Source organism: Adiantum capillus-veneris, chromosome 5 (assembly GCF_014529385.1).
Source record: "Adiantum capillus-veneris isolate H3 chromosome 5, ASM1452938v2, whole genome shotgun sequence".
Taxonomy (NCBI): domain Eukaryota; kingdom Viridiplantae; phylum Streptophyta; class Polypodiopsida; order Polypodiales; family Pteridaceae; genus Adiantum; species Adiantum capillus-veneris.
The window spans coordinates 103,056,808-103,345,165 of NC_140935.1; the positions used below are offsets into that span (position 1 = coordinate 103,056,808).

At 43.6% G+C, this 288,358-nt stretch overlaps 1 protein-coding gene and 2 pseudogenes across 3 annotated transcripts; 2 read left to right on the forward strand and 1 right to left on the reverse strand.

Annotated features, from left to right (window-relative positions):
- Positions 1-57,048: 57,048 nt before the first annotated feature.
- On the reverse strand, positions 57,049-80,504 carry LOC147457848 (uncharacterized; annotated as a pseudogene).
- Positions 80,505-83,344: 2,840 nt separating this feature from the next.
- LOC147457849 (uncharacterized) lies at positions 83,345-227,380 on the forward strand. Of its 3 annotated transcripts, none has more exons than XM_086512634.1 (11): positions 83,345-83,499; positions 87,557-87,720; positions 105,498-105,607; positions 138,838-138,907; positions 139,821-139,907; positions 139,985-140,039; positions 224,099-224,160; positions 224,862-224,960; positions 225,105-225,166; positions 226,346-226,760; positions 227,055-227,380. In XM_086512634.1, exons 2-11 carry the CDS (start codon positions 87,565-87,567, stop codon positions 227,277-227,279), a joined length of 1,341 nt encoding a protein of 446 aa, XP_086368760.1. In that variant the 5' UTR covers positions 83,345-83,499; positions 87,557-87,564; the 3' UTR covers positions 227,280-227,380. The 3 variants fall into 3 exon arrangements, with proteins under 3 accessions (XP_086368760.1, XP_086368761.1, XP_086368763.1); XM_086512635.1 differs by lacking the exon at positions 83,345-83,499 and adding an exon at positions 83,579-83,940; XM_086512637.1 differs by lacking the exons at positions 83,345-83,499; positions 87,557-87,720; positions 138,838-138,907 and having other exon boundaries at positions 105,583-105,603.
- On the forward strand, positions 125,842-126,350 carry LOC147457850 (uncharacterized; annotated as a pseudogene).
- Positions 227,381-288,358: the final 60,978 nt, after the last annotated feature.

A 288,358-nucleotide genomic window follows, 5' to 3' on the forward strand; every position in this document is an offset into this window, starting at 1 on the left:
GGTGTTTAAGTCGATGACTATTCAGAAGATAGATGCCAGTAACCTTCGGCGTGAATGGCTACAGCCCTCTCTCCTATATCCTCTGCTAAAGTATGAAGTTGCTACGATCAACAAACGAATAAAAGAGGAGCCAACAGTGCCAATGTACAAAGCATATATCTCCAAACCTGAAGGGGTCAAGCTGATAGTGGATTCTCAACCCTGGTGGAGAAAGGCATGGCTCACAAAATATCCTCAATATTTAATCCATCTGGTAGAAGCACCTAAAGTGATCAGAGATAACCTCAGTTTGTGCCCTCTACCAAGGATGAGGACATGGAAAGCCCATGAGCTGTTGCAGAGAAGCCAACCCACGTGGCTAAATTACCCGAAGCTGCCAGGCTTGAAGGCATGCGAGAGAATAAGTGAGCAATAGATGGTGAAAACCCTAACGGGCGCCATCAAATTGTTCACTGGCTCGCCTGACCTATCTTGCATCATGATGAGAAAGATATATAAAACCCTTTTGGCAATCTTCAAAACCTTCAAACCAGGCTAGGCGATAGACATTATCTTTTTCTTTCAAGATACATACAGATGTGCATACGATCTGTCTGCTCAGCCTTCCCACGAGGTGATACATGCGCTTTATCAGAGAATCATGTTTTTGCCTTCGTATCACCTCCAGGCCTTTGAAGAAGCCTTCTACACCGGCTTCTTCACAATCAACACAGATATATTCGGCCTGACGCTACTGGCTTAGCATGCGAGATATGAGTCCCTTCTCAAGATGAGAGAAATCCTACACTGAAGAAGCAGCTCAACAGCCATGTCGGGGACGACATGAACAAGGAGGGGGGGAGTGTTTGCAGCTGGACACACCCTACGGAGCTCGGTGGAAAATTATTTTTTGTAACTATTCTTTGAGAAGAACCAACATTTCACCTTTGTAAATATTGGGGCTTACATAAGTTTCCAGATTGTATCCCATTTTTGACATTTAGAATTGAGTAGATGGTTAAATTGGAACATTAGGGTTTGAGATTGTAAGGTATTTATACCACTTTTGACCTTAATGAGAAAACCTTTTGTCATTTTTGAAAAAGTTCTGTCTGTGAGAGTGAGCGTACTGTGTATGAGAGAGAGTGAGAGTTTCATCTTGACGCTACCCGCGCACCGGTGGTCGGAATCAAGTGCGAAGAAGTGCAGCGTGTTGCCCCCAGCAAGAGCTACGCGCTGATACCTACATTGCGGGTGTACGGTCTGGTTTTGCGAGCTCGACCTACAAGCTTCATCTGGTGATTCGGTGAGCATACGTTATGCATTTTTGCATTTCAACATATCCACGCATTGGCATTGAGTAGAGCTACACATTAGGCACTTTAGTTTTCGGAAACGACGACCTGCAAATTTCGACCAGACATCCTACGTGATTTTGCACCAGGTGTTTAGGGTTGGGATTTTGGTTCATAGACCTTAGGGAGAGTGACCTATTGGTGTTAGTAGGGTCTCCTTCAAGTTCTGTGGCGTTTCGAAGACGTTTGATGGCTATTTGGCTTTAGAAAGCGTTACAAGAAACCTCCTCTTATGCACTCTTGAAGGCTGTAGCTTAGACATTGGGTAGAGACCTTTGTAGCAATTAGTCAAGAGTCGGTCGAGTGTAGGTTGACACCCTATGCTTGCTTCCACACGCCTGCGGGTCGAGCTTCATCCTTAGCTAACAAACCTTGCTAGGTGAGTTCTCGCTGTACTGACGTCCGTCGCGGCATATCTGCCAACACTATGAGAAGGGTGGTCTCGATTGGTTTGGAACTCTCTATCCCCATAGTACGATAAATGACGTTAGAATTTCTCATTGCACCAAGAGCAGTGAAGTCCCAAGTGTACGTGCCTCTGAAAGCAATGGGGAAAAAGGCACTCGAGACTTCTCTCCTTCTGGAAGGTGAGTCTTAGGACCGGTAATTGGTTAGACACGCTTTTCCCTACGGGGTGGAACTAGATCTCGTTGCTAGTAGGCTCGACTCAATTCACTTGGTGATGAGAGCTCGTCCGCTAGTTGATCCCTTAAACCACTTTGTTTGCTTCCACTATAGATCTAGTGGCCACCAGGGTTACCATCAGAATCGTCGATGATGGGGTGGGGACCTCACACCTGGTATGAGAGCCTAGGTTTACGAACTGGAAAATAATGCTGTTTGAAACTTTTAAAATAATAAAGATGAGTAGGGTAGACATACTCAAGGACCGAGCATTGATGTTTCAGGAAGATGCCAAGATTGCTTACTGCAAGTTTAGAACATTTGAGATAATGTATATGGAGGCGTGTTGTTCTCCAAATTACAATTTTCGCCGAAGCATGATGGAAATTTTGATGAAGGCCTTTGCTCCTCCATCAACGGGAATTCATCAAGGTTGGGAGATTACATGGAATAGTGAGGGTGGTATCTTCTACATCAATGCTACAAACTTGAAGAAGCTTTGTTGTGTGCATGAATTGCGGGTTATCCAAGTTTTCTACTTCCTTGGAACTTTTGGAGAAGTTAAGATCACTATAGATGGTTTCAAGACAACCTTGAACCGATGGGTCTTCGATCAAGCAAAGAATGTGATCCCTAGTGATAGAATTAAGCCTAATGCCATTCTGGATGTGTTTCCTCCAAACGATAATCTTGTAATATTTGAGCCTATTAGCAATGTGTACAAGAAATACTACCCTGATGAGATAGTATACTATAAGCATTTGTCTTCAAACACTTATCACTTGTACTATTGTGCTCCTGAACAACCAGCAGTTAGAATCCTTTAACTGTTGAACCAAGCTAGATTTGTAAATACTTGGCATAAATAAACTATGGAACTCGACTTAAATAAGGAAATTTCGTCTTGAGTCTTTTGTCTTGTGCTGTTAAAGTTTTAAGTTGTTATCCTAGAATGGCCTCAATCCTCTACCATCAGTGAAGTGTAAGAATTTCTTGAGATTACGGGTTGGTGTATGATTTGTCATAGATTATGCTCTTATCGTAGCTCCTATAACAAAATTACTAAAGAAGGAAATAAGGATCGAGTGGAAGACTGAGCATGATTCTAGTTTTTCCAAGCTAAAAGGATTCCTAATTTTGCACCTACTCCAAGGTTTCTAGATTTTGCTAAAGGATTCAAAGTAGTACTGATGCCAATAAATTGCATTAGGAGGAGTTCTTACGCAAGAAGTAAAGACCTGCAGTTTGTACTACATGGAAGCTGAGAGATTATGAAAAGAATTAATCAACTCATGATTTAGAACTTTTAGCAATTATTCATGCCCTTAAGCTATGGAAACATTATCTGCTCGGGCAAATGATTTCATTGATAATGGATCACTAGAGTCTTAAGTGGAGATTCAACCAACCTATTCTCAGCATGTGACAGAGAAGATGGATTGAGATTTTACAAGAATTTGATCTTTAAGATTTTCTTAGACCAACAAAGGATAATGTAGTAGCTAATTCCCTGAGACAAAAAGCATTCTTAAATGCTATTTCAATTGATGACAACCCAATTCTTAATAAGTGAGATTAGCCGTAAGGAAAGATTCCAAGTATGAGAAACTTTTGTCTGATGCTCAAAATGGAACATCATAAGAAAAAACATGCTATTAAGAAATTTTCTTATAATGATAGATACCTTACCACAGAAGGAGCCTAAGGATTCCAAAAGGTCTTTCACTCAAGAAGAGCATCCAAACAGAAGCTCATGATAATTCAATTGCGAGACATCCAAGGTACGTAAAGGAACTCAATGCTATAAGGAAGAGCTATCACTAAACAAACTTAAGGGTGATGTGCTGCGACACATGCACCAACATCTTTCAAGATATCACATCAAAGTCAAGAGGATTAAGATGCCGTAATGAGAAATACAATCATTAGACATTCCTCAAATGAAGTGAGAGTATGTAAGTATGGATTTTGTTGCAAGATTATCTCTACTCAAGGAGAACATGATTCAATCATGGTTGTAGTTGGTATACTCACTAAAGTGACACATATTATCCCAGCACAAGTCAATTATATAGCCCCGAAGATAGCTCGACTGTTTATTAAGAAAGTACTCAAGTTTCATGGATTGCCAAAGAGAATAATAAGTGATAGGGATGCTAAGTTTACATCTAAGTTTCGGGCATGATTGTTCCAAGCTGTTGGGACACAATTAAGATTTAGTACAACTTATAGCCTCAAGCCAAAAGACAAAACAAAGAAAGTCAATCAAGTTATTAAAAGGTATGACACAACAAACTAAGACTGTAAGGAAATATACTCAAGTTTCCCAAGATAGGCAAAAAATTTACATTAACAAGAAAAGATATGCCAGACAATTCAAATTCAAAGTCAAGATATTTCTTCAAGAAAGACCCAAGAAAAGAAATTTATCCTTGAGAAAGTACAAGAAGCTAAGCCCAAGATATTGTGGACCGATGGAGTTATCAAGGAAGTAAGTGATCAAGTTTTCTATTTAAAAGTACCTACCATTCTCAAGATTCAAGATGTATTATGTTCCTAATCTTGATCAAGCTAAGAGCAAGACGATCATCGAACATTTGGACAAATAGAAAAAAATTACCCCAAAGAAGACGCTACATGGGAAGATCATGGCTCTTCAGAAGAACTATCCTGACTTACCTTTGAAATGAGGACATTTCAATTCTTTTAAGTTTGGTAGAATGTAAGGTCTCCACCTTTCTCCAAAACCAATCCCACATGTAAATAATTGAACCCTGTTTTCATGCTGCAAAAAGTTACTATTTTGGAAGTTTTTCTAAATCTGTCGGTGCCAAGATGTTTAGAATGTTATAGAGCTTTCAAAAATGAATAAATAATTTTTTTGTGAAAATATTTCTAAAATAGTAAGTTTTTGGTCACCCGACCCGTCTAGTTTTGACCGGTTCGTCAAACTGCACCTGTATCCAAAATTTGAAAAAAATGCAATTCCGGACACCGAGAGCTGCTAAATATGGTATGTACTCGGGATGATGCACCTTAGCTCCGTCTTAGCACAACAAGTTTCGGAATTAAAATCCAAGCTGTAACGACCATCTAAGGATAAAAATAAAACTTTTTCTAAGGCTAGAGGGGGCACCCGCACTCGGGGGCTGGTGTGTGCACGGGCTCTAGGCCACTGGAGACTTGTTTTAGCAGATAGAGGGTGTCCTTACACACATAGGGGCTCATGGGAGAGTTTCCAAGCAAGAGAGAGAGTGTGAGACTCAGTTAAAACAAGCAAATTGGACACTTGCAAGCTATGCACTCAAGCTGCCATGCATGACCAAAGTGCTCATTCAGATGCAATTAGCAACAAATTTCGACCTCTTGAGGTTGGGAGTCTATTCCCACACACACATACCCACACAGATACTCAGTACACACACACACACACACACACACACACACACACACACACACACACACACACACACACACACACACACACACACACACACACACACACACACACACACACACACGTCCCTCGCACACATACCTTGGGCGAGGTGCTGCCGGCATACACAATCTCTATGAGAGGATTAAGGGGAGGAGGTGCTGCCAATTTTTCGTCAGATTAGGCTTCTTGGATAAGCAATTAAGGTCTTAATCAACTCGAATTACGGTAATCTCGAGTTAAATTCATGCTTACATCTTAATCTCTCTATGATTCCCTTATTTTCCGCTAATACTATGCATAATCTAACTACTCTACTGATAGCCGTTTTTCGGCTCTCCGTAATTGCCATAGTGAGTTAACCCACCCTAACAAAATCATCCAAACACTGTGGCTATCCCTACCATTTCACTGTATATAGGTGTGTGTGAGTTAGGGGACTTTTCCCATATCTTCTTAAAAACCCTTAATTAGCTAGTCACTGGGCTAGTTGAGCCAAAAAAAATATAAAAAATATAAGTATATTATGGCCCATTTGTGTGTAAATATTTCCTTGTATATAGGGCCTAAATATAAGGATTTTTCATAATTATTTTTGGTATTTATTTAAATATTTATAGTTAGGTGTGTGTTATTTATGCTATGTACATTGACTCACCATTACCATATTTTTTCTTACCATTTTGCATACTCTTTATTCCATATAAAAATAATTTCATGCAAGCTTCTCTTATTTTTGGTGTAACTCCATCCCAACAAAAATCCAAAAAAACTAGTTCTATTTATGTGTATATTTTTTCACTATTGTGATTTTTTCCTTCCTACATCTATTCTCTATTACTCTCATAAATTAGACCACAAAAAATATTCATCTTTTTATGATAGACTTATAATGAGAGAGATTTATTTTGACCCCTTTATATTTTTTCCACCTATATTATTTATATTTGACATGTACATATTTTTTTAGACCCCTCAATATTTGATTTTCTTAGTTGTACTATTCACTTATATCATGATCTCAACAATATCTTCAATTATAGACCTACCAAATAAGGTCAAGGGTATGTGGCATGCATGCATGCACCATGGGGAGCTCACTCTTGGAGGTATTCAAAAGAATCATCCAAAGAAGGAACTCACAAGGACTTTGTGCAGTGGAAAAAACAGTCGGTTTTGCTCCCTCTTCCACTTTATCATTTTCCTCTTTCACACACACTCCTCCCTCTCCTTCCCACTCCCAAACCTGCAACTCCCATGTCCTAATTCACCCTCTTCACCATTGCCACTTCTCTCACACATCCATAGCCTTCATCCTCCATTTCTACACCCTAGGTGTCCCCCTTTCTCTCTACATATATGTCCATATTACCATACTCTCTTCAGCTTTGTAAAGAACTTCAAAAAATCAGCAAAAATCCAAGGTTAACCTCTGCAAATGAAGGCTTTATCATGAATTTTCGAAGGTTTGAAGATAACGTAGCTTCATCGACACGCGTTACTTCGCCATGCTGACCGCTTCTTCTACCGGTGCTCTAAAGAGGTGAATGTCAACTTCTCCAAGCTTCAACCTTGCTTTACAAGCTTATCCCTTCTCTAACTTTTCTCATCATATATCTCACCATTTGGTAAATGATTTTGTAAATAATTTTTTGTGATAATTACTAACTACTAACCACTAACCTTATTGTAAAATGCACCCTCTACTAGAGTAGGCACTCCCAAATTATTCACTCAATCCCTCTCTCCTTTCATCCTCAATAATTCTCTTCCCTTGAGCCCACATCCATGTGACTCAAAGGACAAAAGAGACCCACCCTCATTAAAAAAAAGAAGCATAATCTTTTATTCCTTCAAATAAACTTGATTAGGCCTAATCCTAATCGGTCTTCTAAAACCTATAAATAGAGCCCTTCTCTCCCTTGTAAATCATCCCATGATCACACTACACCACACCATTCTCAACACATAACACACCACTCTTCAATCCTAGTTGTGTAGAGTGTGTGCATCGTGAGTACTCTATTCCATCATTACACATAGGTGCATGGAGAATCTTGAAGTTAGTTATGCCATCTAGAGGAGTGGAGTGATACTATACTCTGCAATCACACTTGTAGCCTACTCTTGTCCATAAATAAGATTCATAGTTTTGGGTGCAATTGTATGCTGCAATACGACTCTTCTCTCCAAATTGACTTGATACGTTGGCTCATGAGGTGGTTGAAGGTATATTGTCCTTGAAGTTTGTTATGCCATTTCATGCTTGGTGTTTTGAGGGCTTGTTGAATTGTTTGCCTAAAAGGTAAATTGTAAGAGGGTGCTCGGTGAGAGGGCTCCCGTGACCCTAAGACAATTTGTGTATTGACAACAAGGTCAAATTTTGTGTTGTCTCTCTATTTCTCATCAAGCTTTGTGTGCATCTAGTCTTTAAGGCTAAGACTGAGTTGCTCAAGTTGATTTGTGCGCTTTACCTCTCTCTGGCATGGTGAATGTTTGTGTTTGGTGTGTGTGGCTATCTTGCATTCCCCTCTCTTTGTGCGTTTGAGTACAAGGAGATATCACGTGCGTCCTAGTTCGCATCTACAACTAGGTGGTGCCCCTTTTCTTGTTTGGTTTCTGGCTGTGGGTTGTTGTTGTCTCTGATTGTGCTTGCCCTAGCCCCAATTGAGCAACACGGGAGCCTCAAAGGGTGTTTAGAGGCCGCTCTTCTTGTTGCCCGCCCCGCACCGCCTCACTACCTAGTAGCAACTCTCTAAATCACCTATGTGATTATTCTATTTCCCTTTCTTAATCCCATTAGCTAATTATGCATTAAGTCAACCTTCTAATCACAAATTAATCCATGGTTAGTAAGAAGGAATTACTAGCTAGTCAATTCAATCATTGAGTGGTGGAGATTGACCCAATTTCTAGCAATGTAACTAATTAAACAACCCCAATCTGTCATTTCATTAGGAAAGAGTTTAATTAAAGGATTAAACTCTTATTGCAAGAGATTAATGTGTAATTAGAAGAGTTAATTCCCCCTCTCAAAATTAGTTGTCACTAGAGAACGGAATTTCTTCCACATATGAATAGACATAACTGCATCTTTTTGTTCATTTTTGAGAAGGAATTAGTACACTAAAATCATCATTCAACCACTCTAATTAAACAAGTAACTACAAGAACTGAATTCTCCAATTGCCTAAGCTAGGAACCTAAAGAGGGTTGTGAGTGAGATGGCCAAAAGCATTTCATTCTTTGATTTTCTCATTACTTTTAGAGTGCTGTTCCGTTTTTCGTTTTGACTTTATTTTGTACCGTTTCGTTTGTTTTTGTTTCATGTTTCATTTCCGTACTTAGGAGTAGGGTAAGTAGAAACTACCACCATCAAATTTGGGCTAAAAGATTGAGGGTAAAAGGGCGAAAACCATATTTTGGCCAAAATGACCATAACTCAGAAATTCTAAAAATTTGATGGTAGAGACCTCAAAAGTGATCCAAATTCAAAAAAATTATCATTATGATGATTATTTGTACGTCCTCTTTGATTTACAAACACTAAGAAAAATCTAATTTCAAATGCTACAAAGAATTATCAAGTTTTAATTTGAACGATGTAGTTGTTTGCAAAAAACACACGAAAGCAATAAAATCTATGATTGGTCATGTCATACACTAATTTGTGGATCAAGGGCATCAACATACTCTCTAGAATCAATCTGGAAAGTTTGGCAAGAATCTGTGGAGGAACATGGATCGCAATCCATCTACCCCCAAAAACCATTTTTGGTGAAAAGTGACCAGTTATAGTGAGCATCAGTGAGAAACTGCTCTGATCAAGTTTGCTTGAAAGAAAAACTGAAAAGCCACTTCAGAATTGGCTAATAGGGCAAAAATAGTAAAGCAGGCATTGCAGACACAAAATTAAGCAAATCTTGAGATTTTGGGATCCAAATTCAAAAAGGGGTGAGATTTGGCTTCTATAGGGCATAGAGAACCTGCAGAACAAAATTCATGAAAAAATGATGTCAAACATGGATCGCGATCCATGTACCTTTTTGGCTTTTAGGGTCAACATTTAACAAGTACATTCCTGATAACTAGTGGAACAACTTTGCCAAAAGGCACCATGTCAAAAAATTGAAAAAAGTTGGTCAAAATAGCCAAATACAGAAACTAGTTAAAAATTGCACAGTAGACAGAACAACTCACTTTTGACTAGGAAAAAGTTGCCCAAATTCAAAAAGATTTGGGGAAGAGTATCACCATAACATGGACTACAAGCTGACCAAGTTTCATGTCAAAATGTGGTCAAACATGGATCGCGATCCATGTACCTCATGAAAAAATTTTGAAATTTTTTTTGGCTGAGATTTGAGCAGTAGGTAGCTGAGACATAGACAAACAATTTTCCCAAAAGAACCAAATGCAAAAAAGTTGTGAAAAGTGGTCAAAAGAGCCAAAAACAGCTCATTGTCAAAAGGGTCACAACAGACTGTAGAAGTCAATTTTGCTTGGGCAAAATTGATCCAAATTCAAAAATTCTTGGTGAGCAGTCTACAAACATCATAAGCTATCAGCACACCAGAGATTCAGATCCAAAAGTGGAGGAACATGGATCGCGATCCATGTACCTATGGGAAATTTTTGAAAAAAAACTTTTCAAGCCTGTAGTAGCAGAGACCATTCTGAACAAAAGTCCCCAAAGAATTTTTGTCAAAAAGGTTCAAAAATTGGGTGAAAAGAGCCAAAAACCAGTTCAAGTTAAAAACCCTAAAACAGACCTGGGGATTGATTTTTGCCTGGCCTAAACAAGTCCAAATCATACAAAAACCACATAGCTAGCATCAGAAGACCAAGGGGAAGTTGTGTGCCAAGTTTCATTATCATCTAACACATAGGTACATGGATTGCGATCCATGTTCCTTTATCACAGACTGATACCATATTTGCACCATAGCTAGAGGACATCACAAGGAATACAACGGTCTTCTCAAAATTGAATTTGGATATCAAAAACCAAACCAAAAGCCCATAACTGCAAAGTACTCTGAGCAAGTGCCAGGACTGACCTAACTTTCAATCCAGAGGTCCATTTAAAAAAAATTTCATACCATAGGACCTCCTAAGCATGGTGAATCTGATGGTACCAGAAAAAGTTAATTTGGGCTCCAAACATGGATCGGAATCCATGTACCCCTAGTGATAGCTTGACCTAAAACTTTCCAGATCAGTAGTGCTTACACAAGAAAACATATCCCCAACTCCAATTTTGGAAAAAATTGAGCAAATTTGGGTCAAAAGGGAGCAAAACACGTGACAGACTGAAACCCGTTGTGCAAACCTAGTATTGGCCATTTGACCTATCAAACCAAGTCCAAATCCAAAAAGGTTTGAGATTTAGCTTGTGGACATAGTCAGGAACAAACCCCTAAGAGGACAAGTCCGAACATGGATCGTGATCCATGTACCTCCACCTTAGAATTTGTTGAAAATTGGCATAGAATTTGCACATGACCTTGTCTACACACAATCAAAATTTGGAAAAAAAATAATTGAAAGGAACATGGATCGCGATCCATGTACCTCTCAGCATAGTGGGGGTATCTGACTTGGTTATCTTGTAGACATACTTGAGGACATCCCAAATCTCGAGTTTGAGCTAAAAATACCTTCTGAAAACCAAGATACCTTCTGAAAACTAAGATACAAGCAAAAGTTCCTGTTTTCTGGTCCTGAGACTGTTTTAAGTGCAGTTCACTAAAAGTGCTCTAACTTTTGATAGACAACTCCAAATTGAGTCAGGTATAGTGAGGAAGAAAGCTTGCGGACAATAGCACATACCTAGACCTAAATTTTAGAGCTGAATTTTACTAGGTTTCCTAGATCCAAACTTTTAGGGTACCCCAAGACAAGTTTTCAGAGACCAAAAGTCACAAATTCCTGACTTCTGAGAGACCTGACCAGGGGCAAAAAGAGATAAGTCGCACTAAGCCAAAGTGACCTTGTCAAAGACTATCTTGATACTTTTGAGTGATCCTTGACCATGACAAATCATCCACCACCAGGTTTTTCTACTCCACTTGGAGACATGAAAAACGCAAGAAATGCTGCACTGCCTTCAACAGAGCGATTGAGAGAATACATAGAGGAGGGGCATCCTTTGATCAACAAACCGAACGTGAGATTCATCAAAGCCAATGAATCTATGAGAGTGCTTACAGATTACACTTATGAGGGCTTTTATAGATTCACAAATGGGGATCCATATATCTTCTACAAGAGTGTAGAACCCTACGATGGAGAGTTGACATTCCATAAGAACCTCTATGCATTCACATATACAGATGCTCATGGAGTGCAAGTTTTGATGGTATATAAGTATGGACGTGAGTACAAACTTGTTGATCCAATTGACCTAGAATAATAAATATACAAGGGTACTCCGATCTCTACTTACTTTCATCCGATAATGATGCCACAATACACATCAGAGAGGATTCCACCAAGAATCTCTCCAAGACGAGAGGAGAGAGTGAGAGACATTTTTCCAAGATACCACGAATTGGTTAGACTCGTGACTAAACCACAATGATTAAGACCATATCAAGTGGCTCAATGTGTCAAGAAAAAATACGATGGGTCAGGGGATCCATATGCTCATGTCTCACTCTTCAAACAAGTGTTGAGAGCTGAACAAATTGCATATTTCCATACTCAATATGAGGGATTTGGGTTGACATTGGAAGGAACAACTTTGACTTGGTTCCATCCATTGCATAGGGATGATTTTCCCAACATCGCACAACTCTTTCAAGAGTTTTTAGAGGAGTTCTTGAAAAGGGGGATCAAACACAACACAATGTCCCAAATCTATGCTTTCAAACAAAAAGTGAACAAAAGAGTGAAGGAAGCTTTGCTTCGCTTCAACAATACATAGAGAGATGTCCTACACGAGAGCTACCGCAAGATGAGAGGCTATCTGTTCTCTTCATAGAGGTCACCATCACACTAAACACACACACACAACATCACCAAAGAACACACTATGCACTGTGTGTGCCTAGTGCACACACACACACCCACACCATCACCATCACTGCAATCACCATGCTTGTCTTGAGCATGACCTCTACACCCTTGGCTATGGAAGATGAAGGGCAACTAAATGAACGATGATGGCCATAACCCTCGTGCGAGTCTTCGCCATCAACTCCCACCTATCCTCCATGTGCTCTACCACTCTCTCCCTTCTCATTCCCCTACCCTATGCTCCCCATTTCATCGCCTTATTCTCTAAATAAAGCTTGAGGTTTTGTGAGTATGTTTTCTTGCAATGTTTTTCCCATGTGAGGTGTGCAGAATCGCCACCTAATCTTGTGTTTGGAGTGAGCTTGTGTATGTGTGAAGGGTGTGCGGATTCGCCATCCTTTTGTGGTGCCTAAGTACTACGCCGCTATACCCTCTCCCTCACTCACTCTCTCTCTCTCTCTCTCTCTCTCTCTTTCTCTCTCTCTCTCTCTCTCTCTCTCTCTCTCTCTCTCTCTCTTTCTCTCTCTCTCTCTCTCTCTCTCTCTCTCTCTCTCTCTCTCTCTCTCTCTCTCTCGATCTCATTCCCTTTCCTCTTCATCATTACTCCCAAGCATCCATCTCTCTTGGATGAAAACTTTGTTATGGTGGTGTGTTGTTTGCGTCCTAGCCGCTGAAGCTAGGTGGTGCCCCTGTTTGCTTTACCATGACAGGCTCGAAGCGCGCCATTCGGTCCTCGGTGTTTTAGAGGCAGTCGGGGTTCGGGGTTCGCTTTGCTCCCGTCACTTTGAATTTTGGAACCTTAGCATTTTGGAAGTCTTAATGGGCTGAACCTTAGGGTCGTTTTAGCCCATTGTTGCACATGGCTCTTTTGCAGATGGCCCCCCCTTTGGATCCCTATTTCCCTCTTTTGGATCCCTACTGTGGCTGGTCTGTTAGCTTAACCAATATTCTAGCTTTTTCTCCCCTGGCCTTCCCCACATTAAATGATGAGTTTAATATGAGAAAATCATTTAGGAGAATTAGATATTGATTATTATGACAGTACCAAATTTGGTACTTTTTGGTACTGTGTTGAACTTGGGTGCACTCCTGTCCACTATTACAGTACCAAATTTGGTACAATTTGGTACTCCTTGAACTTGCTGTATCACTTATGGTTTACTTTATTTCTTGGTATTTTTCAGTTTGTCTATTCGTATTTGATACGACCACCTTGAGCAATGTCTAGAACTACGTTGATAACATGCAAGGTATGCCAAACATAGATGCTATCTGCCTCAAAAACTAAAATGTTGGGCAATCTGGTTAGCTCCAAGAGGTTTCAACAGAATTAGTCAGAGGTTTCAACAGTAGAGATCAAAATACCAAGACAGTCTGAACAAGAGAAGTGGTTTTCCATTATGTATAGCATCGGGTTACAAAATTCCACTATTTACATGATTATGGCAATCTGCTACCTCAGGGGATCAAATTTATAGGAGTACCCCTCCATCTGTATGAAGTAATCAGTAATGTACCCAGAAATATCGTCTTCAGTGTCAAAGACTGGGTTTTTACGAGTGTACGTTGTTGGTACCGATCCCTTATCCACCCGAGCGGGCCAAGGCAAAACAAAATCCAGCAAGTAAAGCGGGTAATCGGTTCCTACTACCATGGGATCGTATGATCGGATTGCCATACAGTTTTCATAGTCATTTTTAAGAGACTTGTATCTACAATCATCTACAAGAATAGTGTTGTTGGCATCGTACTTCGGGTGCCTTGCCCACAACGTCCGTAGATTCTTTAGGAAAACGGGCTTATCGCCCATGTGTTTGGGCACAACCGGCACCTCCGACATACGGGGCCACCATATTTCACAGTCCTCTTGGGAGAGAATATCTGCTAATGCCAAAAAACGAGGTTAGAGGTATACGTAACTTATGTCCTGCAACATTCAAAGCAGGCATGCTTTACCTGCAAAATATTTTTGCCTTCTATGGTTGGGGAAGCACGCGTTCACCATGTGTAACAGTTTTTCCCTTCTACAGCAGGACCACAACACTACGATGGCTTTCTGTTTAAGCCGTAGGATGAACTGCTCCGCATCCGGCCTTACAAGATAAATTACATTCTTTTGGAGATAGACTACCCGTGGCGTGTGCTCCTTTGGCAGGCACTCAAGTTCCTCAGGGATTTCGCTGCAGCTAGTTAGTAGCACGCCATTAAGATCAAGCACAATCATCCGCCCGCGTCTAGTAGCCACATCAGGCTGCAACAATGTGCTTGCCGGTGTCTCGTCTAGCCACCAACTTACTACAACACCAACAAACATAATGAGTGGGGACAAATGCACAGTGCAAACATCATATCTAAAACAGAAAACTGGTCAAAAAACTACCAAATTTGGTACTTTATTGCACAAGTGATAAGGACTATCCGAAATCTCAAGTTCGAGAAGTACCAAATTGGTACTTTAATAGGGGACAGACGTGCACCCAAGTTCAACAGTACCAAAAAGTACCAAATTTGGTACTATAATGCACATATAGTGAGGACAACTGAAATAGTAATGTAACGAAAGGTAACATACCAACACAGAACTAGATAGAGAGAACAGATAAAGCTCAGGGCCAAAAAATGAAGTTGACTCAGTCACTAAAAAGCACAAAGTGTGGAATACAATAGATTCTCACTGGCTACAGTTTGCATGCACGGGATAATTGATCACGGGTGCGATTGCGCTTCTTTCTCTGCAAACAGAAAAGTTCCCGCAGGGTCACGGAATCAGGGGAATCACCTCTCCGCTTCGAAACAGCATCGGCAACAGTAGATTCAACGCCCCCCTCAGTGCTTTCCACAAAAGTATCGTTCGCAAGTACTTCCTCCTGCTCATCCTCGGCCTCCCTCCGATCTTTGTTGCCTTCCGACCCCTCTTTGACCTCCCCTTCACTAACCTTTGTGGTTTCCACCCCCTCCCCAACACCCCCCTTTGTGGGTTCTTCCTCTCCCTTCTTGGCCGTTGCTTCATCGAGCTTTGTGTTGGCAGCATCTTGGCTTTCCTCTGCATCCATCTCCACAACAACAGGGACTTTACCTTCCTCCTTGTCCTTAGTCTTTTTACCATCTCTGGCCTCCTCCTCACTTTTACTTTTGCTATCACCTGTTGCCTCACATCTTTGCCCCGTCACATTGTCTTTCCCTACAAAATTACCTTGCTTCAGATCGTGGAGAACATCTAATATCTCCCTTGTCACCTCATCCACGTCCCATATTCGACTTGCAGTCAACTTTGTGGCGTGCTGGTCAACAACTGCAACATCCTGCTCCTCTGCAAACACAAAGAAAGACAGCACATACTAACTTGTATGAAAACCTCACTGAGTTGCAAGTGCGCATATGTATTAAAAAATGCACACATACTTACTCTTGACAACTTGAAGCCCACTGGCCCAGGACTTTGCCAAATCAGAGATTACCATATTACAACCCGGCTTAACACACTAATCCCTGCTTTGTAACAGAGCATTGAAGCACAAGGGATGATACTGGTGTCGGCACTCTAGCATGAAGGTTTCGACTACATGTGCGCACTCCAAGGGCTCACCGCATGCAACACACATACCAAACACCGGGATCACATTTACCGAATCATTAACCTGGGGCCTAGGATATAGTAGGAACCTCTTCCCAAGCCTGATATTAGACAACATCTCCTTCACAAATAGGGTATGCTCTTGACCTTCCTTCCATTTTTTCTCCAGAGTGTTATACTCAGCCTGTTGACAACCAGCGGTCCCAATTAGTTTCAAAAACTACCGAGAAGTCATATCGAGACTGGTACTTCTAAGTACTGTACTACGAAACAGAACCCAAACAACCAAAACGACCAAAACTACCAAAGTCGGAAATCATATAGTACCAAAAACATATAAATACCCTCAATGCAGAACTAATTTACCCAAACCTTATCAAAACTACCAAAAGCCACTTTTTGCAGTACTTTCAAATAGTACCTAAAAGTACCAAAACTACCAAAATCAAACTACCAAAAGCCACTTTTTGAAGCACTTTCAAATAGTACCTAAAAGTAACAAAACTACCAAAATCAAACTACCAAACAAGCTTTTTGCATCACTTTCAAATAGTACCTAAAAGTACCCAAAACTACCAAAACTACCAAACAAGCTTTTTGCAGCACTTTCAAATAGTACCTAAAAGTACCAAAACTACCAAAATCAAACTACCAAACCCACTTTTTGCAGCACTTTCAAATAGTACCTAAAAGTACCAAAACTACCAAATCAAACTACAGAAGCCACTTTTTGTAGCACTTTCTAATAGTACCTAAAAGTACCAAAACTCCTAAAATCAAACTTTCAAATAGTACCAAAACAACCAAAACTACCAAGACTACCAAAGAAACACTTTTTGCAGTACTTTCAAAAACTACCAAAACTACCAAAATTACCAAAATCAAACTACCAATTACACTTTTGCAACACTTTCAAATAGTACCTAAAAGTACCGAAACTAGCAAAACTACCAAAGCTATCAGAATAAAACTACCATAACACCTTTTGCAGCACTTTCAAAAAGTACCTTAAAGTACCAAAACTTCTTCATAGTACCAGAAATACCAAACCATAAGACAGAAGGAAACCATAAACTACCTAGAATAATAACAGTTCTACCATGAGTACCTAATACTACCAATCCCACCAAACCAAGCATAAACAGTTCTATCAAAGGTACCTAACACTACCAATCCCACCAAACCAAGCATAAACATTTCTACCAAAGGTACCTAACACTACCAATCCCACCAAACCAAGCATAAACAGTTCTACCAAAAACTCCCAAAACTACCAGCACCTGTTGCTCTAGAATCTCCTTGTCGAGCAATGACGTATCTTCACTGATTCCGTATCGACGTAGCATCCTTCGACTGGAAGCCAAATCAACTTCTATCACATTGATTTCTGCATCATCGCGAGTGTTGACCTCTCTCAGTGTTTCCAGTTGGGTCTCCTATTCCTTGATGTCGTCCATAATTTTCTTGACAAGTTTATTGGAACCCGCTGTCGTCAAGAGTGTTTCCTTCTTCTGCTTCAGAGACATTGTCAGCTCTTTCAGCCTATCGGTTACCCCGACACATGTCCGAGGGACTCTCCCAACCATAGCTTCAAGGTCTGCAATATAATCAGGTTGTCTTCTCCTCATGACGCTGTGGGGGAGACTTTCTGTGTAGGGGACATACTACCGACTGGCGAAAGTCGGGGATTTTTGGTATTTGACGGGTGGTCTCCTTGGGACGCACCGTTTGCCTTTCGCCAATTCTCAACCTTCTTTTCCAAGCCTCCTAGTCGGGAGGAACACATGTTGAGTACACTCTCACCAAACCTGGCCCATGCAACCTTGTGGCCCGCAGGGTCCTTCGTGGCTGCATGACACTTCTTATATGCAAAACAACGGGAAAATTTTGTAGTGATCTCCCCACATGATGGTGGGGCTTGGTACACCTTATGGAACAGGAACCTGCATTCATCCTGAAGCCGTGGCTGCATGTGATTTAAGTAAATATTTGTCTTCTTCTGGCTGGAATGCCTGAATACAGTGAGCCACTGGTCATCGGGGATGTCATCTTCCGTAAGATCCTTTGGCAGCACCCCCTCCATGCTCAATCCATACTCATCATGAAGATCTTGTGTTGTATAGCAGAACTTTGTCAAGATAGGGTACTCCTCCATCTTGTTTTTTCCTGCGATGTGGAAACAACACGTAAGTAAAGACATGCCCTCATTATATGCCTCATTTCACTTGTGCAAAACAAAACACATGGAATGAAATGAATGTATCTCATTCAGGTGAAAATTGCAAAATTCTGTTGTGTACAAAGCCAAATTTGGTAGTGGTCAGTATCAAATTTGGTACTGGTTAGTACCAAATTTGGTACTAACCAAATTTGGTTATGCTGACATCCCTACTGAGCTTCAACTTTGTGCTTGCTCATGCACAACATATACTGATTTTTGCACTTGCATGCATGCAAGTTAGCAATCTAAAGAGCAGCTTATACATGTAACTTTGTAACTTTCCTAAACCCTAAATTCCTAAGAAGATCCCAAACATGCACATGTACTTGCTGCATGCAAAAAAAGCAAATGCAGACCTCATCAGATAAAAGACATGCAGAAGTTTGCATGCATGGAAAATAAAATGGTAAATCACCAGAAAACGCATAGCTCTCATAGCACCTACCTTTAGATGTTGTAGATGACCGTGGAGTCTCATCATCGGCAAAAAGAGGCCCATGCTTAAATGAAGTCTCCATGGACACAACAGGTTTCTCCCTCTCCACAAAGGAGGCCCCCTTGCTAGCCCTCGTATTTGGGGTGTCGATGTTCCGAGGGGATTTTGCATCCATTGTCCTCTTCTTCTTTTTCCCATTGTCCGGTGACGCTTTGGCTGTTGATTTCCTCGTTGGCGTCCTCATCTTCCTGATCGTGAGTAGCCGGGGAGCTTGTTACCTGCAACTGTAGTGGTTTACAGAAGGCAATGTAGTAAGAGAGCAAGGCGGAAGCTGGAAAATGTGTTGAGCAACTGTGCCACTCACAAACGCAGTCTATGATGGGACTTTTGGCACGGTTTCAAAACACCACTCGCATTACTTATTGCCCCACCCACATTTTCTTTCACGGAAAGTTTAAATCATAAAAATTTCCCTCCTACCATTCTTTAACATAGATGAAAAAAAAGGTTCCCTCCAAAGTGTGGACATATGTAGAAGTACCAACCAGGTAGAAGCAAAATAGGTCCTTTTTTTGTACCACCAAACCATGCTTTCACCCTACAGGCTTCAAGTTCTATAAGTTCATTATAGATAGAGTCCTTCCCTTTTCTTTGAATCTCTATCACCTTTTTCCTAAAAGAAAAAAGGAAACAGAGTGTTGAGTGTTGGTGATTGCTAGCTTTCAAGCTTCTACTTGCATGATTCCCTTAGAGAAAGCTTGCACCCAAATAGATTTTATGCTTTTCTGGACCTCCCCTAACCAAAACAATGATGGGTCTATGTGGAACCAATGGTTCCTTATCTTGTTGCATTTGTTGTCCATCGTGATGACTAACGGGTAGTGGTCAGACGCACAGGAGGTGGTTCTTGTAGCAGCTTTGACCCTGTTGTATTGTCTAGCCAGTGTAGTACTAACGTAACATCTATCAAGTCTAACCTTTCAAGAAAGGATCCCTCTCGAGTAATTTTTCCAGGTAAATTCTTCCTGTGTTCCTATGTTCCAAGGGTCTAGCTGTTCCTTTAGGTTTACCCATTATTGTTTCTTGGTACCCCCCACTATTTGCCCCTTCATAAGGTACCTATCCTCCATAGACTCTACCATATTAAAGTCCCCCATCAGAATGGTATGTCCCTTGCTCTGAGTGATGTCTCCATAGCTTGGTCCTGTCTCTAACCGAACCCCCTACATAGATTGAAATCAATAGAAATTTAATGGAGCCTCGATGTAAAGTGCAACCCAATACTCTCTTGTTGACGACAGTGTTTGATTAATTTTCCAGTTCCGTGGAATGCCCAAGGCCATTCCTCCTGAACCTCTACTGTGCGAGGAGTGGACCCACTGAAGTTCCATGGATATCAATTGAAGCCTCTGCTCCAACTCTTGTCCTATAGTTTTGACTTCCTGTAGCCCAATCACGTCTACAGGGTAATTATGAGTCCAAGCTTTAATCTTCTTTGCTTTGTTGGGGTTGGTCAACCCCTTTATATTCCACCAAAGCAGCTTCATTTATTGCTTCTTCTGTCTTTCTTGTTCTTTGTCTGAGCCCTTGGTGAGGGTTGGGTTACTGAGTTATGACTCCTCTTATTGTCTTTTTGTACTTCCATTGGGGATGGGCCTGTTTCTGGACAACTTGCATAAAGAGGGACCACATTATCCTTGTTCGGTTCTATGCTGCTAGATGCTTTGTTGAGGTGAATGGCAGAGCCTCTGTCTGTTTTGTTAACTTGCTCTTCTAGCCATGACTCTATGTCTTGCTCCTCTTCTAAGTCCTGCCCAATCAAATCTTCCACCTCTGAATCTTCCCATTCGGGAAGTGAGGCTAGGAGCGCATATCTGTTCACCTATCTCGGTTTAGCTCTATCATTCGAGGGCTTTTCTGCAGTTGGATGTGTGGTTCTATTGTTCTGCTCGAAGACTACTGGAAGTGGCGCTTGTTGATGACTATCCCTTTTTCCCTAGGCCTTTGGGGTCGTTTCTGGTTTAGGGTTTTTGATTGGGCAGTCCCGAACGAAGTGCCCTTTCGTTCCACAGTGAAAACATGCGTTTGGTAGGTACTTGTATATCAAAGGTTGTTCAAAGACTTCTCCATCATCTAGGGCAATGATCATTGCTTGAGGGAGGTCCTCAGAGATGTCAATCTCTATCAGGGCTTGCGGGTGCCAAGAGGGAATGTACTCTCCCCGTGGGCATCCTCCTAGGACCTTGCCTAGTTGCGTACCTATCACCTTCAGGTGACTATGAAAGTGCAGGGGCAGGTTAGGGAACTCCACCCACACTGGGAAGTGCGATAGCACGTCTCTCTCAGCGTTGTACTCCTTGTGCCATTTGAACATGCAGAGGGGGGGGGGGGGCGCAAAAGCCACTGACCCGAGCTTAAAACCCTAAATGCCATGTTTGCATTCTTGAAAAGGAATACGTACTGGGTTTTGGGCAGGGCCTGGATGGTCTCTACTTCCACCCCTATCGCCCCCCATTGATTCCTAATCCAGCCTCTCAACACTTCGGCAGGTGTATGAGGTCTGGTAAGAAGACCTATGAGGGCTCTTCTCTCTAGATCCTTTTGGGTTTTGTGAACTTGAATAGCAGACAAAATGACCAGAGGCTTACCGATGGAGAAGGGGAATGGGGAAACACGCCTAGCACAAACACAAGGGCCTCTCTATAGCTGAGGGTATCCACAACACCCATATCCTCTCAGAAAACACATTCAAAAACACACTTTACACTAGCAGACCACCACCTGCCCAATTTCCACTACTCACACACTCCACAAATCTGCCACACAAAGCACACCTACTACTGACACGATCTGTCTTCGCCCTTACACACACACACAGCCGCTCAGTTTTACTCTCTCACACAAAACACCGTCGGTCCGGGGGGGCACACACTTCCACACAGCCGGCACCGAGGGAAACAGAGCAGGAGAAAGAGAAGGGGGGAAGGGGAAACAACAACAAGACGGGGCAATAGTGGTTTGATTGCACTTCACCAAACATGTACACAGGCTTACACTGCCATCACCATGGCCATTTTCACGGGAAAATACAAAGGGCACGGCACAAAAAACCCAGAAAAAAGCCCCTACTTTGGTTAAAATTTGACTTTTATAGTGGATGGCCTTCAATTTTGGAAATTGCCCTCACATTTCACCATCTGGCATCCTAATGTGGTATCTTTTGGAAGGGGGATCCGCCTTGCTTCATCTGCTCAATTTTTATCTCTTGCATTGGGGGGTGGGGACATTAGCGATGTCACTATTGCCCCCTAGGCACTTTTTTTATTTTTTATTTTTTCCTTATTACTTTACCCCTTTAGGGATAATCAAACCTTGCACTGCTCCTTGCTCCTCTTTGACCACCTCTGTCCGAGAGTTCCACTTGCCTTCTCTCTCCTCTTTTTTGATTTTCCCTTTTGGTCCGGCTCCTACCTTGCCCTTTGTCTTGGCTTGCCCTTGCTTGGACGGCTTTGAAACGGCTCGCCCTTTGCTCTTGTTTTGTCCGGTCTTTGCTTTCCTTACTTCGGCCCGAGCGCCCTTGGAATGAGCCTTGTCCTTGCCTTATACACATGGTGGCCCTCGGGCTCTCTCTTTCTCCCCGTCTTGCTCACTTTACTGCAGGACCCTCCCCTTTTCTAAGCAATAGCGATGTCGATATTGGGGGGGCGACTCATCTCCTAAAAACAAGGGCCTCTTGAGGCGCGAGCACAATCCCCATAAATCTGCCACGTCATCACTACACAAGCGATCGAATCACCACCGACGGGCGCGCCACTAGCGCCGCCCCGTGCCACCAAAATGAGCCACCCCGCCCCATTGCACGCAACCAGAACAGCGCCCCATGGGGGCCCGCCATCGCCACACGGAAGGGGGAGCTTCCTCTCCTTTTTTCAATACGCATGGAGGGTGCCCCTTGGCCTATATAGCCCGCATTTTGCACTCATGTCACTGCATGTGGGGCCATTCGATGGCCACATGGTGGTCACTCGCCCCTGGAAACTCTTTTAAACTTCACAAAAAAAACCCTTTGAACTGCCTTACCGTCAAATTGCTTTAATATCCCACTTGGTGATCGGATTTTGGAGCCCTAAAGCCCAACCGGTTGAGCTGGCTCCCGACTTTAAACTTCCCCATGCTCACCGCACTTCGAATTCCCCAGGCCCACGATTCAAGGCTGCAAAAAGGTAAAAAACACCTACCAACTCCTTCCTCGACATTAGCTCCCGACTTCATCCTGCTGTATCCTGTGGACCGAGTATCCGATTGACATGCCGTTGATTTGTGCTAGCTCTTCATGATGCACACTATCAGCGAGAACCTTGACAAGGCCAAAAAGCTGCCAGATGGCATATCCTCCGATGCGGTCAAGTTGGCTCAAACCCGACCCCTGGAAATTCTTCAAATAACCATAACTTGCTAACCAGAGCTTCGATTCGCAATCCGAGAAGAAAGGCATGCTCCATAATTCATGCTCTATGCATGTATCCACTAAAATCTGCCTGGGCCACCTATCCCTAGCTGCCCTGCCCGTCAGGGATCTGCTACACTCTCTATCTTTGAACTGTAATATCTTGAGCACTGGGGCTCCGTTTGACGAGCCGTCTAGAACATCATGGAAAGCACAGTGGAGACCACATTTTAGCACATAAAATCCACATCTCGGGCATTGAAGGCCATCATCCTGCTTGGATCTTTGTAGCACACCTTTGTCCCAAAAAACCACATTAGGAATACATTTCCATAGCCACTAGGCTTCCCAGGACCTTGGCACCTTCCCTAGCCTTCTGCAGTGCACCTGCGTGCACCCTCTACTTGGCATAGACCACTTCCCAGCTCGAACCAACTTTGGCTGCACCATCATTGCCCACCCCCTTGTGGTACATTTATGTTCAACCACACATGGGCTTATTGCACTAAAAAACTACACACTCAAAGCAAACTCTCTGTTCACCGCGAAAACACCTAACATGAGTACATAAGTGGCATCTGTCACCCGTTGTCTTTGTTCATGTGGGTTGCCCAGCCCCCTGCTTTACCTGTAGTCATCCGCCTGGTTCAAACACCTTGCACTGGTCTTCTCCATCCACCTGCAACACCCTTGCATAGTGCCACACCAAGGCACATAACCAACTACATAGCCGAACTGTCAGCATCATGCTTCCACCACTCCAAGCACTCCTTGGCAAACTGCCCACTCACAACAAAGTACCTCCAAGAACACCAAGTGGAGCACCATTGTGCTCACCATCCTGGTCAATCCACATTCCTGCCATACCTGACATACTTAACCCACCCTCCCAACCATGTAAGGCTAGATCCTTATCTAGCAGATCCTGCACCTGCTCAAAAGCACACTACACGGCTGCCTTTATTAGCATCCCCTTCAATCACCACCCACATACCTCCTTAGAAAGCTTGGACACCGCCTTGGAATCCACATCACCCGTCATAAAGTGCATCGACTACATAGGAAGCACCTCTAACTTTGATTCTGCACTGCCTTTCTCACCTGCCATGCACTCAATTCTAGCATCGTTGAGCTCCTCTTCGTCAGTTAGCCCTTCAAGGTCGATAAGCACCACTTGCTTGTCCACTGCAATCAGTGGCTTTTTTACCACTGCATTAGGCTCCGCCAAAGAAGAGAGAAACCCATTCTCTATTGCATCATCCTTGTCTCCCTCCATAGGCACGGCGGTTCTATCCCTCTTGGAAAAACTTTGCACCTGTTGCACCATTATGGAACATTACATTGCTACCTTCATCAACATGGCCATTAGCATGGCACCGCACACCAGCTTTACCTGCACATCATCACCCGTAGGCCTAAACTGCTCCAGTTATTAGGCACCTCGACTTGCACTTCATGCTGCTCCTTGTACACACTCACTGCTTCTCCACTCACATGCAAGAGGTCGAACTCATCATACCTCGATTGAGACGACTTGGTCTCCCAACTCGTATCTGCATCCATAGAGCTACTGTCACTCGACCCAGTCTCCTCGTTTGTTTCAAGCTCGGGAATGTCCTCTATCTTTACCACTTCAACCTTGTCTACAAACCGCACTGTCTCGCCTTTATCACACTTCAACAGAACTTCTACAGCTGCACTCGAACTTGGCATCACATCCTTTGTCCACTTTGGAACCACTTGCACTTCCTCCACAATTGGAACTGCTCTAGCCCGCATCTTTGGCATAGGAACCACCCTATCTCTCTGTAGCCAAAGAACCCTTGGTTCTTCTCGCACTTGCACTTCTCTTTGTACCTCCCTTTGCACCACCTGTGGCTCGGCTACCACTGCATCTTGTAAACACCACCTAGCCTCGTGCTTCTTCAAAATCTTTTTGGTTCGCCCTTTCGCTAGAGCTACCGCCTCCTCATACAAAACCGGACCATCTATCTTCACCTTATCTCGCACTTCCTCGTGCAAGCAATCCATGAATTTACACAACTTGAAAAAACTGGCATTTTTTGCAGCAGTTACCTTGATCAATTTCCCCCAAAGGGCTTTGAATTCCCACTCGAACGCTTGAAAATCACCCTCTAAGCTTTGCATCAATCCATCTAGATTTTGCTTTACTTCATCGAGCTACACATCCGCAACAAATCTGCTTCAAAAAGCCACCTCCAGGGCTTTTTAATCTTCCTTTTCTTCATCACGCAGGTTATCGAACCATAGCCTCGCTTTACCATGAACCAATAGCGGGAACACTTGTACCGCACCGTCTTCTCTCGATAGACCGCTTTCCAACACGAACAACCCATAGTCTTGAAGCCAAGTTTCCGTATCTTCAACCCCAATGAAAATAGAAATCCCGTCCAAGCCATCACTAGCAGCATCTGCTCTTCAAAGGCCGCACCTTTGGCATCACCAAAATCACCGCTTCGACATCAACTAGGAGTATCAGCACAATCCTCAATGGGGGCACCAGAAGATGGAGAGGGGGAATGGGGAAACACGCCCGACACAAACACAAGGGCCTCTCTATAGCTCAAGGTATCCACAACACCCCTATCCTCTCGGAAAACACCTTCAAAAACACACTTTACACTAGCAGACCACCGCTGCCCAATTTCCACTGCTCACACACTCCACAAATCTGCCACACAAAGCACACATACTACTGGCACGGTCTGTCTCCACCCTTACACACGCACACATCCACTCAATCTCTGTGAGATCCCCAACCCGCCAATACCAAGATCGGGATGGGATCCTTGACAGGTCTCTAGGTCTAATAAAAATCAGAGTCTCTAAACAAGAAAAATCCAAGGAATAGACTTTAGCATTGACAATGGCTTGGGTCTATAGCCTTAGAAGAAGACCTAGTCATGTCTCGCAATGGAAACGGGACAACGTATTAAAAGTCCAAAAAACTATTTCGGCCCTATAACTGCCACAATTGGGCTAAGGTATCCTCAACCAACGCTTTTTTCCTCCTAACAGATGTGAGGGCACAGCCGCTGGTGAACCCCTCTTCCAAGTGAAGAAGTTTTCTGAACGTTTTTAGTGCGCGGGGATGGATAGTTACCTGACAAATCAGGTCCACCCGTCCATGATTGACAACCTTAGTCAATCCCCACTTACCACCCCGCACTCACACATGATTCTTTTGTTATTTAATTACTACCACGTTCTTATCACAATTAAAATAATGATTCCTTTTATCCTTCATAATAGGATTTTATTAAAACAGCCCTTGAAAACATTCTTTTAGCAAACAAACATCTTTAAACTTAAAACAGAGTATTGTCAATCAAAACATTGTCCATAATAACCATGACCAGTACTCTTCTTGTCTCAAGATCACCTAAGGGTGAAAAAACGGCACCCATTCCTTATTCATAATCCGGAGTGGATAAACCTCCACCCAAGGTTCCGGGTGCCCATACACCAAACCAGTTGCCCATACAACCGCGCGGCTCCCCTAGGATAAAAAACGGTATCCTAACTTATGTAGAAACATCAAGACATGACATGGAGTAGAAACTCAACGTTCATGGGGGTAACCGACTTATCCATGGCTAGAAAGCCAATCATTATCATCAATTTATACCAAGGAGTCAAAGGTGTCTTGAGACAAGCTGTCTTAAGGATGATCAATCGTATCTTTTCTAATTCGACCAGTTTTAACCCAAACAATTCTTTCCTACTTATAAACAATGCACGTTGGAAGTTACCCTCCATTTTTGGTCAATTATTCCGTTTCTTATTCTTACTCACTCCTTACGTATACAATGCTAACTTATAAAAGAACTTAAACTATTTAAAGACTTAATTGAATAATGGAAAATCCACCTGGGACTGATCGGACATCTGTTGTTGCGCTGGCGCCAGAAGACTCTCCTCCGTAGGCCTACTACTAGGCCCTGCTTCGTCGTCGTGCGACGCTCTGGTTCGTTTTAGAGCTACGTTCTCATCATCAGATGTAGGATTTTCTCGGGTCCTTTTAGGTGCCATAACTTCTTATCCGTTTAAAAAAGACGTCTAATCTTTAGATAAATTATTTGAAATCTAGAATTAACCTTTGTATTCAATTTTACCCACATCTAGGTTAAATTTATAGTTTTAATTGGTAAATTCTTGACCTAGTAATTTTTTTATTTATCTATATAGGTACGATAACTTTTGCCACAGCTTCCCTAAGGGTTTTCTAAGCTATCCTAATTTTCTTATAATTTTGTATATCTTTTTCCTAATTTCTCCATCGAATTTTAAGCTTGGAATCTACTTATTTTGAGCTTAATATTTATTCTATTCTCTTAAAAATTTCATTTCCTCAACTTTATATCATAGGTTTACACTTACTATAATTTTCTTAAAAACTTTTGATCGCAAGGTCTATTTATTTTAATTAATCTTTTGCTAAAAATAGGACTTTTGGTCAATTATAATTTTCTAAACTCCCTAATTAACTATGGTATATTTGTCACAGGTAGATAAGGATATTTTTTACCTTTGGTAATTATATTATTATTTTCCAACTTAATTATATAATTTCCATCTTCATTTTTCAGCTAAAACTAAGATAATTTGACTTAAATAAATATTTATACTATTTTTCTAACCTTGACATAATTATCACGACCTCTTTATTATGTAATCTAACTCTGATAAATAGAATGTAATCATATAACATGATTTACTAATTTCCACCTTTAGATTTCAACCAGAATAGGTATCTTTTGACTTAGATAAATATCTATACTAAGTTTCTAATCTTGACATAATTATCTACGGCCTTTTCATCATGTAATCTAGCTCTGATAAATAGCATGTAATCATAGCACATGATTTACTAATTTCCCTCTCTCGTTTTTAGCTAGAATTAGTATAATTTGACTTACATAAATATCTATACTACTTTTCGAACCTTGACATAACTATCACGGCCTCTTTGTCCTATAATCTAGCTCCGATAAATAGCATGTAATCATAGCACATGATTTGCTAATTTTTCCCTTTAGTTTTTATCTACAATTAGTATAATTTGACTTAGATAAATATCTATACTACTTTTCTAACCTTGACATAATTATCACGGCCTCTTTATTTTATAATATAGCTTTGATAAATAGCATGTAATCATAGAACATGAGTTACTAATTTTCCCATTTAGTTTTTAGCTAGAATTAGTATAATTTGACTTAGATAAATATCTATACTACTTTTCTAACCTTGACATAATTATCACAGTATAATTTAGCTCTTATAAATAGCATGTAATCATAGCACATGATTTATTAATTTCCCCCTTTAATTTATCCTAAAAAATAGTGTTTTTCTACTAAGATAATTAGCTAAACTAATTATTTGTGATTCAAATAATTATCACGGGTTTTTTTAAAGATGTGATTTACCTCTCATAATTATCTCAAAGCTTTTTAATTTAATTTACTATTTTCCCCCATTAATTTTTCCTTAAAACCAGTGTCTTCCTACTGAGATAATTAGTTAAACTAATTATCTGAGGTTAAGATAATTATCACGGATTTCCTAAGATGCGATTTTACCTTTAATAATTTTCTAAGAGCATTTTGGATCAATTTGCTATTTTCTCCCTTTTAGTTTTTCCTAAAAATAGTGTAATTATATTGATATAGCTAGTTAAACTAAGTACCTGAGGGTAGCATAATTATCACATGTTCCATAGGAGGTGATTTACCTCTAATAATTATATTATAGCATTTTGAATGAATTTGCTATTTTTCCTCTTTTAATTTGTCTTAAAAATAGTGTAATTCTGATGAGATAATTAGTTAAACTAATTATCTGAGGTTAACATAATTATCATAGGTTTCCTAAGAGGTGATTTACCTTTGATAATTATATCAAAGCATTTTGAATTAATTTGCTATTTTCCCCCTTTTAATTTTTCCTAACAACAATGTAATTTTTCTAAGATAATTAGATTAAATATTTATCTGATGTTAACATAATTATCACGAGTTTCTTAAGATGTGATTAACCTTTGATAAATAACTCAAAGAATTTTGAATAAATTTTCCATTTTCCCCCTTTTAATCTGTCCTAAAAACAGTAAAATTCTGCTAAGATAATTAGGTAAACTAATTATCTGAGGTTAACATAATTATCATAGGTTTCCTAAGATGTGGTTAACCTGTGATAATTAACTCAAAGAATTTTGAATCAATTTGTTATTTTCCCTCTTTCATTTGTCCTAAAAATAGTGTAATTCTGCTAAGATAATTAGGTAAACTAAGTATCTGAGGTTAACATAATTATCATGGATTCTCAAAGATGTGATTAACCTTTAATAACACGATTTTACAAAAAAACCCAAAAAAAGCCCCTAATTTGGTTAATATTTGACTTTTATAGTGGGGGGCCTTCAATTTTGGAAACTACCCTCACATTTGACCATCTGGCATCCCAATGTGGTATCTTTTGGGAGGGGAAACCGCCTTGCTTCATCTGCTCAATTTTTCTCTCTTGCACTGGGGGGGGCATTAGGGATGTTGCTATTGCCCCCTAAGCACTTTTTTTATTTTGTATTTTTTCCTTATTATTTTACTCCTTTAGGGCTACTCAAACCTTGCACTGCTCCTTGCTCCTCTTTGACCACCTCTCTCCGAGAGTTCCACTTACCTTCTCTCTCCTCTTTTCTGATTTTCCCATTTGGTCCGGCTCTTACCTTGTCCTTTGTCTTGGCTTGCCCTTGCTCGGACGGCTTTGAAACGGCTCGCCCTTTGCTCTTGTTTTGTCTGGTCTTTGCTTGCCTTACTTCGGCTCGGGCGCCCTTGGAATGAGACTTGTCCTTGCCTTGTACATATGGTGGCCCTTGAGCTCTCTCTCTCTCTTCCTCTTGCTCACTCTACTACAGGACCCTGCCCTTTGCTAAGCAATAGCGATGTCGCTATTGGGGGGGTGACTCATCTCCCAAAAATGGGGGCCCCTTGAGGCGCGAGCACAATCCCTTGCAAATCTGACACATCACCACTGCACAAGCGACCAAATCACCACCAGCGGGTGCGCCATTAGCGCCGCCCCGTGCCACCAAAACAAGATCTGAACCACCTTGCGCCATTGCGCACAACCAGAACAGCGCCCCCATGGGGGTCCGCTATCGCCACACGGAAGGGGGAGCTCCCTCTCCTTTCTTTGGTACCCATGGAGGGCGCCCCTTGGCCTATATAGCCCGCATTTTTCACTCATGTCACTGCATGTGGGGCCATTCGATGGCCACATGGCGATCATTGGTGCACTCGCCCTTGGAAACTCTTTTAAACTTCACAAAAAAACCCCTTTGAACTGCCTTACCTTCAAACTGCTTTAATATCCCACCCGGTGATCGGATTTTGGAGCCGTAAAGCCCGACCAATTGAGCTGGCTCCCGCCAACTTTAAACTTCTCGGTGCTCACCGCACTCCGAATTACCCAGGCCCACGATTCGAGGCCGCAAAAAAGGTTAAAAACACCTACCAACTCCTTCCTCGACATTTGCTCCCACCTTCATCCTACTATATCCTGTTGACCGACTATCCGATTGACGTTCCCTCGATGTGTGCTAGCTCCACATGATGCACACTATCACCGAGAACCTTGGCGAGGCCAAAAAACTGCCAAATGGTGTATCCTTGGATGCGATCAAGTGGGCTCAGACCCGGCTCCTGGAAAATCTTCAAATAACCATAACTTGCTAACCAGAGCTCCGATTCGGAATCCGAGAAGACAGGCATGCTCCATAATTCGCGCTCTATGCATGTATCCACTGAAATCAGTGTGGGCCACCTGTCCCCAGCTACCCTGCCCGTCGGGGATTTGATACACGTTACCTTTGAACTGCAATATCTTGAGCACTGGGGCTCCATTTGACGATCTATCTGGACCATCATGGAAAGCACACTGGAGACCACATTTTAGCACATAAAATCCACATCTCGGGCACTGAAGGCTATCAACCTGCTTGGATCTTTGCAGCACACCTATGTCCTAAGAAACCACATTAGACATACATTTCCATAGCCACTAGGCTGCCCAGGACCTTGGTACCTGCCCTAGACTTCTGCACTGCACCTACCTGCACCCTCTGCTTGGCATATATCACTTCCTAGCTCGGACCAACTTTGGTTGCACCACCGTCCAAAGTCTTGCCAGAGTCTCCTGCATGATGGCCTCTGCTTCCTCTTGGTTGAGACTCAACACTAAAGGCGGGTGCAGTGGCAGTGCCTTCAGAAGCCCCAAAATGTAACCTTGCTGGTGTGTTGGCAGAGGGTGACTGTGTGTAGAACCCCGCATCTTGCCTCGCCTCTCTCGCCGCTTGAAGCTTGCTTAGACTTTCATGCGGCAATTGATCGTCGTCGCAGCAGTGAAAAGGCCCCAAGTGGTTGAAGTGAGAGTGACCGAGTAGGTAAATGTTGTTTACTCCACTTGCATAGGTGGCCATGGAGTTAAGGTGCACTACAGTGTGATGTGGAAGTCCGCCTGTCGTCCAAATGTTGGGGGTTCTTGCATCGGGGTTAAGGGCGGGTGAGATGACCGGCGAGGTCATCTCACAGGGCAGTGGGTGAGTGCAGGGGCAATGAAGCTACACCATCGCTAGCTTCTAGTGGTATCATACATTTCCAAAGATCACAATATCAAATTTGTATAGAATTAAGCGTAAATTAATACAAAAATTAGCAAAATCTACCCAAAATTATCCGAAAAATACCCAAACAAATTCTAAAAATTCTCCACACATTGGGAAATAGTGCAGCCAAATGACATTGCAAAATCCTCATCAATTCAATTGCCCAAGAATTTAATTAATAAAATCAAGACTAGGCAATTAAACCGGCAAAATTATCGACAAATTTAGGTCAAAATTTGACGCAATTGAAATGTGGAAATCTCTGTTTTGAGCACAAAAACACAAAAAATAATCAGTACACACATCAATTATGCAATCAAAATATGAATCCATCATGCAATTTTAACACTTTTTAGGCACACACACACACACACATTAATAAAATTGGCAGTTTTTGCCAATCTTTAGGTGCGCACACAAAAAGGTAAATTTTGTCAAAAGTGCAATGTGATTTCACAAATCATTAGTTGGACATGAGCACAACACAAATCAATCATCACAATTGAAAAATCATAATGCACACTTTGATTTCTAGGTGCACAAACATGGGCAAAATAGTGCACACACACCTAAAATTAGGCATACACACACTCGATTAGAAAGAACACACACACTTGAAATTAACCATCCAAGCATGCTATTAACTCAATTAGGCACCCAATTAACAATCTACAATCACTAATTAGCAATTGAAACTTGTCAAATTCATGCGCCACCAAATCTTTAAAATTTCGGCATTACGACGGCATGAAAATGAATAATCGCAAAATTTTCAATCCATAACAACAACGTAGCATAGCACTACATTGCATCAACATTACATTGCATCATGGTGGGATCTCTACATAATTCTACACATCCTTAGATTCTAGGGAGGTTGAGAATACCACCTTGATCACCTTTCCATTGAAGACCAATTGAATGGTCGAATGTTCCAATCCTTCATAGAAAATTAGTAAGTTAGAAAAAATTAGTCAAATTAGCAAAGGATTAGTGAGAAATTAGAGTGTGTAAACACACAATTGGCAAGATACGGTGACACATTAGGGAATTATGAACACATTCCTTCATACACACATTCAAAATCCACAAAAACATAAACACATAAGTGAAATTAGTTGTGAAATTAGTGAGGGAACACATTAGATTATGCCACAATTACACTAGAGTAGGCCATCCTCGGCAGCAGTGCCATCAGCATCATAGGCAATCATAAGAAGCATGAGAGAGGCATATGAAAGAGAATGAATCATTGATTAGTGTTAATCAAGTCTCACGAGCAAGGAGAAGCTCAAGGACTCCATAGCCACACACCTCAAGAGCTCTCACCAAAGAGTGCTCTCAACAAATGAGCTTGAGAACCCTAATTTCTTTTACACACTGCCTTATATACCTAGGGTAAAAATATGTAATGTCCGTGCGTCCAAGTCCTTTAGGGCTCCATCACTTACTGAATCTGCAACCTATGCACAATAACTGACCTATTCTTTACAACTTGGAACTCCCATTGAGCCCGTAACACATGATAAATATTAAAATGGCTTGAAATAAATCGGGAATTTATAATACGTGACCATTTTAGAAAAACATGGAAAATGTGTAACTCCAATCTTTACCGCTTCTTCACTTTGATCTTTGATGTGCATTTGTATGTCTTCGGTCTTTAGCGGCTTCTGTTAACTAACATTGACTCACTTAACATTGCCCCTTTAGGGCATGTTCCTCCTTCTATTTTGGTCGGACCTCTCTTCTGTTTTTAGCTTGACTTTGCATGTGACTTCTATTCTCAGAACCACTTTGCATGTGAAACACCTCCCTGCTATTCTCGGATCTCTTGAGGCCCAAGGCACATGGGAGCCCCCCCTTGGTTCTTACGGTGTCAGGAGTTTTCTTGCGACAAATACTAGAATATGTAATGCTTCTATGAAGGACATCCCGCTCTATTAGGGCAAGGATGAATGTCATGGTGCTTGTTTGTGCACACTTTCACCCACTTCTCAACCTCCCTTTGATCCATGTCATGAGCTTTTTGTATGAGATAAGTGGTTTCCAATTGAGTTCCAGTAGGGGCAAGGAAGCTGTGTCCACAAGCCTAGGGGAAGAGAAATCTTGGGCCGGAGCCTCACATGAGCATACATACATAGGGACCTTCTTTAGAGAATGGGTGATGCATGTGAAGAGGGTAAGGAGGGAACACCCACCTTGCTTAAAAAAGAAAGTAAAGAGGGCTGGTGAGAAAGGTCAAGGGGCGATATTGGAAGCAGTGTGGACATGAGGAGATGGATATGCCCATGAGTAAGAGGGGGAAGCATCTTGGAAAGGGGTGTTGTCCACATGTGGGAGACGGCAGTGAAAGGCTAGTTGAGCCTCGATTGAAGCACATGAAGAGGGTGGCCACGGCAACATGGTGGCGGTGATTGAGCATGGGAAATAGAAACTAGATGTTTGGGGCCTTTGGGTGGAGAGAAAATGGGTGGTATGCTCTGTTTCATAGGAGCCGTGTTGGGGCGGCTACCCGCAAGGTCAAGACCATCATTTGTGTGAGCTATCAACTCAATGGTGAGGGGCAGCTGAGGAGGTGATGGACATGCTGAGAAACTTCCATAGCCGGTAAGAGCATTTGTGGTGAGCCAAGCTTGGGGCATACAGAGCCAAGGGCTGTGTCTGGTGTGTGAAGGGTCGAGCACAGTAGAGGAGAGGGGTGTGAGTGTTGAGCAGCTTGCAGATTTGAAGGGCAGGGAAAGAAGAGAAAGAATAGCAAGCTCGAGGGCCATTTTTTGGCTGAGGTAGGTTAGTGTGCATAGAATCAATTGAGCCAATTAGCAGCACAAGAGGGGAGAAAGAGTAGGACCGTGTACTGTATGCATGGACGAGGGTAGTAGAAGAGGCCAAGGAAAGCACAGTGAAAAGAACAGGCTATGTGCTTCCATGAAAGCCAAGAGGGAGTAGAGCTTTTGCCATGGTGAATAGGCATGTTGGGCCGTAAGTCAAAAGGCTGCAAGGATGCAATCAACTACTCAAGCAAGCTACATGCATGTATTGATATTGAGAGCCCAACTTGGGTCATGGTAATGCGTTTTGGTTGTTTAGGCTAAGACCTCTCGTTGTGGGGATTATGTACATGACATGTGCAGTAGTTATGGCTAGTTATGCATCTATGGCGAGTCCATGAGCTACCTCTAGATCTACAAGCTTTGCGTTTTGTTATCGAGCTGAGCCCAAGAAGCTATACAACTTGGAAGTGTTTGGTGCTTGGATTGGGGTCTCTTTGTTCTAGCATGCAGGTTGCAATTGATTTGGAACATATGGGTTTGTGTTTCCTTGTTGAGCTTGAGGTTGGTGTCTGATGTAATTTCCTCATGACCAAGGGCAATCATTGATATGTGGGAAGGAGTTTGCAAGCAATAAGTGCAGGTGTTTAGAAACAGAGGTTTAGTTTTCTCAAGTTGCAAGAGAGGCATAGCTATAGAGGTGTTTTGTCTTTGTTTCACCTTGTCAGTTTTTGGTGCCCCCATGGAGGAATCTTCCTCTAGTACCTTTAGGTTTTGTGGATCAGATTTATGCATATAAGAGGAGCTGATTGCTAGGAGAAAACAATTGCAAATGGATGTAAATGCTCTCTCTGATGCAAGCTTCTGTAGAAGGAGGGATGAGGATGTACATGCATGGGTTGTTGTAGATATGTTGCTTTTAGAACTTGATATCTTTGATGATGTAGAGAGGGCTGATTTCATGTATAAGAGGTTGCACGAGTATGCTTGGAATTTTTATGAATGTCTCCATGATCATGTGCAATACAATTGGAGACTCATGAAGTATGGTTTGTTGAAGTATTACGAATGTTCAAAGCTGCCACCAAGAGGTCATGCATATTTTTGAGGGATTGCAAATGAGTGTATAAAGTCATGTGGATAACACAAGTTTTGTAACATTTAATGGTCTAGTAACTTGTGTGTAGCGGAAAAAAGCATGAACATAGTGAGCATTTCATTAGAATAGATTCCTAATGAGAATAACAAGAGTGCTTGGGTGGAGAGAGCAACAAAAAGTATAACACCTAGTTAGATAGCACGAACAATACTTCAAAAGAGAGAGAAATTAAGCAATTGAAAACATTTGAGGACCGGATTTGCATGGAGCCGGTCTCTGCTCCAAAAGGCTTTGTATTATGGTTTCTCCCATCAAGAGAGACATTTTACAATACAATTCTTTGTGTTCCTTCAATACTAGCTACGCAATGAAGATGGAAAATTCAAGCACTAAGCAAAACACTTATCAAACACTTAGCAAGATATACATCCTCACATAATCACTCATATTAGCATAGCTTATCTTAGTAATTAGCATGTTAGAAGAGATGAGCATCGATTGAAGCTTGGCTCTTGGTTGGATTTTCATCACAAAGCCAAGAGTTGTTGGTGTAGGCCTCCCTTCTCACAAGCTTGGAGTAGGTGATAAGCTTTCCATTAAAGCTTGAGAAGAGAGAGAGAGAGAGAGAGAGAGAGAGAGAGAGAGAGAGAGAGAGAGAGAGAGAGAGAGAGAGAGAGAGAGAGAGAGAGAGTCTTCTTACTCTACACATGAGCTTGTGTGAGTGTGTGTAGATTATTCCCTTTGAAAAATCAGCCCCCTCTCTCTCTTGGTCGACCCCTCTTGCTATTTGCTCATGCTCACATCCTATTGGACCCCCCAACCTCAACCAATAAAAAGTAAGGAGCATAAGTGATAGCCTTCTGACATGTGTCCCCCTTTCCCCTTTTGTGAGAGCTTTAGGTAATTAATAAATGCAACTAAACTCTCATTGGACCCCTTTGTCTCCTGGCCAATAGGAATCAGGCAAGCCATTGGGCTGCTAAATGCTCATTGGACACCTTGGGAGATTATCCAATAGTCTTTTAAAGAGCTTAATTATTATTGGTTCTTTTATCAAGTGTTTTTAAATTGATTAAACTAGATTTACTCTAGTATAATTCTCATTGGTCCACCTCCAAGGTCATCCAATAGGATTTGAGTACACCTTGTGGGCATCTGGGCTAGGGAGCTGACATGTGTCCCTCATTCCCTTTGTGTAAAGGGAACTTGTGTGTGTTTGTGTGTGAGTTTCTCTCTCATCTCCTACAACTAGGACTTGCCCCCTCCTATGTAGGGATGCAGGAAGACTTTTGGGACACACACAAAGCATCCAATTTCCCTAACGTTTGACCTTTGGATACAACCTTTGAATTTTGGAACCTTAGCATTTTGAAAGTCTTAATGGGATGAACCTTAGGGTCTTTTAAGCCCATTGTTGCACATTGCTCTTTTGCTGATGTCCCCCCTTTTGGATCCCTATTTTCCCTCCTTTGGATCCCTAGTGTGGTCGGTCTACCAGCTTAACCAATATTCTAGCTTTTCCCCCCTGGCACTTCCCCATATCAAATGATCAGTTTAACATGAGAAAATCATTTAGGAGAATTAAATATTAGTTTGTATGACTTACTTCTCTCTTGAAATCATAGTCGTCCTCGACTATGGGGTAGAGAAGATAAAGCATATTCATTAGTCCTTTTGCTAGCGGGTAGAGGATCCCTATGTTACCCTACGATATCGTTCCAGAATGGATGACTAGTCCATTTGGCGCTTGAGAGCCTAAGCTTCCACAAGCATGTCTGCACATTAGTCCTATCAATCTTCCATAGTAGAGTGACAAGATCTACTTGGTGTTTGGGAGACGTCATCTCCGCAAACTTGATCTAAGCATGCATACTACTTCATTTTGGGAAGTATTGTAAGCATTGACAAGGTTTAGGTTATCCTTTAATTGTATGCCTTGCATCCATCTAGCATCTTCAAAAGGATAATTCTTAAACTTAATAAGATATCACCGGATAGCCTTATCGCCTCTTAGTACCTTGTCTTCATGTCGGAGAATGGACTCGGGCAGCACCTCTTCTTGGTCCTCAATCTCCGGTGGGTCTTCAATACTAGGTTCTTGAGGTGGCTCTCCTTTGTGAGGATTTAATAGGCTCACATGAAAAGCATTGTGTATGAGCCAATGACTAGGAAACTTGAGTTGATAGGCCATCTCATTGATTGGCCTAAGAATCTGGAAGGGACCATAGTACCTTTTTGCTAACTTAGCATAGTACTTTTGTTGTCCCGTAGGATTCTTGCCCGTCGTGTGCCTCAATCAAGCCTTGGAAAATTTGAGTAAGACCCAATCATTTTCTTTAAAGGCTTGGGCTCTTATGTGCTTGTCAGCAACAACCTTTTGCCTTTGCTGTGAGATAGAGATGGCATCCTTAATCTTTTGGAAAGATTCTTGTAGGTCTCGGCTATACTCATCTGCAGCGAAGATCTTCTCATGTACCTTAAGTAGCTGGGGACTTTTTTATCTTCCCTCAATTACCTGAAAAGGTGCTTTTCTGGTGGAAGTATGTACAATGTTATTAAAGGCATACTCCACTAAGGGTAAGTACTTCATTGGCAAAATTTGGACTCACAAAGGGGCCCTTTAAGGAGTTTGACTTTACCTCGCTCTACCAAAACGGGCGCATGGATAAATTTTTGCAAACAAACTCCAAAGTTGGCGGAGGTTTGACAATTAAAATGTCCTCTTCAAGCTCTATCTACTGATATATAGCACACCATGAGATTCCTCATATTTTAGAAGATTCTTTTTTTGATTCACCTAATTTTCTAAAATATGAAGAATCTCATGGCGTGCTATATATCAGTAGATAGAGCTTGAAGAGAACATTCTAACTGTCAAACATCCGTCAACTTTGGAGTTTTTTTCGAAAAATTATCCATGCACCCATTTTGGTAGAGAGAGGTAAAGTCAAACTCCTTAAAGGGCCCCTTTGTGAGTCCAAATTTTGCCTGATGCTCCCATTAGATCTTTGATCTACTTCCGTTACATAGGCTTTTAGTCGATCAAGAATTTTTAGGTTAGCTATTTCACTTTGGCCATCTGTTTGCGGGTGATAGGCCGAAGAGAAATTTAGCCTTGTTCCTAAATTCTTAAAGAGACCCTTCCAAACATTACTGGTCATTCTAGGATCTCTATCCGACACTGGACATTGGCAAGCCATGGTACTTGAAGATTTGTAAAATGAAGAGGGTTTCCATTTGATGGGCTTTGATAGTCTTTTTGAGAGGTATAAAATGAGCTTGTTTACTAAAACTATCCACTATCGTCCATATTCCCATATTCCCATGGATAGACTTAGGCAATCTAAAGATAAAATCCATGGATAGGCTCTCCCATGGTGAATTAGGGATTGGCAAAGGTTGAAGTAATCCAGGTTTCTTCCCTCTATCAAACTTCATCTTTTGGCATACCACACATTTAGAAACATACTCTTGTATGTTTTCTTTCATGGTAGGCCAATAGAAATATGTTTCAATCCCCTTTAGGGTAGACTAAATCCCTCTATGCCCCGCATAAGGAGGAGCATGAGATTCATACATTACATTCTCACGGAGTGAGCTAGTAACGCATAGTCTATTTCCATAGAGAAGATAACCATCTTGTAAAGTAAATGGTTCCTCTTTCTTCCCTAGTGCAAGGGCTGAAATCACATCTCGTAAATCGGGATCAATAGCATACTCATATATCATAGAAGATAGATCATTGTGAGTTGCTATGGAAATCGCATTCACTCTCATCCGTCTTGAGAGTGCATCGGCTACTCGATTATGCTTGCCAGCAATGTGAGCAATATGAAAAGGAAATTGCAAAATAAAGTTTGCCCACCTCATTTATTTGTTGGAGAGCTTGGTCTGCGTCATGAAGTACTTAAGACTTTGGTGATCCGTTCGCGCAGAATGAAAGGAGTCCCCAATAAATAGTGCTTCCATGAGTCTAAGGCATGTAGAACTGCGAGGAGTTCCTTTTCATATATGCCTAGAGCTTGCTCAACGGGGTCGAGCCTTCGCCTTCATTGCCTATGGCGTGCCCTTCTTGGAGCAAAACGGCTTGAAGGCAATCACCACAAGCATCACATTGGACCTCAAATAGATTTGAGGATCCGGTAGTGTAAGCATAGGTTGAGAGATAAGGTTTTATTTAAGCTTTTTGAAAGCATTGTTCTCCTTGGCAGACCATGTGTACCTAACGTTTTTCTTTGTTAGGTCATGTAATGGTCTTGCTATTAGTGAGAACTTTTCTATGAAGCATCTACAATATGCACACATACCTATAAAGCTTCTTAGCTCATAAAGATTCGTTGGTTTAGGCCATCCTTTTATTACCTCTAACTTTGATGGATCCATTTGGATGCCATCTTGAGAGATAATGTGACCTAAATATTGAATCTCTTGTAAGAAAAATTCACTTTTCTTTTGATTAACATAAAGTTTATTCTCTCTTAAAACTTGAAATATTACCTGGAGGTGTTGCTTGTGTTCGTCTAATGAATTAGAGTAGATGATGATATCATCAAAGAACACTCTAGTAAAGGTTCGATGAGGCCTGAATAGCTTCTCCATCAAGCGGTTGAATGTGGCTGGTGCATTGGTCAAGCCAAAAGGCATGACAATGTATTCGTAAAGACCAAATGTAGTGCAAAATGCGGTCTTTACAATGTCTTGATCAACTATCCTTATTTAATGATAGCCACTTTTTAGATCAATCCTACTAAAGTAGCTAGACCCTTGTAGCTTATCAAATAGTTCTTCTACCCGTGGAATCGGAAACCTATTCTTGATAGTGATCCTATTTAGTGCTCTATAGTCGACACACATACGATATGTGCCGTCTTTATTTTGCACTAATAGCACATGAGAACAAAATGGAGATGAGTAGTAGGTCTAACCATGCCCTTCTCAACTAACTCATGCACTTGCCGCATAATCTCCTCTTGTTGAGCTTGAGAAACTCTATAAGGAGGTTGTTAGGTGGTGAACTTCCTAGAAGAAGTTCAATTCCATGGTCATCATTGCCTCATTTAGGAAGTAGCTCACAAGGGATGTCGTCAATAAAGACATCTTGAAATCCCTTAAGAAAATTGGATAACTCTAATTCGTTTTGATTGTGTATGTTTTCTTTTGCTAAAACATTAGGTTCATTTTGAGAGTCTTGAACAAAAATCATGTACACGAAAATAGAGCTCTTTATAGACTTATTGAAAGCTTGCGTATGTACAATGGGTATGGTGTTACCCATTTCCTTAGCATCTATGTACATATCTTTTTCCCTGAACTTAAAGGAGATTCTCCTTTCAGGGAATTTAACATTGGCAGCCGTGCAATCAAACCATGGTGCCCCTAGGATTACATCCTCATGCTTGAGAGGAGAGATAAAGAAGTCCTCTTGGTCCACATAGCTTTGGACATGGAGCCTCAATTTCCCGATTAAGGGAGTGACTGAAGCTTCTTGCCCCTTGAAAGCACCGTCTGCGGAGGGTAAGATGTCTCCCATCTCGTAAGCTTGTATGCCTAGCTTGGTGGCCAGCTCTGTGGATATGAAATTGTGAGTAGAACCAGGGTCAAAGAGAATAAAAGCATCATGTTCACTTGCCTTCTCCCAATCATGGCATAGAGGATATCCTTTGTGGTGATTTTCCTCCTCTTGATTTCAACCAAGGTAGCTCTAGGAGGCTCATTGCGGGTGTTCTTTTGGGGACAAGCGCGATACGCATGCCCTTGCTCGCCACACTTGAAACAGTGGTTATCCTTGGGATAACGCTCAAGCTCTTCAGGAGAGAGTTTATTTTTGCCTTTGTAAACTCCCTTCTCTTTAGCTTTGTTGGAGTTGCCCTTAGGATACTTTTGGACATTGTCCTTCCCCTTAGGCTCATTGGAACCCTTGTTTTCCGTGAGTTTAAAATTTATTTTAGTCCTCGTTTGGAAATTGATTTGAGAAGCCACCATAGTATGGTGTATAACCGCCGATATAGTGCGTGTCTTTGGGAATTGACATACTCCGCCATTTCTTCAGTTAAGCCCGCACAAAATTGTTGCTTTTTCTCTCCAAAATTCAACTTTTTGAAGATAGTGGCTTTTAGTTGTAGGTCCCAAAGCTACATATTTGTGAATGGATTCATAGGGAGAGAGCTTCAAGCCTTTGCCATTCGGTGAGTACTTTGTCTTTGGCATCGGTGGCCAAAAATTGCTTTATAATGGAAGCTCTTAAAACTTTCCATGTTCGTGGAGCTACCCATAGCTACATGGCGTAGCTTAGAGGACTCTGTGAAGCCCTTGTCCAAATGTAGCATTGAATTGTTGGATAAAGTCCAAGACTGTGTCCGTAGCACCAAAGGTGCCATCGTAGGTAAGGAAAGCCCCTCCCTCTTTGAACTTCTTGAGCATGGATGACGTCTTCTATGCAACATAGGATTTCCTATGGCCTCTTCTTTTTGATGGTTCAAAGGTTGCACCATCACTTTCTTCAGAAGGTGAAGAATTTGAGGAAAATGGAGAAGAGGGTGACCTTTGTCTCGCCTTTTTCTTGCCTTGATCTTCTTTGTATTCACCATCGCTTTTATAAGAGGAAGAGGATGAATAAGATGGAGAAGAGAGTGTCCTCTTTCTCGCTTTTTTCTTCTCTTGATTTTTGTCATCCCTCTTTGAAGTATGGTGTGGAGAAGTGTGTGATGGTCTTCTTCCTTTTGGAGGTGATGGAGAGCGTTTAGCCCGTTGTCTTCGTGGAGCCATCTCCGGCGAGGTGGTAGGAGACTCACTTCTTTCTCGTTCCTTCGATGGAGGCTCTTGAATTCTCCTTTGAGAAGGAGATGTGTCATCAAGGAGCAAATTTCTGAGCCCTTCATATGGATCCTCTTCTTCTTCCCGAATCGGAGAGAGACCTCTTTTGGAAGTCTCACAAGGAGGCTTCCTAGGTGCTTTCTCATCATGGTGGGAGCTTGGAGATCCCATGAGCACAAATCTTCCGTTGCACTTCACTTTGGAGGGATGGATTACCCATGGCTTGTTGAAGCCTGGAAACAAGATAGTTAACAAGTATCGGGGCATCATTAGTAGCCTGCTCATTAGCAAAATCAAAGTTATCAACATTAATTACACTCTCTGTAATATTGTCAACCATTCTAAGAACTTTTAGGTGTAAACTTTTTAGGTGTACTTTGGAACTTCAAGCCCTAGTTGCTACTCCTCTTTACCCCTTTAGAAAAAACACTCAAGCTATTGTACTAGTGGCTCGAATACCATTAATTGCAAGGAATAGAAGAGAGGGTCATTCAACACCAAAACAACACTGGCTCCTGTCAAGCTTCTAATAGCTCAATAGTGGTTAAGCCATAGGCAAGCCCCGTAGGACTCCACTATTAAGACCATAGCTCTCGACGGTGATGCCCCGTTAACTGCACAAAGGCAGGTGCACTGCAAGGCTAAAAAATCCCTATTCTACTTACTCACATGCAATTAATAATACCAACCATTTATAGAGAGCTTGAGGAACTCCCCTCTTGAGCAAGAAAAGAGAAACCTTGTGCTCTGATACCAATGTAACATTTAATAGTCTAGTAACTTGTGTGTAGCGGAAAATAGCATGAACATAGTGAGCATTTCATTAGAATAGATTCCTAATGAGAATAACAAGAGTGAGTGGGTGGAGAGAGCAACAAAAAGTATACCACCTAGTTAGATAGCATGAACAATACTTTAGAAGAGAGAGAAATTAAGCAATCGACAACAGTTGAGGACCAGATTTGCATGGAGCCGATCCCCCCTCCAAAAGGCTTTGTATTATGGTTTCTCCCATCAAGAGAGACATTTTACAATACAATTCTTTTTGTTCCTTCAATACTAGCTATGCAATGAAGATGGAAAATTCAAGCACTAAGCAAAACACTTATCAAACACAACATCAATTCCCTCACGGTCTCAGACCCAAGACCTCACACACCTTTGAAGATGGTGAGAGCTAGCGGGGTATGAGAGTAGACTGAGAGGAAGGAGTCTTCTTACGAGAAAGATATACATCCTCACATAATCACTCATATTAGCATAGCTTAGCTTAGTAATTAGAATGTTAGAAGAGATGAGCATCCATTGAAGCTTGGCTCTTGGTTGGATTTGCATCACAAATCCAAGAGTTGTTGGTGTAGGCCTCCCTTCTCACAAGCTTGGAGCAGGTGATAAGATTACCATAAAAGCTTGAGAAGAGAGAGAGAGAGAGAGAGAGAGAGAGAGAGAGAGAGAGAGAGAGAGAGAGAGAGAGAGAGAGAGAGAGAGAGTCTTCTTTCTCTACACATGAGCTTGTGTGAGTGTGTGTAGATTATTCCCTTTGAAAAATCAGCCCCCTCTCTCTCTTGGTCGACCCCTCTGGCTATTTGCTCATGCTCACATCCTATTGGACCTCCCCAGCCTCAGCCAATAAAAAGTAAGCAGCATAAGTGATAGCCTTCTGACATGAGTCCCCCTTTCCCCTTTTGTGAGAGCTTTAGGTTATTAATAAATGCAACTAGACTCTCATTGGACCCCTTTGCCTCCTAGCCAATAGGAATCAGGCAAGCCGTTCGGCTGCTGAATGCTCATTGGACCCCTTGGGAGACTATCCAATAGTCTTTTAAAGAGCTTAATTCTTATTGGTTCTTTTATCAAGTGTTTTTAAATTGATTAAACTAGATTTATTGTTGCCTAATTCTCATTGGTCCACCTCCAAGGTCATCCAATAGGATTTGAGTACACCTTGTGGGCATCTGTGCTAGGGAGCTGACATGTGTCCCTCATTCCCTTTGTGTAAAGGGAGCTACTTTTGGGACACACACAAAGCATCCAATTTCCCTAATGTTTGACGTTTGGACACAACCTTTGAATTTTGGAACCTTAGCATTTTGGAAGTCTTAATGGGCTGAACCTTAGGGTCTTTTAAGCCCATTGTTGCACATTGCTCTTTTGTAGATGGGTTTGGATCCCTATTTTCCCTCCTTTGGATCCCTATTGTGGCCGGTCTGCCAGCTTAACCGATATTCTAGCTTTTCCTCCCCTGTCACTTCCCCATATTAAATGATCAGTTTAACATGAGAAAATCATTTAGGAGAATTAGATATTAGTTTTTATGACAAGTTGAGTGTGAGATGATGAAGCTAATAATTGAAGATGATGTGACAACATTAGTGTATGCTTCTAAAGGCTTGTCCCACGATGCTTTTGTTTTTTTGCATATGATGCATGAGGACTCGCAGTATAGCTGGTTAGCTTTAAAGTTCTCTTTGTTGATGCATTATCAGACATGGTCAGTACCAGAAGGTTCACATGAAGCATGTTCTATTGTGGTATTTCAGTCCTTGCAAGACGCATTTTGGAAAATGTTGTAGAGTCAGACTGAGTATGATCCTAGTGTCCATACCACACATAATATGACAACACCTATGGTTGCTGATGAATGTGAATATGTATGCATGATAGATGTTTCTAGTGTAATATATGATAGTGAAGAAACCTCCGAGAGTGGATATTTTAGTGATTGTGAATCTAATGACTGTAGCATAAGTAGCTTGTTTGATGATCATTTTTTTGATATTATGCCACTCCATGTAGTATCTATGGAAGGAGTACATTTTGGTAATGAGTCTATCTTGTTCAATACCCGTCCATTTATGCAAGACATGAAGTCATTATCTTATGCTGACCATGCTTTTGGTGATTATGAGGAGAATGAGACTCAGAGTGTTGATATTAAGACAATTGCATCCAAGGAGAATTTGTTGGTAATTGATGAATGTCATGTTGCAGATTCAATGTGCGAGACTATGAAAACGCCGTCTCCTGCCATAACGAGCAATAACCAGCAAAAGTCTCATGTTGTTGGCACTTTAGTTGATGGTTCATATGCTTTGTTGTATAAGAAGGAATTTGTGCATGTTATTAACTCCATGTTCATGCCACTTCATGAGCAACACACTTTTATATACATAAATTTTAATTTGGATGCTTAAATGTCATCCAAACTGTTGTTTATGGATGATCTTACTAACGATAAGATGATTGGGGCTTTGATGAACAATGCATGGAAGTTGATGATGCCATGAGATGCAACATCAAGAAGGCTCAACAAAGATTGCAGATTTTTGAAAGTTGTGAATGCTGATCAAAAGTGTAGTCTTGTTGCAACTGATGAAGCATTTGTTAATAATGATGATAATATGAGTAGTCAACAAGATGTCCTTTCAAAAATTGATATGCATCTAGATATAGTTGATGAGCCTCGAGTCTTTATGCACATTGTGACTTTCTTGAATGGACACTACACTTTGTGGCCTTTTGGTCCTGGTGGCTAATGATATATGCTAGCTGCTAGGCTCCATGTACATACTAGCGTTATTGCTTATCTTTAGCATGTTATTTGCTATGTACATACCGTATCGACAAGTGCATGATGTTTCCTTATGTAACTTCTAACCAGGATACCTCATGGAGCATGAACGGAGGCCATGGCTGGACCTCATGAGCAGATTCTGTATGTCGCTACTGTTTACACATGTACCGAGAAGGGAAAACCTGATTTCGTGGCAACAAAGCATTCCGACCCAATTCACCTCCCTATTTAGAGAAAAGTTTTAGCAGGCTTAATACCTACCCAATTCACATGTACTTTGGATCTTGGAAATACAGGCTTAATACCATTAGAAGTGAGATTTTTACATAATCCTCAAAAGGCGGTGTCATGCTGCTCCACTTCCATGACAAGAAAATGAGCAAAGGGATGCCAATCAGGTGTATTTGAATCCTACATGATTATTCAGCAGTTATAAGGGCTTGCTAACAAGCCAATTTTAAGATAAAAGTGTGCCAGATGCGGCTCTAAGGGCCAAAAGATGTCTTGGTAATGCTAAATAGTGAGTATGCTTCAAGTGGTCATATCTCCAATTTTATTAATCAAAGCTGAAGTACTTGAAGGGCTCTACATGCCTGTCTTTATGGCTCATCAATCGGAGCTACGGATAAGAAGTTATGACAGTTTTAAGTTGAGTGAGTAGCAGATCCGTACCAGATTGAGCACCTGCTGATAAAAAGTCAAAGATGATATGAATGCATGGGTCCGAAGTGCTCACTTTGAGGAGCATGTCGATCTTCCTAGTTCTGGTCGCCTTGATCAGTCAAGTTCATCTAGTAATTTTCGAGCTTCAGGCAGATGTTGGGAAATGGAGCCGTCAGAGTAGAATTTGTGAGAAATGATGGCCCGTATACAAGCTTAATGTAGTGCAGTGCTGATATGTACGCCAAATGTGGTCGATACAAAATACTTTGCCTTGACGGACACTAATACTTGTGTCTTGAAAGCTATGGTGACATTCAAAGCACTAGAACGGGCAACAGAATTCAAGGTGATATTGCTAGTCGGAAATGTTGGAAAATGAAGTCATGAGCGGCTTTGCTTTGGCTGGCATGTATGCCAAAGTGGTGCCCTTACAATGGCTGTGGCCACCCAGAGGAGAAAATGATATGCTTGGCATTGATACGGCCGATATGTGTGCCAAATGTTGCCCTTTAAATGGTGCCCAAGGGCCTTAAGCTATGGCCGACCTCAAAGGGGCAAGAACTGCCCACCCAATGGGTAAATTAAGGTTAAGTGGTGTGAAGCAAAGGAAAAAGAGAGGTGGGCGATGTCGAGGACAACAGGCAGCAAGTTGCGCAAGGGAAAGAGGGCCCGTGGTCGCTAGTGTGGGCTCGGATGAGCTTGACGAGGAGACAATTTTGTCTCAGCGGGCATATGCGCCTTGATTTGAGCCAACAAGCACCGGATTTGGTGCAGTCAAGAAACCACCACTGCAAGTCATAGAGAGGCTACCAATTAGCGACATCGCTAATGGGTAGGCCCTTTTTAGCAAGGCAAAAATCCCATGCAACCTATAAAGGAAAAGGGGGGCTCTCTTGAGATCTCTCTCGTGTTCTTTTTTTTGTTTTGGCTTCCCTTCTCATTGAGCTCTCTCTCTCAAGAGAAAAAGCCAGAGCTCTTAAGCAAGCCTAAGCCCGGATTATCACAGTTTAAGCCATATTCCTAAGCTCTCTACGCCTAATCTCATCATCTATGCTTAATCCAAATCTCATAAGCCAGGCCTAAGCCTAATCTCATAAGCCGAGCCTAATCTCTCATTAGCCAAGCCAAAGCTCTCGATTTCACTTAGCCATCTTTTGCCTTGTTAACCATAATGTCTAAATCTCCTTAATGGAAACCGCTTGACCATCAATAGCCTTGATAATCCAAAGCCCTCGAAGCTAATCTCTCTAAACAAAAGCCTAATCTCTAATCTCTAACCAAACCCTAATCTTGCTTAAGACAAATTTTCCTAAGCTCTTAATCATAAGCTCTCTCATCGGAAGCTTAAGTAATCAAAGCCATCTTATCTTAAACTCTAAGCTAAGAGTCCATAATCTCCTTAATCTAAGCCGCCTAATCCCATTCAAATCCGGGATTTAAGCCATAAATCTTAAGCCAAATTAGAGGGCCATTGGAAGTCGAAGTTCCTATGCCATAGCGAGAAGAAGTAGAAGGCAGTACAAGGTAGTTCATTATTGTTTTCTTGATTAGCACCTGGATTAAGACATGTTTAACTTTGTAAGGAGCATAAACACTTCCATTAACATTCGATTTAAGTAGGGATACTGTTGAGTATTTGGTTTAAGGTTAATTGTCTGTTTTAAGCTCTATTCCTATTAATTGTGTCTGCTGCCACTCTTTTCTTTGCACCTCTCACAGCCAGGGGCCCGGTGCCTTCCCGACTCACCTTTCGAATACAAATCCCCCGACATTCTTGGTGAACCCGACACGAAACGAGTCGGGGTGGGAGGTAAAGATGGAGATTGCAACAGAGTTGATGCAGTTTGTTGAAGATTACAATTTCAGTAGATTTGATAAAAATCTAGCAGCTACAGATTTGCCAAAAATGTTGGGCTTAGTTCAGAGATGTTTGCAAGAGCAAATTGATGATGCAGTGGCGATGGCACTTGATGCCGTACATGAACAATATGGAATTTTTCAAGGAGATGATCCAGATGGACTCCTTGCATACTATCAAGCGGAGATGAAGAGCCGAGAAATTTCACAAGATCGGATGATTTCGACCTTTGAAGAAGTTGTAACCTCCGTGTTTAAAGATAAGGTTCAAGAATTAGCAAAAACATATCCCACACAGTGGGACTATTTTGCAGATGGGTTTGTTCACGAAAGCTCAAAGATTATCGAGTTGGCAATGAAAGAGATTAACGAACGAAGCCAGATTGTTTTCTATAAAGAAGAAGGGGATCAGATGCAGTTCCTTAATTATGATCAATTTTGGGATCATGTTTCTGCAAGAAGTAAAGCCAAGGCAACTACAGCTTCGGAAGTAGCGTATTCAACTTCAAAGGACCATATTTTGAGCAGCCTATCAAAGGTAAATAATGAATATAATGCTGAAACAGACATATATGATTTTTTTTCAAAGATAGCTTGCATGGAAGTTACCTCAAATAATGGTTCTAGTGAAGAGCTACATTGTACAACAAGAATTTTACAAGCTACTAACCTTGGCATGGGATGTTCTCAAAAGTCTATCAAGAAGATGAGCCATTACAAGTTTCTAATGGATCTAATGGATTTATCAGCACTATAGCTAAGTAGGGCAGCATATTTACTATAGACAATTGCATAAATAAAGCTATTATATACACAATAGCTGATGAAGTGACCGAGATTGTGGACTGAACACAGGATGAACTTGATAATGCCAATAAACGTATGGTTGCTACTAGCAATATGCTTGCTGATTCTATTATCACAGAAGCTGATTCCATAATTGATGGTTTTTTGCCCCAATCTGAAGAAGAAGGTTATAGCAGTATAGAAGAGCTTTGTGATGCATGTACCCCTTCAGAGGGGGTGCCTGATGAACCTTTTCAAAGTTATAATGGCCTGCTAAGTAGCATGGATGCAGATGAGAAGCAGAGGACGATATTGAAGATTGCCTAGATCATGCGGATTGTGAACAGGATATTGAAATGGATTTTACATTTATGCTTGTATACGGGCTACAAGAGGAGCCAGCTCCTATAGCTTTGATGAATGTTGAGGGTGATTTTCCCAAGGATACTATGGATAAAGATCTTCAGGATAAAGCTATTATCCATTATCAAACTCAAAAACTAGGTAAAAATCTCTCTGATGATACAGGTCCAGAAAGTCCTAAGGTTTTTCGTAATGGCTATGAAGCTAGAGGAGTTGATCATGCTAAATCAATCTTCATACTGCATAAAGTGCACAGGGGTTTTCATCTCTTTTGACAATGTGCCAAATGTGGCTAGATTTGGATACTATTCCTAGTAATTCTTATGTCAGTGATGACTTGGCTACCATTAAAAGGGAGTCAAAATTATTTAATGCTTCCTGGTAATGACCTTAAGTTACCAAAAGTTTATGAGATGTGGCTGCTGCACTATGCTACAAAAGCTTTGCAATCTATTACTCTATATGAAGCATGGCATGGTAGAAAGCCTTCTATTGAGCACAAGCTATTTTTGGCAGTTTGACATATGCTTTGGTGCCACAAACACAGCGGCAGAAAATTGGATGATAAAGCTGTCAAATGTATTTTTGTTGGTTACAGTGTTGAAAGCAAAGGTTACAAGTTGTATCATACACAAATAAAGCGTATTTTGGTTTCATGGGATGTGGTGTTTGTGGAAGATTTTATTCAGCCCTTGCTGTCATGTACTAGAGACAGTAATGTAAGCTCACATGACATTTATGACACTTTGTTACCTCTTTTCAGTGATGGAAGTACGAATGTAAATTCCAATGAGGCAAAAAGGTACAGCCTATGGGGTTTTTGAAAATGTTACAGATCAGCCTATTACTGATGTAGATGTACATGATGTACTTGATGAGGAAAGGACTGAAAATGAGCAGGCTAGAAGTATGCCAAAATGGTTGATGCATACATTGCACGACAGTAAATTGGATGCACCTTTGTCTAGTCATACTTGTTCAGGCTCTCGCTATGCATCTTATGCACCAGATTGTTATGCTTTGGTTGTGTCTAGCTTACATGCTGTTGAGGAACCTCTGTCTTTTGATGAAGCACAGAATTCAAAAAATTGGACAGCTGCCATGCAATTAGAATATGATGCACTTAAAGAAAATGACACATGGACTTTATGTGATTTGCCTCCTGAAAAAAATGCCATTGGTACGAAGTGGGTTTACAAGTTGAAACACAAGCCAGATGGTGAGATCGATAGCCATAAGGCTCGACTTTTTGCAAAAGGTTATGCACAGCAAAAAGGCATAGATTATGAAGATACTTTTTTTTCCAACTTGTTGTATGAATACTGTGAGTTTTCTATGTGTATTGGCAGCTCATTTTGGTTGGGATGTACATCAATCAGACATTGTTACTACTTTCTTGAATGGTGACATATTTGAGGAAGTTTATGTAATGCAACCTCGCAGTTTTGTCAAGAAAGGACAAGAGGATAAGGTGTGAAAATGTAGCAAAGCTTTGTATGGGTTGAAGCAATCTCCTCATGCGTGGTATGAGAAGGTTGACATTCATTTGATCAAACAAAGCTTTTTTAACAGTCCAATAGAAAGCACATTGTATGTAAAGCATGAGGGTGATGTACTTCTCATTGTGGTTCTTTATGTAGATGATTTGTTGATCACTGGACCAAATGAGAGACATATTGCTAACTAAGGCTGATTTGAATTCTACTTTCAAGATGAAAGATTTGGGGCTGTTGCATCATTACTTGGGTTATACAGTTTAAGCAATGTGATGGTGGTATTGCCTTGTGTCAAAAAAGTTACATAGATACATTGCTATGTAAGTTTGGACTTGAGGATTGCAAACCTATTGCCACTCCGATGGAAATAGGTTTAAAATTTAGTCTTCGTGATGCTAGTGATCTTGCAAATGTCACTCTTTACCAAACTTATGTTGGATGCCTCATTTATGTATGCAACACGAGGCTAGATATTCAGTTTGTAGTCTCACAGGTCAGCAGATTTATGCATAGCCCAGGGTCTAAGCATTGGTAGGTTGTTAAGAGGATTTTTCACTACCTTAGTGGCACTTTATATCTTGGCTTGTTTTATCCCAAGGGGGGATCATTGCCGCCAAACTTACTTGCTTTTTCAGACTCAGATTAGGCTGGTTGTTTTGACACGCGAGTGTCCACAAGTGGTTTTTGTTTCATGCTTGGTAGTTCATGTATATCATGGTTGAGCAAGAAGCAACCTACTATGGACACTTCTAGTTGTGAGACTGAGTACAGGGCAGTCTTCACAACTACAGTTGAGTGTGTATGGCTCATGTGCCTTATGGGGCTGATTTGGGTGTTGGACAGGACACTGCCAACACTATCTACACTGACAGTCAGAGCGCATTAGTTGCAAGGAACCCAGTTTTTCATGCTCGCACAAAGCACATTGAGGTGCATTACCACTATGTCAGGGAGAGGCTCTCAGCAGGAGAGATTAGCTTGGCTTATGTGCCAACACAGGACAACCTTGCAGATCTTTTCACAAAGGCATTGTCTCGTGAGAAGCTCAAAGCTTTCTGCAAAGATTTGGGCTTACTCCCCTTTGTGGACTGATCATGTCCTCAGAGCATGGCACTTCCCTTTACTCATGTGCCAGCTGTTGTTCACCGCATCACTCCAGGGAGGATTTGTTACCATATTCATGTGTAGTGATGTGTGTGAACGCACTAGGGTCGCTAGGGCATTTTTTCCCTCTTTAGGAGGTTTTTTTCCCCGTGCGTTGTATATACGCCCATCACTCTAGGGCTATCTATCTTTCCATTGCACACTAAGTAATACACTCTCTATTGTGTGCCTTGAGCTTCCTTCGTCATCTCCAAGCTTGTGTGTGTTTTCCTACAACCCTAATTCCAACAAATATCATTGTGGATTTGATTATCCACATCATCATCTTGTATAATACCACGTGCACTCAAGATGCAAGTATCAGTGATAGCATTTGGAGAGAGGCCTTCAATTTGTATCTGCTTAAAATTGCCCACAGCTTCCTTGCCATGGCCATTTTGGACATTTCTCGCAATCAATGCCCTCCAAGAGTCGACCTTTTTAGCTGGAGGCTCATCAAGAACTTTATGTGTGCTGGTTTGGAGTACCACATTTAACTTACAAAATGATCAAAGCTCTACCAACCACATCATTTTGTTATGCATATCAATCATGGAATTCCAAAGCACCGTATTTGGCATACATATCAACATTGATCTTGCTTGTTATCAAGCCTTTACCACTGCTCAATAAACTTATCCTCAAATAAACTAAATATGCATCCTTTAGTTGTTTTTCCTATCATGGAAGCGGAGCTGCACAATAGCGTGTATCTTTTGTTGAGAAAGGGAGGGGCTCCACCCTTGTCACGGAGCCGTTGACAAGGTGAAGTGAAGACAAGACACCTCTATAGCTATGCCTCCCTTACAGCTCGAGAAAACTAAACCTATGTCTCTAAACACCTGCACTTGTCACTTACAAACTCCTTCAAAAATATCAATGATTTCCCTAAGCCATGAGGAAATTACAGTAGGTGCCAACCTCAAGCTCAACAAGGAAACACAAACCCATATATACCAAATCACCTGCAACCTTCATGCAAGAACAAAGAGACCCCAAGCCAAGCACTAAACACTTCCTGGCTGTATAGCTTTCCGAGCTCAGCTCAATAACAAAATACAAAGCTCGTAGATCTAGAGGCAGCTCATGGACTTGCCATAAACGCATAACCAGCCATAACAACTCCACGTGTCAAGTACATAATCCCCACAACAAGAGGTCTCAATCTCAACCACCAGAACCCATTACCATGGCCAAAGTTGGGCTCTCAATCTCTACACATGCACGTAGCTTGCTTGAGTAGCTGATTGCATCCCTGCAGCCTTTTGACTTCCGGCCCAACAGGCCTATTCACTATGGCAAAATCTTTACTCCCTCTTGGCTTTAATGGCAGCACATAGCCTTTCCTTTTCATCCTGCTTTCCTTAGCCTCTCCTTACTACTCTCGGTCGTGCATACACTCCCCTCCTGCACCGCTAATTGGCTCAACTGATTCTTTGCACACTGACCTGCCTCAGCCAGATAATGGCCTCCGAGCTTGCTATTCTTTCTCTTCTTTCCCTGCCCTCCAAATCTGCAAGCTGCTCAACACTCACACCCCTCTCTTTTGTTGTGCTCAACCCTTCACACACCAAGCGCAGCTCTTGTCTCTGCCCCCAGCGTGGCTCACCACAAATGCTCTTACTAGCTATGGACGTTTCTCAACACGTCCATCACCTCCTTGGATGCCCCTCAACATTGACTTGATGGCTCGCACCAGTGATGATCTGCCCTTGCAGGTAGCGGCCCCAGCATGGCTCCTATGAACAGAGCATACCACCCATTTTCTCTTCACCCAAAGGCCCCAAACCTCTAGTTTCTATTGCTTATGCTCAATCACGGTCACCATGTTGACATTGGCCACCCTATTCATGTGCTTCAATCAAGGCTCACATGGCCTTTCACTGCCCTCTCCCACACGTGGACAACATATCCCTCTTACTCATGGGCATATCCATCTCCTAGATGCCCATACTGCTTCCAGGCTTGCCCCTTGACCTTTTTCACCAGCCCTCTTTACTTTCTTTTTTAAGCAAGGTGGGTGTGCCCTCCTTCCCCTCTTCACATGCATCACAGATGCTCTGAAAAAGGTCCCTGTGTATGTATGCTCATGTGAGGATCCGGCCCAAGATTTCGCTTCCCCTAGGCTTGTGCACATAGCTTCCCTGCCCCTACCAGTGCTCAGTTGGAAACCCCTTATCTCATACAAAAATCTCATGATGTGGATCAAAGGGAGGTTGAGAAGTTGGCAAAAGTGTGCACAAACAATCGCCATGACATTCATCCTCGCCCTAACAGAGCGGGATGTCCTTCATCAAAGCATTACAGATCCTAGTATTTGTCGCAAGAAAACGCTTGACATAGCTTGCCAAACCCCCACGTCTGCTAGAGCATTCATGCTCAGCAGCAGCATTTGAAAACAATAAAATTGTTCTCCTCCCACATCCTCTTATGTTCTCAAAGTTCAGTCTAGGCCACGAGAGTGCAGACATGTGAATCAATCTAGGCCACGAAAGTGCATACATGTGAACCAATCTAGGCCACAAAAAGTTCAGTCTAGGTCACGAGAGTGCATACATCTGACACAATACACATGGTCGTTCTTGAATTTGATCCTCAGTGTTGGATGGCAAACCATCTTCAGACTGCCACCATTCCTTTTCAGCCCAATTGTATCGTAGCTTCTCCTCCCATTAGCACACCAAGATGGCAGATGCGCAGTCTCCACCAGGGTAACAGACCTCCTGCGCAAGAACTGGCCCCTCTGGCTCCTTCCCAAAGTCCACAAAGAAGTCATGATTGATGGACAAGCCTCCCTTCTCTGTGTCACAATCAATCTGCAACATATGGAATCCTTGATCAACAAGCTTAGGATAAAACTGCTTGTCCCAAGCATTGAACAATGAGTTGGTCACATAAAGGTGCTTCCCATCAAGGCTGAGCTGTATCATTTGGCGGGGGGGCTCGCAATGGATTTCCTTTCACTGTTGGAAGACTGGTTTGAGAGAGACCTCCATCCTCCTCAATTTTGAATACATTGATCCCTTGGTGGAAGGCACCACCTACCCACAGCTGCCCTGTAAGTACTGGCTTTTTTGAATCCTCAATATTGTATTGTCGGATATCTCCGTGGAGCCAATTCACAAAGTAAAGGTATCTCTCATCCAAAGAGATCACACAATCTGTGATAAGCCCTGGCATTTCAGGCAACACCCAGTTCTTTATTTTCAAAGCTAGGATTGCTATGGCAATATGGTGATCCCAAGTTCCATCATCAGCCGTGTTGAACCAAACCATTTTGCTCCTCAATGTGCATGCCACATAGCCAACCGTTGTCGGGGGATTTGTATTTGAAAGGTGAGCCGGGAAGGCACCGGGCCCTTGGCTGTGAGAGGTGCGAGGAAAAGAGTTGCAGTAGACACAATTAATGGGAACAAAACTTAAAACAGATAGTTAACCTTAAACCAAATACTCAACAGTATCCCTGCTTAATCAAATGTTAATGGAAGCGTTTGTGCTCCTTACAAAGTATAACCTGTCTTAATCCAAGTGCTAACCAAGAAAATCAATAATGACCTGCCTTGTACTGCCTTCTGCTTCTTCCCGCTATGGCATAGGAACTTCGACTTCCAATGGCCATTTGATTTGGGTTAAGATTTATGGCTTAAATCCCGGATTTGAATGGACTTAGGCGGCTTAGATTAAGGAGATTATGGACTCTTAGCTTAGAAGATGGCTTCGATTACTTAAGCTTCCGATGAGAGAGCTTATGATTAAGAGCTTAGGAAAATTTGGCTTAAGCGAGATTAGGATTTGGTTAGAGATTAGAGATTAGCTTCGGTTTAGAAAGCTTAGCTTCGAGAGCTTTGGATTATCAAGGCTATTGATGGTCAAGCGGTTTCGATTAAGGAGATTTAGAGATTATGGTTAACAAGGCTAAAGATGGCTGAGTGAAATCGAGAGCTTTGGCTTGGCTAATGAGAGATTAGGCTTGGCTTATGAGATTAGGCTTAGGCCTGGCTTATGAGATTTGGGTTAAGCATGGCTTATGAGATTAGGCGTAGAGAGCTTAGGAATATGGCTTAAGCTGTGATAATTCGAGCTCTGGCTTGCTTAAGAGCTCTGGCTTTTTCTCTTCGGAGAGAGAGCTCAATGAGAAGGGAAGACAAAACTAAAAAAAGAACACGAGAGAGAGCTCAAGAGAGCCCCCTTTTCCTTTATAGGTTGCATGGGCTTTTTGCCTTGCTAAAAAAGCCCTAGCCATTAGCGATGTCGCTAATGGGTAGCCTCTCTATGACGTGGCAGTGGCGGTTTCTCAACTGCACCAAATTGGTGCTTGTTGGCGCAAATGAAGGCGCCTAGGCCTGCTGAGACGAAATCGTCTCCTCGTCGAGCTCATTCGAGCCCGCGCTAGTGAGCACGGGCCCACTTTCCCTTGCGCAGCTTGCTGCCCGCTGTCCTCGACATCGCCCACCTCTCTTTTTCCTTTGCTTCAAACCACTTAACCTTAATTTACCCATTGGGCGGGCAGTTCTTATTGTGAGCAGCCATGCCCCTTTGAGGTCGGCCATAGCTTAAGGCCCTTGGGCACCATTTAAAGGGCAACATTTGGCACACATATCCGCCGCAATGCCAAGCATATCATTTTCTCCTCTCGGCAGCCACAACCATTGTAAGGGCACCACCTTTGGCATGCATTCCGGCCAAAGAAAAGCCGCTCATGACTTCATTTTCCAACATTTCCGACTAGCAATATCACCTTGATTTCTGTTGCCCGTTCTAGTGCTTTGAATGTCACCATAGCTTTCAAGACGCAAGTATTAGTGTCCGTCAAGGCAAAGTCTTTCGTATCGGCCACATTTGGCGTACATATCAGCATAACACTGCACTGCATTAAGCCTGTATACGGGCCATTAGTTGCCACAAATTCTGGTGTGACGGCTCCATTTCCCAGAATCTATGTAAAGCTCAAAAATTACCAGATGAACTTGACTAATCAAGGCAACCAGGGTGGTTCGGAACCGGCCCCCAACGATACTTAAACTGGCCATATCTTGCCAACCGAAACCCCGATTGACAAACTAAAAAGACCGACATGCTCCTGGAAGTGAGCACTTCGGACCCATGCATTCTTATCATTTTTGACTTTTTATCAGCAGGTGCTCAATCCGGTACGGCTCTGCTACTCACTCAACTTAAAACTGTCATAACTTCTTATCCGTAGCTTCGATTGACGAGTCATAAAGACAGGCATGTAGAGCCCTTCAAGTACTTCAGATTTGATTAATAAAATCCCAGCTATGACCACTTCAAAAAAACTCACTGTTTAGCATTACCAATGCAAGACATTTTGTGGCCCTTAGAGCCGTATCTGGCACACTCTTAGCTTAAAATTGTCTTGTTAGCAAGCCTTTATAACTGTTGAATAATCATGTAGTATTCAAATACACCTGATTGGCATCCCTTTGCTCATTTTCTTGTCATGTAAGCGGAGTGGCACGACATCCCACCCCTCTGAACCTACACAGCCTCCAGTCTGTGCCAACCGGTCTTCAAGCCGCATCTTCTATACACACCTTAAGCTACTTTTCATCAAGCTCACGTAGTTGGTAAGGACATGTAAAACAAAAGAAGGTGTAATTCATAGCACCAGTAGTCTAGCTATATTATCTAGTAGCTGTCCCATCACAAATCTTTGAACAGTAGTGGTCATATCTCCAAAGCATTCAATTATGAAAAAGTTGTTTAGTGAACCCCACCAGACTCAACTGCTCCAGTTAATTATGCACACGTCTTGACCATCAGCTCGCTTTAGGGAACCCTGTCAAGCTCAAGTATGCCTTACTCTCTTTGCACACAAAATGGTCGTCAAGTCCTTTAGAAATAGAGAGGCAACACAAAACTTGATCTTGTTGCCAATACACAAATTATCTTAGGGTCACGGGAGCCCTCTCACCAAGCATCCTCTTACAATTGACTTTTTAGGCAAACAATTCAATAAGCCCCCAAACCACCAAGCATGAAATGGCGCAACATACTTCAAGGACAATATACCTTCAACCACCTGCTGAGCAAACTTATCAAGTCAATTTGGAGAGAAGAGTCGTAGTTGTTGCATACAATTGCACCCAAAACTATAATTCTTATTTATGCACAAGAGTAGGCTACAAGTGTGATGAAGAGTATGGAATCATTCCACTCCTCTAGATGGCATAACTAACTTCAACCTTCTCCATGCACCTATGTGTAGTGATGGAATAGAGCACTCACAATGCACACACTCTACACAACTAAGCTTGAAGAGTGGTGTGTTATATGTGGAGAAAGGTGTGGTGTAGTGTGATCTGCATGTGATGATTTACAAGGGAGAGAAGGGATCTATTTATAGGTTTTAGAAGCCCCGATTAGGATTAGACCTAATCAAGTTTATTTGAAGAAATCAAAGATTATGTATATTTTTATTTTTTTAATGAGGGTGGGTCTCTCTTATCCTTTGAGTCACATGGATGTTGGCTCAAGGGAAGAGAATTCTTGAGGATGAAAGGAGAGAGAATTGAGTGAATAATTTGGGAGTTCCTACTGTAATAGATAGTAGAGGATGCATTTTTACAATAAAGTTAGTTGTTAGTGGTTAGTAATAATCACTACAAAACATTTACAAAATCATTCACCAAATGGTGAGATATATGATGAGAAAAGTTAGAGAAGGGCACTACAACATAACATGAAGATATCGACGCATCATATATCGACGGCCATGCCTTTCCACGCATATATCGACGGAATTAAAGCACGTCGATATAGGCATTGATATCCATGTCGCAAAGAACGTCGCTATACGCGTGGGAAGGCTTTATTTGCCACATTTATATCGACGCACTCACCCACGGGTATATCGACGCTCATTGCGACGCCAAAAAATTTGGGGGGAAAAAGAGAAACCCGCGCGCGCAGGGGCCATTTTCGCATGCTCAAATCGTGGCCGAAACCTGCTGTGCGGGTATTATGTCACTCTCCCCCCCCCCCCCCCCCTAACCCCTCTCTCTCTCTCTACATCGTGTGTGTGTGTAGGAGAGAGAGAGAGAGAGAGAGAGAGAGAGAGAGAGAGAGAGAGCGGTGTGTGTGTGTGTGTGTGTGTAGGAGAGGGAGAGAGAGAGAGAGAGAGAGAGAGAGAGAGAGAGAGAGAGAGAGAGCGGTGTGTGTGTGTGTGTAGGAAAGAGAGAGAGAGAGAGAGAGAGAGAAAGAGAGAGATCGGTGTGTATGTGTGTGTAGGAAAGAAAGAGAGAGCGAGAGAGAGAGAGAGAGAGAGAGAGAGAGAGAGAATTAATGTATGCGGGTAGGAAATTAAAATTAAAGACATAAATATTAAAGAGAGAAATGAAATGAAATGTTATATTAACGTCTTCGAAAGGCCAAAGTGACCTATGAGACAAGAAAGTTACAATGTGGTGGATGTGATACAAAGTCAGAGTAAAAAGATGACAAAATGACAAAATAAAATATTATGGAATCCTAAACTGTTGGGTGTGGACTAAACGGCTAAAACAACTAGCTAGGATAGGTAGATCATAGGAGATCCAGCATCTGTCGTTGGCGGATCTCATCAATCGAGCCAAAGTAACCTAGATCGTCTGATGCAGCCTATGACTTCATTTGACCAGCTCAAAATACATTCGAAGCTCAACTCTCACCTTTACACATGAAAATCCTCTAGGGAGTAACAACAGCGCCGTCGTTGCTCTTAGAGATAAGCTTCCTCCTCAAAAAAGGTTGGGCGGGGGCATATAACAAGCCGTAGGTCAAACGAATAGAAGAAATGCCCAAAATAAAAGCCGTTTTTGAAGTCCGATTGGGTTTTTCTACGGAAAAACTCAAACGAACTTCATAAACGGCTTCTGCGTCGTAGGTCAAATCCGTTTGCGTTTTTCTATGGAAAAACGCAAACGGACTTCGGAAATGGCTTTTATCCCTACCGAAACCATCCGTAGTCCATTAGGTAGTCTTAAGGCAATGTCAAGAGCGTGTATGGCAAGCCGTAGGTCAAACGGACAGAAGAAACGTCAAATACACAAGCCGTAGGTCAAATCCGGTTGCGTTTTTTCTACGAAAAAATGCAAACGGTCTTCGAAAACTGATTCTATGCCTACCGAAACCATCCGTACTCCATTAGGTAGTCTTAAGGCAATGTCAAGAGCGCATATGGCAAGCCGTAGGTCAAACGGATAAAAGAAACGCCAAATACACAAGCCGTAAGTCACATCCGATTGCGTTTTTCTACGAAAAAACGCGGATGGACTTCGAAAATTGATTCTACGCCTACCGAAACCATCTGTAGTCCATTAAGTAGTCTTAAGGCAATGTCAAGACTGTGTATGGCAAGCCATAGGTTAAACGGACAGAAGAAACGTCAAATACACAAGCCGTAGGTCAAATCCGGTTGCGTTTTTCTACGAAAAAACGTAAATGGACTTCGGAAATGGCTTCTATGCCTACTAAAACCAAACGTAGACGATTAGGTAGTCTTTAGGCAATGTCAAGAGCACGTATGGCAAGCCGTAGGTCAAACGGATAGAAGAAACGCCAAACACACAAATCGTAGGTCAAATCCGGTTGCGTTTTTCTACGGAAAAACGCAAACGGACTTCAAAACTGGCTTCTATGCCTACCTAAACCATCCGTAGTTCATTAACTAGTCTTAAAGCAATTTCAAGAGCGCGTATGACAAGCCGTAGGTCAAACAGATAGAAGAAACGCCAAATACACAAGCCGTAGGTCAAATCCGGTTGCGTTTTTCTACGAAAAAACGCAAACGGACTTCGAAAATGGCTTCTATGCCTACCGAAACCATCCGTAGTTCATTTAGTAGTCTTAAAGCAATGTCAAGAGGACGTATGGCAAGCCGTAGGTCAAACGGATAGAAGAAACGCCAAATACACAAGCCGTAGGTCAAATCCGGTTGCGTTTTTCTACGGAAAAACGTAAACGGACTTCGGAAATGGCTTCTATGCCTACCGAAACCGTCCGTAGTTCATTTAGTAGTCTTAAAGCAATCTCAAGAGCGCATATGGCAAGCTGTAGGTCAAACGGATAGAAGAAACGCCAAATACACAAGCCGTAGGTCAAATCCGATTGCGTTTTTCTACAAAAATATACAGACGGACTTCGAAAACTGATTCTACGTCTACCGAAGCCATCCGTAGTTCATTTAGTAGTCTTAAAGCAATGTCAAGAACGCGTATGGCAAGCCGTAGGTCAAACGGATAGAAGAAACGTCAAATACACAACCCGTAGATCAAATCCGATTGCGTTTTTCTACGAAAAAACGCACACGGACTTCGGAAACGGATTCTACGTCTACCGAAACCATCCGTAGTCCATTACGTAGTCTTAAAGCAATGTCAAGAGCGCGTATGGCAAGCCGTAGATCAAACGGATAGAAGAAACGCCAAATACACAAGCCGTAGGTCAAATCAAGTTGCGTTTTTCTATGGAAAAACGCAAACGGACTTCAGAAATAGCTTCTATGCCTACCGAAACCATCCGTAGTTCATTAACTAGTCTTGAAGCAATTTCAAGAGCGCGTATGGCAAGCCGTAGGTCAAATGGATAGAAGAAACGCCAAATACACAAGCCGTAGGTCAAATCCGGTTGCGTTTTTCTACGGAAAAACGCAAACGGACTTCGAAAATGGCTTCTATGCCTACCTAAACCATCCGTAGTTCATTTAGTAGTTTTAAAGCAATGTCAAGAGCGCGTATGGCAAGCCGTAGGTCAAACGGATAGAAGAAACGTCAAATACACAAGCCGTAGGTCAAATCCGGTTGCGTTTTTCTACGGAAAAACGCAAACGGACTTCGAAAATGGCTTCTAAGCCAGCATCTGATGGAAATGCACTGAGTGACTGGATTATAGACTCAGGGGCATCACTTCATGTGTCTCCAAACAAGGAGTGGTTTACCTCTTATGTGACCACTAAAGATCATGTTCGGCTAGGCAATGGGCAGACATGTGAGATCTTAGGTGTTGGAGATGTTCAATTGAAGTTTCAGAATGGCTCTTCTTTCACGCTGAAGAATGTGAGACATGTTCCCGCAATTACAAAGAGCTTGATCAGCACAGGTTTACTTGATGATGTTGGCTACGTCACCACTTTTGGACAGAACATGTGGAAGATATCCAAGGGTTCTATGTAACCGAGCAGCCGAACGTTTCTTTGTGGCATAGCCGGTTAGGACATATGTCCAAGAAGGGAATGGAAATCTTGTCTTGTTCTGGTTATTTTCTTGGCTTTTCATTTAATGATTTTGAATTCTGTGAACATTGTCTGTATGGTAAGTAAACACAGCAGCCACATAAGCATAGAAGCAGTAGAAGAGATACACAGTTAGCACTTGTTCATAGTGATTTGTGTGGACCTATGCCTAACCTATCTCTAGGGGGAGCTTCTTACTTTATGACATTTATAGATGATTACTCGAGGAAAGTATGGGTTTACTTTCTCAAGCACAAGGATGAAGCGTTTAGTGTTTTCAAAACGTTTGTGACACTTGTGGAGAATCAGAGTGGCAAGAAGCTTAAATGCTTACGCACTGACAATGGTGGAGAGTATGTTCCAAAGGCCTTTCAGGACTTTTGTGAGTCAAAGGGTATAAAACGTGAACTTACTGCTCCTTACAATCCTCCTCAAAATGGTGTTGCTGAGAGGATGAATAGGACCATACAAGAGAAGGTCAGAAGTATGTTGTCTAATGCACAACTGCCAAATGGGTTTTGGGCTGAAGCTGTATCAACAGCTGTTCATCTTATAAATAGATCTCCTAGCAAGGTTTTGCAGAAGTATTCAGTGGCAGAGATGGTATGGTCAAGCAAAATGCCCTCATACAAGCATCTCAGAGTCTTTGGCTGTGAGGCATATACTCATGTTCCAAAGGAATTTAGGAACAAACTTGAGCCAAAGAGTAGAAAGTGCATCTTTCTAGGCTATGGTAATTCTGGTGAGATGGGGTACAGACTTTGGGATCCCGAATCCAGAAAGGTTATCCGCAGCAATGATGTTCACTTTAATGAAGCCAAATATCATTCTAAACTAGAGAGGGTTGAGGAGATTAGAAGAGTTGTCTTCCAAGAAGATGGACCTGCACGTGCAAGACAAAATGTCAGGGCTCAAGAGGAGCAAGTACAGGATAGAGTGGAACCACAGGTTGTGGCTGAGCCTGAGCCACCTGTTGTGCGTAGATCTGGACGTATCACGCGACCTCCTGATAGGTTTGTTCCATCTATGAACTATGTCATGTTGACTGATTGCAATGAGCCTTCATGTTACAAGGAAGCAGTGCAAATGAAGGACTTCGAGAATTGGCAATTGGCCATGCAGTCAGAGATGACAGCTCTGCATAAAAACCAGACATGGAAGCTAGTTAAATTACCACAGGGCAAAAAGGCTCTACCTTGTAAATGGGTTTACGGGTATAAGATCACCGCTCATGATAGTCAGCCAAAGTACAAAGCAAGGCTTGTTGCCAAGGGCTTTAAGCAAGAACAAGACATTGACTTTGATGAAGTCTTCTCTCTGGTGGTCAAGATGACTACATTGAGATGCTTTCTTGCATTGGTTGCCATATTAGATTTGGTGTTGCACCAAATGGATGTCAAGACAGCGTTCTTGCATGGTGATTTAGATGTGGAAATTTACATGCAGCAGCCAGAAGGGTTTGTTGAGATAGGCAAGGAAGATTTGGTATGCCAGTTGTTAAAGAGTCTTTATGGCTTTAAAAAATCACCGAGGGCATGGTACCATAAGTTCCACAAGTTTATGCTTTCTCAAGGCTACAAACATAGTGAGTTCGATCACTGTCTATATACAAAGAAGGCTAAGGATGACAGTTGGCTGATCCTTATTTTGTATGTGGATGACATGTTGATTGCTGGCAAGCACTTGGAAGAAATTTCAGCTTTGAAGTCAAAGATGGCAAATCGTTTGACATGAAAGACATGGGTGAGGCAAGTCATATACTTGGTATGCGCATTGAGAGAGATAGATCAAAGAAGTTGATTTGGTTATCTCAAATAGAGTATATTGACAAGGTTTTGCAACGTTTCAATATGGAGAAGGGAAAGGCATTGAGTGCTCCATTGCCACCATATGTGAAACTTAGCAAACAAGATTTTCCTGTGTCTGAGGAAGAACAGGCTGAAATGGATAAGATTCCATATGCGTCCGCAATGGGTAGTTTGATGTATGCAATGATTGCTACTCGCCCAGACATTGCATTTGCAGTGGGAGTAGTAAGTCGATACATGTCAAACCCAAGCAAGAAACATTGGGAGGCAGTGAAAGGAGATACCTGAAAGCTACAAACAGTATGCGCATATGCTATGGGAGTCAGGAGCTAAGTGTAAAGGGTTTTACAGACTCAGATTATGCAGGTGACTTAGACAACCGAAGGTCTACGTCGGGGTTTGTCTTTACATTGGCTGGTGGAGCAGTATCATGGCATTCTAGATTACAAGATTGTGTTACTCAGTCTACTACAGAGGCTGAATATGTTGCAGCATCAGAGACATGCAAAGAATCAATTTGGCTTAATAGACTCGTAACAGATTTGGGAATCAAAGAAGAGATGCCTGTGTTGTATTGTGATAGTCAAAGTGCTATACAATTGGCTCGCAATCCAGTTTATCACTCAAAGACAAAGCATGTGGATGTGAAGTATCATTTCATCAGGGAAATGCTCGAGGATAAGCAACTTCAGCTTGTCAAAGTTCACACTATAGAAAATCCTGCTGATCTACTTACAAAAGGACTTCCCTCAGAGAGCTTTGCGCATTTTCGCAAGCAGTTAGGTGTAGGGTAGTACATCACTTCTCTACATCTCTTGTATATTAGCTTGTATAGTAGTTTCTCTCACACTTAAAGTACCACATTGGACTTTAATTGGGAGGTTGTTGGGGTATAAAGCCCAATGTGGTCGCCCAGGTAAGTGGGCGGGCCGCCAGGTATGTACACATATTCTTTTGTAAAAAACCTAATAAGAACTCACTATGCTCTACACATTACAGTAGAGCGAGTTCACCATATCGTCGTGCTCTTCTTCTCGCACTCTCTCTCGCGTCGCACTTCCGCTCATACTCCTTCAGAACAAAACGTGCATGCCAAAGTCTTGCATCTGAAATAGCCCTTGAATCTGCAACAGCATTTGTAAAATTTTGTCCACACTTGTCATACAAAGTGAGCTTATACAGTCACATCACAAAAGGCCAGAGGGAACAATTTCATCACCAAAATTGAGGTCATGAACTGTACATCTGTCATCCACAAATTTGACTACAAGTCCAAGTCTAGCAAGTGTGGATACAGACAAGAGATTCTTCTTGATCCCAGGTACATAAAGTGCATCAACAAGTGTGAAAGAACTGCCATTAGCAGCAGTAAGCACAATCTTTCCAACTCCCTGAATTGGATAAGAGGCATTGTTGGCACAAGTGACTGAATTCCCATGAGGGACAGACTCGAGAGAGGTAAACAAGTCACGATGTGAGGTAATGTGCTTTGTAGCACCACTATCGAAATACCACACATGTGAATCTGCAGCAACTGACAAGCATGCATCATGGACAACAGGATTGTAAGTGCACTCTGCGCTAAACGCCCATTCTGCATCAATATCAGCAACACGGTCTCCTTTCACAGAAGACTCAACAATGGCTGCATTTGTAGTGGAACCAGCATTTCCAATGGAACCACCCTCTTTCTTCTTAGCCTCTTTGGCCTTCAACTTAGGACACGACTTGATCAAGTGATCATTGGCTTTACAATAATGGCAACGCATCTTCTTTTTGCCCTTATCACCAGAATTGCCAAACGAAGTACTGCCAGTAGAAGCATTAGGAACAGAATTTTTGACACTCGCAGCAGAACCGTAAGAAGTGGCTGCATTATTGTTACCACCCTTTCTTTGAGAAGCAATAAAAGCCTGTTCAACTGCACGCTGCCTAGTCCTGTTTTTTCTAGAAAGTGACTCTTGCAACAGCAATGTGCATAATGCATCAAACTTGACAACTTCAGGATTTCCTTGGGTCATCAGTCTCCAAGTACTAGCAAAAGTCTGGTAGGAATCTGGTAAGGCATCAAGAACAGTCTGCACAAGGGAACTGTCTGAAATGACTTCACCTGCAGAAACAAGGTGCTCATTGATATCCTTGACACTAGCAAGGAAAGTGTCCATATCATCTTCCTCATGCATAATCTTCGACTCCAGCTCTTTACGCAACAAAGCAATTTTAGCCTCATTGCTGCTTGCATAAAGACCTGCTAGAATATCCCAAGCCTGTTTTGCAGATTTTGTTGAACGGATGTGAGGAACAATGGTGCGCTTCACAGACAACGCAATCAATTCATGAGCCTGCGCATCCTTAACATCCCAACGAGCTTGTTCTGTCGTAGGCAAAACAACTCTAACAGTTGCAATCCTTGCAGCAAGACCTGCAACATCCTCAACATCGCCTACATCCTCACAACCAGGACGTACATCAATGCCCTGCACAATGTTCCAGACACCGTTTGACACAAGAACATGTTGCATCATATAAGCCCACATAGTTATAGAACCCAAGTTCAATATATCATTGTAGCTACGGACTATTTGACCAAGTGGTCAGAGGCTAAAGCAACCCAAAAGAATGATGCCAGAACCACAACTGCATTCTTGTATGAGAATGTGTTCACAAGATATGGAGGACTGGCAATAGAAATTGTCAGTGATAGGGGAACTCATTTTCTCAATGAGGTAATTGAGTATCTGGTTAATGAATTTATGGTCATCCATAATAAATCGGCTCCCTATCCCCCACAAGAAAATGGACAAGCTGAGCATACGAATAAAATTCTTAGCTCGGTATTGACTAAAGTGGTTAGTCAAGACGGACTGATTGGGAGATGAATCTCCATGTTGCTCTATGGGCTTATAGAGTTTCATTCAAAACAGCTTTAAATGCTACACCCTTTAACCTTGTTTATGGTCTTGATGCCATATTGCCGATAGAATTTCTAGCTAAGGATCTTGAGTGGACTGGACATGAATTGTTAGAGAGGCTTGAAGATTTAGAAAATCTTGATGAGCAAAGGCTAACAATTGTAGCTCACATCTATGCACAAAAGAAAAAACAAAAACAGTTTTTTGATTCCCATTTAGTTACAAAAATCTTCAAAAAAGGCGACTTAGTTATAGTCAATTTCCTTAAGCAACACATTCCCAAGTTTAAGAAAAAGGGAAACGGACCGTTTATCATGATTTTTTGGACTCAGATTGGGCTGGTTGTTTTGACACGCGAGTGTCCACAAGTGGTTTTTGTTTCATGCTTGGCAGTTCATGTATATATCATGGTTGAGCAAGAAGCAACCTACTGTGGCCACTTCGAGTTGTGAGGCTGAGTACAGGGCAGTCTTCACAGCTACGGTTGAGTGTGTATGGCTCAGACGCCTTATGGCTGATTTGGGTGTTGGACAGGACACTGCCAACACTATCTACACTGACAGTCAGAGCGCATTGGCAGTTGCGAGGAACCCAGTTTTTCATGCTCGCACAAAGCAGATTGAGGTGCATTACCACTATGTCAGGGAGAGGCTCTCAGCAGGAGAGATCAGCTTGGCTTATGTGCCAACACATGACAACCTTGCAGATCTTTTCACAAAGGCATTGTCTCGTGAGAAGCTTGAAGCTTTCCACAAAGCTTTGGGCTTACTCCCCTTTGTGGACTGATCATGTCCTCAGGGCATGGCACTTCCCTTTACTCATGTGCCAGCTCTCGTTCACCGCATCACTCCAGGGGGGATCTGTTACCATATACATGTGGTAGTGATGTGTGTGAACACACTAGGACCGCCAGGGCATTTTTTCCCTCTTTAGGAGGTTTTTCCCCCCGTGCATTGCATATACGCCCATCACTCTAGGGCTATCTATCTTTCCATTGCACACTAAGTAAAACACTCTCTATTGTGTGCCTTGAGCTTCCTTCGTCTTCTCCAAGCTGTGTGTGTTCTGTGCAGCCCTAATTCCAACAGCATCATATAAGCCCACATAGGGTAGTTGTCCCCATCCAACATGTCCTCAACAGCAAACATCTTGAACACATTTGTCTTGTTGTCAGCCATGGTAAATGGTGCACCTGATGTGAAAGCTGCCAGAAAATAGGAGAAACGGAGCGAGAACAACACATGCTATATAGCACAAACCGTAGAAGACTATGAGGCACTTGTTATGCAGAAAACGGCACTGACAAAAATTCTGCACAAAATGACGAAATAGCCTGTGCAGTACTGTCTGTAGTGGAAATGGAGGCTGAAATGAGCCCGAATAAAAAATTTGAGCAGATTGAGCTCTCTGAGTTCGCCCAGAATTTTTGTCAACCTGCGAATGCTTGCCAAAGCTCACTGAAATCGGAGAAAGTGAGCAGGCGTGTGCTGGAGCAGCTGGCGACTAAGCTCGGGAGGATGCAACCTACTCTAATACGAATTGTTGGAATTAGGGTTGCTGAGAAACGCACACAGCTTGGAGAAGAAGAAGGAAGCTCAAGGCACATAATAGAGAGTGTGTTACTTAGTATGCAATGGAAAAGATAGATAGCCCTAGAGTGATGGGCTTATATACAATGCTCGTGGGGAAAAACCTCCTAAAGAGGGAAAAAATGCCCCGGCGGTCCTAGTGTGTTCACACACATCACTACCACATGTATATGGTAACAAAATATGCCTTGGTTTGTTAGTATATGGCCAGATCTAAGGTTCATATAGACTTGTGAAGCCTTGGATAGAGTACTTACCATCGGATTGATTTGTTATCAGTTTCCTCCACTTAACTTGATTGCAACTCCTCTCAAATTTTCAATTCCTTGTCTGCAACCTGATTCTTGTATCAGTTTTAATCAAGTTAGCTATTCTTTCACAAAGACTATACAATTTTTGCTAACTATTGTGACTGGTCTATGTGTATCACTTTAATTTGAGCTAAGTGAGTCAGCACTTGAGACTTTCAAATTCTACTTTTGCAAAAAGCCAAAGGACTAATCTGCAACATGGAAACTGAGTAAACATGTTCTAATTTGGATCCGATTGAACCCAAAATTGATCGATGGCCTTGTATTATGTTGTTTTAACACTGTACAAGCTCAAAAGTCCAAAATTATGTCTCTGTGTATCAGAAGTAAATAATCGTGATTATTTACCTTTCCCAAATTTTTACACTTTTTGGCTTGTTTTGCCAAGTACTCAACTTGTTAAGGTCTCTGGACAAGTTTCACTGAGTTTGAACAAAATTTGTCCAAGTTATCAATTGTTTCGTGTTTGCAGACTCAGTTTTCGAGAATCCGGCTTCTCACTTTTGTGATCCAAATTTCACCAAAATTGATTTGTATGGTCTACTTGATATGCTTGACCTTGTGGTATACTCAAATGTGCAAAAATGTCCAATTTTATAGCAGATATAAACAATCGTGATTATTTACTTTTGATATTTGTATGCAAGTTTTTGCCACAATGTTAACACAGAATGGTTCCGCATCTCAACTTAAGCTCCCTAGCCAAGTTTCATCAAGTTTGGATAATCCCTGTTCAAATGGTCAACAGTTTTGTGTCTGTAGAGTGACTTTGCAAATTTGGCCATAATTTTCAATTCAATGATCCAAATCTTACCAAATTTGATTTGTGGGCTTAATATAACATGCTAAAACTAGTGGTATGTTGGGTTGGTAAAAAAAGCTAAAAACTGGGATAAAAGTAAATAATTACGATTATTTACTTCTGGTAAATTTTTGCATCTTTTTGGTCATCTAAGCATGCACACTTTCTTAACACTTCAATATAAGCCTATGAGCCAAGTTTCACTAAGTTTGAACAAGCCTTTTCCAATTTACACTCAAGTTCTCGTCAGTCAGTACAGATTTCAATTTTTACCAAGGTTTTGATCAATTTGGTGATCCAAATTCTCAAGGCCTTTACAAACGATGTTTGTACATATGCATAGAGTCTCTCGTATCAACCTTGGCCACTTTTGAGCTGAAAGTAAATAATCACGATTATTTACTTTTGGCCTAAAATGAGCACTTTGTTCAACTTTTTCAGTGGACAATCTTTTTATGATCTATTTTAAGCCTCTGAGTCAAGTCAAAACTTAATTTGGCTTAGACTGTCAAGATAAAATAAATAATCTAAGTTTTTGAAAACTCTTGAAATTTTACCTCAAATGCATCCTTAAGCTTATCCACTAGTTCATACAACTTTTAAAGCATAATCTCAAGTCGGATTCAGTGGTTGACAGCCTTTTGGTGATATTTCTAACCGTAGACGTGAAATTTTGCAACTTCACACAAACAATTCACAATTGATTCTTTAGAGAAGAGCAATGTTCTGAGATCCCACTTCGGATTTTACTTACCATACTCCTAGGTTCTACTACATTGGGGTTGTGGAAAGTGTCCACAAACACTCGTTTTCTTGTTTTTTATGGTTTTTGAGCCTTGATCTTAAGACTTGTTTCGTCCATCAATCATTCTCAAAATCCTAATCTAATCCTACAATTCTACAATTCTAAAAGGTACTTAGCAAGTACAACCCACTTCTAAGCTACCTCTACACAGCAAAAGATAACAAACTTAAGCTATGCGGTTTTTAAAAAGAAAGTTTTGACTCTAGGTGATCCTAGAGGAAGTTAAAGGATAATTTAACAAGATGCTTGTGTTTTTCTCCAGTCTAGGTCTCTTTGATCCCTGGCAACGGCGTCAAATGTGGGACGGGTGTCTAACTTCACTCATATCTTGTTGCAGACATAGCGAGAACCACGAATATAATTGTCAATCCATGGGACGAAGCTGACTTGACTAGTGCATAGAGGCTACAAGAGGTTGTCAATATCTTGAAAAATAACAGACAACTCGCATCTAACTCAAGCTACACTCAAATGACAAAAATCACCAAAAGCTAGTCGCTCATCGGTAAACAAATCGCAACCGTTACAGCATCAAACAACATCCAAACGTTACGAAACTTTTAGGACATGTTTATAAGACCTAAGCACACATGCCTATGATCTCAAATCTCACTTTAGGTGAAGTGCAAAAATCGTGATTATTAATAGCAGTGAGTTTTTGACCTAGTCGTTTTTTACCCAGAATGCATCTAAATGCTTAGCAATGATGCCCCAATACGCCGTCTATCCTTAGTTTATGATTTTGAAGCTTAAATTTCTACTTATGATGAAATTAGGCCGTGGGTCGACGACGCCAAAAGCTAAGGATTACCATGAAATGCTTACGTCAATGCGTAGAGCTCTTACCTGCGGTTACAACGCAATAGACGTCACTGCAATGTGAGAATCAGAAAGGGAGTAGGAAGTGTTATAGAATTGATACTTTATTATTTATTGCAGCTCACAGGTGGAAAAGGATTGACCGAGCTAGGCTATTACAAAAAGAATATCATATTTTATGTACATTTTATTATTCAAGTGCTCTTTATGAGCTTTGGCCATTTATAACCGGCCGGCCAGTTTGTAACCAATTTGACCATTCAAGAAATCTATAAAACAAATACGTGCAAAAGGGAAATGGTCACTCTTGCACGGGGGGAGATTGCACCCAGTGTCTGTCTTATTGTTCTCTCCTCTCCACTCTTCTCTCTTGCTTTGTCGGCATAGCACTCCACTCTAGGAGTGCACCTGCACGTGCTCTTTGGCTCTCTCTCTCACCCTCTCTATCTTCTGCAGTGTATGTGTGATTGCCAGGTATGCAAGTTCGTGTATTTCATTGTAGGTAGCATTTATTTGTATCTTTTGCAGGCCCGTCCACGTCTTCGTTTGCAGCAGTGGTATCAGAGCATAGGCTACACTCCAAGACTATAAACATTAACAAGCTGCAACTAAGTATTTTGCTTTCATATGTTTGTAGATTTCGTTAATTGCCTCAATTTATAGTAATCTGTGTTGATTGTATGATATAATTAGTGATTTTTTTTAATAGAATTAAAGAGGTTCCTTCTTTGTTGTCATGATATAGTGATTGTTAGAGTAATTATGTTTATAATTAAACATAATAATACTATGGATTAAACTAAATTATACAGGGATACTCAATACAGCCAATAATGAGCATGACAATGTGCTTGACAGCCGCAGCGAGAACAACTTCAACTAATGAGAGGAATCCAACCACAGTCAGCGTGATCCGACGACGTGAGTGCTTCATAACATATGAGGCACCACATGTGGAGATAAGGCCAGCCAAGTAAAGGGTTGAGGTGAAGCCTGGTCATTAACTTTGTAGTAGGTTCTCTCCCGAAGATGCCGATGTTGTATCCAAATATGACGCCACTGCACGAAGCAATGCATGCAGAGAAGATGACATAGATGGTAACCTTCCTAGAGAAGCTAGCCTTGGCTTCCGCGGTCGACATCGCTGGCTGGCATCCAGGTTTATCCGCCTTATATGGTGGGTGGGTAAAGCTCAAGGCAGCAGCCAAATGGCGAGGGAACTGATTTGTATGCAGTAGTTGACGGACAACAGCAATCCGCCTCAAGCCAGCAACCCCTCATCCCCACGGCTCCAACCGCCATGCAGGCCTTTGTCGACTAGCTAGTTGTCTACTCTCTTTCTCTCTCTCGTCTCACTACAGACAGTCGTTTAAAGCATTCCTCTTTTCTCTATTTGGCTCACCGCCGATGCACTCTCTCTCTCTTTCTATCTCTCTACGAGAGCTCACCGCCGACGCACTCTCTCTCTTTCTATCTCTCTACGAGAACCATCCACCTATATCAATCTCTTTCTCATCAACTCGTGGTACTCAGTAGTTTGAGCGCCGCCATTTATTTTATTTATTTTTTTAAAGTTTTTTTTTCATGAGGTGCACAACACCCTCTATCTCACCTTCCTACCGCCATCAACCCACTCTCTCCCTCAATTCAGCTACCTCTTTCTCTCTCCCTCTCTCTCTCTCTCTCTCTCTCTTTCCCTCGTAACTGGTAGATGGTCGCTGCATGCCAGTAAACACACCACACACTTCTACCTGTGTGCCTCTCTCTATCTCTTTCGTAGGGCATGCAACCAAAGCACCCACACCACTTAGCATGGCGGCAACTGTGTTGCACCGTTCTTTTATCGTCTCGTTATTTTCTTAATTGAAGAGACTCCCCACCTGATCCCGTGCTCTTTTCTACACCTTCACCTTCCCTTTCCCTTATTGCATGTGCCACCCTCAGCCTTCGATCAGTACCAGCTCGACGGCTCATGCAGAAGCCACCTTACACACACACACAACTCACAACTCCTGACCCCTCACCATCACAGGTTCTGCAATCCACTTTCATTAATTTTACTATATGCTATTTTTGACACAGATTTCTAATCTTTTTTTTTTACAATTATCATTTGTAGATTTCTTATCCTTGCAACTGAGGACAGTTGCTTTTCAACGGAGAGGTATGTTATAGAATTGATACTTTATTATTTATTGCAACTCACAGGTGGAAAAGGCTTGACCGAGCTAGGATATTGCAAAAAGGATATCATATTTTATGTACATTTTATTATTCAAGTGCTCTTTATGAGCTTTGGCCATTTATAACCGGCCGGCCATTTTTGTAACCAATTTGACAATTCAAGAAATCTATAAAACAAATACGTGCAAGAGGGAAATGGTCACTCTTGCACGGGGGGAGATTGCACCCGGTGTCTGCCTTATTGTTCTCTCCTCTCCACTCTTCTCTCTTGCCGTGTCGGCGTAGCACTCCGCTCTAGGAGGTGCACCTGCACGTGCTCTTGGCTCTCTCTCTCACCCTCTCTATCTTCTGCACTGTATGTGCGATTGCCAGGTATGCAAGTTCGTGTATTTCGTTGTATGTAGCATTTATTTGTATATTTTACAGGCCCGTCCATGTCTCCCTTTGCAGCAGGAAGCGTGAGAAGGAGAGAAGTGAGCGCCGTTAGCTCACACTGTGTTTCTATTATCCAAAAACTTATAAAATACTTACAAAAATTGGCTTTTATACCTTAGCCAAGGTTTTTGTGGTGAAAACTAATCATCTAGGAGCTCTAACTAAAGACAGGTTGATACAATCTGGAACCTTGTAGCCTCGTCTCATCAATTACACTATTTATCTAGAAAGTAGGAGTTACAACATTCCCGATTCATCAAAATAAGAAGTGTTTTTACAATAAAAGCTCCGAAAAATGTTATCCGAGTTAGCTTGTTGCTAACATCCTAGCTTATGGATTTGTCTCGTAGGTTGTAAAGAGTTGCCTTGCCAAGTTTTGTCCCCTTAATTCGGAGTAGATTTATGGACGTGGGTAACTCTGTGTCTAATGCTTCCTGCATTTCATTACACAAATTGATAGCAGACCTTAATAGATCTGATTTGAGGAATACTACATAGAGTTGAGATTTTTACAAAAAATGGTGGAGTTTCTATGGACCTAGAAAAACCAAAGGACTATTCCTCTCCAGATATTCTAGAGTGGAATATCCACTCCTCCTATATATGGCTATTCATAGGGATTCCCTTTGGAGAAAGATGAACACTAACGAAAACTCCTTTGACCCTATCTAGGCACCATGAACCCTCATCATGACTCATTTGAAAGTCTTCTAAAAGTCCTCATTCAGTATTTTGATTATGATAAAAAGGATCATCCCATTTTTTGATACCTGATTTGAAACATTTATGGGATTTTTTTCTTATGTATCCTTCTGGTACATATATTTTTGTGAGTTTCAAGATGTTTAAATACCCTTCTATTGAACTCACGTGATAGGTTACATTTTTCTTAGGTTACCTCCCTGAGGTTTCCGGTAGGACATAAAATAAATTAGAGATGGCAAGATATAGTGATTCAAAATAAAGTCTCCGGCATAGAGAAAGGATTGATAATTGTTCCATTTGAAGATCTTTTGCCTAAATTTTGTGAGAACCCAATCCCATTTGGGCAAGTGTGACTTTAAAGCCCATTGGAATGCCAAGCAATCTAAAAACTTGACCATCCTCGTTCTTCTTACATCCAATACCAATCACAATATAAGGAACATTACCTTTGGGAATTTTAAAACCTATTTTAGAGTTGTTAATGGCTGAACCACTAGTTAGACAAAAAGTTTTAAGGTAGTCTAAAAAGGATTCTATCACTTTGTGACCATTGGCCATGAGGGCATTGGTATCAAGCAAATTGTTGAAGGAAAATATATTTGCTTCCTCTTGGGATTTTAATCCCCTATATTTTACCTATGAGCATTGCATCTTGAATCAACCAACCAAGTGCATCAGAAAACATAGCAAAAAGAAGAGGGGCAAGAGGACAACCCTGCGTTATAAATCTCCTCAAAGGGATGGCATCAGACATCTCCCCATTGATGGCAATCCTTGCAAAAACATTCCAAAAAAGGACTTACTCAAACCAATTTCATACAGTAACTGAAAAATAAAGCTCCACTCCATTCTGTCATATGCTTTATCAAAATCTAGCCTGAAACATGAACTCATGGTCACTATCCTGGGCATAATCAATGGCTTCCAACAACAAAGTGATGATTGCATCTAGTATGATGAAACCTTTTCTATTCAAAGAAAATTATGTGATGCATGATAGAGCTGATTCTCCTAGCTAGGGAAAGGGAAAACACTTTGTACACAAAAGTCAGACATGTGATGGGTCTCCAATTTTCCTAAGTCCTTATGTCCTCCCCTTTTATGGATGAGCTTAATAACCCCAGTGCTAATGGAAGTGGAAAGAGCCCATAGATTCAAAGTCTCATTTCAAATTCTGTTAAGGTACGAAACCAAAAAATCTTTGTACTCAATAAAAGACTCATTAGGCATACCATCGAGACGAAGAGACTTTCCAACCTTGAGAGTAGAGATGGTTTCTCTTAACTCCCCCTCTATGAGGATTTGATCCAACATTTTAGTTACATGAGGAGGAATCATCCTTCTCCTTATCTTGGCTACTGTAGCCCTAACTTTAGTGTGGATAGAACCTCTTTGAGGGGGAGTGGAGAACATATCATCATAAAAGTCTTTAGACACTTGAAGGTTGTCTTTATGAGAGGTTAGAACAACCCCGTGCTTGTTTTTCAAAAGAGGGATGAAATCTTTTATTTTCTTCTTCTTGAGCACATCATACATGTTTTTTTGAGTCTTGTCAACCTTTCTAGACTAGAACTCTTTGGTCCAATACAAGAGACCCTTGCTACCAAGAGCACTTCCTTTCTTAGCTTCTCTTTAAGCTGAGGAGAGGAGGATGAGGACTATTGAGAGGGACACCTATAGTTTATTTCCCCCAAAAGGATGTCCTCATTTTTTGTAGCTTTTTAAGTCATATCTTTGTCCACATCAGCTACAAACTAATAGTTGAATGGGTCAAAAACATTCTCCAATAGCTACAACTATTTTTATTTTTGGAATAGAAGGATTTTTTAGATTTGGGAGGCCTTGAGGAGTTCCTTTTTGCTATAGGTTGAAACCCCTCATACCAATCTTGCTCAACTTCTTCTTGAACTTTCGAGGGCTTCAATTCAAGACATTCTTTAATGAAGTGCCTAGTGGAAAGAGGCATTCAGAAGATTTTTGTAAGCAACCCTTTGAAGGTGAAACGACTTACCTGTGGAGTCTTTAATAGGTATATGCACTTTGAGCTCAGCGTTGAGTTCCACTTCAATCAAGAGTTGAAGGTCCCACTTAGGTTTAATCCCCCCTCTAGATCTTTGATTGAGAACTCTCCATACAAAGACATCTATAGAATTGAGTCAGGGGTATAATTCTATAGGTAATTCTAGAAAGTTCACCCACACTAGGGACGTCATGGGTTTTGGGTCACGAGAGTTAAACCCAACATACAAACTAAATTTTAATAGGGGTGTGTTTGTGATTAGCCATTGTCCATGGATGACTACCTGAAGAGCAATGTTAGGATCATCAAAGAAAAAGAGATAATAGTTGCTAGGAAAATATTGCACATGAGAGGGTGTGATGTTTTTGTTTTTCCAATTATTGTGTTAAGAGGACAGAGGAAACCACGTTCTATTGAAGACCTCTAAGATTAGGGTTTTGGGGGGGGTGGAAGCAGATGCCACCATACCATCTCTGAGGGCCTCTTAAAGCTCCATGACCATCCCTCACCCCTCTTGGGGACTCGGGAGGGGCTAGCTGATAGAGCTGGATGTGTAATCCAATTGAAAAAAGGCTAACAGCGTATGCACTTGCTGATGAAGGTGGGCACATAAGTCAAGACAACCTGTACTGTTCATTCACTCACCACTCACCACTCATCCTTTGAGCTAGTTTGTGTGGGGGTGAGGTTGGAAACTAGTTGCCGACCCCGCCATGGAAGTATAGTGCGGAGGGTGCAAGATGTGAGGAAGAGAAGAGAGAATTTCTTTTTAAGAGAGTTGAAAGGAAAAAGTAAGTGAGAAAGAAAAGAGAGAGAGTGCAAAAACTGTCTGGCTTTTCTAAAATTAAATGAGGCATATTTTTTCAAATTTGTCATCATGTGTCGTTTCCATTATGATCCACTCCCTTGACATAGAGCCAAGGAAACATATTGCCAATATTTTGTTTGAAATACTTCATATGTTGTGCCCATGTGAACTGGCCAAGGAAACATATGCAAGTATTTTGTTGGAAATACTTCATATTTTGTGCCCGTGTGAACTGGCTCTTTCTCCTTCGTAGGTGGCACTGTTGGGGGAATTCGCCATTCAATACCCCCTATATAACGTGCGTTCACGGGGTATTAAAAAAACCCCTCTTTTAACATGTTTGAATGAATAAAATGACCCCATATTTTAGGATTTTTTTTCAAAATTGAATATAAAACCTCCTTATTTTAATGTATCTCTGTTAAATTGTCTAAAATTTTTACATTTTAAAAACCCTCGTTTCGAACTCATGTTATACATTAACATGATTACATAGTGCACCCCGCGAGGTGGCACTAGTTGTTGGGCATCATTTGGAAACTTGTTGGCAACATGTTGCCAATTTTGTTACTGGAAACACTTCATGTGAACCAAAAAAGTTGACAACATGTTGCCAACATTTTGGAAACCAAGTACTCATGTGAATTGCACCATAGTCCCTTTTGTTGTTTCAACTGCTATTTTTGCAGTAGTATTTTGTGAGCACCTATCAAAAAACCATATGCGGTGAAAAATTTGTGAGAAACATCTTCAATAAGCAAGCATTTTTTTGATCCTACACTTTGCAAAGATACAAACATAGTACACCCTCAAAACTACAAAGGCGCCGATGCCCTCATCCCCTACGCCATCATAAATAGCAAATAAAATTACAAGCCTCACAAGGAAAACAAAGATTTCAGAGTTGATCCAATGCAATTACATCCAAAATCCACGCGAAATTGGAAGCTAAATTTTACAACCAACTAGTACATGTTGTATCAACAACTGGAGAATTGCACGGACATTGAACTTTTCAATGCAACTATGATCCCATTGTTTATCATAATTTGCAACTCTCACCACAAGCATGGGAGCTGTGAAGCCAAACATCTTCAACAAATTGCTTGCATCCTGGTGAATCTTTTTCTAGCCTGCTCCAAGCCTCCTCTACGATCCATAGCCAACTCCCCCTTTGGTTTATCTGGTCTTTAGTGTCCACAACATTGCTATCTATCTCACTCGCCCCCAAGGTGAAATGATAGCTACAATTGAAATATGGCCTTTGCAAACTTGATAAGATAAATGATGCATAACTTTGCAGAGAACTCCAACTCACTTGATTATTGGCAACAACTCCTCCATGACTTCCTTAGTCTGCTTTAAGATGCCTATCACAAAACATGCACACATGTTCAATGGAGAGCAAGACTCCTTGCTTTGAGCATGTGTTTCTAACTGAACATGAAAGAGCTATAGAATATCTCAAATAATCCACTACATGGACTATATTGGCATAATCTAAGCTACTAAAACTGTCAATGTAAGCATTAATCAGAACTAAGTACTTGTCAGATTCAACATGACCATCCCAAGTCCAAGTGCAGTTCCAGAAATCTAGCTTTCAACCATCACAAAGGTTGACACTAGACGAACATGTGCAGTTAGAAACGTTTCAAGGACACCATGCAACTAGACATGGTCCAAAAGGAAACGACTCACGAACACATCTTAAACAATCCTCCATGCAACTAGACATGGTCCAAAAGGAAACGACTCACGAACACATCTTAAACAATCCTCCTGAGTCCTAACAAGCTAGTGTCCCTACAATGAGACAAATAAGTTTCTCACAAGCTGCATATTTGTGCAATCTATGGACAGTCAGCCCCAATCACTAAGAACACTACTTTCCTATATGAGAGAGCACAAGGCAAGATCAGATGTTGTTGCTTTGGGTGACAACAAACAACAAGTCTTGTGTCTTGTCACTTGACAACAAGAGCAAGGAGATGACCTTAAAAGTGCTACTTTTCTTCCTGATTCTCTAAGGTGAACAAGAGCTTTCATGATGCTCATGCTGATGCTTGAGGGTGTAAAAAAGGTGTAAATTAAAAGAAAAGGTACACGGGAGCTTCATGCAATTGACAGTGATGCTTGAGGGCGTAAAAAAGGTGTAATTTTAAAGAAAAGGTCTACAATTAGATGTCTTGAAGCACCTTGCATGCGAGGAGATGCAACAGGTAAAAGAGTGCCATCATGTTTTGTCTTCGCTTGAAAAGACAAAGAGCGTTGTTTTGAAGAAAAGCCTTTTCATTGTGGGATGATTGAGTGCATTCATCTTATTGAATCACACATACAAAAAAAGGTAAGTTTGAATCAGGTACATAGCACCCTAGACCATATTGATAATGCTAACTCTAAGAAGTCAGCTTTATAAAAGATGCAAGAAAGAAAAAGAAAACTCAAATGGAAGCAAGGTATACCGGAAATGATGTCCGGAAGGCAAGCAAAGAGAGACTCTGATGAGCCAAGAGAGGGTGCCCAGAGTGCAGGTCCTCTTGTAGCTTATTGTTGCAAAGTCCTCTTCCTCATCTTTAGCATCTGCGCCTATTGTTTGTTGCGTAGGCCACATATGCCTCACATTATGCTTCTTGTTGGTTGAACCTACTGCCACTCCCAACTCCAAGTCCCCTTTGCTTCTTCTTTTGTGTGATTGTATTGTTTCTCTCACCCACATGCAACTTACTCATGTTGGCCTTGGTGGCGACAAGTAGAATCATAGAATGTTCTGAAAACAAGACAGAGAGCGAGGTTATCAAGCTGTGCTTCAATGAGAATGGAAGAGAGAGAGAGAGAGAGAGAGAGAGAGAGAGAGAGAGAGAGAGAGAGAGAGAGAGAGAGAGAAATGAAAATGAAATGTTATATAAACGTCTTCAAAAGGCTGAGAGAGAGAGAGAGAGAGAGAGAGAGAGAGAGAGAGAGAGAGAGAGAGAGAGAGAGAGAGAGAGATCCTTGAATGATGTGTGCGATACTCAAAGCACGGGGTCTTTAATGAAGGCTTCATGACGGGATCGATGGCTCGAAGGCGCACACACGAATCTCGAGAACAATGGACGTCAATAAAAAATGCATCGATCAACGCCCCCTGGATTTTGAACCCGCAACCTGGACTATGGCAACACAATGACCTAACCACACGGGCATGTGCGTTTTGTTATCCACAAAGCCCAAACAAAAACCTATAAAGGTTAACCATTAAGAAAGAAATGGACTCATTTTTGGGCCTTTTAGCTCTAGTGAGAGAATGCTCCTTAGCCAATAGGAAGAAGGCTAACGTTATGTAGAAAAAAACTTTTTTTCTCATTTTGAAAATTTCCATGAAAACCATTTTGGTGAAATTGTCACTATTATCAAAAAAGTAAGGCGCTTGATAATGACATCTTGCACAAGCATCGAAGCCTTTTTTATGACCCGCTGTTGCCAATGTTTGGGAAAAATGTGTCTCAACTTAATATCATGCTGTTTTCAATTTCAAAAAGCCGGTTGAGGGCAAAGGGAAAAGGAGAAATTCCGCCCCAAAATAGAGAAAAATAGTGTAAAAATCCACAAAATAAACCTATTTTTCTAAAATGTCCTCTTGGCAAATTCAAGGAAAGGAATTTTGTATGTTTGGAAAAATGAATTTTCCCGAACACTGGCTGTTGCTATCCTATAAAGTGAAGTACTTGTACTTGTGCATCTCGCACAAGCATCAATTACCTTTTTATGAAGTACTCGCAATTTAAATTCAAATAGATCGTACTTGATAGTGATTGATAGGTACTATTTAAGACTATGAAGGAGCCAGAACCAAGCGAATAGAGGCCCTTGAGGGATCTCTGGGACCTCTATTCGCTTGGTTTTGACCTCATGAGACCCTAGGATTAAGATATAACATTTTTTAAGCCCATGGATGCATCCGGAACGTCCAAAAACCTTAGGATAGCTCTTTAAAACGTTGAAATCTGACGTCTCTAGCTGAAGATATAAGCTTAGGTCCTCATGAGGTTAGTACCAAGCGAATAGAGGCCCTTGAGAGGTAGTGATTCAACCGCTGCGCCAAATTGCTCGCGAGAGATGTGATTGTTCTCAAACAACCATCGCCGAGTATCAAATTCTATATCTCGGTCCTGATACTTGACCATCTCTCTGGTTGGTCGAGTAGGAGTGATATTTTTCTAAGTTAGCAGTATTAATAACAAATCATCAACTATAATTTTTATAATCATCGACTTAGGTTATAATTTAATCAATCTTACATATTTTTCCTTCCAAGCTGCCTTGCCTCCTGAGCCATAGTGCATGGGAGTTTGTTCGGCGCGAGGGTCTCAAGGGCCTCTATTCGCTTGGTATTGACCTCATGAGGCCCTATGCTTAAAAATGCTATATCTTGAGCTAGAGATGTCAGATTTCAGCATTTTAAAGAGCTATCCTAAGGTTTTTGGACGTTCCGAATGCATCCTTGGTATTATTTTGGTATTTTGAAAATAACTCTTATGTGTTTTCTCTCATCACACATCACATCACTCATTAAGATTCACAGACATGGATTTTTGTGTACACTTAAATTGAGCTCTCGAAAAGCATTTTGTACGAGCATGCATTTAAGTGATCGAGCAAACTTTTACGTATGTACTATGAGAAATATAATTCCAAAAAAAAACATTTTTCATAATTAATTATCTTTCTCTATGCTGTGTTGGCGTTTCTTACAGGGCCCAAAATTGAATCCAAGTTTCTCCTAATGCTCAAAAACGCTCTTTTAAAATCGAACGACGAAGTCTACCTCGTATCTCGTGCGTCTCGCTCCCCGCCGTAAATCTGATGAAGGGGCTTTCATTGAAGACCCCGTGTTCTATTTGGTGCAATCCTGCAGTTTACCACGTCACTCGGATAAAGGTGGCCCTCATCACTATATCACACGGCATGGTCAAATGGGATCAATGGTGGAGGAGGAAAAGGCGGGGTGCGTCAATCATGGACCGTCGGATTTGAGGTTGCCCCGAATTTACCAATTTGCCCGAATTTACAAATGTGCCTCGAATTTACTAATCGACCCACATTTTTTTTCTTTTTTTTTTCGACACACCATAGGGCCCATAGGGGGAGGTGCTTATCCCTTCCAAATATTAGCCATGTTACATGGTCGGGCAAGGGCCGCGTACCTTCGGACAAGAGCCACACGTAGGCATCACCATGGCCACCTAATTGATGCACCACATGCTGGGAACGACGGAGAGAACTCGTAGCAACCAGCTAGGAACCTCCTCCTCGGGTGACCCACCCCAAGAGGAGGATGCACTCGAGTGTCCAAGGGCAAGAGCCCTAGCAACGTGAACACCAGGTGAGCACAAGGTGATCCACATTTACAATATGACATACTCGAATCCCCTATATTTCAACGTACGCATGAGGGCGTAGTGGTTAGTGCACATGGCTCATGGTGAGGAAGTCAGGGATTCACGACATGGGGTGCGGATCGACCCGAACTGCCCGAATTTACTTTTCTCTCCAAATTTACCAAATTCGCATCTGACGACCCATATCACCTCAGCTGACGACCCATATCACCTCAGCCGTCATCCCATTTGAGCAATGCCCGTGTGAGATAGTGTGGAGGAAAGGTGGCGAAAGTTCACTTGTCGTGGTGATGGCATGAAAGCCACTCTCTCTGTACAGTTTCGAGCTACATTACTCCATTAACTGGTACTCTCTCTCTCTCTCTCTCTCTCTCTCTCTCTCTCTCTCTCTAACGCACGCACGCACAGCACGCACGCTCGCGCACACGCAGCATGAAAGACACAACCTATCTTACCGTAAGAGTCCTGTGTCCTACACTGAATGAAGCTGTTTTCCTTCGGTGAGAGAGTGGCGAAGAAGAGGCCAGCTGCGAGCCCAGGAAAACGGTGAGAGAGTGGCGAAGAAGAGGGCAGTTGCGAGCCCAGACATGGGGCTTGCCTCCACATGTGTAGAGCTTTTGTGGATTATCCTTAATAGCTACAGTGAGACACTCTTCGGACGCTGTCGACGAATCCAGGAGGTGTAGGCAATATCAGATGAGTCAAATTGATGTTTTTTATCTGGAGTTCAAGGACCCATGCCTGTTCTACAAGCACCTTCGGCGAGGCAAGATACGAGCGTGACATTGTAAGTTGATGAGACTCTATGTGCCTTTCAACCTTCAGATGTTTCATGCTGCTTGCCACAAACAAAGGGTCACATTGCCAGAAATGACAAAGAGTGATCAAGAGGTCAAGCCTTTAGATGTTTCCGGTGGCATGGAATCACCCAATTCAGTATGCATGGAATTTCCAGCATCTTGCGGAGCCATTTAGTAGATTTTATAATTCTGGAAGATACCAAGATCAACAAGAACGATTACTTTGTGCCGTGGCAGCCAGAAGGACGGGAGGGGGGAATAACTTGGATGTCCCTCGATTGCTATACTCCATCCATGTGCATTGCTTCAGTACAGCGTTTGTATCGATACACTTTTGTGAAGCTGATACTTCATATGTAGGTGGACTATAACCGGCCCGTACAACGTAGAGGGCGGTACTATTTCAATTACCTGTTAACTTTACACAGAGCACCGAGAAGGGAAGAGAACACAGTTGCGTCCAGCGACTAGAATGTCACTGCGCACCCGAGACCGACACCCTGTAGGCCCCAAAGACTGGCGCCCCTTTCGGTATTTCTTTATTCAAATTAAGGTAGACGATCCGACCACTTAGCACAAGCTTTCACAAAGCTGTCCAAACCTGGCGAGGGATGAAAACGTAGGTTTTCGACCGGATTTCGATAGCATAACGGCGCAAAAACCCTGTAGGTCAAAAACACCTATCTAGGACGGATTCCCTCGATATCTGGAAGCTTTCTGGTGAGTTGTCACAGAAATTCAGCGGGCTGTAATTCTCTGTTTTTCATTGTCGGGAGCCCAAAAGCCTGTACACGCATCCCAAGGCTCTCACGAGGCTCCCCTGATGTTCCCTTGCAGTTTAGGTGCGAAACCCTAAACCTGCAGAAAAACACAACATGCTGTAATTCCCTGTTTCAGATCGTTTTTAGCGGAGCGAACACGCCTACGCGTGTCCCAAGGGCTCCCGCACGCAATGGGGCAGTTCCCATGTGAATTGGACGAGTTTTCACGCGAGAAAACTCTCCAAACTCGCAATCTTTCGTGATGGAATTGTGCGTACCTGTGGGGGATTAGCAATTAGCTAATCCGGTTCCTGTTCAGAAGGCTCTTGCCTTGGCAAATGCGCATAAACCCCTAGAACTGTAGATAGGTCAAATGAGAAGCCCAGTAGTGGGGCATAACGTACTGTACGTAGGGGAGAAAGAGAGCAGTATGTAGCGTGCGGGGCATCACTCCCGTCACCATACTGTGCATAGAGGGCAAGGTAAGCATTCCATAGCTTCTGTACCTGCAACAATCCACCTGAGGCTGAAAATGGCGTCCCCTTTGTTGATATGCAGCTCGTTTTTGCCTCCCAGAGTGGCAGAATCACTCACAGGCTGACACGTCGTCCAGTTTTCGAGTTTGGGCTTTCCCTGCTAAAAATATCTCAACTGGTGCGTCAGTTGACTTGGCAGCAGAGCAATAAAATGTTCTCCTTGTCATTCCAGAGCTAATGACGCGAACACATTTTCCGGTCAAAAATAGCAGTTCCCTAAATTTTAGGAGATGCTTCCATGGCGTCCCTATCGGTCTCCTGACCATCATTGAAGACTACCATTTGACCAACATCTACAATGTGGGTTAATTTACTGGCCCCTTTCAACTTATAAAGTTGCAGTGACTTGACGAGTGGCCCAAATTCCAGTTTGGCGCACACGAGCTTCCATACTCATCAGAATTCAGTGCTAACTGGCCCGGGCAGTCCCTGTCTGACCGACCTAGATCCCCGATGTGAGAAACCCATTTAGCTGTAGCCGTTTCACACTGGCCATGCAATGTCCACTTGCACCTTTTCAAGGGTTCCGGGGAAAACAAGTAAAAATTAAATAAATAAAAATATCTAGTGCTTATTTACTAAAGGCAACAGGAAAAATACACCTCCTGGTGACATGGACAGACAGCTTAGCTGGGCGGCTATATGGAGCCCTGTCAAAGAGTGCATAATTGAGATGCATTCAGTACTGATCATACATACGTTTTTGAAGGAATTCAAAGGGTATATGCATCGTCTTTTAGACATGTGTGCCTTGTTCTTGAAGGCGGCGGCAATCGGCAGCCCTTGATAAGATTTACCGGAAGCCTACCGGAAGCTAGAAGGACGGGAGGGGGGAATAACTTGGATGTCCCTCAATTGCTATACTCCATCCATGTGCATTGCTTCAGTACAGCGTTTGTATCGATACACTTTTGTGAAGCTGATACTTCATATGTAGGTGGACAGCCAGCTTAGCTGGGCGGCTATATGGAGCCCTGTCAAAGAGTGCATAATTGAGATGCATTCAGTACTGATCATACATACGTTTTTGAAGGAATTCAAAGGGTATATGTATCGTCTTTTAGACATGTGTGCCTTGTTCTTGAAGGCGGCGGCAATCGGCAGCCCTTGATAAGATTTACCGGAAGCCTTTGATGAGGTTAAAAAAGGGGCACCTTTTCTAGAGGGTGCTCAAGGGGGCCAATGGTTAAGTATCGGGGTGCTTGCCCCTGTGCAGGTGTTGGTGACCGGCTGGGTCGGTTGAGTGAGTACTCAAGGAGTGTAATGTGGTCATACTTTACACAATGCGAGCGAGGAGCTATAGTGAACCTTGGGAAAACCAAGGCATTAGTCTTCCATACCTCAAGAACAACCAGAAGGTGATGGATTTTCAAATTTGGGAGCAGCGAGGTTGAGGTATCTGATTCTTATGGCTCTGAGACTGAGGCTACATCTCACAAAGTCACATGCAAAATACATTGGTATATGCTATTTCACATTACACATATTAAACCTTGCTTTAGGCAAATGCCAAGGACAGGGATCAAAGGGAGACCAGGAAGAGGACATGGAGACATATATGGCAAGGATGGAGGAGCACAAACAGCATCACGTGAAGATGATTAGGGAAACGGTAACCATTTTAGGACAGAGGGTGACATCACTACTTGACTTAAGGGCGATAAATCCCCAGCCTTATGATCGTTAGAGTAAATCACAGATGTGTTATTTGAAACGGATTTGAGAGGTGGCCTGCCGCCTGACTGAGATGGTCATACATGTGTTTCGAGAAAGTGAAAGGAGCAGCAGAGTGAACTATGGTGTGCAGCACAGTTTGTTCTCCATAACATCAAGCAGTGATGCCAAGGTATTTCTTACCTTTACATCCAGGCATGATGCCTTGTTTCATATCTGAATGCCAATGCTGCTTGTGAGGTTTAGTGAAACTTTGTATGAAGAGTTTAAGATGTGGCATTTGTGACTGTTCTAGAACCAGACAATTGTGTTTGCTTTCTCTTAAAAACTTATGATTGAAGTGCTTAGTGACACTTGTTGATTAAAAGCTGAGCTTGACAGGGTCACTTGTTTTCTGTGGGCTTATGTTTGCTTTCTCACTCGTTTTTCTGTGGGCTTGTTGCCAAAAGTCTGATGCTTGAGGAATTCTATCTAAAGGTATGTCTTCATCGACAACTTAGGACCGATCTGGCTGTATTTTATATAATAGATGGTTTTGGTTGTTCGTATTGTCTGATTGTAATGGTGGGCCACCAAGGAAAAGCCCTTTGCAAAGCTATAGCTACATCCTAACTCTTTTGTCTTGCTTGCAGATATCATCATGGCACCTCTCTCTTCTGATGGCACATCTCAGGCCAAGTTGCCCCTACGAATATTATGCTTAGTGATGGCCTATTCTTTCTTCAAGTCTTTCAATCCGTTTCTTGCATATACTGTTCCCTACATGGTCCAAATCAAAGGTTTGACTAACTTTCAGGTACCTTCTTATCACCTCAGGTGGAAAATTTTTGGCTCTATGATAGTGAAAACATAAATTTGAATTGTAGAAACATGTAATGGATAGATTTTTCCACATTTATCTCGTCTTGCCAAGGTGAAAGACTCCTTGTGAATCCACCACAAGCCATTACCGATGCTAGCCACAATTATCAGAGTGTCATGTGGAAATAAGATTCTTGGTGAGATATGACACATGTCTCACATTGCTAAGCACAAATGGATCAAATGTATCTCTTCTGTACAAATTATCCATAAGAAGAATCTTTTTCTATTTGTACGTATCCACGCTTGCTACTATTATAAATAGAGAACTGTACTTTATGAGGAGTAACATGAAAAGATGCACCAGATGCCAAGGTTTAGTCTTTGGTAAATGAGTCATCCTTGCTTGTCAAGATACATGTAAATAACCAAGAGGCAAACAAGATATCGTCGGCATCATCAGTGGGTGCAAACAAGATATTGCCAGCATAGTTGGAAAGTGCAATAATTTCTTCAATCTTAACTTTACCCTTGTCCTCTTTTTTTTTTCATCATGAGGCTTGTTCTTTTTCTTTTTCTCTTTCCACTTTGTAAAATTCTTCTTTGAAGTTGCTGTTCATTTTGCAATGATAGCACTGAGTAATGTCCTTTTTGTCTGTGGACTTACTATGATTGCCACGAGACCTGCTTCTCTCATGGGCCCTTCTCCTTGAATTACTCTCTAGCTCTGTTGACAGAGAGGCCTGCATTCTTCTTATCTTGTTCAATGGACTTCCTTTTAATCTTCTTTGAAAGGAGCTATACCAAAATGCAAGGCCAGGTGTTGTAGGAGTGCTAATGGCAATAACAAATGTGACCCATGATGTAGATAGAGAGCATTACAAGCATATATCCTTGATTTCCATACCTAAATTCAAACTTTTGAGCCTCCAAATGGCTGAAAATGTTATAGAATGCATTCAAATGTGAGGCATTGATGCTGCCTTCTTTCATTCTCAAATCAAAGAGTGTCTTCGTAAGACAAACCTTGCTTGAAGTAGTCTCTTTCTCATGGGTGTTGTACGGCCTTTTTCAAAGCGACTCTATGGTCTTCTAATTGATGTCAACATAGTAGATTAGTGCTATGTAAGCATAATGTGAGGACAGGGATCTTGGACAAGGTCTTAGGCAAGGAGTAATGAGCCCACATGGCATAATGGCAAGGGATTTATTAGCAAGGGCTATATAAGTACTAGATGGGCGGAATTTGTTTGGAAGTTGGCTGTCAAGAAAGCTCGCTGTTGCTGCTCTTCCCCCCGCCTCCCTGCTCGCCACTCCCCCCTTCTCCTGCCCTCCCTCCCTACCTGCCCGCCTCCCACTGCCCCCTGCCCACCTCCTCGCCCACTCCCGTGGCCACTCTCGCCCGCCCCCCCCCTCCCCCTCCCTGCGCCCTCCCCCCCCGCCGGCCCCCTTGGTCCTGCTTGGCTGGTCTCGTCAGCACCTTCAACGTGCTCGGTCCAGCAGAAGGCCTTCGCTCGCCGACGTCACTTCCTCCCTTCTCCACAGCAGCAGACACTATAGTGCCATAGTTGCATGCGAGTGTATGCGATTGTCATAGTGCATACAAGTGCGTGCTACTAAGTGGTGGAATTATTTTGTTTAATGAAGAAATTCATGTCGCATGCAACTTAAAGATTCCAAAACGCATGTCGATGTCGAATTTCTTCAAGCGAGTTTGGGTAACGAATTTATGTTTTGTTCCTTTTTCACTTGGATGTAATTTTTCATGTTTTGCAACTTTTACTATCTAAGCTACGGTGCTGATCTTTTCTGCAACTTCAAGTTTGTGCATGCATATGCATGGGATGTACATGCAAGCTATGGTATGTAATACATGCTTCTTGCATAGGAGGCATGCATGCATGCCGGCCAAGGAAGACGTGTATGCAAGGCATGTAATCACACTTGTATGTTGGAATGAAAGTCACGCATGCACTCTTTGGCTATGAACCAAGTACTTCTCTTTAGTTGTCACGGCATGGCCAATACAACTTCTATCAGGTATCTTGATGTTCTGAATTATTCTTTTAGAACATTTTTGCGTTTACAGGAAATTTATTTGGATTTCTATTAAGACAAAACCATATTATAATCAATTGGCAAGGCTAAAATTTTGAAAATTTGTGACCGTTTGGCAAGGCCAATCTATGATCCTCTACATTCATGCAAAGTGCATTTTAAATGTTAGGGATTGCCTAACTACTTTCTAGCTTCACCAGACTTCTCAAGGGAACCCATTTACATGCAAGCATTGGTTGCCAACAGTGGGTGACCTAATCGACAAGGGTTTTAGACATCAATTGGAGATCTGTAGCTGCTATAAATCATTACCGATTCCATCTATGGCTACAACCGGCTGTTGCTCCATCCACTAAAGGTGCATGCAAGGTATGCAAATCCAGTGGACGTAAAAATCCAAACAAGAAGGCTTTTTCTATGCTTTTGCAACTACGCTCAACACTTTGTCAAGGACATCATTTGCTACATTAAGGTATGATGATGGAAGTTTTGAGAAGTACTCTAAGGACACATCTTTGATGTTTGGAGAGTAAGCATATTATCTCTACAATGTTATGGGACATGGTCGAGTGACTACAAGTCACAGGAGATCATAACTTATTGTATGATAGTGATTTGTGAAGTAATATCTCTACGAGAGAGTTCATTTCAACAAGTACTACCTCATTATAGGTACAAACTTGTTCAAGTTCATGATTGGGCATACCTCCCTATGGTCTTTACAATGTTTTTTTCTTGATGGAAAAGTGCCTCTATAGCTATCAGCAATTATATTGTATTCTTTAATGGATTTGCATCTTTTATTTGTGCTCAACAAAATCAGCCTTGTAACCTCTTTGAGAAGCACGAGGACGGATGCTCACAATTCTATATGGTTATCCACAAAGGTGCGCATATGGTTTACAGTTCATGACAACAGAAGTACCCTTTTGAGACATGTAAAGCATGCACAAGAGTGCATATGTATTCATGTGTATTTAGGTATTCAAGCATACCTATTTCCACACACCTCCAAGACCTTTGGCATGAATTTGTGTATTTTACAAGCTGATATTTATTTTTCCATGTACAAATTTCTTATTATGTTTTGAACACGGATATTTCCGTCTAAGCATTTATTTTGCCTCCATCGACGAAAAATGACTCATTTAAGCATGGTTGTGAGCCATAGCAAATCAATTTTGTCAATTCTTTATCATTTTTGTCAAATCTCTTTCTTGTAAATAAGCGTGGTTATGAACCATAGCATCCATTCTTTATCATTTTTTAGTTAAGCAATCTGTCTATGTTACATGCATGGCATGCATCCCACTAAATGATCGATGCAACAATATACCAAACGTCCATATGTTAGGACATACATGATGATTTATGCTTTGGACAAGGGTTGTCACGGGGACGGGCACTATGTGCTAACAGAAAAGAACAGACTAAACAACTTTAAGCACTTCAAACAACAAATGAACTGAAAGAGATGCACGACACACAAGACGGGGAGTGGCGGAGTTCCACCCCAAGAGAGAACTGGCCCCAAACCCGCCCCTTTCGGTATTTCTTTATATTGCTTGAACTCATTACAATGCCACTCTGCACCTTCTCCAGAAGAGTGCTAGAGAATGAGCCCATGGCACATATTTAAAGGCCCTTGGCCTATGAAAAGCGCTTACATGAAAAGCTTCAAACTCAAAAGCATCTGGCTCAAAAGCTAGCCTGAAAATCAGCCAGCGCGATTTAGGAAATCCATACACCATCCATGTCAGCAGCCCGTAGCGTGAAATGCAGAGCTGTGTACAATCTGCCACGTGGCATTGTCAACTCAAAATGTGGGTGTCCGTATAGCTGCTACGTCATCAACAGTGTACGCCAATCAGTGTGTGTGTGGATCTTGCTTTATTTAATCTCTTTAGGTCACTTTGGCCCCATCAGACGGAGTCCCATAAGTTGGTGGGACCTGATATGTCAGCAGTTTGTGACAAGGGTGTCCTAGGCAAAGAGCCCATATGATTCTAGCTCATGTCAAAAGATTGTAAGATGGCTTAACCTATGGACAAGGGTCCTATCGTGGTGCTAGGGCTAACTGTGTGTATGTACTATTCATGTTTCTTTAATTACACTCATGGTAGATTTTTTTTTGAGTTATCAAAGGGCTCAAATTTGCAAGTAAAAGCTTGAGATGAGTCTAAACTGTGAGAAAAGGAGTGCAGGTACAGACTTTTCACAATGACAAACTGATGACTTCCTTATGGAGGTTTTGTTACATAGGATGTTTATTGACATCGTAAAATAAGGGAGAGCTTCAAAGGCACCAATCAAGGGAAGGCATAGCACTCAGTGTACAAGGATGTCTACTCTAATAGCATTTTTTCCATGTAGCTACAAGAATTAGAACTTTTATCTATGGCACTTGTTATCAGTCACAAGGGTGGACAACTGTCACGTCACGTGCACATGGCTCTGTGTGCCAAGTTGACATGCTTCATTAACTGCAAGAGCCAATTTTCCACCTATCCCTAGATAGGAGTGTCTAGTGTTGTCAGTTTTTAGCCCTTCCGCTTGCCGGTCGCGGCCCGAATCTGCTAACGCTAGCCTCTCCATTGCATCCCGGTACTTTGGCAGAATATTGAGCCTCTTCTTTGCCATTCCCTCGCCGCATCGAGTGCTTCCGTTGCTGTTCATCATCGGCTCCATCATCATCTGCGTTTTCAACCCTGCTTTACTCGACAGATCGGCTGCGTTTTTGCAGCCAGTTTTCAGCCCTTATTTCCTCTCACATTGGGAGCGCAAATCAGCCCCAGATCTACCCCTTGGCGGCCATCAACAACCCCTGATCGAGATAGATCCAAAGGTGCGTCAAATCAGCTCAGAGATGCTTCATTTTGAAGAGTTACCACGGCGAAATTCCCCATTTGAGTCAATAGAGTTTGCTGTCACAAACTGCTGAAGTGTTGATCCACTGAAGAACGGAGCCACTGTGTAGATCACCGGCCGAGGGGCCTAAACCCTAAGAAGCAGAAGCAGTAGAAACCGATAACGTGGCAGCTGTACGGACAGCCCGGATTTTGCATTGACTCTGCTGACGTGGCAGCCTGTACGGATTTTTGCGTTTCACGCTGACAGCCTGTACGGATTTTGTGATTTGCGCTGATAGGTTCTGACGTAGCACCGTACGGATTTCCGTAATTTGCACTAGCAGCTTTTGGACAAGATGCTTTTGAGTTTAAGGCTTTTCATGTAAACTGCTTTTGGACCTAGGGCCTTTAAATATAAGGCCATGGACTCATTCTCGAGTATGCTTATGGACAAAGGTGTAGAGGATAAAGTACCGGCTTGTACTCTGATGATGCAATATAAAGAAATACAGAAAGGGGTGCCAAAGTTTGGGGCCAATACTCTCTAGGGTGGAATTCCGCCACTCCGTGTCGCGTGTGCTCTCTCTCTCTCTCTCTCTCTCTCTCTCTCTCTCTCTCTTTCAGTTGAGTTGTTATTGAAGTGCTAAAAGTCTGTTCAGTCTGTTCTTTTCTATTGGCACGTGGTGCCCATCTTGTGACAGTGGTATTAGAGCATCAAGCGTGTGCTTTTCTGAATAGCATACCGGTCCTACAAAGAGCAGACAAAGCAAACCAGAGACTACTGGAATTTTATTTGAAGTATCTTCAGGTCCCGACCCCAGACTTATTAGCCACTCCCGCCCTTCATCGCGCATCGGGCGCGTTCCCGTCTTCACCTCTCATGTCTTACATGGCATAAGCCATAAAGATCACTTGCAAGAGAAGGATCTAGATTTGTTTCGAGTCACTGTTTTTCTCAGAAGCAGTGCTATGCAGATGTTGATGTCTATAGCTACCAAGCCGCACACTCCAAGGACTTGGCAAGCTTTCAAGAAAATTTTGCCCAAAGTTATATGGTTTTTGGCATCTTCCTTCGGAGTGCAACTTCTGGCAGAGTGGGGTATCCTAAAATGCTTGCCATGGAAACCCTAGCAGATTACGACTTGAAATTTTTGGACATCTCTCACTCGGTGTCTCTTCTCAGGATGATAACCTTGGAGGTCCAGTGTGATTGCCAGGTCTTGGGACTACCACCACCGCCACATGAACATTGCTTACCGAGGCTTGTTTTGACTATTAAAGAGTTTGTGGATTGTGTTGCGGTTGGCTACGACCTTATGGTAGGAACCTAACCCTAATTTTTGGTGCAGGTTTCAGGATGGAAAGTCAGTCGACTTTTCAAGCGCGACTTGATGTCGAGATTGCTTTTTAAGTTTGAGTTCTGTTTGAGAACTTGTTGGTAATCCTGTTTGAAATTTGTTCAAAATGGATGGTATTTGTTTTGAACCTGTCTTGGTGCCGATTTGAATTGTTTGACTCTGGTTTTAATACTGGTTTCATTGATTGGTGATTGTACTCCTGGGTGGAGAAGTGAGAAATACTGTTTTGGTATTATTTGAACCTCGAAACAATGCAAGCCGATGTCTGGGGAGCGTTTCGTTATATGTTTGAACCTCGGAACGACGTAGGCCGATGTCTGGGGAGCATTCCGTTGTATGCTAGAAAATGTCACAAATGGGTGACGTGGCATGTCATCTTGGACATTGGGGCAGCAGAGCACACACACCCTCCCTGGCCGAAAAATCCGCTGTTAGGTCTGACGTGGCAGCAGCGTACGTACCCCCCCCCCCCCCGAAAACGCGGATAGATGTACGGACTGCTGATGTGGCGCTGTTGTACGTAATTGCAGCTTTTGCGCTGGGGAAAGAAAAGCAGTAAAAACTCTACGCAAGGCTGGCTGAAACTCTACGCAAATTGCTTTATTTTGTAATCTTTTGGGACAGCTTTTGGGGCTCTGCTTTTGGCATCCCTTGTAACTCTTCATAAGTGTAGTTGGGCTCCCACTTCTCAGAGCATGTGGACGCAGAGTCTGAGAGTGAGACCCAACCACTCCCGTGTACTTTGTGCAACAGATTAATACATACCAAAAGGGGCGTCAGTCTTTGGGGCCAATATCTCTAGGCACGGAACTCTGCCGGGCCGTGTCGAATCAATTGTGAACTAGGAACTGTTTTGACGTGAATTCTAGTCGTGTCGCGGTAGAATCTTGACTTGGAGTGTCCAAGTCTGTTACAGTGGTATCAGAGCGCGGCCGATTTCTCTTCTACCCGAAAATCCGATCCTTTTTCTAGCGACACTTATGGAATGTGTACCCCCTTGGCCTCATATATATGAGTGCCCAAGGTGGGCGTCCAACTCAAGTGGACGGCCGGCTCCAAACTCGGGGGGTCGGACAAGGTAAAACCTATGCTATAGGTGGCCAACAACGGAGACACTAACCGTACAAGGAAGTGCCCTAGACGTGTGTGAAGTAGCAGAGTGCTGTAAATCTAACACCCCCTCTCAGCACCTGATGATGAACAAACCGCGTGAAGCCGAAGATGTGAAGCAAATGATGAAGATGTCTACTGCGATGTCCACTGAAGGATACTCCATGAGGGTAGCAGCAGTCTGAGGTGTCCCAACCGCCAAGAAATCTCCATGGAAAGATGCCGTCACGAGTAGTGTAGCAAACTGATGTACTCCGCCGATACAGGGTGAAGATACTGCATGAAGGCCCCGAATTGAGAATAAAAACAACCGCTTGTCGTAAAAGAAGTGCCAATAGACTTGTAAGTGTCCTGCCCAATAGGATCTATGGTGCTTGTAATCAAAACGTCTAAAGAAAATGGGGGAATCCTAGGAACCGTCATGAGAATGATCGGAAGCTTGTCAATGCATGAACCTGTAACCCAGTGTGGCCAGGTGGCCAAGCTGTGTAAAACTCCAGGAATGCCAGATGTAGCAATCTGCGCTATAAACGTCCTCCGAAACAAGGAAAGCAAGACTAAGCAGTCTGCACTGTAGAAGCTACCGTAAGCCCAACAGTCACAGATAGACCACACAGACCACCACTGGATGGTGTCCTGTCAGTAGGTAGGGTAATCCAAGATGAGGGGAAAGCCAGACTCGACAGTCTGTGCCGTGAAGGGTCTCTTAGAAGAGGTGTGGTCAGACTAAGTTGTCTGCACCATGATCATCTCGTAGAAGTAGGGAAGCCAGACTGAGTAGTCTTCACTATGAATAATCTCTGAGAAGAGGAAAGGCCAGACCAATCTGTCTCCGCCGTCTTGATTGTATCTCCTGCCTCCAATCCTTTAGTGTCAACCAAAACAAACTCCACACCAACAGCGCCACCAAACCGCAACTCGGTGTGGCTCTCAATGTGAATGACCTGGGAGTGTCCTACTGCCCAGGTCTGGGGATAAGTCTGCTGTAAGGTTACCGAGGGCGATTGTAAGCAACTCTGAATGTAGCAATCCAAATGATTAGGAGTCTGGAAGAGCAACTGCACTACCATCCAAGCCAAGCTCCGTATGATTCCGGATGTAGACGGGGGATTCCTGATCTCCCGCATCTCGCGGGTAAACTCTCCAAGAGAGTCCAAAGCACTGAAGTCCCACTCTAGTCTGTAGATCCAAGCAATGAATCTGTCCAAGAAGAGATCCAAGATCCTCTCCCTAAGTCCATGTAGATGCTCCTGTGTAAGCAATTGATCTGACGTGTTGAGGTCAAGTGGTAAGTGTCTGTCCACCCAAGATGGTGGTGTCTCCTCTGGGAATGTCGGAATCCCATATGCCATGAGCATGGCCATATCTTGTGTGAACTCCTTTGATGAGTGCATAGGTGTGTCCATAGCAAACCACAAGTCACCACCCCCTCTGGAGTGCGCAACCGCCGAATGATGGCTGGAGTGAATGGATCTCCCAAGGATCGTACGCCCGTAGATGATGAAGCCGATGCCAAAGATACCGTGTACTACAACAGTCACTGAGAGACTGCATGGACCACCATCGGATGGTGTCCTGACAGGAGGTAACTTCATCCTCTGTGAAAAACACAAGCCAATAGGCTGTTGTCCACCCAAAAATGCAGCTGCGAGGTGATGAAAATGCTGATGTCCAGCAATTTTCAGCGTACTTGTACGCTTCCGGTGAGGTCCGGAGCGGTGCAGAGGGTGTGGGGAGGGTTTATCTCTATGTGCACAGCAGTCAGAGGGCTGAAAACAGAGAAAAATAAGCAGGTATGTATGGCTGAAATCTATAGCAGATGAAGAGGATTCCCACCGGCAATGCACCGGATGCAAAACCGGGAAGAAAGGCAAGATCTGAATGGGTATGGCTAGCGCTCCCCTTCTGTTGCAAAAACGCTGCCCTGCTGTCCTGAAAACGCAGATCTGGCTATCCAAAAATACAGATCTGGCTGAAAACGCAGGTGGAGCAGAGGGTTTTCCTGCGACGGAAATGTCCCAGAAGTGTAGCACTGGCAGCCAGGAAGTGATCACCCGGTGTAGGAGCAAAAATGCAAGTGGAGGTGGATCCTCCGCGACAGAAAAACGGCAAAATCCATCGCGTGCCCGGCTTTTGCAAAACGCTGGCAGATCTGCAGAAAACGCTGGCTGATCTGATCTTCTTCTTAGGAGGGAGGACCTCATGTGGGTTTTGATGCGCTCTCACCACTGGCGACTGATACCATGTGAGTGCGCGCGGGTACGGAAACGTGAGAGAGGAGAGGAGAGAGAGACAGAGAACACAACACCTATGTGGGAAAGGGGGCGATCAGTTTCCCATGACTACCAGAGCAGAAGAACCATACAATGCTAGATCATAATGAAATGTGCCTCATATATATGAGTGCCGAAGGTGGACGCCCAACTCAAGTGGGCGGCCCACCCCAAACTCAGGCGGCCGGACAAGGTACAACCTATTCTATGGGTGGCCAGCCCGGAGACATTAGCCATACAAGGAAGTGCCCTAGACTTGTGTGAAGCAGCAGAGCGGTGTAAATCTAACAAGGTGTGGGGGGCCCTTGAGAGAGTTGGTTGAGACCCTATCGGGTGTCATTCTCCTTCTCTCTCTCTCTCTCTCTCTCTCTCTCTCTCTCTCTCTCTCATCAGAGATGTCTTGGGCTATATCTAGTTGAGTTCACAGGCATAGAGAAACTTTACTGAGGAGAGCTGAAGAGAGACAACCCTAGAGACAGATCACAGATTTCTTTACACTAGATATTGTACACCCAGAAGAACAGACAGAGGAGCAGCCACAGTGGAGAGGTCTGCCCGCACTACTGGCATTCTCATAGACCGAGCATTGGAGCTAGGGAGATCTAGACGACCCCGATGGAGAAGAGGAGCTACACAGTTTCGAAGGAGGCTACAGCAAAGGATTCGAGCCATACTTTTTCGTCGTCCAGACTGCAGATGAAGATGGATCTCTACTTCCCTCCCATATTGTCTACACATTGTACTGCTTAGTTTACACATTTCACGCCTTTCACCTTTCACACCTGTTAGCTTAGTTTAGGATTCCGCAGTATTTATATTTTGTTATCCTAGTTTAATTTATTTTGTTAATCTGACTTCGTATCAGATATACCGCATTGTAACTTTGTGGTCTCATAGGTCACGTTGGCCTTTGAAGACGTTAATATAACATTTCATTTCATTTCATTTCTCTCTCTCTCTCTCTCTCTCTCTCTCTCTCTCTCTCTCTCTCTCCATCTCTACCTCTCTCTCTCTCTCTCAGTCTCTCTCTACAAGGAAATAAAAGAAACCATCATTTGTGGAAAAGAAAGAAGTAAAGATTTGTGGAAGTGTAAAACCTCGATCTCACCATTTCAATTCTGCTGCACTTGACATTGGTATCAGAGCTTTGTGATTTTGCACTAATCCGCTGCTCTTTGAATTTTTTTTTTCACTCTAGTGTCTGAGTGTGTGTTGTAGCGTTTTGTCCAAGGACACTTCTCTCACTTAGGGAATTGCAAGAACAACCATTGCACGTAGGACCGTGCACCTTGAGTGTAGGAAATGCTAACACTAAATACCGGGGGTTACAGTTGTGTACTTGCGAGAGGGTAGTTGACATCGTGGGCCTGCATGCGCAGCCATATTCGTTGCAAAGACGAGGATTCATCTAGCACTGGGGCCTTAAATTTGTATGCAATTTATCCCTCAAAAGGAACTCAAAAATCATCTATTGAAATAAAGTTCTTAAAAGAACCCAAAAGTCCTGCTAACAACAACTGAAGCGGGAAGGGGAACAAACCTCGTGCATTGGCCTTTCCCTTCATCCTCAACATCGGGTCGCAACTTGTTGATGAGAGAATCTTCTCCAGGACAACAATCTAATAATACTATGGCAAGAATGTAACAAAAATTTGGTAGTGTTTTGGTATATAATTAAAAAAACAACAACTATAAGCAATGAGAGAACAACAATGTACCATAAATAAGCCATAGATGGAATCTAAACTGATTCAAACCATGTCAAGCCACTTTGGCTAACGAGCAAAGCGCCTATATCCAATCTATAGATATGCTAGGGCATGGCTGCAAAAGGGGATCTTTGGCAAAGTTAATCTGCCTCACGTGTGTATCAACCCACTCTCAACTTCAGAAAAACTCACCATGACCGTGACAAAGGCTGCAAAGTATGCATACCAAAGTCATAGATGTGCCTATACTAAAGTGCCTAGAATAGCCAATATGGCGACCATGTAAACATACACAGGCAGTATTTTTAAGAGTTGTGTAGATATAGGAGATAGAAAAAGACCAACAACTGCTAACAATAGCAGATATTTTTGTGCAAACACGTGCCAAAGTAAAGCAATCCCAACTCTCACGTGAGCTGGAATCTGCCTCAGTCAAGCATGAGAGACAGCAAGTCTCTAGTAAAATGGCAATACGGAAGAGATAGATCTGCCTAAAAATGGGCTGGACTGAAGTAAGCCCCACACAAATTTGCCTCAGCATGCATACGAGGCATACACTCACAAAAGAGCGTAAGTTGCATAATTGCAAAAGGGTTGGCTCAAGTCTGGCATAAACACACCAAACTAGCTCAACTTTGCCACTATAGCATCGGGTAGCATCAACATAGTCTCAAAATAGCATCAACGTCTCATTATGCTCAAGATGCCCTACACAGCCCACAACTATAAACCATTCAATGGCATCAAACATCGGTCTTATGGGCATGATGTAATGGACTTGGACACTCTAAGTCCAGAATCTACTACGACACCACAAATAATCACTTCAAAACAATTCAAAGTTCACAATTGATTCGACACTGGCCCGACGGAGTTCCGTGCCTAGAAATATTGGCCCCAAAGACTGGCGTCCCTTTTGGTATTTCTTTTTTATTAATTTGCAACTCAAAGTACAAGCGAGTAGCCGGACTCACTCTCAGACTCTGCGTCCAGATGCTCTCAGAAGTGAGAGCCCAGACTATCAATATAAAGGTTTATAAGGGATGCTAAAAGGAGAGCCCAAAAGCTGTCCCAAAAGCTTCAAGTTAAAAAGCCCTCATAAAGAAAATAAAAGCTCTTTCTCTCTCTTTCTCTTATGTCTTAGTAAAGAATAAAGCAAGTTCAAATTGCGTAGGATTTTTTTAACGTAGCCTTTCGGTTGCAATTCCGTACACTTTTTTTTTGTTGCGTAGGCTGTCCGTACAGTATCCGCAGATTGCGCTGCATTTCACGGAGAGGCCCGTACGTTGCTGCCACGTGTCCAGGACTACCCTCCACGTCAGCACTGCATCGTGTGTGTACTGTGTCCACCATGCCACGTCACTAGGTTGTGACATACCCCCCTCTTGAAAGCATTGTAATCGCCCTCAATTACGCCTGCAAAACAGACAGGGGCTATAAACTGTCTTAGCAGACACTGACTGGTAGTACCGACGCACTAGGAACACACAGCTAGCACATGTACCAATCGACAGTCACATCACACGACATGAGAGGACATCACTTGACATCAGAGGACATCACATGACAAATCACATTCAACATTCATTCGGATCTCAGACCATGATTTATCGGCAATGCAATTAGCAATCGCATCTAGATTCACTCAAGACCTCATAGATGCCCGATTGACTAATCCCTATTGCAACCATGTCTATCGAGATCATTCAGACCAAAATGCCGCAGTCATTTTGTCTTTTAGTTCTTGCACTTAAACAAGTCAAGAACAAATCAGTTTCATATTATCCGGAATTCCATTTCAGTAGAATACTGTCAGCTCTCAGTATCCCTGAAGCTCAAAGAGACATCAGTGCTCTAGTATTCAAAAATCGAGGCATCTGTTGACAAAGGAGCGGAGTAACTCCGCTCTTGTGCAAACCCACTGCACCAGATCTCCGGCCAAGCTGAATTCGGGGTTTCATTTGGAATAGACTATGCTAAACCAAAAGCTTCAAGGTGAAGTTTCACAATCTGAAGAGTATCTGCTAGGTCCTCCTCCTCCGTCCACTTCGCATCCAATGCAGGATAGTTCTTGAATTTAACCAAGAACCGCCTTCTCACTTTACCCTTATTCTTTCTGTCCTTATGTACCAATATCTGTTTTGGAACAAGGATCTCCTCGTTTTCTTCCACTTAGGGTAGCTCATCAGGCTCCTCATCTTCGGGCACATAACCTTTAAAAGGTTTCAAGAGACTCACATGAAATGCATTGTGAATCCTCCAAGTGTCAGGCAATTTCAGTAGGAAGGAGATGTCATCAATATTTTCGGAGATCTGGAAAGGTCCGTAGTATCGCATACTAAGCTTTGGAAAAAGCCTCTCCTTTCCCTTTTTTTTTTCTCAAGCGTGCCTTCTCAAAACGTAAAAGCACCCAATCATTTTTCTTCAATTTCAAATCGCGACGATGGCGATCCGCTGCGTTTTTCTATCTTTCCTGAGATTTCTGCAAAGCCTCGCGGACCTTGGCAAAAGACGTGTCCAAGTCGTGCGTGTACTCATCGGCTCCAAAATCCTATCTTTTGTTCTTAGGCAGGGTGGAATCTTCGGAGCACCTTCAATAATTTCAAATGGCGCCTTTCGTGGCGAAGAGTGTACCGTGTTGTTGTAGGCAAATTCCACCAAAGGTAAGTAGTTTTCCCATTGAGTCTTCTGATCCGAGATGTAAGACTTCAATAAATCTAGTACCACTGAATTAGCAATCTCAGATTGCCCGTCAGTCTGCGGGTGGAAAGATGACGAGAAGTGCAACCACGTGCCAATGTTCTCTCAAATTGCCTTCCAAAACAAACTGGTGAATCTGGGGTCCGTGTCGGAGACAATCGTCTCAGGCATGCTATGTAATCTGAAGATCTGGGCCACAAACAGTCTCGCTAAGTGATCCGGCTTGACTGTTTTCTTTATTGGAATGAAATGAGCATGCTTGCTAAATCTGTCAATAACAGTCCAGATACCATCGTGACCACTGTGTTCTCGGGAGATAAAAAATGAAATCCATTGCAATACTTTCCCAGGGGCGGGTGGGTATGGGCAAAGGCTGGAACAATCCCTGCGCTTGATGCCTGTCAAACTTGACCTTCTGGCATACCAAGCAACTGCGCACAAACTCGTCCACATCCTTCTTCTGCTTTTTGTCGTGCTTTTTAGCTTTGTTCAGCGCGTCAAAAAGCTGAGCAATTCGTGCATCAACCACCTCTTCTAATTCTTGCTCTGTATACATCCTGGGAGTAGGAGGTTTCTTGAGAGCTGGTTTGAGGGGTGGTTTTGTGGTCTACCGCCACTATGTGTGCACCTCATTGAAAGAAGTCTGGCTCATATATTTTGCAAATTTCGGGTCCTTCACAAAATTAAGCATCATCTTTGTTGCATCGCCGATCAATCGTCAATGCTCCATCTCTTCGAGCTCCGCCTCTTCGAGCTCCGCCTGAGTAGGCCGAGGCGGGCTGTACTCGCGTGAATCTTCGTTGTGATCTCTTCCCACATCTCCGGATGCAGAGAAAGTCGACTGATCTCTGCTTGAAGCCATAAGTTCCGCATAAGAAGGATCGGATTTCCCATAGAAGAGAAATCGGCCGAGCTTTGATACCTCTGTAACGGACTTGGACACTTTAAGTCGAGAATCTACGGTGACACCACAAATAATCACTTCAAAACTGTTCACAGTTCACAATTGATTCGACACTGACCCGCGGCAGAGTTCCGTGCCTAGAAATATTGGCCCCAAAGACTGGCGCCCCTTTCACTATTTCTTTTTGTATTAATCTGCAACTCAAAGTACAAGCGAGTAGCCAGGACTCACTCTCAGACTTTGCGTCCAGATGCTCTCAGAAGTGAGAGCCGAGACTATCAATATAAAGGTTTACAAGGGATGCTAAAAGCAGAGCCCAAAAGCTGTCCCAAAAGCTTCAAGTTAAAAGCCCTCATAAAGAAAATAAAAGCTCTTTCTCTCTCTTTCCCTTATGCCTTAGTAAAAAAATAAAGCAAGTTCAAATTGCGTAGGATTTTTTTTACGTAGCCTTTCGGTTGCAATTCCGTACACTTTTTTTGCTGCATAGGCTGTCATACAGTATCCGCAGATTCCACCGCATTTCACGGAGAGGCCTGTACGCTGCTGCCACGTGTCCAGCACTGCCCGCCACGTCAGCACTGCATCGTGTGTGTGTACTGTGTCCACCATGCCACGTCACTGGGTTGTGCACATGATAATTGCATAGGTGCATGATTTGACTTTAGCCAGCATAAAGCGTTAATTGCTCACAATGCATCAAATGAAAAATAAATCCGAGATAGGTGCTTAAGGTTGCTCAAATATGCAAGTGCCCTTTAGTGATTGTTGACCTGCTATTGAAATGGTGCTTGAGCCTTGAGTGATACCAATCTGACATGCAATGCAATCACCCTCAGGATGGATGATCCACACGACCACAAAACCGTAACAAATTTCTGTACGAAATGAATAATGAATCACACTTGACACTTGAACGAACGTGGAATAGGCATAGTTCCCCTTCTTCGAGTATTGGCCCTCAAGTTGAGGGCCCTTGGTGGTATTTGTTTTTTTATTAATCAAGAGAGTTCACAACTATTCTGTGTGAACACACACTCCATCTGTTTATAACTAGCACTGGGGCCTTAAATTTGTATGCAATTTATCCCTCAAAAGGAACTCAAAAATCATCTATTAAAATAAAGTGCTTAAAAGCACCCAAAAGTCCTGCTAACAATAACAAAAGTGGAAAGGGGAACAGACCTCGTGCATTGACCTTCCCCGTTCATCCTCAGCATCTGGTCGCAACTTGTTGATGAGAGGATCTTCTCCAAGACAACAATTTAATCCAACCTTAAGTTGGAATGCTGAAATGTAATGAAAATATCATGTAAGGGTGAATTATATTTTTGTAATTCAGGAAAAGGTTTACCTACCCACCTTGATTGGAGCTACCTAATAGTACACTAATCACAACTACCCGCCAACTCCTATCACGCCTACCACTCACAACTACCCTCTTTCATGACCTCGTAGACAAACCTATGTACTGGTGTATCTTTCATAGTAGTGAAATCAGTTTTCAGGTGTTCTTGGCTTGGGGCTTGAGTATTTCATCAGTGCCTTGTCTACTTTCAGTTAGTGCTAAGGTTATTTGAATAGTTTGCACATTTCTTGCCCAACACATTATTTACACTAATAGGAAGAGCGCATGTTGTACCATGTTAAAGATGAACAGCATATTTTTTGTAGCTACCTTGCCTTGAAGGGAAGGCATCCCTTGGATACCTCCTATGTTGTCAGGTATGCCTTGCCTTGCCTAATTTATATATTCATGACCTTGCCTTGGTTGAATATCCAGACTCCTAGTTACATCAATGCCTTGTAAGTAGCAGCAGCTCGCCTGGATCTTGTATCAGCTTGACCAACAAGTGTTTCTATTGCTCCATGAGCATCTGAAGTATCTCATGCTGTGGTGCTTGTTGTTGAGGCAAAGACATCACAATCTCCCCTATCCCCTTCGTATAAGGACCAAAACAAGCAATACACATAGGCCTTCTCTTTAAGGAAGGGAAAGTGTAAATCTATATCTCCTCTTGATATGAGCCCCAGATCAAGTGCAGTTTGTCAAAACATTTGCACTTGTGATGCCCCCATAGTAAGTTGGGAATGTCATCAATTTTTTTGACTATTCTGGTTTTTTATCGCCAGTGATAACACTTTTTCTTACTTGAAACTGAAAACCATTATGGTGCGCATTTTATGTTAGGATGTTTGTTATACTATCTTACACTATGATTTTGTCTTAAGTTCAAGTTGTTTTTATACATGTGTTATGTAATGGCTGAAATCTTGGTGCTTCTTTCATGAAAAAAGGCTCTATTCAGGGTATGATTCAAATGCATTTTCAAGTTTTGTGCTTCTGTATTGTACCTCTATCGAAAAAAATTGGAAGGTGCAAACTGAGAGTGCAATTGGAGCACACTTATACCTCACACAGCTTTAAATCAAAGAGTGTTGGTTTAATTTGAGGTAGCTTCTAGATCAAAAAGAGAATTTGCGTAATGAGCAAAGTTGCAATAAATGGATGGACAATGGAAGTCGGCAGACTGATGATATTGATACCCATTTGCAGAATTTATTGTATATACTCATATCAGTAGTGAACAAGGGAAAGTCTCTCATGTGTGAAACTGGTTGCTTACTTGAAAGTGTGCATGCAAACTTGGCTTTGACAGAAGGTTGTGACTTAATCATGATCAAGGTGCATTTAGTCATCTGCAAGTGAATGCATACTCCGGAAAAATTATTATTTTTTCTCTCCAACGTAAAACACTTTCTTGAGTAGGTAGTGATTCTGCTACTAAAGGGGATAACCTCCTGCCATTGCAGATAACAAATAAGGTTTCCCCTATATCTACTTATGCTGTCCTGGTATTTACGCTGTTGGTGGCTCCAGCATGCGAATATGTGTCCTACAGGGTTCTCATCATTTCTGGCAAGTATCTCTTAGGCTTTACTTGTAAGGTTCCTTTATTGTTGTTATTTAATCATAGTTGTTGGGGGGTAAATAGGCTTCTTCAGGTATAAAAAGTAATATTCTACTTTTCTGGTGGCTGCTAATTTGAGTCAAATGCGGAGCTTAAGACTATTTTTTGCCTACATGCAGCTTATTAGGATATAAAAACCTGAGTTTACTACATATTCTTGATGTACATAAAATATGCCAGGATTGTCTCCTTTCTGCAAAGTGAGTACATTTCGAAATTAGTTCATCTCTTCTATGTCTGTGCACACGCGCTTGTGCTTGCATGCGTGCACGTGCCTTAGCAGTAGAATGGCTGCCCACTTGTATGTGAAACCCCTCTTTTTTTTGTTTTTTTTCTTTTTCCGGGGGGGGGGGGGGGGGGGGGGGGGGGGGGGGGGGGGTTTAGAATTTTTGTGTTTGCTATGGTTTTTTTTTTCTGGATTGAGGCTGTCGTAGCCTCATGTATGGAGCCCACCACGTTTGTACTTCTGTTTATAGAATGGATATGGTACTTCTAGTCTTGTGCAAACTCTCTCTTTCTCCTCTTGTACAGATATATGCCAGAAAAGCATATGTATTTTTTTTTGGGATCGAGGAGGAAGTTGGTAGGTTGAGAGAATTCCCTTTGATCTAGGCAGGGCTCTTGTTTGAGTATCCAACAGGTGGAGGTAGCAGAAGTAGGAGTGCTTTTTGAGCTAGATTCAATTTATGGTCTTTTTTCATGTCTTCAGCGTTTTATACATATTATACATGTTTCTCAACAGGGACAAAATTCCCCTTCACATGAATTTGTTTTTGACATAAAGCTTTGTATGAGCCTTATGATCTCATGAGACCCTACATGCTGTATCCGATTGAACCATGGTCGATGAATTCATTGAGAATCACCACGATGTATCCAATTGAGAACCGTGAAGTGTTAAATCTTGTGAGAACCTTGTAGATGTATCCTACAGGAGACCTAGGCACTATGACATCATGACGTGACACATTGTAAACCTCATTAGTCCTCAAGTGATTGTACCCGTCCCCATATGTTTTGAGATGATGTATTATGTGATGAAATGATGAGGAGGCTGTAGGGTAGGCCCACATACCTATCCACTCTAGGTACCCTCATTTATTTTTATTTTTATGTTCCCCATACATTTTACTAGAGTCACACATGGATGTAACCTTTTGGTCTCATAGGTCATTTTGGCCTTTTGAAGACGTTTATATATGCCACTGTACAATAGACTATGAGATACGTGGTAGCTTCCAGTGTCTCTATAGACGGTTCGGCCCTCTATCTAGAGTGATGAGATACTAGGATCAGAGATGTCTTGGCCTCTATCTATTGGAGATTCAGTGATATCGAGCAAGGTTACTCAGAGAGAGGCTCACACACAAGGAGACACACCGAGAGACAGATCAAAATGTTCTTCCATCCAAAGATTGAGCAGAGACGAGACCGGGTAGAGAGGAGGGATAGAGGGCACATCACTAGCAGAGGTATTATGAGTGACCGAGTAGCAAAGGCTGGGAGATCTAGGAGGCCAAGGATGAGGGGATGCTCCCATCGATGGAGGAGGTTGCAGTAGAAGATCAAATCTATATTGGTAAGACATGGGAGACGCCCTGTTTAGGCTCTCACCATGGAGGACATCGACACGATCATGCAATGACTGATGTGAGCCATCTCCAGATTGTGATACACATATCCACCATTTTGTATCCGTTCTCTGAGATATACACCCACTTTTTGTATATGTACCTCCTAGGCTCTTGGTACCCACCTTTTACATCTCTAGTAGTGTTTCTGTTTAGTTAATTTCTTTCTTTCTTTTTATTCAAATCTTGTATCAGATTCACCATGATGTAACTCTCTTATCCCACCCAAAGTTTATTTTTATTTTATGTTCCTCAGACATTGTACTAGAGTCACACATGGATGTAATTTCTTGGTCTCATAGGTCATTTTGGCCTTTTGGCTCTTGATACCCACCTTTTACAGCTCTAGTAGTCTTTCTGTTTAGTTAATTTCTTTCTTTTTATCCAAACCTTGTATCAGATTCACCATGATGTAATTCTTTTGTCTCATAGGTTATTTTGACCTTTAGACGATGCTAATATAACATTTCATTTCATCCATCTCTCTCTCTCTCTCTCTCTCTCTCTCTCTCTCTCTCTCTCTCTCTCTCACCAAATGCTCGAGGCTCCCTTGCATGGCTCTGCTCCCTGTTGCTATTCTTTGGTCATGCTTCTTCTTTTCCACTCTCTCTCTCTCTCTCTCTCTCTCTCTCTCTCTCTCTCTCTCTCTCTCTCTCTCTCCCCCCCTACCCCATGCGCCGTCCCCCCCCCCCCCCCCCCCCTTTCCCTATTTTGTTAATCTGACTTGGTATCAGATACACCGCATTGTAACTTCCTGGTCTCTTTGGTCACTTTGGCCTTTTGAAGACGTTAATATAACATTTCATTTCATTTCATTTATCTCTCTCTCTCTCTCTCTCTCTCTCTCTCTCTCTCTCTCTCTCTCTCTCTCTCGTCCGTACTCTATCGCTGCCCCTCCCTTGCCATACCTCCTCGCGTTCCCCCACTCGCCCAGCTACCGCGCCCGCTGCTAGTGTGGGTGCACACGTGCGTTTAGTGACTCCTTTTCGGACGGCGATCAAGCATGAGGAAGCTGAACAGTAAAGCCGACCCCCTAGAGGATGCCATTCAAAAGTGCAAAAAGGAAATGACGGTGACCATTACCAAGATGAACCGCAATCTCTTGGGCACAATAAACATGCTCGAAGGACGCGTGCTGATCCAAGAGAGCAAGATAAATACGTTGGAAGACCGAGTGACGACTCAAGATGAAGAGATTGCGTCACTCAAGAAAGAGCTCGCCGAAGCACGATCGAGAAACACACTGGAAGAGGGCAAAGTGCAACCCTTAGTAATCGAAGAAATCAACACGATCAAGGAGCAAGTACGGGCCATCAAAGAGGGAGAAGAGCAACACAAAGAAATGACGACTTCTTGGGTGGATGTTCTTACCAAAACTCAACAGAAGGCGGATGAAGCCGAGAAATGGATCAAGGTGGCCAAGAAAGGAAAAGGCAAGGAAATAACGCCCACGTCCACACCCACTATCATTAATCAGACACTAGAGGAGGAGCAAAGAAGACGGGTGCGCGCTTTACATGTGAGAATTTGCGGTCTTAAAGAAAAAGGCAATGTGGACGAAGAAGTAAAAGAACTCACAGCCTTGATGGGGGTTCATGAGCCGACGCACACAAGGGCATGGAGAGTGGGCAACATAAAGAAAAATGGAAGCAGTGGAGAAATTTCAAAAGAAAGAGCACTCATCCTCCGTTTTCTCTCCATGGAAGTGAAAAAGTCCTTGAAGAAAAGACCAACTCTTAAAGAGACTGGCATCTTTCTCGGGGATGATCTCACCCTCTCGTAGATCGCTCATATGCAGGAAGTAATGCCGGAGATTAGAGCGGCAAGGGGAAAAGGCAAGATTGCCTTTTACCGAGATGGAAAAGTGGTAATACTAGAGCGACGCTCCACATGACGGTGCGAGACTTATGGGACCACACTCAAAGTGGCTGCCTGGAACTGTAATGGATCTATGCGTCTTGATGTGGGTGCTTTTGAGGATAGCTTTACTGGAAGAGACATCGTCTTTTACTCTGAGACACACCAGGCCCCTGGGCAATCCATGCCTCACATCAGTGGATACAGGTGGGAGACAGCTTACAGACAGGAGACACGCTCAGAGCACAGAGGACGGGGCTCGGGGGGAGTGGCAGTGTTATTTAGAGATGATCTGTAGCCATTGATACATATAGCCCGCAGGGATGAGCAGGCTAGGTACATGTGGGTGAGATTGAAAGCAGAGACAGACAGATATCACTACCTTGCTATTTGCTACTTTCCCCCGAGTACATCAGTTTATGCATCACCCAGAGGACAGTCCCCTTTCTCTATTTTGGATGATGACATATGGGAGTTCTCTAGGGATGGTGACATTTTTATCCTAGGGGACTTCAATGCTAGGATTGCCCATCACCAGGCAGTGTTTTATGATACTTCAGAGGAGATGCTAAGAGAGCTAGATGTTGTAGAGACGGGCTGGTCCAGACTATCACACGATGTGGAATATACTGAGTATGGGCTACACCTGATAGACATGGGCATTGCACATGGATTGGCCATCTTGAACGCCCTACAGAGATTTCCTGCTACGGGAGGTTTTACATGCTTCCCACACAGACATGGAGCCAGCACAGTGGACTATGTCATGGCACAGCCGAATCTCATCTCTAGTATCCAGGATCTCACAGTTGGGCCCAGACCGGTCGGGGTGGCAGTGGATCATGCTCTGGTGTCGATGACCATCTCCTTCCAGTTCAATGTAGCACACAGACCACAGGTAGCAGCCCCTACTCGCTACACCTTCACACGGGAGACGGATTCTGTATACATGGACGGGATCTATAGACGCCTATGCACCGAGGACCCGGGGCGACCTCTGGAGGAGCTAACTACTAGACTGACACAGACATTACATGATGCAGCAGGCAGAAGCATACCAACACACCCAGCCTGAGCGGAGCTGCGATCAGGGAGCATGCCGCTGAACAGCTGGTATGATGAGGAGTGCCACCAGACTAGAGCCAGACTTCAGAGGGAGGTGCTTTTGGGGGACGTCACTCACAGACAGTCACAGATTGACTTCCGACGCCTGGTGCGGCCAAAGAAGAGGGCTTTTTTGGCTTGACTCGAGCAGGATCTATACCAGCTATTCTTGAGTCGGGACTCGCGTGAGGCGTGGCGGCTCTTTCATGAGCCCCCCCCCCCCCGCTATTTCCTCCACAGAGACCTGGGGTTAGTACGCATCTCTTTGTACACAGTACTCGGATAGCCGCCCCTCCCCAACCCCCCTGATCCGTGCCCACACACATGTGCTTTTTTCACCGCTGAGATGGTGAAGAAAGCTATTGACAGGATGAGGACTGGGAGAGCATATGATCATGATGGCTTAGTCGCTGAGCATTTCATGCATGCCAAAGACCTACTAGCAGAGCTTCTAGTAGTTATGTTTAACCATGCCATGTGTGAGGGCCTACCGGACACTTGGAGCCTATCTACGATCGTACCTATCTTCAAGTCAGGAGACCCCATGGAGCCTGGGAATTATCGCACTATCATGATTGGACACACACTAGCAGGGTTGTATGCATCGATTCTTGAGCAAGAGCTGAGTAGATGGGCAGAGAGGGAAGGAATGCGTGCAGCTGGGCAGGCAGGGTTCAGGAGAGGCTTCTCTACTCTTGACCATATCTTGACACTCAGGGCCATCATCGAGGAAGGCAGATCTCATGGGAGATGGATCTATTGTAGCTTTGTGGACTTCTGCAAAGCTTTTGACACAGTACCCAGAGCTAGATTGATGCGCAGACTACAGGAAATGGGAGTACCCACAGAGCTCATTTGGGGGATCATGGCATTGTACAGATCAGTAGTAGGGCATGTACGCACCCCTGAGGGACTTTCTACACCAGTTCACTCCACTATTGGGGTGAAGCAAGGTTGCCCGCTCTCTCCTACTCTTTCGGTATGTATGTGGATGAGGTTTCTGACTACATTGAGAGCGATGGGGATAGAGGTGCACAGTTGGCAGGGACATGGATTCCACTTTTGTTATATGCTGATGATGTAGTGTTGATCTCCGAATCTCCAGAGGGAATGCAACGTCAACTGGATGCTTTGCATAGGTTTGCCCACGAAAGTGGTTTGTCTGTCAACCTTGGTAAAACCAAGGTTATGGTGTTTAACCACCCCACAGTGAATTAGGAGGTCAGCACCTACATTCACATACGGCCAGGAGACTGTGGAGTACACAGATGCTTACACTTAACCTTGGAGTGGTTTTTAGCCGACCTGCATTCTCACTCAGAAGAGCAGCAGAGACCAGACTGACTAGAGCCCACGCAGCACTGGGTAGATTAGAGAAGATGTGTTTGTAGGTTCAGTTTCAAGAGCCCCGGACGAGGCTCTGGCTCTTTGACACTTTGGTGGCTTCAGCACTGCTCTATGGAGCTGAGATATGGGGACCTTCATTGGATCCTTGCGGGAGGCCGGGTCGCACAGATGGATGGGGGAACGCGGAGAAACCTCTCATCTCTATGATCTCGCGGCTCATTAGAGTCAAGGCATCAGTACCACGGGCCATTATCCGAGCAGAGCTAGCGCCCCCCCCACTAGTGGTGGAGGCGCTCACCAGATCAGTCTCCTTCATAAACCGCACATGGGAACTTCCTAGAGACAGATATGCTCGCATAGCACTTGAGTAGTGGGGTCACTGACTAGCCAAAGTGGAATCCTTTGCTACAGAGCCTACATTTCAGTTCTGGGTGTGGCTGCAGTGTACAAAGGGGGTCAGATGACCTAGAAAGATACAATGGCAGCATCTCCTAAAATTTAGGGAGTTGCTATTTTGGGACCTGAAAATGTGTTTGCGTCATTGCCTTCGGAATGACAAGGGGAAAATTTTCTTACTCTGCCGTGAAGTCAACTGGGCAACCGGTTGGGAGATTTTTAGGCGGCAACCCCGAAACGGGAAAATGCTTATAAATGTGCCAAGTGGCACATTCTGGTGCACTTTCCTCATGCAAGAGAAGGTGGCGCTGAATTTGAAGGGAGAAGAGCCTCATTTTCAGATTTTGTCACAGGTTAAGAGCTATGGAGTGCTTGCTTTCCCTCCTATGTACAGTGCGGTGCCAGGAGTGATGCCCTGCACTCTACACACTGCCCTCTCTCTCCTCTATGGCAGTATGTTATGCCCCACTAGTGGGCTTTTCATTTGACCAATGTACAGTTGTGTGGGTTCATGCGCGATTGCCGAGGCAAGAGCCTCTTGCACAGGTACTGGATTAGCTAGTGGCTAATCCCCCGCAGGTACAGGTGAATTCGGAGAGGTTTCACGCCAGAAATCTCGTCCGATTCAAAGGGCAAGTAGCCCTACAGGTGCGGGAGTTCGAGGACTTGCTACGGATGCGACCGGCACGCGAAACGGAGCCCGAAACAGTAAATTACAGCCTGCTGTGTATTTTTGCAGGTTTAGGGTTTTGGCCCTAAACGGTCCCTAATACCCCCAGGAGGTTCGGGGACGCGAGGGGACCGCTGTACAGGTGATCTGGCGCATTTTCGGGGATGAAAACAGAGAATTCAGCGTGCTGCAGATTCTCGCCAGGTTTTGCAAAGTGCCCGTATGCGTCGGGAAAGTTAGTCAATGCGTGGGAATACTGATTGTAAGGGGTCCTAGTACAGTTATGCTACCGAAATCGGGCCGGAACAGTTGAAATTCAGCCAAGTTTGTGCGGGGCAGCTTGTAGGGAACCACAGCGTTTATTCCCTCTTTTGAAGAATAAAGAAATACTGAAAGGGGCGCCTAAGTTAGGGGCCAATCTGGTGTTGGTCTACTCATACAGGTGCAATCTAGCAGCCTGTATCCCTCTCCCCTATGTTGTGTCTTGAAAGTACACGTTAAGTGGATGACAAATATAATGAAAGGTAAATCAAGGTTTGAAGTAAAGTCTACCGCCCTTTTTGAATTGAACAGGCCGGTTTCAGGTGGGGTATTCTCAGGCAAAGAGTGAACAGATACCCCATAACAAGGCATAGATTGGGTAGCTTCCAACCACTCTAGCAGGTCTTCATCTGACCCATCCGGCGGAGTAGGCTGTTCCAGTTCGGGATTGGACTCCATGGAGAGGGAACTATACCACCGGATCCATTCCGCCTTCAAGGCGAATCGGTTGCATTGAGGAGCCAGGGGTTCGTATCCACATTGCATCGTTTCCCCAATCATGTAGTGCTTTCGTGTGTCGTAGCCATGGTCTGCCAATGAGCAATGGGAAGCCGCCTTCTACCTGGGGAAGGCGAACCACCACAAAATCCAAGCTGAATGTGAAATCTTGAACCTGCAGAGGCACCTTTTCTACAATGCCCAAGGGGTAGACAGTCCTCTGGTCGGCCAAAGTCACTGTGAATGGGGCAGGCCTAGTGGGCTGGAGACCCAATGCCAGCATAGTGAATTCAGGCATTAGGTTGATACCCGACCCACCATCTACTATGACCCCTGAGAATTCGCGGCTCATAATAGAAATGGTTAGATGCGGACTCCTGTAATCAGTAAGTGAAGCTTCGGGATAGGATATCATGTAGGATTCGGAGGGCTGCACTGGGAGGTGCCCGCCACTAGACCCTGCACCAGGGTACAGAGATTGAATGATGGCAAGGGTGTCACTTCGAAAATTTGCATCAAGTCGAAGCATGTCATTCAATGACACTTGCTGAAAGGTATTCTTCAATATAGTCTCTGCTGTAGGTTTTTCTCTTGGGATCAACGTCTTCTCAGTTTCCTTGATCTTTTGTAAGTCAGCAACTGCTTCTAAGAAAGCCCCATCAATATCGGAGAGCATAGTAAAAGATCCTTTCTTAGCACTAGGGGATGGCATGTCAGCTGCTGAAGGAGGTGTAGGCATTGGGGAGGAAAGGGCTGTACCTGCTAGAAGATTGAGGCCGAGGGCTGCCCTCTGAGCTCGTGTGAGGACACCAGCTGGCTCCTCTACCAGCTGCAACTCGTCTTGAGAGGCAATCATATGGGCAGAAAGTGGTGGCTTGGGGTTGGTACTAATTGCTATCAAATTGATCTTGGGAAAGGTGAATTCAGGTTGGCTCTGACTTGGGCTCGCAGAGGTAGAGGCGTGTTGTTTTGGACAATCCTTAGTGTAGTGATCCTGAGCCTCAGGGCAAAGTTGGCACGGAGGAGAGCCTTCTGGCAGAGGGCATTTGCTCTGATACTGCCCATACTCTCCACATTTGTAGCATAAAATGGGCCGATTGGAGGGACGGAACGGCGGACGAGGTGGTTGTCGCATGGAGTTTGAGGGTGACGTGTAGAAGCTCTGAGGGGTTGAGGGAGCATTAGCATGATAAAAAATGGGAGATGCGAAGTTGTTGTGCATACCTTGCATAGGAGGTGTTGTCAACAGAGGTGGCATAGGGTGTTGATGACCATAGGGTGAAACCATGTTGGATGTAGGTGTCAACCCTTGTTGAAGGTTGGGGGCGAGGCTCTGTTGTAGTTGCCGCATTCCCTTCAGATAATAGCACTCTTTGTCATCATGGCCAAGCTTCTCGCAGAAATGGCAGTAAGCTCGAAGTGGGCAGTCCTGAGAAGGATGCCCTGCAGATCGACATGAGCTACACCATACCATAGCCTTAGTCTCCTGCTGAGACCTGAGCTCTTCTAGCTCTCTTTTAAGTTGGTCATAAGCCTCTTGATGTGGGGGCTTCTCCTGTCTAAGAGAGAAGGATCTCTCTTCCTGAAGGGCCCGCTGCAACTCTAGGGCTTTCAGTTCCTTGCGTAAAGAAGTCAAGGGGTCTGATGGACTGTCCACGATTACAGGGGTAGTCTCTACCTGAGGAGAGTCAGTGAACAGCTTCCTAGCTCCCTCTATTCTAGTAGCAACAGCAACAAAGTCCTCCAGACTGGCTTCAGGACGAAGACTTTCTCTGAGCTTTTGTTGAGAAGTCTTAGGGGAAGCCTTCTCTACCCACTTCTTCACCATAAATTCTCCTGGTTGCTGAGGCAGCTTGGTGACCAGGGACTTTGTTCTGGTCATGAGCTCGGCAAATGTCTCCTTGGGTTGGAGCAACAGGTTGGCCAACACATCTAGAATCTTTTCTTGATAATCCCCTGGTCGGAAAGCTTCACAGAACTACTATCTTAACATAGTCCAAGTAGCAAAGTTGTTTTCAGCAAATTGACTGTACCATTTATCTGCAAGACCATCCAAGGTGGACGGAAAGAGCACAAGGTAGGCGTCTTCTCTATTGAGGCCACGACCTCTGCAAAGAGAAACAAACCTCCGAGCATGGTCATCAGCATCCTCTGTGGAGAGACCCTTGAAGGTAGGGAACTTGATGTTCACCTTGGCCAGAACACTTGTGAGCTCCTCCATGGCCTCTTGCTCCTGAGCCTGTTGCTCACTAGCTTGCTGTAACAAAATGGGGGAGAGCCTTACCGGAGAAGGTGACCTGGAGGATGTAGAACCCGTTGAAGGAATGGAGGGAGCTGTATGTGTAGGTATGGGTGATGGTGTTAATATACTTCTACTGGGTGCCAAGGGTTGACGCCGTTGGAGAGGGGGAATGGGGAGCACGCCCAGCGCGCCAACACGGAATGCCTCCTATAACCCAGGGCACACACTGCACCCCAATCCACTTTGCGAGCACCTTCGACTCGCTCTTTTCACGAGACCACGCACGCACACGTGCTCGCACAGACGCACACGAACTCCCACAACCCGCACACCTCAATGCAGCAGCTTTTACGCTCTCCCACACGCTCAAAACGCCACACTCTCTCTCTCTCTCTCTCTCTCTCTCTCTCTCTGCAACACTCCGTCGGGGCGGCACACACCTGCTGATACACCCGCACGCACACACACGAGAGTAGAAGAGAAGGGGGGAAGGGGGGCAAGACGACGCACAAAACTCACTGCAATGGGGGCCTTCTTTCATTCATTGGCACCAAACACCGTACAACCATCATCGCTGCAACCGGCGCGCATCAGAAAGTACACAAGGGCGAGCCCCGCTCAAGCCCGGCCCGAAGGTTTCCATGGCCACTACTCTTCGTGAGCTCTCCACGGCTCCAAACGAACAAGCAGCTCCCGACCAAAAAAAACTCATCGAAGGAGTCCTCTCCCCTTCTTTTTTTCCTCTCTTTCCAGCCCAAAGGGAAAAACCCTCCTCCTCGAAAAAGAAACCTGCTCCTCCTCCTTCTTTTTTCACTCCTCTCCAAAGCCAAGGCCCACCCAAAACCTCGAACCCGCTGCCCTTCTTTCTCTCCCTCTTTTTCAAGGCCAAAGAAAAAAAGTTAACATGCTTTTTTAGGCAATAAAGCCGGGCGCTACTGCTCCTTGGGGTTTCCCTCTACTTTTCCTCTTTCTTTTAGCTTTTGAGTTTCCTTCCCTTTCTTTATTTCAACTCCAGCCAAGGCAAACTTTGCTTCTTTTATTTATTACAACCAAAGAGGCTCATGTGTTTGTTTCCCACATGGACCGGTGCTTTGGTGTGCACGGGCTTTCTGAACCCCTCTTTCGCCAAGCCGCCCCAGCCAAACCCAAACCTCGAAAACTTTTCCGCTTTAGGTCAGTTCACCCCCTCGAACACCAAGCCGCAAGTGGTAAAAAAATTGAGTTGTACCCTTGTCGCAATATCCTACTGCCAAGCCGCAAAGCTCGGATGGAAGTTTGCATTGCCGACTTGCTTCAACACAATCACCATCGTTTCTCGACTCTTCCAGGCTCGCAATCCGAGGCATTACCCAAAACGGAAAAAAACATATGTCGCCTTTCACTGCCCACGGCTCCCAACTTCATCTCGCTGTATTTGACCGACCGAGTATCCGATTGACGGGTAGTCGACTCGTGCTCACTCCACATAGCACACACTATTACCGAGAACCTTGGCGAGGCCCAAAATATACAAGACGGCACATCCTCCAATGCGGCCAAGTGGGCTCAGACCCGGCTCCCGAAAAATCTTCAAACGGCCATAACTTTCTATCCATAGCTCCGATTCGCAATCCGAAAAGACATGCATGCTCCGTAACTCGAGCTTTACACATATATGCACTAACATCAGTCCGGGCCACCTGTCCCCAGCATGTGGCTGAGTTTGTGGAGTCGTGTGACATGCCAAATGTATTTAAATGTACGGCATTGTGATGGACTACATCCTACTTATCCATTGGCCATGCAATACAAATGGGTTGTGGACTTGGTCACAATGCCTTTGGGACTTTGGAAAATGAGGTATTTAGTTCTTGCAAGAGAAGATTTGTCCAATCAAGTTGAAGGGCGTGCATTGAGGACAAAGAATACAGAAGCTGTATGTAAATGCCTACTTGATGTGGACTTGGTCACAATACATTTGGGACTTTGGCAAATGAGGTATTTAGTGCTTGCAAGAGAAGATTTGTCCTATCAAGTTGAAGGGCATGCATTGAGGACAAAAAATACAAAAGCTGTATGTAAATTCCTACTTGATGAAGTGATGTGTTGCTATGGATGTGTGGGAAAAATAATTGCAGATAGAGGAGACCTGGATGCCGATGAAGCAAGGGAGTTCTTTTCTAGAATGGGCATCAAAGTAGCTTTTAATGTGCGCTTATAACCCAGAGTGCAATGGCAAGAGTGAAAGAGGGCATCCTCCAATAATAAAAGCTTTGGCTAAGGCTTGTGAAGGCAAGCTTGGAGAGTGGCCAAGGTTACTACCCTTTGCATTATGGACTGACTGTACGACACATAGTTCAGTCACTGGCTATATGTCTATCGAATTGATGTATGGTTAGTGAAGAGGATGATGGGTCTAACTATATGCAAATTCAGGATGAGAGTGAAGATGTGTTTGACCATGAGTTTTAATGCTTAACAAATGTTGTTGTGGTACATACCGGAGGTTGTGAAGATTCAGAGGGGGTGGATGTCATGCCGTGGCACGTACATAGTGTGAAATAAAAACATTCACCTCAATTTTGACACCTATTGATGTATATAAATAAAAGCAATCATGTACATATTGTGATATATACTTAAGAGGCTACTGCGGTTGCTATCATGTACATACCTAATCAAAGAGTCTTCGCCCTGGATGTGGCACCTTTGCGTGCTTTTCCACTTGATAAGATGCCTATTTTGGTTTTATGATGTACATATTCCAAGTGTTTCATGGTGGCACACTCATCTTGCCTACAAAGATCAATGCAGGCAAAAGTTGCCAAAAATAGCAACTAACTGGCATCATTGCAGAAATGCATGAAAAGGGACCCAAAATGGAAAAGCGATGCATATCTATGCTTTTTATGCGTATGTGAGAGAGTTAGGGATTTTTCCGACTGTGTTTGGGATTTTTCACATCAAAAATGGTTTTTAGGTCAAAAATGGGCCAAAAATGACCTAGTTCTGGTCAAAATTGGTAAAAATGCCCAAAAATTGACACATCAGCTGAGAATGCCGCGGGGAAGGAAGAGAAGGCTCCTTTAAGTGAAAAAAACCTGCAATTTTCTTCTAGTGGGCAATAGCTTTTATGGTTGCTCAATCTGTGTAGTGCAGTCCCGCCTCTTCGCAATCTTGTATCTGAGCCTGTGAGGGAGTGAATTAGGGTTTTCCCTTATCAAAATTGGTGTGTGGGATTCAATATAGAAGCTCTTAAATCTCTGTAAAGTCAGACAATGGTCACCATGAAGGTGGAACCTCGTGTAATGCTTTTAACTGTTTGATGTTATGACTATGCAATTGGGAGCGAGGCTACATGATACCATGAAAGAGGTTTGGGTTTTGATTGGGATTTGTGCTTGTATGAGCATTGAGGTTTCATGGTTAAAACTTTAGTGTTTTTAATTGGTCTCTTTAAGTGAAATTGAATGTGATTTGGTGATCCTCTCATCATAATCTCAAACTACGAAAACAAGCATCTTCCAAGTACGATGGGAAACAGGGTTTGTGACTTTGCTATCATGAACGCTCTTAGATTTTCAATCATCTTTAGAAAGAGGGCTGGTGATTTTCCATAAACGTTTTTTCTTAAAGTGTTTATGACTCTCATCACAAACTCTCACAGCCAGAGGTTCTTCACTCTCCCAGCTAGACCGCATACATCCCGACAACGTGCACGTAATTTTTGTTGAGGCGTACCATAAGGCGTATTTTAACACATGCAGAGGTCTAGATTTAGCAGAGGGGGAGCTTTAGTAGAGGGGCAATTTAAGCCAAGGGGGAGCTTCAGTAGAGGGGACTATGTGGCACACACACACTACCATCATTGTATTAAAGCAGCTTACTACATTAGTTTGGTTTGGGAGGCCGCTTGTGTGTGGGCATGTACTGAGGCGTACTTAATCATAGAGGTTTGGAGCTTGATTGGTGCATATCTTTGTGCAGATGATGGACCAACCAGACAATTTCAAAGATCAAGATGCATATCAAACCCCGCCCAAAGCTGTGATGAAAAAAAGGTTTGATGAGGCTTTTCCTACTAGTGACTGGTGGAAATCAGATATGGGAAAATGTTTAAGTGCAAAAGATACATTGATTGAAGAAAACTGGCAGCTTGTAAGAGTAAAAGTATTCTTGGAAAGGAGGGAGAAACTCAGCCCTCAGTAATTAAGGAGCTCGAGAAGATCAAAGAATGTGTGAAAACGAACCTTGGAGAGGTCATTGCTACCTGCGCACACCCCCTCCCCGCCATCGATTCGTCTCCCCCCCTTCAGCTCGCGCTGTCCTAGCCCCTGCCCGCGTGCTGTCCTTTGCCCTTGCCCCTGCGCCCGCACGCCCTCGCTGCCCTAGCCCTCAGCCCACCCTCTCACTCCTGGCTTCCGTTCTCTTCTGGACCTCCACTTGCTTGTAGGCTGTTTTCTTTCAGCCTCCTGGTAATCGCCTCGACGCCAACGCCCTTTTCTTTATAGCAGCAAACACAGAATGACGGCCTCTGTTCCACCTCAGAGGGACTCCTCGCCCAACACCGCGGAGGGGACCCTTCGACTTGCTCTCTCACCAGAAGAGCAAGCGAACTTGATAGCCGAGGTGGAACGCTTGTGAGCCACCTCTGTTATCTCCAAGATTATTGGAACTCGACCTAGCCGAGGTGAGGTTCGGGATTTACTTCATGCCTGACTCCTCTCTGATGTGGGCAAGATCACTGATGTCCAAATCCTAGGGAGAGGGTATTACTAGATAGAGTTCGAGTCTCTAGAGATGACGGCCAAGGTGATATCAATGAGCCCGCTCGGCATCCGAGCAGCTCGAGCTTACTTCAGACGATGGCATCATGGTTTCAACCCTACTACAGATGTGCTTGAGGAGGAGGCCGACTTGCCTATTTCGATTTGTTTCTCAGGCCTGAGGAGAGAGTATCTCCCTTTACTTCCAAGGATTGGTTCCATGTTCGGGACGGTTCTGGAGTAATGCGCATAGCAACTTCCGTTGTGGCCAAGGCCGCAGGTTTGCCTACTGTGCGGGTTCTTGTTCGCAACACACTTCCTTTCGAGGGTGATACTATTGGCTCGGGTGAGTGGAGGTTGGATCGGACAGAGTGTGGAGTATTCGAGTCTTTTGAACCGGTGTTTCATTTGTAGACAGATGGTCCACTTAGCGAAGGCCTGTCCTCGTGGGAGATCTCGACCCACCGCACCTACGCAGCCTCCCAAGGCTAAGCAGGCCCAGCAGACAGATACTCAGGACACACACACTGGTACCCCGACAGAGGCCAGCGATCAGCCTGTTGATCGTTGGCTGCAGGTGCCTGGCCGCCGCTGACCGAGACGGGCTCGCCACACTACTCTCCCTGGTGGCCGACCTCCTGCAGTTCAGCAACATTGACCCCCTTCAACAGGACCCCCCTAAGGAGGCTCCCTCCACCTCAGCTCCGCCGCCCCCACCGCCTCCACCCTCAGATGCCTCCAATCCACTTCCTCTGCCTCCCCCTCCTCCACCCTCACCCGCACCTCCCACTCCTACTCTCTCTCCCTGTTAGGGTCCTCAGCTTCATCTCCCGACCCATCCTACACTCCTCCTCAGACGCGGTGGGGCCCTTAGCCTCATCTCCCGACCCATCCCCATAGTAACAGGGGACGCCCTTTTTCGGGCTTCCCGTCCCCACTTTTCCGTCCCCACTTGCCGTCCTGCCCTCTTTTTTACACTAAAAATCCATTTGAGCTCCGTCCCCCGTTCCCCGTTCCCCGTCCCGGAATGCGTCCCTTGTGACTATGCCCATCCCACACTCCTCCTCATACGCAAGGAACTAGACACACATCTGCAGCGAGACGATCTCTTGGTGGTGCTTTGGCTACGAGCCGCATGGTTCGGAGAGACAACCCCATCTGAGGCCGCCACTTCTGGTTCAGACCTCTCCTTTTACAACAGTCCCTTGGGGTTGACCAGCTTTGACATTCGTAGACCGCGAGACTTCTTCGATTACAGCTTCACTAGCTTCCTAGGCGATTCTTCTCTCGACCTGGAGGATGCTTGCTTTCGAGTCCACGTCCTATTTTTAGCAGCACGAGGCACTGAGGCTCTGGATACAGCGGTAGGCTTATCCTTTCTGATGTGCGGCAAGGATCCTACATAGTGGACCCTGCACACAGTTCTTGATTGGATCCAGGTCCAGGCCATTGAGCTCTCACACCACACAGGGGATCTAGGGGTGACAGATCTGGTACAGACACATTGGCCTTTAGCCAAGTTCAACGTGCCGCCGCCGGATGCAACAGGTCGTAGGCACATTGTGGTGCATTTGTTTGCTGACACTCAGAGACCCCCTTGCTATGTATCTGGACATGAGGATTCTTGGACAGAGAATGTAGCTCTATGGGCTGCACGCTCGGCCCTGATCTGGATAGGGCAGTCACTTCAGACGCGCTTGTCTAGAGGTTGTTCGGATACGGATTACTCCCCATCCAAACCAGCCTCAAAGATAGCGAGTTTGGCTGTTGTGGTAGCATCTGTTTTCTCTCACTGACTCCATGAGGATCGTCTCATGGAATGTGCAGGAATTAGGAGGGATTAGGAGGGTCCCAATTTCTTCCTCAGAGGGGTCGGTTGCATGAGGAGCTTCAGCGATGCCTTGTGGGTGGTGAGATTGATATTCTTATGCTACAGGAGCATCATTTGTGTGAGAGCCACATTAGACGATGTGGTGAGATTTTGCGCGGTCGCTATGAGACGTTTTGATCAGCTGCATTTGGACGTGGAGGTATCCACAGAGGGGTATGTATGACTATTGCGGATTCTTGGCAGAGCAGGCCATTGTGGGCAGAGGTATTCTTGTGCTAGGCAGAGCTTAGTGGATTACTAGGCATTTTTTATGAAACGTTTAAAATTGGGTTTTTTTTTCCATTTTTTTGAGGTCTAGCTCCAGTTAACAGATGATTGTGGTCCCTAAAACTTATGGTTTGTGACATTGAATTAAGTTTGAACTTTGTTCAATAGAAGTACTTTGCTAAATGAATCAATGATGCATCAATTATGATTCATGAAACTAGTGGCTGTGTTTTAACTTTCATCAATACTGAACATCTCTTTGATCGTGCTCGCTTGGAAGTCGCTTCTAAGCAGTGATCACGTCTCTCTCTCTCTTTCTCTCTCTCTCTCTCTCTCTTGTGGACATTAAAGTCTAGAGTCATGTGTGCTACATTGTATACATATTTATCATATTTTATTAATATATAATTTAATGTCGTTTATGAAACTTGTTTCATGTTTTTGACTCTATGAAACGAAATGTTTCAAAACCTTGAAACCCCGAAACGACCGAAACCACGAAACTTTTCATGCCACACTTGGTTGCCTCATGGGTTTCTTGAACATATATGCGCGCAGTGTGGCAAGTGCACGAGTAGATTTTTGGTCTCATGTGTTGAGTCTTTACCGCATGCAGAGCAGTGATGTGTTTGGGGGGACTTGAACATGCTGGAGGACCCCTCTCATAGGATTGGAGGTGGCTAGGCTACAGTGTACGGGGCTGAGTTGGCAGCTTGGGAGTGACTGTGTATGACTATGAGGATTTCTGACGTTTGCCGGGACTCAGGTTTTGTGAGGATTGAGGTTGCAAAGAAGGGAAAAGCCAAGATGGCTGAAGCTACACCGAAAACCACCATTGATCATTGAGGAAGAGCATAAGAGGAAGACTAGAGCCCTTCACCTGCGTGTCACAGGCCTTAAGGACATTGGAAATGTGGAAGAAGTGAAAGAACTCTTGAAACACAGGCATTTCTAAAGCCATACACATGTGCATGGAGAGTGGGGAAGAAAGGAAATGGTGGGGAAGGAAATTCTAAGGAAAGAGCACTCATTTCTCGTTTCCCTACTATGGAAACTAGGAAAGAGTTCTTGAAGAAGAAACCAACTCTTAAAACAAATTGGGTTTTTTGGGCAATGACCTCACTTTAGCGCAAATTGCACACATGCAAGAGTTGATGCTGGTAATCAAGGCTACGGGGGAGAAAGGGAAATTGCTTTCTATGGAGGGGGGGAGAGTGGTGATCTTGGAAAGATGCACTACATGACGTTGCAAGACCTATGGGACCTGCCTTAAAATGGTAGTATGGAATAGAAATGGGTCAATGAAGCTAGATGTTGGTGCATTTGAAGATAGCTTGAAGGGAAGATACATTTTTTTCTACTCTTAGACACATCAAACTCCTAGTGTCACACTTCCTAGAGTGACGGGATACCGCTAGGAGACCACTTGTAGACGGGAGGTGAGATCAGAGCATAGAGGACGTGGGTTAGGAGGTGTGGTAGTTTTATTGAAGGAAGAGTTTCACCCTCTCATTCGTATTGTTCGGAGAGATGGGCATGCTAGATATGTGTGGGTCAGGGTGAGAGCAAAGATAGGGAGGCCACTTTGTATTGCAATATGGTGACCAGCCAAAGGTGCATTGCATTGCATTTTGCATTGCAAACCTTTCTAGTACCTTCTTGATGTAATCCTTCTGAGATAGCTTTATTGTCTTCTTCATCCTGTCCCTTGATATCTTCATACCAAGTATCTTCTTTGCAGCACCTAAATCTTTCATTGAAGAAGATTTAGACAACTCCTCTTTTAGGTCTTTGATGTCCTGCATGGTATCACTTGCAATCAACATGTCATCAGCATATAACATTAGGCCCTAGCACATCTCTCTATGCATCGCCCAAGGGGCAATCACCATACATGATTTTCGATGAGGACATTTGGGAGTTCTCTAGGGATGGGGATGTCATCCTCCTAGGGAACTTCAATGCCAAGACGGGCCACTCTCAAACAACCTTTTGTGATACCTCAGAGGATATGTTAAGAGAGTTGGATATCAGTGATTTGGGATTGCCCAAGTGTTCACAGGATGTGGTGCATAACGAGTATGCGAGATATTTGACAGGACATGGGGAGTGCGCATGGACTAGTCATCTTGAATGGCCTACAGAGTCTTCCAATAGCGAATGGGTTCACTTATTTTTCTCACAGATCTGAGGCTAGCACGGTTGAATATGTTATGGCTCAGCCCGGTGTGACGTGTTTTTACGGAATGATGCAAGCCACCCCAAAGACTTTGGAAAGGGTTTTTTAATGCTTTTGGGTCCCTTATATGTAAATAAAGCATGCTTGTACAAAGTGTACAAAGGCGGTGTGTGCCAGCTGTCTCTACGCATGTGGGCCAGTTGTGCGGGGTGCATAGTTTTGCTGTTTTTGTACATAGACGTGTTGAGACTTGAAAGAGTCACTTAGTACTTGAAAAATATGAACAAAACTGAGTTTTTATCAGCTTTAGGTCGTGAGTGAGTGGGGGATTTGACAGAGGAAGATCTAGCAACAAGAAGCCCTGATTGCCGCGAGGGATAGAGGCGTTTGGCAGTAGAGCAGCCTGTCTTGCTAGTCGAGGGCCCGATGTGGTGAGTTGAGAGTGTGTCTCTCCTCAATGGGCTGATGAAAGTGGGTGCTTAGCTCTGCATATTGACCTCTCTTCATCTTGTTTTGAGGTATGGTGGCTATGGTGTGTGCAGCTCCTTGTGGTGCAGCTAGTCGAGGGTAAACTATGTGCTGCAATGCCTTGCTTGTACATATATCAAAGGGCAAGGTTTCCCGCAAGTTTTCCATCACTTTTTTTGATTTTTTTTGCTGAACTTTGTGGGTTTTCAAATTAAGCTTGATTTGAGTGGGTTTTGGTCAAGCTATGTGTATATATGGGAGCGCCTATGGAAGCCCTACTAGCACATGAAAGGGCGTTTGAAAAGAAGTGAAGCTCTTTGAGTTATGGTCAAAAGTGCAGAGATTTCCATGGTTTTTTTCTCACTTTTTTCCTTGATTTTATTGCTTCCTTGGTGTCTTTGAGTGCAATGGAGTGTAGTGGGAGTTGTAGCGGTGTAGAGGGAAGCTAATCGGAGCTAGTCGAGGTTGAGTGTGTGTTAAATTGAGAAAATTAGTGAGAGAAGATCAGCCCATATTATCTCGAGAGAGCTATACTCTTCATCCTCTTTTCTTGGTGTTGGTTTGAGGTGTTGTAGAGGCCAGCCCCCCAATCCTTCACATAAACTGGTGCCCCCACTGAGGAGAAGAGAATCCTTCTAACAGGGTTTTGATCTACAGATTGGCATCCATTTGAAGATCAACTCAAGGACTATGGCGGGAGATGGGTATGAAGTCTTCAAGGGTGGGAAAGGAGAAGATGTGGACAAGTTCATCCGAAGGATCAAATTGATTGCATTGAAGAGCAATAGGGACGATGGTGCATTCAAGGTACATTTGGTGAGTTTGCTACTTGAAGGTGAAGCACGTGAATGGTATGAAGATAGGCTTGAAGGTGGTGTAAAGGGAGATTGGAATCTTCTTTCTCATGCCTTGAGAGAAGAGTTTGAGAAGGAGGATGATCCTGAGTATTTGTGGAGAGAGCTAAGCAAGCTGCAACAAGGAGAACATGAAGACATCAATGTGCACATAAACAGGTTTGAAGCTTGTTGGAGAAAGATCATAAAGGGACTTGAAGAGAATTAAATGCCCCCTGATTTCTTGAAGAAAGATAGGTTTGTGGTTGTCTTACATTAAAGCATTAGAGACAAGGTGGAGCTCAAGGACCCAGGGACCTACAATGAGGCAGTAAAGGTTGCTAGAGAGCAATGGAGAAAGAAGGTGAGAAGGCATGAAATGGCAAATAGGGAAAGAGAAGCAAATGTACATCAAAGGGATGGTTATGTATCAACAAATAATGTGGTCGAGCCTTTGCCTTTGGATATGCATGTTGAAAGGGAAATCCATGTAGAAGCTCCAAGAGTGGACAATAGAGGACATGAATCCTTTCACCAAGACATTCAAAGATTGACAGAGCAAATAGGAAACCTCAACCTTGCTATGCAAGCTATCCAACAACAAGTAAGAAGACCTTAAGGAGAACGGCCTCAAAGGAATAGAGGTGATAATGTGATGTGTTACAATTGTGGGGAGAGAGGGCATATATCGCCCAATTGCAATCAACCAAGGAGAGAGCCAGGAGGTATATATCCTATCATACAAAGACAAATAGGTAATGAAGGCAATGTAAATGGAAATGTGCAACCTCTCCAAGGTCAAGGACTTGCACAACAACAGGGACAAAATCAAGCTCAAGCACCTCCACAATTTAACGTAGGAATTTTGGAGGCAGTTGAGGAGGGAGATGAAGATGATGAGGTTGATGTCTTTGCAAATAAGAGAACAAGGGCACAAAAATCAGGGAGTGAAGGCCTTTTCAAAGAGGAAAGAGCAAGGACAAAGCCAAGGAGAGATGTAGATAAAGGCAAGGCACCTATGGAAGAGGCTGAAAGTAGTAAATAGGCAAAGGTAAGGGCAAGAAGAAGGAAGATAGGCATGGATGATTTTCAGCTTGGGAAGGGTCAATCAGCATACAATCTCTTAGAAGACTTGAAGAACAAGAGGGCCGACATATCATATGGGCAACTCTTGCATTTGAGCTCAAGTATGAGAAGGCACTGGCATAAACTAGCTAGTGTTAGAAGGGTGAAGGTAAAAAGACACGCAATGCACATGTAGTGCAGCTTCATAAAGTTACTGATGTTTTGCTTGTGGTTGATGCTTGGATACATGGAAGGAGGGTGAATAAGGCGTACATGGATGGTGGAGCCCAAGTGTGCGTTATGACAGAGGAAACAATGCAGCAATTGGGATTGCAGCTCACAGGCAAATCCTTGTTCAGTGTGAAGATGGCAAATAGTAGTAGAGTGAAATGCTTGGGAGTTATTCATGACTTGGAGCTTAATGTTTTGGGTCAAAGGGCTGTCATGGACATTCATGTGATGCCTGCAAAGCTTGGGGCATATCCAGTTATATTGGGTAGACCTTGGTTGATTGCTATGAGGGCACGGTAGGACTGGTACAGGGGATGTATTGACCTCTTTGTGGACAGGCCTAAAGAGAAGAGGATTAGATATGATATGAAAACATGTAAGGTGCTGGAAATTGATGATGAACTAGCTATGCATCAAGATTTATCGCCATCCACTTATGACATGTGTGACAGTTCTTCTAGTGCATCCTCTACATGTACTGACGATGAGGTTTATGATCAAAGTCTTCTTGATCTTGATGTAGATCTTTGTGGGATACATGTATATGATGAAAATTGTGATAAAGGGAATGCTATGAGATCAGAAAATGACCATGGGGCTGATCATGAGCCGAATGTACCAAAAGCTGAATTAATGGATATGCTTGTAGGTGACCTGACTAGTCGAGAGAGAGAAGCATATGATGCATTGTTTGATAAGTATCCTAAGTTGTTTGCCAAAGATTATGCTCAAATGAGGGGAACAAAGAGTGTTGTTCATGAAATAAAGCTTAAAGAAGGTGCAAAGCCTGTTGCTCAAAAGCTAAGGAGATTGGGCACCATTCAACGAAAGGTATTGGAGATAGAGGTGAGTAAGCTTTTGCAAGCTGGTATTATCTACCTTGTGGATGATGCAGAATGGGTTTCCCCTGTGGTTATAGTTCCAAAAAAGGGAAATAAATGGAGAATATGTGTGGACTATAAGCCATTGAATGCGGCAACAAAGCGGCATCACTATCCCCTTCCCTTTCATGATGAGATTTTGGACACTGTTGCAGGTCATGAGAGATATTCGGTATGTGATGGGTTTAGTGGGTATTTTCAAATTGGGATTGCATATGAAGATCAAAAGAAGACCAGCTTTTTGACCCCATGGGGAGTGTTTTGCTATAGGGTGATGCCCTTTGGCTTGATGAATTCTTATGCGAGCTTCCAAAGTTGGATGGACAAAGTATTGGGGCCTTACCTTGGAAGCTTTGTAAAAGTCTTTATGGATGATTTTTGTGTTTACAGTGATAGAATGCTTCATGTGAAAAATCTTGATATGGTGTTTAAAAGGATTGATGATGATGGGGGTCAACTCAATCCTTTGAAATGTAAAATTGCAAGAGCTAGAGTGATACTTCTTGGCCATGAGGTAAGTGAGAATGGGATAGCTCCAGATCCTGCAAAAGTGGAATGTTTGCTTATGATGGAGAGTCCTAAAAGTACAAAGGAATTGATGAGTTTTGTACAAAAGTTAAGGTACTTGTCAAGGTCTTTTTGTATGCTTGCTGAATATGTGCACCCTTTGCAAGAAGCAACACAAAAAGACCCTTTTCTTTAGACTAAGCATGAGCAAACAACTTTTGAGGACGTCAAGGAAAAGCTATCTACATTACCTTTGATAATGCCTCCTTGTTGGGATGAAATGTTTTACTTGAGCTTGAGCGTGGGTGAGCATGCTATTGGTGTAATATTGATGCAAAAAGGAAAAAAGCAATCTTATATGAGGCCGGTTTACTACATAAGCAAAGTGAAGAATGATGCACAAAAATCTTGGCATGAGATCGAGCAATTGGTTTGGGCATTGGTATATGCAACAAAAAGGCTGAAATCTTATCTTATTTGTAAGCCTTTTGTGGTGTTAACATCATGTAGTTTATTGCCTCATGCACTAAGGTATCCTGGGGATAGTCCTAAATTGCAAAAGTGGATACTTAGCTTGCAACAATTTGACATGAGCTTTACTAAGGAGGATAGTGTGAGAGCAAATATGGCGGATATGCTCACTTTTAAAGAGATTCATGCAAGGAGTGAGTTGAAGAAGGATTTGGAAAAGAAGATAGCACCAAGTCCAACTATGCATGCGGAGCTTCAGGATGTAGAGGGTACCTTATACTTTGACGGGGCTTTCAAAAGGAGCATTAATAAGGGCACTATTGGTTATATATTTGTGGATAAAAATGGCATTGAGTGCTGGTTTGGAAGCCAAGAAGTGGATGTAAAGAGTAATAATGAGGCTGAGTATGCAAGCCTCTATTTGGACCTGGAAGAATGTGTCAAAAGACATGTAAGGAGGCTTTTAATCAAAGGTGATTCTATGTTGATTGTGCGGCAAGTTCAAGGTACTTCGAAGGTAAATCAAGAAGGCATGAAGGGCTGGTTTTTCAAAGTGAGGAAGTTGTTAAAGTCTTTTACTTCCTTTCAAATATGGCATGTACCACGAAATATGAATGTAAGGGCTCATGAGTTGGCAAAACAGGTGTTCACAAAGGATGTGCATGCGGTGATAATTAGAGAGCCAAGGTATCTTGGAAGGGAATCCCTCCATGAGGAAGAACATGTTTTGCAAACGGGTTTTGCAAGAAAGGGATTGGCTTCTCAACAAAGGCATGCAATCACACGAAGAGCTATGAGGTATGTCTTGATTGGAGAGCAAATGTATCACAAGGGGGCTGATGGTGTCATGAGAAGAGTTCTCTACCATGATGAAGTTTTTGATTGCTTAAAAGCATGTCATGAGGAAGGATGTGGAGGCCATTTTGGAGTGGAAATTACAAGAAGGAAAGTATTGAATGCTCAACTTATTTGGCCAAGTATGAATAGGGATGTTGTGCATTGGTGTAGAAGCTGTCACGAGTGCCAAATATATCAAAAGAGAAAGCTGATGCCTGAGCCTTTGAGACACATTGTAAGCTATGGACCTTTTGAGAAGTGAGGTGTGGATGTAATTGGTCTTCTTCCAGGCACTAGAAATGGGAAGCACTACATACTTAGTGCAGTGGATTATATGACAAGATGGCCAGAAGCAAAGGCTAGTAGAGGGGCTACAAGCAAAGATGTATGCAGCTTTATCTTTGATTGCATATGTTGTAGATTTGGAGTGCCGTTGGAGCTTGTAAGTGATCAAGGGAAAGAGTTTAGGAATGATCTTATCACTGAATTGGTGGAGAAATTGGAGATCAAACATAGGTATGCTACTCCTTATCATCCACAATGCAATGGGTTGGTGGAGGCATTCAATGGAGTTTTACAAAAGATATTGTTCAAGCTTGTGGAAGAACATCCAAAAGATTGGGATATGTATTTGGAGAGGGCATTGTGGGCATGTAGAGTGACTCAAAAATCATCCACGGGATTCACTCCATTTCATTTGGTATATGGAGAAGAGTGTGTTATGCCGATTAATGTGATGCTTCCTTCATTGGAGTTCATTTTGAAGCATAGTTTGGTTGAGGAAGAGCATGTAAAAGAGAGACTGGCATCTATGCATAGCCTTTTGTTGGATAGAGAAAGTGCCATTAGATACTATGAAGCATAGTTACCCGGAACGCGGAACGGGAACGGCAACGGGATCCCCGCGGAACGGGGGAACGGCTAGGGGTCCAGAACGGGAACGTCGCGGAACGGGAGGTATAAAAAACACCCAAATAGTGCAATTTTTAGCTCCTTGTGTTTAAATACAAGGAGTATTAGAGTGCTTTGACTCTAATACTCACAAAAAACTCGTTTTGAAGACCATTCAACCTTGCTATGACTAGATGATGTGAGAGAGAGAGAGAGAGAGAGAGAGAGAGAGAGAGAAAGAGAGAGAGAGGGAGAGGGAAAGATTTGAGAGAGTGGGAGGGAGAGGAAGAGAGCTTGAAGGCTTGAAGCCTTGAGCCTTGAGAGAGTGAGTCTTGAGAGGGAGAGATCTTGAGAGTGAGAGGGAGAGCTTGAGCCTTGAGGATTAGCTTGTGAAGAGAAAGGGGAAGGGGGGTGCATTTTATGAGTCCTTGAGGCCTTGCACACTTTCAAAAGAAGCCCAAACATTTACTTCAATTTTTTCAATTTTTGCCAAATTTGTTTGTAGCCGTTGGCCGTTCCAGGGGCATTCCGGAACGGTCCGGGGGCGTTTTGGAACGTTCCGGAACGGCCGTTCCGGTTTGCATTGGCCACCCAGAATGTCAGACATTCCGGGACGTTCCGGAACGTTCGGGAAGAGAACTGCCCCCCGGAACGCCGGAACAGGGGCTAGGGGGCGTTCCCCGGTAACTATGCTATGAAGACTTGGGAAGAAGAAGGGCTGATGTATTCAATGAAAAGATAAAGGAAAAAGGGCTATGTGAAGGCATGTTGGTTATGAGGTATAATAGTGCTTTGGAAAATACCTTTCAAACAAAGTTCAAGGCAAAGTAGGAAGGTCCTTTTGTGGTGCATAAGGTGTATGATAATGGAAGCTATCAGCTCAAGGACTTGGATGGAAAGATGCATAAGGCAAGAGTCAATGGGATCCGAATCCGGCCTTATGTGACCAGAATCATGTGATGAAGCAAGAAATGTACATGAAACACTTGAAAGTGTTCCATGCTTGTTGGGGGGGCAATATGTGACGTGTTTTTACGGAATGATGCAAGCCACCCCAAAGACTTTGGAAAGGGTTTTTTAATGCTTTTGGGTCCCTTATATGTAAATAAAGCATGCTTGTACAAAGTGTACAAAGGCGGTGTGTGCCAGCTGTCTCTATGCATACGGGCCAGTTGTGCGGGGTGCATAGTTTTGCTGTTTTTGTACATAGACGTGTTGAGACTTGAAAGAGTCACTTAGTACTTGAAAAATATGAACAAAACTGAGTTTTTATCAGCTTTAGGTCGTGAGTGAGTGGGGGATTTGACAGAGGAAGATCTAGCAACAAGAAGCCCTGATTGCCGCGAGGGATAGAGGCGTTTGGCAGTAGAGCAGCCTGTCTTGCTAGTCGAGGGCCCGATGTGGTGAGTTGAGAGTGTGTCTCTCCTCAATGGGTTGATGAAAGTGGGTGCTTAGCTCTGCATATTGACCTCTCTTCATCTTGTTTTGAGGTATGGTGGCTATGGTGTGTGCAGCTCCTTGTGGTGCAGCTAGTCGAGGGTAAACTATGTGCTGCAATGCCTTGCTTGTACATATATCAAAGGGCAAGGTTTCCCGCAAGTTTTCCATCACTTTTTTTGATTTTTTTTGCTGAACTTTGTGGGTTTTCAAATTAAGCTTGATTTGAGTGGGTTTTGGTCAAGCTATGTGTATATATGGGAGCGCCTATGGAAGCCCTACTAGCACATGAAAGGGCGTTTGAAAAGAAGTGAAGCTCTTTGAGTTATGGTCAAAAGTGCAGAGATTTCCATGGTTTTTTTCTCACTTTTTTCCTTGATTTTATTGCTTCCTTGGTGTCTTTGAGTGCAATGGAGTGTAGTGGGAGTTGTAGCGGTGTAGAGGGAAGCTAATCGGAGCTAGTCGAGGTTGAGTGTGTGTTAAATTGAGAAAATTAGTGAGAGAAGATCAGCCCATATTATCTCGAGAGAGCTATACTCTTCATCCTCTTTTCTTGGTGTTGGTTTGAGGTGTTGTAGAGGCTAGCCCCCCAATCCTTCACACCGGTTTCATACCAACTATTAAGGATTTTACAGTCGGCCCCAAGCCGGCCCCAAGCCTGTCGAGGTAGCAGTAGAGCACACCCTCCTTGCATTTACAATTTCATTCTAGCTTAGTACAACTCCGTTCGCCCAGGATCTACATATACTCAATACACTGTACAATTTCTCGCATTTACAATTTCGTTCTAGCTTAGTACAACTCCGTTGGCCCAGGCATCTACGTATACTCAATACATTTTTACATCAGAGATTGACTTTGTACATGGATAGTATTTATAGATGCCTTGCCACGGAGGAGCCGGGATGCCCATTAGAGGAGCTTACCTAGATATTGATAGAGACTTTACATGACGCAGTAGTAGAGGCATACCCGCACACCCAACCCAGGCATGGATGACGTTCTGGGAGTATGCCCCAGAAAAATTGGTATGATAAGGAATGTAGAGAGACGAGAGCCACACTTTAGAGAGAGGTGCTTCTGGGAGCCCTTATTCATAGATAGTCACAGATGGCCTTCTGGCGCCGAGTGCGATGGAAGAAGAGGACTTATCTTGCTCGGTTAGAGAAGGAGTTGTGCCAGCGATCTTGAGCCAGGATTTAAGCGAGGCATGTGGATTTTTTCATGAGCATTCCCCCCACTGGCTATCACATCAACCGAGATTTGGGGTGCATATGCAGCATCTCTTTACACAGTTTCAAGGCAGCAGTCTCTACTCGACCCTTTGGAGCCATGCCCACAAACATGCACTTTCTTTACCGCTAGATTTACCAAGATTGTATCAGCTCTCACCCATTATATTCCCACAAGCACACCCACATTGTGTTGTATTAGCCCCCAGTCACTACTCTCACCCCCCTACTCATATCCTACACAGTCCACATCTAGCAGTTAAGATTTTAGTGTCACACTTTACTTCATTTTATTTTTGTACCTAGACATTGTATTAGATCCACCAAGATTGTATCAGTTTGGTCTCATAGGTCATTTTGGCCTTTTGAAGACGTTTAATATAACATTTCATTTTATTTCATCTCTCTCTCTCTCTCTCTCTCTCTCTCTCTCTCTCTCTCTCTCTCTCTCTTTAGGGACAGACATAGTTTTCTACTTAGAGACACACCAGCTACCGGGACAGCTTATGCCACATGTGAAGGGTTATTTATGGGAAACAGTTGGTCGACCAGACAAGAGATCTCTACGGGGTAGCCGGGGTTCAGGAAGAGTAGCAGTCTTATTTAAAGAGGAGCTGAAACCACTACTACAGATTATCAGGAAAGATGAGCAAGCAAGGTATATGTGGGTGAGAATGAGAGCCAAGACAGGTAGATTTCTATATATCGCTATATGCTACTTCCCTCCAAGTACATCAGTCTACTCCTCACCTAAAGGACAGTCCCCTTTCTCCATATTGAATAATGAAATATGGGAGTTCTCTAGAGATGGAGACATTGTTCTCTTAGGAGACTTTAATGCTAGAACGGCCAACTCTCAAGCAATATTCTATGATACTACTGAGGAAATGCTCAGAGAAATGGTTTTATCACAAAGGGGGCTTACTAGAACCTCACAGGATAAAGAACACACTGAATATGGGAGACATCTCATGGAGATGGCAACTATACATGGTTTGGCCATACTTAATGGTCTAGAGAATTTCCCTTTATGTTGGGCATTCACATGCTTCCCGTACAGTGGATTATGTCATGACTTCACCAAGCTTTATTTCTAGTATCGAGGACTTTAAGGTGGGACCCAGACCGGTTGAGATTGTAGTGGATCATGCACTCTTGACCTTATCAATCTCCTTCCAATACAATGCCTCTCAAGTACAAAGGAAGAAGACACACACAAGATATACTTTCACGCCAGAGACTGATTCAGTCTATGTGGAAAAGATCTATGATAGGATGTGGGGAGCCGAACCAGTATGTACTGTAGAGGAGATTACTTCTCAGTTAACAGAAATACTACATGAAGCAGCACAAGAGGCATACCCACATACTCAACATGATCAGAAGAGAGGATCTGGGAGAACGCCTCAAAACAGTTGGTATGACGAGGAATGCAAAGAGACGAGAACCCAGGTCCAGAAAGAGCTTGCACTTGGGATCATCACATATAAGCAGTCTCGGATTGCTCTTCGGCGTATAGTACGTCGCAAGAAAAGGGCATTTTTAGCCAAACTGGAGAAGGATTTATATCAGCTCTTCTTGAGTCAGGACTCACATGAGGCCTGGCGTTTATTTCACGAGCACTCACCGCCTCCGACGATTACTTCTCCTGAGATTTGGGGTCAATATGTAACATCATTATATATGGTATCTGGATAGCCTCCATTACCAAATCCGCTAGAGCCATGCCCTGCTACTAGTACTTTCTTTACTACGGAAATGGTGAAAAAAGCCATTGATAAGATGAAGACAAGAAGAGCATATGATCATGATGGTTTAGTAGCAGAACATCTGATCCATGCCAGGGATCTACTTTCAGAAGTCCTTGCTCGTCTGTTTAATCGGGTCATGTGTGAAGGATTACCTGAATCTTCGAAATTATCTACTATCGTACCTATTTTCAAGTTAGGGGATCCGATGATACCCGGGAACTACCGTACCATTATGGTAGGTCACACATTGACCCGACTGTACACATCCATTCTTGAACAAAAATTGAGTAGATGGGCAGAGAATGAGGGCATAAGGGCAACAAGACAAGCTGGATTCAGAGGGGTTACTCCACTTTAGATCATATTTTTACGCTCAGAGCCATTATTGAGGAAGGAAGAGCAAGCGGGAGAAGGATGTATTGTTGCTTTGTGGATTTTCGGAAAGCTTTTGATATAGTACCAAGGGCCAGATTGATGCGCAGGATGCAAGAGTTAGGGGTCCCCAAAGAGATTATTTGGGGGATCATGGCCTTATACGGGTCAGTAACTGGTTATGTACGTACTCCAAAAGGGGATTCCGACATTGTTCATTCCACCGTTGGAGTAAAGTAGGGATGCCCACTGTCCCCTACTTTATTTGGTATGAACATAGATGAGGTAACAGATTACATTGATAGAGAGGGTGACAGAGGTGCTCAACTTGCAGGGTCATGGATCCCTTTGTTGTTGTATGCAGATGATATTGTATTGATAGCAGAATCACCAGATGGAATCCAGAGGCAGCTAGATGCATTACATAAATTCGCGGAGGACAGTGGACAGGAGTAAACTTGTGTAAAACCAAAGTTATGGTGTTTAACACCACACCGCAGTGGGTCAGGAGATCGGCACCTTCATTTGCATATGGCCAGGATACAATAGAGTACACAGATGCATACACATACCTTGGTGTGGTATTTGCAGGACCGAAGTTCTTAAGAAAGCAGCGGATGCTAGATTGTCCAGAGCCTCTGCGGCCTTGGGAGGGTTGGAGAGGATGTGTTCACAAGTGCACTTTCAGGAACCACGAACAAAACTTTGGCTCTTTGATATTGTGGTGGCTTTGGCTATGCTTTATGGGGTCGAGATTTGGGGACCATTTGTGGATCAGGATCATTGGAAGTCAATGGAGAGACCTTTGGTATTTATGATTTCCCGAATGATTAGAGCCAAGGCCTCCGTGCCACAAGCGATTACCCGAGCTGAACTAGCTGCCCCTCCGATAGAAATTGAAGCTCTTACCAGATCAGTGTCCTTTATACATGGTTTATGGGATACAAATAATTGCCGATATATTAGATTGGCCCTCGAATCTTCTCGACAATTAGCAATGAAAGGGGATACATCATGCTGGTATGCGCAACTGTCCTCGTGGTTTCAGAGACACGGGTTCAGTATGGAAAGATTACCCCCCTTCCAATACTCTCTTGCGGCTCCATCACTGGCAATCACACGAACGGAGATTAATAAAATCATCCGCCAAGATCTTATACAGTTGGACACTAAGAGGACATGGGTAGACCCTACACAAGAATTGGGCATGAAGATGGCCGACTACAAAGAAAACTTCCTACAGCTATCTGAAGATGGATTTGTGATTCGCCCGAGCTACATGGATATTCACCTGTCTCATGGTTTGAGATGTGCTATTGGTCAGATTCGTACATCCTCACACCAGCTGGAAATTGAATTTGGCAGATTTAGGGGAATCCCACCTGAGAGCAGAATTTGCAAGTTATGTGGAATGGAGTCGGAGACAGAATTACACTACATATGCCATTTTGCACCGTATACTATGAGATACGTGGGCGTTTCCATTGCCTATTTAAAGAAGGCTTTGGACCTCTAGATAGAGTCATGCAATACCAAGATCAAAGGTGCTTAGGCCTGTACCTACTGGAACTACATCGGCACAGGGATAATCTAATGAGAAGACAAAGAGCACTACAGCCTCAGAGGGAGATCACAGATTTCTTCGGATCGAGAGAAGCAGGAATGGAAGGAGAAGCAAGAGGCTAGTAGCGAGCACAAAGGAGTATCCACATTCATACCAAAGGCACCCTCATTGACAGGGCGATTGAGCTTAGGAAATCGAGACGACTATGACCGAGATGCAGAAGCACACTTCACCGGAGGAGACTACAACAAAGGATTAGAAGCATTCTAGCCAGACACCCAGAATGCTCCTAAGAAGTTTATCTAATATAGTTTTTCACATTTATTTTCACACTTTCACACTTTTCAGACATTGTAACAGATTCAACCGGAGAAAGACATTGTATCAGTTTGGTCTCATAGGTCACTCTGGCCTTTTGAAGACGTTAATATAACATTTCATTTTCTCTTCCATCCACATTCCTTGACACTAAATCACAATGGAGACTCTTTTTTTAAAGTATCTTATGACATCTGGATGACACCGACACCTCGTACATGGCTTTGTAAATTCTCTATGGCGTCAACGAGATGTCAATAAAACCTTAACTTTGTTTCTTTCTCTGTGTGAGCGTGTGTGTATACACTTTTGTTTGGAATCTGCATACGGTCTTTGTCCAAAATTACATAAGGTATTTGACATACATATCTGTTTGTTGAGCCATGCATAGCATAGGAACATGGACGCTGTATGAGAATGCCAACAGGAATGCAGAAGAGCTAGGATTTAATGGCCACAAGAGCCACAGAATACTAAAAGAGGATTCAGAATTACATAGAAACCCCTTACAAAGTCTTGATGTTGCACTTTTGATCTCCAAGTAGGGCTTCAACGATGGGAACGATACGGAAACACATTCTGGAACAGGGTTAGAATGTGTTCCCATTTAAAAAGTAGATTAAAACAGCACACGGCCAGAGCGACATTTTCGGAACGCCACTGAGCTGGAGCGCCTTCCAAGCATGGCAAGGGCCCGGAACGTAAGTTCCATGTTTCCATGGAATCATGAGCATGCTACAAAGTCTTCGTGTGGCTTTATGTGCAATCTTGTTATGGTGCCAGGCTGGACAGGTGGTATGCTTTTAACATGGAGCAATTTGCTGACTTTACATGTAAACTGTGGGTTGATCATTTCATGAAAATTTCTGATCATCATCCTTTATGGTTGGGTTTGTATGTTGGTCAGCGTCTGTCTAATGTGCATTTTCCTTGCGGCGGTTGCTTCATGTTAATCAAAATGACTTTATTCATGAAGATTTGTGACCGGTATGGCTTATTTTGTGTTTTCACTCAATAAAACCTCCAAGTGTTCTGTTTTCTTGTCTCACCTATCTTCTTGTAGTCGAATCTCATCTTCTTTCAATCACCACTAGAATAACGCTTCTATCGTCATGGAGGGGCAAGCATGATGTTTAGTTAATGTTCCTCCTTTGAGATGACGTACTTTTTCATTATAGTTTGACTGAATTTAGAAAGAGCTGGCATTTTGCAACTTAATGCAAGGTGCAAGGAAAAAACAGTGAACTGGTGATCTCCAATCAATGCTGTTGTCATGTACAAGTGTATTTCAGGTAGCTTTGCTTGCTTGCTTGGTTATCTGATGTTGCGCCTTGGAACAACAATTCTCTCGCTGCAAATTATGCAGGTGCCATAATCGTTTTTGCTTAGGCTTTTTTGTTATGTCGCTCCCTCTGTATTTCAGTTTTCTAGGTCAAATGAAGAAACTTTTGGAAATTGAAGGGATTTGCTATCAAATGAAGAAACTTTTGGAAATTGAAGGGGTTTGCTATTAAATGAAGAACCTTATTTGCTATCAATTGGCATGGATGCTGATGATTGCCTTGTCCACAAAATGTTTAAGGGGCTGGATGCTGATAATTTTCTTTCTGTCCAAAAATTATCGGAACCTTTTTTTAAGAGGCTTCCATTGACTACCTACTTTTATAGCAATAGAACTTTTAGTCTTTTCTACAATGTATACAGGGTGTACCATGCAGTTTTGCACTTAACTTTTTAATACTGTTTTAGCTGTTATCTAGCTGTGGGTTTGGACGTATCATTCGTTGCTGTGGGGAAGATTTAATTAAGGCAGTAAAATGGTTTGTCTCAATAGGAAGGGTTAATGTTCTAATTTAGGAAAACCCAAGAAGAGGAGTGTGATTCCATGATATGACTGTCTATAAGCCTTAAAGAAGGCACCATTCCTGCTCTAATAGTGCAGGACATGGGCAGTCAGCAGATATTCATATGCTATTTGAGCCTAGATTGCTACATTAAAAAGCTTTACGAAGAACATGGTGCCCTCCTGGTACCTTGACTTAAGATTATACTAGTGTTTTCCTTCAGAGTGCGGATTCCATACCCCTGACCTATGATTGCCTTGGCAGGAATGATTGTCTATATCCTCAATTGTGATCTTGAATGGGTCGGAAGTATATGATAAGCTGTTGAGACTCTAACTGATTCATATGGTTTTAAGTAAAGTCTAGTGGGAAAACAATCCTTTTCATGTATCTTCAACTCCTCTAATTTCTGCACTGATTTTCTGGCTTGAACAGATCATATCAGCCTGGTCAGGAGCTTCTTATTTTGTGTATCAAGCTTACCTCTTCTTACTGGTGACTGAGAATCACTTCCAGACAATGGTGTGTATGGCTTTCCCTTAAGATGTGATCATGTGTCTCCAACGGACTGTGAGGGTCTTTTTACTGGTTTTATGTAGACAAGTATCAGCCAGGCAAGTAGCAGCATGGCCCTTTTTGTATCATCAGAGCTAGGTACAATCTCATCACATTGTCTGCCTCAAAGAATTGGAAGGCTGCTATAGATTACACTCGAAGCTGTTTTTGGTTTTCCATGAATGTGTCGCTGTTTAGGATGGCTTTCTTCCAACTGCCAACTTAGAATGACTTTTAAATCAATCCTCTGGTGCGAAAGGAAGCTTTTTACCTGCATTTCAAACAGACATGGCAAGATGCAGCTTTCTGTTATGAGATGCGGTTGCTTTGGACTGAAATTTTTTGCGTGAGGCATGGAGCATGTCTGACCTAGTCACAACTTGGAGTTATAAGACGTGGAACATATCCGAGTTAGTCACAATGTAGTTATAGCAGGAGCTTGATAGTGTATTTATTATTTGCTGCACTGGAGTGGTCGATGAATGCGGGAGGACGGAGAGAGTGAATAGCTATAGGATATCCGGGGATATGTCCCCAACATCAAGGGCAAAATGTAAGGATTGCCTAAGTGAAATCTTGAATGAAGGAAAGAGATCCACATCATGCTGATGGAACATGCAAAAATTGCATTGGCGCCACAAAGACCATAGAGATCAGAATCTGACCCATTTGAAGTAGACCACAAATCGTTGAAGGGAAGTTGGGAGAATTCCAAAAGCCCAGAACCACAGAACCATATGGTTCCTTCTTTATATTTCCGCGACACAAGTTCCTTAAGACAAATCCCTTCAATCAAGAAAAATTGGCACCAAAACATATATTTTCTAGGAAAAAGTACTCAACAAACAATACTTCATTAAAAATTCCAATGTCCTGGAGTCGTGAGGACCTCCAGCGAGTGTTAACTCCACCCGTTGTCAACTGGCCGCCCATACAACCAGTCCATGATCCACCCAATTCCTCGAGTAACTCTCCGGGTAAAATCATGTATCCACCGCATCAAAAGCAAGCCATGGACATATCCACCGCATGAAAAGCAAGTCGTGGATTATCTCCTGCGATAACTTCGCGAGCTACCGCTTTGTGATCAATAGAGGGTTCAAACCAAGTCGACATTGGAATAATGAATGAAATTTGCTTGAGATAATTTTTCTTAGCAATCGTTCTTTCCTACCTCAAACAGTCTTTCCATAAAACATTTCTTTCCTATTCAATTTAAACTTAAACTTAGATAAAACCTTAAAAGTACTTATGTCATTGTCTCGGTTTGATTTCCAACATATTTGTCGGGGAAGTTTAGACATAACTAAAGTTATCGTAATGCAATGCTTATGTAAGGTACAAAATAAACTCCATCCTATCTCAATAATATCCTCTTCGATGCCTCGGGAGATGGCCGGATTTTCCTCTCTCATCGGTGCTTTACCGTTGTTCGCCATGTTGCTAGTTCCTGCCTCGCGGTCGTTAGCACCACCAAAATGTGTCCTCTTGGGGACTATATCTCACTACTTTGGGTTAGAAAAACTCCGAAGAAAGAATGGCTAAAATACGGTATCAAGTAACCATATCAACAATGATTAGGCATCCACAAGGATTAAGAAAAAGAGTACCTAATCTTACTCATAACAATACTTCTACATCTAGGAGAGTGCAATGAAATGCTTTTAAGCCATAGCTTTCCTCAAGTAGGGTTGATTTGAGTTATGGTTAATCTTACATAAACTTGTGTAAAGCAACATTGACAAGAGGGAAACTAGCTAAGGTTAATCGACATGCTGTTATGCACAAGTGATTTAAAGTAAAAGAATCCTTTCCCTAATTAGATATCTAATATTACATAGAAAAGAGAGTAAATCTTTCCTAATCTAGTCACTTGACTATGAATGAAAAAACAAGATTACCATAAACACATATGCATAATCTTTACCATAATATTACCATAACTACATCAACCATATACAATATAAGAATCATATCCATGCATCACTTTTGATTCATCAATATACTATATACAATGTATGCCTATAACTATGCATAGACTTGCAATAAGAATGTATCATTCAAGAAGTGGATGATGTAAAGACTGCGCGCTCGCTTCTGTTGTGCCTCTTTGCTCCCCATCGCTACCCCCCCCCCCCTTCCACCCAGCGCTGCCCGCTGCCCCCACCCCCTCTCAACGCTGCCCGTCGCTGCTGGCCTCCCAGCTGGCTGCTCCCGCCTGCCCTCAACCCCCGCTGCCCCCCCCTCGCGCTACCCTTGTCCGCCCGCCTTCAGCCCCTGCTGTCGCCCCCACCCTCAGCCCCGGTTACCGTCCGCCCGTCCGCCCGTCCTTAGCCCCGCCTTTTGTGCACTACATGCTCGCTTGCAACAGCCCGCCATAAAAAAAGAAAAAGAAAAATCCCCCCCCCCCGCCCCCCCCCCCCCCCCCCCGCCTCGGCCCGTTCGTCCGCCCGCTGGGGTCCTTCCCTCGGTTACTCCTTGCAGTTCGGCACTTTCGGCGGTGCTTCAATTCCTTGGAGCAGTGTTGACACGCCCAATTGCAGCGCCATCCCGTCGTCCCTTTCTTCCGCCACAGCAGTAGACACAGATGGAGGCTCCAGCTTCGCCACAGAGAGACTCGTCAGAAGCCCCCTCGCCCGACCCCGCTGAGCCCACCATTCGACTTGCTCTCTCGCCTACAGAGCAAGTGAGCTTGCCGCAGAGGTAGAGCGATTGCAGGCGACCTCGGTCATCTGCAAGATTCTCGGCACCCGACCTAGCAGAGGAGAGCTGCGAGACCTTCTCCAGGCCCGCCTTCTCGCAGAGGTGGGCAAGATCTTGGATGTCCAGATTCTCGGACGCGGGTATTATCAGATGGAGTTCAAGACCTCCGAGATGGCTTCCAAGGTCATAGCTATGAGTCCATTGGCCATCCGAGCATCACGCGCCCACTTTCGACAGTGGCGACATGGTTTTGACACGACTTCGGATGTTCTAGTAGAGGAGGCAGACATCCCCATCTTAGTCTGCTTTCCGGGTTTACGGAGGGCGTACCTACCACTTCTTTCCAGGATTGGCTTCGCCATCGGGACTGTCCTGGAGACACCTCGTACGGCAGCATCAGTAGCTGCCAAGGCGGTTGGCATCCCCTCAATTCGAGTTTTGGTCAGAGATACCCACACGCTCCCGAAGGTCATCTTTCTGCCTCGGGTGAGGGGGGGTTGGTTTAGACAGAGTGTGGAGTACTCGGGCCTCCCGAACCAGTGCTTCATTTGCCGACAGATGGGCCACCTTGCGAAGGCCTATCCACGGAGGAGGCCACGACCTGCACCTCGGCCAAGGCTGGGCCACAGCCTCAGTCAGCGACACAGCGCACAGATTCAGAGCCACCCCCCGAGCCTGGGGCTCCAACGGAGGAGGGGTGGCAGCAGACCACAGCGACAGTCTGGTACTCAGAGTGGCCCCCAGGTGCCTACTCAGCACCAGTGGGTTCCCACGGGGAACCGCTTTGGTCCTCTTGAGCAAGAGGAGTCCCCTACGCCAGCCTCCACCTCCGCTTCACCCTCGACAGCCTCTCCTCCTTTAGAGTTCCCCTCCTCCTCCTCATCCTCCCCCCCGTCCTCTGCTCCCGTCGCCTCTCCACCTCGCCCCTCTACCTTTGTCGCCACACCCCGCTCCTCTTCTCCTCCGCTCCCCCCAGCTCCTTCTCCCCCCCCTCCTGCTCCAGTTCCACAGTCGACTCACGAGACTGGTTCCTCGCCGGCGGCTAGGAGATCTCTTGGCAACGCCTTTGCCACGAGTTGCCTAGCGAGAGAGGGTCAGCCCTTCTTGTGGCCCTCTCTGCAGATTCAGACATCTTCCCTTGCAGCTATCCCTCGTGGTTTGACGAGCATTGACCTCCGACGCCGCTGGGACTTCTTTGACTACGAGTTCACTCGCTTTCTCTGCGATTCCGCCGCAGACCACGAGGCAGCCTGCGTCAGGGTCCATGCTTTGTTCCTCGCCGCTAGAAGGACAGAGGCCTTGGACTCAGCAGTTGGTTTCTCCTTCCCCCTCTGTGGTAGGGCCGAGACAGAGTGGTCCCTCGACTCAGTTGTGGGATGGTTACATACACAGGTTCTTGAGTTCTCTCATCACATGGGAGAACTTGGAGTTACAGATTTGCTATAGACTTTGTGGCCACTGGCCAAGTTTGCGGTGACACCCCCAGACTCAGCAGGATGTAGGCACATTGTGGTATACTTCTTTGCTGATACGCAGTGTTTGCCTTGCTATGTATACATTCATGAGGACTCCTGGACAGAGGAGGTCGCTTTACGCACGGCTCGCTCAGCTTGGGCTTGGGCTAGGCACTCACTGCAGTCTCGCCTATCTAGAGGACGCTCGGATGCGGATTACTCCCCATCCAAGCCAGCCTCGAAGATAGCCTGTCTTGCTGCTGCGGCAACATCTGTTCTCTCTCGCTCCCCATGAGGATCGTCTCGTGGAACGTGCAAGGACTAGGTGGGCCCCAGTTTCAGCGACAGCGGGGCCGATTGCGTCAGGAGCTTCAGCGTTGCCTTGTGGGAGGAGAGATTGATCTCCTTATGCTTCAGGAGCACCATCTGTGTGAGAGCCACATTCGGCGATGTGGTCAGATTTTGCGTGGACGATATGATACCTTTTGGTCAGCTGCTTTTGGACCTGAAGGCATCCAGGGTGGGGTATGTATGAGTATTGCGGATTCATTGCAGCAGGCCATTGTGGGCAGAGGGATTATTGTGCCAGGCAGGGCTCAGTGGATTACTATGCAGGTTCAGGGTGGCATTGTGGGCTTCTGAACATCTATGCGCCCAATGTGGCGAGTGCTCGTGCAGAGTTTTGGTCACAGATTGTTGAGTCTTTGCCGCAGGCTGACCATTGGTGTGTAGGAGGGGACTTCAACATGTTGGAGGACCCTTCTGATAGGATAGGAGGCAGCCATGGTACTGTGCATGGAGTCGAGTTAGCAGCTTGGGAGAGGTTGTGTATGACTTTGAGGGTCTCGGATACATGGCAGCACTTTGGCTTTATGAGGCCTCCAGCTAGTCTTGCCTTCTCTAGATTGGACCGCAGAGTGGGAGGAGTGAATCTATTGAGGATAGATAGTTTCTACACTAGTGACCACTTCAGTGACTGGGGGGATCAGTGGGCATCCTGGCAGGGACATCCTTCTCGGACCATGCACCAGTGATCCTCACAGTGGCAGACAGGCAGAGGAGTGGGAGCACGATGCTTCGCATCCCAGAGCGGGTCTTGTTGGACTCAGCACTCAGAGAGAGGGTAGAGGCTCTCTGGACAGAGCGCATGGACAGCCAGGTTCTACCTGCAGACAGAGTGGCCTTAGGCCTAGGTCAGCTTAGCCACTTTTTTCTACAGGAGTCTCTGGCTCGCCGGGGGCTACAACGAGAGAGGAGGAGCAGCGTCTCAGACGAGGCATTGCTTCATTACAGAGGATGCAGGAGCAGCATCCAGACAGTCCATGGTTGGAGGAGCAGTTACAGTAGCTTGACAGGAGCTTGCTAGCACAGAGGAGAGGCGTCATGAGTTTGCCTTTCACCGACAGGCATCTCAGTGGACTCAGGTGGATGACAGAGTGACAGGTGCTTTTTTTGAGATAGTGGGACCTCGGCACTTACATGCCAAGGTCAGTCAGTTGAGGAGACCCGATGGGTCAGTTGTTTGTGAGCCGGAGGAGATGCATGCAGTTGCTACTGACTTTTACCGTGAGTTACTGTCGGCTGAGCCCCAGTCAGAGCGGCAGGATGCATGCAGGGAGCAGGTTTGGGCACAGATGCCTTGTCTTGTGACTGAGGAGATGCGCCAGAGGCTAGAGCTGCCACTTCAGCTTGAGGAGCTGCACACGGCTCTTAGGGCCTTCCCTCGTGGTAGCTGTACAGGTGAGGATGGGTTGACTCCAAGCTTTTTCTTGGAGTAGTGGGACCTGCTTGGCCTAGATCTGTGTAGTGCCTTTCAGTACATTTTGCACATAGGAGTGATGCCTGATAGCATGAGTGAGGGCCTGATTTACCTCATTCCAAAGGAGGGTGGCTCCCTAAATGAGATTCGACAGTGGCGTCCCATCACCATCCTCAACTCAGCCTACAAAATTCTTGCCAAGGCTCTGAGTTTGAGGATTCAACCACTTTTCGAGAGCCTTATACATGGGACTCAGACAGGTTTTGTCAAGGAACGGAGTATCCTTGACAACATCTTCACTTTCTGGGAGGCTTCTGCCCTGGCACGGCTCCGTGGGGAGGTCCTTGTGATTCTTCTTCTCGATTTTGAGAAGGCATATGACAGAGTTGATTGGGACTTTCTAGAGGGCACTCTACGCAGGATGGGCTTCTCAGATGCTTGGATCAGAGGGGTGTCATCTTTGTACAGACAGGCTCACAGTCAGGTGCTTTTGGCAGGAGGTAGAGGTGAGCGCTTCATGCTCACACGATCGGTCAAACAGGGTTGTCCTCTTGCCCCCATTCTCTTTCTGTTCTATGCGGAGGCGATGAGCAGATTTTTGGTGTCACAGCAGGTTGGTCTGAGGGGCTTAGCACTCCCTATTCGGGGAGATGAGCTACTGGACACTGAGTTTGCCAATGACTCAGCCTTGTACTTAGAGGGCCAGGAGGCCAATCTCCACAGATGCGAGCAAGCTTTGGAGACCTTCTGTTGTGCATTGGGCGCACTGATCAACTGGAGAAAGACAATGGATTTCTTGGTTGGCAGTGCTCCTGTGCCAGATTGGATGCCAGGAGAGGGTTTCAGGTGGATTCCCCCAGGGACTGCAGTTCGGTACTTGGGTTGTCAGGTTGGTTTGGACTTATCCCCCGAGCAGCAGATTGCTCCTCTTCTCCTGTCCATCAGGAGAAAGCTGCTACATTAGAGCTCAGCACGACTTTCGTTGGCTGGTAGAGTAGTAGTTGCCGACCAGGTGTTGTTGGCGACTATGTGGTACATCACTTCTTGCTGGATCTTTTCAAGTTCTTGTATCAGCCAGGTAGAGAGGCTGATCAGGAACTTCCTTTGGTCAGGACGTGACACTCAAATTGCCCGAGCCAAGGTGGCTTGCTCGGTCATCACACTTCCTTGTTCTCAGGGAGGGCTTGGGATCATTGATCCAGCACAGCAGAACAGAGCCCTTCTTGGTAAGTTCGTAGTCAGAGGACTTCTTCCAGGAGAGGAGCCCTGGAAGGAGTTCTTGCTCTAGAGGCTTCGTGCGAGGGTGCCTCAGTCAGGAGGCCCTTGGCAACCTTCGACCAGATGGATCTTTACAGAGATGCGCCGAGTTGGTTTGAGCAGGAGACTGGAGGACCGCTTCGCTGTGAGTGTGCTTCGATCTTGGGAGCGTGGCCTAGAGCAGAGATAGCTGACGTGCACTTAGGAGCGCCTACGGCAGCCCCTCGTCTAGAACCCCATGGTTAGCACTCAGAGAGGCCACTTGGTTGATAGTCGGCCTCGTGTTTCTTGGGGTCCCATGGCAGCAGGTCCAGCGCTCTCCTAGGTGACTGGCTAGAGTTCACAGGTTTGTCAGAGGAGGTTCAGGGTTTTCAGCTACAGGGCATTAGAGGGGTGCAGAGCATGTGTCAGGACATCGCAGAGTCAGTTCCAGCTGAGTGGCTCACGCCTCTCGAGCCAGTAGCGCCCCGATGGATGGGAGTCTTCACACGACTGGAGGTTCTCATTTCAATCAGGGCCTGCTCAGAGTCTGTCTCAGCCCTGTTCTTCGAGCTTCAGGGTGGGGGACGACTACAGCGAGTAGCAGTAGAGGCCCCACAGGTAGCAGAGTGCTGTTTTCAGAGGATCCGAGTAGTGGGCATCAGTGGGTGGACCTGCGTCATAGACCCTGACCCAGTAGTTCTTGAGACAGGACGCTGGAAGCTATGGGCTTGGGAGTGTTGTCCGTTGGCACGAGTACAGTGGGATCCTGGTGAGTGGCTATGGATGGACCCCTTCTCTTCTGTAGACCACCCAGGAGTCCCGTTCTTTCAGTACACTGTTCGACTGGGACGTCATATACTAGTAGCACAAAGAGAGGCCCTTCCCGCTACAACACGTCATTGGTAGGAGGAGCGTCTCACAATCGAGCTCTTGGCAGACTTTTGGGAGAGGTTGTTGGACTCCAGACAGCCGAGGCGAGTCACCTTGTTTCAGTGGCTGGTCGCACACAGAGCCACAGCAGTAGGGAGCTTGCTTGTGCATAGTGGTCTCTCGGCCACATGTGCAGCTTGTGACCATTTGGTGGAGAGTCAGCGTCACTGTCTTTGGGACTGTCCCTCGGCCCAGCACATGTGGCTACGAGTTCTTCGGCTGATGCCTGCTCTCTCCACGGCTCGACAGTACACTTGGGGGGCAACGGCTTGGTCCACCCTCACGGGCCCGGCACTTCAGTTTGAGCTATCTTCCACCAGTAGGATGATAGTGATGCAGGGGGGACGACCTACACTCCAACCTGCTAGAGAGCTTACTCCACAGGAGTGGTGCAGTGAGAGAGAGGAGTGTTGGGAGCTCATCAGTGGCCTGACTCTTTGGTTCATCTGGCGGGCCCGCTGTTTCCGCATCTTTGAGGCTCGCCCTGTTCCACCAGCAGAGACTGTTCGTGAGTTTTGGCTAGAGCTGATCCATACTCTCAGAGGACAGCTTGAGGGACTACAAGGCAGCTCCGACCGCATGCGGGAGCGCCATGAGGCTTTCCTTCGACTCTGGCGCCCTGGGCCTTTCTACACCATAGTCCAGGGGGTGCTCAGATGGCACCTCTGTCCACCTGTGTGGCTCTTCCCTCCTCCCATCTCTTGATTTAGCCTCATTGTATATATGCTGTTTTTTCATTGGGAGAGTCTCCCAATCATGCTTGTTGTAGCCCTCTCTTGCAGAGGTGGTTGTAGCCCTATGGGCAGTTTTCATTAACTAATAGAAGGATCTTTTTCTCGGAAAAAAAAAAACTATGCATAGACTTGGATAAAAGAGAGGATTAAAATCTACTTTACCATGCATAAATATGTGCAATTAGATTAGTGCAAATAGAACTCTAATTATACATAATCTTTAATGCACAAGGGAACATAATCATGCAAAAATTTAATGCACAAAGAGAGATTGATTTCACCCTTTGATCATGTATTAACTAGAGCATAAGAGGGAAGATTAATTCCTTCTTATAATCATGTACTAAAATCATATAAGTGAGTAGGAAACAATTAAACATTAATTATGCATAATTAAGAGAATTTAGATCTCCTTGAGAGATTAGGGTATCTTTAGTGCTCCTTGATCCGGCAACGAAGAGAATGATCAATAGGTAAAAATCTATTGATAATCACCCGCATTAATAGACACTAGGGAGTAGAATTATGCTGTAAGCAGCTAGCAAAAATAATAGAATAGGGTAGGCTCAATATAGGTTCCTCCAGAGAGAAGAGGCTATGGAGCAATTAAAGTAACATAACTTGAATTAATTACCTTGATTAAGCTTCCTTGTGTGTGCTAATTGATGTAGCTTAGCTCCTCCAATGGAAGCTTCGGTAGTAGCACCTTCTTGTAAGCTTGGGGGTTGTGTGTTTACTAGAGAGGGGTGAGCTACACTTATAAGGCATCCCCCTCAAAGAGGGTCGATTTGCCTTGCTAAAATTGGAGCTAGAGAGCCCCCCCCCCCCCCCCCCCCCCCCCCCCCCCCACACACACACGCACACACACACACACACACACACACACACACACACACACAAGTGCCATGCTACGTGTGGGGGTTTCCCTAGTGAGGTGTCCTCACTTGCCGATCTCACTTACCTATACTCCTCTCTCTTTCTCTCTCTCACACTTGCAAAAATTGATTTCCACAAGGGGAGGTAGCGCTAGCTGTTTGCTATATTGAGGGGGTGTGGTGTCCTAAGCCCATGCTCCATCGTCCATACTAGGCCACACCTCACTCTTTGACCTATGCTCTACCTTATCTGGGCAATGCTTAGTTCCCATGCTACACTCTCCATGCCTAACCTAACACTTGTCACAATACTAGCTATCCACATGACCCATGGCTATACATGATGGGGGACACATGACCATGCATGCCCATGCATACCCATGCATGCACATCCACATCGATGCCCTACGTACCTTAGAAAATGCTAACCTTAGGCTTAACTAAACTTATACTAACCCAAATTTAATTCTGAAACTTGCTTACTCGAGATAGACCTGCAGGTAACAGATATGACTACCTGCCATAAATAGCAGCTTTCGGCGTCCGGACCCTATTTTTAAGGAAACCTTGGTCAGTACACAGTTTGACGAGTTGGTCGATCCTAGACCATACCGGTGGTCAAAAACTTTCTATTTTTCAAAATTTTGCACAAAAATTGAATTTGACCAGAATTAAAAGTTCTACAAGGATCACAACACAAAAATGACATCTGATCTCTGAAGCTTGCTAAAAATAGCATCTTTTGTCAAACTGATATTTAGGCTTAAAATTTTACATAGGTAACCCTCTTCTAGGGCAGGTAGAGACCTTACATTCTACCCAATGTGAGAGAATTGAGATGCCCTCATCTCAAGGGTAAGTCTGGGTAATCCCTTTGAAGCGTTAGTTGATCTTTCCACGTTGCGTCTTCTTCAGGAAAATCCTTCCACTTGAGTAAATGCTCGATGATGTTCCTATTCCTTAGTTTTTTTTCCCGCGTCTCAAGGATGTAATCAGGTTGTAGCTTGAGAACGCCTTTAGTAGGAATAACGACTTGTTGTGCATCTACTAGATGATCGGGATTGAAAATATAGGGTTTAAGCAAACTCACGTGAAAAACGTCATGAACTCTAAGGTTTGAGGGTAACTGCAACTTGTAAGCTTGGTCACTTACAACCTTTACAATCTCATAAGGTCTACAGTATCTTGGGCTAAGCTTCTTGAATTTTCCCATGGATAGATTACTTTGCTTGGATTTAACCCTGAGAAATACCTTATCTCCCAACTTAAAAGTTCTTTCAAATCTGTTCTTGTCTGCATAATGCTCCTGTCTGTCCTGAGTTGCTTGAATATCCTTGCGAATTTCTTTAGTCTGCGCTTCCATGTCTTGTAACATTTGCTTTGAGGCCTCCACTTTAATAGTTGGATCAGAAAAGTTCAGTGGAGCTATACACTCTTGTCCATAGAGTGGCTTGAATGGTGACATTCCTATGCTTTTGTGATCAAAAGAATTATAAGCATACTCTACTGAAGGAAGATGTTGAATCCATTTCCTTGGCTCGTGTGAAGAGTAAGCTCTAAGAATATCTTCGATTACTTGGTTTACCTTTTCAGTCTGCTCGCCGGTCTGAGGATGATATGTTGTACTAAAGCATAGCTGAGTTCGAATTACTTAAAAAAGAGAAGTCAAAAACTTCGAAGTAAACTTCACATCTCTATCACTGACGATTCTTCTTGTTAACCCGTGAACTCTAAAGATTTCCTTAATGAAAACCCTACTGATGTCAGAAGAACTGTAGGTTGTCTTGACAGGTATCAAGTGAGCCACTTTAGTGAGCATATGGACAACCAGAAATATAGAATCGTAGCCTCCAACAGAAGGTAATCCGGTGACAAAATCCATACTGATACACTTCCATTTCATTTGAGGTATATCAAGAGGTTTGAGTTGCCTGGGAAGCTTGATTCATTCTTATCTCATAGATGCATGAGGAAATTAAAGCAAGGCCAGTATCCTGCAAGTAGACTAGTAATAGAACTAGCTAATGGGAAGGAAGTGTTATCTCAACATTCCACAAGCTTGATAGATTTTGAATTAGGGGGTTATGCTACTTCTGCATGCTTCCGTACTTTACCTTTAGGAATTTATGACAAAATTCTAGGAATGGACTGGTTGAAAAAGAACCAAGCCCATATTCATTGTGCTTAGGGAAACGTTACGTTCATAGATAACATAGGGAATGAAGTTCTGGTTCAAGGGAAAAATGGGATGCCCAACGCTCATCTAGTTAAAGCAAGTAGACTTCTAAAGGGACTTATGAAGGGACAACAGATTTACGCTGTGAAGCTTAACAAGGTGGAACAATTAGATTCAAACTTTCGCCCAGAATGGTTGAAAGAATATGCCGATGTTTTTCCAGAAGATTTGACCAATCTGCCACTGTATCGTGAGGTAGATCATGAAATAGAAACTATACTAGGGTGTGAACCTGTTTCTAAGAGACCATACAAGATGTCGTTACGAGAATCTATAGAACTTAAGGAACAGCTTAGGCAACTAATCGAGCAAGGGTTCATTAGACCTAGAACTTCTCCTTGGGGTACACCCGTTTTTTTTCAAAAGAAGAAGGATGGATCTTTGCAGCTATGCATAGATTATTGTGGGCTTAACCAAGTGACTGTCAAGAACAAGTATCCGATTCCGAGAATTGACGAATTGTTGGATAGACTCCATGGATCCAAGATCTTTTCAAAGATTGATCTTCGATCAGGATATTCTCATATCAGAATCAAAGAATCAGAGATACCGAAGACAACTTTTAATACTAGGTATGGGCATTATGAATTCACAGTTACGTCCTTTGGTCTTACAAATGCACCTGCAAGCTTCAATCGACTAATGCACGATATCTTTAGACTTGGATGAATTTGTCCTAGTCTTTTTTGATGATATTTTGGTTTACTCTAAAGACGAAGCAGAGCATGAAGAACATGTCCGGAGAGTGTTAGAAATTTTACGTCAGCATCAGCTTTATGATAAGGAAAGCAAGTGTACTTTCTGTACTCTCCAAGTTAGTTATTTAGGTTTCATCATATCCGCCGATGGAATCTCAGTTGACCCCCCAGAAGATCAAGGATATAGTGGATTGGCCTCAGCCTTCTTCTGTCAGTGAAGTCAAAGGATTTCTTGGAATTACAGGGTGGTAGAGAATTTGCTCTTATTGCAGCACCTTTGACAAGACTTTTGAAGAAAGGAATGCGAATCTGATCCGAGAGTAGAGCACAAAGCTAGTCTTGCAGAGTTAAAGAGATATTTAGTGTCTTCTCCTGTTTTAAAGCTTCCAGATTTTAGTAAGTATTTTGAAGTTGTAACTGACGCCAGCAGTCTTGCCTTAGGAGTTCTTACTCAAGAAGGGAAACTAGTAGCTTTTACCTCTCGCAAGCTCAGAGGTCATGAGAAGAATTATCCGACTCATGATCTAGAACTTCTCGTTGTCATCCATGCATTGAAGCTATGGAGACATTATCTTTTGAGTCGCAAATTTCAGTTAGTTACCGACCACAAGAGCTTAAAGTGGATCTTTACGCAACTCAACCTACATGAGACAGAGGAGGTGGATTGAACTTCTTCAAGAGTACGATTTTGATATCAAGTACCGACCTGGGAAGGAAAATGTAGTTGCAGATGGACTTAGTCGTAAGTCTTTCCTCAGTGCTATCTCTATACCCAATAATCCTATTCTGGAAAGGATTAGAGAAGCTTCTTCAAATGATCCAGAGTATCAGCGACTCTTAGCGCAGATTCAACAAGGCCAAGAATCTAAAGTAACTTCTAAACCGGGTAAAGACTATTCTCTTCAAGGGGAATTTCTTTAGCTTGGTCAAAGACTTTATGTACCTAAGGATCCTGCATTAAAGAAAACAATTTTATTTGAGGCTCATGATAGCCCGACTTCTGAACATCCAGGGTATGCAAAGACCTTTGGCCAGCAATGAAAAGTGATGTTCTTCATCACGTAAAGCAGTGTTTATCTTGTCAGCGAATTAAAGCCGAACAAATCAAACTTCACGTGCAACTAAAACCTCTTGATATACCTCAAATGAAATGGGAGTGTATCAGTATGGATTTTGTCCCGGGTTTACCTTCTGTTTGAGGCTACGATTCTGTATTTGTGGTTGTCGATATGCTCACTAAGGTGGCTCACTTGATACCTGTCAAGACAACCTATAGTGCTTCTGGCATCAATAGGGTTTTTATCAAGGAAATCTTTAGGCTTCACTGGTTACCGACAAAAATCGTCAGTAATAGAGATGCGAAGTTTACTTCGAAGTTTTGTACTTCTCTTTTTCAAGCAATTAGAACTCAACTATGCTTCAGTACAGCATATCATCCTCAAACCGAGGGGCAGACTGAAAGGGTAAACCAAGTAATCGAGGATATTCTTAGAGCTTACTGTTCACATGAGCCAAGGAAATAGATTCAACATCTTCCTTTAGTAGAGTATGCTTATAATTCTTTTGATCACAAAAGCATAGGAATGTCACCATTCAAGCCACTCTATGGACAAGAGTGTATAGCTCCACTGAACTTTTCTGATCCAACTATTAAAGTGGAGGCCTCAAAGCAAATGTTACAAGACATGGAAGCGCAGACTAAAGAAATTCGCAAGGATATCAAGCAACTCAGGACATACAGAAGCATTATGTAGACAAGAAGAGATCTGAAAGAACTTTTAAGTTTGGGGATAAGGTATTACTCAGGGTTAAACCCAAGCGAAGTAATCTATCCTTGGGAAAATTCAAGAAGCTTAGCCCAAGATAATGTGGACCTTATGAGATTGTAAAGGTTGTAAGTGACCAAGCTTACAAGTTGCAGTTACTTTCAAACCTTAAAGTTCATGACATTTTTCACATGAGTTTGCTTCAACGCTATATTCCTAATCTCGATCATCTAGTAGATGCATAACAAGTCGTTATTCCTACTCAAGGATTTCTCGAGCTACAACCTGATTACATCCTTGAGACGCGGGAAAGAAAACTAAGGAATAGGAACATCATGAAATATCTAGTAAAGTGGAGGATTTTCTAGAAGAAGACGCAACTTGGGAAGATCAACTAACACTTCAAGAGGGATTATCCAGACTTACCCTTGAGATGAGGGCATCTCAATTCTTTCACGTTGAGTAGAATGTAAGGTCTCTACCTGCCCTAGAAGAGGGTTACCTATATAAAATTTTAAGCCTAAATATCAGTTTGACAAAAGATGCTATTTTTAGCAGGTTTCAGTGATCTGATGTCATTTTTGTGTTGTGATACTTCTAGAACTGTGCACCGACCCAACTTTCCTTAAAAATAGGGTCCGGACGTCGGAAGCTGCTATGTATGGGGCAGGTAGTCGTATCTGTTACTGTCACGAGAACATGGCAATTGCTAACTTGAGTTGTTGGTTTCTTTTCGATGATTTTTGTTTAATTTTTGGGATCCTCTTTTTGAAGTTGCAAATGACCGGACATTGCGTGGCCATTGTGAAATGGCCGATGGCCGAGAGTTTCACCCGCACTCTGGAAGGACAGGTCACCACGAGTTGGTCGGGCTAATTGGCACTGGAATCCGAGAAGTATAAGGGTGTCCACGCTCAATTCAAAGTCATTTAGGCCCCTCGCAACACTTATAAGTTGGTGGGTACTAGGAAATTAACTCAAAAGTGGCCAACTGGACACTTGGCAGCTCCTGATGCTTTTGCCAGATTTGCATGAAGAGGGGGCGCCCAATTTGAGAGACGGGGCTGATTTCAGCCCATTAGTGGTTACTATAGTGTGTGAGAGTAGTGGGTCACGTGATCACAACTTTAATGAAAAGCTTGCCTTCTCCCTTGCTCTATGTAGCGCGAGGATTTGCTCTCGCGCATCTCTCTCTCCCCTTTGCACATATGGTAATGCCACACTAGTTGGGCTTCTCAGATGACCATGTACAGTTCTGGGGGTTTTATGCACGTTTGCCAAGGCAATGGCCTTCTCTACAGGAACCGGATTAGCTAATTGCTAATCCCCTTCAAGTACGCACAGTTCCATCGCGAAGAAATGCGAAAAGCGAGAGTTTTCTCGCGTGAAAACTCGTCCGATTTACAAGGGAACTGTCCCATTGCGTGCGGGAGCACCTGAGACACGCGTAGGCGTGCTCGCTGCGCTCAAAACGGTCCAAAACAGAGAATTACAGCCTGTTGTGTTTTTTTGCAGGTTAAGGGTTTCGCACCTAAACTGCAGAAAATTGTCAGGGGAGCCTCGGAAAGGCCTTGTGATGCGTGTACAGGGTAGTAGGCACCAAACAATGGGAAAACAGTAAATTACAGCACGCTGAAATTAATCTACAGCTCACTGGAAAGCTTTCATACCGCAAGGGAAAGTGTCCTTGACGTGAACTTTTGACCTACAGGGATATTTGCGCCGTTGTGCTGGCGAAATTGGGTCAAAAACCTGCAATTATAGCCATGGATAGGTATGGACAGCTTGGTGAGGGCTAGGTGCAAGAGTTTCGATCAGTTATTTGTCAGGGGAGTCTCAGGAAAGCATTAGGTGCTTGTACAGGCCATTTTGGAGAGATTTCCCGCGAGGAATCTCGTCTAATTCAAGGGGCAAGTGACCGTACAAGTGCAAGAGCTCGAGGGCTACCGAGGAAAGTGATCGGCATGCAGATCGGAGCACAAAAACAGAGAATTCAGCGGGCTGCAATTTCTTGTCAGGTTTTGCAAAGCGCTCTAAAGTGCGTGGAAAGTCAATGTTTGCTTGGGATTTTGTCTGTGGAGACTTCTACTGTGGTTATGTTGCCAAAATCGGGTTGGAGTAGATGAATTTCAGCTGGATAAAAGTGGGACATCTTGTGGAAGTTTACAGGATTCTCTCAAGTATAATAAGAATAAAGAAATACCGAAAGGGGCGCTAGTCTTTGGGGCCAACAGAGTGTCGTTGTCTGCTTCGTAGGACTCTACTGCCACGCGACACGCTGCCTGCCGATTCTTTGAGTCGATTGCTTGGATTCTTTGACGCATCGGTAAATCATCTTGGAATCTGAGCTTATTTGGTCGTGGGTGGCACGTCATAACTTGTGGAATTATCCTCATTTGCAGAGGCAAGAGCCTTTTGCACCCGTAAAAGTTAAGGGACAGCAGGCTGTAAAGATTCTACTTGGTGAAGTTCAAGAACTATCCACCTATGAAGGCAAAGTGGATGAAAAGCATGAACTGTCAGAGTCACCAAATGGATTGCAGCTTTACCTTCAGGCCTTTGGGTTACAGTCTCCGTATGCCCCAACCCAACGTCTGCAAAGGAGGGGTAATGATAGAGCTAGAACATCAAATGTACTCATGGATTCAGTGCAATAGCAATGTATAATTTGACAAAAGTATGAAGATCTCATTAAGTCATTTGTACACATGTTTTGACAGTCTTTCTTGTGTATACATGCGATGATAAAAGAGTGCTAACAACACAAGATCATAAGTGGCATGTATGTATGGCACGCAATCGAGGACGTTTGCGATTTTAAGAGGGTGGTATGTCACGAGGACGTGGCAATTGCTAACTTGAGTTGTTGGTTTGTTTTCGATGATTTTTGTTTAATTTTTGGGATCCTCTTTTTGATGTTGCAAATGACCGGACATTGCGTGGCTAGTGTGAAATGGTCGATGGTCGAGAGTTTCACCCGCAGTCGGGAAGGACAGGTCACCACGAGTTGGTCGGGCTAATTGGCACTGGAATCCGAGGAGTAAAAGGGTGTTTAGGCACAATTCAAAGTCATTTAGGCCCCTCGCGACACTTATAAGCTGGTGGGTACTAGGAAATAAATTCAAAAGTGGCAAACCGGACACTTGGCGGCTCTTGATGCTTGTGCCAGATTTGCATGAAGAGGGGGCGCCCAATTTGAGAGAGGGGGCTGATTTCAGCCCATTAGTGGTTACTATAGTGTGTGAGAGTAGTCGGTGCAGGTGATCACAGCTTTAATGGAAAGCTTGCCTTCTCCCTTGCTCTATGTAGCGCGATGATTTGCTCTTACCCATCTCTCTCTCCCCTTTGCACATATGGTAATTGAAACCGGCCCGTAGGGCGGTAGGCGTTGGCTCTCACCCGAAATTATTTACTTTAGTCACACACACTGAGCACTTTGCAAAGAGAACCTGCGACGGGAATTAACACTTGAATACACACACGGCTCGGAAGCTAGAATGCTCCGAGTAGACACCGACAACCTTTAGGCCCCAAAATTGGCGCCCATTTCGGTATTTCTTTATTCTTTAGGAGGGTAAATTACAAGGTAAGGTCTTGGAAATCCTTCACGTGTATCCACCTAGATACCATTTGATTTGGCCAAATTTCGAAAGCATAACAGCCCCAAAACTTGCGCAAAACCAATTCCCCTGCTAGAACTCACTTGCACTGGCGTATACCCTCTGATTCCTGCCTAAAAACAGTAAATTCAGCACGCTGTATTTACTGGTTTTTGCCCTGTTTTCATCCCCAAACAGTCCCCTAACTGTCCTCTGCCAGTGTGGCACGATTCCCAAAGGTTCTGGCGTATTACAGCGCATACACAGCGCTGATTTTGCACCTGTATGGTGAGGTTATGACCCTCACCAGTGCCTGCTTTGGAGTAGCAGCTAGCTACCCCTGTTCCTGCTCAAGGAGGCTCTTGCCTCAGCACGAAAGCATGAACCTACACAGCTGTACATCAGTCAAATGAGGAGCCCTCTTGTGGGGCATCACATAACTGCACGTAGGGGAGAGAGAGAGCAGTGTGTAGTGTGCAGGGCATCACTCCTAGCACCACACTGTACATGAGAGGGAAAGGAAGCACTCTATAGCTCTTAACCTGTGACAGATTGCATAATGAGGCCTTCCTAGCTTAAAAATTCAGCGTCCATTTTTATGTAGGAGGAAAGTCCATGGAAAACTGACACTTGGCGCATTTACAAGCATTTTCCCGTTTCGGGTTCGCCGCTTAAAAATATCCCAACCGACACGTCAGTTGACTTCGCAGCAGAGTTATAAAATGTTCCCCTAGTCATACCGGAGGTAATGACGCGAACACATTTCACGGCCCAAAATAGCAGTTCCCTAAATTTTAGGAGATGCTTCCGTTGGGCTCCCACTAGTCTTCTGACCATCTATCCTCGTTGGGACCGCATCCGAAAGTGCAACGTGGCCCAACTCTCGGACACTTTTTGTTGGTAGTCCCACCTTGACTTTACGCCTTAATTGAGTTCACTTCCTAGTATCCACCAACTTGCTAAGTGCGACAAGGGGACCTATATGATCTTGCTCTGAGCCTAGACATCCTCTTACCATACGAATTCCAGTGCCGACCACTTCCCGTCTGCGGGTGAATCTACCGTTCACATTGGCCATACAATGTCCGACCGTTTGCTACTTCAAAAAGAGGGTCTCAAAACAAATAAAATAAACCCCATTGGAAAGAAACCAACAACCAAGGTTAGCAGTTGCCACATCCTTGTGACATGGTTAATAACTGCCATGTCCTCGTGACAGTAATGCCACTCTAGTTGGGCTTCTCAGATGACCATGTACAGTTCTGGGGGTTTTATACACGTTTGCCAAGGCAAGAGCCTTCTGTACAGGAACCGGATTAGCTAATTGCTAATCCCCTTCAAGTATTCCATCGCGAAGAAATGTGAAAACGGAGAGTTTTCTCGCGTGAAAACTCGTCCGATTTACAGGGGAACTATCCCATTGCGTACGAGAGCACCTGAGACAAGCGTAGGCGTGGTCGCTCCGCTCGAAATGGTCCAAAACAGAGAATTACAGCCTGCTGTGATTTTCTGCAGGTTTAGGGTTTTGCACCTAAACTGCAGGGAATTGTGAGGGGAGCCTCAGAAAGGCCTTGTGATGCGTGTGAAGGGCAGTAGGCACCAAACAATGGCAAAACAGTAAATTATAGCACACTGAAATTGACCTACAGCTCACTGGAAAGCTTTCATACTGCAAGGGAAAGTGTCCTTGACGTGTACTTTTGACCTACAGGGATATTGGTGCCGTTATGGTGGCGAAATTGGGTCAAAAACCTGCAATTACAGCCATGGACAGGTTTGGACAGCTTGGTGAGGGCTAGGTGCAAGAGTTCGGATCAGTTATTTGTCAGGGGAGTCTCGAGAAAGCATTCGGTGCTTGTACAGGTCATTTTGGAGAGATTTCCCACGAGGAATCTCGTCTAATTCAAGGGGCAAGTGACCCTACAGGTGCGAGAGCTCGAGGGCTACCCAAAAAGTGATCGGCGCGCAGATCGGAGCACAAAAATAGAGAATTCAGCGAGCTGCAATTTCTCGCCAGGTTTTGCAAAGCGCTCTAAAGTGCGTGGAAAGTCAATGTTTGCTTGGGATTTTGTCCGTGAAGACCTCTACTGTGGTTTGTTGCCAAAATCGGGTTGGAGTAGAGGAATTTCAGCTGGATAAAAGTGGGACATCTTGTGGAAGTTTACAGGTTTCTCTCAAGTATAATAAGAATAAAGAAATACAGAAAGGGGCGCTAGTCTTTGGGGCCAATAGGGTGTGGTTGTCAGCTTGGTAGCACTCTAGCTGCTAGGCAGTGGTTTGTCTTGAAGTGTTGAATTCCACTCACAGGCTTATTCGTGAAGTTCCTTTGTGTCGTAAAGTCTAAAGTGAAGAATTTCGGGTGAAAGCCAACACCTATCGCCCCACGGGCCGGTTTCAAGGTTCCATTATCGGGATATCAATCACTGTTTCCTTAAAGAGTGAGCCTCCGTTGTTTTGGGTAAAGACACAGAGTACAGGAAGCTTGAATTACACTATGACTGACAGGATGAATGACACCACGGAACAGGGTTCCTCTTCACAAGACAGGCAGGAAATTCCGCATGTCCGCCCTGCCAAAAAGTGGTCAAATTAGGGCTGATTTTCTGCTGCGTTTTTAGGGTTTGCAAGTATGAACCAACATGAGATAGGGAGAGGTGTCACGGTGGTAGATTGGCCACTAGATCTCCTGCGGTAGTGATGTGGGTCTGCCACGTGACACGCTGCCTGCCGATTCTCTGAGTCGATTGCATGGATTCTTTGATGCATCGGTAAATCATCTTGAAACTTGAGCTTATTTGGTTGTGGGTGGTACGTCACAGGTTGTAGAATTATGCTCATTTGCAGAGGCAAGAGCCTTTTGCACCCGTAAAAGTTAAGGGGCAGGTTGCAAATATGCTACTTGGTGAAGTTCAAGAACTATCCACCTATGAAGGCAAAGTGGATGGAAAAGCATGAACTGTCAGAGTCACCAAATGTATTGCAGCTTTACCTTGAGGCCTCTGGGTTACAGTCTACGTATGCCCTAGCCCAACGTCTGTAAAGGAGGGGTAATGATGGAGCTAACACATCAAATGTACTCATGGATTCAGTGCAATAGCAGTGTACAATTTGACAAAAGTATGAAGGTCTCATTAAGTCATTTGTACACATGTTTTGACAGTCTTTCTTGTGGATACATGCGATGATAAAAGAGTGCTAACAACACAAGATCATCAGTGGCATGTATGTATGGCACACAATCGAGGACGTTTGCGATTTTAAGAGGGTGATATGTCACGAGGATGTGGCAATTGCTAACTTGAGTTGTGGTTTCTTTTCGATGATTTTTGTTTAATTTTTGGGATCCTCTTTTTGAAGTTGAAAATGACTGGACATTGCGTGGCCAGTGGGAAATGGTCGGTGGCCGAGAGTTTCACCCGCAGTCGGGAAGGACAGGTCACTACGAGTTGGTCAGGCTAATTGGCATTGGAATCCGACGAGTAAAAGGGTGTCTAGGCTCAATTCAAACTCATTTAGGCCCCTCGCGACACTTACAAGTTGGTGGGTAGTAGGAAATTAATTAAAAAGTGGCAAACTGGACACTTGGCCGCTCTTGATGCTTTTGCCAGATTTGCATGAAGAGGGGGCGCCCAATTTGAGAGAGGGGGCTGATTTTAGCCCATTAGTGGTTACTACAGTGTGTGAGATTAGTGGGTGCAGGTTATCAGAGCTTTAATGGAAAGCTTGCCTTCTCCCTTGCTCTATGTAGCGCGACGATTTGCTCGCACGCATCTCTCTCTCCCCTTTGCACATATGGTAATGCCACACTAGTTGGGATTCTCAAATGACCATGTACAGTTCTGGGGGTTTTATGCACGTTTGCCAAGGCAAGAGCCTTCTGTACAGGAATCGGATTAGCTAATTGCTAATCCCCTCCAAGTACGTACAGTTCCATCGCGAAGAAATGCGAAAACGGAGAGTTTTCTCGTGTGAAAACTCGTCCGATTTACAAGGGAACTGTCCCATTGCGTGCGGGAGCACCTGAGACACGCGTAGGCGTGCTCGCTTCGCTCAAAACGGTCCAAAACAGAGAATTACAGCCTGCTGTGATTTTGTGCAGGTTTAGGGTTTCGTACCTAAACTGCAGGGAATTGTGAGGGGAGCCTCGGAAAGGCCTTGTGATGCGTGTACAAGGTAGTAGGCACCAAACAATGGCGAAACATTAAACTACAGCACGCTGAAATTGATCTACAGCTCACTAGAAATCTTCTATACTGCAAGGGAAAGTGTCCTCGACGTGTGGCGAAATTGGGTGAAAAACCTGCAATTACAGCCATGGACAGGTTTGGACAGCTTGGTGAGGGCTAGGTGGAAGAGTTCGGATCAGTTATTTGTCACGGGAGTCTCGGGAAAGCATTGGGTACAGGCCATTTTGGGGAGATGTCCCGCGAGGAATCTCGTTTAATTCAAGGGGCAAGTGACCCCACAGGTGCGAGAGCTCAAGGGCTACCCAGAAAAGTGATCAGCGCACATATCGGAGCACAAAAACAGAGAATTCAACGAGCTGTAATTTCTCGCCAGGTTTTGCAAAGCGCTCTAAAGTGTGTGGAAAGTCAATAATTGCTTGGGATTTTGTCCTTGGAGTCTTGTACTCTGGTTTGCTGCCAAAATCGGGTTGGAGTAGAGGAATTTCAGCCGGATAAAAGTGGGACATCTTGTGGAAGTTTACAGGTTTCTCTCAAGTATAATAAGAATAAAGAAATACCGAAAGGGACGCCACTCTTTGGGGCCAACAGGGTGTCGTTGTCTGCTTGGTAGCACTTTGCAGTGGTTTGTCTTGAAGTGTTGAATTCCAGTCTCACAGGCTTATTCGTGAAGTGCCTTTGTGTCGTAAAGTCTAAAGTAAAGAATTTTGGGTGAAAGCCAATGCCTACCGCCCCACGGGCTGGTTTCAAGGTTCCATTGTGGGGATATCAGTCACTTTTTCCTTAAAGAGTGAGCCTCGGTTGTTTTTGGTAAAGACATAGAGTACAGGAAGTTTAAATTACACTATGACTGACACCAGGGAAGAGGGTTCCTCTTCACACGACAGACAGGAAATTCCGCATGTCCGCCCTGCCAGAAAGTGGTCAAATTAGGGCTGATGTTCTGCTGCGTTTTTAGGGTTTGCAAGTATGAACCAAGATGAGATACGGAGAGGTCTCACGATGATAGCTTGGCCACTAGATCTCCTATGGTAGTGATGTGGGTCGGCCACGTGACACGCTGCTTGCTGATTCCCTGAGTCGATTGCTTGGATTCTTTGACGCATCGGTAAATCATCTTGAAATTTGAGGTTATTTGGTCGTGGGTGCTACGTCACAACTTGTGGAATTATGCTCATTTGCAGAGGCAAGAGCCTTTTGCACCCGTAAAAGTTAAGGGACAGCAGGCTGCAAAGATTCTACTTGGTGAAGTTCAAGAACTATGCATCTATGAAGGCAAAGTGGATGAAAAGCATGAACTGTCAGAGTCACCAAATGTATTGCAGTTTTACCTTCAGGCCTTTGGGTTACAGTCTCCGTATGCCCCAACCCAACGTCTGCAAAGGAGGGGTAATGATAGAGCTTGCACATCAAATGTACTCATGGATTCAGTGCAATAGCAGTGTACTATTTGACAAAAGTATGATGGTCTCATTAAGTCATTTGTACACATGTTTTGACAGTCTTTCTTGCGGATACATGCGATGATAAAAGAGTGCTAACAACACAAGATCATCAGTGGCATGTATGTATGGTATGCAATCGAGGACGTTTGCGATTTTAAGAGGGTGGTATGTCACGAGGACGTGGCAATTGCTAACTTGAGTTGTTGGTTTGTTTTCGATGATTTTTGTTTAATTTTTGGAATCCTCTTTTTGAAGTTGCAAATGACGGGACATTGCGTGGCCAGTGTGAAATGGCCGATGGCCGAGAGTGTCACCCGTAGTCGGGAAGGACAGGTCACTACGAGTTGGTCGGGCTAATTGGCACTGGAATCCGAGGAGTAAAAGGGTGTTTAGGCTCAATTCAAAGTCATTTAGGCCCCTCGCGACACTTATAAGTGGGTGGGTACTAGGAAATAAATTCAAAAGTGGCAAACCGGACACTTGGCGGCTCTTGATGCTTTTGCCAGATTTGCATGAAGAGGGGGCGCCCAATTTGAGAGAGGGGGTTGATTTTAGCCCATTAGTGGTTACTATAGTGTGTGAGAGTAGTGGGTGCAAGTGATCAGAGCTTTAATGGAAAGCTTTCCTTCTCCATTGCTCTATGTACCGCGATGATTTGCTCGCACGCATTTCTCTCTCCCCTTTGCACATATGGTAATGCCACACTAGTTGGGATTCTCAAATGACCATGTACAGTTCTGGGGTTTTTATGCACGTTTACCAAGGCAAGAGCCTTCTGTACAGGAACCGGATTAGCTAATTGCTAATGCTCTTCAAGTAAGCACAGTTCCATCGCAAAGGAATGCGAAAATAGAGAGTTTTCTCGCGTGAAAACTCGTCCGATTTACAAGGGAACTGTCCCATTGCGTGCGGGAGCACCTGAGACACACGTAGGTGTGCTCACTCCGCTCAAAACGGTCCAAAACAGAGAATTACATCCTGTTGTGTCTTTTTGGAGGTTTAGAGTTTCACACCTTAACTGCAGAAAATTGTCAGGGGAGGCTCGGAAAGGCTTTGTGATGCATGCACAGGGCAGTAGGCACCAAACAATGGGAAAACAGTAAATTACAGCACGCTGAAATTGATCTACAGCTCACTGAAAAGCTTCCATACTGCAAGGGAAAGTGTCCTTGACGTTTACTTATGACCTACAGGGATATTTGCGCCGTTATGTTTGCGAAATTGGGTCAAAAACCTGCAATTACAGCCATGGACAGGTTTGGACAGCTTGGTGAGGGCTAGGTGCAAGAGTTCGAATCAGTTATTTGTCATGGGAGTCTTGGGAAAGCATTGGGTGCTTGTACATGCCATTTTGGAGAGATTTCCCGCGAGGAATCTCGTCTAGTTCAAGGGGCAAGTGACCCTACAGGTGCGAGAGCTCGAGGGCTACCCAGAAAAGTGATCAGCACTCAGATCGTAGCACAAAAACAGAGAATTCAATGAGCTGCAATTTCTCGCCAGGTTTTGCAAAGCGCTCTAAAGTGTGTGGAAAGTCAATGTTTGCTTGGGATTTCGTTCGTGGAGAGTTCCACTGTGGTTATGTTGCCAAACTCGGGTTGGAGTAGAGAAATTTCAGCCCGATAAAAGTGGGACATCTTGTGGAAGTTTACAGGTTTCTCTCAAGTATAATAAGAATAAAGAAATACCGAAAGGGGCGCCAGTCTTTGGGGCCACGTGGGTGTCGTTGTCTACTTGGTATCAATCTAGTTGTGGGGCAGTGGTTTGTCTTGAAGTGTTGAATTCCATCATAGGTTATTCGTGAAGTTCCTGTGTGTCGTAACGTCTAAAGTAAAGAATTTCGTGTAATAGCCAACGCCTACTGCCGCACGGGCCGGTTTCAAGGTTCCATTGCCGGGATATCAATCACTTTTTCCTTAAAGAGTGAGCCTCGGTTGTTTTGGGTAAAGACAGAGAGTACAGGATGTTGGAATTTCACTATGACTAACAGGATGAATGACACCACGGAAGAGGGTTCCTCTTCACAGGACAGACAAGAAATTCCGCATGTTCACCCTGCCAAAAAGTGGTTAAATTAGGGTTGATTTTCTGCTGCGTTTTTAGGGTTTGCAAGAATGAACCAAGATGAGATAGGGAGAGATCTCACGGTGGTAGATTGGCCACTAGATATCCTGCGGTAGTGATGTGGGTCTGCCACGTGACACGCTGCCTGCCGATTCTCTGAGTCGATTGCTTGGATTCTTTGACGCATCGGTAAATCATCTTGGAATCTGAGCTTATTTGGTCGTGGGTGGTACATCACAAGTTGTTGAATTATGCTCATTTGCAGAGGCAAGAGCCTTTTGCACCCGTAAAAGTTAAGGGACATGTTGCAAAGATGCTACTTTGTGAAGTTCAAGAACTATCCACCTATGAAGGCAAAGTGGATGGAAAAGCATGAACTATCAGAGTCACCAAATGTATTGCAGTTTTACCTTGAGGCCTTTGGGTTACAGTCCTCCTATGCCCCAACCAAGCGTCTGCAAAGGAGGGGTAATGATAGAGCTTGCACATCAAATGTACTCATGGATTCAGTGCAATAGTAGTGTACTATTTGACAAAAGATGCTACTTTGTGAAGTTCAAGAACTATCCACCTATGAAGGCAAAGTGGATGGAAAAGCATGAACTATCAGAGTCACCAAATGTATTGCAGTTTTACCTTGAGGCCTTTGGGTTACAGTCCTCCTATGCCCCAACCAAGCGTCTGCAAAGGAGGGGTAATGATAGAGCTTGCACATCAAATGTACTCATGGATTCAGTGCAATAGCAGTGTACTATTTGACAAAAGTATGATGGTCTCATTAAGTCATTTGTACACATGTTTTGACAGTCTTTCTTGCGGATACATGCGATGATAAAAGAGTGCTAACAACACAAGATCATCAGTGGCATGTATGTATGGTATGCAATCGAGGACGTTTGCGATTTTAAGAGGGTGGTATGTCACGAGGACGTGGCAATTGCTTACTTGAGTTGTTGGTTTGTTTTCGATGATTTTTGTTTAATTTTTGGAATCCTCTTTTTGAAGTTGCAAATGACGGGACATTGCGTGGCCAGTGTGAAATGGCGGATGGCCGAGAGTGTCACCCGTAGTCGGGAAGGACAGGTCACTACGAGTTGGTCGGGCTAATTGGCACTGGAATCCGAGGAGTAAAAGGGTGTTTAGGCTCAATTCAAAGTCATTTAGGCCCCTCGCGACACTTATAAGTTGGTGGGTACTAGGAAATAAATTCAAAAGTGGCAAACCGGACACTTGGCGGCTCTTGATGCTTTTGCCAGATTTGCATGAAGAGGGGGCGCCCAATTTGAGAAAGGGGGTTGATTTTAGCCCATTAGTGGTTACTATAGTGTGTGAGAGTAGTGGGTGCAGGTGATCAGAGCTTTAATGGAAAGCTTTCCTTCTCCATTGCTCTATGTACCGCGATGATTTGCTCGCACGCATTTCTCTCTCCCCTTTGCACATATGGTAATGCCACACTAGTTGGGATTCTCAAATGACCATGTACAGTTCTGGGGTTTTTATGCACGTTTACCAAGGCAAGAGCCTTCTGTACAGGAACCGGATTAGCTAATTGCTAATCCCCTCCAAGTACGCACAGTTCCATTGCGAAGAAATGCGAAAACGGAGAGTTTTCTCGCGTGAAAACTCGTCCGATTTACAGGGGAACTGTCCCATTGCGTTCGGGAGCACCTGAGACACCCATAGGCATGCTCGCTCCGCTCGAAACGGTCCAAAATAGAGAATTACAACATGCTGTGTTTTTCTGCAGGTTTAGGGTTTCGCAGCTAAATTGCAGGGAATTGTCATGGGAGCCTCGGAAAGGCCTTGTGATGCGTGTGTAGGGCAGTAGGCACCAAACAATGGCAAAACAATAAATTATAGCACGCTGAAATTGATCTACAGGTCACTGGAAAGCTTCCATACCGCAAGGGAAAGTGTTCTTGACGTGTACTTTTGACCTACATGGATATTTGCGTCGTTATGCTGGCGAAATTGGGTCAAAAACTTGCTATTAGAGCCATGGACAGGTTTGGACAGCTTGGTGAGGGATAGGTGCAAGAGTTCGGATCGTTTATTTGTCAGGGGAGTCTCGGGAAAGCATTGGGTGCTCGTACAGGCCATTTTGGACAGATTTCCCGTGAGGAATCTCGTCTAATTCAAGGGGCAAGTGACCCTACAGGTGCGAGAGCTCGAGGGCTACCCAGAGAAGTGATTGGCGTGCAGATTGGAGCACAAAAACAAAGAATTTAGCGAGCTGCAATTTCTCGCCAGGTTTTGCAAAGCGCTCTTAAGTGCGTGGAAAGTCAATGTTTGCTTGGGATTTTGTCCGTGGAGACTTCTACTGTGGTTATGTTGCCAAAATCGGATTGGAGTAGAGGAATATTAGCCCAATGAAAGTGGGACATCTTCTTGAAGTTTACAGGTTTTTCTTAAGTATAATAAGAATAAAGAAATACCGAAAGGGGCGCCAGTCTTTGGGGCCAACAGGGTGTCGTTGTCTGCTTGGTAGCACTCTAGCTACTAGGCAGTGGTTTGTTTTGAAGTGTTGAATTCCAGTCTCACAGGCTTATTCGTGAAGTTCCTTTGTGTCGTAAAGTCTGAAGTAAAGAATTTCGGGTGAAAGCCAACGCTTACCGCCCTACGGGCCAGTTTCAGTTACCGGTAGGTCTGTCTCGAGTTAGCAAGTTTCAGAATTGAATCTGGGTTAGTTTAAGTTTTGTTAAGCCTAATGTGAGCATTTTCTAAGGTATGTATGGCATGGATGTAAATGTGCATGCATGGTTATGGGTATGCATGGGCATGTGTCCCCATCATGTATTGCCATGGGTCATGTGCATATCTAGTCTTGTGACAAGTGTTAGGTTAGGCATGGAGAGTGTAGCATGGGAACTAAGAATGGCCTAGATAAGGTAGAGCATGGGTCAAAGAGTGAGGTGTTGCGTAGTATGGGCAATGGAGCATAGGCTTAGGGCACCACACTCCCTCAAATTAGAAGAAAGCTAGCGCTACCTCCCCTTATGGAAATCGATTTTTTCAAGTGTGTGAGAGAGAGAAAGAGAGAGAGGGAGAATAGGCAAGTGAGATTGGCAAGTGGGGCACGTCACTAGGAAACCCCCACACCTAGCATGGCACTTGGAGGTGTGTGTGTGTGTGTGTGTGTGTGTGTGTGTGTGTGTGTGTGTATGGGCTCTCTAGCTCCAATTTTAGCAAGACAAATCAACCCTCCTTGAGGGGGATGCCTATATAAGTGTAGCTCACCCCTCTATAGTGGACACACAATCCCCAAGTCTTACAAGAAGGTGCTGCTGCAGGAGCTTTCATTGGAGGAGCTTACCTACATCAATTAGCACACACAAGGAGGCTTAATCAAGGTGATTAATTCAAGTTATGTTACACTAATTGCTCCATAGCCTCTTCTCTTTGGAGGACCTATGTTGAGCCTACACTATTCTATTAATTCTGCTAGCTGGTTACAACATAATTTTTACTCCTTAGCGTCTATTAATGCGTGTGATGATCAATAGACTCTTACCTTTTGATCATTCTTTTCCTTGCCGGATTAAGGAGCACTAAAGCTACCCTAATCTCTTAAGGAGATCTAAATTCTATTAATTATGCATAATTAATGTTTAATTGTTTCCTACCCACTTATGTGATTTTAGTACATGATTAAGAAGGAATTAATCTTCCCTCTTATGCTCTAGTTAATATATGATTAAAGGGTGAAATTGATCTCTCTTTGTGCATTAAATTTCTGCATGATTATGTTTGTTTGTGCATTAAAGAAACAATCGCACATATTTATGCATGGTAAAGTAGATTTTTATCCTCTCTTTTACCCAAGTCTATGCATGGTTATACGCATACATTGTGCATAGTATTGATGAGTCAAAAGTGATGCATGGATGTGATTCCTATATTGCATATGGTGGATGTAGTTATGATATATTATGGTAAAGATTATGCATGTGTGTTTATGGTAAGCTTGTTTTCTTCATTCGTGGTCAAGTGACTAGATTAGAGAAGAATTACTCTCCTTTTTATGTAACATTAGATACCTATCTAGGGAAAGAATTCTTTTACTCTAAGTCGATTAATCTTAGCTAGTTTTCTCTTTGTCAATGTTTCTTTACACAATTTTATGTGTGATTAACCATAACTGAAATCAACTTCTACTTGAAGAAAGCTATGGCTTAAAAGCATTTCATTGCACTCTCCTAGATGTAGAGTATTGTTATGAGTAAGATTAGGTACTCTTTTTTCTGTTGGAATTAGGGTTGCAGAGAAATGCACACAACTTAGAGAAGACGAAGGAAGCTCAAGGCACACAATAGAGAGTGTGTTACTTAGTATGCAATGAAAAGATAGATAGCCCTAGATTGATGGGCGTATATACAATGCTCGGGGGAAAAAACCTCATAAAGAAGGAAAAAATGCCCCGGTGGTCCTAGTGTGTTCACATACATCACTACATCATGTATATGGTAACAAATCCCCACCTGGAGTGATGCGGTGAACGAGAGCTGGTACATGAGTAAAGGGAAGTGCCATGGCCTGAGGACATGATCAGTCCACAAAGGGGAGTAAGCCCAAAGCTTTGCGGAAAGCTTCAAGCTTCTCACGAGACCATGCCTTTGTGAAAAGATCTGCAAGGTTGTCCTCTGTTGGCACATAAGCCAAGCTGATCTCTCCTGCTGAGAGCCTCTCCCTGACATAGTGGTAATGCACCTCAATGTGCTTTGTGCGAGCATGAAAAATTAGGTTTCTCGCAACTGCCAATGCGCTCTGATTGTCAGTGTAGATAGTGCTGGCAGTGTCCTCTCCAACACCCAAATCAGTCATAAGGCGTCTGAGCCATACACACTCAATCGTAGCTATGAAGACTGCCCTGTACTCGGCCTCACAACTCGAAGTGGCCACAGTAGGTTGCTTCTTGCTCAACCATGATATACATGAACTGCCAAGCATGAAACAAAAACCACTTGTGGACACTCGCGTGTCAAAACAACCAGCCCAATCTGAGTCCGAAAAAGCATGTAAGTCTGGTGGCAATGATCCCCCCTTAGGATAAAACAAGCCAAGATGTAAAGTGTCACTAAGGTAGCGGAAAATCCTCTTGACAGCCTGCCAATGCTTAGACCTTGGGCTATGTATAAATCTGCTGACCTGTGAGACTGCAAACTGAATATCTGGTCTCGTGTTGCATACATAAATGAGGCAGCCAACAGCAGTTTGGTAAAGAGTGACATCAGCACGATCGCCAGCATCATGTAGACTCAATTTCAAACTTGTTTCCATGGGAGTGGCAATAGGTTTGCAATCCTCAAGTCCAAACTTACATAGCAATGTCTCTATGTAACTTTTCTGACACAAGGCAATACCACCATCACATTGCTTAAACTATATACCCAAGTAATGATGCAACAGCCCCAAATCTTTCATCTTGAAAGTAGTATTCAAATCAGCCTTAAATTCAGCAATATGTCTCTCATTTGGTCCAATGATCAGCAAATCGTCGACATAAAGAACCACAATGAAAAGTACATCACCCTCACGCTTTACATACAATGTGCTTTCTGTTGGACTGTTACGAAAGCCTCGTTTAACCAAATGAGTGTCAGCTTTCTCATACCAAGCACGAGGAGATTGGTTCAACCTATACAAAGCCTTCTTCCATCTGCACACTTTGTCCTCTTGTCCTTTTATGACAAAACCGTGAGGTTGTGTTACATAAACTTCCTCAAATATGTCACCATTCAAGAAAGCAATGTCTGATTGATGTACATCCCAACCAAAAGGAGCTGCCAATGCACATAGAAAATGCACAGTAGTCATACGACAAGTGGGAGCAAAAGTCTCTTCATAATCTATGCCTTTTTGCTGTGCATAACCCTTTGCAACAAGTCGAGCCTTATGGCGATCGATCTCACCATCTGGCTTGCGTTTCAATTTGTAAACCCACTTCGTACCAATGGCCTTCTTGCCAGGAGGCAAATCACATAAAGTCCATGTGTCATCTTCTATAAGTTCATCATATTCTGATTGCATGGCAGCCATCCAATTTTTTGAATTCTGTGCTTCATCAAAAGATAGAGGTTCCTCAACATCATGTAAGCTAGACTCAGCCAAAGCATAACAATCTGATGCGTAAGATGCATGGCGAGATCCTGAACGAGTACGACTAGACAAAGGTGCCTCCAATTTACTGTCACGCAAAGTGTGCACTAGCCATTTTCGCATACGTCTAGCCTGCTCATTTTCAGCCCTTTCCTCATCAAGTACATCGTGTACATCTGCATCAGTAATAGGCTGATCTGTAACATTTTCAGAAACCCCCATAGGCTGTACATTTGCCTCATTGGAACTTACATTCGTATTTTCACAACTGAAAAGAGGCAACAAAGTGTCATAAATGTCCTGTGAGCTTACATTACTGTCTCTAGTACATGACAGCAAGGGCTGAACAGAATCTTCCACAAACACTGCATCCCGTGAAACTAGAATACGCTTTGTTTGCGGATGATATAGGCTGTAACCTTTGCTTTCAGCACTATAACCAACAAAAATACATTTGACAGACTTATCATCCAATTTTTTGCGCTGTGTTTGTGGCACCAAAGCATATGCCAAACAACCAAAAATACGCATGTGCTCAATAGAAGGCTTTCTATCATGCCATGCTTCATATGGAGTAATAGACTGCAAAGATTTCGTAGGACACCTGTTAAGTACATAAGTGGTACACATGATGGCCTCAAGCCAAAAAGAATGCGGCAAAGCTTGACTTTTGACCATACATCGCGCCATTTCCGTTAGTGACCTGTTTTTCCTCTTAGCAACACCATTTTGCTGAGGTGTATAAGGGATTGTACATGGGTGTTTTATCCCACGACTAGCTAGAAATGCATTAAATTCATGAGACATATACTCTCCCCCTCGATCGGAACGGAGGGTGCCCCTAGTACATTTCGAGACATTTTCAGCCATAGCCAGAAATTGTTTGAAGCACATAAAAACTTTGGACTTCGCTTTAAGCGGAAATACCCATGCATGCCCGGAGTAATCATCAATGAAAGTCACGAAGTACAGGTAATTGCCCAAGGACGGAGTTTGCATGGGCCCACAAACATCACTATGCACAAGTTGCAACCTGCATGTGGCCCGAAGTGAACCATCCTTTGGAAACTTAGAACGCTGCATCTAACCCAAAATACAACCTTCACAAACATGTTTGACAGGTGCTTCAAGAGGCGGCAAAGAAGAAACCATATCAGATTTCTGCAAACGCAGCAAACTGACAAAATTCAGATGGCCAAACGTGCATGCCAAAGTTTTGCATCTGAAATAGCCCTTGAATCTGCAACAACATTTGCAAAATTTTGTCCACACTTGTCATACAAAGTGAGCTTATACAGCCCACGGTACAATAGGCCAGATGCAACAATATTATTACCAAAACTGAGATCATGAATTGTACATCTGTCATCCACAAATTTGACTACAAGTCCAAGTCGAGCAGGTGCGGATATAGACAAGAGATTCTTTTTGATCCCAGGTACATAGAGTGCATCAACAAGTGTGAAGGAACTGCCATTTGCAGCAGTAAGCACAATCTTTCCAACTCCCTGAACGGGATAAGAGGCATTGTTGGCACAAGTGACTGAATTCCCATGAGGGACAGACTCGAGAAGGGTAAACAATTCACGATGTGAGGTAATGTGCTTTGTAGCACCACTGTCGAAATACCACACATGTGAATCTGCAGCAACTGACAAGCATACATCATGGACAGTAGGATTGTAAGTGCACTCTACGCTAAAAGCCCATTCTGCATCAACATCAGCATCACAGTCTCCTTTCACAGAAGACTCAACAATGGCTGCATTTGTAGTGGAACAAACATTTGCAATGGAACCACCCTCTTTCTTCTTAGCCTCTTTGGCGTTCAACTTAGGACACGACTTGATCAAGTGATCATTAGCTTTACAATAATGGCAACGCATCTTCTTTTTTCCCTTATCACCAGAATTTCCAGACGAATTACTGCCAGCAGAAGCATTAAGAACCATAAGAAGTGGCTGCATTGCTGTTACCACCCTTTCTTTGAGAAGCAATAAAAGCCTGTTCAACTGCACGCTGCCTAGTCCTGTTTTTTCTGAAAAGTGACTCTTGCGACAACAATGTGCATAATGCATCAAACTTGACAACTTCAGGATTTCCTTTGGTCATAAGTCTCCAAGTACTAGCAAAAGTTTGGTAAGAATCTGGTAAGGCATCAAGAACAGTCTGCACAAGGGAACTGTCTGAAATGACTTCACCTGCAGAAATAAGTTGCTCATTGATATCCTTGACACCAGCAAGAAAAGTGTCCATATCATCTTCCTCATGCATAATCTTCGACTCCAGCTCTTTACGCAGCAAAGTAATTTTAGCCTCATTGCGGCTTGCATAAAGACCTGCTAGAATATCCCAAGCTTGTTTTGCAGACTTTGTTGAACGAATCTGAGGAACAATGGTGCGCTCACAGACAACGCAATCAATGTATGAGCCTGCGCATCCTTTACATCCCAACGAGCTTGTTCTGCCGTATGCAAAACAACTCTAATAGCAGCAATCCTTGCAGCAAAACTTGCAACATCCTCAACATCGCCTACATCCTCAGAACCAGGACGTACATCAATGCCTTGCACAATGTTCCAGAGGCCCTTTGACACAAGAACATGTTGCATCATATAAGCCCACATAGGGTAGTTGTCCCCATCCAACCTGTCCTCATTAGCAAACATCTTGAACACATCTGTGTTGTTGTCAGCCATGGTAAATGCTGCACCTGATGTGAAAACTACCCGAAAATAGGAGAAACGGAGCGGGAACAACACGTGCTATATAGCACAAACCGTAGAAGACTATGAGGCACCTGTTATGCAGTAAACGGCACTAACAGAAATTCTGCACAAAATGACGAAATAGCCCGTGTAGTACTACATGTAGTGGAAACTGAGGCCAAATTGAGCCCGAATCAAAAATCTGAGCAGACTAAGCTCTACAAAGTTACCCGAAAATTTTGTCGACCTGCGAACGCTTGCCAAAGCTCACTGAAATCGGAGAAAGTTAGCAGGCGTATGCTGGAGCAACTGGCGACTAAGCCCGGGAGGACGCAACCTGCTTTGATACCAATTGTTGGAATTAGAGTTGCAGAGAAACGCACACTGCTTGGAGAAGACGAAGGAAGCTCAAGGCACACAATAGGGAGTGTGTTACTTAGTATGCAATGGAAAGATAGATAGCCCTAGAGTGATGGGCGTATATACAATGCTCGGGGGAAAAACCTCCTAAAGAGGGAAAAAATGCCCCGGCGGTCCTAGTGTGTTCACACACATCACTACCACATGTATATGGTAACAATTCTTTTTTTTTTTTTCCGAGAAAAAGATCCTTCTATTAGTTAATAAAAACTGCCCATAGGGCTACATCCACCTCTGCAAGAGAGGGCTACAACAAGCATGATGGGGAGACTCCCAATGAAAAAACAGCATATATACAATGAGGCTAAATCAAGAGATGGGAGGAGGGAAGAGCCACACAGGTGGACAGTAGTGCCATCTGAGCACCCCCTGGACTATGGTGTAGAAAGGCCTAGGACACCAGAGTCGAAGGAAAGCCTCGCGGCGCTCCCGCATGCGGTCGGAGCTACCCTGTAGTCCCTCAAGCTGTCCTCTGAGAGTATGGATCAGCTCTAGCCAAAACTCACGAACAGTCTCTGCTGGTGGCACAAGGTGAGCCTCAAAGATGCGGAAACAGCGGGCCTACCAGATGAACCAAAGTGTCAGGCCACTGATGAGCTCCCAACACTCCTCTCTCTCACTGCACCACTCCTGTGGAGTAAGCTCTGTAGTAGGCTGGAGTGTAGCTCGCCCCCCCTGCATCACTATCATCCTGCTGGTGGAAGATAGCTCAAACTGAAGTGCCGGGCCCGTGAGGGTAGACCAAGCCGCTGCCCCCCAAGTGTACTGTCGAGCCGTGGAGAGGGCACGCATCAGCCGAAGACCTCGTAGCCACACCTGCTGGGCCGAGGGACAATCCCAAAGATAATGACGCTGACTCTCCACCAACTTGTCACAGGCTGCACATGCGGCCGAGAGACCACTATGCACAAGCCAGCTCTCTACTCCTGTGGCTCTGTGTGCAACCAGCCACTGAAACAAAGTGACGCGCCTCGGTTGTCTGGAGTCCCACAGCCTCTGCCAAAAGGCTGCCAAGAACTCGACTGTGAGGCCCTCCTTCTGCCAATGACGTGTTGCAGCGGGGAGGGCCTCTCTCTGCGCTGCAAGTATATGACGTCCAAGCCGAACAGTGTACTAAGAGAAGGGGACTCCTGGGCGGTCTACAAAAGAGAAGGGTCCCTCCATAGCCACTCACCAGGATCCCACTGTACTCGTGCCAGTGGACAACACTCCCAAGCCCATAGCCTCCAGTGTCTAGTCTCAAGAGCTGCTGGGTCAGTTTCTATGACGCAAGTCCTCCCACAGATGCCCACAACTCGGATCCTCTGGAAACAGCACTCTGCTACCTGCGGGGCCTCTACTGCAACTCGTTGTCATCGTCCCCCACCCTGAAGCTCGAAGAACAGGGCTGGGACAGTCTCTGAGCAGGCCCTGACTAAAATGAGAACCTCCAGTCGTGTGAAGGCTCCCATCCACCGGGTTTCTACTTGCTGCAGAGGCGTGAGCCACTTAGTTGGAACTGACTCTGAGATGTCCTGACAAATGCTCTGCACCTCTCTCATGCCCTGTAGCTGGACAGCCTGCACCTCCTCTGACAAACCTGTGAAGTCTAGCCAGTCACCTAGAGAGCGCGCTGGATCTCCTGCCATGGGACCTCAAGAAACATGAGGCTGACTCCCAACCAAGTGGCCTCTCTGAGTGCTAACCATGGGGTTCCAGACGAGGGGTTGCCGTAGGCGCTCCTCCGTGCACGTCGGCTGTCTCTGCTCTAGGCCACGCCGTAAGAGCTCCCAAGATTGAAGCAAACTCACAGCAAAGCGGTCCTCCAGTCTCCTACTCAAACCAACTCGGTGCAACTCTGTAAAGATCCATCTGGTCGAAGGTTGCCAAGGGCCTCCTGACTGAGGCACCCTGGCACGAAGCCTTTGCAGCAAGAACTCCTTCGAGGGCTCCTCGCCTGGAAGAAGTCCTCTGACGACTAACTTCCCAAGAAGGGCTCTGCTCTGCTGTGCTGGATCAATGATCCCAAGCCCTCCTTGAGAACAAGGAAGTGTGATGACCGACCAAGCCACCTTGGCTCGGGCAATCTGAATGTCACGCCCTGACCAAAGGAAGTACTTGATCAGCCTCTCTACCTGGCTGATACAAGAACTCGGGAAGATCCAGCAAGAAGTGATGTACCACATAGTCGCCAACGACACCTGGTTGGCAACTAGTACTCTACTAGCCAGCGAAAGTCGTGCTGAGCTCCAATGTAATAGCTTTCTCTTGATGGACACGAGAAGAGGAGCAATCTGCTGCTCGGGGGACAAGTCCAAACCAACCTGACAACCCAAGTACCGAACTGTAGTCCCTGAGGGAATCCACCTGAAACCCTCTCCTGGCATCCAATCTGGCAGAGAAGCAGTGCCAACCGAGAAAGCCACTGTCTTTCTCCAGTTGATCAATGCGCCTGATGCACAACAGAAGGTCTCCAAAGCTTGCTCACATCTGTGTAGATTGGCCTCCTGGCCCTCTAAGTACAAGGCTGAGTCGTCGGCAAACTCAGCGTCCAGAAGCTCATCTCCCTGTATAGGGAGTGCTAAGCCCCTCAGACCAACCTGCTGTGACACCAAAAATCTGCTCATCGCCTCGGTATAGAACAGAAAGAGAAAGGGGGCAAGAGGACAACCCTGTTTGACCGATCGTGTGAGCATGAAGCGCTCACCTCTACCTCCTGCCGAAAGCACCTGGCTGTGAGCCTGTCTGTACAAAGCTGACACCCCTCTGATCGAAGCATCTGAGAAGCCCATCCTGCGTAGAGTGCCCTCTAGAAAGTTCAGTCAACTCTGTCGTATGCCTTCTCAAAATCGAGAAGAAGAATCACAAGGTCCTCTCGACGGAGCCGTGCTAGGGCAGAAGCCTCCCAGAAAGTGAAGGTGTTGTCAAGGATACTGCGTTCCTTGACAAAACCTATCTGAGTCCCATGTATAAGGCTCTCCAAAGGTGGTTGAATCCTCAAACTCAGAGCCTTGGCAAGAATTTTGTAGGCTGAGTTGAGGATGGTGATGGGGCGCCACTGTCGAATCTCATCCAGGGAGCCACCCTCCTTTGGAATGAGGTAAATCAGGCCCTCACTCATGCTATCCGGCATCACTCCTTTGTGCAGAATGTACTGAAAGGCACTACAAAGATCTGGGCCAAGCAGGTCCCAGTACTCCAAGAAGAAGGTGGGAGTCAACCCATCCTCACCTGGACAGCTACCATGAGGGAGGGCCCTAAGAGCCGTGTGCATCTCCATAAGCTGAAGAGGCATCTCTAGCCTCTGGCGCATCTCCTCAGTCAGAAGACAAGGCATCTGTGCCGAAACCTGCTCCCTGCATGCATCTTGCCGCTCTGACTGGGACTCAGCCGATAGTAACTCACGGTGAAAGTCAGTAGCAACTGCACGCATATCCTCGGGCTCACAAACAGCTGACCCATCGGGTCTCCTCAAGTGATTGACCTTGGCATGCGAGTGCCGAGGTCCCATTGTCTCACAAAAAACAGCAGTCACTCTGTCACCCACCTGAGTCCACTGAGATGCCTGTCGGTGGAAGGCAAACTCATGACGCCTCTCCTCTATGCAAGCAAGCTCCTGTCGAGCCTTCTGTAAGTGCTTCTCCAACCATGGATTGTCTGGATGCTGCTCCTGCATCCTCTGTAGTGAAGCAATGCTTCGTCTGAGATGCTGCTCCTCCTCTCTCGCTGTAGCCTGTTGAGCAAGAGACGAAAAAAGTGGCTAAGCTGAGCTAGGCCTCAGGCCACTCTGTCTGCATGAAGAGCCTGGCTGTCCATGCCCTCTGTCCAGAGAGCCTCTACCCTCTCTCTGAGTGTTGAGTCCAACAAGACCCGCTCTGGGATGCGAACCATCGTTCTCCTTTTCTCCCACTCCTCTGCCTGTCTGCCACTGTGAGGATCACTGGTGCATGGTCCGAGAAGGATGTCCTTGCCAGGATGCCAACTGATCCCCCCCAAGTGACTGAAGTGGTTACTAGTGTAGAAGCGATCTATCCGCGATGGATTCACTTCTCCCACTCTGCGGTCTGATCTAGAGAAGGCAAGACTCTCTGGAGACCTCACAAAGCCAGAGTGCTGCCATGTATCCGACACTCTCAAGGTCATACACAACCTCTCCCAAGCTGCTAACTCGACTCCATGCACAGTAGCATGGCTACCTCCAATCCTGTCAGAAGGGTCCTCCAACATGTTGAAGTCCCCTCCTACACACCAATGGTCAGCCTGTGGCAAAGACTCAACAATCTGTGACCAAAACTCTGCACGAGCACTCGCCACATTGGGCGCATAGATGTTCAAGAGGCCCACAAGGCCACCTTGAACCTGCATAGTAATCCACTGAGCCCTGCCTGGCACAATAATCCCTCTGCCCACAATGGCCTGCTGCAATGAGTCCACAATAGTCATACATACCCCACTTGGATGCCTCCAGGTCCAAAAGCAGTTGACCAAAAGGTATCATATCGTCCACGCAAAATCTGACCACATCACTGAATGCGGCTCTCAGACAAATGGTGCTCCTGAAGCATAAGGAGATCAATCTCTCCTCCCACAAGGCAACGCTGAAGCTCCTGACGCAATCGGCCCCGCTGTCGCTGAAACTGGGGCCCACCTAGTCCTTGCACGTTCCACGAGAAGATCCTTATGGGGAACGAGAGAGAACAGATGCTGCCGCAGCAACAAGAGGAGCTATCTTCGAGGCTGGCTTGGATGGGGAGTAATCCGCATCCGAGCGTCCTCTAGATAGGTGAGACTGCAGTGAGTGCCTAGCCCAAGCCCAAGCAGAGCGAGCCGTGCGCAAAGCAACCTCCTCTGTCCAGGAGTCCTCATGAATGTATACATAGCAAGGCAAACACCGCGTATCAGCAAAAAAGTACACCACAATGTGCCTACATCCTGCTGAGTCTGGGAGTGTCACCGCAAACTTGGCCAGTGGCCACAAAGTCTGCAGCAAATCTGTAACTCCAAGTTCTCCCATGTGGTGAGAGAACTCGAGAACCTGTGTATGCAACCATCCCACCACTGAGTCGAGGGACCACTCTGTCTCGGTCCTACCACAGAGGGGGAGAGGGAGAAACCAACTCCTGAGTCCAACGCCTCTGTCCCCCTAGCGGCGAGGAACAAAGCATAGACCCTGAAGCAAGCTGCCTCGTGGTCTGCTGCGGAATCACCGAGAAAGGGAGTGAACCCGTAGTCGAAGAAATCCCAGTGGCGTCGGAGGTCAATGCTTGTCAGACCACGAGAGATAGCTACAAGGGAAGATGTGTGAATCTGCAGAGGGGGCCGCAAGAAGGGCTGACCCTCTCTCGCCAGGCGACTCGTGGCAAAGGCGCTGCCAAGAGATCTCCTAGCCGGCGGCGAGGGACCAGTCTCCTGAGTCGACTGTGGAACTGGAGCAGGAGGGGGGGGAGAAGGAGCTGGGGGGGGGGAGGAAAAGCGGGGAGGGGCGACAGAGGTAAAGGGGCGAGGTGGGGAGTGGACGGGAGCAGGGGGGGGGGGGAGGATGAGGAGGAGGAGAGGAACTCTGTAGGGGGGGGGGCTGGCGAGGGTGAAGCGGAGGTGGAGGCTGGCGTAGGGGGCTCCTCCTGCTCAAGAGGACCAAAGCGGTTCCCCGTGGGAACCCACTGCTGCTAAGTAGGGACCTGAGGGCCACTCTCAGTGCCAGGCTGTCGCTATGGCCCCTCGCGTCGACGGCCACGGGCATGCTGCCACCCTCCTCCGATGGAGCGCGAGGCTCGGAGGGTGGCTCTGAATCTGTGCGCTGTGCCGTTGGCTTTGGCTGCGGCCCAGCCTTGGCAGGCTGGGGCTGAGGCTGAGGTGCAAGTCGTGGCCTCCTCCGTGGACAGGCCTTCGCTAGGTGGCCTATCTGTCTGCAAATAAAGCACTAGTTCGGGAGACCCGAGTACTCCACACTCTGTCTAAACCAACCCCCACTCACTCGAGACAGAAGGATGACCTTCGAGAGCGTGTGGGTATCTCTGACGAAAACTCGAATTGAGGGGATGCCAGCCGCCTTGGCAGCTACTGATGCTGCCGTACGAGGTGACTTGGGGACAATCCCGATGGCGGAGCCAATCCTGGAGAGAAGTGGTAGGTACTCCCTCCGTAAACTCGGAAAGCAGACTGAGATGGGGATGTCTGACTCCTCTACTAGCACATCCGAAGTCGGGTCAAAACCATGTCGCCACTGTCGAAAGTGGGCGTGTGATGCTCGGATGGCCAGTGGACTCATAGTTATGACCTTGGAAGCCATCTTAGAGGTCTCGAACTCGATCTGGTAGTACCCCCGTCCAAGAATCTTGACATCCAAGATCTTGCCCACCTCTGGGACAAGGCGGGCTTCGAGAAGGTCTCGCAGCTCTCCTCTGCTAGGACGGGATCCGAGAATTTTGTAGATGACCGAAGTCGCCTGCAAACACTTAACCTCAGCGGCTAGGCTCGGTTGCTCTGTCGACGATAGAGCAAGTCGAATGGTGGGCTCAGCGGGGTTGGGCAAGGGGGCTTCGGATGAGTCCCTCTGTGGCGGAGCTGGAGCCTCCATCTGTGTCTACTGCTGTGGCGAAGAAGCGGACGGTGAAGAGACTTTGCAACCGAGCATGCCGAGCACTGTCCGAAGAAACAGTGTTGCAGAGCCAAGTGCAGGAACCTTCGGGAATGACGAAGACGGGGGGGGGAAGGATGAGGCTGTGAGCGAGAAGTCAAGGGGCAGTGGGCCCGGGTGGGGGATGGCGGCGTGAGAGGGGTGCAGCGGACGGACTGGGGGACAGCGCGAGGTGGGGGCAGCGGGCTGGTGCGCGCAAGGGCAGGCGGGGTGGGCTGGGCTAAGCTGATGCACGCGGGCGGGCGGGCGGGCTATGCTGGGCAGATGTGCGCAAGGGCAGGCGGGGGACAGGAGGTAGCAAGGGGGAGGGGGCAGCGATGGCGCAGCAGGGGGGGGGGGGGGGGGCAGCAGTAGCGAGCAACCTGGTGGAGGTACCAACACTTATTGAACACAATTATGAAAATATTTCTTAATCCTTGTGGATGCCTAATCATTGTTGATATGGTTACTTGATACCATATTTTAGACCTTTCATCGGAGTTTTTCTAACCCAAAGTAGTGAGATATGGCCCCCAAGAGGACACGTGTTGGTGGTGCTAACGACCGCGAGGCGGGAACTAGCAACATGGCGAACAACAGTAAAGCACCGATGAGAGAGGAAAATTCGGCCATCTCACGAGGCATCGAAGAAGAAATTTATGAGATAGGATGGATTTTATTTTGTACCTTACATAAGCATTGCATTACGATAACTTTAGGAATGTCTAAACTTCCCCGAAATATGTTGGAAATCCAACTAAGACAACGGCATAAGTACTTTAATGGTTTTATCTAAGTTTGAGTTTAAATTAAATAGGAAAGAAATGTTTTATGGAAAGACTGTTTGAGGTAGGAAAGAATGATTGCTTGGAAAAATTATCTCAACCAAATTTCATTCATTATTCCAATGTCAACTTAGTCTGAACCCCCTATTGATCACAGGGCGGTAGCTCGCAAAGTTTTGCAGTAGCTAAATCCACGACTTGCTTTTTATGCGGTGGATATGTCCATGGCTTGCTTTTGATGCGGTGGATATGTCCATGGCTTGCTTTTGATACGGTGGATACATGATTTTACTTGGAGAGTTACTCCAAGAATTAGGTGGATCATGGACTGGTTGTATGGGTGGCCAGTTAACAACGGGTGGAGTTAACACCCGTTGGAGGTCCTCACGACTCCACGACATTGGAATTTTTAATGAAGTATTGTTTGTTGAGTACTTTTTCCTAGGAAAGATATGTTTTGGTGGCGATTTTTCTTGATGAAGGGATTTGTCTTAAGGAACTTGTGTCGAGGAAATATAAAGAAGAAACACTAAGTGTTGAACAACAATGTGTTAGTAATTAGGCCACACAAAGACTTTGTGTGAGTGCGGGGTGAAAGTGGGGCTTAGCTCAGGTTGCCAAAGCTTACGAGATGGGTGGTCCCGATCAGTCGGGAACTCTCCGCTCTGTCTAATAGAGTACGAAATTAGATATCTTATTACGCCAGAGCAGTAGGAACTCGGTATTTGTGCCTCTGAAAGCTACGGGAAAAATGGCATCGAGGTTTCTTCTCCTCCTAGAAGATGAGATTAGGATCGATAGTACGTAGTTATGCTTCTTCTATGAGGCGGAGCTAGATTTCTTTCACTGGACTTAACTCACTAAGTGATGAGAGACCATCCGCTGGTTTTCTTCTAATCACTTAGTGAGTTGAGTCCAACCCACCTGTGAAAGGAATGTAGCTCCACCCCATAGAGGCAGCGTAACTACGTACTATTGATCCTAATCTCATCTTCCAGGAGGAGAAGCAACCTCAGTGCCTTTTTTCCCGTAGCTTTCAGAGGCACGTATACCGAGTTCCTACTGCTCTTGCGTATTAAGATATCTAATTTCGTACTCTGTTAGAAAGGGCGGAGAGTTCCCGACCGATTGGGACCACCTATCTCGTAGGCTTTGGCAACTTGAGCTAAGCCCCACTTTCTACCCCGCACTCACACAAAGTCTTTGTGTGGCCTAATTACTAACACATTGTTGTTCAACACTTAGTGTTCCTTCTTTATATTTCCTCGACAGAAGTTCCTTAAGACAAATCCCTTCAATCAAGAAAAATCGGCACCAAAACATATCTTTCGTAGGAAAAAGTACTCAACAAACAATACTTCATTAAAAATTCCAATGTCCTGAAGTCGTGAGGACCTCCAGCGAGTGTTAACTCCACCCGTTGTCAACTGGCCGTCCATACAACCAGTCCATGATCCACCTAATTCTTGGAGTAACTCTCCAAGTAAAATCATGTATCCACCGCATCAAAAGCAAACCATGGATATATCCACCGATAATAAGCAAGTCGTGGATTTAGATTTTGCGATAACTTCGCGAGCTACCACCCTGTGATCAATAGGGGGTTTAGAATAAGTCGACATTGAAATAATGAATGAAATTTGATTGAGATAATTTTTCCTAGCAATCATTCTTTCTTACCTTAAACAATCTTTCCATAAAACTTTTTTTTCCTATTCAATTTAAACTTAAACTTAAATAAAACCATTAAAGTACTCATGCCGTTGTCTTAGTTGGATTTCTAACATATTTCTGGGAAGTTTAGACATTACTAAAGTTACCGTAATGCAATGCTTATGTAAGGTACAAAATAAACTCCATCTTACCTCATGAATATCCTCTTCGATGCCTCGTGAGATGGTCGGATTTTTCCTCTCTCATCTATGCTTTACCGTTGTTCGCCATGTTGCTAGTTCCCGCCTCGCGGTCGTTAGCACCACCAAAACGTGTCCTCTTGGGGGCCATATCTCACTACTTTGGGTTATAAAAACTCCGAAGAAAGAAGGGTTAATATATGGTATCAAGTAACCATATCAACAATGATTAGGTATGCACAAGGATTAGGAAAAAGAGTACCTAATCTTACTCATAACAATACTTCTACATCTAGAAGAGTGCAATGAAATGCTTTTAAGCCATAGCTTTCCTCAAGTAGAAGTTGATTTGAGTTATGGTTAATCATACATAAACTTGTGTAAAGCAACATTGACAAGGGGGAAACTAGCTAAGATTAATCGACATGCTGTTATGCACAAGTGATTTAGAGTAAAAGAATTCTTTCCCGAATTAGGTATCTAATGTTACATACAAAGGAGGGTAATTCTTATCTAATCTAGGCACTTGACCATGAATGAAAAAAACAAGCTTACCATAAACACACATGCATAATATTTACCATAATATTACCATAACTACATCCACCATATCCAATATAGGAATCACATCCATGCATCACTTTTGATTCATCAATGCTATGTACAATGTATGCCAATAACCATGCATACACTTGGATAAAAGAGAGGGTCAAAATCTACTTTACCATGCATAAATATGTGCAACTAGATTAGTACAAATAACTCTAATCATACATAATCTTTAATGCACAAAAGAACATAATCATGCAGAAATTTAATGCACAAAGAGAGATTGATTTCACCCTTTAATCATGTATTAACTAGAGCATAAGAGGGAAGATTAATTCCTTCTTAATCATGTATCAAAATCACATAAGTGGGTAGGAAACAATTAAACATTATTTATGCATAATTAAGAGAATTTAGATCTCCTTGAGAGATTAGGGTAGCTTTAGTGCTCCTTCATCCGGCAAGGAAGGGAATGATCAATAGGTAAGAGTATTGATAATCACCCGCATTAATAGACTCTAAGGAGTGGAAATTATGCTGTAACCAGCTAGCAAAAATAATAGAATAGGGTAGGCTCAACATAGGTTCCTCTAAAGAGAAGAGGCTATAGAGCAATTAGAGTAACATAGCTTGAATTAATCACCTTGATTAAGACTCCTTGTGTGTGCTAATTGATGTAGGTAAGCTCCTCTAATGGAAGCTTCGTAGTAGTACCTTCTTGTAAGGCTTAGGGGTTGTGTGTTTAGTAGAGAGGGGTGAGCTACACTTAGATAGGAATCCTCCTCAAGGAGGGTCGATTTGCCTTGCTAAAATTGAGCTAGAGTGCCCCCCTCCCCCCCCACACACACACACCTCCAAGTGCCATACTAGGTGTGGGGGTTTCCTAGTAAGGTGTCATCACTTGCCCATCTCACTTGCCTATTCTCCCTCTCTCTCTTTCTCTCCCACATGCTTGCAAAAATCGATTTCCACAAGGGGAGGTAACACTAGCTTTTTGCTATATTGAGGGGGTGTGGTGTCTCAAGTCTATGCTCCATTGTCCATACTAGGCCACACCTCACTCTTTGACCCATGCTCTACCTTATCTAGGCCATGTCTAGTCTCATGCTACACTCTCCATGCCTAATCTAACACTTGTCACAAGACTAGCTATGCACATGACCCATGGCCATACATGATGGGGGATACATGTCCATGCATACCCGTGACCATGCATGCACATCCACGCCCATGCATGCACATCCACATCCATGCCATGTATACCTTAGAAAATGCTAATCTTAGGCTTAACCTAACTTATACTAACCCAAATTCAATTCTCAAACTTGCTAACTTGAGACAGACCTGCAGGTAACAGATACGACTGCCTGCCATAAATAGCAGCCTCCGGCGTCCGGACCCTATTTTTAAGGAAACTTGGATCTATGCACAGTTTGACGAGCTGGTTGATCCTAAACCATACCGGTGGTCAAAAACTTTCTATTTTTGGAAATTTTTCACAAAAATTGAATTTGACCAGGATTAAAAGTTCTACAAGGATCACAAAACAAAAATGACTTCTGATCATCACTGAAACCTGCTAAAAATAGCATCTTTTGCCAAACTGATATTTAGGCTTAAAATTTTACATAGGTAACCCTCTTCTAGGGCAGGTAGAGACCTTACATTCTACCCAACGTGAGAGAATTGAGATACCCTCATCTCAAGGGTAAGTTTGCATAATCCCTCTGAAGCGTTAGTCGATCTTCCCACGTTGCGTCTTCTTCTGGAAAATCCTTCTGATTTAAAGAGGAGGTGCAGACAGGCTGATATGCGGTCAAGGAAGGCCCTGGTGAAGTGACAATCCCAACGCAGGTGTTTGCTGACACTCTCATCACAAGCTAAACATTTGATATAACGAGAAGAGCTGATGTGACGCGCACTTACGAGAGTTCCAACAGGAAAAACTCCCAGCAAGCAACACCATAGAAATATGCATTCCTTTAGAGGCAAATGGATCTTCCAAATTGCAGTAAGAGCCTTTCTCCACCATTGATAAGATTTATGCAAAGACCACAGCGCATTACAGTGGTCAGACAGCCAAGATTCATGTAGGAGTGTAGCATAAATGTTGCTGGCAGAAATGGCAGCAAAAGGTGTGTCCCATAAAGTGCAACCCAGCGTACGACATCCATTGGCGAGTGGCGGAATGGACAGGAAAACAACTAGCATGTGCTCAAGCGCGCTTCAAATCTGATGATAATGCACACCCAAACCAAAGCGTGCAGCTGCCTGAGGATCGGCATTATTGATGTGGAGCATATGTTTTCTAGAGAGAAGCTGAAAACAATGCAATTGCCGAAAGCACAAGGTCATCAAAACAGGGACATGATCAGAAAACAACAAGGTGTGCTCTATGCTCATCTTGCATACAAACTCATCATATGGTTGCATGTTGAGGACATAGCACCAATGTAATCGTGCACGATACAAGGAGGGAGCATTATGCTGGAAAGGGTACCCATAAACATTGGAATGCAAAAGGCTCCATAAATCCAACACTCGTGTGCATGCAATAAGATCTATCCAAGCCTGCAATTCCACACCCAACGTGTGTGGATGCCCTGTGGTATTATTAGAAAGAGTGGAAGCATTGTTAAAATCACCACAAAGAAAAGCATTGGAGAGCCATCGATAGGAAAACATCTCACACCATAAAGTAGCCCGTTGCCCCGAGGCTGTATGTGCATAGACACCACGAAATTCGTAAATCTGGCCATTGATTATACTTTGAACCCAACGATCTGCTGGATCATTTTGCAAGAGCTATCTGCAACTCATGCCTAACATCATCAAAACACCTGAAAAGCCCGCTAAACGAGCATGTGCTATCCAGTAGCCCACAAAATACTAACATTGCCCAACAAATTCATGTTGATTGTGCTCTTGCAAAATAACAATGTCTGCCTTACATGTATGTACATAATTCCAGGTTAATCTCCACTTATCAGTGTTACATAACCCTTGCACATTGTATGAAATACGTTTAAACACAACTATGCATTCAAGAGATATGTACAAAGGCAAAGGAAAGAGGGGACTAGGTTGACGTGCCCATAGGGACATCAACATCAACTGACCGTGGTACGATTACAACATCTTGCATGTCCGTATCGGAGGAAGTAATGCCTGCAAAGCGTGCAGGTGATGAAGAAGCCCCATGAATCACTGCATCTCTGTAAGAATGTACCACCTTGTTCCATGCATCCGCCAGTGTGCGATTATCATTACAAGGAAGAGGTTTTTGCACCGCATATATCTCTGCAAGAGGTACATAATTATGAGAAGAAAGTTGAGAGCATATTTTAACGGTAATCTTGGGGGCTACCCAAGGAGATTCTTCCTTGAATCCACATTCTTACCCTTATTCCTGGTCTCATGTGCAAGGGAAGCTTTCCCTTTCTCAGAGCATTTGAGGAACTAACAAATTTGACTTTGTCTTTATCCAGAGGTGGAGCATCATGCAAGGTAGAGGCCCCGTTGGAGATTGATCTAGGGTTAGAGGCCTCTTTTTTTCATTGGAAACAAAAAGCTGTGGAACACTTGAGAGAGGAGGTTGCAGATTAGGTTCAACACATTCAGATTGCATATGTCCAAATTTTTCACAGCAAAAGCATGAATTTGCAAAGTTCCCCCATTTGAGCTTGAAGGGGCGCTTCCCAATGAGAGGGTCTCTTGAGTTAACAATAATACCTTCAGGGGTGGGATCATCTGTGTCCCAAAGCACACAAAACCGATTTGTATTGGCATCAAGTTTGGGAGGACTTATCACTTTCCCCAGGTGAGAAGCAAGCATACAGAGAAAATGCCGCTAGGTGCGCGGAAAGTCAACTATTTCCACCCATAGTGGGCACTTGTGGTAGGTGAGGCTTTGATAGCCTTTGGTAAGAGATTAGGGCAATAAATGTGTCATCTAAGTACCAAAAAACAATGGGGATAATTCAAGCAACATATTGTGGGTTAGTGTCTGCCATCAACAAGACTTCATAGAATGCTATGGCGCCAAAGTAGACACCTCTGACTGCCTAGCATTATTAGGTATCTTTTAGGAAATGTTTTCTTGCTATTTTGTTATGGTGGACTGTGGCAAACATGTATGATGTATACTCGTTATCCATTCACTTACGTTCGAGATTTTGCTACGAGGATACTTGATCTCTCTGAGAACATGCAATTTTTGATATGGGTTAAATATAACCTATCTCCATGATTTATCAACTGTGGGTAAAGTATTGCCTTTCTGAGCTAATGGAGTTGAGGCTCTCGATAAGGAACTTTCATCTCATGGTGAGGAATTTCTTGTGTCAGGTTGCATTCCGCAGAGCCATTCATGCAAGGTTTTTGATATGAAAGCAGTAGATTTGTCTAGGAGATCATGCGTAGATACACTTTCTGATGATAGTGGCGTTTTTGGTTTTGATAAACCTATGATAGAGGAAGACTTGGCTTTGGAAGTCCATGTCTCGAGATCTCGAAAGTGGTTGCAAAAACTTGAAATTCCAAAAATATGGTGAAAAAAGGCAGCTTGTACAGGCAATAGTCTGCACTGCTAATGATGTTTTGGCCAAGGATTTGAAACTATGTAAGGAAGATGACCCCATTATAGGAGTCGTGGCTGATCTGAATTTCTCTCATTCAGTGGATTGTCATGTGGAGAACGTGGAGATGAGTATGTATGCAAGCACGGCCATTGTCACTACTAATGTGAATGCAAGGGTAGAGAAGGTGTTGAAGGCCTCTATGCATGGTGAAGAAGTGGATGATCCTCTTGATGCCGTCAATATTGAGAGCTTCCACTCCTTTAAAAGTTTGAAATGTGCGCGAGATATCTGCTTTGATAATCTTGAAGTCCTTTGTTTTTTATGCGAGGGACCATACATCTTTTCCTCAAAACTGTGGATTCTTTACGCTATGGCCATTTGACCCAGGTGGGTGCTGGTGATAAGAAATTGTTCTTTTGTATATATTGTATATAGACTGTGCCTTTTTGAGTCTTTTGTCACTACTGAGCGTGAATGCTCTAGCAGACTAGGGGGTTGGCAAACTATGTTAGGAATCTTTTAGGAAATGTTTTCTTGCTATTTTGTTATGGTGAACTGTGGCAAGCATGTATCATGTATACTGGTAGCCGCTCACTTACATTCTAGATTTTGCTACGAGGATACTTGGTCTCTTTGAGAACATGCAATTTTCGATATGGGTTAAATGTAGGCTCTCTCAATGATTTATCAACTGTGGGTAAAATATTGCCTTTGTGAGCTGAAAATTTGTTATTATGATAGTGGTGTCACATGAAACCCTCCTCGCGTCCATTATACGGTTACCTTTGGTTGGGTTATTTCATAAAGACTCAAAGCTTGCATTGACTTAAAAGGTGATGTTACCTTTGCAAAAATGTTTGGTAAGAAAGAAACGCAGGTAATGACGTGAGAAGAGAGGAGAGGAGGCGTTTTTGGAAAGTAAGTTCGAGCTGTCGCAAGAAAAGAGAGCAGCCTCTTGGGGTGAAGGTGCTGTGCCTTTGCGCGAGGCCGGACGTCTAGTGTGCGGCTGCTCGCTGACCATACCTTTTCTTATTCATGTATATACATACTACATAAGGAGCTCCTCATTCTTGAGTGTTGCTCCACCCACAGAGTAGTGCACTTCTTCGCTTTCCTCTCCCGCACCGCACCGCACACACACACTCTTTCAACTAGTATCAGAGCCGTGGCGGCAATTGGTGGCAATGCTTTTCTCAGCGGAAACGGAGCTCAGTGCTTGGCGGCGTCAGATGAAAGGTGGTTCGGTGCGGATTCTGCAAGGATCAGTGGCATTGGGAGGAGATCCGGTGAGCTCGACTTCCCCATCGGCGTGTGCAACTCCCTAGGAGCTTGGTGAGATGCAATGGAATCTTGAGGCATCTCTACAGGAAATAGAGCAAGCAGAATAGAGCAATGGATCTCTAAGCAGTAGAGATTGAGCAAGCAATGAAATTTTGAAGGGCGTTGCATGCTAAATTGAGACTACAAGCTTGAAGGACAAAATCGAGCTAGTGTGGAGGATATTGAGGGTAGCTCTGCAAAATAGCGCTGGCAATTGAAGCATGTGAGCTTGGAAGTCTGCAGGGCTTGTGAGCAGCATAATCGAGCAAGATAGAGTTGAATAGCTGAATTGGGCACCAGAACCTTCACTTGCTTTGTCTCCAAGTGTTTGTGTAGTTGTGTACACATACACACACACTTTTTTTTTGTGGTAAATCTTGGATTAATTTACAGATGGGAAACCTCAATGTGAGGAAAACCCATCAGAAAGATCATATACAGAGAAAAACACATAGTTGTTCTGAAAGGGGAAGGTTTTAAAAGCACACATAGTAGAGCTATAGGATATCCAAGAATATGTCCCCAATATCAAGGGCAAAATGTAAGGATTGCCCAAGTGAAATCCGGAACAAAGGAAAGGGATCCACATCTTGTTGATGGAATAGGTGCAAGTTGCACTGGCGCCATACGGACCATATCGACCAAAACCGGACCCTTGTGAAGAAGGCTACAAAATGCTGAAGGGGATCCAAGGGAATGCCAACCAGCCAAAAATGTCTGTGGAAAACCGCCGATAGGAAACGGAGACGCATACAGGCAGATATGCGGTCCAGGAAGGCCCTGATAAAGTGAAAATCCCAAAACAGGTGTCTGATTGTCTCATCAGAGGCTGAACATCTGACACAATGAGAAGTGCTGACGTGACGCGCACTAAGGAAGGTGCCAACAAGGAGCACTCCTAGCAAGCAGCGCCATAAAAACAGATGTTACTTGAGAGGCAAACAACTCTTCCAAATTGTAGTAAGAGCATTCCTCCACCATCTATATGATTTGTGCAAAGACCATAATGCATTACAGTGGTTAGCCAGCCAAGACCGAGGAAGGAGAGAAACATAAACCTTGCGGGCTGAAATGTCGACAAAAGGTGTGTCCCATTAAGTCCTATCCAACATGCAACATCTACTGGATGCCAACGATAGAACGGGCAGGAAGTCAGCCAACATGCGCTCAAGCTCACCCCAGAACCGACGATAATGCATGTCCAAACCAAAGTGTATAGCCGCGTGAGGATAACGAATGAAATTGCTATACAAGTCGACCACATCATCCACCGTGTGCACGCCACGACAAGAAAGGAAGCCTGCCTGTCATGGCGATCGATCTACAAGAGTAAGAGCAAAAGCTCGCCTCCAGTGAATACTTTCCAGGCCCATGAATTCCCGTGGCCGGCCATTCCATGAAAGATGAGCCATAACGGTGTCAGGTATTTTTTGGATGAAGATAAAGTCACTAATCCATGCTAAAAGGCTTGCGGGCTAGCCTCGAGTACATAGATGTACATAATGCTTTGAGTTTTCAGAGTGCTCTTGTAAAATATATTTGTAAAGGCTTGGTTCTGCTTAGTCATTTGCAAGAGTTTCGGGTTGCTCGAAGTTCTAAAAGGTGGTTTTCAATAAGTATTTTTAGTCGTGCTTGATAGCCGGTGAATCGGACTCATACATCATGAGTTACATGCATTTGAAGTGAGCGGTTCTTTACTTAGAAAGTGGGTGTAGATGCATGCAAGGAAAGGCAAGTGGGATGATTTGATAAGATTTAATTCGAAAAAGTATGGCCGAGGATTTCTGGAAATAGCGGAAGGGATAAGCTCCGAGCTGGGCTTTACAGTGTCGCATTCGGTGCTCGGAGTCACCCGCCACGTCTCCGCCAAGATTGCTCTGTGTGGGGAGAAAAACAGAAAATTAATAGGCTTAAGTGGGAAGGTGGGAGGATGGTGCCAAGTGGCAATGGAGTAATCCCACAGGGGCGGAAGAAAGTGGAAATTGGAGGGTATAACGGGGGGAGTGGGCACCCCCTAAGGTTGTATCAAAGGGGAAATGGAGCTTCTCTTGCCTTGCTAATGGGGCTCGTGGGTGTTGGGGGAGAGAAGGGGCGTCCATTGTGAGTTCCCACTGCTTGGACAGGTGCCTCGCCACCTTTTTGGTCCCCGAATACTTACCCCCACCCCATCCCTTGGTCAAATAATCACCGACAGCTCATTTTTCACCCAAAAAAAGCCAAAATTACACCAATTAAAAGGTATCCAAGGAGAGGACCATGTCGGCTAAGAGGAGAGAGAAATTTCCTTGGGATAAGAGCCAAAAAATCCCCCTTTTTAATAGCTGCAATCCCCTGCATACCCTTTTTCCTAATAGAGACTAGCTTTTTTGGAGCTTTTGAGAGAGACCCCAACTTCGAAAGCTTGTAACTCTCTCGTCTATTGTCGGAATCAAGCATATGGATACTCTACGGAGGTCTACACGACACGAGCTTCATCTTTATGGTTTTGGTTTTTATCAATTTTAATTATGGTTCGGGTTAGGACTGTTTCGTACCCGACTTTACAGGTGTTCGACATAGGTGTTTTCCGCAACTTTATGGTGTTTCCTTCTGACGTTGTGGTGTGTGCAAGTCTATAGAGGTTCTCGTTTTCCTTCTTGTTTGCACGCTAACATCGTTTTGGTGCCCCCACTAAGGAGCAAGTGCTCCCATGCTCGAATTCCTGTGAAATATGTCTATTCTGTAGGCAGTGAATGTAAAAGGGATGTGGTTCCTTATAGACAACCGCCTATGTATGTGCAAATTGTGGATAGCACTTGAGTCACTCGTATAATTGGATTGCAGCCTTTGGAGGGTCGTGAGGTTTTGTGAAGCCAAGCACTCGGGGCCGGGTTACCTAGTGTGAGGTGGATTAGGTACTGGAGCGATTCATCGACAACCCTTGAGTTTTCGACGTCACATGTAAGTGTTTTTGTGGCAATCAAACATGGCAGACGAGTTCCCTCAGTTTCATGGATTGCCTAATGAAAATGCACAGACGTTTATTGAAAAGTTAGAAGTCAATTGCTTCTGCGCAATATACTAGACCAGCTATATTGTTGCGGCTGCTGCACTATAGTTTGGAAGATGAGGCAAAAGTTTGGTTACACAATTTTGAGGAGTTGATGCAAGCACAAAATTTAGGAGTGGTTTTGGACTACAATCGTGTGAAGCAAGCTTTCCTGGCACAATAACGATCTATCAAAGTACCTGATAAAGTTTGGCATGAAATTTTGGGGTACACTCAGAGGGCTAATCAAAGTGTTGATGATTTTGTCATGCAGTTCACCCGTTTATGGGATAAATGGGCCCGGGCTTTGGGAAACGAGATCCCTCCATCCATGCTAAAGAAGGACTGTTTTATGGCAAACCTAAAAGAAAGTTTGAAGTTCAAAGTCGAGTTGAAAAGCCCCGCCACCTTCGAGGAGGCAATCGCCATTGCCAGAGAGAAAGAATGGAAAGCTCAAAGGCTTAGTGAATACGGAAAAGCGGTCCCTGAGCAAAATAATGGAAGCCAAAAGGAGGAGAATAAGGCAGAAGCTTGAGGCCAATCTGTTGAAAGGGTTGCTAATACCAAATAGTTGCAACAAAATATGCAAGACATGATGACCATGATGCAAGAATTACGACTTAGTGTTCTTGGTGGTGGAGGTTGTCGTGGTTATGGACGTGGTAGAGGGATGGCTCAGGCATGTGAAGCTCATCCTAATGCTAACCAGGGTCGTGGACAAGGTGGTTTTGAGCCGCAGAGGAGGTTCATTCCTACTTGTTATAATTGTGGTGAGCTTGGTCACATCAGCACTTATTGTCCAAAGCCAACAAGGATGGGAGGAGATATGTTTTCGAGCTAATAATTATGCATTGGATATACGGGGAGATCAAGGTACTGGATAGGAAAATCAAGCTTCAACTTCTGGTGGTCATGTGGATGTTGTGCGAGTCGAAAAGAAAGAAGCAGAGGTGCTGCCAGTGTACATTTTTATACTTTGTCCAGGTTCAATATGGACCTGGACACATTTTTTAAAGGTCACTTATAATAAAAGTGGGAAAACCCAAAACTCAATTATTGAGTTTTTTCCAAAAACGTGAGCCCTCTCTCTCTCCCTCTTCGTTCTGCTAGCGCTTCCTCTCCTGCTGGCTTTCGCCACCCTTCTCTGCACACACTACACTTCCTCGCGTGCTCTTTCACTTGCACACACCGCCGCGCGCTCAACAACTGGTATCAGAGCCAGATTAGGGTTTCAAAAGCTTTGCGCAGGTGGCTGGATAGCAGGCAAAAGGCTTCTCTCGCGTCAAATTTCCGCTTTCATCGCGAAGCCCCTTGCTTCCGGTGGCACCTAGGGTGATTAGGGTTCCCAAAACAGTCTAAAATAGGCTGAAATTAGGTCAAAACAGGTAAAAACCAGAAAATTACAGGTCAAAACAGCAAAACACACGTGTTCTAAATCGATTCCCGTGAATGCCTCTTGCTTTTTCCTCTCAAAATAGGTCCATTTGATGCAAATTGATGCGCCAAAACAGTAAATTTGCAGAAAATTCAACATTGGACTGTTTTTATGTACACAAATTGAGGTTTATGTACGCCTTTTGTGGGTTTATGCAAGTACGCATTGGGGATACTTGTTAATTGCTGAAATTTTCAGCACATTGTATGCAACGTGCGGTACATTGTGATCACTGGAAATTTTCAGATTTTGTGTAGACACTTTTTGCTGCATTTTTATCCGTGCAAATGGCCTCTACTTCCTCGTCGTCTGATGCCAAGAGCTTGATGGAAATCAAGCAATTTGACGGTACAGGTTTCGACCTATGGCAGGACAGGATGCAGGGGGTTTTGTTCCTCAAGGATTGTGAGGACGCCCTTTTGGCTGTAAAGCCTAAGGATATGCCGGATAAGGATTGGGCCAAGCTCAACAAGAGGGCAAAGCCCTACATCAAAATGGCTGTGATGACCGATGACATTCTGGTGGACATGAAGGGCTTGGACAGTGCACATGCAATTTGGCATAAGTTGAAGGTCACTTATGCGAATGCCACCCTTGTGAATCAGGTGCATTTGATGCGCAAACTGATGAACATGATGCTTGACGAAGCCAAGTTGGCTTCTGAGCACTTTTTTTTTTTTCCGAGAAAAAGATCCTTCTATTAGTTAATGAAAACTGCCCATAGGGCTACATCCACCTCTACAGGAGAGGGCTACAACAAGCATGATGGGGAGACTCTCCCAAGGAAAAACAACATATATACAATGAGGCTAAATCAAGAGATGGGAGGAGGGAAGAGCCACACAGGTGGACAGTAGTGCCATCTGAGCAACCCCTGGAGAATGGTGTAGAAAGGCCTAGGGCGCCAGAGTCGAAGGAAAGCCTCGCGGCGCTCCCGCATGCGGTCGGAGCTGCCCTGTAGTCCCTCAAGCTGTCCTCTGAGAGTATGGATCAGCTCTAGCCAAAAGTCACGAACAGTCTCTGCTGGTGGCACAAGGCGAGCCTCAAAGATGCGGAAACAGCGGGCCCGCCAGATGAACCAAAGAGCTAGGCCGTTGCTGAGCTCCCAACACTCCTCTCTCTCACTCCACCACTCCTGTGGAGTAAGATCTGTAGCAGGCTGGAGTGTAGCTTGCCCCCCTTGCATCACTATCATCCTGCTGGTGGAAGATAGCTCAAACTGAAGTGCCGGGCCCGTAAGGGTGGACCAAGCCGCTGCCCCCCAAGTGTACTGTCGAGCCGTGGAGAGGGCAGGCATCAGCCGAAGAACTCGTAGCCACACCTGTTGGGCTGAGGGACAGTCCCAAAGACAGTGACGCTGACTCTCCACCAACTGGTCACAGGCTGCACATGCGGCCGAGAGACCACTATGCACAAGCCAGCTCCCTACTGCTGTGGCTCTGTGTGCAACCAGCCACTGGAACAAAGTGACGCGCCTCGGATGTCTGGAGTCCCACAGCCTCTGCCAAAAAGCTGCCAAGAACTCGACTGTGAGGCCCTCCTTCTGCCAATGACGTGTTGCAGCGGGGCGGGCCTCCGTCTGTGCTGCAAGTATATGACGTCCAAGCCGAACAGTGTACTGAAAGAAGGGGACTCCTGGGCGGTCTGCAGAAGAAAAGGGGTCCCTCCATAGCCACTCACCAGGATCCCACTGTACTCGTGCCAGTGGACAGTTCTTCCAAGCCCATAGCCTCCAGTGTCCTGTCTCAAGACCTGCTCGGTCAGGGTCTATGACGCAAGTCCTCCCACAGATGCCCACAACTCGGATCCTCTGGAAACAGCACTCTGCTACCTGCGGGGCCTCTACTGCAACTCGCTGTAATCGTCCCCCACCCTGAAGCTCGAAGAACAGGGCTGGGTCAGTCTCTCAGCAAGCCCTGACTGAAATGAGAACCTCCAGTCGTGTGAAGGCTCCCATCCACCGGGGTGCTACTGGCTCGAGAGGCGTGAGCCACTCAGCTGGAACTGACTTTGAGATGTCCTGACACATGCTCTGCACCCCTCTCATGCCCTGTAGCTGGACAGCGTGCACCTCCTTTTACAAACCTGTGAACTCTAGCTAGTCACCTAGAGAGCGCGCTGGACCTGCAGCCATGGGACGCCAAGAAACATGAGGCCGACTCCCAACCAAGTGGCTTCTCTGAGTGCTAACCATGGGGTTCCAGATGAGGGGCTGCCGTAGGCGCTCCTCCGTGCACGTCGGCTGTCTCTGCTCTAGGCCACGCCGTAAGAGCTCCCAAGATCGAAGCAAACTCGCAGCGAATCGGTCCTCCAGTCTCCTGCTCAAACCAACTTGGCGCAACTCTCTAAAGATTCATCCGGTCGAAGGTTGCCAAGGGCCTCCTGACTGAGGCACCCTGACACGAAGCCTCTGCAGCAAGAAATCCTTCTAGGGCTCCTCGCCTGAAGAAGTCCTCTTACGACGAACTTCCCAAGAAGGGCTCTGTTGTGCTGTGCTGGATCAATGATCCCAAGCCCTCCCTGAGAACAAGTGTGATGACCGACCAAGCCACCTTGGCTCGGGCAATCTGAGTGTCATGACCTGACGAAAGGAAGTTCCTGCTCAGCCTCTCTACCTGGATGGTACAAAAACTCGAGAAGATCCAGCAAGAAGTGATGTACCACATAGTCGCCAACAACACCTGCTTGGCAACTACTAGTCTACCAGCCAGTGAAAGTCGTGCTGAGCTTCAATGTAACAGCTTTCTCTTGATGGACAGGAGAAGAGGAGCAATCTGCTACTCGGGGGACAAGTCCAAACCAACCTGACAACCCAAGTACCGAACTGCAGTCCCTGGAGGAATCCACCTAAAACCCTCTCCTGGCCACTGTCTTTCTCCAGTTGATTAGTACGCCCGATGCACAGCAGAAGGTCTCCAAAGCCTGCTCATATTTGTGTAAATTGGCCTCCTGGCCCTCTACGTACACTGAGTCGTTGGCAAACTCAGCGTCCAGAAGCTCATCTCCCCGTATAGGGAGTGCTAAGCCCCTCAGACCAACCTGCTGTGACACCAAAAATCTGCTCATCGCCTCCGCATAGAATAGAAAGAGAAAGGGGGCAAGAGGACAACCCTGTCTGACCGATCGTGTGAGCATGAAGCGCTCACCTCTGCCTCGTGCCAAAAGCACCTGACTGTGAGCCTGCCTGTACAAAGCTGACACCCCTCTGATCCAAGCATCTGATAGGCCCATCCTGCGTAGCGTGCCCTCTAGAAAGTCCCAGTCAACTCTGTCGTATGCCTTCTCAAAATCGAGAAGAAGAATCACAAGGTCCTCCCCACGGAGTCGTTGTGTCAAGGATACTGCGTTCCTTGACAAAACCTGTCTGAGTCCCATGTATAAGGCTCTCCAAAAGTGGCTGAATCCTCAAACTCAGAGCCTTGGCAAGAATTTTATAGGCTGAGTTGAGGATGGTGATGGGGCACGTCTGTCGAATCTCATCCAAGGAGCCACCCTCCTTTGGAATGAGGTAAATCAGGCCCTCACTCATGCTATCTGGCATCACTCCTTTGTGCAGAATGTACTGAAAGGCACTACAAAGATCTGGGCCAAGTAGGTCCCAGTACTCCAAGAAGAAGGTGGGAGTCAGCCCATCCTCACCTGGACAGCTACCACGGGGGAGGGACCTAAGAGCCGTGTGCAGCTCCTCAAGCTGAAGAGGTATCTCTAGCCTTTGGCGCATCTCCTCAATCACAAGACAAGGCATCTGTGCCCAAACCTGCTCCCTGCATGCATCCTGTCTCTCTGACTGGGGCTCATCCGACAATTACTCACGGTAAAAGTCAGTAGCAACGGCACGCATATCCTCGGGCTCACAAACAACTGACCCATCGGGTCTCCTCAACTGATTGACCTTGGCATGCGAGTGCTGAGGTCCCACTGTCTCAAAGAAAGCACCTGTCACTCTGTCACCCACCTGAGTCCACTGAGATGCCTGTCGGTGAAAGGCAAACTCATGGCGCCTCTCCTCCATGCAAGCAAGCTCCTGTCGAGCCTGCTGTAACTGCTCCTCCAACCATGGACTGTCTGGATGCTGCTCCTGCATCCTCTGTAGTGAAGCAATGCCTCGTCTGAGACGCTGCTCCTCCTCTCTTGCTGCAGCCCGTCGAGCCAGAGACTCCTGAGAAAAAAGTGGCTAAGCTGAGCTAGGCCTAAGGCCACTCTGTCTGCAGGTAGAGCCTAGCTGTCCATGGCCTCTGTCCAGAGAGCCTCTACCCTCTCTCTAAGTCCTGAGTCCAACAAGACCCGATCTGGGATGCGAAGCATCGTGCTCCCACTGCTCTGCCTGTCTGCCACTGTGAGGATCACTGGTGCATGGTCCGAGAAGGATTTCCCTGCCAGGATGCCCACTGATCCCCTTAAGTCACTGAAGTGGTCACTAGTGTAGAAGCGATCTATCCGCGATAGATTCACTCCTCCCACTCTGCGGTCCGATCTAGAGAAGGCAAGACTCTCTGGAGGCCTCACAAAGCAAGAATGCTGCCATGTATCCGAGACCCTCAAAGTCATACACAACCTTTCCCAAGCTGCTAAGTCGACTCCATGCACAGTAGCATGGCTGCCTCCGATCGTGTCAGAAGGGTCCTCCAACATGTTGAAGTCCCCTTCTACCCACCAATGGTCAACCTGTGGCAAAGACTCAAAAATCTGTGACCAAACCTCTGTACGAGCACTCGCCACTTGGGCGCATAGATGTTCAGGAAGCCCACAAGGCCACCCTGAACCTGCATAGTAATCCACTGAGCCATGCCTGGCACAATAATCCCTCTGCCCACAATGGCCTGCTGCAATGAGTCCGCAATAGTCATACATACCCCACCCTGGATGCCTCCAGCTCCAAAAGCATCTGACCAAAAGGTATCATAACGTCCACGCAAAATCTGACCACATTGCTGAATGCGGCTCTCAGACAAATGGTGCTCCTGAAGCATAAGGAGATCAATCTCTCCTCCCACAAGGCAACGCTGAAGCTCCTGACGCAATCGGCGCCGTTGTCGCTGAAACTGGGGCCCACCTAGTCCCTGCATGTTCCACGAGACGATCCTCATGGAGAGCGAGAGAGAACAGATGCTGCCGCAGCAGCAAGACCGGCTATCTTCGAGGCTGGCTTGGATGTGGAGTAATCCGCATCCGAGCGTCCTCTAGATAGGCGAGACTGCAATGAGTGCCTGGCCCAAGCCCTAGCAGAGTGAGCCGGGCGTAAAGCAACCTCCTCTGTCCAGGAGTCCTCATGAATGTATACATAGCAAGGCAAACACTGCGTATCAGCAAAAAAGTACACCACAATGTGCCTACATCGTGCTGAGTCTGGGGTGTCACCGCAAACTTGGCCAGTGGCCACAAAGTCTGCAGCAAATCTGTAACTCCAAGTTCTCCCATGTGGTGAGAGAACTCGAGAACCTGTGTATGCAACCATCCCACCACTTAGTCGAGGGACCACTCTGTCTCGGTCCTACCACAGAGGGGGAAGGAGAAACCAACTGCTGAGTCCAAGGCCTCTGTCCCCCTAGCGGCGAGGAACAAAGCGTGGACCCTAAAGAAGGCTGCCTCGTGGTCTGCTGCGGAATCGCCGAGAAAGCGAGTGAACCCGTAATCGAAGAAATCCCAGTGGCGTTGGAGGTCAATGCTCGTCAGACCACGAGGGATAGCTGCAAGGGAAGATGTCTGAATCTGCAGAGGGGGCAGCAAGAAGGGCTGACCCTCTCGCTAGGCGACTCGTGGCAAAGGTGCTGCCAAGAGATCTCCTAGCCTCCGGCGAGGGACCAGTCTCCTGATTCGAGTGTGGTACTGAAGCAGGAAGAGGGGGAGAAGGAGCTGGGGGGGACGGAGGAGAAGAGAAACGGGGTGGGGGCAACAGAGACAGGGGGCAGAGGTGGGGAGTGGGCGGGGGAGGGGATGAGGAGGAGCGGAAATCTGAAGGTGGGGCGGCTGGCGAGGGTGAAGCGGAGGTGGAGGCTGGCGTAGGGGGCCCTCCTGGTCAAGAGGACCAAAGCGGTTCCCCGTGGGAACCCACTGCTTTTGAGTGGGCACCTGAGGGCCACTCTGAGTGCCAGGCTGTCACTCTTGCCCCTGGCGTCGACGGCCACGGGCCTGCTACCACCCCTCCTCCGCTAGAGCCCCAGGCTCGGAGGGTGGTTTTGAATCTGTGCACTGTGCCGCTGGCTGTGGCTGAGGCTGAGGTGCAAGTCGTGGCCTCCTCCGTGGACAGGCCTTCGCTAGGTGGCCCATCTGTCTGCAAATGAAGCAGTGGTTCAGGAGACCCGAGTACTCCACACTCTGTCTAAACCAACCCCCACTCACCCGAGGCAGAAGGATGACCTTTGGGAGCGTGTGGGTATCTCTGACCAAAACTCGAACTGAAGGGATGCCAGCCGCCTTGGTAGCTACTGATGCTGCCGTACGAGGTATCTCCAGGACAGCCCCGATGGCGGAGCCAATCCTGGAGAGAAGTGGAAGGTACTCCCTCCGTAGACCTGGAAAGCAGACTGAGATGGGGATGTCTGCCTCCTCTACTAGCATATCCGAAGTCGGGTCAAAACCATGTCGCAACTGTCGAAAGTGGGCGCGTGATGCTCGGATGGCCAGTGGACTCATAGCTATGACCTTGGAGGCCATCTCGGAAGTCTCGAACTCGATCTGGTAGTACCCCCGTCCGAGAATCTGGACATCGAAGATCTTGCCCACCTCTGCGAGAAGGCGGGCTTGGAGAAGGTCTCGCAGCTCTCCTCTACTAGGACGGGTGCCGAGAACCTTGCAGATGACAGAAGTCGCCTGCAAGCGCTCTACCTCTGCGGCAAGGCTCGCTTGCTCTGTCGGCAAAAGAGCAAGTCGAATGGTGGGCTCAGCGGGGTCGGGCGAGGGGGCTTCAGGCGAGTCCCTTTGTGGCGGAGCTGGAGCCTCCATCTGTGTCTACTTCTGAGTCGAAAAAGCGGACGGTGAAGAAAATTTGCAACCGAGTACGCCGAGCACTTGTCCAAAGAAAAAGTGTTGCAAAGCCAGGTGCAGAAGACCTTCGGGAGCGATGAGGACAGGGGGGGATGGGGGGAGGATAAATCGGCGAGCTAGAGTTCAAGAGGCTACGGGGGGGGCGGGAAGGAGAAACGGCTAGGGAATGGGGGGCAGCGGACGGGCTTGGGGGTAGCTAAGGGCGAGGGCGGCGGGCAGCAGAGGGCAAGGGTGGCGGGCTGGGCTAGGCGAGGGAGGTAGCGCGAGGGCAAGGGGGCAGCGCGAGGGCGAGAGAGAGGGGGGGGGGGGGGGGGGGGGAGCGTTTAGCAGCAGCGAGCGTTTCAAGTTTTAAGGCTTCTGAGCACTTAAGTGCTTTTACCAGTGTTATGAGTCAGCTACAGGATACTGAGCTTCAACCTTTTGATGACAAGTTGAAAGCCATATTTTTGTTGATGACTTTGCCAGACTCTTGGGAAACGCTTGTGGTTTCTTTGAGTAATAGCCCCAACCTCACATATGATGGAGTGCGAGGCTCCATCTTAAATGAGGCAATTAGACGCAAGTCTAGTGGTGGGGAAGGTAACAATTCTGCTTACAATGCGAGAGGTAGAAATCAGAAGCAAAATACAAGTACCAAGACTCAAAACAGGAGCAAAAGCAAGTCTAGGGATAAGGATGTGACTTGTTACCAGTGTGGCAGAAAAGGCCATAAGAAGCCAGATTGCAGGTATTTCAAGAAAGAGCAGGAAAGAAAAAAGGAATCACAGGAGAAGAAGAAGACAAAGGATAAGAAAGGGGAAAAATCAGGAGGTACCTTCTCCAAGGATTCGGAGACTGTCAATGTATCCTCTAGTGTGGTTATCACAGAGTTATCCGACAGTGAGGAGATCTTGGTTGCAGCTTCATGCCCCTCAGATTTTGTTGTAGCAAATGCAAAAGACATGCTTATTTCACGTAGAGATGTCATTGATGCATTGCTAAGTGCAAATGATGGCCTTACACAGTCTTGGATAGTAGACTCGGGTGCCTCATTTCATGTGACTCCATCTGTGGAGTGTTTTGCTTCTTATCATGAAGGCAAGTATGACAAGGTTTACCTTGGGGATAACCATGCTTGTGACATTGAACGAATGGGCATTGTGCGCTTGGCATTAAACAATGGCCAAGAGTTTATGCTTAAAGATGTAAGGTATGTACCAGGCATCAAGAAGAGTCTATTGTCTGTTGGCCAGATGGATGCACAGGGTTATACAACCATTTTTATTGGGGGTTCATGGAAGTTGCTTAAGGGATCAATGCTCATTGTCAAGGGATGCAAGAGTGGTACATTGTACTATTTACATGGCAAAGCTTTGCCTGGCAAGTTTCTTGCAGTGGCCGAAGTTGCTTCTCATTTGGAGTTGTGGCACAAAAGACTTGGCCATATGAGCCAGAAGGGAATTGATGTGCTCTCCTCTTTGAAGAGGGTTGATGTAAAGGGCACCAAGTTAGATTTTTGTAATGACTGTTCGTATGGTAAACAAAAGAAGTCTTCTTATTATTCTGGTGTCTCGCGCAAAGCTAATGCTCTTGATTTAATTCACTCCGATGTATGTTCAATGCCTGTTAAGTCTTTTGGTGGTGCATCATACTTTGTTACATTCATTGATGATTGCACTAGGAAGTGCTGGGCATATTTGTTAAAGAATAAGAGTGAGACATTTAATGCATTTAAGAGGTTTCATGCTTTTGTGAGCATGCAAAAGGGTAGTAAGCTTAAATGTCTGAGATCTGACAATGAGGAGGAGTACACGTCTGCTGAATTTCAGCTTTATTGCGAAGAATATAGGATTAAAAGGGAGTTGACAGCCCCTTATAATCCATCTTCTAATGGTGTGGCTGAGAGGTATAACCGTACTTTATGTGAGAGAGTGCGTTGCATGTTGTCCACGGCTAATCTCCCTCATGGGTTTTGGGGAGAGGCTTTGAAAACTGCAGTTCATGTATACAATCGCTCTCCTAACAGTACGCTAAAAAATGACATTCCAGAGGAGGTTTGGTCTGGCAAACCTGCCTCTTATGATCATTTGAGATTGTTTGGCTGCGAGGCTTTTGTCCATGTTCGTAATGACTTGAGGACAAAGCTAGATGCCAAGTCCATCTAAGGACTCTTCCTAGGTTATGGGAAAGAGGGTGAAATGGGCTACAGGATATGGTTGCCTCAGTTTAAGAGGGTAGTACGCAGCTGAGATGTAGTGTTCAATGAGGCTAAATTGCTAAAAAATGCTACATCTTCTGAAATTGACAAGAAATCGGTCAAATTTCAGTCTCTCTTGCCACCTATTGATGTTGAAAAAGAGCCTCAGGATGCATTACCGCAAGCTGAAATTGATAATCAACCGGTTAACCTTGAGCCAGAAGAGGTAGGACATGATTTAGATGCTCCAAATGAGGATGGACAGCCACCTGTCATGGCTGAAAATGATTTTCAGCAGCATGAGCATGCTGAAAATGAGTTACCTCCTGATGTAGAACCTGTGCCTGAGAATATAGATCATTGGGTACGCAGGTCTACTCGTGTCAGAAGGTTGATACAGCGCTTTGAGCCCTCTTTGCATCATGTTATGTTGACAGATGAGGGAGAGCCTCTTACGTATAAAGAGGCAAAATCATGTGAGTTAAGCAGTAAGTGGGAGCTTGCGATGCAAGAGGAAATCAAATCTTTGCATGCAAACAATACTTGGGATCTTGTGCCATTGCCTAAAGGAAGAAAGGCTCTTCCTAACAAATGGGTTTACAAGGTCAAATGTGTTGATGGAAAGCCCAAGTATAAAGCAAGGTTAGCTGCCAAAGGGTATGCACAGAAAGAGGGGATTGACTTTCAAGAGATCTTTTCTCCTGTTGTAAAGCTTACGACATTGCGTGTCCTTTTTGCTCTCGCTGCAGTGCTTGACTTAGAATTGAATCAAATGGATGTAAAAACAGCTTTTCTTCATGGTGACATTGATGAAGATATCTACATGAAGCAACCTGAGGGTTTTGTAGTTCCTGATAGAAAGGAACTTGTATGCAAAGTAAGAAGGGCACTGTATGGCTTGAGGCAGTCATCACGTCAGTGGTACAAAAAGTTTGATACTTTTATGCTGTCTCAAGGCTTTAAACGCAACCATTCAGACCATTGTTTGTATACAAAGAAGGATAATGATGGAAGTTCTATAATCCTTGTGCTATATGTAGATGATATGTTGATTGCTGGGAAGCAAAGTCTACCATTGATGCTCTTAAACGTCAGCTGAATTCAGCTTTTGCAATGAAGGATTTAGGTGATGCTGAGCACATCTTGGGCATGAGAATCAAGAGAGATAGAAAGCTGAAATTGCTCTTCTTATCTCAAGAAAAGTACATTGCTAAAGTACTTGACAGGTTTAACATGGCTGAAGCTAAGTCACTTGGAGTACCTTTACCTCCACACACAAAACTTAGCAAAGCCGATTGCCCAAAGGATGACGTGGCAATGAATGCTATGAAGGGAATCCCTTATGTATCAGCTTGTGGTTCTCTTATGTATGCTATGGTTGCCACTCATCCTGACATTGCCCATGCGGTGGGAGTTTTTAGTAGATACATGTCCAATCCCGGCAAAGCACATTGGGAAGCTGTGAAATGCATTCTGAGATACTTGCCAGGTACACAATCTAGGTGTATATGCTATGGCAAAAGTGACATGAAGTTGCAGGGCTATTGTGATGCAGATATGGCAGGTGACTTGGATACCAGGAAGTCCACTAGTGGCTATGTGTTTGCTATTGCTGGTGGTGCTGTCTCTTGGTGTTCACGACTGCAAAAAATTGTGGCATTGAGTACTGCTGAGACTGAATATATTTCAGCCACAGAGGCTTCTAAAGAGGCCATATGGTTGGGCAGACTTGTCAAAGAGCTTGGTATGCCTGCTAGTACTCCTGTCTTGGGATGTGATAGCCAAAGTGCTGTCTATTTGGCCAAGAATGCCATGTTTCATGCACGGACAAAGCACATTGATGTGCAATACCACTTCATACGGCAGATATTGGAGGATGGTCTAGTCACCTTGACTAAGATTCACACACAGGATAACCCTGCAGATGTTCTCACCAAGAGTCTTGCTGAGGCTCAACATGAGCATTGCATACAGCTTGTGGGAGTTGGTTAACTTAAAGGCGTCATTTATGCCTTTAAGTGGGAGGTTGTTGGGTTAAAGGCCTAAATAACCCTGTTTTGTACATTTTTATACTTTGTCCAGGTTCAATATGAACCTGGACACATTTTTTAAAGGTCACTTATAATAAAAGTAAGAAAACCCAAAACTCAATTATTGAGTTTTCCCCAAAAACGTGAGCCCTCTTTCTCTCCCTCTTCGTTCTGCTAGCGCTTCCTCTCCTGCTGGCTTTCGCCACCCCTCTCTGCACACACATTGCACTTCCTCGCGTACTTTCACTTGCACACACCGCCGCGCGCTCAACAGCCAGTAGGCAAAAGAGAAAGAGAAGGCTATGCAGCACCAAGGCCTAGCAGAAAGAAAGGGAAGGAGAAAGAGGGTGAAGATGCAAAAGCCAAGAGAAAAAGAAAGCCTCGTGACGATTTGAAGTGGTGGATTTACCGTTTGGAGAAGGCCAAACAGCTTACAGTTTAAAGGAAGACCTGATTGGGAGGAAAGTAGATTGTACTTTTGGACAGTTGATGAATATCCAAACTTAAGGCAATAGAAGTCATTAGTGAATCCAAAAAAAGAGCCGAAGCATGGACAAGTCAGAGTGTTGTCTGTGGGAGAGTTACCCGACATTTGTCCTGTGGTGAACGCTTGGCACAAAGGTGTGGGCATGGGAGAAGCCTACATTGATGGAGATGCTCAAGTTTGTGTGATCACACAGTCATGTGTCGAGAGACTGGGTCTCATTACTTGCGGAAGCGCTGGGTTTTGGATTCGACTAGCAAACCATGCCAAAGTGAAATGTTTGGGAATGATCAAGAATTTGGAAGTCGAAGTCTTTAACGTGAAGGTTATAGTAAACTTTCATGTTATGCGAGCTGGTCTGGGAGCCTTTCCTCTCATTTTGGGACGACCTTGGTTGAGAGTTGTGGGTGCCGTGCAAGATTGGCGCCAGGGCACAATCGGTGTGCATGACAAGAAGGGTGAAAAGAGAGTGTTTGATATGACTACCAAACAGCCTATGACACTTAAAGATGTGAGTGAGAATGATGAGTTCGAAACTACCAGTGATGATAGTTCTGAAGACTCAGAAAGTAGCACTACTTCGAGTTCTAGTGATGAGGGTGAAGTATCATTCTTACTGTTGGATGAGGAACAGAAAGAAATTAGTGCAGTGTTGTAAATATCAGGGAATATAAATGCTTCAAGCCGTAGAGAAACTTGAAGAGTTGATGCAACCAAAACAGGAACTACCAGTGAATAAAGAGTTGATTCAAAATATGTTGAGTACTGATCTGACCCAAGGAGAAAGAAGGGAGTACTTGCAATGCTGGACAAGTTTCCAAATCTTTTCATTACCTCATATCAGGAAATAAGGGTTTTGTTGGGGATCTTGTGAAGATCGAGCTAGTTGAAGGGGCAAAGCCAATATGACAGAAATTAAAAAGGATGGGTAAGGAACGGATGAGTGCTTTAAAGGAAGAAGTGGATAAGCTTTTGGATGCAGGGTTCATTGTGCCAGTGGATAATGCTGAATGGGTGAGCCCTGTAGTAGTCACCCCAAAGAAAGATGGGCGTTGGAGAGTTTGTGTTGATTACAAGCCACTAAATGCGGTGACGAAGAAAGATGCTTACCCTTTGCCTTTTATTGATCAATTGCTAGATGCAGTGGCTGGTTTTGAGAGATACAGTGTCTGTGATGGGTATTCAGAATACTTTCAGCTTATCCTTGCTCTTGAAGACAGAAAAAAGACTACTTTTATCACGCCATGGGGTTGTTTCTGCTTTTGTTGCCTTCCTTTTGGGTTGACAAATAAGCCTGGAGCTTTTGAAAGGAGAGTGGATTGGGTCCTTACCCCGTTCCTGGGAAAGTTTGTCAAAGGCTTCATAGATGATTTCTGCGTATACAGTTCAAGGAAAGAGCATGTTGAAAAGCTTGAAATGACTTTTGCCAGGTATGATGAATGCGGGGGTCAGCTCAATCTTAAAAAATGTCATTTGGCACAGCCACGGGTAAAGCTTCTTAGACATGTTATTTCAGAAAATGGGATTGAAGCAGATCCAGAGAAAGTGGAGGCTTTGTTGTTACTGTCATCTCCAAAAGATACTAGACAGTTGGCCACTTTCATACAGAAAGTTAAATATTTGTCTCGCTTCATACCCTTGGCATTGCAGCTATTATATCCATTGCAGCAAATAGTCAAAAATGATCCCTTGGAATGGTCTCATGAGTGTGACATTTTTTTTGACAGAGTTAAAGAGGTTTTGAGTACGTTACCTATTATGCAAGCTCCTGATTGGGAAAAAGAGTTTTATGTCAAGCCATTAGTGGGAGATGATGCTATTGGAGCTATGTTATTGCAAAGGGGGAAGGAATCTCTTTATATGAAGCCTATTCATTATGCTAGTAGAGTGAAGACTCCTCATGAAAGAGATTTTTCTGAATTTGAATTGGTGATGACCAGTATGGTTTATGCTTGCAGACGATTCAAACACTACTTGCTGCAAAAGTCATTCACTTTTCTCACCAGTTATTCATTGCTTCCCCAGCTGTTCAATAATTCAAATCTATCAAAAACAGTGATGAAATGGGTTATTGAGCTTCAGGAGTTTCAGTTTACCTTTTCGATAGAGGAAAGTACTACGGCTACCTTGGCAGATCTTCTCACTTATAAGGATACTCCGATTTTGGTTAAAGAAGAGGTCGTGGGAAAGAAGGAAGTCGGGACTCTTGCCATCCCTAATGCTTCACTGTTATACTTTGATGGTTCTTATCGAAGAAGTCATGATGCTGCTTCAGAAGGCATTGTTATTTATGATGCACAAGGAAAGCTTACGAGGAAGCAAGGGCTAAAACTTGATGCAAAGAGTAACAATGAAGCAGAATACATTGCTCTAGAAGGTGGTTTGCATATTTGCTTGCAATTGGGAATTAGACGCTTGCAAATTAAAGGAGATGCTTTGTTGGTTGTGAAGCAAGTGTTGGGAGTATGGAAGAATAAGAACCCTAAATTGAAGAATTTATGCTTCAAAGTGAAGGCGTTTCTCAAAAAGCTTGAAGCATGGAGTTTGCATCATATTGAGAGGTCTCTAAATGAAGAAGCTCATGATGCTGTCCAAGAAATGATCACTTGTGCGTTTGTGGTAAAGGCAAATGCCCCTTTATATCATGGGAGGGAAATCTTATCAAAGGAAGTGGTTTTTCTATTGACAGGTGTTCTACCTTAAGGTTTACCATCTTCTAAAAAGTATGCATTCATCAGGAAAGCCAGGAAATACAAAATGCTTGAGGATGTGCTTTACATGAAAGGAGGTGATTTGGTTTTGCATCGTGTGCCTTGGAAAGAGGAAATTTACAAAATCCTGGAAGAAAATCATGAAGGATCTTGTGGAGGCCATTTTGCTATGAAGATCATGTTGCATAAGGTCTTGCAAGAAGGTTATATACGGCCGAGTATTCAACGGGATGTTAATCATTGGTACAAGTCGTGTTTGTCTTGTCAGAGGATGGGAAAGAGAATTTTGAAGCCTGAATCTTGAAAGACAATTCTAGCTTTTGACGTCTTTGAGAAATGGGGTCTTGATGCCATTGGACCCTTACCTATGACTAGCAAAAGAAATGCTTACATCTTGACTGCAGTGGATTATTTGTCACGATGGGCAAAAGCCAAGACTGTCCAACAGATTACCAATAAAGAGATGGGAAAATTTGTTTCTGAGTACATATATTGCAAATTTGGTGTGCCACTAGAGTTACTTTCTGATAGAGGACCAGGATTTAGAGGAGAGCTGTTTGATTTCTTATGTGAAAAGCTCAATATACAACATAGGTACAGTGCTCCCTATTATCCACAATGCAATGGTCTTAATGAAAGGTTCAATGGAGAGTTGGTAAAGATTTTGACAAAGATGACTCAGACACATGGAATTCAGAGTTGCCTTGTGTGTTATGGGCCTACAGAACTTCTATCAAAACGAGCACAGGATTTTCCCCTTAACACTTGGTTTATGGCAAGCAAGCTTTATTGCCAATTGAAGTGAAAATTCTTGCTCTCAAATTGTTGTCATTGGAAGATCAGGAGAAAACAAATGCATGGCAGAGAAGATTATTGGATTTACAATGCTTGCAATTGGATAGAGCTTTACCTTTGAGCTACTATGAGGAAATGTCAAGGAAGGCTCAGCTAAAAGCCAATGAGTGCGTGGAGGATAAAAAAATTGAGAAGAGTGATTTGGTGTTGCGATACAATAGTAAATCGGACAATACCTTTCAGAAGAAATTTCAATCAAATGGGAAGGTCCTTTTACTGTTGTAAACAAATTTGAAAATGGCACATATCAGTTGGCAGACTTAAATGGTGGACAACATAAATATCGTGTCAATGGTTATAGATTGAAGAAGTATCTGGCACGTTTGATGACAATTGTGATTGATGAAATGCTATCAATAGAAGGAGACAATATGGAAACATCTAAAACTGTGGTTGAGGTTTCTGGGGATAAGATGCAGTAGTTGTTCACCCTAGACACCTCTGCTTGTCATGAATGATCAAGCAGGCTAGGGGGGATTGGCAAGCTATGTCAGGCATTTTTTGGATGAAGATAAAGTCATTAATCCATGCTAAAAATCTTGCTCACTAGCCTCGAGTACATAGATGTACATAATGCTTTGAGTTTTCGGAGTGCTCTTGTAAAATATATGTATAAAGGCTTGGTTCTGCTTAGTTACTTGCAAGAGTTTCGGGTTGGTTGAACTTTTAAAAGGTGGTTTTCAATAAGTATTTTCAGTCGTGCTTGATAGCCGGTGAATCGGACTCATGCATCATGAGTTACATGCATTTGAAGTGAGCGGTTCCTTACTTAGAAAGTGGGTGTGGATGCATGCGAGGAAAGGCAAGTGGGATGATTTGATAAGATTTAATTGGAAAAAGTACGCCCGAGGATTTCTGAAAATAGCCGAAGTGATAAGCTTCGACCCAGGCTTTACAGTGCCGCATTCGGTGCTAGGAGTAACCCGCCACGCCTCCGCCAAGATTGCTCGGTACGGAGAGCAAAACAGGAAATTAATAGGCTTAAGTGGGGAGGTGGGAGGATGGTGCCAAGTGGCAATGGAGTAATTCCATATGGGGGGGGGGGGAGAACGTGGAAATTGGAGTGTATAACGGGGGAAGTGGGTACCCCTTAAGGTTCTATCAAAGGGGCAAATGGAGCTTCTCTTGCCTTGCTAATGGGGCTCGTGGGTGTTGGGAGAGAGAAGCGGCGCCCATTGTGAGTTCCCATTGCCTGGACAGGCGCCTTGCCACCTTTTTGGTCCCTGGACACTTGCCCCAACCCCATTCCTTGGTCAAATAATCACTGAAAGCTCATTTTTCACCCAAAAAAGGCCAAAATTGGACCAATTAAAAGGTGCCCAAGGAGAGAACCATGTCGGCTAAGAGGAGAGAGAAATTTTCTTGGGATAAGAGCCAAAAAAATCCCCCCTTGTGGGAGTTAGTGCGCCACAAATGAGATAAAATATTGGACATCAGCAATGTGAGGCGATGGCAAGGCCAATTCAGCAACGGCAAGTAAAACTGAACATAGGCCATCATGATGCTTTGAACTATCCGGAGACGAACATGCAACGGTCATGTGCACAGCTTCCAATACTACAATTTGACATTTAGGCGTTGTATAACCCAATCCACTTGCTGGGTTGCAGTGACCTTTCATTCAATAGGGTACCCTAAGTGGCGGACAATGACATTTGGATCAAGACTGTCCCTGGGCCATAAAAGATGGTTCCATTCCCGTGCATTGAGGGACAAGAGTTTGGATTTTCGGAAATTAAGGCTTGCCACAAGCCCAAATGTATCCAGTGCCTGCATGATCACGCGCATGTCATCTTGATGATTGCGGGGCATAAATAACAAGTCATCAGCATAAGCCTGCCTAGTAAAGTCATTCCCAGAGGGTACTTGCAATCCGTGAAGGTGACCAAGCGAAACCAAATGATCCAAATACATCAACAAGGGGTGGGTGGCAATAGCATACAATAAGGCACTGAGTGGGCAACCTTGGCAAACAGAACACCCAAGCGACCACAGGGATCAGTCAACTCCCCATCAAGAAGGCCTGAAGACATATTATGGGTATACAAGAAATAGAACACATTAGATAACTTATGACCGAATCCAAGGGCCCGCATTGTGTCAGCTATAAAATCCCATTGTACTGTATCAAAGGTCTTTTCAATGTCGACCTGCATGAGAAGTACATCTTGCTGGGTGTATTTAGCATATTCCATACCAATCAAAACATTAGCCAAATTGTCTATGACTTGACGACGGGGGATAAATTTATATTGAGATGGATGAATACCTACAAGAAGAGGCTCCTTGATGCAATGCACAATCATCTTTGCCAAGAATTTATATACAACCAGCATGAGAGTGATCGGATGCCAATGAAGGAATTGCTCACAAAGTGCGTGCTTGAGTAATAATTTCAGCAATCCTTCTTTCCAGGATGTGCCAACGTCTTGCTTACTCCACACAGCATTCATTGTATAGAGCAAAGGCTCTCTCAAGGGCTCCCAAAAGGAAATAAAAAATTCCACTGTGAGGCCATCCCAACCAAGGGAGCGCCATCGGCCAAGAACAAGCAAGGCTGAATGCAATTCCTACTCAGTAAAATCAACTTCCATGGCTTGGCATCAACGGGGAGAATCTGATGCACCGTAGATAACAAACGATGTCGTGCATGATGAATTTCAGCTAGAACCGGAGGTGTAGCAGTAAATACTTTCCCAAAGTGCGGAACCATGGCATGAGCAAGGGCAGGTTTATCAAGTTTGCGTTTATCATTGTGTTGCAGGTGTACTCGGGCTTGACATAACGTTGTCAGCTCACCTTCAGTCAATGAGCGCTATCAACCAAAAGTTGGAGCTTTTGGCACACTGATTTGGCATCGTCAACATCTCCCCGTAACTGACGCATATTGTGCTTGCCATAATCTTGAATCACACAATGCACTCGCACATGAAACGATACCTAGCAATATCAGAGTCAAGATATATCTAGGCAACCAAACGGGGAATAACTTGATGAATCATCTCTCGAAATGCCTCGTGAGAGATGTAGGCATTATTGATGTGTGGTAAACATTTCCAAGAGAGAGCTTGGTCACAGTGTAGACTCCTTTGCAAAGCGCAAGGTCATCAAAATAGGAGCATGATCAGACAACAACAATGTATGATCAATGCGCATCTCGCATACAATCATGTTGTTGTAAATGTACGACATACCACCAATCTAATCTTGCACGATACGAGGATTGAGCATTATGCCAAAAAATGTATCCAGAAACATTCGGATGCCATAGACTCCACAAATCCAACATCTATGTGTGTGCAACAAAATCTGTCCAAGCCTGCAATTCCACCCCCAACATGTGCAATGACATACAATGTTATCGGAGGGTGCGGGGGCATTATTTTGTTTTCCAAGAAAAAGATCCTCCTATTAGTTAATAAAATTGCCTATAGGGCTACAACCATCTCTACTAAAGAGGGCTACATCAACCATAAGGGGAGACTCTCATCTGGGCTCACCCCGGACCATGGTGAAGAAAGGCCCAGGGTGCCCAGGGCTCCCGCATGCGGTCGGAGCTGCCCTGAAGTCTCTCAGAGTGTCCCCTGAGAGTAGGGATCAACTCTGGTCAAAAATCTTGAACAGTCTCCGCTGGTGGCACAAGGCGAGCCTTGAAGATGCGGAAGCAACGGGCCTGCCAAATAAACCAGAGTGTCATGCCACAGAGAAGCTCCCAACACACCTCTCTCTTACTGCACCAATCCTGTGGGGTAAGCTTTATAGCAAGCTGGAGTGTAGGTTGACCTCCCTGTATCACTATCATCCTGTTGGTGGAGGATAGCTCAAATTCTAGTGCAAGGCCCGTGAGGGTGGACCAAGCAGTTGCCCCCCAAGTGTACTGTCGCGTTGTGGAAAGAGCTGGCATTAGTCGAAGGACCCGAAGCCAAACCCGGTCTGCCATAGGGCAGTCCCACAAACAGTGATGTTGACTCTCCAGAGGATGGTCACAAGCTGCGCATGCTGCCTAGAGGACACTTTGTACTAGCCAACTCCCCACTGCTGTAGCTCTATGTGCAACTAGCCACTGGAACAAAGTGACTCGCCACGGCTGTATGGCGTCCCACAACCTCGCCCAAAAGGCTGACAAAAACTCAGCTGCGAGACCCTCTTGCCAATGAAGTGCTGCAGGAGGACGAGCCTCTCTCGGTGCTACCAGTATGTGACGTCCCAGTCAAACAGTGTACTGAAAGAAAGGGACCCCTAGATAGTCGGCTGAAGTGAAAGGGTCCCTCCAATACCACTCTCCAGGATTCCACTGTACTCTTGCCAGTGGGAAGCTCTCCCAAGCCCAAAGCCTTTAATGGCCTGTCTCAAGAGCTGTTGGGTCAAGATCGATGACACACGTCCTCCCGCAGATGCCCACTACTCGGATCTTTCTGAAAACAACACTCTGCAACTTGTGGAGTATCTAGTGAGACTCTGTGTAGTCGACCCTCGCCCTCGATCTTGAAGAACATGGAGGGTACAGTTTCTGAGCAAGCTCGAATTGTGATGAGGACCTCCAGTCGCGTGAAGGTCCCCATCCATTTGGAAGCTATTGTCTGTAGAGGTGTGAGCCACTCAGCTGGTACTGCCTCTGTGATGTCCTGGCACATGCTCTACACCCCTCTCATGCCTTGTAGCTGGATGCTCTGTAACTCCTCTGGAAAACCTGAGAATAAAATCCAGTCGCCTAGAGTGCGTGTTGGACCCTTTGCCATGGGACCCCAAGAAACATGAGGCCTACTACCAACCAAGTGGCCTCTTTGAGTGCTAAACATGGGGTTCCAAACAAGGGGTTGTCTCAAGCGCTCCTCCGTGCAAGTGGGCTGGTGCTGCTCCAACGTGACAACCCAAGTAGCGAACTGCAGTCCCTAGGGGAATCCATCTAAACCCCTCACCTAGCAACCAATCAGTCGTAGGAGAACTGCCAACCGAGAAAGCCACTGTCTTTCTCCAGTTGATCAGTGCGCCTGATGCACAACAAAACGTCTATAGAGCTTGCTCACACGTGTGCAGGTTGGCCTCCTAGCCCTCCAAGTACAGAGCTGAGTCATCTGCAAACTCAGCATCCAATAGCTGGTCGCCTCGAATAGGGAGCGCAAATGTCACATGCACATCTAACCCTATGTGTACATGGACAAGCTACTTCATGACATGGGTTCAGTTCAGTAAGCTTAGAAAGTGTTCTTGCACTTTTGTGAGTCTGTTCCCAGAATGTGCATGTCCAGGCACTTAGAGTAGATGCATATCCTTTGGTTGTACACAACATGATCATGAGATTTCAGTCGGAACCCATCAGAAGCATTTTTACAATGCATAGACCTATTTTCCCTGTTTTAGCCAATTTTCACTTATTATTTTTAAGTGACTTTTGTTGGGAACTAGGTAGGGAAATTTTGACAAGCAACTATATAAGAAAGCTAGCGCTAGCGCTTTCTGGTAGAAGAGGCAGCAGAAACCTTGTGTTCATCAGGCACCTTCTGAGCAAGACTCCCCCCGCAACAACCCTAGCGTTTTCAGCCATCTGTAAGCCTCGCGTTTTTACATCAACTCAGCCCTGGCGCTTTTGCACAGCACATCAGCCCGGCAACAGCAAGACAGTAGAAACCCTTGTATTTTTTCAATAGAACACAGAGTTCAGCCTAGCGTTTTTGCATCAGCATAACCATCTAGTGTTTTGTAGATTCATTGCGACAGAACCGCAAGATAGACTAGCGTTTTCAGTTTTCAGTAGTTAGATCCCACAGTAGAAGTCCTGAAGCTCGCAGATCTCACCTTCCTGCAGCAGTTCCTTGCCGCAAGGTCAGATCCAACAAGGTTTGCAGATTCAGTCCGGAAAACACAGATTTCAGCATCTGCGTTTTTAGCGCGTCATCGTCGCATCGTCGCCAGCGACATCGTCACGGATATAGAGTCAGAATTCAGCAGATCAAGATTTGCAGATTTCAGCCATTAGCGTTTTCAGATTTCAGCTCGTCTCATCATTGTCGACATCGTCGGCAAGTCCACGCATTGTAGAGATTTGTGCAATCAATAATAGACCGCTCTCGCCATAGAGAGTGGGGCCTTCGCAGGAGGGTTTGACAACATTCTGGTGTCGTATTCTTCTCTCTCTAACTCTCAGTCTCATGCACCTTCATTCACAGTGTCTACCACTTTGTTTGTGATCATTTGCACTCTCTCACTAAAGGAACGGAATACTCTCCCTTTCGTAAGTAAAAGGAACCCTTGAGCACAATTTGGAGCGCTCATCTTGAGCAAAGTTGAACATTCACTTCCGCTGCACCTTACATTGGTATCAGAGCTTTGGCAATGTTCTGTATCACTCAAGGAAAGAACCACAAGAACCACATTCCTAATCGTGTTTTTGAAGAGTGACAGGAAACCCAAGAAAGAAGGGCTTGTCGAGCCTCTCCTTGTTTCTCTTTTCACTCATTGAGAGCGGACCGTGCACTGAGCGGCTGGCTAATCGACGTGAGGTGGGAAAAAGCAACCTTGGTGTGAGTGCAAGGCCTCTAAGTGGTGCGCCCGTGGAAGAGAGAATAGCTCGGGTGAAGAGAAGATCCTTCTCTAACACAGATTGCAAGATAAAGAAGAACCTCAAGACCCTCAAGACCTTCAAGAACCTCAAGAACCTCAAGACTCCAGAACCCCAAGAACCCAAGACCCACAAGAACCCAAGTTCCTAGTGAACTTAAGAACCCAAGACTTCAGTGGATGGTCATTACCCGAAGTGGAATGGATACTTCGTATGGAGGTGATGAGCATGGAAGCGGCGAAGAAGAAGTTTCCCCACCAGGAGGTTTTTCCGAACCTCCCCCTTTCCCATCTACACCAAGGATCGCACTAACTCCTATGGAGGCTTTCGACAAGATGATGATGAACAGGAAGTTAGAACGCGAACAAAGAAAGGCAGCTATTGCGCGTGAGCGTGAGCAAGCGCGCTTGGCGGCCAAAGAAAGAATGTCAGCCATAGATCGTGAATACGAAGAAAGATCAACCATAGAGCGTGAGGACGAGCAAGCACACTTGGAGGCCAATGAAAGAAGAGCTGAATTGGATGGCGAGCGTGAGCAAGTGCACTTGTCGGCCGAACAGAGATCCCAACACATGCAAGAGTTATTTCGACTCTTTTCTAGTCTGCAAGAGCAGATTGACAAGAATCAGGAGAAGGAAACTCTCTCAGTCTTTTCTTCTCCAAAGCACGATACACATGATTTGCATGATAATGATAAGCATGATGATTTGCATGATCAAGATGTGATTATTCACGAGCATGATGATTTGGAGGATAATGATGTGATTGTTCACAAGGATGATGGTTTAGTTGATACTTTTTCTAGTGAAGCTAACCTCATTGCAGATTCCTTCAATCACGAAGAACCAATCTTGGCTCTCGAGTCGAGGTCCAAAGAACCCCCACAGGAAGTATTGTGTATACGCATGATTAGTCAGTACGCATTGTTCGAGTGTTTCATTCGTGATGCTTTCTTGTAATTTAGTCACCGTCCTTATGTGATCCCTTTCCACAGGCATGACATATTGTACGCTGAGCACGATTCACTCATGAATGAGCACAGGGTATGTGGAACTCTCATGAAAAGATGAAATGTTTTCACCCAAGGAATTCACATTCCATGTTTCTTCCTTGGCATGACACAGTTTTTGAAAGAGCACAAGAAGGATTGAGCATCAAGCATCGGCATTTCCATCGTGATTCGCCATAGTTGATTGATTTAGATCAGACAGTCAAGATTCGACCCCATTGTTTGCGTGTGTTTGATGAACAGTTTGGCACTGCGTCACTTTGTTCATCTGCATTGCATGCACAGTTTTTTCGAAGGAATAGAGAATTTTTCCAGTCTCTTTACATGGAATGGGTATGTTCATGTTTTTGCGTTGGAAGTGGTTTCAGGAATTTTCATCCTCGGAGATTCTTGAAGAAGGTAGACGCATGACCATAGACGAAGATGAAGCATTGAAGGATCCACAGATGACTTTGTATCGCTTTCGGCGCGGCCCAAAGAAGCAAGCGTTGCAGACCTTTATGAAGTTCAAGTATCGTATGACCTACGCATTAGAGTGGGCCGGCAAAGAGTTCTTTCCAAGATTCATCCAGACGTTGTTGGCCATCTCCTTCGACGCCATATAGTTCGGTACCAGTACCTCACTTTGAAACGACTGGATGTCACGTGAACATCTAACTCTATGTGTACGTCGACAAGCTACTTCATGACATGGGTTCAGTTCAGTTAGCTTAGGAAGTGTTCTGGAACATTTGTGAGTCTGTTCGCAGACCGTGCATGTCCAAGCACTTAGAGTAGATGCATATCCTTTGGTTGCACACAGCATGATCATCAGATTTCAATCAGAACCCATCAGGAGCATTTTTACGCTGCATAGACCTATGTTCCATATTTTAGCCAATTTTCACTTATTATTTTTAAGTGACTTTTGTTGGGAACTAGGTAGGGCAATTTTGACAAGCAACTATACAAGAAAGCTAGCGCTAGCACTTTCTGAAAGAAGAGGCAGCAGAAACCTTGTGTTCTTTAGGCACCTTCTGAGCAAGACTCCCCTCCGCAACAACCCTAGCATTTTCAGCCATCTGTAAGCCTAGCGTTTTTACATGAACTCAGCCCTGGCCTTTTCGCACAGCAGATCAGCCCAGCAGCAGCAAGACAATAGAAACCCTAGCATTTTTTCAATAGAACACAGAGTTCAGCCTAGCGTTTTTGCATCAGCATAACCATCTAGCGTTTTGCAAATTCATCACGACAGAACCTCAAGATAGACCAGCATTTTCAGTTTTCAGCAATTAGATCCCGCAGTAGAAGTCCCTAACCTCGCAGATCTCACCTTCTCGCAGCAGTTCCTCGCCACACGGTCAGATCCAATAAGATTTACAAATATAGCCCGGAAAATGCAGATTTCAGCATGTGCGTTTTCAGCGCGTCATCGTCGCATCATCACCATCGACATCGTCTTTGACATAGAGTCAGAATTCAGCAGGTAAAGATTTACAGATTTCAGCCATTAGCGTTTTCAGATTTCAGCCCGTCTCGTCGTCGTCCTCGTTGTCGTCGACATCGTCAGCAAGTCCAAGCATTGTAGAGATTTGTGCAATCAATAGTAGACCGCTCTCGCCATAGAGAGTGGGGCCTTCGGAAGAGGGTTTGACAACATTCTGGTGTCGTATTCTTCTCCCTCTATCTCTCAGTTTCATGCACCGTCATTCACAGTGTCTACCACTTTGTTTGTGATCATTTGCACTCTCTCACTAAAGGAACGGAAGGCTCTCCCTTACGTAAGTAAAAGAAACCCTTGAGCACAGTTCGGAGCACTCATCTTGAGCAAAGTTCAACATTCACTTCCGCTGCACCTTACAGCTAAGCCACGTAGACCAACCTGCTGTGAAACCAAGAATCTGATCATCGCCTCAGCATAGAACAGAAAGACGAAGGGGGCTAGAGGGCAGTCTTGTCTGACCTGACCGAGCGTGTGAGCATGAAATGATCTCCTCTACCTCATCTAACTGTGTGCATGTCTATAGAGAGATGACACACCTCTCATCCAAGCATCTGAGAAACCCATCCTGCGTAGAGTTCCCTCCAAGAAGTCTAAGTCAACTCTATCGTAGGCCTTCTCAAAATCGAGAAGAAGTATCACCAGATCCTCAGCTCGGGGGCGTGCGAGGGCAGACGCCTCCCAAAAAGTGAAGATGTTGTCAAGGATGCTCCGCTCCTTGTATAATGCTCTCTAGAAGTGGCTGAATCCTCAAACTCAAAGCCTTGGCTAGAACTTTGTAGGCTGAGTTGAGGATGGTGATAGGCCACCACCGCCGAATCTCATCCAAGGAGCCACTTTCCTTGGGAATCAGGTAGATCAAGCCCTCACTCATGTTGTCAGGCATCTCTTTTGTGTGCAAGATGTACTGAAAAGCGCTGCAAAGGTCTGAGCCAAGCAAGTCCCAAGACTCCAAGAAGAAACTGGGAGTCAAACCATCCTCACCGGGACAACTATCTCAAGGAAGTGCCTTGAGGGCCTCATGGAGCTCCTCTAGCTAAAGAGGCAGCTCAAGCCTCTGGTGCATCTCGTTAGTCACAAGACAAGGCATCTATGCTTAAACCTGCTCTCCGTATACATCCTGACGCTCTGACTCAGTCTCTGCTGCGAGCAGGTCAAGGTAAAAGTCAGTACCAAACTGCACGGATATCCTCTGGCTCTAAAACGACTGACCCGCCAGGTCTCCTCAACTGGTTGACAGTGGTGTGCACATGACGGGGTCCCACTGTCTCAAAGAACGCCTCGGTCTCTCTGTCACCCACCTAGGTCCATTGAGACGCCTGTTGATGGAAAGCAAACTCATGGCGCATCTCCTCTATGCTTGCAAGCTCTTGGTGAGCTTGCTACAACTGCTCCTCCAACCAAGGATTGTCTCGGTGCTGCTCGTGCATCCTCTGCAAGGAAGCAGCGCCTCGTCGGAGCCGCTACTCCTCCTCCCTTGCTGCAACCAGGCCAGCCGTAGACTCTTGGAGAAAGAAGCGACTAAGCTAAGCAAGTCTCGAGGCCACTCTGTCAAAACAGGGGAGTCTTGCGTGTACAAGCCCTCTGTCGAAAGAGCCACCACTCACTCTCTGAGCTCTGAGTCCAACAAGATCCTCTCAGGGATGCGTAGCATCATGCTCCCCCTCCTCTGTCTATCTGTCACAGTGAGGATCACTAGTGCATAGTCTGAAAAAGATAGGTCCCAGCCAAAATGCAAACTAACCCACCCAAGTCACAAACGTGGTTACTGGCGTAGAAGCACTCTATCCAAGATAGATTCACTCCTCCAACTTTCTGGTCCGAGCGAGAGAAGGCCAAGCTGTCTGGGGGCCTCACAATGCTAGCATGCTTCCAAACATCTGAAACCCTCAAACTCATACATAGCCTCTCCCAAGCTGCCAACTCAGCCTCGTGCACAGTAGCATGGCTATGTCCAATCCTGTCAGAGGGGTCCTCAAGCATGTTGAAGTCACCCCCAATGCACTATTGCTCTGCATGTGGCAGAGACTCTACAATGTGAGACCAAAACTCTACACGTGCAGTTGCCACATTGGGTGCATAGATGTTCAGAAAGCCCAAGAGGTAGCCCTGAACCGGCATAGTAATCCACTGAGCCCTGCCAAGCACAATAATACCACCAGCTCCAAATGCAGCTGACCAAAATGTCTCATATCGATCACGCAAAAGATGGCCTCATCGTCTAATGCGGCTCTCACAAAGATGATGCTTCTGCAGCATAAGAAGATCAATCTCTCCACCCACAAGGCATCGTTGAAGCTCCTGACGCAATCTACCCCGCTGACGCTGAAATTTGGGCCCTTCTAATCTCTGCACATTCCACGAGACAATCCTCATGGAGAATGAGAAAGAACCGATGTTGCAAGACCAAACGGTCTCATAGTGGCCACACAAAACCTCACCACATCGACGAATGCAGCTCTCACAAAGATGTTGCTCTTGAAGCATAAGAATATCACTCATACCACCCACTAGACATCTCCGAAGCTCAAGGGACCTAAAGCCATTGAAATAAAGCGGCGTCATGAGTTTGCCTTCCATCTTGTCAGAGGGGACCTAAAGCCATTGAGGAGCGGTGTCATGAGTTTGCCTTCCATCTTGTCACAGGGAACCTAAAGTCATTGAGGAGCGGCATCATGAGTTTGCCTTCCATCGACAGGCATCTGAGTGAACCTAGGTGGGCGAGAGAATTACTCGTGAGTTCTTTGAGACTGTGGGGCCTCGCCATGCATGCACCAGTGATAGTCAGTTGAGGAGACGTGATGGGTCAGTTGCTACAGAGCTTGAGGATATGCATGCAATTGCTACTAATTATTGTAAGTTGATTTCAGCTGAGCCATAGTCAAAGCGCCAGGATTTATGCAGAGAGTAGGTTAGGGCACAAATGCCTTGCCTAGTTACTGAGGAGATGCGGCAGAGACTAGAGATGCCTCTCGAGCTGGAGGAGCTCCATGAGGCCTTCAGGGCCCTCCCCCAAGGTAGTTGCCCGGGGGAGGATGGTTTGACTTAGTTTTTTCTTGGAGTACTTGGAGCTGCTTGGTCCGGATCTCTGTAGCGCTTACCAACACATTTTGTACACTGGTGAGATGCCTAACAATATGAGTGAGGGTCTGATATACCTTATTCCCAAGGAGGGAAGCTCCTTGGATAATATTCGATAGTGGCGTCCCATCACCATTCTCAACTCAATCTACAAAATTTTAGCAAAGGTTCTTAATTTGAGGATTCAACCACTACTTGAGAGCATTATACATGAGACCCAGAAAGGCTTTTGTCAAGGAGCGCAGTATCCTTGGCAGCATCTTTACCTTTTGGGAGGTGTCTGCCCTCGCACGTCTCCGAGGAGAGGAACTTGTGATACTCCTCGACTTTGAGAAGACATAAGATAGAGTTGACCAGGATATCCTAGAGGGCATTTTGCGCAAGATGGGGTTTTCAGATGCTTGGATGAGAGGAGTGTCAGCTCTCTACAGATGTGCGCACAATCAGGTGCTCTTGGCAGGGGAAAGAGGGGAACGTTTCATCCTCACGTGTTCAGTTAGACACGGTTGCCCTCTTGCCCCCTTCCTTTTTCTCTTCTATGCTGAGGCGATGAGTAGATTTTTGACTTTAGAGGAGATTTGTTCCCGTGGTTTAGAGCTTCCTATTAGGGGAGACGAGCTGCTTGATGCTGAGTTTGCTAACGACTCAAGCATGTTTTTGCAGGGCGAAGAGGCCAATCTACACAGGTGCGAGCAAGCTCTTGAGGTGTTTTGTTGTGCATTAGGAGCACTGATCAACTGGAGGAAGACAATAGCTTTCTGGGTTGGCAATGCTCCTACGTATGATTGGTTGCCTAGAGAGGGCTTCAGGTGGATCCCCCAGGGACTTCTCTACGCTATTTGGGCTGTCAGGTTGGCTTGGATTTGTCTCCAAAGCAGCAGACTGCTCTCCTCCTATCCATTAGGAGGAAATTGCTTTATTGAAGTTCGGCACGGCTCTCTTTGGCTGGCAGAGTTGTCCCAGATGCTTTTGGTTACTATGTGGTACATCATGTCTTGCTGGATTCTCTCGAGCTCCTGCATTAGCCAGCTGAAGAGGCTGATCAGGAACTTTCTGTGGTCAGGGCGCGAAACCCAGTCAGCCCGGGCCAAAGTGTCCTGGCAGGTCATCACCTTACCATGTTTGCAGGGAGGGCTGGGGATCATCGACCCAACACAGCATAGCAGATCCTTCCTTGGGAAGCCTGTGGTTAGAGGAATGCTTCCAAGAGAGGAGCCCAGGAAGGAGCTGATGCTACACCAGATGGTGCCTCTTTGGGTATGTTTTTTCGTGCACCTGCCTCTTCGCGTGCCTATGGTATATTGCCTGCATTTAAAACTGATGGTTTCTGTGCATTTTCCTGGAGTAGATGGGGCTTAAGTGTTTACTCGGTTCTCTTAGTTTGTGTGTGTACTTGATTTGTATGAATGCTTTTGGAGTGCTGTGGTGGGTAGGGGTTTTTTTGTGTACCTGCCTCTTCGCTTGCCTATGGTATATTGCCTGCATTTACAACTGATGGTTTCTGTGCATTTTCCTGGAGTAGATGGGGCTTAAGTGTTTACTCGGTTCTCTTAGTTTGTGTGTACACTTGATTTGTATGAATGCTTTTGGAGTGCTGTGGTGGGTAGGGGTTTGTGCTATGCTGGTCTCTTCATTATTCATCATGCCTAGTATCTTCCATTTTTGCTACAGATGCATGTTTCATAGATGTGGGGTCTGATTATTTGTGCATTGATGACCTATACATTTCAAATGCAGGTCAAATACTTGTTTTAATTGGAAAACCTCTCAATAGCCTCTTGTATATCAGCATGGGATCGGTAAGAGCAATTTTTGCAATCTTGCTTTTCTGGTATTCTAAAGCCGTATGGATGGATGATGCTTTGTACTAGTAAGAGTGGCAAAAGATGTTACCATTGTCACTCTGTCAAGTGTCACTAAGAGCAACAGTTGTCTCCACAGTTGTGTGTTCTACACTTGAAAACCAAGAATAGAATCTTGTAATTCAAATGGCCCCTTTCAATCTCTTCTAGGTATTCATGCTAGTCACAAAGTTTTCTTTATTTACTTCACCCTGACGGCCAGTTGCTGTTACATCCTTTTTTGGACATCTTTTATATTGGCTGCCAGTGCTTGGTACGTGTTTATTTAGAGCATGTATATGCATACTCAGATAATTAGAGCGATAAAGAGGAGAGGAATACTGTTGAAGAGGAGAAGCATTGTGAATGACAGACGTGCACATTAGACACAGTTAAAAGACCTGCATTTGAATGCAAGACATGAGGAAAATGCACATGAGATCAATAGGAATATTAAAAATCTAGATGCAAGGTGAATGACATTTATGATCTTGAGAATTTATGAATCTCAGCAAAGAGGAAATGTGAGAGAAAAGGTGATCTTCCCAGAATGTGTTCTTTTTTAATTTTTTCTTAGTTTTTCAGTCGTGCTAGCTCATGCAGAGCTTTTTTTTTTGGGAGGTTTTTCCCCTTTCAAGTAATCAAATAATTTAAAACAGGCAAGTATTGTCTGCATTTTATCATTCATGCTGCCAAAGGAACAGAGTGTGAATGCTGGGAGGCCACATTTTGTGCTCAACATCTTTTCGACAGATCAGGTATGCTTATTGACATATGTGAAACATTTGGATGCTTGGTTTGGTTTATCTGAAAGGTCTGGGAAATTGCTTACTTGGAGGCAATTTGAGCTCCTTTATGCAGAAGGTTTTGAGCTAAAGAGACGTACGTGCTGACTGTACCAGGGATTCTGGTCAATAATAAGAGAGACATGGGCGGATAAGCGTCTTCAGCTTCTTTCTCTATGGTATGAAAATTTTGTTGGCTACTTTTTGGCAAGTTCATGTCAGACTAGCTGCGATACCAAAGAATCGGCAACGTAGAGCGGACGTAGAGATGAAACCGTAGTTTTTGTTTGCATGTACCTGGCAGCCAAAGGTATGAATTTCAAGAAAGTGTCCCACTCTCTATTCAGAGTGGAAATTTCCATTCAGACAGTGGCCCCTGAGTCCAAGGCAGGCATTCAGTAGATGGCCATACCTTTGTGAGGCTTCACACAGTTTAGAGCTTTGCTTTGGCTAAAGCATACACTTCATGTGAAGACTCTCATTTTTGACAAGAGCGCACACTCGACGAAAAGACTACTCTTTGTGGACAAGAAGACACTCGTAATAGGAATACCTGAGGTTTCAGTCACTAAGGGGAATTGAGAACACTAGAAGAGCTGTTTCTCTAGTAGGTTGCAACTTGCTGAAATGGAATTGGATGAGAATTTCAAGTGTAGAATCTGAACAAAAACGCCGGAAATCTTGACACAATTCCAGATATAATTGCTAGATTGGGGCTTTTTTGAGCTCTAGTTATCTATGGGGAAAGAGTTTGTAAGGTGTAGGGAATGGTCCCTTGCTGACCATTCCCAGAAATCCAGGCGACTACATGGCGACCGGCGGCCGTGTGGGAGCATGGATTTCTGGGGATGCTCAGCAAGGGCCATTCCCAGCTGTCACGGTTGGGGGGGAGGGGGGCCAGCCAGTGTGGACTGCAGGATTCCAGCCGCTGTTGTGGCGGAGGAGCTTCAATTTTATTACGGCTGCTGATGTGTCTGACATCCATTTGCAGACGTGTCTGACATCCTTTTGCTGCAGTAGATTTTTCTGCGTTTGAAGATGGTGTTAATGGATGGCCCACAGCGTCTGCCCCCCCACCCACTACTGTGACGAGATTGTGAAGACCTTAGTAAGAGCTTGAAGAGGGAGAACAGGAGAGTAGTTGGCAATAGCCATGAATATGTAAACTTTCACCTCATTGTTGCCTGATAATTATGCGTTGAATATAGAGCATTGAGGAAAGATTCCTTAGAACCACATCCTGGCATGCAGTGGTTGCATATCTTTTAGGTTAGATTGCGCACACATCATGCACTCCCTGAAGGGCAGCAAGAAGTTACATCATTTTTTGAAATACAGGAAATCTTTTTCTTGTACAGGTGGGCTTTTGCACTTGCAGGTCTTGAGTTGACTCTCAATTATGGAACAAATCTATTCGAAGCCATCGACTCAGCATCTACTTACAATGGCCAAGCACTTGCAGTAGGGACGGCGGTGGCTGTATTGACGGCATTAAGCTCAGTTTATCTCAAAAAACCTATGGCAAAGCTGGGGGGTTTTCTCTACATCATTGGTTCTTTGATTTATGGGTCTATGAGTCTTGGGCTTGCCTACAGTAATACGATCTGGTCGGCATATGTCCTCTATGTCCTCATGTTGGGCCTGGAGAAACTCTTGATTTGTTTTGTGTATGCACAATGCGGTAGCCTTGTCAAAAATGATCGATACGCTCTCATGTTTAGCTTCAACTGTGGGGTGGGCCAGGCGGTGATGGCGGTTTTGCAGGCTGTCCTGGTAAGTGCATGTTTGTTTTTTTCATGAATAATTCCTTGATAAGATTGGAGTGTTATTAGTCTCTGTCAATATCGATAGAACATGACCATATTCTTCATACTAAGATAGGAGCCATGCAAATTAGGACGTTGTTGCAATGCACATGCATGGCTTATGTATCACAAATATATTCCAAAAGTTGACTCACATTTATCACGGGAAAAATATTCCATCCTATCTATTGACTGCACTTTTTCTGTTGCTCTAAAACTGGTGCAAACACTGAAAGTTTTTTACTCCTCTTAAAACCAACAGGAGATTGCAGAAGTTGATGTCCGAGGTTTATACAAGGTTTTGGGATGCTACTTCTTTGGGATTGCGTTTTTCTTCAGCATTTTGTATGGTGTGTATGTGTGGAAAGTGAGGAGGGTGGAAATTGCCTTTTTTGACGATGTGAGCGTACCAAATTTGATCAAGGTCGAGCCTCTGCATCAACCCCTCATCGTGGACAAGGAGGACAATGTTATGCTTAAGAACTAAATTATTTTCATAACAGGTATTGAGACAATGCACTTAATGACTTACATCTCTTTGTCAGCTATTAATGCTTTCAAAAGTAGAATGCGAAATTATAAGTCCAATTTTCTTATTCAAGAACTCTGTATATCAATATGTTTGGCGGTCACAATAGCCCATGTGAAGGCACCAGTAATTTTTTATCCACCTTACCAAACGGAGCTATATACATGCTTATCATGTCTATCTTTAGGGGCCCCCATGCATGGACAAGAAATCGATGACATTAACGACCAAACTAGTAGACTACAAATCAGGATATATGTAGACTGACATCAAACATTCTTCTATAAAGTAAATATGTACACAATGCATTTACTAATACCTATAAATAAGATGCATTACCGAGCTGTAAAAAAAAGAAGAGCATGTCTATTTGTTACACACATACGATAATTGATCTATTAGTGAGGAAAACATGTAGCTAAACTAAACTAAAGGAGGCACTTGACGAAACCTATAAATATAGAAAGCATTGATGAACGCTAAAAAATGAAGTGCACAATTGGTGTGGTAATCGTGGTGTCGTTTCAGTGTGCAAGGTAGAGGATGTTGTTCGTGTGCTACATGGAGACAATGTGAATAGTATTTTGTGTGGCAATGAAGCACGGAGTGAAAACGCTAAACATGTAGTGCATGTCATGCAAAAGTGCCATACAAAAGTATGGAGTTTTAGATGCAAATTATGAATCTTACAGTTTTGTCAAGGTGGAGACAACATATTTGTCATTTTGAAACGTCTACTATTGTGAATATATATATATATGCTACTTTAGAACAAATGTAGATGGCTTAGGGAAAAAAACGATAATATTTCTGTAATACTCTCCATCTGCATGTGAGATTGATGCTTTTGCCCTTGTAGTCATGCTCTACTCACCTCTTAAAAGTCCCTCAAGATGTCATACAGATTAAAAATATCTTGAAAACCATGTGTAATCTTCCTATGCAAGAACCTCTAAACCATGAATCATGTCATTCTCGGTAAACCGGTCTATAGGATCAACCTTAAGAGTGTAGTAAAATCTATATTGGGACTATGATTGGTAAGCACACAAATAAGCATCTATCATCCCCAAATTTCTAGATTTCTCGTATTTCATCCGTGATAACCTTCTATTGCAATGCCTAGAAAGCGAGGCTAGTCATAGGAAAACAAAAGCAAGAGAGAGTTGTTCTGTCACACTCCACAACCTTCTCGCAATTGCAAAGGAACTAAGAGGCGGGTTTTGCTGTGGATTAGCAATATTACCGATTTTAGTGCTTAAATCCCTTACATTTGTCCCCTACACTCTCTTTGAGAAAAAATTAGCACGTTTCTCTCTAAAAAGTTGTTCCCTTTTTTCAAGGGGTCACAACTCGAAAGGCACTTGTTGATCAGTTAAGCTAAAGGAGGTCATAACAAACACACACACACACGTGCACATAGAGATATTAGGTTAGAGAGAGAGAGAGAGAGAGAGAGAGAGAGAGAGAGATTAATGTCGCTTGCTTTTTGATTGATAGCTTTTTCAGCCTTGGTTATTTTTGACGCATTGATGCTAAATAACTATCGATGCTGGCAATTGGCTTTTGAGCAAAGTGGTATGATTTGGGTCAAGAGAAATGGCTTTTGAACGTAGCTATCTGATTGGGGATAGCCTACAGGCGAAAACCGTAACTAGCCTTAGCTCATCCTCTGCTTGTGAGCAGAATAACGACACTAAACAGACACTTCTCTACTCTGGTTGTTGTGGGAGGGGTGAGGATAATTGCAATATCTAGGGTGACGAAGAACAGAGCCTTTTGAGCCCCTTCGATGCACGGGAAACCTGAGGCAAACGTTCAGAAGAGTCCCTGAAGAAGAGCAAATTAGGCACTCCATTACCACAAAGAAACTCTCACAATAATTTCCACATTGTGACTTGGGGTCGGCGGTCCCCTGCCCCCAATCGTACCTAGCTAGGTATGCGGTGCCTCCTGAGCAGAAGCTAGGAATGTGGTGCCTCCCAGTGGTCCCTTGCCCCCAATCGTGGGGGGCCGGCGGTCCCCTGCCCCCAATCGAACCTAGCTAGGTATGCGGTGTCTCCCGAGCATAAGCTCATGATGTTATGCATTGTATGAAAAACACTGAAAAAGATTCCGTTTTTCTACATGAGAAAATTTTTAAATCTTCTTGTGCACCTTCTCAAGTTGCAGGGTGCAGCAAGGCTCTTCCACTCTTGGCATATCCCCCTTAGCATCGTGGTAGTGGGTGGAAGTCTCTAAGTATCTTTGGCCACAGGGCCGGCGGTCCCATGCCCCCAATTGTACCTAGCTAGGTATGAGGTGCCTCCCGAGCAGAAGCTCATGATGCTATGCCTTGTATGAAAAACATTGAAAAAGATCCCGTTTTCCTACATGAGAAAATTTCTAAATTTTCTTGTGCACCTTCTCAAGATGCAGGGTGCAACAAGGCTCTTCCACTCTTGGCATATCCCCCTTAGCATCGTGGTAGTGCGTGGAAGTCTCTAAGTATCTTTGGGCAGTATGTCCTGCTGTTACCTCCCACTACATTGATATGCAACCATATTGGCAAGCCGATCTTGGTGGTTATGAGTTCACTCATGTTGATTTCACAGGCATCTTCAAGATAAGAGTTCTCACCTTCTTGTAGAACTAGTTGTGGCAAGGAAGCTCTAGGCAAACTAGTTCACACCTTCTTGTAGGGTAAAGGAGCCAGCTTAGAGACACTCAAGAAAAAAGTGTAATTTTGGGGGGGATTTTGCAAAGTTGGTCAGATTTGAATTTTGAAAATTGCATGAGATTCTTCATGCAAAGGCGGATTAGGTAATACCAAGATTGATATTTTTTTTATTTAATTTAGACAGTCAAGTTGAGACTTTAAATTTTGAGGTCTTTTAGGGATTAGAGACACCCAAGGCTTAGTAGTGGGACAGTTATCAACAAATCACAAGTTGACACATAAGCAAGATTCCTGGTATATTCCAAATTTTTGTCTCTAAATTGGGACGTGTATGTCTTTTGAAAGGCCCCCGTGTTACAACTGGCTCCTTTACCCTAGAACTAGTTTGCCTAGAGCTTTCTTGCCACAACCTATATCCTACAATCAACCCACTCATCAAGAACTTTATGTGATTTCGTAAGGGCACATTGTTTCACATACATATCAACCAAGCATTGCCAAGCACAACATTTTTCTCCAATAATCCATGATCTCATCATGAATCCTTTGACCCATGTGAAGGTCTTGCATAAGGCCACATGCCTTCAAGGTGCAAGCATAGTCGATTGCGTTTGCAAAAGACCTTCCCTTCATATTTGGTTACAACAGCCCATAACTTTCTTGCCATAGCATATCCTGCAATCGCGTTCAAGGCAGGGATTTCATTAACGTAATCAAAATCGGGTGATTAAGTAAATAACTATAGTATTTACATAAAAAAATCACCTGACCACGTTCATTGTTAACGTGACTTTGATTTTGACCTACAAAAACTTATAGAGCCGATTAGCCCGCCGGGCTTTTTCATTTTCCCGGCATATAAAAATCACGTGATCATGTTAATTGTTAACGTGACTTTGATTTTGACCTACAAAAACTTATAGAGCCGGTTAGCGCGCCGGGCTTTTTCATTTTCCCGGCGGGTCCTCCGGGAAAATGAAAAAGCCCGGCAGGCTAACCGGCTCTATAAGTTTTTGTAAGTCAAAATCAAAGTCACGTTAACAATTAACTTGATCACGTGATTTTTATATACGGTGGGCTAACCAGCTCTATAAGTTTTTGTAGGTCAAAATCAAAGTCACGTTAACAATTAACGTGATCTAGAGCTGGTTAGCCCGTCGGGCTTTTTGATTTTCCCGGCAGACCCGTCGAGAAAATGAAAAAGCCCGATGGGCGTATTTATATATAGTAAATAGTGTGCTAACCCCGGTCTTTTAGCTAGGCAAATCTTTGGGGAGTGTATCCGAGTGCCGGGTGTTGTCATCTCCTTGTGAATTGACCTAAGGTTACAGAGGCACAGGTCCTTTTTTTTGGGTCGAACGTGATTTTTAATTCAGTAACCACTTCTAAAAAAAATTAATTTGTTTATCGACATAAAAGTACGAAACCAAAACAACTGAAAACATGGGGAATCATGCTCATTGCGAAGAAGCCATTGGTCCAAATGAGGGCTGTAATTGGTTTTAGAAGATGAACATATGTAAATGACTAGTCGATAGTCAAGGGTCGGATGTCCTCTACTAGTGTACCGGGTATATAAAGATCTTTGAAGTCTTGCATTTGAGTTGATTTACAATATAAGAGCTATAATCCTTGATTGGGTTAAAATAGCTTTTATAGATTGAATTGGTTGCATGGATGGGCTACAATCCTTCATTGGATACAAGTAGTCCCCAATTGGGTGATTATATTGAAGATTTATTTGTGTTAGTTCATGCATTGGTTTATACAGAGAGTGCATTATGTATTACGATAGATTATTAGTGCATGAAATGACCAATCATATATTTTATTGCTTTCGTTTGTTTTTTTGTAGCAAATGAAATTAGATGTGTCTTATTGTTTGCAAATCAAAGTGGACATATAAATAATCATTGTAATAATAATTGCATAGAGAGATTCATAGCATTGTTATGGTTATTACGCCATGTATAGACTACATTGCAATGTGTATGGTTGCTCACAATATAGGTGATCGATATGTGGATTGATTAGCGTCCATTGAAAATCTCATATTGTGCATCATGGTTACTTTCATATTGAATGGTTTTTAAATTATAATATATATTGAAAATAAAAAAATATTTTCAGAATTAAACATCTTGTTCTTTTCTCTTCAGTTTTAATTTAAAAGCAATGGAGAAAAATATGGGTACAAGTGGTACGAAGAAGCCAAAGAATAAAAAAGCTCCTGGCAAAAAGTGGGATTATGCTCACAACATATGTGGCCGATATATAAAGTGGCAATGTAAATTTTGTCACACAACAAAATTTGGCGGTGCACCACGTATTAGGGATCATTTTCTGGATAGCGCTAAAAATAATTGTAGAAAATGTGAACATTCTTAGGCATCTGCCAGCTGCAAAGCGTTTGAGAGAAGAGCTCGCCAAAAAGGGTGGCAAGAGACAACAGATATATAGCTCTGTGCCTTCGAATCAAGAGTTCCCAGAGCCAAATATTAACTTTGCAAATCCTGTAGTGATGCCAACTAACCTTGGAGAACAACCTGCGCAAGGAGAGGAAATTCCAAGCAGTGTTCTTTTTAAACGTCACAATGAAGGTGGTCTCTGTCAAATGCGTCAAAAATCATTACATCAAAGTTTTCGAGTGCAGTCTCTAGAAGAAACACAAACAGCACTCGTCAAAGCAATATTCTTTATCTAGAAGTGCTTTGGTTATGGTAGACAGCAATCATTGGAAGGCTACTTGTAAGAAAATCGGTGAGTTTAGTCCAGGATTTTCAGCTCCTTATCACACGATAATAAATGTTTTCTTGGACAAATGTTACATCGAAGTCAAAGAGCGTGTTGGCAAAATAATACTTGGGAATATTTTGCTTTCAGGATGTATGATTGTGAGTGATGGCTGGTCAAATGTTTAGAGAAGACCGTTGATCAATGTAATGCTAGTTTTTCCAAGGGGAGAAACGTTTATAAAGGCGATTGATAGTTCTGATGCAATTAAAAGTGGCAAATACATTTATGAGGTCTTGATTAATGTAATTAAAGAAATTGGTGTTGAACATGTCGCTCAAGCTGTGATGGACAACGTAAAGAATTATAAAAACGCCCGTAAATTAATAAAGAAGTGCTTTCCACACATTTTTGCCAATGGTTGTGATACGCACAACTTGAACTTGGTGCTAAAAGATTGGTACACTAGCAAAGAAACCACATGGTTCGCCAAAATAATTGATATAGCACGTCAGGTTGTGAAATTTATCTTGAAACTACAAAGAGTGCTCGATTTGTATAGGATGCATATGTCAGTGATGCTGAAACTTCCTGCTGAAACTCAGTTTTGCACACACTTTTATACCTTGGAATCACTTCTCCGTAATAAATGTGCTGTGATTGACACACTCAATTGCGCGGCCTTTGATGAATGGCAGCTTGAGCAGAAAGAAACAGTGAAAGATAAAATTACATGTCTACGTGGCAACGTAAACAAGGGTGCTTGGTGGAGGAGTGTAATGGATGCATACCATGTAATGATGTCCGTTATGTTCGCGATCTGCAATCTTGATCAAAGGGCGCCAAACTTGGGCAAAGTGTGGATGACATGGTGGTCAGTCCAATAGAGTCTTGAAAATCCTGAAGAGCTGAAAGAATCTGTAGTAGAGAAGGAGTGGCGATTACCATACTTTGGCAAACAGCAAAAAATTTTGGGTAAGTATTTTTATGCACGGTGGAAGAGCGCTCATAGTCCACTCCATAGTGTGGCTTACATGCTCGATCTAGAGTATTGGAATTTAGATATGATATCCAATACAGAGATGGTAGGCGATTTCTATCACGTCGTCAACACGTTCTACTCCAACGTTCAGGACCGAATTGATTGCATCAAAGAAATGAGTGCATTTAGATTAAAAGAAGGTCTTTTTGCGAATGATTTTGTACAGGTAATGGCAAAAGAGCAACCTGCATGGAAGTAATGGATGATGAATGGTGGAGATCATTACTCTACCTTAGGTCCTCTTGCAATGAAAGTACTCGCACAATGTGCAACAAATTCAAGTTCAAAGAGAAACTGGAGTATGTACAAGTATGTTCACAGCACTATTCGCAACAGACTATTAGCAGACACAACAGAGAAATTAGTATATATGTAATGCAACAAAAAGATACTGAATCACATCGAAAGTGTTGGTTACGATGAGAAAATGCCAACCTGGTTGTATGATTGTCAAAACGAAGATGAAGAAGATTTCAATGTTGGTGTATCTCAATGCACTGTAGACGAAATAGAAGAGAATTTGATAATAGATGTGGAGGTTGAATTACAAGGAGAACCACAACACTCAGACTTAGAATCAGATAACAACTCAATTGATTCAATATAGCTTGAGAGTAGAATGAGTAAATGTCAAAAACCATTGTAAAAGACCTTGTATTCAAATGTGTTTTGAGTAATTACAATGCTTCATATTCTCGATAGTACATAGTTTGTCGCGATATTACATAGTTTGTCGATCTCAATTGTGTTGCCCTGAAGCAGCATCTTGCTCACCAAACATATTTTTAATTGTGCTAGGGGTATCTGGGCGTGCTTGCTTGAATTTATATTCGTTCGCCATGCGAAACATAAAATATATTCCTTGTGGAATATCTTGTGAACAGATTGCGCATCGACTATTGTTTTGCATTAAACGAATAAGACAAACTAAATGATAATAGTGACCACATGTCAATGTATAGTCCCCACTCCAAATTCTTGTAGCAAACTGGACATTGGGAAGATGAGAATGCATCTGAAGTAGAAGAGGGAACCAACTCCGGATGCAAGACAAGGTAGTTGATGTATGTCCCTTGTACGTGTGTTGGATTCACTCGCTGTGTAAGGTTTTGAACGTCTTGACTTAAGCGGTGAATGCTTTTCTCCATCCGGACTTGTGAGGGTTGCGGTATCTGGGTGGCTATAGAAAGACGTGTTATTTATGCATCTTTCTCTACTGACTGTGTCCTGTAAATATCCTTCTCTCTCTTTAACTGTAGGTCTCCGCATTTCACTATCAATGCCAGCTCATCTCGAGTGAAAGTGACACAATTCTCCCTTAAATCATGAGTGGCAACAATTGTCTCCTTTGACGAGAAGTCTACTGGTCGTTGTTGCACAAAGTGAACATATAACATTTTGGCAAAATATAGCGCACAATTTGCATTGTGCAGGGGATGGCTATAAACCTCCAAATAAATCCTCTTAGCGTTATCTTTGATACCATCATGGTTGCACTTCAAAACCTTCCACCTTCCTTTCTTGATCTCTGCGTCCTCACATGGCCATATTGTCTTGATCATGTCCTTTGTCACTTCTTTATTGATCTCTTTCCACTGCATATGTTTTGGATTTGTCCACTTTGAGAGTCGGTGAGCAGTTTGCGTTGCTTGTTGTGCCGACATGCCGTGTGCCAGAGACTTCATGCGCTGAAATGCATTATCAGCCGCTTGTTGTTGATCATCAGGCAATGATTGGGTGCCAATATCTTGTTCTTGATGGACCATTTTCTCTTTGAGTTGCAGTCAACAGAGTGGAAAATATATAATATCATTGGAAAATATATATTCTCACTCATTGGGACATTGCGCGGAATCCACTTATTCAAATCACAACAAATGCGACTAATTGAACCACAAGGCAAATTTGAAATACTGACAGTTAAATGATAAATTTGAAATGATTAAAGATAATTGACTCAATTAGGTGAACCACTTCAAACCAGATAATACACCTCAATAAAAAAAGGAATACACTTGACAAGACATGTATATCATAGAAATGTTCAACAACTGGACGTTGCACAGGGTTAGGGTCTGTCTTTAAATGTTCTTTGAAAAATATCAACACGTCAGAAGCATTCCTTCTTGGTCCCGCTCTTTTAACTTCATCCAACAATCTACTTTAATTCGAATAGCTCTCATAACATCTTCGTCCGAGTGGTGAAAAACTTTTTTGGAAAATAAAATGTTCTAGATGCACTCCAAAAATCTATCAGCATGTTGAACAGGTAGCCCAATGCATAAATGTCCCTTGTTTTTGTGTATGCATCTGCGTATCGTAGATCGTATAGTTCGGGAGCAATCCACTGTCACTTAGCGATCTCGAAATTCTCTGCACTCGGTGCATTCAAAAGTGCTTCGTCCGACTGTGCGCTTGGAGACAAATAATTATTTGTTGCCTGCTTAGCAGGTGTTCTTAGCATCATATCCCAATCAATGATACCGACGCAGGGTTTATTGGCGCGAGTAAATTCCAACATTACATTGAACGGGTGTAGGTCACTGTGCACTATACCAGCCGAGTGGGCAGTCGCAACCCGTCGATTAAGGCATGACAAATTATTGGCATCTGCTCGAACACTGCTTTGATCTACACCGTGTCTATCTCGCTTACAGGATTGTTTGCTATAGGCAATGACCTCCAGCCGTGTTGTAGCCTGTGCATGTGTCATGAATGGTAAGTGACACATCATGTCGTCCACGGTACCCCCATTGTAGTATGGGAATATCGTGATCCAAGGAGCTTCTGTAGCAAACCCAATGCACCTTACAATGGAGGGGTGAAGCGTTTGCATTCCTTGCTCTGTCTGAAAGCTGTCGAATTTCGCCTCCCTCCCTCCCTTGTAACATTTTCCCACATATGTAATGTGGTCTGGAAAAAATGAGATGCCTTTGATAGTGTACAATGTGCACACACCGAAGGAGCTGCTCCAATCCGCATACCTTCTACCAAGGATGCCGACAAGATGAGTGCACTTTGCATTCAAAGCAGTGCGTATGATTGTGCCGGTGCCGTTAGCATCGGATCAACCTCCCAAAGTTGCTTGCACATCTTGGGCCATCTTCAATCTCTTGGGTAAGGCTGCTTGGTCCTGCGCTTTCACGTGCTTCATCTTTACCTTCTATTCTTCCTACAATTTATCCCAAAGCTCTAATTTTGACATGTCACAAGCAGGTGGATATCTTCCTTTAAGTCTCTGCCACATACTTTCATATTGCCCAACACTGTCCTGAACTTGTGGTGGGGATCAAATTCTCGTATCCGAGCTGAACTCAACAACTCGTATTGGCCTTTAAGTCGCAACCTACGCTCTGTGTTCTCCCATATAGCGCTAGTGATGTCTTTGATGTAAACATCGCTTTCACTAATCTGCTGTATGAGATCAGTTGCACATGATAAGATTGTCAAAATACATTCTTTACGAATGGCACGCATAATACATTTCTTTTGATCTGGCGTCATATTTGCACTGGACAATACAGAAACATCATATCAAATACAAATTCATGGTTGCGAATGACAATACCACTCTCACACTATCTCAGGTAAACTCTTAACCACCACTTGAAGACTTTAACAAATGTGCAAGAAAATATTGATAAAAATTGAATATAATCTTCATTTAAAATTTCAATCTGTTCCACGTGTAAAAAGCAGTTCAAACAAGTGGTTTAAAAGAACTTAATTCAAATTAAACAATACATATTAACGGTCTTTAACATTTCAATCTGTTACACGTGTAAAAAGCAGTTCAAATAAGTGGTTTATAAAAACTTAATTCATATCAAACAATACATGTTAACGATCTTTAACATTTCAATCTGCTATACGTGTAAAAAGCAGTTCAAACAAGTGGTTTATAAGAACTTAATTCAGATCAAACAATACATGTTAACGGTCTTTAACATTTCAATAGATATTACATTTTTAACTTATATTTTTCTCTGTGTGCACATACTAATTCAAACAAAGCACACACCGACTTAAAATCTTCAAAAACATTTAAGACATTGGAAGTATACAAATTGGACTAGCAAATTGTGTTCACACACTTTGTTACATAGAATTTATGTAAATGTAGCAATAAAAACGCGATGATAATTGATGCTCTTTAAAAAGATACAAAAGAATATTTAACATGCAAATTGTGTGCATTTTAGAATTTTTGCAGAGAATTTATGTAAATGAAACATTAAAAATAGCGATAATGCTTGAGAGTCCTTTAAAAAGATTAAAAACGAATATTAAACATGCACTTTGTGTGCAAATATATTTTTTACATGTAATTTATATAAATGGAACATTTAAAATAGCGATGAATGATAAATAAAGTTTTCTATATAAATGAAACATTTAAAATAGCGATGATTGATGAATAAAGTATTCTATATAAATGGAACATTTAAAATGGTGATGATTGATGAATAAAGTATTCTATATAAATGGAACATTTAAAATAGCGATGATTGATGAATAAAGTATTCTATATAAATGGAACATTTAAAATAGTGATGATTGATGAATAAAGTATTCTATATAAATGGAACATTTAAAATAGCGATGATTGATGAATAAAGTATTCTTTTGAATATGATTAGCTAGTATATAATTTTAAATGGACAGTTAAAAACAACGAAATCAAACAATTCATACATTTTGTATATGAAATACTCTTCACAGCCTCGTTACCAACCAAGTATTTCATATACTTGGTACTTAAAAAATTAACTGCACATGCACATACAAATATATATGACGTGCGTACGGCCGGGTTAACGACCTGAACGCCACATTTATGCAAAAACATATGCTTTTTACAAACGACACTCTAATAGCCATGCTACCGACCGAGTGCCGCCTGAATCTAAGGAAAAACAATGGCCTACGTACGAACATCATATAGCCAGGTTACCGACCGCCGATGCCCATATGTTTTTTGGGAAAGGGAAAGGGAAGTTGATTTACCATAAGGATACTAGATTCGTTGCGTTACCGACGTAGTACCCAAACAGTAAGCCAATACTTACCAGAAGGACACCATCTTCTCCGCATCACCGAGGTGATGTCCCCATGATAAGCATTGTTCCGTAGAACAGATTACACACACACTCCAATTGTGTGGTAAGGTACCTTATTACTGCCGTGCATTATGACAAAAGACACGCTACCACACAACGCATACACACACACACACAACACATACCCGGATCGTGTGGTCAGGTACTCTGCTGCCACGCACTGCGACGCAGAGCACCATTCCACACGACCCTCTCTCTCCCTCTCTCCTCTCTCCTCTTGACGTACCTGCAAAGGTGGTCTCGCAAGTGCTCTCTCTCTCTCTCTCTCTCTCTCTCTCAAGATGAAAGCAAGACTAGCGCTAATACACCAAGCGGGTCCGATCGGGCCCGCGTATATATAATGCTAACAGCCCACCAGGATTTTCAGTTTCCCCGACGGGCCCACAAGGAAAATAATAAACCCTGACGTGTCCGCTGGGAAAACTGAAAAGCCCGGCGGGAATTTTGTGGGTTTGTAAGTCACCCTAAACTGGGTTTTGTGTGATCATGTTTACTGTGATCATGTAAATGTGTCAATAAGACCTTGTGATCACACAAAATTTGACGTAATTACGTAAATATTAAATCCCTGGTTCAAGGAGACAACATTTTGAACAAAAAGCTCACAAAGAACTTTATGTGCTTTCGTAAGGGCACTGCATCTGACGTACATATTGACCAAAGCATTGCCAATTGGAGCATTTTTCTCCAACAACCCCTGATGTCGTTGTAAATTTTATCACCCATGTGAAGGGCCATGAGGCCACATGCTTTCAAGGTGAGAGCATAGGCAATTGCTTTTGGCAAAAGGCCTTCCCTTCGCATTTAGTTAAAAGAGCTAGTGTCCTTGTCGTGTTGGACAATATATCTTACACTACTTTCAAGACAATAAAAAATCCCACAATACTCTTAAATTTTTTCCAAACATCCCAAACTACCCCTTGTTATCTTGCAAAAACTTCCCAAACTATCCTTAAACTTTTCCAAAAATCCTAAATTATCCCTTTTATTTTCTGATCACCAACACATTGAAGTTAACTAGGGAATTTATCTCAAGTCCTACAAAAATCCCTAATCTTATTTTTATGCAACAAAACATAAGAAATGACTGTTTTGATGAAAATGTAGTGGTCCATCAACTTTGGAGGCTTGGTGTGACCAAAAGATGAGAAATTTTACAAGTTTCTTATTTTTTCCATGTGTAGTAGGCCTTGAACTATAACCTCATGAAAGGATTTTACAAAATGAGTGGATCTACTATGTTTTTGGAGGTTTTTTTCAAAACCCTGAAAGGACACTTTTATGTCTTGTTAGGTTACCAACCTAGTGTTAAGAGACCATTCCCACACTCCAAATTCCCAAAACTTTGAAGTTTCTTAACAATCTCGCAAACCTCATAGTCTCGAGCTCAACATTTCCTCTCTGTTAGCTCTCCCTCTAGCACCCACTCTTCCTTGGCCACAGTCTCCACCCTTGGCTCTTTCTCATTCATCCTTGGGGTTCCATTCATGCACAATCCCATGAGAAGATAAGTTTTAATGTAGTAAGGACACTCTCAAGGGACCTTAAAGATCTATTTCAACGAGTCTTGAACTCAAGACCTCTTAGTCAATTTACCATTAATTATGGCTCTCAAAACCACATTAACACCTTCAGAATTTGACTCTCTCAAATCAAAGATGATGTTTATTTACTAACAAGCCCAAGTATCGAGTCCCCCCTCTCGCAATCAAGCGAACCATCATAATCTATTTTGTTGCAGCAACTTTCTGCAATAGGACTTAGCTATCTATGAGACTTTTGAGCATCAATGCTATCCAAGATCTTAATGATCAATCAATTCCCATCATTAATGAGGTGCTCACCTAGAAGTTTGTATCTTTTTGCTCTCTTTTAATATAAATTTCATCCGCGCTTATGGTAAAAAAAAAAAAAAACTAACTAATTCATAACGCCAACTCTAGCCCCATACACTTAAATCATAGGACTTAACAATCATATCTATGCAATAAACATAAACTATGTTGAGCAGACATACTTATGCAATGATTTATCTGCAAATGCTCCTAATATGCCCATACATAACCCCAAAATAGCCCCAAGTTTGGTTTAATTGCTCAAAATATTGAGAGATTAACACTTCCATAGTGCACATAGAGAGTAGAAGAAGAACTCATTCCTTCTATAACCCAAAATACACAGTCACGATACACTTAGTTTAGCTCAAAAGATGATTAATTCAAAAATTTTCCGTAGAGTTACAAAAATTGGCTTTTGTACCTCAACCCTGGAGGTTCTAACTTATCAAAATTACTTCCTACTTCCTACCATGGGTTCAACTGATCCTCATAATTAATATGTTACAATCTAACAACTCGATTGAGTCTCAAACAATATTTACAATTGAGTCTGTAATTAAATGATACAAAAGTGGGCTTTCTAGTGTTTAGCCTTCAACACTCCCCCTTCGTGTCCATGTCGTCCCTGACATGATTGGTCTTCGTCTTTTGGATTTTTTGTCTCTTGTGTTCTGAGGTTGTAGCTGAATGGAAATCCCGTTGCTTTAAAAGATTTAGATATGACTCATATCTTAGGTTTCCCATGGTCACTGTAGGGCCAAAGAGTCTACTGTCATAAGTGAAAAAGCCGGTGTAGAAGGCTTCCTTGAATGCTTGCATGTGGTAGCTTGTCAAGAACATTAACCTTTGATAAAACAGGTATAGCACCTCCGGGGATGGCTGCTTTGACAAATCATAAATAATTTTGGTGACGGTGTCGCCCATGGATAGTAATGTTGAGTTCGTTGCTTTGGACGACACGAACACTTCAAGGCTCTAATCATCACACACGCCAGGTTAGGAGAGCCAGTGAAAATCTTAATGGTGCCCTTTAGAGTTTTCACCATATAAGAGACACTTATTCTCTCTTCCTCCTTGGGTGGTGGCATTGATGGGTAATTGAGCCAGATAGGATGCCTCTTCAGAAGCATGTCATGATTTTCCCATGAGCGTACGTGAGGTACTAGACAAAACAAGCTGTCGTCTCTTATGTTTTTGGGGGTGTCCACCAAGTATTTTAGAAATCTGGGATACTTGAGGAGCCACCCTTTTCTCCATTTGAGCTGGGAGTCCACAATCCTTTTTCTAGCCTCTAGGTCTTTGACATCTCCTTTGTACATTGGCTCCGTTCCTTCATCTTCAATTCTCTTCTTTATGAAAAAAATCATACTTTAAGAGAGGGTAGGGGAGTGATGGCTGCATCCACTCTTCCCTAAGAACATTTGTGGCCAGTCCTTGGACTCCAATTGAGTGGATCATCTGCTTTTTCCACTCCAAGAAAACCTTGTGGTCTTGAACTCCAATTGAGTAGATCATCTGCTTTTCCCACTCCAAGACAACCTTGTGGCCTTCTGTTGTGGCATGTTCACTCAATGCTTAGAGACGTGCCTCCTTCTTCACCATTAAGGGTTGTTCCTTCTCTTCTTGTGTGTAAAATTGCTCCTCTAGTTGTTGTGGGTCTTCTGCACCTTCCAGGATTTCCATGGGCTCATTTTGTGCATTGATGCCAAGGCCACTAGGACCTGGCTCCATCTCCTGCGCCCTTGCTTCCTCTACTTACCGGAGCTTCAATAGCTATTATTGTACAAGCTCGTCCATTTTTGTGGCTTCTTCTTCTTGATGGACTAACAGCTCTTGCAAATTCTCTTGTTGGAGCTTGAGTTGGTCGTTCTCCTTTTGAAGCTCTTGCTGGCGGGTCATTAATCTTTCCTCCGTGGCTAAAGAACCTTATGCCATATGTATCCTTTGTATTTGTTCCAGTCTCAATTCCTTTTGTAGTGTAGTGACCTGGGCTTCCAAGGCTTGTATGGTCTTGCTGTCTACTCTTGCACTTGCTCGTGCATCCCTTGGGGTTTCTTTGTGCCTTTGTATTGTTAGATCTTGAAGCTCTGATTTAGATTTTAACTCCACCACCTCATCCTTGGTCGCTTCCAACTCATCTTCTATCTTGTCTTTCTCATCATGCCGGATCTTTCTCTTGCTTGAGACCTCTACCATCTGTAGTGTAAGGGTGTCTCTTTCACTCTCAACATCCCTTAGTGTTTTAATGAGAGCCTCAAGCTCTCGCTCGGCCACCTTAGCTCTTTGACTTGTTACTTGGAGAGTTCTTGAGAGGTGGTCATGTAGCCCATGGTGGAATAGAGGTGCCATAAACAACCTCAAAAGCATCCTCTATCCAGCTTTGAGAAGGTCTTCATAGGTGCATCTTTTAGCCTTTTCTTTTTCCTTCAGTGTTGGTTCAGCCTCTGATTTCTTCTTAGAAAAATCCTTCTATTGAGATGCTGGGGGGTTTGGGCTTGGACGTTATGAGATAAGCCCGGAGGAAGGTTCCGGTGGTGGGGTATTTCTTTCTTGCTCTCTTTATTTGTCCTCCTTCACTTGTGTTTCTAGCATCTCTTTCAACTGCCTTTTGATATCTTGTACCTCTTTGATCGTGAAGGGCTCTAAATTTTGTTTTTTAATCACTCTTTCAGATTCTTCATAGGCTTGAATATAGTGATCAAACTAATCTTCTAAGGCCTTGAGGAGCTGCCCTCGGATTTGGCACCCAGTACTCCTCATCGTCCCCTTTTAGCTCACGTTCAGCCTTGAATTGCTCGATCAATCTTTTGATTCGAGATGTCTTTTGACTGAGTTTTTTCTTTTTGTTTCTACTCCTTTGTCATCACCATTTTCCCTTTCTTATTTGGTGGTTCTTCAGATTTTTCCTCTTGTACAGTCTGTAGCTTCCTCCTGAGCCTCATCGCGACAAGTGGTGCCACTGGTGGTACATCTTCTGTATCTTCTTTAAATCTCAACCACTCATTCTTGGTTGGTGGGTCTAGCCACCATCCTCTTGATCCAATAGCTTTGTATGCAATCTTTGTTAAGACTTCTCCACCTCCAATGTACTTTGGCTTGTCCATTCCCATTCGAATTACTTGCTCATGTAGGTATTGGGCATAATTGACTCCCTTGGGCACGTAGCTTCTCAATGCCCATGTGATGGTGGTAGCTATTGTGTGTGTGGCAGTGTTGTATACTTTTGCGGCCACTTGCTGCATACATGAAAGTATTGATTATATAACTTGCAGATCTTTGTTGCCCTTGGATCCTCTATGTCTTCAAAAGTGGGGTTGGTTTTCTTATGAGAATAGACCTTCACTTTGTGTCTTCTTTCTCTGACTGAGCTACTAGCATTGTATAGCCCCAAATCATCTGTTATGATTTGACGGTTGATTATCACCTCGGTCTTCTAGCCATCCAAAGAAGTAATCACCACTTTGCTATCTTTTTGAATGGAGTTGGCTAGCTCATAAACTCTTTGTGTATCCACACCTGCTGGTTGCGCTGTGAAGAAGTTGTGCAAATCATCTCTCTCCAGCTGGCTGAGGGTCTCTTCCTTGTTGGCAAAGTCCATGATTCCTTGTGCATTTATGGGGATATCCACGGTGTTTCCCTGTGGGTCTCTGAATGTGCCTTGGTAAACTGTTAGTCCTTTCTTTTCCAGAGTTCCCTCATCCACCCAAGCCTTTATTGGCTTCAGTGTCTCATTGGGAATTGTATAGGGCTCTTCTGCTGCAATTATGTCTCTCAAGGTAAGTCTCTTCTTCCTTGCTTGACGACTTGATGGCTTCCATTGATCATGTGTGCACTCCAATTCCAAAAGTTAGTGTCTTTCACAAAATTCTGGCAATTGATCAATTTCTAGCTATCCAAATGACTTCAAAATTGAAACATAAGCTAATTATGGCCTAAGGGTGCTATGCAAGTTGACAAAAGTGCATTTGAAGTGCAAATTTATGTTGTGGAACATCATACGCGTATGATGTCCAAGTGCTCAAAATGAGGTGATATTTCATATGTGCATATCTCATAGCATGTACATCATGTATATATGCCTCGATTTCAATTTGGATGGCATTTTGGAAATCTGTGACCATTAGAACTCTTTTCAGGCCCTTTGAAGTTGGATTCTGGCTTAGTTTTGAGCAAATGAGGTTCAAATGGGATGAAACTTGGTAGATGCTCTCATAATCATGTGATGAAGGCCTAGGATGGGTCAAATTAGGTTCCAAGTCCATATTTAGGCCAGGGAGACATTATACGTTGTCAGGAGTTTTTTGGAGCAAGGGATTGCGCATATGTACATATACATGCATGGTGCATCAAATAAAGAATTGCCCATTTTTCAGAGCCAGGTGGTTACGTGGGGCCCACATGTGTACAGGTAGGACAGGGTGTACATAGTGCATCGATTTTCACTATTACCAGTACCACTGTGTTTTTTCTACAATAAGGAGGAGTTGGTAACGTGTAAAAATTCTTGAGGAAGCTATCCGCGGGCCGATGACATGAGGTAAGCAGGTGCGTCAGATGGCATCGAGTGGCGTCAGGAGGCCGAACGGGGTCAATATTTGCACGTGGATGAATACGGACACAAAGTGGTGTTTTCTTGTGAGAGTTATGCAGAAAGGTCATCATTAGGACCACTTTTTGGGGCCACTTCACATGGTTACGAGACGCATTATTGAAAAGAAATGAGTGCCACGTGTGCGGATGATGCAAAAAAGGTGACAACTATGCACTGCGAGGTCAGTTTTTGGCCTGTTCGGGGTCCGTTTGAGGTCATCTAAAAGGCCAAGGGTGCCCAACTGATAAATCTAAGTGTGGGAACTGAAAAACAAGAGAGAAGACCAGAAAAAACATGGAGAAGAGAGGAGGAATAGCCGTAGGTGTGTTTTTGGGGTTTTTGGAGCCTGTTTTGGCCGTAAACTGCTCATCCGAGGTTGGATTTGAGCACTTTGACATTGTAGACTGGGGTTTTGGGCCGCTCTGGACGCGATGGCGCTGTCCATTTTGCCAAATTACTCACTCTTTTTCTGATGTTTTGGCTGTGTAAGTTTCTCCTATGAATGAAGCTTCTTCTCCGATTTGTGATTGTATCTGGCATATTTTACCCATATTGTGTGAGCTATTTGCCCCATTGGTGTTGGCCCAAGCTCATTTGTATCTAAAAATCAGAAATTCTTCTCTTTTGAGCTGAGTTTTTTGGGTGTGTGTGTATGTGTGTGTCTCTGTGTGGAGTGGGCAAACGGGTAGTCTCTCTCCTCGCACTCCATCGGTGTGTTCCCTGCCTCGGCCAGGTGGGTTGTATAAGCCGAGTGGTGCCCCATAGTGTGTGTGTGTATCTTCCCAAGAGTGTGTGTCGGGTCGTTATAGAGGCGCTGTGTGTGTTTTCATCCCCCTCACATTCTTTTGGTACCCCCACTGAGGATCTTCTTCGAGTACCTTCTGCTTCGAGCTTCAAGCTTCGAGATTCGGGATTACAGGTTACAGGTTACAAGTTACAGGTTACAGGTACAGGTACAAGTGATTCACACAGGTACAGGTAGCTGGAGTACAGTGATATAGTAGCAGTGATGTCACTTACAGTTGTTGTGGGTATGCATCACTTGGCGCCTATTTGAGCGCATTGTCTGCTGGATTGTACGTTACTTGTGGAAACTGCCATTGTACGCATTTGTGGAGCCATACTTGGTTGTATTTGGTAGTCCCAGCCATTTCTGAGACTTGGTCTGGAAGATAGTCATTTCTGAGACTTGACTATACGCAATTTGCATTAGCCTTCGTGTGAGGGTCGATAGCGTGAGGTTTTTATTGAGCTGGGGGATTCTCAAATGTAGAGATCCTTTCGGTGATACGGGTAGCTGGAGCACCCTTTTTGTGACCTTGCCATAGGCTATGTACTAGTGAGTCCTATTTGATGCTCGAGTTCTATTGTTGACAATTTATGCATATATATACAGTCTATATTTTGGGTTCCTACTGCTCTACTTCTGGGGAAACTCTGTCGAAATTTTCCCAAGTTATGATGGCTGGTTTTTTGGTCTTTTGAGCCATTTATGCTGTTATGCTGCTGAAATTTTGGCAAAATCAGAGGATAAGTCAGGTGTGCCTTCTTGGGAGCTTCATGGTTGGCTTTAATGGATGATCAAAATGGCCCTCAATTCACTCCATTTCATTTAACTCAAAGAATCGAGATAAATGTTCATGTGTCTAGGAAGATTTTTTTCCAGCAGCGCATAGTCTTTATGTTCGGGCCAACAAGATTACGAGAGATCTTGGAATGTCCTTTGCCTGTTGTAATTCCGATGATCAACTATGAAAACTCATTTGATGTGCATGTGTTTGTCCTTATCTAAAGTTGAGCTCCATTGAAGTTTCTGGGAATTGAGTCAGTAAAAGTTTTGGGTTCTTGCACGTGTGTTCAAAGGGGTTCTCAAAGCATTGAAACTTGGGTAGCCATGGCTTTCTCTTATCCGGATTTTCATGGAAGAAGTGATGAAGATGTGGAAGACTTTCTAGAAAATATGGAGGTTGCCTGCATTAGCAACCAAATTCATGACCCTGCGCAGATGTTACGTGTTCTCCAAATTTGTTTGAAGAGTGATGCACGAGTTTGGTCCAAAGCATTTGAAGAGGAGTTGCGTGTAGCGGATCCACCTGTAAGGTTGAGTTGGGACAATCTACGACATGGGTTGGAAGTGGAGTTTGTGAAGATAGAAGATCCTGACAAAGTGTGGCAAGAAGTACAGGCTTTGGTACAAAAGGAAGGTGAGCCAGTAGATGCGTACATACGTAAGTTTTCATTGGCATGGGAGCGAATGTGCAAGACCTTAGCACCACAGGTACCCCCGCCTAACATGATGAAGAAGGACAGGTTCTTGGCTGGTCTTTGGGAGAATATACGTTGGAGAGTGGAGCTAAAGAAGCCTAGGACATATGAGGATGCACTAGAGGTAGCAAGGAACAAAGAGTGGAAGCTGAGGAAAATGAGCCAGTTAGGGGTGGAGTCTTTGCCCATGAGGTCTGAATTTTAGCCTGTGGACTCGTTACAAGGTCGCATGCCAGGGGTTCATCATGAACCAGTGGTTTTTGTTACTCCTCAGGTTATGCCAGCAATGGTCACTACAGCAGTGCAAGATGATGGCCTAAGGCAAGACATGAGGCAAATGGTAGATTTGATGAAGAATCTCAGCCTAAACATGCTAGGTCAAGTGGGAAATAATCGAGGTCGAGGGAGGATTGCAAATCAGCCAGGAGGTGAAGAAAGGCCTAGGAATGGTGTTGGACAAAGCAATGGTAGGTTTTGGAGGCAGACGCCCACATGTTATAATTGTGGAGAGTTGGGTCACATCAGCCCGCAATGTGATAAGCCACCAAGGATGGGGGGAGACATGTATCCATTGCCAAGACAGGTGTTAACTAGGTCAAATGATTATGGCATCGAAATTAAGGGAGATGAAGGAACCAGTGGACTGACCCAGGAGGAAAAGGGAAAGACAAAAGTGCTAAGTGTAGTCACCTTGGAGAAGGCATCAAAGCTAGAGGATACATTAGTGATGCCTATTGGGAAGAGGACCACAGAGGATAAGGAAGGAAGAAGTGCCCCAGGTCCTAGTAAGAAGAAAGGAAAGAGCCATGTAGGCAAGGATGTCAAGGCCAAGAGGAAAAGAAGAGCTCGTCGAAAGTTTCATGTTTCAGATTTTCCACTAGGGGATGGGCAATTAAGCTATGACTTGAAGGAGGATCTGACGAGCAGGAAGGCAGATGTTACTTTTGGGCAGCTTATAGAGATGGTGCCTAAGCTAAAGCGACAGTGGAAGAGGATGGTTAACCCAATGGAGAAAGAGCTAGAGAGAGGTTCAGTAAAGGTGTTGGCAATGGATGAGCTACCAGACATTTGTCCAATAGTAGAGGTGTGGCATAAAAGGAAAAATTTGGGACAAGGTTATGTGGATGGCCGAGCCCAAATATGTGTCATAACACACTCATGCGTTGAGAAGATGGGTCTCACAGTGGCTGGGGTGTCAGGTTTTCGGATCAGATTGGCAAACCATCAAAAAGTAAAATGCTTGGGTGTTGTAAAGAGCTTAGAAGTGGAGGCATATGATGCAAAGGCAGTGGTTGATTTTCATTGATGCTAGTAGGGTTGGGAGCATATCCTATTATACTGGGCAGACCATGGTTACATGCAGTGGGAGCTATTCAAGATTGGCGACATGGTACAATTAGCCTCTATGGAAAGACAGGTACCAAGAAGCTTTATAATATGGACACAAGGAAACGATTAGAGGAGCTTTATGAAGATGAGGATGAGTCTAGTGATGAAGAATCTTCCATGGTGACAGATGAGGACAGTGATAGCACTACCAGCAGTGATGAGGATGCTGATGTTGCATTTCTTTTGATGGACAAAGAAATCCAGGAGTTTGGTTTAGTTGCATTTGCGAATGAGGTTGAAGATGAAAGTGAAGGGCCTTATGAAGTGATTAAAGGGCTGATGCAAACCAAGGCTGAGTTGTCAAAGAAGCAGGAATTGATGACACAAATGATCAGTGGAGACCTCTCAGCTATGGAGAAGGATATATATTTGCATATGCTGGCTAGTTTTCCTGATTTGTTCATTACTTCATATGAAGAGATCAGAGGGTTCAAGGGTGAAGAGATGCATATAGAGCTGAAAGAAGGTGCTAAGCCAGTGAAGCAAAGGCTAAGAAGGATGGGTCAAGAGCAAATGGAAGCCTTGAGAGAAGAGGTGGACAAGTTGTTGAAGGCAGGGTTCATAGTCCCTGTGGAGACCACAGAATGGGTGAGTCCAGTAGTAGTCAGTTCAAAGAAGGATGAGAAGTGGAGAATTTGTGTAGATTTTAAACCCTTAAACGCAACCACTAAGAAGAACCCATATCCTCTTCTATTCATCGATCAGATCTTGGATTCAGTGGCAGGTTATGAGAGGTACAGTGTGTGTGATGGTTTTTCAGGCTATTTTCAATTGAAGATTGCTCTTAAAGACCGCACAAAGACAACTTTTATTACGCCATGGAGCTGCTATTGCTACACAGTATTGCCATTTGGGTTGTCAAATGGACCTTCCTTCTATCAAGAGAGAGCGAATTGGGTGTTGGAACCATTCATTGGTAGTTGTGTTAAAGCTTTTATGGATGACTTCTGTGTTTATAGCAGTAGGGCTGAACACCATGAGAAGCTCCAGATGGTATTGGCTCGATATGATGAATGTGGAGGACAACTAAATCCAAAGAAATGTCATCTAGCACAGCCAAGGGTGAAGTTATTGGGCCACATGGTGTCAGAAAATGGCATCGAGGCTGATCCAGACAAGGTTAAGTCTATTATTCTTCTTCCATCACCTACGAGTACGAAGCAATTGGCAACCTTTCTACACAAAGTTAAGTACATGGCAAGGTTTATTCCATTGTCTTCTCAGATTCTTTATCCATTACAACAAGTGGCAAAGCATGATCCATTGCAATGGGATGACAAGTGTGAAGAAGTGTTTCAAGAGGTGAAAGAGGTGTTAGGGGGTTTGTCAGCCATGCACGCTCCTGATTGGGAGAAAGTTTTTTATGTAAATCCCTCAGTAGGGGATGATGCCATTGGAGCCATGCTATTGCAAAAGGGGAAGGGCAGCCATTATATGAGGCCAGTGTATTGTGCAAGCCGAGTGAAGTTGGTAGCGGAGAGAAAGTTCTCGGAAGTAGAGCTAGTGATAGCCAGTGTAATATTTGCTTGCCGACGATTTCGTCGTTACTTGCTACCACGGCCTTTTGTTTTCTTGACGAGTTATGCCTTTTCTCCACAGTTAATTAATGGTACTAACATGTCTAATGTGGTGAAGAAATGGGTAATTGAGCTGCAAGAGTTTGAGTTCTCTTTTCTAGTGGAAGATAGTACAAGGGCTACCCTAGCTGATTTGTTGACCTACAAGGAGAATCCCCTTATTGTTAAGGAAGAGGTGGTGAGAAAGGTAGTTGAAGAAGTGCCACAGATCAGCAATGCACATGTGTTGTTCTTTGATGGTTCATACAGAAAGAGCCATGATGCAGCTTCAGGGGGTATAGCACTTTATGATCCAGAGGGGAAGCTAGTATGCAAGAGAGGGTTCAAATTGGATGCTCATAGTAATAATGAGGCTGAATATGCTACTCTGGAAGCCGGATTACACATTTGTTTGAAGCATGGGGTTCGAAGGTTGAGCATAAAAGGTGATGCCTTGTTAGTGGTGAAGCAAGTGCTGGGTGTGTGGAAGAGCAAGAACACCTCATTGAAGGAAATGTGCTTCAGAATTAAAGGCCTTTTAAAAAAGTTCGAAGCATGGATCATCAGACACATTGAACGTGCTCTAAATGGAGAGGCACATGAAGCAGCCCAAGGCATGATTGGGGAGCTATTTGTGTTGAGGACCACTTTACCTCTTTATCATGGCCGGGAAAAATTGGATCAAGAAGAGGAGTTTTTGCTAACAGGAATCATTCCAAAGGAGATTCAGAAGTCTAAGAAGTATGGCTTTGTGCGTAGAGCATACAGGTACAAATTGATTGGTGATATCTTATACATGAAAGGGGCTGATCTCGTGTTGAGACGTGTACCTTGGCGGGAGGAGCTTTACAGAGTGTTGGAAGAGAATCATGAAGACACATGTGGTAGCCATTTTGCTCTAAATATCACCTTGCATAAGATTTTGCAAGAGGGGTATGTATGGCCTAGTTTGCACAAGGATGTTCCCCATTGGTGTAGGTCTTGCAATAGGTGTCAAGCATTTGGGAAGAGAGTGTTGAAGCCAGAGCTACGAAAAACCATTATGGCGTTTGATGTGTTTGAAAAGTGGGGGATTGATGCAATAGGCCCGTTACCTATCACAAGCAGGGGCAAAAGCTATATTTTGACGGCAGTGGACTATCTTTCTAGATGGGCAGAGGCTATAGCAGTAAAATAGATCACTGCAAAGGATGTGGAAAAATTTGTGTATGATGAAATATGTTGCAAGTTTGGGGTGCCACTGGAGCTACTTTCAGATAAGGGACCTGGCTTTAGAGCTAAACTGCTAGATTTTTTATGTGCGAAGATGAAGATTAGGCACCAGCATACCACTCCTTATTACCCACAGTGTAATGGCTTAAATGAAAGATTCAATGGTGAGTTGGTACAGATTCTTTCACCAAGGAAAGAATTGGATTTGGAATTGCCTAGTGCATTATGGGCTTACCGTACTTCGGTGAAGACAGGTACATGGTTTACTCCATTTTATTTGGTGTATGGAAAGGAAGCACTATTGCCTGTGGAGGTAGAGTTGCCTGCGGTCAAGATGTTAGAAAAGTTGCTTGGGCCGCCTAGTGATGCATTCGAAGAGAGGCTCTTACAGCTACAAGAGGTTCAACTGGATAGGATGAGTGCATTGGAACATTATGGGCAGATGCAAGATAGGGCTTTAGCAAAGATAAATGAAAAGGTCAAAAGTAAGGGTATCAAGAAGCATGACTTGGTTTTGCGCTACAACAGTAAGCTGGAAAACACCTTCCAAAAGAAGTTTCAAATTAAGTGGGAAGGCCCTTTCAAGGTAGTGGAGTGTTTTCCAAATGGCACATATCAGCTGGCTAACCTGGATGGTGTTCTACATAAGTCAAGGGTAAATGGATTGCATCTTAAATTGTATCATGCTAGATTGATGATGGTGGAGCAAGCAATGTTGGTGAAGGATGAGGAGACCTGTGATGCGGCGAGTCTCATATCGCTCTTTGCTGCCGCTGATCATGAATGATCTAGTAGGTTAGGGGATGGGCAAATTATGTTAGGAGTTTTTTGGAGCAAGGGATTGCGCATATGTACATATACATGCATGGTGCATCAAATAAAGAATTGCCTATTTTTCAGAGCCAGGTGGTTACGTGGGGTCCACATGTGTACAGGTAGGATAGGGTGTACATAGTGCATCGATTTTCACTATTACCAGTACCATTGTGTTTTTTCTACAATAAGGAGGAGTTGGTAGCGCGTAAAACTTCTTGAGGAAGCTATCCACGGGCCGAAGACATGAGGTAAGCAGGTGTGTCAGATGGCATCGAGTGGCGTCAGGAGGCCGAACGGGGTCAATATTTGCATGTGGATGAATACGGACACAAAGTGGTGTTTTCTTGTGAGAGTTATGCAGAAAGGTCATCATTAGGACCACTTTTTGGGGCCACTTCACATGGTTGCGAGACGCATTATTGAAAAGAAATGAGTGCCAGGTGTGCGGATGATGCAAAAAAGGTGACAACTATGCACTACGAGGTCAGTTTTTGGCCTGTTCGGGGTCCGTTTGAGGTCATCTAAAAGGCCAAGGGTTCCCAACTAATAAATCTAAGTGTGGGAACTGAAAAACAAGAGAGAAGACCAGAAAAAACGTGGAGAAGAGAGGAGGAATAGCCGCAGGTGTGTTTTTGGGGTTTTTGGAGCCTGTTTTGGCCGTAAACTGCTCATCCGAGGTTGGATTTGAGCACTTTGACATTGTAGACTGGGGTTTTGGGCCGTTCCGGACACGATGGCGCTGTCCATTTTGCCAAATTACTCACTCTTTTCCTGATGTTTTGGCTGTGTAATTTTCTCCTATGAATGAAGCTTCTTCTCCGATTTGTGATTGTATCTGGCATATTTTACCCATATTGTGTGAGCTATTTGCCCCATTGGTGTTGGCCCAAGCTCATTTGTATCTAAACATCAGAAATTCTCCTCTTTTGAGCTGAGTTTTTTGGGTGTGTGTGTGTGTGTATCTCTGTGTGGAGTGGGCAAACGGGTAGTCTCTCTCCTTGCACTCCATCGGTGTGTTCCCTGTCTCGGCCAGGTGGGTTGTATAAGCCGAGTGGTGCTCCATAGTGTGTGTGTGTATCTTCCCAAGAGTGTGTGTCGGGTCGTTATAGAGGCGCTGTGTGTGTTTTCATCCCGCTCACAACGTGTATGATATCTACTTTGTCCCAAAAGGCTCAAACTTGCATCATAGCTGGGTTTTAGCTTGGCATAGACTCATGTGGTATCAAAATTTGATTTTGGAATGTTTTCATGTGCTTGAAGCAAAAAATCAAGTATAGAGCTTCAAAGTTCTGACACTTGGGTTTGGATGGGTATAAAAGAGTTGAAATTTGATGGAACTTGAGCTGTGAGCTAAGAATGACGGGATAAAGGCATTGGAAGTGAAAAATTCCCCCAAATTGGTCATTTTGGCCTCTAGAGACATCATACACGTATGATGTCTCTTTTGAGATTTTTGACCCAGATTTGACCTGTAGGATCCCCAAGTGACGAGGAACTCTTTGATCGTCTTAGATTTTGATTTTGAGGTGGATTCATGTGGTTGGGGCCATAGATTGTGTGCTAGGCATATTTTTTTTGACTTTGAGGTCCAAGTGGTGATAATCTTGCTCAAACTGGTCCAAATTGAGTACTATGTGGAAAAGTGAAAGGGCAATGGTAATGTGTGTACTAGTCTCCAGCCAACCGTGCTATCTTATAGTCTCTTCCTAGCGTACACACTGTCCGACCGTGCCGGTGGCCTTGCCCGTAGGATCCATGTCCTTACATTACCCCCCCTTGGACAATTATTTTCGTCCTCAAAAAAGAATGTAGGAAAACGTTTCTTAAGTGCGGAGACATTCTCCCATGTAGAACCTTCTTCAGGTCTATTTAGCCATTTTACCAACACCTGTCCTCTGACATGATGTCTGGTGCGAAGTTCATGAAAATCCAAAATCTTTAAAAGCTCATGAGGAATGCTTGGTGGTTTGATAAGGTCAACTAATACACCTATGTCAATGACATTATCATTCTGTGCTAGCTCTTTTTGTAAATGGCTAACATGAAAAACAGGATGAACTCGTGAGTGCTCTGGAAGAGCTAACTTATAGGCCACTTGACCTATACGTCTGAGAATGGTAAAAGGTCCACAATAGCATGGTTAAAGTTTAGCAACTTTTCCCGTCTTCAAACTTTTTGAATGCTCCAAAACTTTGAGGAAAACCTTGTCTCCTTCTTCGAAAGTAGCAAGACGATGATGCTCATCTGCCTACTTCTTTTATCAATCTTAAGCTTGCTTAACATTCTGGTCGAGAAACTCGAAGCATGTCAAAATGGTCTTGGAGAAAATCCTTTGCTTGTTGTATCTTCTCCTTAGCCAACCCCACCGTAAAGGGTGATCTAGGTTGAAATCCATATAAAAGCATAAATGGACTAAACCCTGTAGTCACATGCTTTGAACTATTATAAGCAAATTCCAATATAGGTAAGTAGTCTTCCCAATTGGTTTGCCAATTCTTGCTAACGTATGCTCGTAGCATATCCTCTAGCACTTGATTAACTCTTTCGGTTTGACCATCCATTTTTGGATGATCAGCCGTACTTAGATTAAGTTTAGTTTCCAACTTTTGGAACACAGCTCTCCATAAGTGATTATCGAACTTTTAATCTCTATCACTAATGATACTATCTGGAAGACCGTAGAGTTTATATATATGCTCCACAAATAGCCGTGCTAATTCTGGTGTGTTAACCATAGTCTTAGTGGGAATGAATCGACCCATCTTTGTGAGACGGTATACAATTACCCATATGGCATCATGGCCACAATTTGTAGTAGGTAGTCCTACTACAAAATCCATAGAGATACTCTCCCACTTACCTTGTGGAATATCTAAAGGATGTAAAAGACCACCTACCTTGAGGCGCTCTACCTTATTAACTTGGCACTGTTGACAGTTTAGTACATACTCTTGAACATCATGATGTAAGCCCGACCAATAAAATTTCCATCGACCTAAGGTATACGTCTTAAGAATACCTGGATGACTAGCACTTGGACTATCCTGACACTCAAATAAGATTTGGCGCCTAGTGTCTGAGTCCTTTTGCACACATACTCTACCCTTGTGGATTAAGTAGCCATCATCAATGGACAAATTCTTCCATAGCTTAAGCTCTTGTTGATTAGGGGTGGAGCTCTGTGTGTTGAAGTTTTTATTTGCGCGTGTAGAGACATGTTGATCTGGCTGTACAGAGACATGTGAGGGTGAGGGATCCCTTTTTAAAACTGCACTCCACACTTTAGCATATGATTGATCTTGTGAATTTGCCACGTAATGACTCCAAAAATCCACTCTTTATTTCCGTGAAAGCAAGTGAATTAATCTGAGGCATCCGACTTAGTTTATCCGCTACTACATTATATCGCCCCTTGCGATATTGTAGCTTACAATCATAATCTTGAAGGATTTCTGCCCATCTAGCTTTACGGCCCTTCAAGTCCGTTTGAGTAGTAAACCATTTGATGCTCTCATGGTCAAACTAATTCAAACTCGGCACCATATAAATAGTGTCGCCACTTCCATAAAGAGTGAATTATGGCGTAGGGCTCTCTCTCATAGATATAATAATTATGTTGAGCTCTATCTAGATTTTTACTTTCAAAGGCTATAGGTCTTCCCTCCTGGAGAAGTACCGCACCAATTTCTTTATCACTAGCATCAGTCTCTACCACAAATGGCTTAAGTGGGTCAATGATTGCTAGGATGGGAGCAGTGGCTATAGCTACCTTGAGCTATTCAAAACTGTTCTTCCCAAGAAAAGGTCTTACCTTTTGCTTTAATTTGATCTATCATAGGAACAATGATTTTGGCATAATCACGGATATAATGTCGATAAAATCCAGCCATGGCTAAGAATATTTGAAGCTCCTCAATCGTGTTGGGATGTGGCCATCGAAGAATGGCAGCGACCTTGTCAGTGTCCATTTTGATGCCAGAATCAGAGATCACATGACCGAGGTAATGTATCTTTGTTTTAAACTTACACTTGCTTTGCTTAGCATACAGCACGTGAGCTTGTAGCTATTCGAACACTAATTGTAAGTGTTCTATGTGCTCATCTTCATTCTTACTGTAAATGAGAATGTCATCAAGGAAAACCGCAACAAATTTTCCAAGATAGGGACGTAAGACACTATCCATGAGTGTCATAAATGTAACTAGAGCATTGGTTAAACCAAAAGGCATTACCAAAAATTTAAAATGCCCGAACCATGTTCTAAAGGAAATTTTGGAGATATCTTGCAAAAGGGTACGCACTTGGTGGTATCTCGAACGAATATCTATCTTTGTATAGTATCTTGCCCCATGGAGTTGATCAAACAATTCCAATTATATTTGCTCCTATCAAATACTCTTTGTCAAATTTCAATACTATGAATACTCTCCATAACTCTCTTTTTACCTGTGGATAGTTTCGTTGACAAGCACTTAGGACTTTTGCTCTCAGCACATATCGGTTGCGATCATCATCATCTTGCCCAATCATCCATCCAATTCATGTGGGGACAGTATTCACTGTCACAATTATATATCTTCCACATTCATAGTTTGCTTTCCTCAAAGTTGGAGATATAAGTAGCAACTTCTCTGTGGACATTTCCCTTTACCAAGAAATACTTCTACATCTTGCAATGATTCCCTTCCCGCATACAAGGCTTCCTTGACCTTTAAAGGAGCTACCAAGGCATCCAACTTGTTCCTAGTTAACTCATCAGCTTCTTTATTTTGCTCTCAAGGAACATGCTTAAACTGTATCTTCTCAAACTCATGCAAAATTTTCTTGATGCCATAGAACCACTTCTTCAAATTGTCTTTCTTAACATTCCACAAACCAAGCAACTGATGCATGACTAACAACGCATCCCCTTTTGCAATGACCCTCTTCAATCCAAACTCAAGTGGCTACTTCAACCCAAGGAAAAGTGTGAGATACTTGGCCTCATTGTTACTTTTACATTCATCAAGATCGTACACTCTAGAAAACATTGCATTGCCTTTTGGGTTCTTAATGACTACCCACCACTTGCCTTTTGGGTTCTTAATGACTACCCACCACTTGCCTTTTTAAGAACTTTCATGTATGCACCATCAAACATCATTGTTTACGCATCTATAATATTTAATTCATCTTCATGATCATCCTTTTCAACCCTTGGGTAAGATGGAAACTCCCCTCCCTTGTGTATCACTATGTCCGCCAAGCGAGCTTTAGCAGAATGATCCACTTTAAACTCAAACTCATAATCTTAAAGCTCCAAAGTCCACTTTAAGATGCGCTTGCTAGGCTTCAAATGTTGTACTACATCCGACAAAAGGTTTGATGTGGTGAGCACATAACTTTTGGGTAAACATATATGTTTTGAACTTGTGACAAGCAAGAACCAAGGCGAATACCCACTGTTCCATTTTTGTGTAGGAGAACGCGCTTACATTCTTCATCTTGCTCTCAAAATATACTGGATTGACATTACTTCCCTGCATTTGTAAGAGCATCGACCCAAAATCTATCGACCCCACACTAATATATACATAGAGAATAGATTGCACGTGAGGAGGACTCACTTTTGGTAGAGCACACAATACCTCCTTGATACCATCAAAAGTCTATTGAATGTCCTCATTCCACTCAAAACCTTGAACTCTTTGACTCAATTTCTAGAGAGGATACACATATTGACATAGCATCCATGACAGGACCTGAGCTTATGCACAAATGATGACAAATCCTTTGTGTTGCTGGATGGATCTATAAGCAACAAAGCCTTAACTTTCTCTAGGTCGGATTCTATTCCATTCTGGAAAGTCACATGTCCTAGAAAATGGACTCTGGCATGAGCAAACTTACACTTCTTTGGGTTGAGTTGCCCACCCTCTTGTTGAAGCCTTTTAAAACTCAACCTCAGCTTCTCCAAATGTGTGACCCTAGAGCTATAACATCCAATGTCATCCATGAAAACTTGAATGAAGTTACCCAATAAGGGACCAAACACTCTATTCATCCATCCTTGGAAGGTAGCATATGCATTAATTAGCCCAAAAGGCATTCTTTTGTAGGCAAAAAAACCCCCAAGGAGTAGTGAAGGTCGTCTTCAATCGCTATCAGATCTGAAAGTAGCTAGAAAATCCATCCATGAATGAGTAGCATTCATAACCTCCAACCTGATTAACGATCTCATCCAGGAAGGGTAATGGATAATGATTCCTTTTTGCGGCAGCATTTAAAGGTTTGAAATCAACACATATCCTAAATCTTCCGTTCCTCTAGGGCACAATAACAACCTGGAGAAACCCATTCACACTCCTCCACTTGAAAGATGGAATTTGCTTCCAAAAGCTTCATCACCTCTTCACGAAATGCCCTCTCATGAATGACCCCCAACCTCCTAAGATTTTGAACCTTTGTCTTGGCACCTTCTTTTAGATTGATTCTATGCTTGACCCCTTTAGCTCCTTACAACTTTGTATATTCAGCTGCAAATAGATTTGGAAACTCCGTAAACATGTCTTCATACTTCTTCTTTCCTTTCTCTGTCAAGTCCTCTCCTACCATGCTCCTTGCATTCACTTTGGTAGGCTTTACCATTGCTTTTGTATTACCCTTCTCCTCGTTGACCTCCACATCATGCATCGATCGATGCTCATTGCTTCCTTTTTGACACTTATCCTAAATAGATTAGGACATAATTGCATCAAGCCTTCCTCTACACTTTATTTTGATGACATAGACAAAGCAAGACAATGTCCCTTCCTTTCTCTTGCTCGAGGATGGTGATCAAGCTTGTGCCTCAATCCTGCTTAGCACCAAGGGTTATAAGCCATGACCTCCCTAAAATGATCGGATAAGCATTCTCACCCGCTTGCATCATGTAGCAATCAACCAAACACTAAATTCTTAAGACTTTTATCTTAACATCTTCAGCTATCCCGAGACACCTTGCCTCTTTGTGGTTGGCCATCCTCATATGGATCGAAGCATTCACTAACATCTTGACACGTTGATGGAGCAAACGACGCTGTGCGCACACTCACACACCCAGACAACTCAACACCACACAAGAAATTTACTTGAATTCCAACCCACACCCACCATGACTCAAGAGATCAATAAAAATACTACCCACAAGCTCAATTCAAACTCCAAACGCCTTGACCTACAAGCGCTTGCCTGCTCGCAAACAATACAAGGTGAGTCGAGTTGATCAACACTTGAAATCACACTTGATGGTGACCAAAATATACAAGAAAAACCATCAAAAAATTAAAAAATCCAACCATAAATGGCCTCTCTCAAACCATTGCCAAAGCTTCACCAAAATCCACTCTGTTGGACTCTTTGGAGTAGCACCAACCCTAATGGCACCGATATAGGGTCACATAGTCTTGCAAAAAGCCGCACCGTCTTCCCTCAATTCCTCGTGCACACACATTGATGGAAACCTTAGAACTTCAACAGACTCTCCCAAGTGAAAAATTGAAGAGAGAAAGCTGTCATTCACTCCTCCACACACTCGAAAACAGGACGTGAACGCGACGGGACTGCACTAAACCACCTGTAGGAATCCTGCTTCCTTCCCCACACAGAGAGGTGAAAGTGCCAAGAATTGGATTCAAAAATATTCCCTCAGCTAGAACACTCACAACACCTTGACTGATGTGGCCAATTGAAGACTTTTCACACCATTTTTGGTCATTTTTAAACCTTTTTTCACCCAGTTTTGGCCAGTTTTGACTCCCAACGGGAAAAACCGCCAATGGACTCCAAAAGTCACCAAATTTTGTATGCTTAATCCTCTATACCCAAAGAACTTTTCCACATCCACAAATTCTATTTTTGACCACTTCTAGGGCAGTGCACACATCATCTCAGATTAGGCAACGTAAATAGACATTTACTGCATGTTCCGGACTTCTCGAGTGGGATGAGAGTGTTCACACCTCCGACTTGCATTATTTACATCTAGAAAGCTCAAACACATTCCCTAGAACCAAAAGAGTCCACTTGGAACCATATCAAAGGCCCCGATACCCTATCCAGGCATGTACATGTGTCCAACTGCTGCTGACACGCGAACCTGACTATCCATAATGTGTACACGTTGCATCTTTTTTAGAACTTGAAACCACTTCGCAAAGCTCCCAATTATTGTATTACATCCTTTTGTACATATGACCATGCATATAAATGCTACTTTGTACATGCCAAAAGTGGTCTATCATCATTGCCCACCCTCTAGGTAGAGCATTTATGCTCAACCAAGAGACTATTTGCATCTAGAACCACATACTTCGCAAAATATTTCTTCAATCGATACCCATTTATTCTATAGCGCAAACGTTCACCAGACAATTTTTCCAACTCATAGGTGCCATTAGGGAATACATGCTTCACTCTGTATGGACCCAACCATTTGTCCCTCAACTTCTTTTGAAAAGTAAAATCCAAGCGATAATCATACTTCATCACCAGATCTCCCTCTTTGATCTCTTTCTCTGGCAGCCTCTTATTCCATCCTTGTCTCTGCTTGTTGAAGATAATAACCACTGCCTTTTTCTCTATTCATTTGTAACAACCTAGAGAAAGAATTCTTTCTTGCAGCTTGTCATTATGTTCACCTTGCACTCTGCACAACAACTTCAAGGCATCCAACTGCACTTGTATGGGCATAAGAGCTTCTTTTCCATAAACAAGCTCATATGGTGTAAACTGTGTTGACACTCTATACGCAGTTCTATAAGCCCACAAACACTTTTCAAAGTCCAAGTCCCACTCTTTAGGATGCCCTCTAGAATACTTTGATAGCATCTTCACAATTTGACCATTGCAGTTCTCAACCAATCCATTGCATTGTGGGTGGTAAGGAGAAGAATGCCTATGCTGAATTTTCAATTTCTCCATGAGAGCAGCGATAAGTTTTCCCATAAACCCTGGTTCACGAACAAAAATGATAACCATAGGAGATCCAAACCTACAACACACCTGTTCATACAAAAAAGAGGCCACTCTTCCTGCTTTTACATCTTTTACTGCTCTTGTCTCCACCCATTTTGTCAAATAGTCCACAGCCACAAGGATATACCTTTTTCCATTGTTGGTTCTTGGCATTGGACCTACAACATCTACTCCCCATTTTGCAAATGCATCAAAAGACATTATAGCTTTTTGAGGCTCAGCCAAAAGCTTTCGATTTGCAAACACTTGGCATTCATGGCATGACTTGCACCAAAAATAAGCATCTTTCATCATAGAGGGCCAACAGTAACCTGCTCTCAAAGCACGAAAGACAACCTGATCCTTGCCTTGATGGCATGTTTCTTCATGGCAGTGCTCCAAAATCAAGCCTATCTCTTCTTTGTATGACAATTTTCTCAAAATGCTATCCTTGTCATAAAGCATGAGATCCTCACCTACCAATGTGTAGTTTCATGCTTTTGCAACTATTCTATTACACCGGACCTTTGACATGCCCTCTGGACATTGCCCTTTACCAAGAAATACTTCTACATCTTGCAATGATTCCCTTCCTGCATACAAGGCTTCCTTGACCTTTAAAGGAGCTACCAAGGCATCCAACTTGTCCCTAGCCAACTCATCAGCTTCTTTATTCTTCTCATGAGAAACATGCTTAAACTGTACCTTCTCAAACTCATGCAAAAGCTTCTTGATGCCATAGAATGACTTCTTCAAATTGTCTTTCTTAACATTCCACAAACCAACCAACTGATTCATGAGTAGCAATGCATCCCCTTTTGCAATGACCCTCTTTAGTCCAAACTCAACACACTACTTCAACCCAAGGAAAAGCGTGAGATACTCATCGTCATTGTTACTTTCAGCTTCATCAAGATCATAAGCTCTAGAAAAGATTACATCGCCTTTTGGGTTCTTAATGACTACCTCACCACTTTCCTTTTGAAGAACCTTCCTTTATGCACCATCAAACATCATTTTATATGCATCCATAATATCTACTTGGACTCATTGTTACTTTTACATTCATCAAGAGCGTACACTCTAGAAAACATTACATTGCCTTTTGGGTTCTTAATGACTACCCCACCACTTGCATTTTTAAGAACTTTTATGTATGCGCCATCAAAAATCATTGTTTACGCATCTGTAATATGTACTTTATCTTCATGATCATCCTTGTCAACCCTTGGGTAAGATGGAAGCTCCCCCTCCCTTATGTACCACTATGTCTGCCAAGTGAGCTTTAACAGAATGATCCACGTTCAACTCAAACTCATACTCTTGAAGCTCCAAAGTCTACTTTAAGATGCGCTTGCTAGGCTTCAAATGTTCTACTACATCAGGCAAAAGATTCAATGTGGTGAGCACATAGAACTTTTGGGGCAACAGATAGGTTTTGAAGCTTTAACAAGCAAGAGCAAAGGTGAATACCCACTATTCCATTTCCGTGTACGAGAACTCGCTTACATTCTTCATCTTGCTCTCAAAAAATAAACTAGTTTGAAGTTCCTTCCTTGCTTTTGTAAGAGAACCGACGCAAAAGCTACTGACCCCACACTAATAGATACATAAAAAATCGACTACAATTCAGGAGGACTCACTGTTGGTAAAGCACACAATACCTCCTTGATACCATCAAAAGCCTGTTGCATGTCTTCACTCCACTCAAACCCTTGCACTCTTTGACTCAATTTTTGGAGAGGATACACATACTGATATAGCATAAAAAAAAACTTGACAAGTACCTGAGCTTATGCACAAATGATGACAAATCCTTTGTGTTGCTGGGCGGATCCATAAGCAATAAAGCCTTAACTTTCTCTCAGTCAGCTTCTATTCCATTTTGGGAAACCACATGTCCTAGAAAATGGACTCTGGTATGAGCAAACTTACACTTCTTTGGGTTGAGTTTCCCACCCTCTTGTTGAAGCCTTTCAAAACTCAATCTCAACTTCTCCAAATGTGTTACCCTTGAGCTATAACACCCAATTTCATCCATGAAAATGCGAATGAACTTACCCAAGTAGGGACCAAACACTCTATTCATCCATCCTTGGAAGGTAGCATAAGCATTAACCAGCCTAAAAGGCATTCTTTTGTAGGAAAAACAACCCCAAGGAGTAATGAAGGTTGTCTTCAATCGATCTTCAATCGCTATCAAACTCTTAAAGTAGCCTGAAAATGCATCCATGATTGAGTAACGTTCATGACCTGCAACCTGGTTGAGGATTTCATCTAGGAAGGGTAGTGGATAACGATTCCTTTTTGTGGCAGCATTCAAAGGTTTGAAATCAACACATATCCTAAATCTTTCGTTCTTCTTGGGCACATAAACAATTGGAGAGGCCCATTCAGACTCCTCCGCTCGAAAGATGAAATCTGCTTCCAAAAGCTTTGTCACCACTTCATGAAGTGCCTTCTCATGAATGACCCCCAACCTCCTAAGCTTTTGAAACTTTGGCTTGGAACCTTCTTTTAAATTTATTCTATGCTCGACTCCTTTAGCTCCTTGCAACTCTGTATATTCAGTGGCGAACAACTTTGGAAACTATGTGAACATGTCTTCAAGTCCTCTCCTAGCATGCTCCTTGCGTTCACTTTGGAAGGCTCTACAATTGCTTTTGGAATATCCTCCTCCTCCTCGACCTTCACATCATGCACTAATGCTTCCTTTTCAACACTTATCCCAAAAAGATCAGGACATAATTGCATCAAGCCTTCCTCTACAGTTTCTTCTGATGTCGTAGACGAAGCATCACTATCGTATCACGTAGTTTCTGTCGAATCTGTATCTTGCATCTCCAATAGGGGCTGTGTATGGCTGTCATGTGTCTTCATGTTATAGACAATGGTCCTTTCTTTCTCTTTGTTGGGGATGGTGATCAAGCCCGTGCCCCAATACTGCTTAGCACCAAGGGTTATAAACCATGGCCCGTATAAGCATTCTCACCCTCTTGCATCACGTAGCAATCAACCAAGCACTCAATCCCCAAGACTTTTATCTTCACATCTTCAACTATTCCAAGATACCTTGCCATCTTGATGCCTGCTTTCTTCATGATAGCCTCGGTCATGACACACACCTGGGCACCACCATCCACATATGCTTGCACTTCTATCTTCTTTCCCAGCAAAGCTTCAACTATGGGCACCATATCCACTGGGTGACCAACCCTCAAAGATGACACCATGCTTTGATGCTTTTCCTTCTTGGAACGAAGCCACGTACTCACACACTTGGTCCACTGCCTCCTCAATTTAGCATTCAAAGCCACCAACTCTCCAAAAGGTATATTTGCCTTTTGATTTCGTCATCGACAATATCATAGTCTTCAACACCTTGGCCAAGGAGGTAGTTTTTCCTTCTTCGCCGCCTCTTGCTACTCTCTGGTTTGTCTTCTACCTTAGCCTTTCCTTTCCTTGCTCTTGTTTCCCTCTCTTCTTCTATCTCTTTCTCCCTATCATTCCTAGCTCTCTTATTGGACAAAACATCCACATCTTGATGCTCAAGGGTAATGATGTTAATAGCTTTGACTTCTCCATTTCTAGGGAACGGTTGTGGTTGTTGTTGCGGCGGTGGTTCTTCTAGTGCCCACTCTTGATGATTTTCTTCTATTCTCCCTCAACCACGTCCATATAGGGGGTATATCCCTCCTCTCTCTCTTGGTGGTTCAAGACAATCAGGGCGTAGTAACCCTCTTCATCACAATTGTAGCCTCTACCTTGTAGCCTTCATCCTCTACCTCTCCTAGCTAAACGCTCCTCTCTTTGGTTCCTATTCATTATGTTAATTCTTAATTCTGGCAACTGACCGGCAAGATCATGCAAAACCCGGGCCGTACCGGGATTTGGACCTTGAACTTCTCGCTACACTCTATCATCCATTTCCACAGGGACCATTGGTTGCACCATATCTGGTTCAGCGTGTGTCATGCCTTGCTCCCACCTTCTCTTGGCCTCGGCAATTTCCACAGCTCTTTCAAATGTAGTAGGCTCCTCTTGATCAACCTTCTCCCTTAAACTTGGATGGAGACAATCCATAAACTGATGCACTTTTAAAAAATCCCTTGGAGGTACCTGGGATGCTTCCTCAATTGCACCCAAAGTCCTTTGAAGTGTTGCAAAAACTCTTTAAAGTTAGCATGAACATCTTGGTTCAAACCTCTCAATTTTGTTGTCGCTTCTGTTGTGGTTAGTATCTTTCCAAACCTGTCAAATATTGCCAGCTTCACCTGCTCCCATGTTTGCTTTTTATCTTCCTCTAAACCTTCAAACCACTCCCGAGCTTCTCCTTTAAGTGCAAGAGGAAATACATGAAGCTTTGCTTTGTCATTCACAACATGCATACCAAGCATATGCCACTCAAAGTCTGCAATCGAGTCCTTCACATCCTCCTTCCCTGTGAACACTGGCCGACTATATGCCATCACTTGGAAAGCGCTTCTCCCTTGCATGAGTAATTCTAAAAAAGTTGAAGTCTTGCACCTCAGCCAAACCACGACTTTTCTTCAATGAAGCCTGAACTTCACAGCAAAACCGCTTGCTCGAACTTCACAGCAAAACTGCTTCACCTGGGTGCACAACATGCAAATTTCCGGTACCCAGTGGGATCGCCAAAGGATGATGGAGCAAAATATGTCATGCGCACACTCACACACCCAGACAACTCAACACCACACAATAAATTTACTTGAATTCCAACCCACACCCACCACCACTCAAGAGATCAATAAAAATACTACCCACAAGCTCAATGCAAACTCTAAACGCCTTGACCTACAAGCCCTTGCCTACGCGCAGACACTACAAGGTGAGTCGAGTTGATCAACACTTGAATCACACTTGACCAAAATATACAAGAAATACCATCAAAAACTCAAAAACTCCAGCCACAAATGGCCTCTCTCAAACCATTGCAAAAGATTCACCAAACTCCACTCTGTTGGACTCTTTGGAGTAGTGCCAACCCTAATGGCATTGATACAAGGTCACATAGTCTTGCAAAACGCCGCACCTTCTTCCCTCAATTCCTTGTACACACACATTGATGGAAACTTTAGAACTTCCATAGACTCTCCCAAGTGCAAAATTGAAGAGAGAAAGCTCTCATTCACTCCTCCACACACTCCAAAACAGAACGCGAACATGAAGGGACTGCACTAGACCACCTGTAGGAACTCTGCTTCCTTCCCCTTATAGAGAGATGAAAGTGCCAAGAATTGGCTTCAAAAATACCCCTCATCTGGAACACTCACGGAACCGTGACTAATGTGGCCAATTGAAGCCTTTTCACACTATTTTTGGTCATTTTTGGACCTTTTTTGAACCAGTTTTGACCCCCGACGGGTATTTTTTGTGGGAAAAACCCCCAATGGACTCCAAGACTCACCAAATTTGTACTCTTGATCCTCGATACCCAAATCACTTTTCCACATCTCCACATTCTATTTTTGACCACTTCTAGGGCGGTGCACGCATTACCATATACTACGCACTGTAAATAGACAATTACTGCATGTTCCAGACTTCTCGAGTGCGATGAGAGTGTTCACACCTCCCACTTGCATTATTTACATCTAGAAAGCTCAAACACATTCCCTAGAACCAAAAGAGGCCACTTGGAACCATATCCAAGGCCCCGATACCCTATCCACGCATGTACATGTATCCAACTGCTGACACGCGAACCTGACTATTCACAATGTGTACACGTTCCATCTTTTTTAGAACTTGAAACCACTTTGCAAAGCTCCCAAATTCTTGTATTTACATCCTTTTGTACATATGACCATGCATATAAACGCTACTTTGTACACACCAAAAGCGGTCTATTAATGTGCTTCCTTCATGATAGCCTTGGTCATGGCACACACCTGGGCACCACCATCCACATATGCTTGCACTTCCATCTTCTTTCCCAACACAACTTTAACTATTGGCACCATATCCATTGGGTGACCAACCCTCAAGGATGACTACATGCTTTGATGCTTTTCATTTTTTGAAGGAAGCCGCATACTCACACATTTGGTCCACTGCCTCCTCAATTTAGCGTTTAAAGTCACCAACTGACCAAAAGATATATTGGACTTTTGATTTCATGTGTCATAACAATATCATAATCTTTGACACCTTGGCCAAGAAGGTTATCCTTTGGAACTATTTTTCTTCTTTGCCGCCTCTTGCTACTTTCTGATTGGCCTTCTACTTTGGCTTTCCCCTTCCTTAATCTGGTTTCCCTCTATTCTTCTGTTTGTTTATCCCTATCATGCCTAGTTCTCCTATTGACCAATACATCCACATCTTGATGCTCAAGGGTAATGATGTTAACAACCCTACCTTCTCCATTTGTAGGCAATGGTTGTGGTTGTTGTTGCGGAGGTGGTGCTTCTAGTGCCCGCTCTTAATGATTCTCTTCTATTCTCCCTCGACCACGCCCATTTAAGAGGTACATCCCTCCTCTCTCTCTTGGAGGTTCAAGAGAATGAAGGGCATAGTGACACTCTTATCAAAATTGTAGCATCTTCCTTGTAGCCTCCGTCCCCTACCTCTCCCAGCTGGCCGCTCTTCTCTTTGGTTTCTATTCATTATGTTATCCCTAATTCTTGCACCAAGCAAGATCATGAAAAACCCAAGCTGAAAACAGGATTTGGACCTTGAACCACTTGCTCCACTCTATCATACACTGCCATGGGAACCATTGGTTGCACCACAACTAGCTTAGCATGTGTCATGCCTTGCTCCCACCTTCTCTTTATCTTTTTGCTCTTGGCCTCAACAATTTCCATAGATCTTTCGAATGTAGCAGTCTCCTCGTGATCGACCTTATCACTTACACTTGGATGGAGCCAATCCATAAACGGACGCACTTTAAAGAAATCCCCTCGAGGTACTTGGGATGCTACCTCTAATTGCACCCAAAGTCCTTTGAAGTATTGCAAAAACTCTTGAAAGTTAGCATGAACATCTTGCTACAAACCTCTCAATTTTATCGTTGCTTCTGTCATTGTTAGTCTCTTCCCAAACCTATCAAAAATTACCTGCTTCGCCTGCTCCCATGTTTGCCTTTTGTCTTCCTCTAAACCTTCAATCACTCATGACCTTCTCCTTTGAGTGCAAGATGAAATACATGAAGCTTTGCTTCATCATTCACAATGTGCATACCAAGCGTATGCCACTCAAAGTTAGCAATATTCCAGTCTTTTACGTCCTCCTTCCCTATGAACACTGGCTGACTATGTACGCCATCCATTCAAAGTCACTGCTCCTTGCGTGAGTAACTCCACAAAGGTTGAGGTCTTGCACCTCAAGAAAACCAAAACATTTTCTCAATGATGTTTGAAATTCACAGCAAAACCGTTTCACTTGGGTGCACAACCGTAAAATTTCCACTCCCCAACGGGATCGCCAAAGGATGATGGAGCAAAAGACAACGTGCACACACTCACACACCCAAAAACCTTAACAAAACACAAGGTATTTCCTTAATTTTCTCACCTCACTCACCACCACTCAAAATCTCAATGAAAATACTACCCACAAGCTCTATTCAAACCCCAAACACCTCGACCTACAAGCCCTTGGCTGCCCACAGACACTACAAGGTGAGTCAAGTTGATCAACACTTGAAATCATATTTTTGATGGTGACCCAAATATACAAGAAAGACCATCAAAAACTCAAAAACTATAGACACAAAAGACCTCTCCAAAACCATTGCAAATCCTTCACCAAACTCCACTCTATTGGACTTTTTGGAGTAGCACCAACCCGGTAATGGCACCGATACAGGGCCACATAGTCTTGCAGAAAGCCGCACCTTCTTCCCTCAATTCCTTGCACACACACATAAATGGAAACCTTCAAACTTTAATAGACTCTCCCAAGTGCAAAATTGAAGAGAAGAATCTATCATCACTCCTCCACACACTCAAAAATAGGACACGAACGCGATGGGACTGCACTAGACCACCTCTAGGAACCCTGCTTCCTCCCACACAGAGAGTGGTGAAAGTGATGATTATTGGCTTCAAAATTAATTCATCAGTCCTAAAACTCACAGCACCGTGACTGATGTGGAAATTTGAAGCCTTTTCACACCAATTTTGGACATTTTTTGCCCTTTTTAGCCACAATTTTGGTGAGTTTTGACCCTCGACAGGTATTTTTCGCTGAAAAAATACCAAAAGGACTCCAAAATCTGCCAAATTTTGTAGGCTTGGTCCTTAATACTCAAATATCATTTTCACATGCTCACATAACATTTTTGACTACTTCTAGGGCAGGGGACGCATCACCGCAGATCAGGCACCATAAAAAGACAATTATTGTATGTGTCAAACTTCTCGGGCGGGTTGAGGGTGACCAGGCATCCCACTTGAATTATTTACATTATAAAAAGCTAAAACGCATTTCCTAGAACCAAAACAAGCCACTTAGAGACATATCCAAGGCATCGACACCTTGTCTAGGCACGTACGTGTGCTCGACTACCATTACGCGAACCTGACTATTCATCGTGTGTACACATTGCACCATTTTTTAAAACTTGAAAGAACGTTGAGAAGCTTCCAAATGCATGTATTTAGATATTTTTGTACATATGCCCATGCATATACACGCTACTTTGTACACACAAAAAGCGATCTATCAGTGTGTGTGTTTTCCTGCAACCCTAATTCCAACACGAACCCATTTTCATCAGAGTCAAAAAATTATGCTCTCGTCGATGTGCACCCATCAAGTCTAAGAATGCATGATTCTACCCAAGTTGACCTCGCTCATCTTTGAACCAAGGGGCCATGCCCAGGCCACAACATCGCTCTTCCTTCATCCTCGGCCTGCTAAGTTTTCGTGCCCACGGTAAGCCTCCATGTTTCATGGAGAGAGAGGTATAGATCAAAAGAGCAACCAAGAAGTTCATGCTCCAAGTCTTGTTCACACAACTGTTATCCTTCCATCCATGACAAGCAGGGGAGAGAGAGAGAGAGAGAGAGAGAGAGAGAGAGAGAGAGAGAGAGAGAGAGAGAGAGAGAGAGAGAGAGAGAGAGAGAGAGAGAGAGAGAGAGAGAGAGAGAGAGAGAGAGAGAACGGTACTTCTTTCCCCCCTCCTTCATAAATTCCCCCTCCCTAGATCCAATACCAATGTGAGAATGAGGGGATTTGAGCATGCTACTTTCCAGAAATTGTGCCCCATATAGGCCTTGCCTAGATAATTATAGGGACCCCTTGTACCGCATGTCCATCTTGGTGATTTGCCTATTCGGTCTTACCCTAGGCTTGACAATACCATAGGACAGAGTTGACTTGACTAGTACATGGAGGCTACATGAGGTTGTTAGACTCTTGAAATACACACTCAATCCCCATCTTCTTGAAGCTACACTCAACTGTATGCTAGGAAACAAATGCTAGCTCTGACAAGTGCAAGAAAATTTCATAGATTCACTAAGAAAACGAGGTCTAAACACAACTAGACTTATAGGCTGGATAAGCAATGACTAAAGACGCATACCTATGCCCTCAAATCCCTCTTTCAACTACTTTCCAAAATTGTGCTTATTATCTAAAGGGAAGATTTGACCTAAATGTTTTCGGCCCTTGAATGCACCGTAGAGCTTGGCAATGATTCCCCAACACCCCTCCTATGCATAAAATGAATTTTGTTTGTAAACCCTAATTTATGGCTGGATCTAGAAGGACGTTAGCATCAACAAAAACACAGTTTTATTAAAAGAGACTTACAATCTCACAAAGAGCTTCCACCTATGAACATAATGACGTAGAGGGCCCTTCAATCAAACAAATCATGAGGGTGCTATGAGATTGAGAAAGAAGAAGAAGAGTACAGAATGCTCTGCAAAAATGTTGTACCACTTATAATCTAAAGAAACCCCTTTAGGTTTTACAAAAAATTGGCTTTTATACCTTTGCCCAAGGTTGTGCATCAAAAATGAATAATCTTCAAACTCTTTTACAGCCTAGGAACGCATTGATACAATTTGGAAGTATTTAGATCTGCTTTGGTTCGCTCATATTCTACATTATTAATTTGAAATAAACAAATTACAGAAAAATTGTGCTAGATTATTCCAAGTTGCTCACATCATAGTTTGTTTATAGGTCTGATGTTAGCAATGTGGCTAGCATTCCCCCCCCCCCCCCCCCCCCCCCCCCCCCCCCCCTCCTGGATTGGGTCGTCCATGAAACAACTTTAGGGAGTATGATAGTAGTCCACTTTCCTTGCTTGGCACTGTTTCTTTACAACTTTGAGGGGTTCATAGTACTCAATGAAAAGTTTCTTATCCGCTTCTACTAGAAATTACTAGTCAATAGGGGTGTTAAGACCCATGGCGATGTAGCCAAAAAAACTAATACAAATCTTGTCTACATTGAGGCCAAAGATTCTTGATCTAAAAATGAAGAACCCCATGTAGAAGGCCTCTTCAATTATCTGCATGTAGAATGATGGAAAAAACATCACCTTGGAAAAGATTCCATATAAAGCTTTATTGGGTGGTTGAGCTAACAAGTCATAGCGGATCCCCTAATTACTTTTGAGGAAAGCCATCCATGGAGCATCAATCTACTCTGCTTGGTGAAATCTCTGTAAACATGTGAGGATCATCTTGGCAATCTTTATGAACATGATGCAAGCAATAGCAAAAAGGCTTTTGAAGATGTTAACAACTTTAGAGGCTTTAGCATATAATTTTCATCAGCTTTTTCCTGTAGGGTGTTTCTATAAAATTATTTGTTGGCTTTCCCAATTTATGACTCTAGGAATTGGAAAAAAAGTAGGGTCTCTTTGAATTTCCTGAGGAGATTGGGTGTATAGGTATTGGATAACTTTGATGTTTCTTTGGCCAAAAATTTCACTCGACTAGGTGTGAATCTACCTCAGAGGGTTCACCATTCAGTAACACCCTATATATGTGTGTTCATAGGGCATTGCAAAAACCCCTCTTTTAACATGTTTGAATGAATAAAATGACCGCTTATTTTCCAAAATTGAATACAAAAAACCCTTATTTTAATGTATCTCTATTAAATTGCCTATACTTTTTGTATTTTAAAATCCCTCCTTTAGAACTCACGCTATACATTAACATGATTACATAATGCACCCCCCAAGGGATCTGCATTGTTTGTAGCATGACCTTTAACCAATCTTTCCTTGACTTTGAGGGTCTTGTACTTGACAAGAGGATACGGAAGAAACTTTTCATGCCATGTGGTGTTGATGATTTGTTGGGAAGTCGGCTGGGCAACATTGGTAGAGTGTAGAATTTTCTGTTTCCATGCCATTTCTTCCTTCCATATATCCTCTATCTCTTACACAATGTTGACTTTCAAAAATCTTTTCACTTTGGCAGTGAAGTTGTTGAGGGGTCCTTGCTCACCTTCAAATTTTGTTGGTGCGCATGATTCTTCTCTTCGCATTGTAGAAACTGCAGAGCTTCTATCTCTATTGGCAATGGCTCAATGACATCATCTCCTTGTAGTTCTTGATTTCCCTTTAACTTCTAAGTGGCCAATCTACTTTTGATATGTATCTTCTTTGTGCATGAAAGAGACTGATAACTCTTGTATTTTCATTTGTTCCAGCTTTAGCTCAATTGCTAGATCCTTGTTTCACTTTTCCACGGATTGATAAGCTAAAATGAACCCCTAGAAAGTAAGGTCTATGGGGTTGGAATTCAATCTCTTGAGAAAATCACTTTGATCCTTGACTCATGCCTCTGTTTGTGGCGCCTAGAGACTAGACACTTCAACTTAATTTTGTAGCCACTGAGCATGTGCATTCGTGTCAAGTACCGACATTAAGGTCTTGCAATTTAATTTCATGGCTCTCCCTTGCAATGGTCAGCTGCTCCATCAATGTTGTCATCTCGTTAAGTTTAGCTAGCTATCTTGTGCTATCCTCTTGTAAGCTGGATATTTTTTCTTGTGAATTCTTGTAAAGAGTGGTATATGCCTCCATAAAGACATCATCTATTCTGGTGCTCATTGTGCACCAATTGTAATCATCCATGTCCCCTCTTTGTAAAGCAGTCAACATGATGAATTGTATGGGTTCTCTCTCGATCGCAATCACTAATATGTGTATTTCAATAGCATGCATGCACTTCATCATTTGGTACCACCACATCCGAGTGACCAAACAAGGGCTGCAATATATGGGCTTTGATTGACATTGTAACCCCCAACATCCAATTGGAGTGACTTGCATCCACCATTAATATCCTCGAGCATGAAGGGGGCGAGCGCATAAACGTGAGGGTGGACCTTGGGGCAGCATGTAGTCGCTCAAGGTCACTCACACACACAAAAACACATATTTAGGAATTTTGGGAAAAATGCACAAATTTGGGACAATTCTTTATTTTACAAGTTCGGGGGAAGAGATTATGTGTGCTATGTTGTTGCACATAAGAAAGTTGTGGAACATTCTTAAATACATGTTAATGATTGTAAAGGTTCTCACATCAGATGTTGTCAACAATAGTGTTTGGAACACCAAAGAGTAACTTATGACTTTTTGGAGAAATACCGAATAAGGGATTAAATCTCTAGTATTCATTTCAACACTAGAGCATACAATGTGATGTTTTGCCATCTTGTTGAAGCATGGTTGGAGATGTGATATGCACACTATGTTCGCTTGTGTTTTCTATCTAAGTATGTACGAGTGAAATCTCACCCCATCCAAGTACAATCCAAATTTGCTACACCATATTCCTTTTGCACGTCCATAGGAGAAAAGGATGCAACCACTTTCAAGAAGACAAAATATAAGAGAGGAAAAACCAACTTGCAAGAGTTCTTGAAATATACAACAATTTAAGATTTAAAGAAAAAAATTATCACTTCAAAACATATGTGATTTGGATGATATTAGGTTGCATCTAAAGGTGGCCATAGCTTAAGCCACCTGAGTTTAGGCCTTGGGGCTCCAACGTTCATGCATACTACGACAATACATTTTTGATGCATTCCCACTATAGTTCCCACCTTGTGGATTACCATAACATCATGAGTGTCTTCCTCCCTATCCCCAACCACACTTGTGGCCTTTACCACAATATATTTTTGATGCATTCCCACCCACTATAGTTCCCACCTTGTGGATTACCATAACATCATGAGTGTCTACCGCCCTATCCCGCAATCCACACTTGTGGCCTTTACCATGGACACAATGGAAGTGAGCCCTAAAGGGGGAGATAATAATGCTTGATCACAATGTGATTTTGGTCTGGTACACTATACTTCCCACATCAACAATTACCGAGCGATTACCACAACACCATGAGCTATTGCACCTGTCCCTAGCCACAACTAGCTAGGTATGAGGTACTCCCTCCCAAGTAGTAGCTCATCATAATGAATGGTAAGGTCCGTAACATGAAAAAGAATATGTTTCCTATGTGATAAAGTGAACATAAGGAATCCCAAGGCCTTGTGGGTTTCCAAATTTTGCTCAACTTGGTATGAGTTTAGGAAGCACATGCACAAATTTTTGATGCATATTTCATTTTGGAACTTTTGTTGTAACAACAAAATTTTCTTAAATGAGTCAGTGCACATCCCTAGCTTAGTGTGGGATTGCTGATTGTAGGTACTAAAGAATGTAGATAAACAATAGCACATGCAAAAAGGCTCAATGAATGCACATGCTAGCACGTTACCAACCACAAGGATGAGCATCCCTAGAAGTAGCACTAATATTGAGGGGAGCACTTACCCAAACGATTCCTAATCTAGAAACTCTTTCCAAATGCCTTACGTGGAGGCTTGTAGATGCTGGTTCAAGGCTTAAGGTATAGCTTCATACCCCATGCACATGGAGACTTCACTACCATACGCGTGCCTCTAAGTGAGACGTGCATTGTTCGCAATCAGGTTGAGCTACCATGAAGCCCCTGATATAAGGGCTCATGGTAATACTCCCCTAACATAGGGGCTCATAGTAATGATCCCCTCCCACCAAAGTTGTATGGTTGACTCGATGCAACTTTCCACATCAATTGAAAAAAAAAACCATCAACCTCCAAGACGTTGACACCTGGAAAATCACCTAGCAAATAGGAGAAAATTTTCTCAAGCTCATGTGCATAGCAATGCGCATGAGGTCTCACACATGCATGTGCATGAGTTGTCAAGGTTCACCCGAACTTAAGTTGGAGTGAAGGCCTCCACAAACTTAATTTGAAACAACATACCATCAAACTCCAAGACGTTGACACTTGGATTTCACCTAGCAAATAAGAAAAAACTTTCTCAAGCTCATGTGCGTATCAATGCGCATGAGGTTTCATACATGCATGTGCATGAGTTCTCAAGGTTCGCCCGATCTAATAGTTCGAACAACGAACTTAAGTTGGAGCGAAGGTCTACACATCACTACTTCAAGGTTAGGTGGCTCTGCAACTTGAGACTTCGGAATCTTGAACTCTGAGATCTGAGGAACAACTACTCAAATGTGTACCACCTCCTACATGCCGCATCACTAGCATGTAGCTTCTTCCTTGTGCAACGTTGTCGTTGCCTGTAGGAGAAAAAGGGACTGTGCTTGGATTGATTCAGCAAGTCCACCTCAACAACACAATATGCATGAGTCTCATGCCCACGAGCAACAACAGGTTAGGTGGCGTTGCAGCCTGAGACATCGGACTCCCGAACTCTGAGATCTGAGAAATAGCCGCTGCAACAACTGCTTGAACTTTGAAAAGCTCAAACGTGTACCACCTCCTACTGCACCACCCACACACGACTTGTTGGTCGTAGTATCATAGCGCATAGCCTAGAGGAAGCAGAGATCTCCCAAGATGCCTGACCTAGCTTACAGATGTAGCTCAAAACCTGGTGCTCATATGCACCAGGTTTGGAGCTCCAAACCTGGTGCTCATATGCACAAGCAGGTGCATAGGGCCTCGAGGACTCAAGCGCGAGCCCAAGAAGGTGGGCAAACCTACTGTAAACTGTAGTCCTTTTGAGAAGGTGGATGGAGTTACATGCGCGAGCTGCACGAGGAGCTGCAAGCGTTGGCTATGAAACGACCCACAAGGGAGCATTGAAAAGAATCGATGCCTCAACTGCCATTAGCAGACGTATGTTCATCTACTCCCATCTTTCATGACTTTGTTTAGGTATCACCTGTGGTTGTTTCTAATTATTATTAAGAATCAATACATCATTTGAGAGATCTTTGTCTCCTAACAAAATAAGCATAAAATCTTTAAGTGGAAATATAACAGGTAGAGGTATTTGTTTGAAAATAAATACGCAAAAATCTCAAGGAATTGTAGACTTTTCTTCTTACAACTTTGTTAAAAAAGGTAATTTTTTAAAATTTGAAGGCGGTATTACACTAAACCTTAGCATTCTAAGCAGCTTCGTAGCTTAAGCCTATAGCCTAGAGTGGGCTCGAACTTAAGTTTGAGCATCTAAGATGCCACTAAGTGAGAGGCTTGGACTTAACCTTAGGAAAGGACCCCAACTTGTGCTTCAATAAAAGCTCAAATTTAAGAAGATTGAGACTCTACCTTAGCCTCTCTAAGTAGACTCCAGGGAAGATGTGGAGCTTGAATTTAGTAAATTTTCAACCTCTCCTTCGATAGAGACTTAAATTTAAGTAGCTTGAGCCTCTACATTAGCAGAGACTCAAACTTAAGTTCGAGCCTGAATAGGCTTGGACTTAACCTTAGTAAATCCCAAAACATGTGCTTTAGTAGAAGCTCAAATTTAAGTAGCCTAAGCCTCAACTTGAGAGAAGGCTCGAACTTAAGTTCGAGCCTCTTAAGCAACCTCAAAGGGAAAGGTCTGAACTTAACCTTTAATAGGGTCCAACCATTGTCCTTCATAAGAGGATCAAATATAAGCAGTTGGAATCTCTACTTGAGAGGAGGCTCAAACTTAAGTTCGAGCCTCTAAGAAACCTCAAAGGGAGAGGTTTACTTTAAATAGGTTCGAACCTTGTGCTTCACTACAAGATCAAAAGTAAGTAGCTTGAACCTCTACCTCAAAGGAGGTTCGAACTCTAAGTAGCCTCAAGGGGGAGGCTTCAAATTAACCTTGAGGAGTAAATGTATAAACATATGCTTTAGTATAGGCTCAAATAGAACTAGCTTGAGCCTCTACCCCAAAGGAGGCTCGAACTTAAGTTCGAGCCTCTAAGAAGCCTCAAAGTGAGAGATTGGAAGTTAAACCTTCAATACAAGCTCAAAGTTGAGTAGCTTGAGCCTCTACCTCCTTAGAGGAGGATCAAGAGCCTTTAAGTAGCGTCAAGGTAAGAGGCTTGAGGTGAGGTTAAACTTAGCAAAGTTCGGAACATGTGCTTCAATGTAAGAGGAGCAGCGAGCACTGGCTATGGAACGACCCACAAGGGAGCATTGAAAAGAACCCATTCCTCAACTTATGTTTGCTCCATTATTATTAAGAATAAATACATCATATTAGAGCTCCTTATCTCCTAAGAAATTAAATTTAAAACCTTCAAGTGGAAATATAATAGGTAGAGGTATTTGTTTTCAAGTAAATACACTAAAATCTCAAGGACTTGTAGACTTTCCTTCTTATAAATTTGTGAAAAAAGGTAAGTTTTGAATTTAAAAGGTGGGATTACACTAAATCTTAGCATTCTAAGTAGCTTAGTAGCTTAAGCCTCTAGCCTAGAGTAGGCTCGAACCTAAGTTCAAGCATCTAAGCAGCCACCAAGCGAGAGGCTTGGACTTAACCTTAGAAAAGGACCACAACTTGTGCTTCAATAAAAGCTCAAATTTGAAAAGAGTGAGCCTCTACCTTAGCCTCCCAAAGTAGACTCGAAGGAAGAGGCTTGAGCTTAGATTTAGTAAATTTTCAGCCTCTGCTTCAGTACAAACTTAAATCTAAGTATCTTGAGCCTCTACATTACTAGAGGCTTGAACTTAAGTTTGAGCTTGGACAGGCTTGAACTTAATATTGATCCAAGACATGCTTGAACTTAACTTTAGGAAAACCCAGAACATGTGCTTCAGTAGGAGGCTCAAATTTAAGAAGCTTGACCCTCAGCCTGAGAGAAGGCTTGAGCTTAAGTTCAAGCCTCTTAAGCAACCTCAAAGGGAGAGGTTTGAACTTAACCTTTATTATGGTCCAACCCTTGTCCTTCACAAGAGTATCAAATTTAAGTAGCTTGAATCTCTACTTGAGAGGAGGGTCAAACTTAAGTTTGACCCTCCTCTTAAGTTTGAACCTGGAGGAGTAAATGTATAAACATATGCTTTAGTATAGGCTCAAATATAACTAGCTTGTGCCTCCACCCCAAAGGAGGCTCGAACTTAAGTTCGAGCCTCTAAGGGAGAGACTTGAAGTTAAATCTTCCAAAAAAGTTGTTCAAATGTAAGTAGCTTGAGCCTCTACGTTCTTAGAGGAGGACCGCGAGCCTTTAATTAGCCTCAAGGTAAGAGGCTTGAGGTGAGGTTAAACTTAGGAAATCTTGAAACATGTGCTTCAATAAAGGCTCAAGTTTAATTAGTATGAGCCTCTACATTAGTGGAGGTTGGAACTCAAGTTCAATCTTCTAAGTATTCGTTGAGGTAAACGTTCACTCTTAAGTTTGAGGCTTTGGAAGATTCTTGAACTTAAGTGGAGCATGGGTCTTGCTTAGTGGAGATTGGAACTTAAATACAATCCTCTAACAAATCCTTGAGATGGAGATTTGAACTAAATTCCAAGATTCTTCTTGATTGGAGACTCACATTTGTATGCTAATATAGGACAATCATGTGTGGTTTTATACTTGAATTAAAACATTCTTCCTTAGTCCAAGACTCACATTCATATGCTAATTTAGGACAATCATTTGGGGATCTATACTTGAATTTCAGGGTTTTAACAAGTGAAACTTGAACCTAAGTTTGAGCCTTGACTTGATATTTTTGTGTAGCACTTGTCTAGCCTCATGGGCTCAATGTAGCTACTATAGCACATGTAAGTGAGTCTTGTGCTAAATTGTTAGCCTCATAGACTAATTCTTTGAGCCTCATCTCCATATAGTGGAATAGCAAATGCAAGTTGGGTTTAGTATGTGAAGCTCATCTTGCCCGTGACTTCCATATGTTAATGTATGTAAGGACATGAGCCTTCATACACTAAATTATAGGTTTCTAGAACTTGAGACTCCAACTTAATTTTAAAACTTATATGCATAATCTAGTGTAGAACTAGCATGTGAGATCAACCTAATGAGCTCATTCTAGTTTTTTATGTAGGTAGATTGCTTGTGTGCACATCCTAACCACAAGAAATCTTCTTTTTCTAGCGCACTTTTTTGTTAAAATCCCAATGCTACATTCCACGCTCAAGCTCATTTTAGCTCTCTTCCATGTTGACATTGAAATGAATTGGGCATCATGCATTTGAGCCTCAGATGAACTTATTAACTAGGGACTCAATTCTAAGTTTGATGCCCCATTAATCTAGCACTTGCAAGAGAGGAACTACATCCAAAGACGTGGGACCTTCTTTCTCAAACTACTAGGTTTGAACTCTTCAATGTGTACTTCCATGAGAGGCTCTAGCTTGAGTAAAAGATGCACTTGCAATGGGCCTCAACTTTAAGGTTCAGTTTCAAGTGAGCCTCAAACATATGCATGTTTCATATGATAGCCTACGTACCATGCACTTGCAAAGAGGATATGATAGCCTACGTACCATGCACTTGCAAAGAGGATTTTAAACCCAAGTTGGATCCATAGCCAACATATTAGAAGCTAAAAATATTTGCATAATAGAATCCTTTTTTTTAGATCCAAGAGGTGCATTTTGAAAAAAGCACCTCCATGCTAGTGTTAATCAAAAGGTACTTGCTTCGAGACTCTAATCGATCAAGAATCTCACCTTACCTTTCAACATATGTATCTTTCTTACATGGCTCAAATCTTGTAGTACAAGTGCTAAATGTAGATGCTTGGGAGTAACTCATGCATCTTAAGAATAATAACACTATCCTCTCATTTTATTAAAAATGATGGCAAGGATAGAGATATAAAATTAATGTGTCTACCAAAAGTAATTTTCTTTGGGTTCACTTCTTTTAACACAAAGATTACTAAAGAAATGTGTTGTTAAATCCTTTTGTATCTATGTACATGATTAAAAATATGTCATATGGAGTAATCAAGGTGTATGAATGTCTTAAAAATCATGCATAAATTAGGTCTTATTGAATACAATTTGTGTTTCTTGAATATGTATGGTTATTGATTGACAAGAGAGAGAGAGAGAGAGAGAGAGAGAGAGAGAGAGAGAGAGAGAGAGAGAGAGAGAGAGAGAGAGAGAGAGAACCTTGTATTTGGAGTTGTGTATTTATAAGAAATTTTAATGATGTTTTCATTATTTCTAATGCTAGCTATTGAGATGGTGCTAATTATCTTTGGGAATGACAGTTAGTGTCTTGATTTCCTTTTTTTTTGCAATTATGAAATCAAACAACATAAGCCTTTTAATTAACACTAGTTTGTGGAAATTAGAATGTCCTCTGGACATTATAATGTCCTAAACCTTGGAGAAAAATCATAGGTCATTTCTATGCTTTATACAATGTCAAATGGATTCTTTTGGGAAAGCTACCAATGGAGAAATTCTAAAGATGCAAGAAAAGTATTCCATATTATATATATATATATATATATATTAAAATTCAAAATGGACACATAAGTGTCCCCTATTTTTTGCCTATTTTTGCCCTATATTGAATGATTTTTTTCCTAGGTCAAATGAATTTTGTTTGTCACAATACATTATGTGCCACCCTATATACTTACACACACCAGAGATTCATGTAAAATGGAGAAAATTTAAATACGCAAGAACAATCCATTTTCAAAATTTAAAAAAGTTCTTACAATTCAAATGGACACATCAATGTCCTCTACTTTTTGCCTATTTTTGTCTTATATTGAATGATTTTTTTCCTAGGTCAAATGAATTTTGTTTATCACAATACGTTATGTGCCACACTATATACTTATAGACACCACATATTCATGTAATTTAGAGCCAATATGTTTTTTTTAGTGATTTATGTAGCACATGTAGTGTTTTTCTTATGTAGTATACCCATGGGGCAAGTCACACACTATATAGCTTGGTGGAAATTCATTATGATTTTGCCTTGGTATTTTCTTCAAAACGATCCCCAAAGGACACTGTTATATGCGGTTGTGGTACCAAACTAGTGTTAGAGAAGGAAAGTCACGGCATAGCTATTTGGATGAGCTTATACAAGAGGAAAGCATGGCCAATAAGGAGAAAATTTCTAGGCATTTTCGTAATAAGATTCCATGTATTAGAGTCAAATGGAATTCGGTACATGTATCTAAATCGAGCAATAAATGATAATATTGGGTTCATGAATTATTTTGGTGTTTCTAAACACCACCATCTATTTGAGATATCGTCAATTCCTATATTAACCTTAGAAAGATATTTGATTTAATCAACCATGCTGATAGCCAAAAATATGTGTGTAGTTTCTTAATTTCTTGTAATAGGTGATTTATTAGATTAGGTTATCTCTATAATACAATACAATTATACCAATGTCACTTGTTATCTTGGTGTTTCTAAGCACCATATTCTTTTGAAAATCCGATGCTCTTCCATGAAAACATTTGATTTTCTAGGTAGTCCTTATATAGGTAGTGTAGTCATATCAATGGAAAAAATAAAATCCATTCATATCAAGTATTCTCTACACAAGGACAATTTGAGAGTCCTAGATAAATTTCAAGGGCATCCTTTGAATGTCCATGTTTAATGTATTCATCCATGTGATTTTGTACCAACACAATCATATATTCATTGAAGGAGGGATACATTTTAATGGCATAACCAAGGGTTAGCAAACAAATATTGTTTACAACTACATTGTAATACTTAATTTCAAGTACCCTTCAAATACATCCATGTGATTTATACAAACACAATCATATATTCATTGAAGGAGGCATACATTTTAAAGGAATAACCAAGGACTCACAAGCAATGTTATCACAACTACACAATAATACTTAGATTTCAAGTACCCTTTAAAGAAATGGGACTTGAATAATTCCCAAAATTCCTAAATATGTCTTCAAAGCTACACATGCAGTAGAAAGGGATTGGTGCTCTTTCGCAAAGCCCCAAGCACAGTGCACGCATTTGGGAAGGGGTTGTTGCTTTCCATTTTCCCACAGAGGCGGGGTTGGTGACCTTGCTTGCACAAATTTTTTTGGGTTGTGTGCACGTTCGAGACTCTAATTTTAGATGTCATTTTGCATGCCAAAATAAGAGACAATAAGGTATGATTAATAGGGCTCCCCCATACACCCTCTAAAAGCATTTGTACAGGGCCCTCAGAATTGGAAATGTGTGCTTGATAGCTTTCCCTAGTTTTATGGCACCGTCTTCCACAAACGTTGGGGATAACCTATAAGACTGCTACAAGTTAGGTAGGGGGTGTCTCAACCACCCCCCACATCAAAAGAAGCACCATATGGACTGTCTTTAAGAGGTGCAAGGGGTAAGAGTGCTAGAAATAGAATAAAAATAAAGGGCTATAGCAAGTCACATTTGGGGATAAGGGGGTTATGGGAAGCTCGATGTCATTTTCAAGGGACCCCTCCAAAAAGTAATGGTCCCATGCCCCTTAAAGGGCCTATGGGGGGGCCCTCTAAGGTATTTTACCAAAATGGTGGATGCTAGCATGGTAAGGCTATCGCACTTAGTAGTAGCTCGTGACCACACAAGGTGAGAATCGATGGAAGAAGTGCTCTCTCTCTCTCTCTCTCTCTCTCTCTCTCTCTCTCTCTCCCCCCCAAATTATTCTCAAATCTTAAGTTAAATCATACCTTCCAAAATGCCCCTGGCAAAACATAAAGCATTCAAATTTTCAACCAAAAACAAAATGCATAAATGTATAAGGCTCATTTGAATAACACTTTGCTACTCAAAAAAGTTGTACCTTCAAGCACAAGTAGGTTTCTTCCTTAAGCAGAACACTCACCTCTCAAACACACCATGAAATGACTGTGAATATTGTGTACACATAGTCTCATTGCTTGCTTTCCAATCACCTTTTACCAACCCATAAACCAAAATGGAGAGACCTATCTTGTAAGACCACATAATTATAAAGCATCTTGGTTTCGAATGAAACTCCATTTACTTGTTCACTTTATCTTTCATTTCCAAGAGAAGAGTTGTTATAGAGATAGAAACTCTTTTCAAAAAACATTTCTGGTCTCCTTGACCATGAGTTGAAACTATTTTTTCAGCTCTCTTATAGTCCTATTGCTCCCTCTTAGTCTTTCGTCCCATAATTCGTGCATTGTCTTTTATGGTTTCCGTGTGAATGATCTACAATCATTCTTGCAATTGATTAAATCTCCTTCTACATCAAGATTTTGACAAAAATACGAGGGTCTTTTTCTACTTTTGTCTAAGCAATCATATCCAATTCTATAGTGCTCATCATCGGCTTCAACTCCATCACTCCCAATGCAGGTAGCCTCTGTAGTTCTCTTATAGAGACGTTAAAGCTCCTTATCATTAAAAAAAAAACATTCCATGGACCCTTGTACATCTAACCATTGGCAACAGAACCAAGAGCTAGTCTCTTGAAAGAAATGAGCCATCAAAAAATTTGATTTGTTGGATCTCACCTACTTGATTTGCGTAAGTGGATTCACCATTATTGTTAAGGGTCTTGCTTGTGTGTTTGGAAAATGCTACATCTCAAAGCTTGGCAAGACGGTCTTTTGAATCCTTCTTTATCTATTGGTGTTTTTGTACACTCTTGTCCTTGGCTATTGCCTCCTTATCCGTGCTAACCTTCTCCCTATTATCACAATTGAACACATTACATCGTAGAATGTTAAAGAGAAGAAAGAGAGTGAATCTCTCTCTCTCTCTCTCTCTTGTGGTGCTTGTAATGAAAATGGCCTATGAACTTTGAGGATAGCAGAATTAAGAGAATCAGGGTGAGCATTTTCATGAGATTACTTTGAGAACATAGAGGGTGAACTTATATAGCGGTAGCAACATAACCATTATACATAAATAACTTGGCATGAACAATACTTTTGCAAGAGAGAGAATTAGAGAACATGACAACAATTGAGGACCGGATTTATGTGGAGCCAATCCCCCTCCAATAGACTTTTGTATTATAGATTCTCCCATCAAGAGAGACTTGGTACAATATAATCTTTGTGTTCCTTGTGACCTAGGTGATGCAATGAAGATGGAAAGCTTCAAGCATCACAAGCAAACATAATCTTTGTAAAATCATTAACCATGCCCAGCCTCAGTCCCAAGGTCCAAACACCTTGGAAGGTGGAGAGAGCTAGCAGGGAATGAGGGTAGGGAAGAGAAAGAAGAAATAACATCCAAGAAAGAGATAGTTCTTCACTTATCATAACTCTTCTTGCATAGCATATCATAATACCATAATAATGATGATGAAGAAGATGGAAAACTCAAGCATTGAAGCATCTTGTTTGGATTTTCATTCCATAGCCAAGAGTGTTGGTGTAGGCTCTCAACTTCTCAACAAACTTGGAGAAGAAGATGGAGTTCTTGCACTTTGTCAAGCAAGAATGAGCATGTGAGTGCAGGGATTTCATTAACGTGATCCCGAATACGTGATAATGTTAATAACGTTGAGTAAGCAAATTTCAAAATATGTGATCATGTTAAATATTCACGTCACTTCCCTTTAACCTATAGAAATTGTCCAACTTAATACGCCCACTAGGGTTTTTTCATTTCTTGATGGGCTCGGTTCAGCGTTCTTATAGATTTCGGATGGGCCCATCAAGAGAAACACATACCCCGATGGGAATTTGGTGGGTCTCCCCTCATCACCATTTATCCACTTTATTGTGATCACATTAATTGTGATTATGTGAATATGATAATAAACATTGTGATCACAGAAATTTCATGTGATTACGTAAATAATAAATCCCTGCCTCCAACTTTGATTAATCCATGCGGATACCATTTTGAGATATAAAATGACCTAAGTATTGAATCTCTTGAAGGAAAAATTCACTCTTCTTTTGATTAATAAAAAGCTTATTCTTCCTCAAGGCTTGAAAAATCACCTGGAGATGTTGCTTGTGCTCCTCCAAGGACTTGGAGTAAATGATGAGATCATCAAAGAACACTCCAGTGAGTTTGTGGTATGGTCTAAACATCTTCTCCATTAAACGATTGAATGTGGCCAGTGAGTTAGCCAAGCAAAACGCACGACTAGATATTCATAAAGATCAAACATTGTACAAAACGTGGTCTTTACGATATCTTCATTCACTATCCTTATTTGATGATAGCCACTTTTAAGGTCAATCCTACTGAAGTAGGTCAAACCTTGTGGCTTATCAAACAGATCCTCTAACCACAGTACCCAAAATCTATTTTTCATAGTGGTATGGTTTAGCGCTTGATAGTCCAGGCACATGTGGTATGTATCATCTTTCTTTTGCACTAAAAGGACTCGAGAACAAAAGGGAGAGGAGCTAGGCCTCACCATCCCTTTGTCTACGTGTTCTTGTAGTTGCCTCATGATCTCCTCTTATTGAGCTTGGGAAACTCAATAAGGAGGCTTGTTAGGTGGCTAGCTTCTTTGTAGGAGCTCAATTAGATGGTCATTATCCCCTTATTTTGGAGGTAAGTCAATAGGGATATCATCGATAAAAACATCTTGGAATCCATTTAGAAAATTAGACAAGTTTAAATCTTCTTGATTCCTACCATTTACATTTGATAAAACATTAAGATCTTTTAGGGACTCTTTGACAAAAGTCATGTATGCAAAAACTGAGTTTTTTATTGATTTTTCAAAAGCAAGAGAATTTACAAGTGGTATAGTACGATCGGACTCACTAGAATCTATATACATGCTAGTTTCCTTGTAGGTGAAGTAGATTCTCCTTTCAAGGAACTTCATGTTGGCAGCCATGCGGTTGAACCATGGTGCCCCTAGGATAACATCCTCATGTTGGAGAGGAGAGATGAAAAAGTCTTCTTTGTCAACGTAGCTTTGGACATGAAGCCTCAACTTCCCAATCAAGGGATTAACGGAGGCTTTCTATCCTTTGAAAGCTCCATTGATAGTTATAGTATCTCCGATCTCAAAAGCTTGAATGCCCAACTTAGTGGCCAACTCCACTGATATGAAGTTGTAAGTAGAGCCAAAGTCAAACATGACGAAGGCATCATGCTCCCTTATCTTTCCCCAAACATAGGAGAGAGGTGATCCTTTGCAATGAGCATCGTCTTTTGGAGCTTTGATGGTGGAAGCTCTAGGAGTCTCATTAAGGGCATTTCTCTTGGGACAAGGACGATAGACATGTCCTTGCTCCCCACACTTGAAGCATTTGTGGTCCTTACAGAAAGCTTCTAGCTCTTCAGGAGAGAGTTTATTTTTACCTTTGTAAACTCCCTTCTCCTTCCACCGATTGTTTCAGGCATTGTTTTTCCCCTTTGCATCACTTTTGTCTTTGCTTTCCATGGGTTTGGAGTTCCTTCGAAATTGATGCACGAAGTAACCATAGTGTGGTAGATTACTTCGGTGATAGAACCAAGCTGTTGAGAGTTGACGCACTCGGTCATCTCTTCAGGTAGTCCCACACATACTTGTTGCTTTTTCTTGGCAAAGTCTATCTTTTGAGAGACAATAGCCTTGAGATGTAAATCCCAAAACTTGTCCACATATTTGTGGATAGACTCATAGGAGAGGAGCTTCAAGTTTCACCATTTGGTAAGCACTTTGTGCTTTGCATCGCTTGCAAGGAGTTTCTTCATGATGGAAACTCGTAGAGTTTTCCATGTCTTTGGGGCTTTGTTGTTGCCACAAAAGCTAGCACTGTCAAAGGCGACGACGCGGAAGCGTAGAGACCGGGGGAGAGAGAGAGAGAGAGAGAGAGAGAGAGAGAGAGAGAGAGAGAGAGAGAGAGAGAGAGAGAGAGAGAGAGAGAGAGAGAGAGAGTCTTTTGAACCAATCAACCTCCGCAATAAATAACTAAATGTGTATACAATGGAGGCAAGGGGTTTCTTATATAGAAATCCCAGTAAATTGCCCTACCCAAGACTATGACAAATAAGTAAAATAAATACCTAAAATCCAAACTAAATAATGGGATCACATTGGGCAATTCACTTGAGATGCCAAAACATTGGCACCCTCTCTACAACTAGTAGTGGACATGAATAGTGAGACAAAGTCCATGAATAAGCTACTGTGGACACCCCAGCACCGACCGGGATACTGGATACACCTCGGTGTTGCTCCCATCAACTTTGTACCTGAAAGTAATGCCATCTCGAGCATTGGTTTCCTTTGTAGAATCTTTGAACTGTAGACCATACTACATCCAATAATCCCCATTCGTGAATTGTGAACACATCACATCCAAAATATAAAACTCCAAGATAATGAACTCTTGGAACACAACTTGTCCATAGTCTGACCAACAACATTGGATTGGTGCACTCATCCATAGTGTTTTAGATGTTTGATTGGCTCCCTACCAGGTGCATGTGCATTGAAATCCGATCTATGGGTCCAAGCACCAATAACTTGAACTCCAACACAAGGGTCCAAATTAATTATAGGGAGAAGTGCTTGTCCCTCTCTGCCACTCACAGGCCTCTCTAGCTAAAGCTAGTGGTGACACCTGTCATTTGACTAGAAATCTGACGTCGAGGCCACTGTGGCCACCGCCACATGTGCCATTTAGATCTCCTTTGCCAGATATTTATTAGTTTAA

Excerpts from the sequence above, each read along its gene's own strand:
- LOC147457849 (XM_086512634.1), top strand. The coding sequence starts at position 87,565 with ATGGCACCTCTCTCTTCTGATGGCACATCTCAGGCCAAGTTGCCCCTA. Across the intron at positions 224,961-225,104 it reads ACATCTTTTCGACAGATCAG|GGATTCTGGTCAATAATAAG; the intron begins GTATGCTTATTG and ends TGACTGTACCAG. Across the intron at positions 225,167-226,345 it reads CTTCAGCTTCTTTCTCTATG|GTGGGCTTTTGCACTTGCAG; the intron begins GTATGAAAATTT and ends TTTCTTGTACAG.